The sequence below is a fragment of the Myotis daubentonii genome, chromosome 7, assembly GCF_963259705.1.
Source record: "Myotis daubentonii chromosome 7, mMyoDau2.1, whole genome shotgun sequence".
Classification (NCBI taxonomy): Eukaryota; Metazoa; Chordata; class Mammalia; order Chiroptera; family Vespertilionidae; genus Myotis; species Myotis daubentonii.
This window is the reverse complement of record NC_081846.1, coordinates 11,124,392-11,412,749: the sequence shown is the minus strand read 5'-3', so window position 1 is coordinate 11,412,749 and position 288,358 is coordinate 11,124,392. Positions and strand designations below refer to the sequence as shown.

General features: G+C 39.7%; 3 protein-coding genes, 1 long non-coding RNA gene and 1 pseudogene across 45 annotated transcripts in view; 2 read left to right on the top strand and 3 right to left on the bottom strand.

The window, feature by feature from the left end:
* Positions 1 to 4,293, bottom strand: part of LOC132237909 (uncharacterized) — an 8,768-nt gene extending 4,475 nt beyond the window's left edge. The window contains exon 1 of the long non-coding RNA XR_009453691.1: positions 3,654 to 4,293. This is a non-coding gene — a long non-coding RNA (uncharacterized LOC132237909). The remainder of the gene's footprint in view (positions 1 to 3,653) is intronic.
* An 82,519-nt stretch (positions 4,294 to 86,812) lies between these two features.
* Positions 86,813 to 165,961, top strand: RAPH1 (Ras association (RalGDS/AF-6) and pleckstrin homology domains 1). 6 transcript variants are annotated; one of them, XM_059702828.1, is made up of 17 exons: positions 86,813 to 86,946; positions 110,718 to 110,837; positions 114,191 to 114,296; positions 115,513 to 116,018; positions 127,587 to 127,667; positions 130,386 to 130,460; positions 138,235 to 138,312; positions 138,735 to 138,894; positions 141,978 to 142,099; positions 143,741 to 143,806; positions 145,121 to 145,264; positions 146,156 to 146,266; positions 150,537 to 150,635; positions 151,854 to 151,974; positions 152,964 to 153,106; positions 154,521 to 154,596; positions 155,974 to 156,076. In XM_059702828.1, the coding sequence occupies exons 2-16, from the start codon at positions 110,718 to 110,720 to the stop codon at positions 154,593 to 154,595; spliced, it is 2,007 nt and encodes a 668-aa protein (XP_059558811.1). In that variant the 5' UTR covers positions 86,813 to 86,946; the 3' UTR covers position 154,596; positions 155,974 to 156,076. The 6 variants fall into 6 exon arrangements, with proteins under 6 accessions (XP_059558811.1, XP_059558806.1, XP_059558808.1 ...); XM_059702823.1 differs by lacking the exon at positions 154,521 to 154,596 and having other exon boundaries at positions 155,974 to 165,961; XM_059702825.1 differs by lacking the exons at positions 127,587 to 127,667; positions 154,521 to 154,596 and having other exon boundaries at positions 155,974 to 165,961.
* LOC132238146 (heterogeneous nuclear ribonucleoprotein H2-like) lies at positions 122,955 to 127,580 on the top strand (annotated as a pseudogene).
* ABI2 (abl interactor 2) lies at positions 164,339 to 231,617 on the bottom strand. Of its 36 annotated transcripts, none has more exons than XM_059702862.1 (13): positions 231,214 to 231,617; positions 213,183 to 213,350; positions 207,559 to 207,735; positions 206,024 to 206,041; positions 199,811 to 199,908; positions 196,512 to 196,658; positions 195,688 to 195,809; positions 194,452 to 194,634; positions 187,305 to 187,463; positions 180,774 to 180,860; positions 177,256 to 177,429; positions 168,966 to 169,062; positions 164,339 to 168,730 (listed from the first exon to the last, which is right to left on the bottom strand). In XM_059702862.1, exons 1-13 carry the CDS (start codon positions 231,328 to 231,330, stop codon positions 168,664 to 168,666), a joined length of 1,614 nt encoding a protein of 537 aa, XP_059558845.1. In that variant the 5' UTR covers positions 231,331 to 231,617; the 3' UTR covers positions 164,339 to 168,663. The 36 variants fall into 36 exon arrangements, with proteins under 36 accessions (XP_059558845.1, XP_059558844.1, XP_059558814.1 ...); XM_059702861.1 differs by having other exon boundaries at positions 195,688 to 195,812; positions 231,214 to 231,557; XM_059702831.1 differs by having other exon boundaries at positions 164,339 to 169,062; positions 231,214 to 231,551.
* Positions 231,618 to 243,018: 11,401 nt separating this feature from the next.
* Positions 243,019 to 281,976, bottom strand: LOC132238142 (cytochrome P450 20A1). 2 transcript variants are annotated; one of them, XM_059702821.1, is made up of 13 exons: positions 281,821 to 281,976; positions 278,504 to 278,553; positions 277,484 to 277,650; positions 273,576 to 273,718; positions 270,952 to 271,119; positions 268,126 to 268,204; positions 262,482 to 262,597; positions 261,292 to 261,346; positions 257,391 to 257,511; positions 251,286 to 251,397; positions 249,712 to 249,776; positions 245,730 to 245,819; positions 243,019 to 245,643 (listed from the first exon to the last, which is right to left on the bottom strand). In XM_059702821.1, exons 1-13 carry the CDS (start codon positions 281,890 to 281,892, stop codon positions 245,496 to 245,498), a joined length of 1,386 nt encoding a protein of 461 aa, XP_059558804.1. In that variant the 5' UTR covers positions 281,893 to 281,976; the 3' UTR covers positions 243,019 to 245,495. The 2 variants fall into 2 exon arrangements, with proteins under 2 accessions (XP_059558804.1, XP_059558805.1); XM_059702822.1 differs by lacking the exon at positions 277,484 to 277,650 and having other exon boundaries at positions 281,821 to 281,910.
* Positions 281,977 to 288,358: the final 6,382 nt, after the last annotated feature.

Genomic DNA, 288,358 nt, shown 5'->3' with positions numbered 1-288,358 from the left:
GAATAAGGGACATGACCTTCCCTCCAAAAAGACAGACATGACCCAAGAGATTGTAGGTCCAGCAGAGATAAAAGCAGCCCTCCTTCAGAGGAACCCCTCCACTCCCTAGCCTGTCCTCAGAGAACATCAACAACAGTCTGTGTGAGGGCAAAAGGAAAGGAGGCGAGGGGTGGGGCGGGAAGTGGCCAGTTCACTTCCCACCACATGACAGGAAAGCAACTAGAGAGAATGTCCACCCACCTGCAATAGCCTTGTTTGCCCTTAGTCTCTTTTCATCCTTATCTTGGCATCCCCAGTGAAAAAATAATAGGTCACCCAAATATTTTAATAAAATATTTGGCAAAAGCAGATCCAGAGTATTGGAACTACCTTAAAACAAACCAACACAGCAAAGAGAAACCTCATGTACATTGTTCCTTGGTTCAAACATCAATTCTTGATAGTCTTGTGATATCATAAAAGCATTAACCACATTGAAGAGAATTTTGATGAATAAATGTTTAAGTTACCTATAAATTTTTACCATGTTAGTACAAATATTTTCATGTGTATGTATTTTCTTCAGACTTAATTATATGAGCAAGTAAGGATTTATAGACACAGTTACGGGTCTAGTTTTGAAACTACCTGTGCAAATATTTTGCCAAGTACTAAAGCCAAATAAGGGGATGATCAGTTTAAACAGCATATGAAGTTGTATTGACATTACACCAAATTTATTATCTATTCCAATTACCCCCAAATTTTGGAGACATAGCAAAACTGGTTATTAATGGATTAATAAGCATTTGATAAATGTCATCTGCTTCATTTTCCACGCTTTAGAAAGCCATGTGCTTTGAGGGTGTGTGTTTTTATTAACCTCTTAGCAGTTAGACATTTCTTGGTCATATAAACAAGTGGGTTGTTGAAGAGACTAATATACTAACATTTAGTTTTTTAAATGCAGGGATAGCATTTATCTCTAAGATAAGAAGTTTAAGAAATGACAATACCATACCATGTCAAGTGGCTGATCATGTACTGTGATATTTTATCTCTATGAGCATGGCCCAAAAGTGGACTGTATGAAACCATGAATCCTCCCCTACAATAATACTGAACATTTCAACCACCAAAGTACCACTTTGCCATTGTCCATGGCTGTTCCTTCTGCCTGAAATATTCTCCACCTCCCAAATCCTCTCCACCATTAAATGGAAAAAAGCATTTCAATTTCTGCATTTTCTGTGAAACCTTCTCTGTTCTCTTAGAAATTTCTCCTTTATGAGACTTAGAACTCTGTTACGCTAAAATAAATACATGTTTTTAATAAGCTTACAAGTTTGTGTAGAAATTCTATTTTGTGCCAAATGTTATATTCAGGATATAGAGAATATAAGTTTGTGCCTTGGGGAGCTTCTGCCTGTGAAGGAAGAGAGAGAACATCTAGCTAAATAAATTGTAATAATGTGTGTGCCTTTCTATGCTAGAGATACTCACAGGCACATGGAAGGAGCCCTTAACCTGGCCTGTGGCATCAGGATAACTTTCCAGAGGAGTAACACCTAAGCCTGAGAGGAAGGATTGTTGTCCAGGCAGATCGGGTCATGAAGTGTGTTTCAGAAATAGAGAATCACATAGCAAAAGGCATGAGACACCATGTCCAATTTCAGGAATTCAAGTAAAGTGCCTGGAGTGTAAAGTGCTTTTTAAAAAAATATATTTTTTATTGTTTTCAGAGAGGAAGGGAGAGATAGAAACATCAATGATGAGAGAGCATCACTGATTGGCTGCCTCCTGCACATTCCCTACTAGGGAATCAAGCCCATAACCTGAACATGTGCCCTGGCTGGGAATCAAACCATGACCTCCTGGTTCATAGGTCAACGCTCAACCCCTGAGCCTCACCGGCTGGGCTAAAGTGCTTTTGGGGTGGTGAGACATGAAACTAAAGAGGTAGACAGGCCACATTGGGAAGAACCATTAGTGCCTGTATCAGTCATCTGTTGACACAATGAGACTGCCTAACAAAATATCCCTAAACTGTGAGGCTTAAAACAACAGCCATTTATAATTGCTCTTAAGTCTATAGGTCAGCAGGGTGGCTCTCCTGGTCTCATTTGGGGTCCCTTACATGTCCACAGTCAGAAGTGTGCATTGGGGAGGCACTCCAGCTGACCTTAGCTGAGCCTTCTCATGTGTTTGGGGGTTGGCTGGCTGTCAGGTGGTTTAACTGGTCTTGGCTCTTCTCCACATTCTTATCATATATCTGAAGTAGGTTAGCCTGAGCATGCTCTCATGACACACAGCGATGAAAAAGATAATATGTCCGGCCAGCATGGCTCAGTGGTTGAACGCAGGAGGTCACAGTTCAATTCCTGGTCAGGGCACATGCCTGGGTTTGGGGCACAATCCCCAGTAGGGGGCGTGCAGGAGGCAACTGATCAGTGATTCTCTCTCATCATTGATGTTTCTATCTCTCTCTCTCTCCCTCCCTCTCCTTTCCTCTCTCTGAAATCAATAGAAGTATATTTAATTAAAAAAAAAAAGCTATGGCAAAAGAGCTGACCAGCAATGAAGAAAGAGCGTATGTTTTCTGAAATGTGTAAACATATAAGACATCAAGGTAAGGGTAGTGAACAACTGTCCTCACACCTAGACATGATGCAGAAAGTCCAGCATATAAGCCATGCCTGTGCTATAGCTACTATTATGGACACGAAGAGATAATGCTTTATTATAATGGGGATGGTGGTGTGTTTTGGTCCCTTGAAACCCTTCATTTGCATTGCCAGTAATTCTAGCTCTTGAACATGGAATACAAACAGGAGGCTGAGAACCTTGAATATAACAGAAAGCTTTATACTTTTATTGAAGATCTGGAGAATACATACAGATTTTGGTTATCTGGGCATTCTCTCTCACATGAAGTATAGAATAAGGGAAAGGCTTAATTTAAGGATGGATTCTGCATCCCAGAGGCAATTTTCAGAAATGAGTAGTCAAAGTAAATTAGACCAACCCTAAAGCTGATGTGTCTAACAAAGGACATTATATAATCTCAGATGTTCTCCTTTACTCTAATTTGTGCTTTGAGATGTAACTATCCCTCAGGGTGCCAGAAATAGAAGAGAGTGCTCAAAATTCCCCAAAGTGTTCCTCTCCTCCTGCCTCTCTATCTTCCAACTAAATTGTATTGGCAGCCCTTTTCTGCCCTGAAGGTTTTTGTCTGAACCAGATACAATGCTGGGGCCTCTCTTGGAGAAGCTTTTGCTTCAATAAATTTTATATGAGAAATAAATGTGAGAGCCTCCCGTCTCTGTCAGTCACATTCATTCAAAATAATAGCGCATGCCAGGACCGGAGGTTGTGGGGAGGAAAGAGAGAGGGGGGAGGCGGTAATGTCATGAATTGTTTTCCTGCAGCTGGTACTGCTCAGTAACAACTGTTCATGCAAAACAAAAGATCACTTCAGAAGACCAGAGACAGACAGACAGACAGAGGCCAACAGAAAGAGATCATTATAATCATATTTTAGAGATCAAACAGCTTGAATTATGTTTGCTGGAGCCTATTTAAGTTTCCCAGTTGTTTCATATAAACATTACAATTTAACAAACCATTCCATAATAATATAGTATTAGTGTAATGGCAAATGCATATAAGAGTACCTCCAAGCATCTAGCAGGTTTCTTATCTTCGATTATCTTCCCCGGTGCTGGGGAGGAAAGAGAAAAGATGTTAACACAGGGAGGCAGTATAGCACAGTGGTTAAGAGCACAGCGGTTAAGAGCACAGCCTTGGCATCACATCAGAATCCAGTCCCACCTTTGCCTCTTACTATGTGACCTTTGGACAAGTTTCTTAACCTCTCCAAAGGCTCAGTTTCCTCAACTGTTAAATGGAAGTTGAAAATTGATCCACTTGATGGTTATTGTAAGAATTAAGACAGTGAATGCACATAAGACACTGAGCGCAGTGCCCGGACCCATCAAGAGCACTTAGTAAATGCTTAGTAAATGCTTCGTAATCAATAAATGAAGGAAAAAGTACTTTTTTGTAGACCTCTCATTTTCTGTCCTCATCCCATCCCCAATCTAAGCAGAACGAGGGGAAGTTTTTGGAAGTAGCTGCAGCAAGTCGTGTCAGATTGCTAAAGGAGAATGAGAGGTTCCAATATGCCCGACTCAGCTCTGCTGTTGGATCAAAGGCCTGTTACACAGCTGTGCTTGCTGCAGAGGATTCCTTCCCTCACCCTCCTTCCCCAACCCCACCCTGGGCAGGTCTCTGGTCACACAGCAGCCACCACGCCTGTCCACATGGGAGGTGAGTATTACATGTCTGCACCCAGGTAATTCTTGGAAGTAAGGATTACACAACTTTTATGTAGGGACTCAGTCCCCAGGGGCAAAAGTCCATAGTGATAACAAGAGACAGGTGTGGAGGGCAGGGCAGAAGACTTCTGAAAAATCTTTTTTTTAAATATATTTTTATTGATTTCAGAAAGAAAGGGAGAGGAAGAAAGAGATGGAAACATCAATGATAAGAGAGAATCATTGATGGCTGCCTCCCGCACGCCCCACACTAGAGATTGAGCCCAAAACCCAGGCATATATCCTGACTAGGATTTGAACCGTGACCTCTGATTCATAGGTCTACTACGCTCAACCACTGAGCCACGCCAGCCGGGCCTTGTCTCTCTTAAAATAGAAAAAAATTATGAAGCGTTCCTAGCTTTAGATCTTAGCTATTCCCCTAAGATGTTTACTTAACTGTCTACAACTTCAAAACAACAGCAAGAATGACCACATACCACATAACCTGAAAAAAAAAAAAAAAAACAAGGGCACATTATTTAGGTCTATGTGGACGATGAAACGCAAGAGGAATTTTACAATTACAGGTTGCCTTTGACAAAAGAACCAAACGGCCCTCTGCACGCCGAACTGATTTTAGCATTGCTTCGGCCTCAGAAGTGGGCACTGCGGTCACTTGCAATCGATTACAGACATTGTGAACGTCCACCCCAGGGGAAAAGAATCTGCTCACAGGCAAAACCTGACTGCTGCTTCTAATGCTTCCCAAAAGAATACAAAATACTGAAACATAAAGCTACTGGCCTGTGTCAAAGGTACAGGGCTGCTCAATGACACTGAGCTCAGCTAGCCTGAAGCCGAGGGAAGCACTGCGCCCTGTCGGAAATTACAGCGCTGTCATGGTGTCGTAACAAGCCTCTATCAATAATAAAGCACTGTGTTCCTGCTGAGTCTTGAACAAAAAAAAAAAAAAAAAAAAAAAAGAATGAATCAGCATCTGGCTTCCTTGAAGGAAGCGGGGAAAGTGCGTCTTGGCTTCCATAGAAGAGGACATGCATTTGACCTCCTGAAGTACACATCGTGCTCATCATTTTTGAGATTCTGCCTTTCCGTGGGGGCTCCACGTGACCCAATTTGAAAATGCTTCTTATGTGCAGAAGATGGTGCCAGCTCCGGAGATTTCAGAAGGGCACTTGCTGTCTGTATAACTGGCTTAATGTACAAGAAATCCAGGTGGAGGGGGGAGGTATTGGAAACATGACACGTGGGTGAGGCCGCATTTCCCTGAGCCGGCGAATGCAGAAACCTGGTGGAAATTTAGTGAGCATGTCCACAAGGTGTTTCCCCATTTTTAAGACTCAACTAGTTATATGGTAACTAAACTCAAGAGCATGTGCTTAGGTACATACAGTAAGGCAACCCTGGTGAAAATCTAGGGCAAAACAGGCTGTTATTCCGAAGGGTTGGTTGCTAGTTAGGAAAGAACAAAGATCGCTAGAGGTTATACCCTGGAGTTGTATGCTGTGGTTGGTGCTTGAGGCTAGAGATGGCCTCAAGTTATATTTTGCCCTAATAAAATATTCTTACGGTTACCACCACCCCAACCCTGCTCTTCCACTATATCAATACTCCGAGCACCTCTTTCGCTTTGAAAACATAGAAACCTAATTTTTATCAGCAGAGGTATGTTCCAGATTGGTTTTGCTGCGTCTCAGACCTAGTCGCTATTAACATTTAGTTTCCGCTGGCCTCCAATCCAGAAGCGGATGTGTCCACTAGAGGGAAAAGCAAGAAATAGCTAATGGCATGGCATCTTTTGTGTTGTTTTTGCTTTCTCGGTATAGCTGTACCTTTGAGGAAATAATAATAGATATAGCTACCATTTACCAAGTGTTACGCTAGGCACCTTGCTAAAGTCTTTAAAGCATGGCCGCCTTCCAGACGGTGCTGTGAGGGGAATAGTAAGATTGGATAGAGAAGAGAGGAAGAGAGGAATGGCATCACACAAATTGTTGCATTGTTGACGTCTAGCCAGAGTTAGCAATTTGTGTGGTACCCAAAGATCCCAGGCATAAGAAGGCAGGGAGGAAGTTAACCAAGGTGCTCAGTGGGTCAGATTGCCTCCAGTTTAGGAAGGAATTCCAAACAAACAAACAAACACAATCTCTTTTAATCTGTCCATTTTTTAAGTAAAACCTATTCTCTTCATTTTACAGAGAAGGAATTAGAGGCGTTAAGCAATTTTCCCAGGGTCAGAGGGCTGATGAATGAGAGCACGGAGTTAAGCCAGGCTGGTTTTGACATCTATTATGCAATGCAGCCTCCCAAGGCTGTTTGTGATGGGCAAACATTACACTTATATTTCAAAGGGCAAGGAAAAGAGGGAGGTGGAAGCTGCTAACTGGAAGAGAAGCGAATGGAAATTTTTTGTGCTGTTTACTCACCCACAAAGTTTACTGAGGGACATACACATTTTCCAAGATCTTTACAGGGTGGCAGTACGGTGCCCGCCCTCAGGGTGCTAATGTTTTAACTGGAAAGATGCCTAAGGATCTGTCAGAGCCAAATAAGTGCTGCAATAAAGTTATACACAATTATTGTGCGTGAGAGGGTGGAGGAAGAAGGGATTTTTCCTGACAGCTTGGCAAACAGTTGGGAAGACTTGTTTTGCCTACTAATCATTACTATCACATCTGTTTTAATCTTCTTATTAAGAACATTTGGCATGTGTTTGCCAAAATTAATGAATATTTATATTGAATATTTGAAGACTTCCAAGTCCATGAACTAAAAAAGAAAAATCTGTTTCTACATTTGCAGATGCTTTGATAGCAATGGAAACTGGTAAAATTTACAAAGAAATGACAGGCTATAAAGTTGAAGGTAAAGCTCAGTGGCTGAGTGAATTGCCCAAGCTTATGCCATGAGGCAAGTGGCAAATCCACTGGTCCTAGCCCACTGTCCTTTCGTGCAAACAACTTACATCCTCTCTGTTTAATTTTCAGAGTGTTTGATAAAGTTATTCTTTTTTTATATGCTGGAAGGAAATGTGTTCAGTGAGGATTTACTGGTGGAGAAACTTTTAGAAATTTCCTACTGTCGAAGATGCAAATATTGAAACGTTATGAAAGGGTAACCTAAACCACTTGAGCATCTGAAAACTTTCTTTTCATTTTGGTCCTGGGGAAACGTGAAAATTATATGCTTTTGTAGAAAATTCTTTGGTTTTTAACCTCAGAAATGTGTGAGTGTTAAAGATTGTCTTTGTTTTGGAACTTGTGGATGATAGAAGATGATCTGGGACAATTTAGGGATATTCATATAAAAGTATAAACTGCATAAACCTCTGTATCATTTTTGTTATAGAGACTGGCTTTCTTTTTTCTGCATATTTCCCCTCAATTTAATTCATGAGACTTTTTTAAAGCTCCTTTTTCTATACTTTTCACTATTAAAAACACTTTTTTTTTCATTCTCCTTCTGTTGATAATTTTTCCACTTCTCATTACTGAATTATATAATGTTTTCATTACATCTCAGCACATGGCATGAGGTTGTTTAAATCAAATCCACTTACCCATACTTTAGATATTGATAATTGTGCTCTTTCAGTAATGACAGGAATGTAGCCAGAACACATACTCCTCATATAATCTGCTCACTCCCATAATTGGAAAAAATCCTATTCTGAAATGTTATCTATTGGGAACCTGGCAACTTTTAAACCCTAAAAAGCACATTTGCTAGAATTGTAAACAATGGAATCTTAGACCATTAGCCGTTGAAGAGGCCTAATTTTACACAAGAGGAAACAAAAGCCTGGAGATCTTTGTACAAATTGGTTTCTTTCACCTGCTAGCAATATGACTTATAGAACCTAAAGTAAAAGATGTGGTGTCATTACATCATTGGTTAAATGAGTAACGCGTGCTTCCTTGGTTGATTTGGTTTTGGAGGTATGTATTATAATGCGGGAGGAGTTGGGAATGCCTTTGGGCCCTTCTGTCCTTTAGTTTATAAACATAGAATCACTGGTTTAAAAAATAAGAAGAAAAGAAGAACAAATGTACAGCATTTTTTCCCCAGCTGCATGGGCTCTTCCACATGAAGCCGGGTTATAGGACAGCAGAATCACCTTAGAAATGCCCTCCAAGTGAGTGACATGTTATTCCTTGTTGCTTCAAGAGTGGACATGAATAAAAGGTATGGACCTATGTTTTCCCTGCTAGACTATGCATCAGATGTGTACGGCTCTTTTTGACTATCTCTGCATTGAAGAACAAGAGAGCCAAGTCCAACCTCAGGTCATCTGTCTTTGATACGTCATGATTTTCCAGTGATGGCAAATCCACAAAGCAAGTTCCAATCTATGACCTGACAGAGAAAAGGGTTTTGTTCCAGGTGAATCATGACTATTTCAATAACAACATTTGGAATGTTATTTCTGCAATGTGTTATATCATATTATTTTATGAGCTGTAAATCTAGAAGAAGATATATTCCCCTCTTTCCCAAATAAGATGATTCTCTTTTCTTTTTTGACTCTGCTACTTACCAAGTGTGTGTGAATGTGGGTGGTTTCCTTACCTTTTGAGTTTGTTTCCTCATCTACAAAAATGGAATAAGGATACCCTCTTCACAGAGTTGTAGTTGATAATGAGAAATTATATAATATGCTTATAAGATAGAAGGTACTTAATAATGTTACCTCACTTTCTTCTCCACTCTTCTTTTATATATCCCTGTCCTATTTCTTCAGAAATATAATTTAATACTTTATAATATCTTTAAAGTATAATGACTTTAATCACATTTAAAAATTTTTCATTGAGGTAAATTTATGTACAATAAAGTATATAAAGTACACAAAAAAGACAATTTTTATGTGTTTACACCCATGTAATCAGCAGCCAGAGCCAAACATAGAACATATATAGGCCCCCAGAACATTACACATGCCACCTCCAATTAATACCTAATCCAGAGGTGACGATTATTCTGACTTCCACAATTATCACTCATCTCAAATATTTTTAAATAGGAAAAAAAATGATAATATATCCATACCCAGGAATTTTTTTTTAAATGCAATAGTTCATGCATTCTAATGTGGAAAGATTCCAAAATACATTGTTCTGTATAACTGAAAATTAATAACAGAAGTGATCATACAAAGAATGACAGATGGAGAGGAGAAAAGAAATCTTATAAGTAAAGCTATTCTGAGTTTTTGAAATCCTTACCAAGTGTGGCCTCCCTTAATAACAGAGGAAGCATCCACAGTGAAGTCAGCCACCAACCACCTAAAGTGGAAGAAAGCAGGCAGCACTGTGGGACCATATATTTACCGCAGCAAATGCACTCCTCTCCCTCTAACTCCGACACCACCACTTCCTGCGCAGAGACTCCTGCTCGCAGTACTTGCCAGGCCCCACCTTCCCTATCGCCATCCAAAGAGCATAGATGGAAGGCAGGGAACCCTTCTTGCTATGCCATAACATGGGCACCCCACTGCGGTTTATAAGACTCTTCCTAAAAGTCACAACCCAAGTGGATTCTTCCGGGATGTGGTGAACAAATGTAGCTGCAAAGAGCATGTTAGTCGGTGTTAGCCAAAACCAGTGTAAAGGGGCAAAGCTTTGTCTCAGAAAATCCCGAATCTATCTAATTTGCTTCTATACCTTCAGACTAAATTTTTGTTAATAACTGGATTTAGGAAGTCAACAACAAAACCATTTCAAAGAGTAGCTGGCTTGTTTTCAAAACAATCCAAAAGCTAGTATTTGAAAAGCACCTTCGTTCTTCCTTTGCAGGTAAATGTGAATGAGTGGGCACACCCACAGTTGTGCATTAATCGTTTCCTCTACAATCACCAGCAAGAGCCTTGAAAGCCTCCTTATTAATAATTCTCACAGCCCCGAACCTTCTAGAGTGCCATGTAAGCTTCTCTCCTCTTGTCCTGTTATTTATAGAGATGGGAAACAACCGATGTCTTTTTGGTAATGACCCTTCAACTCTGTTAGACCTTTATTCTCCGAGCTAAGGACTCACAGCTTGTTGGTCTTTCCTCTTACCCCTTATTTTCTAAGCCTCAATTACATTTTTGCTCTTCTCTGGAGTTCTGCCAGTACCCCACATCCTCCTTAAAGGGGAGACACAAAGTAGTCACAGTTGGGGTCAGACGAGTGCTGGGAAAAGCTGACAGGCCACTTCCTGCCCTTTGCCTTGCATGCATCCCACTATCTTGTTGGCTTTATAAGTAAACAGCGCTTGTTTAGCTAACTCTAACAGGGCTGCCACACTGGCTTAAAGTCAACCTGTCCCCATCTGGCATGGCAGCTTTTGGGTTTTGTCCTGCAAACTTGTTGCACTTACCCCTTTGAACTTTATCAAATTCAAAATATCGTACCCAGTGAAGTTTCTGGGTCACTTTGCATTTGATCCCTACTTTCTCACTTCCTCACAGAAGATTTTGCAAACACAGGAAGTGCCTTCCCAGAAGCCAAGCCATTGATCAAGATTTACCGGGATTTTTTTTTTTCTATCTCCCCCCAGCCATTCACAAGGCAAGTGCTGACAATAAGGTGATAATAACCACCATTTATGTAGATATTATGCTAGGAAATTTTACATGCATTAATTCATTATCTCCTCACAAGAGCCATATGAGGCAGATCTTATTACCCCCATTTTATGGAAGAGAAACCTGAAGTTAGCTAACTTAAGGAATGTGTTATGGCCACAGGATTCAAACTCCGGTCCCTCTGACTCCAGAATGCACTGGACCGCAATGCCAGGAAACCAGTGCTCACTGGCATTTGGGTGTAACTCACTAAGCAAATATGACTCTGCCTATAAAATATATGTATGAGTTATCCTGAAAGTCAATAGCAAGCATGGATGCCTGACAGACTTAGGGAAAGGAAAAGGGATGAAAGTAAAAGAGAAGGCCAGACAGACAGGAAGGGAAAGAGAGGGCATAGTGGAAGGTCATCCAAACCTGTCTCCGGTGACCCTCTGGGAGGCTCCCGAACACCTTATTCTTTCTGATCATGAAAGTAATAACGTGGGGCAGAGACCAGTTGTTCAGTGGCCCTGACAGAGTGTGGCACATCTCCTACATTTCCTTGGACACTAACAAAGAATTACCCAATTGAGGGCCAGAGAAACAGGAGATTCCCTGATGAGATCCATTTATTTAATCAGGTCTTGCAACTGTTAATCTACTACTGACTGTTTGGAGGAGATAAACATTATTTGTCCTATGAAGTCTGTTACTGCTTTACCAACAAAATGAATTTCATGATTAAATGGAATCGAAATGGGGAGTACTTGAAAGCCATTTGTCTATATGTGCCAATAAAGCTGTACAGACATGTGAAAACCTAGAGAGAGGCAGTATGGGAAATGGGGGAGGGGCATCTTTCAAACGATACCATCTGAATGTTTTATTACAAGATGTTTGCATATTATATACATTAATTTTTTAAAAAATAGATTGTACTTAACATGTCATCTGCCCAAAACCTGTTTTAAGAAATTTTATTGTTTAAAATAGAAAAAAAAAAACCTCACTTCTGTGGGCAAAATATTAAATAAAATACAGTAAAATAATATAAAGTAAAATTTAGTAAGAAAAATGGATTTGGGGAAGGTTATCTTTTAGAAGTAGATTCTCTGAAATCAATTTTTAAAGCGCCTAAGCAGAAATGGAATTCTTAGTTCTCGATCGATATCAATTCTACAAGCCCAGTATGATTAGGAAGAGTAACCCAAATGTCAAACTTTCCCTCAAGAATTTGATGAACTTTCTCTACTGTTTTTTTTTTAATTCCTATTTCTTAATACCATTTCTGACTAAAGTTGGACCCATACTAAGTCAAATAAGAATTACTTTAAAAATGTAATACTACTTTCATGAATTTTCTAACAATCTTAACCTTACCTGTCTCAGAACACAGTTTTACAGAGACCTGACAAGCTTATCAATACGTATTTAAAAGTTGACCATCAGAGAACTTCTATCACGCAGCTGTTCTGATTTAGATGTTTCTCTTATGAAATCAGTACATTTGTTGAACTTTCTAAACAAAAGGGTTTCGGGATTGCTCAATAGTCCTTCTAAGTCTGCTTGCTTTTGTATCCCGCTAGTTTACAAAAATAAATCAATTTCAACCACTGCCTGGCCAAAGTTTAAACTTAAAAGTAGACTCAACAAGTTAATCAATGGGTTGATCTGCTGATGCCGTAGAGTGTAGTTAGGCCTGACCAGAAGGCATCCTGCTAAAACAGTCAACAACATGGTTTTGGTATAATTCAGCACAGAGAGTCTAACCTGGCAGCAAAACTGCATCATATGAATTAAATGATATTCAGGTCCTCAATAAATGTTTGTTGAAATTGATATTGAATCAAATCTCTACGTTCCTCCATTATATGATATGATAACAGTAATTTGTAAATAGTTTACTAATAGGTCTACAATTAAGGTACAATCTGTTTTTCTACAGTAGAGTTCCTTTAACACGGTAGTATTTATTATTAGGTAGTATTTTGAAAAACAGTAAATATATTAATCTAGAGTCTCAGCCAAAATTAATGTTGTCTGAGTTAATGGCTGTTTCTGTGTAAGAAAAGTTTCATAGTAAGAAGAATATATATATATATTTATATATATATATATATATATTTGTATGCAACCTATATGTAATTACCTTAATTTAAACATGATCAAAATAGACCACCTCCTGGTTGACTCTGCATCAGATTGCATCAGATTTTTAATTTGTAAAGATGGTGTTAGAAGAAATTTAAATGGCAAGCATCTATTCTCAGTTTTGTTCTTCTAAACTTTATTTGCCTGGATTATCTGCAGGCTCAAAATGTTTGGGTATCTTTCACTATAGCTTTGAGAAAATCATGTGGCCAATTTGAGTTCACAACAAATTTTCCGCATCCGATGGTGACTGAGGAATGCCAGTAAAACACCAAACAATTTGGCATCAGATGAGTTCCAAAACTCCCATTTTGAAATTAAAGGCATCCTCAAACCACTGAACTAAAGCCAAGGAGGCCAGGCAAGTAACATCATTAACATCTCATGGAAAGCAACAGAGCAGAAAGAACTGCATTTCCTTACTTCTCTGCTAGAATGTGATGAACAGTCATGAGGAGTATATTTTATAGTATTTGTGCCTTATCTTTTCCTGCTTGGCTCACAGGTATCCTCTGAAACAGATACAAGGCATCAGCAAGTGTTTGGAGTGTCTTGAAGTCAACACCTGGGCAAGCATGCCACCTAGGGTAGAGGTCTGTATATAAACATAACAGACAGTGAGGCAGAGTGACGTCAATGGTCCCAGGCTGAGTCCCAGCCTCACTACAATGGCAGGGAAAGGCCAGGGACCAAGCAGCTGGGCTACAAATTGCTGGAAGGCAGTGCAGGTCATGGTTGAAGGGGAGGCCCTTGCAGCCAGCTAGTTTGCATCCCAGCTCAGACACTTCCTAACCAGATAACACTGAGCAATTTCCTTCACTGCTCTGAGACTCTGCTTTCTTTTTTGAAAAGAGTGATATTTCATAACATCCATCTCAAAGTGTTGTTGCAAATATCAATGAATGCTTATAAAGCATGTACAACAGTAGTTGGCATAGTTGACACATGGAGAGCATGCTATTAATGTTAGCTATTCATTATTATAACTAAGTATCTCATTGTCACTATAACTCTCTGGGGTGTGTGTGTGTGTGTGTGTGTGTGTGTGTGTGTGTGTGTGTGTGTGTTTAAATATCTTTTATTGGTTTTTTACAGAGAGTAAGGAAAAGGGATAGAGAGTTAGAAACATCGATGAGAGAAAAACATCGATCAGCTGCCTCCTGCACACTCCCCACTGGGGATGTGCCCGCAACCAAGGTACATGCCCTTGACCGGAATCATACCCGGGACCCTTCAGTCCGCAGGCCGATGCTCTATCCACTGAGCCAAACCAGTCAGGGCAACTCTCTGGTTTAATACTTAGATTTGTTATGCTTGATTCCAAGGCTCTATTCTCTCCCTTCTCTGAACCACCTTACAGATGTCTGCCATGTTAAGCTTTCTAGAAAGTCTCCTCCATCATTTCACTTTCCTGCTCAAAAGCATTCAAGGACTCGCTACATCCAAGAAAATGTCTCAACTCCTTAGTCTACCTAGCAAAGCTGCCTATACAGTCTGGTTCCAATCTGCCTTACCAACCTTCTACTCCAACTAGACTGATGGCTCTCTTCTTGGCATCAGCCATCTGATACATATTTCTACTTCTTGTTTCGTACACACACTACTAAGTACGCAACATGTGGCTGGTACCTCTTTGCTGATCTTATTTTTGCTCCTGCAGCCTGGAGTATAAATGTTATGTCTGACTGCGGCAGAGGATCCTGAGGCTGTGGTCTAACCAGAGAAAGGTTTGCAAAGAAACTCCAGCCTCATCACAGTGCATCCTGGGAAACTTGGCAACGGTAACAGGGTTAAGCTAAGGCCACTGTCATAGAACTACCATAGTGTTTAGCCTCAAAAAAAGTGTTTTTAAAAAATACATATTATCTATTAAAGCTATATATATATCCCTATTGAGAAGTTTGAGAGAAATTCTCAGGTGAGAAATCTAAAAATAAGGCTCTAGAGTCCTAGAGGTTTGAAAAAGCCATAGTGTGTCCTGGGCTAAATATTATCCTAACGGTAAATCTTATCCATTCAAGCTTCTCTCCATGGGGGCACCCACTTTAAGAGGAATTTGTTTTATCCAACCGGTGTGGCTCAGTGGTTGAGCATCGACCCATGAACCAAGAGGTTACCAGTTTGATTCCCCATCAGAGCACATGCCTGGTTGCAGGCTCCATCCCCAGTAGGCGGCATGCAGGAGGCAGCCAATGGATGTTTCTCTCTGATCAATGTGTCTATCTCTCTATCTCTCCCCCTTCCCGTCTCTCAAAAATCAATAAAAACAAACTTTTAAAAAATTATTTTTTAAAAAGAGAAATTTGTTTTGATTTATTCATACAAAGCTACAAAGTAATCTCTCCTTCTAATCAACGAAAACCTCCGGCCCCATTCAGAAAACTGACTTAAAACTCACTGTTATGATGACTGGCTTCCTTTATGGTGCCACTGGGATTTGGAGAGGACATAGCAGAGAGCAGGCTGTGCCTGAGCTTAAGGAGAGGCCCAGAGTGGTGTGCTGATAACCCTGGAGGTTGGGGTGGGACAATGGAGGCGGATTCTCTGAGTGTTTACTCCTAGCTATTCATTGAGGAAGTGCAGGGCTACCCCCTCTGACAATTTGCAAGATGAACACCTTCCTTCCAAGGACATGGTCTGCTTTTCATGGCCATAGAAGAGGGACAGGGGGAAATAATTTTACATAATGTTAAATTGTGACAGAAGGTTGGTCAATAGCTTTCCCTTATACAAAATAGTTTTGCAAGCCACTTTCAACAAATAAATGCCCCCAAACTCAGACCCTCAATGTTGAGCTCTCACTAGACAGCAGTCACAAATTGGTGGCCTTGAGCAAAACTACAGCTCACAGATGTGCTTTGTTTGGTCCACATGGTGTTTTTCATTTTTTTAATATAATTGCCTTTATACCCAATATTTGTTCTGCAGTTTGACACAATCCCCACCAGTCCCTATGGCATTCCACTCTAACATTTACCTTATCCACTAGTCCCTGCCTAGAGGCATTTGATTTTGCTATTACTACAAGAGTCTGTCTCTTTGGTAGCCCTCTTACGAATGGCCTTAGGTAATATGTCAGCAAGTGCCCCTCACACATATCCTCATTCCCCTTCTACATCTGTACATCATTCTCTTCAAGGATCTATCAATTTTATACTTGGCTCTTCTTAACTACACCTCAGAGGTTCCTGGGCACTTGTTTTTAAAAATCATGCCATGATAGGAGACCATCCCCACTTCACACTCATCAACTCTGCTTTTCTCAACGCTCACTTTACCCACAGGGCTCTGCTAGGCAGTGGGTTTCTATAAGTTAGTTTCTGCTCTCCTGCGGAAAAACCTGGGCTTTGGATGTGCCACCAAGAGCTTTTGGCTTCACAAAATATCCTAAGAATAAGGCATTACCTTCTCTAAAAGGAGACGGAGAGGATGGTAAACTGGAAACTTAGTTCATCATTTTCAGCCTGCCCAGAAACTTCACACTGCTTCTCTAGTAGCGCCCGCCTGGTCTGGCCCAGCAAGGGAGGGAAGCCGCTTTGTCGCTCTGGGTTTCACCAGGACATTTCATTTAAGTAAAATGCATGGCATTCTATTTCTTGGTCATGGGAGAGGGTAGAGGACAGAGTGGGCCTTTGACATAAACAGGACTCATCCAGTAAGTAGCCAGCGGGAAATGTTGGCAACGTGTAATTAGCCAGCTGGTCATCCTCTACTTAAATCCACCCTCTTCTCTAAATGCCAAGTTTTGAAGAATTAAATATTTCAGCATACCAGGCATAGTTCAAAACCAGATGTTTTAAATCTGCCTTCTTGCCCCCTTTCTCTTTCGTCAGTTGCACATACAAACTAGCAGTCAAGTAAGTTAATACCTTAAATAAAGGGCCGCTGAAACTTTTGGTTGGAGCCAATTGTGAAATCAGTATAAACTTCTCTTGAACTCTTGTTCAAGAGGGAAACTTCTTGGGTCTTAATTTTTTTTTGAGGCAGGAATTCTCAGTGCCCATCTCCCAATCCTTTGCCTTTAGCAAAAACAGTATTTCCTTTCTGCCAGGGTCATGAAAGAGACGCTTGGTTATCGAAGCAGCTGCTTGGTTCTCCAGAGCCTGCATGGAGAACCCGAAAACCCTGGCTGCACTTGCTAAGACCCAGCTCTCATCTCTGTGCCTTTGCAAATCCCCATCCCTGTTCATGAGCCTGGGAGGTAAACAGTCTTCCCTGGAATTCTGATAGATGTCCATCCCAGGTCCCTGCTTCTTTAGGTTCAGCATTCCCGCAAGCCACCTCCTCCTGGTCTTTCTCCTCCACTGGTAATATGTTTACTTCAACTAAACTCATCTCAAATGACTTTAGTTGGTCCTAATCAAAGCAAGAGCATTTCAGCTCATCAATGTTTCCTTTTACCTTCTGATATTCAAGTCTGAAAGTCTCCATAAGTTTAGGTATTCTTGGATCAGAAATGTAAAGCAAGGGATCAAGAGTTAAAGCCTCTTATCATGGAAATGTTAAGGTCTGTCCTCCATCCTGCTGAGGTTAAACAGTGAACAGCTCATTTGAAGTTTCAGGAAAAATGACTCTCACAAAGGAAGAGCTTATGGGAACATTTCACTTTGGGGTATTCGTTGACTGAGATCATTTCCAATTTTGTTATTAATTGCTCTTTTACCATGAATAATAAACATGTTTTAAATTCTGGTTTCAAAGAGAAACAGCAGCATATCTTCCTTGGCTCTTCAAACCCCAGAGCTACATGTTGTACATCAAATTTGCCACAAAACCACTTAGGAGAATTTAATCTCTCCCAAATATGCTACCAATTCTTATGGGCTTTATTTGTCAGAAAATACATGATTAAGACAATTGGAGAGTATGTTTCCCACAGACCCTGTGATACATAGAACCAACACAATGTGTTTCTCACAGACCTTGTGATATACAGAGCAAACACATTTTTCTCTTTTATGACTCCGAAGAGAAAAATGCCTGGCTTTTTCCTTACCTACTTCACTCAGTGCCAAAACCCCTAATGTGTATCTGGGGTCAGACGCAAAGTAGATACTATGAACCAAAGGCCACCGGATATGCTGATGATAAACAGGCTAGGGAAAAATAGAAGTCGTTGGTAAACTATAACAAATTGCTCATCTCTCCCCCCAACCCCAAATTCCCATGGATAAAAAAGGGGTTCGACCAGAAGTAACCTCACAGGATGATCAGATCATAAATTCCTAAATGGACCGGTCATGCTGGGTAGTCAAACCCCAGGCATATAACTCCTTTAATAAAGAGCTTATCTTTGCCTTAAGCAAGCCCTGTCCAATGTTTCTGTGCATCTAGGTTAACACACCTTTGAAATGCCTCTTTTCAGACCCTTCAGACCACCCTCAAGAGAGCACATAACCTTGTAAATGATCCTGCAATCCAATCCCCGCCTTGCTTCCTCCCGCCTTCATATGATCTTCCTTACATCCGCTCTTTAATTCCAACGGCCTCCAAGAAGCTGCAAACTGCCATGCTGAGGAGCATTTGAGATCTTACTCCCCAGCAATTATCATCAGCCTTAGCTCACATGAAACATTATAAAAATTCTTCACAGGTTTGGACCATCTTACGTTGACATTTCTGTCTCCCCGTGCCTGGCAACCATGTCCAATTTCTAAAACTCGGTTTCTTCCTTTCTTGTTTTTGGACCCACCTGCTTGGCTCTGCATGTCCCTGCCCAGTTGTGCCCTATGGATCGCAGCCTGTCTGCTCCTGGCTAACTAGGGCTGATAGTATCTCAGGTGCCCTCTCTACCCGGTGCTTGTGTTATGCTGGGTACATCAGCTGGTTATTGCCACTTCACTCAATGTCAAGTTCCCTACAACTTCTAGTAGTGGATTGAGTTGTGTGCCCAAAAAGGATGTGCTCAAGTCGTAACCCCAGGTCCTGTGAGTGTGACTTATTTAGAAAAAGAGTCTCTGCAGATGCAATCAAATTAAAGATGAGGTCACACTGAGTTAAGGTCATACTGAATCCAATATGACTGATGTCCATATAAGAAGAGGGAAATTTGGGCATGGGGGCACAGACACCCAGAAAACAGAGGCTGCATGAGACAGCTGCAAGGCAAGGGACACCCAGGGTTGCCAGCAAACCCCAGGGTCTGGGAGAGAGGCATGGAGCAGATCCTCCCTCAGAGCCTTCCAGAAAAAAACAACCTTGCCAACAACTTCATTTTAGATTTCTGGTTTCCAGATTAGTAAAAAAAATAAATAAATGTCTGTCATTTTCAACCGCCCCATTTATTGTACTTTGTCATGGCAACCCTGGGAAGCGAATACAGTTCCTCTCACACTTTTGGAGAATTGCTCAGTTCATTTACCAAACACTTATTCGGCACCTGCTAGCTGCCAGGGCCTCTGCTGGGTGTTAAGGAGGCCGCCATAGGTGACAAGGTGTTTCTGCCCCTCTGAGACTCCCAGGCGGCCTGGTCAGTGAAATGATGTCATGGATAAGTGCAGTGACGGGTCTGCACGGAGCTTGCAGGGAGCAGGAAGGACGCTGACCCGGCTCAGGGTTAGGAGAGGGCATCCTGGAAGAGATAATGCCTGGGAAGCGTTTTGAAGAACTCCCTCCCCAGGGGACATCTGCAGGCCAGAGAAAAGACAGCTTTGCCTCCACCACACCCACCTCTAAAAGCAGCCTCCGCCCCCAGCCAAAGGGTTTAAACGGCAAAATGAAAGCCATGTGGCACCGCAACGTGCTCTCCTCCAAGTACTTTTCCACGGCCGGACGTTTCTTGCCAGTTTAGTGTTCATAAGCCCGTTTCTCCTTAGAGGGAGAGGGAGGGAGAGGGAGGGAGTCTGTTTACCTTTTGGGGTTTTGTATCTCCACTTTATGTCCTTGGAAATGTTCACCCAATATAATTTTTTATCTGTAGATATTATTGCCCTCTGAAACACAAAACGCTTCAGATAAGCTAGACAGGTAGCTCTTTCAGAGAGGGGGGCATATGGAGTCCTTATTGCACAAGTAATGTATATAAAAACAGTAAAACAACTCAAAGAAAAGGTGATGCACAGATCATTTGGAAAATAGAAAGATGATTTTTTTTTTTACAACAATACTCTCAGCCCCACTATCTAGAAGCTATTATTGTATTAACATCCCGATGGGTTTCCTACTGGATTGTTTTTCATGCATAGTTTTTATTTTGTTTCTTCGTACTCTATAAACAACCTTGTATCCTGCCTTTTTTCGCACACCATTATAGCATAAACATTTCCCCAGGCCTTTAGAAACTCTTTATAAACATGGTTTTAATGGCTGTAAAATGTTTGGCTGCATAGATGCCCCTGGTTTACTTAACCAGGCCCTGTGGGGGCCCTTTAGGTTAGAGCAGTGGTTCCCCACCTTCCTAATGCCGCGACCCTTTAATACAGTTCCTCATGTTGTGGTGGCCCCCAACCATAAAATTATTTTCGTTGCTACTTCATAACTGTAACTTTGCTACTGTTATGAATCATAATGTAAGTATCTGATATGCTATATGTGTTTTCCGATGGTCGCGACCCACAGGTCGAGAACCGGTGGGTTAGAGCATAACTTCTTTTTTTTTTTTTTTTTTAATTTTTTTAAATTAAATTTTTATTGTTCAGATTATTACATTTGTTCCTTTTTTTTTCCCCCCCATAACTCCCCTCCTCCCAGTTCCCGCCCCACCCTCCGCCCTCACTCCCCACCCACTGTCCTCATCCATAGGTGCACAATTTTTGTCCAGTCTCTTCCCGCATCTCCCACACCCCTTTCCCCCCCAAGAATAGTCAGTCCATTCCCTTTCTATGTCCCTGATTCTATTATAATCAACAGTTCATTCTGTTCATCAGATTATTTATTCACTTGATTCTTAGATTCACTTGTTGATAGATGCATATTTGTTGTTCATAATTTGTATCTTTACCTTTTTCTTCCTCTTCCTCTTCTTAAAGGATACCTTTCAGCATTTCATATAATCCTGGTTTGGTGGTGATGAACTCCTTTAGCTTTTCCTTATCTGTGAAGCTCTTTATCTGACCTTCAATTCTGAATGATAGCTTTGCTGGATAAAGTAATCTTGGTTGTAATTTCTTGGTATTCATCACTTTGAATATTTCTTGCCACTCCCTTCTGGCCTGCAAAGTTTCTGTTGAGAAATCAGCTGACAGTCGTATGGGTATTCCCTTGTAGGTAACTGAGTTACTTTCTCTTGCTGTTTTTAAGATTCTCTCTTTATCTTTTGCTCTTGGCATTTTAATTATGATGTGTCTTGGTGTGGTCCTCTTTGGATTCCTTTTGTTTGGGGTTCTCCGCGCTTCTTGGACCTGTAAGTCCATTTCTTTCACCAGGTGGGGGAAGTTTTCTGTCATTATTTCTTCAAATAGGTTTTCAATATCTTGCTCTCTCTCATCTTCTGGCACCCCTATAATTCTGATGTTGGTACGCTTGAAGCTGTCCCAGAGGCTCCTTACACTATCCTCGCAATTTTGGATTCTTTTTTCATTTTGCTTTTCCCGTTGGATGTTTTTTGCTTCCTCGCAATTCAAATCATTGACTTGATTCTTGCGCTCCTCTGGTCTGCTGTCGGGCGTCTGTTTAATATTCTTTATTTCAGACCGTGTGTGCTTAATTTCTAGTTGGTTCCCCAATATAAGATCGAGGGTCTTATTAGTTTTCGTGTAGATCTCATTAAGTCTATCGGCAGCTTCTAAACAGTTCTTGAGAGACCTTAAAAGTGTGGTTCTGAACTCTATTTCTTCCATTGACAATTTTGTCCTGTTTCTTTGTCTCCGCATTTTGTTATGCTTCTTTGGTGCACCCCCTAGTGGTCTTTGTTCGCAGTCTTATAGATAAATCTTGATTGTTGTAGCTAATTCCAGGGAGGGTTTGACCTCCAGGCCAAGTGGCTATGAGAATCAGCTGTGTCAGCAGTGAGAGAACTTCTGTCCTCTAGGGAGGTGCTAATCTAGCCTTTGCCTGAGGCTATCCGGTAAATGCCTCTGTGCAGGGCTTGGGCGGGGCGGGTCGCACAGGATCAACAGGGTGGGCCGGAGAGAGCAGTTATGGCGGCTCTCAGTCCTGTCCCCAGGGGCTCTGCCTCTCTGAGTCCCAGCACCCGCTGCAAGGCTCGGAGAGAAAGCTGCACTCGCTCTGACCGAAGCCAGACAGTCCGCTTCTGCCGTTTGAGTCTGGGTCCCTAAAGACTCGCCTGTATCTGGAGCTCAGAGTCTGCGACTCCCTCCCGATTGAAAACAACAAACGCGCCCTCCGCCGCCAGCCCGCTCCACGCACTCCGCACCTCAGAATTTGACTTAAGCACTGCGCCTCCCCTGAGTGTCAGTATGCGTTTCTCTTTCCTCCTAGTTGTAGGACTTCCACTCAGCCAGCGTTCCTGTGGTTCTGGGTGATGTCCCTTCCGTTTTTTGGTTTCACTTTTGAAGTAGTTGTTCAAAGCAGCAAACTCCGGCGTTAACCTATGCCGCCATCTTGGTTCTCCCGATATATCGCATAACTTCTTAAATAGCCTGCAGATAAACTTACTAAGCTTCAAAATGGAGATTTCACTAAGTCGTTTCATCATAGACTGACTGTTGTGTCATGATACAAGGGCCATTTTATCATCCGGAAGTTGATTTTAAAACAAACAAGCAAACAAAGACAACATCAGAGGCTGATCTCTCTGCCCCCAATCGTCCTCCATCTCCTCCCCCAGGGCCACAGGTCTTCCCATCATGGGCTTGTGGCTCTGTATTGCTGGGGCCTATTAGTTTACCCCTTCCTATTCTCCTCCCCCACCCCGGTTTCCGGGTCCAGCTTGGTGAGAGCAGGCTGGGCTCAGCACCCCTCTCCTTGGGCTGAGTATCACTGATCACCTCTCCTGTCATTCTGGCCCATGACAAGTGCTTCAGTGCTAACCCAGGCCACTGCTTTGCACTCCGAGTCAAACTCCTGTGGGGCTCACGCAAGTTTCTCTTGCTGCCACTCTGGCTCAGGACACTGGCAGAGCCCATGTTCTTTCCAAATCATCATTCCCACCCCGCCTCAAGATGTTCTCTAATCAAGAACCTCTCTCATCCCAGTACCCCAGCCAGTGTCATGTGGACACACACACACACACACACACACACACACACACACACACACACACGTTGATACAACTGAGCTTCTGCATTAGTATGTATTGTTTCAGTTTCTATTATGGTAACCCATGTCCCTTGATGTCCTAGACCTTGCCCTGACTCTCAGATGACACTTGGTACCCAGAGTCTCTTACCTGTGTTTACTAGCATGGGCTCTTGGAGAATCACCTACCTGTGGAGACACCTGCTGCTTCTTGAATCCCTGAAGCCAGGCATTTGCCTGATCTGTGGTGAGATTGCTGTGCCCCTCAGGTGAAACACCTTGCCCTCCCAGCTCAAACTTTGCTATTGAATAGGCCCCCTCCACCCTCCTCAAGGTCAGTGAGCAATGCTAGCAGTGATTCCAGGCCTTACGCCCTTCCTCCCCCGCCCTCCCCCCGCCCCCCGCCCCCCGCCCCCCCCCCTCCCAATAATTCTGACTGGCTGTGAATGAACAAGACAGCATTAATAACCATGTTGAAAGATCCCTGAGTGCCGGTTCTAGATATAGGTCCACAATCTCTTATTTGTAATTCCCAAACTCATAAAACTGAAAACTCAGCATTTCTTTTCATAAATCATTTGGCAGCAAAACCTGACTGTATTAGTTTCCTGTGGCTGCTATAACAAATACCACAAGCTTGGTGGCTTAAACAACAGAAATTTATTCTCTGACAGTTTCAAAGGTCTGTCCAAAATCGGTTTCACTGAGCCCAAATCGAGGTGTCAGCAAGGCTACCCACCCAGAGGCTCCAGGACAGAACTTGTTTCTTGCCTCTTCCAGCTTCTGATGGCTGTTTTCATACCTTGACTGTGACTATATCACTTCGATCTCTGTCTCCATGGTCACATCGCCTTCTCCTCTTCCATGTGTATCAAATCTCCTTGTGTCTTTCTCTTATAAGTGTACATCTGATGGCATTTAAGGCCCACCCAGACAATCTAGGATAATCTCACCTTATCAATCACACCTGCAAAGATATCCAAATCCTTACTTCAATCATACCTGCAAAGATCCTTTTTTCTTATAAGGTAAACTTTACAAGTCCTAAGGATTAAGGTAAACTTCACAGGTCCTAAGGATTAAGACCTGATATTTTTGGGTGGCCATTGCTCAGCCTACTATACTGACTTACATGAAAAAGAAGCTATTTATGATTCTTATGTATCCCTCTTAATATGACCAGCCATGTTTTACTAAAGAAATATTCATGTGTGAGATCACAGGGTGCTGCTCTAGACCTCAATGGGGGTGTTGGGTAATATGCAAGGTGGAAGGTACTTTTCCTTTCTAAAGTCATAAAAACTCGGCTTCATTCTGAAATACATTTGACCACAAAGGTTTCAGATAAAGATTTGGGGACCCGTCTCACAGTGTTGCACCCTGTCTGAGGCATGACATAACATAGGTGGTTCTGAAATGCCCTAGCTCAGGAACACCAGTCCATGCCATCTCAGTTAACCTACACATCAGTCCTATAAGGTAAGCAATGCAGGTGTCATTATCCCTGTTTTAAAGACAGGAACTCAAAGGGTTGAGTCTCTTGCCCAGGGTCCCTTCATCAGTAGCAAGGACCAGAATTAGAATCTATGGTTCTAATTCTCAATCCAGTATTTTCGGCTCATCACAACTGCCTCCTCAGAGAGAGAGAAAATGAAGCGAATTACTATTTAAAGCATGCAATTTGAATATTTTTATTGGTGAAGGTTAGAAATAGTACTTTGAATTCTGTCAAATGATAAAACAGATAGGCCCTGAGCCAAGATTAAAGAAAGGAGACAGGAAGGGTACAGAAAAATATTGTCTAAGAACTGAAGGCAGCTACAAAGGCTATACTGCTTATTGCCTTGCCTTTTCATTTCTCCATATTATTTAACTTTCTATTTCTGCATTGTTTAGTTTTGAATTTGAGAAGAAAAATCGACATTCACATAGAAATTTACATCATGTTAGGGCAAGCTGACATTTTTTTAAAATAAGGATAATCGTGCTTCCTTTGCAGAATTATCATGAGAATTCAGTGAAAGTATATGAAGTGCCTGACATGGAGCCTTAATAAGCATGAATTTCTTTCCCTCCTCCCTTTCCCTCTCTCCCCCTGTTTAATCCCAGTTCAAGGAACCAACCACACAAAGCTATGCTTTCAGAGACTGCCTATCTCAACATCCCCAACTCCCAGGCTGTTGAGCCTGTGTGGGACCTGCAGCCATGCTTTCCCAGTAGGGTCAATCTGACCTTTACCACCAAGCACACCATTCCATTTGGAAGCTACATGAATCCCTGCCATCCTGTGACAGGAGCCCAAGTGTAATCCTCTCAATTCATTCCCCTCTCAGCCTTGAACTCTCATCCCATTACCCCCATGGTGTTCCACTTCTCTGTAAGTGATGGAAATGAAAAGGTAGCATGAGTAGCATGCCCAAAGGGCTTATGTCTTAAATGAAGAGAGAATTTTATATGTTGTTATTTGCTTTTCTCTTTTCTTCAAGCCCTGTATTATTCTTCAATTAACAATGTTTAAAATCTAATCAACCTTGGCATCAAATTTCCATGATCTCCACTATACTCTGCACTTCTACTCCACCTAAGTCACTCATTCCAGTGGCCTTATCCAGGGCCTTGGCATCAACCCGTAACTGTTTCACCTCTGAACTCTTGAGCACCCATACCCAAGATTCTCCTTATCATCCAGATCTCTCATACCTGCACTCCAGTTCCATATGCTCTTCCATGATTTCAACTTGCTCACATTGGTCAATCCCTTGCTAGCATTGATTTCTCTCCTGATCCAACCTCCAAGCCTACAGCTCATAGTGGATCACCTACTCTACTCTATTACCTGCACCCCCACTCCCATGCACACCTATTTCTTCTAATTACTTTGCATATTACAGAGCATTAAACCCTGACCCCAGGTCATTTCCACACTCTACCTCCTCTGCCCACTAGCTGGGCTGCTAACTTCTTCTGGAAGAAAAATCATACAACCTTGCAGGTTTTTGCCACTCAGCATTCATGGCCAACAAACTCAGCTTTGCCCTTGTGCCACTGGACAATTCTTTTAACTGTAATGCTCAGCAGCCTCCTGCACTCACTCCTAAGCAGTCATTCCAAAGCCTCAATACTTCTTAAATCCCCAAGCCACATTATTCTCCATTCATTGTCAGGAAGCTTATTCTCCTCACTGAAGAAAAAAAAGATTTTTTTAAGCCATCATGACCTACCTGAACATCCCAATTACAAACTTGCCCATATTTCCCACTATCTCCAGCTTCAGAAAATAAGTCATCTCATTTCTGGTTCAAGGTCAATCCCTCCACCTGTGCTCTTGATCCCAATCCTTGCTTGCACCATCAGTTGTCCCTTCTCTCTCATATTTCTCATCTTTCTCTCTCTCTCTAGTAGCTCCTTCTCTCAGCCCATAAACATTATCTGGTGCTTTTAATTAAATATATATATTTGAGCCTAACTCCCATTCTAGCTCCTACCTTCTCAGGTTGAAATGTCATTACATTCCTCACTCTCTACCTTCACTTCCTCACTTCTCATCACCTTTCAACTCTCTTGAATCTGTTCTATATAATGCCACCAAAGACTTCCATATTTCCAGTTTCAGTGGACACGTTCAGCCCCTCCCTTACTAGACTTCACTGCTGCGTTTGGGGCATTGACACTCTGCCTTTGTGGAACTCTCTACTTCCTTGACTTCTGCAGAAATAGGAATTTAGGAGTAATGAGCACATAGGTGGCCATACAGGACCAGTGGCGAAAAGGGTGAGCTCACCCTGTGGTGTCTAGAAGAGAGGTGAGTAGTCTGCAAGGCCTATGGAGTGTATCAACTTGAAATCCATAACCTGCCAAGACCAGGGTCCCAGCATACCCTAACCAAATAGCCTTCCAAGTCCCCTGCCCAAATCCTGAAGGCGGCCTGCACCACCAGGCTGTTCACACCTAGGCCTGAGGAGTGGCAGGTGGGAAGCTGTTCACAGCAGTGTGAGCAGAGCTTGGAGATGCAGGTTGAGGTGACCTCACACTCGCACATGAGTTCCTTCATACTTTTCAGACATCAGAAGGAAAGTGGTAAGCCGTGGCCCATGATCGTTTCTCCCCCTGCTGCCACATTCCAACATGGAACTCTGAGGAGCAGGAGAATTTGGGGTTGAAATGAAGCTATATTTCTCACAGTTAGGAGAGTATATTGGCTTGATTTATAACTTTAAGGTATTTAGACATATATCATATGTAGCCTCCGTTTGTACTCTTATCCCAGACCACAAATGTTAGGAGTAGGCCTGTGTGGGAGCTGAGCATTCATATTCACCAAAGACAGTGACTAGCTTTCACCTTTCACCTTAGGTGCCACCTCCAGTGGCTCCATAGCACTTGCCAGGGGAACTGCAGGAATTCCTAGAGTGATTAGTGATGACTGGCCTGAGGCACACCTAACCCATTCTCCGACCTAGTCATACCTTTTCATTTCATGTAGGAGAAACTTGAAGTCAAGAGCAGTTACAATACTGTCCTGCTCTAGAGGGGGACAGGACAGCAGGAGGACTCGGGCCCTCTGGCTCCAGCTCAAGGCATTTGCTCTTACCATGCCGGAGGCAGGAAGAGTCACCTCAGAAGGCAGGAGGGAGAAACTTCCTCCCAGGCTCCCCACAGAGCTGCTGGGCGTGTGCTGAGAGAGAGGATATACAGAATGGAATAATTAATTCAGAAAGATGTCATATGAGAAAAATTACAGGGTTTTTCCCTAACAAAGCCAGTAGTGTTCTGAATAATGTAGAAATTATTCTGGTTTAATTTTAATGAAAGGGATATGAACAATCATTTTGGAGATACAAAGACATATTTTACTGGCAAGGCTGGAGTGTGCCGAGTCTAAATGGGGATAAACTAGCGAGGTCCTTTAAGTAGATCATCTTAAGAAGACATACATAAGCTAATATTTAATGTTACTCTTGTAACAGGTCCTAAGTAGCAGACATCAGCTGAGCAGAAAAGCATGACTGATATGGTCTGGAACCTGCTGAACGGCCTCTGATAGGATAAAGCCCTTAATTACTCTAAACTTCAGCTTCCTCGTTTGTAATGCAGGGGACATAATATATAGCTTATACTGCTGCTATGATGATTAAAAATAAAATGAGATAGAAAATACACATGCAGAAAGCAGACATTGGTGTTATGATCTATGTAGACGGTATCATTCATTCTGTCATATACCTAGCCTTTATGGAGCATGTATTATGCACCAAGCACAGTCGTGCTGTGTGCTGCACTTCCCCATCAAGGGCAAGAGAAACAAAGCCAGATACCAGCCAGTTGGAGCCAATACTCAACCAACTAGACTGCAATCCTGCTTTTGCATATTCAGGCCTGTCTGCCTGGAAAGCAAGTTCTCGGAATGTTTCCAGTCTTCTTCCTGGGAAGGTAACAAAACCTCTGAGGATAATGAGGACAGGTAGTACTTTGTTTGGTGTCCAAGGCAGTTCATGCAATGGTGAGACTCACACTATGCAGCCCAGGGGCTTGGGTTCGACTTTTAGGTACACCGCTTACGAGTTGAGTCAGTTACTTAATTTCTTGTGCCTCAGCCTTTCCATCTGTAAAATAGAAATAATAAGAGTGCCTCTTCATAGCACTGTGCGGTCTAAATGAATTCACATATGTTGATGCAGCTCAAATAGGGCCTGGCACATGCTCAGCGCTATATAAATACCATCACCACTTTAATCTCCACTAATCACTGACATGTAAGATTCTCTTATTTCCATCGCACACATGAGCCTTGTCCCTCCGTAACTGCTCCTCCACAGGGAGTTGCTTAGAACTATAGTGTGAAGAACCTCAAACTACTGGCACTAACAGGAAAGCAAATTATAGGTGCCTAGAAAAATCCCAGGACCCACCCTGGCACCACTTAACACAGGGTCTAGCTTCCCCATAACCATCTGTTTCACCCCCGAGTCAGCCCAGCCATTTTCCTTCAGTCTCAAGGCTGAGAAAAACAGCCAGGAGCTTAGAATAAAAAGACTCTTTTCAAAGCCTTTGAGCCAAGGATTCCCCTTCTGGAAAACCAAGCTAAGATAAATTACCATCCTAAGACAAATTTTTAACAAGAATTAAAACTGAAGCTTCAGCTCTGACCGGTTTGACTCAGTGGATAGAGCGTCGGCCTGCGGACTGAAGGGTCCCAGGTTCGATTCCGGTCAAGGGCATGTACCTTGGTTGCGGGCACATCCCCAGTAGGGGGTGTGCAGGAGGCAACTGATCGATGTTTCTCTCTCATCGATGTTTCTAACTCTCTATCCCTCTCCCTTCCTCTCTGTAAAAAAAAAAATCAATAAAATATATATTTTTAAAAAAAACAAAAACTGAAGCTTCAACTGAGGCACAAAAATGTAATAGTTGCTGCATTTTACCGTAAAGGAGGTGGGAGTCCAAATGCAAAATGTTGTAAGGATTTAGGTGAAGTTATATAACTTTTGAATTCCTGAGTTGCATTGGAGATATAAAAAGGGCTGAGAGAGCCCTGGCCGGTGTGGCTTAGTTGGTAGGAGTGTCGTCCTTTGCTCCGAAGGGTCTCCGGTTTGATTCCCAGGTTGCAGGTTCAATTCCTGATTGGGGCACATATAGGAGGTAACTGACCAATGTTTCTCTCTCTCTCTCTCTCTCTCTCTCTCTCTCTCTCTTTCTTCCCTCTCTCTTCCTCTTTCTCTAAAATCAATAAAAATGTACCCTTAAGTGAGGATTAAAAAGGGGGAGGGGCTGAGAGAGTGGGAAAAAGGAAGGTTTTCAGACAGAGAGACTTGGACTTGGGAGGAGACTGTGTTGTGGGTCCCTCTTCCCCAGCAAAGGAGGAGGTGGTGCTTCCCCTTCCCTTCAAGCCCCAGGATGGAAATTCAAAGGGACCATTGATAAAGCTTGGGATGTGCTCCCTGCAGTTCAGGCACCAGGCACTGGCTCCTCACTCACATTTGAGAACGCTGTAGTGACGGGCAGCAGGATGGAGGGCTCAGTCAGGGAAGTGATGCAGTGGATTAAACATGTGTACCTCTCAGGAGTCAGAGGCAGAACTCCTGAGGTGTGTGAAGAGGGATGCTGGGCATGACCACCTGGTGGCAGCGACAGACCCCAGCAGAGAGAGAGTATGTGGAGCGGACTGTGAACACAGGGGCCCCAGGGAGAGCTGCTCTCCAGCTGCCCTCAGGCACTGAAACCTCAGAAGTCGTGTTTGTGGGAACTAGGTCATTTATTGGGACCTGCCACGTAGGCCTAACAAACCCTTAGAGAATGAAGCCAAACTTCCAGTTTGTAAGAAGCCCTATGGAGATGCCCATGTGCCAAGAAACAGATGCCGCCACTGAACAGCCAGAGAGGGGCTGCCTCCAGCCCCGGGTGAGCCTGGAGCAGATCCTCCCTCCGTGGCGCCCTGAGATGACTGTAGCCCTGGACAAGACCTTGACTGCAGCCTTGGGAAGGTCCCTGATCAGAGGCATCCAGCTCAGCCATGCCCAGATTTCTGACATAACAGTAAAGTTTTTCCTTTAGCCACTAAACCTAAAAATAAATAAAAATAAAAATAAAAACACTAAAAAACTAAAAATCTCCTTTGCATGGAGTAGCGGTTCCCCCTTGTTGATTAAGGCATCTCTTCCTTTCATGCTTTGCTTTCTTGAGCTGTGAACTGCCATTCCAGCCATTTTATGAGAGTACCCAGTAAGTAAGAACTTTCCCTTCTCATTCCCCTGACCTCTCATTCCTCTTCCTGCCCCAGGTCAGGAAAGTAGCTACAATCTGCCACTGGCCTACCTGGGAGTGAAAGGCCTCTTACTCTTTTTCCTTTTCTAATCCTCTGGAGCAGTGGTTCTCAACCTTCCTAATGCCACGACCCTTTAATACAGTTCCTCATGTTGTGGTGACCCCCAATTTCATTGTTACAAATTGAACATAATTAAAGCATAGTGATTAATCACAAAAACAATATGTAATTATATATGTGTTTTCCGACGGTCTTAGGCGACCCCTGTGAAAGGGTTGTTCGACCCCCAAAGGGGTCGCGACCCACAGGTTGAGAACCGCTGCTCTGGAGGATAGGTTTTTTAATTGATTTTTAATGAGAGAAGGAGGAGGGGGAGAGAGAGAGTGGGGTGAGAAACATTGATCAGTTGCCTCCTGTACGCGCCCCAACCAGGAATCAAACCTACAACCTGGGTATGTGCCCTGATTGGGAATTGAACCTACAACCCTTTGGTGCATAGCATGACACTCCAACCAACTGAGCCACTCAGCCAGGGCAAAGGTGTCTTACTTTTAAATGAAGATTAGTGTGGCTTCTTATTTCAAACTGGATATTTGAATTTCTGAATGGAGATCATGAGACTTAAAGCAATTGGAAGACATTATAGTCAGAAAAGTCACCGAGCTGCCCAAGTTTTTCATTCAGGGTCAGGAAAATACTTTTCCTCCCTGAATAAATTTCGCTCCATGGCAAGAGTAGTGGGGATGGTTCTTACCCAAAAGGGGCCCTTAATCTGACACACACAGGGGCCAGAAATCTAGGTCAATCAGGATCCCTCTACTACCTCACGGTCTCTGCTTCCTTTCTCCCTTCTTCACATTCCTATCCCAGTCACGCCTGGGGACATCCACTGGCACTGCGTAACCACTGGCAGTCAAGAAGTAAATGATGCCCACAGTTATGCCACCTGGCATGGGCCACGTCTCTACCAGTACTCTGATGTTCATTAATGATGTTCTGCAAACCATTCATTCCAAGTCATCTGATTCATATTAGCAGATTAAATATTTTTGAATGCCCTGCAGAAAGGTAATTCCTTGAAATTAGCTCAATTTAGGATTTTTCACTTTTATTTTTTTTTTACCATACACAATGGTTAATATATATATTAGCAACTAGTGTTCTAGAGAATCCTGTTTGAGAAGTGGCATCCTGATTTCAATTGGCAGGTTATTGCTAAGAAACTGGGTGGCTCTGGGAGGACACGCCATCCTTTTCCTGACATAAATCGTACTCTATTGCCCTTTAATAGGAAACCGGAGAGCCCCACCCATTTAGCTAACATGAAGCAAAAGCAGGCCCTTGATTGATGGATGCATCAAAGAGGACTTTTAGAAGCGACATGGTAGCTTGGAGAGTTTCTCTGGACTTTATTACTTTATACCTCAATGCTTTATTCTTTTGAAGGTTATTTCTCCACTATGTCTCTGGTAGATGCCACCATTTGTCTTGTTGATGTCCAAAACTGGATTGCTTTAAGTGAACCCTGTAACTGATATAAACCTGCCGCTACAGACAGGAAGAGCATGCTGGTCAGAGGAAGGAAAGTGAATATTTATCTAACCCCATAAATTCAGGCACAGTGATCTCCCTGTTACTTAAAGTTGTCTGGAAGTAATGACTCCCTGACTCCTTTCCTGTTATCAAGTCCCCCAGAAGTCGTCTCCAAGGCCCGAATACCTATAGGGACATGAAAAACCCTCAGAGCCGCTAACACAGCAGCACATCTGGAGTATGTCTAGAGTGCCTGATGGGTCCTTTTCCCTTTGCCAAGCAGACAATGTCCCACAGGGATTCCACCCAGGGGCCCGGGTTCCTCTGCAAGGACTGACATGGCTTGGCATTTCATCACACCCACCCATGACCTTAACCCCGCTGAGGACACGACTTCATTCCTCCTGACCACAGAAGGACCAGGCCTTGGATTCTCTGACATAATAAGACACTTTGGGTTGGTGTTATTTTATGTTTGTTTGTTTGTTTGTTTGTTTGTTTAGGGGGCATGTAATTTCACTATATGGTGATTAAAGCATTTTTCTTGTACATGTGCGATGTTTATTTCATCCAATTTTATGTTTCTCCAATACTAATCTCTTAAAATGTCGACTTTATCTCCATATTCCCACTTTCAAAACTGAGCAGGGAAAGTCCCGAATGCTGAGCATTAGCAGATAAACACTTACATCCAGAGGGAATTGGAGGCACTTTTAAGACCAGCTGGAAACCATTTCGTAAATGCGTGGAAAGTGTTTCCTTTTATAATCTATATTTCATTGTAGAGCCATGTGACTGATAGTGGCAAGAAGGTTGTGGTTAAAACACAGTAAATGGGCAACAGAGTACTGTGACCAGAAAGGGGGGGCGGGGGTGGTTGTTATATGAGAAAAAAAACACAAAAGGCATAAATAATAGATTGAGGAGGAGGTCACCCAATGTGAACAACTAAGTCACTCAGAGTTATGAAAATCATAACTCTGAGTGACTTATTTATGGACCCATTGTTATTTATGGACCCATTTTTATGAACCAATGTTCTTCCTTCCTCCCAAATGTGCTCTGAATGAAGGACCCGCATGCTGTCCCTCTTGTGCTACTCTGGTTAATTCAGGGGTTTGGTAATTTTCCTAATGGCGAAAAATCAAATTCATAAAAACTGTTCACTGACTACCTGGCAGAGGGCCTGAGACCATATCCAGGATGTGATACAACACATCCATTTGATTGCTTTCTTTTGCAACACACACTGAGCTCTCCAAAGCTAGCTTTGCCTCCATTCCAAACTCTCTTGGCACAGCTCTTTCCTGGGTCCGCTGATGGAGTGAAAGAACCCACATTTGGAGTCTCATCCAAGGAAACAGATGATGTGAGTGAAAAGATCCAAGTGGGAACAACCTAATATGGATGTCGGGTGGGAATTTACCTTGACGTGAAGGTAGCCACTGAGAACACTTCCAGGCAAATTATCTCTAAGGCCACAGAACAAATAGGCTCAATTTCAAGCCTTGAAATTTATGCTCAAGTTGCATGTTTTAATAAACTAATTTAAAATACACCACAGAAGCGAAGGAAAGGACATGGGGTAAGTGAACACACTTAAAATAAGGTGCAAGTGAATGGAAAGATCACACTGATAATCTCTCTCTCTTTCTCTCTCCTCCCCACCCCCTGACACCCACCCCACCCCCACCCCCCGACTGCAGTCCCACATCAGCCTACCTCCACATTAATGGCATGATTATGAGGACCAGAGATGAGGTCGCAACAAGGGGGCTCATAGACAGAAGGTGCCCTGGGCAAATATCTCTTGATAAGAGACACAGGGGCAAGTTCATCTGGCCACAGCTGGAGCTTCCAGTTAGCCTGAGTAGCTCTGGTTTTATATTTGTTTCTTGGGTAGAGGATACGTGAAACTAAAATGGGTGTTGCCAATGGATCATGACTTGATCTCTCCATCCCTTTCTATCTATAAATAACATTCTTATTTTTCCCATCATATGTTTCATTCTGTCTTTCTTTAACACAATCTATAGATTGTTAGCTTATTTTTTATATGTAACACATCTTATGAATCTGCCTGTCTCCCAAGCTATTTCCTTACTCATTTTCTATACTTAACATTCTAGGAGTTTTACCACTGTCTCATAAGCTGCTAGTTTACTTTCTATGTATACTCAACATTTTTTGTGAACTTTATCGTTGGCCTTCATTTGTTTCCTTGCCTTCTACAGAAGAATTGAATATACAGAATTGAATAGAGAGCAGACAAGCAGTGCAACAAATGTATATTATATCTGGACCTTCTCTAGACCTCTCAACAGAACCTACAGATAACATCACAAGAGGCAATGAAACACTCAGCATGGTCTTCAGGCTTTCTCTTATAGTTTACAAACTTTGACGCCTTCCAAGAGAGCATGAATAGTTAAATATATTTTGAGTGTTAGTCTTGGAGACTTGACCTGGAACAGGGAAGACTGATTATGCTATGAAATCTTAGAGACCATAAACTGTTTCAATTCCAGTTTGGGATTACTTAGTTGAGCATGTTCAAAAATCCAGCCCTTGGCCTAATTCTCCTCATAAAAGTCACTTAGTATAAATCATCCATGTAGATTTAAAAAAGGAGCCTGGAACTATCGCCCCATGGAGACAAGGCACAAATTAACAGTGTAGAATCTGGCTAAGCTAATGATCTGGTAATCACATACTTGGCAGTCCTTACACTGGGATGCCAGAAACAGAATTATTCCATTGCTGCTTCTATGAGATGGAGACTCAATCAAGACATTAGCTTCCACCTAATCTCATGTATAGGGCCATCTGTGCAAGAAGGGCACACAAATCTACAGAAAGAAAGAAAGGTAAAGAGGACCTCTGACCTATTTCAAAAGGGTCCCCCCCAAAGCTTAGCTTTCTCCAGTATGGTACCGAGGGTGAGTCCACGACCAGTCTCTGAAGACATACAGTCATAGAGTCAAATCCCAACTCTTTAATGCTTACTAGTTGTATGATCCTAAGCAAATTACTTGACCTCTCTGAGCCTCAGTTTCTTCATTCATAAGTTGATAATTATGTCAATTATAATAATATCCACCTTCAAGGGTTGTTGTGGTGAGGATTGAATGGAATCCTATATAATAAAGAGCTAACATGCTAATTAGACTGGACAGCAGAACGACCTTCCAGACAACTTTCTGGAACAACCAGTGGACTGGGCCACAAGGCCAAGAGGCAGCCGGGGCTGAGGAGGACCAAGCGCCTTGCACAAATTTCATGCATTGGGCCTCTAGTAATTTACATAAATTATTTAAATAAATTATTTACACTATACCTTCACACATGCCTTTCCAATGGTTGTTGCAGTCGATATTATGATAATTGCTGTTCTTGCTGCTATAATTAGCAGACCAACTTTATTTTTTAATTTAATTTTATTTTTTTCATCACCATTTATCCCCTCTATGCCCTCTTCCACCTCCACCCACTCCCTGCAATCACCACGCTATTGTCCATGTCCATGAATTCTCTCTTTCTTTTCTTTTTTACTCAATCTCTCCACCCCCACACCAACAACTCTCACCAGAGCTGTCTGCCTGCTTATGAGAGCAGACCAACTTTAGAGTAAGAATTATATTTCTTTTTTAATCCTAATCTGAGGATATGCTTATTGATTTTAGAGAGAAGGGAATAGAGAGAGAGAGCAAAAGAGAAACATCGATGTGAGAGAAAACATCAATTGGTTGCCTCCCATAGGCACCCTGACCAAGGATTGAACCTGAAACCTAGGTATGTGCCCTGACCAGGAATAGAACCTGCAACCTTCTGGTATATAGAGCAACACTCCAAAAAACTGAGCCACAACAGCCAGGGCAAGACTTATATTACTTTTAAAGTAGTGTTCCCAAAATGCATCTCTACCTACGGGATAATGCTCTAAATGCCTTCAATAAAACAAAGCCTTTTATTTTAGAACTAGAGGCCCAGTGCACAAAATTCAAGCACTGGGGGGGGGGGGCTCAGCCCAGCCTGTGCCCTCTCACAGTCCAGAAGCCCCGTGATTGATCGCCCCAAAGAGGCAGGCCCTTCCCACCTGGCCAGGGCTCCTCAATGGATCACCCCAAAGAGATAGGCCCTGCCCACCTGCCGCAGCCCGCGGGTAGGTGGCCTGGGCCTCCCTCTTTGGGGCGATCATGGGGCAATGGCTGGGCCCCCGACCAATCACATAGCACCCACCTTGGCTAGCCTGGTGCCAGTGGGTGTCATAGTGTAGCCGTCCGGAAGGTTGTCTGGACAGTCGTTCTGCTGTTCAGACGTTCAGTCGATTTGCATATTATGCTTTTATTATTATAGATTGGTAAGGAATCTTAAAATGAGACAATCTCCTTGGAACTGTGGCCTGTTGATTTGAAGTCACACAAGGACTTAAATGTTAATGGTAAATTCCTTTCTGGTGGAGGTTTTGAAGAGGATGGAATGAGGAATAGACAATATGTGCAAAGGGAGAAGAGGGGCAGAGAGGGAAGACGGGCAACTGTTCACCTGGGCTTTGAAACCTGGGATTTGATTCCAGACTGTCACACCACTGTTAGTGTGACCCTTCGGCACCTTAAGCTCCTCATTCATAAAATGGGAATAACTGTGGGACTTGCCTCTTAGGGCTTTTGTATGGGTTCAAAAAGACACGGCCTATGAAGCACATTGGCTGACACATAGCAGGTTCTCACTAAGGCAGCGGTTCTCAACCTGTGGGTCGCGACCCCTTTGGGGTTCGAACGACCCTTTCACAGGGGTCTCCATCGGAAGACACATATATAATTACATATTGTTTTTGTGATTAATCACTATGCTTTAATTATGTTCAATCTGTAACAATGAAATTGGGGGTCACCACAACATGAGGAACTGTATTAAAGGGTCGTGGCATTAGGTAGGTTGAGAACCACTGCACTAAGGGCTGCTTTCCTTCCTGCACAGTTACAGTGCTGCCAAGAATTGACTCATTTTCTCACCCTGGATTCTCCCTCCTGGCAAAGTGCTGGATTCCCTGCAGATCAGGAACAGAAAGATCCAGAGGTTTTTAAGCTTGGATTTCTATATGAAAGAAATAGCAAATGGAAGCTGATGGTGCAATTTAGCTGAGAACATCCAAATCACTCTGATACCACTGCTAGGAAATAGCTAAAGTCTCTCTACCCCTAGATGAAATTCCAGGCTGGAAGTCTTCTTCAGTTCACCCAACCCTAAATGACCTTCCCAAGCCTTGAATTTCCCTGGACTATGGAATTCACCTGAAGTCAGCCTGGTTAGCAGATGGAGCTGGGAGCTCTGCTCTGCTCTATGCACAGACGAGAGTCCTCCCTCAAGAACCTGGGCTCAGTGAAGGTACTGGCACCGCAACAGGCCCCCAAGAGCCTCGGAGCCATCCCCAGTTCCCCAGGTCCCCAGGAAAGGGGGAGGGCAGGCAGGGGCCATGAGGGCTCTTGCACAGCTAAGGTTTCTGCTGCTACCACTTTCTCACCAGTGGATGTGTTCCTGCTCAGGTCCCCCAGGAGAGAGGGAATGGGGTTTTTTGAATGGAGGGTTTTCTAGTAGCTCACATTTAAAAAGAGAGGATGAGCTGCCCCAAGATTGGGGGTAGGGAGTGGAGAGAAGGTAAGTCAACAAAGTTCTCTTTACAGAATAATGGGGGGGAAATAACACTTTATGTGGTGCTCACTGAACCTGGCAGTGTTCTAAGGGCTTACTTACGCCATCTAGTCCTCACAATAACCCTACAAGGTGGTCCCCGCCCCCCCCCCCCCTCTTTTACAGCTGAGGAGACAGAGGAATGGAGAAGGCGAGCAACTTGCCAAAAGGTACACAGCCAGTAAGTAGTAAAGGCAAGACCCCAAGACAGACATGCTGGCACTGGCGCCTGTGAGCTTAACCATTATGCTAAGCTACAAAGACAGCAGACATTAATTGAGCCCTCTCTTTCGGGCACTTCACTAAACGCCTATTTCACATGGATCACCTCATTTAATCTTCATAGTAACCCCATATGATAGCACTGCAATCCCCATTTCACAGAGGAGTTCACGGCATTTGGGGACCTTGAGTGGTTTGTCCAAGGCCCCCGTGGTCTACTTGGTCCAGGCCTACAAAGAGGAAAGCGACTCATCTGGAAGAACCCTCTGTCATCCCATATCATAGAGCAAACGTCTTAGGTTGTTACGAATGAATAAACATTGGAGAGTTTTTGCAACATCTCCTTCCAGCCATATTCATTTTTGTTGTTTATGGATATCAAGGCATATTTAAACGAAAAGGATCTACTGGAGGAAGCAGAGGTTCTATGCTGTGCATTATTTTTATTTTTTTAACTGTTTAGTAGAAATCCTGCCTGCTTATGCTGCATCATACCATGGTCTTAATCTGTGTTGCTTCCACCCCGATGTGAAAGACATTAGCTAATGAGGTCTGTGCTTGTGTCAAAGAGGAGGGAACTCCATTATCCATCAGCATGACAGCAGAATGAATCTAGTTTTCTTGCTGCCTAAAAAATAAAGCAAATCTTTGATTTCCATACTTTTGGTAAGTTGGTTTTTTTTCTTTGTTTTTGCAACTGATGTCTGGCTGCAGTCACTCCTCAGGCATGCTCTAGCTCCTCAGCGACTTCCTCAAGAGTGGTGAGATGATGGTATTTTTGGTTTGGGGTTTGAAGTAGGGGAAGTTTGGGGAAGAAACACTAAACCATCTGTGATTTCTTCTTAAGTCACATGCGCAACTCATACTGACTATAAAAAGAGCAAAATTAAATGGAAGGAGGTCAGCCAGGCCTGACTCTGCCATAGGAGTCTGAGATAAGTCTCCCTGGAAACCTGGTTCACAGAAGACGCAGCTGTGCCTGAGGGATGACAAAGGGCAACTTCATTTTGCAAAGTGATGAGAGATGCTGCTTGTGAGGGGAAGGGTTTGCTTAGTGTTTTCCCCACTGGATCCAGTGAAACATGTCTGGTCATCTCCTACAGATCTCAGTTGCTTCTCTTTTGTAACTCCAAATCTACGGTGAGCCCTGGCCTATCACTCAGACCCTACCCCTAACCCCCACCACCACCTCTTCCCACTCTTTCCCACCCCCTATACCTCTGCCAGCCCAGCCCTGGCAACCAGCAGGACCCAGAGGTGGCTAACAGAGCCCCAATAAGATCAGCATCTTAGCCTGTGGAGAGCCCTTGTTCACGTATGTGTTCAATAGCCATTAGAGAGGACCGAAAGATTAGGAGCCAAAAAAACTGTGGAAAACTGATGTGCCCTTGAAGCCCGAGAGGAAAAAAAAAAAAAAAAAAACAGGTGTAAGAAATGGTCTCTGCATTTGCAAATTCTTTGCTTCCCCTTTCTTTCCCTTCTCCCTTCTCTCTTTTATGGACCATCTTCTCCTTGCTTCACTTCCTTAGATAAGGCCTCTTTCTATTCTTTGTCTCTGTTAAGTAAGTAAAAGAGCATTTACCTAAGGCAGGCCCTATGGGGAATGCACACAAAGATCTGACAGGCCCCCTGCCCTCAAGGAGGATAAAAACGCATTGGGGAGATATGGCAAACACAGGAGTAATACTTCGGGGACAACCAGAACCACCACTAGTCCATTTGACATCTTGTGAGACTCTGAAAAGTCGCCCCTTCCTCTAGAAGGGCTGTTGGCATGGAGAAAGGAACATGGGCTGGAGCTCAGCCCTGACTCAGCCTGTTGTCCAGATGCTCTTGAGCAGAACACAGAATGCATGTGGGACATGTGGGCTAACGCTGGGAACAGTAACAATAATGTCAGTCCAATGTAATCCACTGCAAACAGGCACGGTTCAGAAACTACCTGCCATAGCCGCGAGAAGTAGATGTTGGTTAGTTTTATTGGGAAGGCTGTGTGTAGAAGGTGGGCTTTGGACTGTGAGGGAAACTAGGAAAAGGTCACCGTTCTGGATGGCAAAGGGCATTCCGAAAAAAGAAAAATGGACAAGCAGAGATATGGAGGTGAGAAGGAACGTCAGTCCCCATACTGTTCAAGCCCTTTCTCCCTTTTGCTCTTAGGCGCCTTCATTTAAAATGTTTCCCCAGATTCCTCAGTTCCATGAACCCATCTTTTTTCTGCATCTCTTCTTCAGAAAGGTTGAGCAGACACTATTTGCATGAGGAAGCCTGTTCTGAGTCTGTCAGTGCTAAACCTCCGCAGCGGTAAATAAATCACTCCGGTCTCCATAGTTACGAACCCCGATCATGTCCTAAGCTTCAGACACACAGTAAAAATAAGGATACTTGAGGCTGCAGAAACACAGGACTTGGTGAGCCTCTGAGGTGACTTGGCCCTGTTCCTCAGCCCAGGCAACTCAGTTTCCAGAGCATGATTTTTCATGATTATTCTCTTACTCTTTCGTCTCCATGTGTAGCTGGTGTTAAGGGAAATGGCTGAAGTGTCAGAGACATCAACGCCAATGTACTAATCATCAGTGGATAAACAGGAAATCAGATTGGCATAAATAGATCAATGCGTCTTTTATCTGCCACCAGCCTAAATAATATTTTTCAAATGGAATTTTATTTTCAGACCTCAGCTCTAGTTAGCAAACAGATGAAAACATAGCAGGTTGCCAGAATATTTATGTTTATTTCCTTCCCGATCCAATACAAATAGAGTGACAGTTGTGGAAACAAAGGAGGTTGTCCAATGTCTTTTTCCACACAGTAATCTTGCCTACCATATCCTTGGAGGAGCATTATTTAATCTCCACTGGAAGAGTACCTGTGATAGAGTTCACAACTTTGGGGGCCACCCCTTCCATTGCTGGAAAGCTCTTAATGTTTTTTAATTCTTCTTTATATTGCATTTATTGCTTTCTGGTTCACTGACACTGATTGGTCCTAGGTTTGCCTTCCACAAAAGCATAGAATGTGGAAGGCTTAAGTTTTCAGTTACTTACAGTAATTGAAAGGGCACTAAACATAAGCCAGGGAACCTAATTTATTGTCCCAAAGCCTCCATTCAACTGCCATACTATGTCGAGCAAAATCAAGCTAATCTTTTTGAGCCTCAGTTTCCTCATTTATAAAATGAGAGCAGCATCTGCCTATTCTACCTCACAAAGCCAATGTAAGAATCAAGTTAATAAAAATCATGAGATGTAATATGAATAATGAATAAAGGTGTTACCATTATTCACATGCAAGCCCTCCAAATACAGGGCGGGGGAAAAGTAGGTTCACAGTTGTGAGTAGACGAAACACGAGAGTTTATTCTTTTATTATTTATTAAGTATTGTGTTATTTTCCATATGAACAACTCTAAACCTACTTTTGCCCCATCCTGTATTTGAAGACAATGGGTTTTACCTTGGTGTTTGCTAGCATGATAGTTTCTAGGTTACTTTTCCATCATGAGCTTCCAATTTGCCATTGTCTCTTCTAAGCTCAGTGCTCAGAATAAAGCCAGCAAAGGAGAAGGGAGTGATTTCCCCCCTACCTCCCAGGCTGACCACAGAACCACAGTGATTACTTCTGCTTCAGATCACATTGGTGCTTCTCCCAGCCTCTTCAGACTGTCACCAAACATTACGTTAAGGCCACCGAACACCTCTATGTCTCTTTCCACGTGAACTGCTGTCAAACCAGGTCTACCCTGTCCTGAATTCATTAATGTTAGGATGAATATCAATAAGTTCATAGTTATTTCCATGGAATTGATCTCTATTGAATGTCATCTTATTGGTGTCAGCTCATTGTCAAGGAATCGAATGCTATTCCATTATTCTTCAGTGACTTCAACTGACCTTTGCATCTTGAATGGGGGTTTCTGCCAGAGTGTGTGACAGGAAGACTTCTGAGAAGTCCCAAAATATTCAGTAAACAAAAACACTTAGAGAAAGATCTGTGTACCGCAGAAGGAAATCTCCCTAATCAAGGTCTCATAACTAGCATTCCTGTGGTGAGAAAAGATTGTTTTAATAAGATTTTAGTATTAAAATGATTGATAGTGAAGTATTTTTAACATTAACAGACATTTCCGCTTCTAGAGAGTCACAAACATAATTGCAGTTCCAACGTTTGATAACATTTTTCTATGTCCTAAGCATTTAACATGGATTTTTTTAATGAAAATACTTTTTCAGTAAGTAACACCTTATCCATCATGTGACACAGGAGTGATGAGACTTTTTCCAAAGGAGAAGCCAATTACTGAGCTGAAAGTATGGATGGATGGAGCTGAAGGGACATCAAACATCCTACATTATCCTTGGCCTCTCCAAAGGGAATTAGAGATGGCCCTCACCTCCAAGGGGCAAGGATTAGGCAGGAGTCCTTTGATCACAAGCCACACAAACCCATTGCCAAGTGGCTTATGCAAAAAAAATTAATTTATTGATCTGTGTAGTAACTAAAACATCCAGAAGTTAGTTTCAGCAATTCCACTCCTGGGTACACTGCCAGACATATATGAAAATGTTAATGATAGCATTGTTTACGGAAGCTGGGAGTTGTCATCAATCAGGAGCCCTAGCCCAGTCAAGTCTAGAGTTGTAGACAACAAAGGCAGTTAGAACTTAAAAACACAGTATTGGGTTAAAAAGAAAAAAAACGTACTGAAGTCTATAATACAATGTAATTTATGTTTATTTAAAACATACACAAAAATCCATGCCAATATATGTTCTTTGACATGTGTGCACCCTTGAAAATAGACAAATACATTTAAGTAGGTGCCTGTAGTGGGAAAAGGATGGGAGGAGGGCTGGGGGATGAGGATGAACAGTGATTTTTATAATGAAAGGCATCTTTTACAGACCAATAGTGATGTATGCCAAGAACTGAGGAGTATAATTAACTCAACTTCAGAGGCCAATGGTCCAATCATTTTTAAAGAATTTTTTCATCAAACAATGTAATCACGAATCAGATGGTCTCTGTCTCTCAATTCACTCCTCTCTGGATTGGCTTCGTTCTCCATCAAGCTCTAACCACATGGAGGGACAGGTTATCCTGGAAAGAACAGGTTTGTGTGTTTGTTTTCAATTTATGATCTCAGGAGGAGAAAGATTTACGACATTCCTACAAGGACTCTGCTTGCCACTGCTTGGGTCATGTGTCCATCACTGTCACCTGGAAGCAGGTTATTCTTAACTGGTCATCCTGGTCACCTACCTGTTGATGGGTGAGACAAGGCCCTTTGATTGACAGCCCCACTAGTGGAGACCACCACCCACTATAGCAAAGCACCACTACCCTAATCCAAAAAAAGTCCGAAGCAGTCCAAATTCAGAGATAACTTTACTCTGACAAAAATATGTTTATTAATCATGTTGGATTCTGTAGAGTACAATCAGGAAATGGCTTTAATTTTTTTCCCATTCTGGTGCTTCAAACCTACTCTGTCAGATCTTTGCATGACCCCAGACAATACATTGAACAAACTGCATGACGTCTCCAGTTGCTTTTTACTTTTGTAACAGTCTTATCTCAAGATATTATACAGGTTCAATCTTCTTTAATAGACAAACTTAGCTCTTTTATCTTCTTCACATCTTCCTCCCCTTCGTTCCAGGCCAAGCCTTAATAGGTCCCAGTAACCTGCAGTAGGGAAGTAGGTCACAGTCTTACTCCGACCACACCCAACCTTGTTTGTTGTTCCTCTCCAGTTGAGGGGAGGAGAAAGGAGAAGTGAAGAAGCAAAAGGTCTTCATTACTTAGCTGGTTGTGTCGTCCGAGATAGATGTTCAAATTCTGGCTGACTCTCTCCTGTGAGGAACTTACACGTGTTCTTTAGAAAAAAACCCAGACCCGACTGGGGATCCCCAACACTTTCCTGTTCCCTCAAGTGGACGATATCTTGTCCTGTTGACCACTAATGATTCTCCTTTAGCTCCTGCTCAAACAGTAATCACACACACACACAGAGTATTATTGGTCAGGGTCTTTTCAAGATGGTTACACCTCCTGCAGTGTCCACTTAGTCCTCATAAAATACAATCCTTGCCTTGCTTACCATGGAATGTAGTTTGTACCCACTACAGCCTCCTCTCTTCTCTTTGCTATGAGGGGCAGCTCCAGCCAGCCTCATGTACAGACAAGGAGCAGACTCTATGCCCTGTGCTCACAAACTCCAGGCAACAGAGGTCAAATTGTCCCAAGACCTCACAAAAACATGAACATGAATGTTTATGTAGCATTATTCATAATAGCCCCAAAGTGGAAACAATCCAATGTTCATCAGCAGATGAATAGATAAATAAAATGTGATATATACACAATGGAATAATATTCAGCCATTAAAAAAAAAAAAAGTAAAGTTCTGGCCCTGACTGGTGTAGCTGTTGGTTAGGCGTTGTCCTGTGCACTATGACCCAATTGCAGGCTCCATCCCCAGTAGGGGGCATGCAGGAGGCAGCCAATTGGTGTTTTTCTCTCCCTCTCCCTTCCTCTCTCTCTAAAAAAAAATATATATATATACATATTTTTTTTCTTTATTAAAAAAGAAGTAAAGTTCTGAAACATGCTACAATATGGATAACCCTTAAAACGTTAGGCTGAGTAAAAGAAGCCAGACACACAAGGCCACATTTTGTGCGAATCCATTTAAAGGAAAATGTCCAGAATAGGCAAATCCATACAGACAGAGAGCAGATTGATGATTGATGTTTGCGTTGGGCCAGAAGAAGGTGACATGGGAGTGACAACAAATGAGTTCGGGTTTCTTTTGGTAGTGACAAATATGCTCTAAAGTTAGATAGCTATGATGGTTGTACAGCTCTGCAGGTATACTAAAAACCACTGAATTGTATATTTTAAAAGGGTGAATTTGATGGACTGTAAATTATATCTCAATAAAGTTGTTATTTAAATAAATTCTCCCAAAAGCTCTTGCTGGAGTTGGGTGATGGACAACTGGTCACAGAAACAGTTTAGGGCCCCTCTTAGCAAGCTCCTGTGTTGGTCTAGCTCCCCTCCCCCAAATAAGGAGGTACCATACTTGCTCCCTATTGTGCTCTGCGTGGGCCTCTCAACCTGAGACAGGAAAGCCCCATCTAGTAATTTCACACTGGATTTTATTTCCAGGCTCTAAGAGAAATAAGATGCATATACTAGTGTCCTCACCAACCTTCACATGGGCTATTCGCTTTTCAAGTTTTTCAGAAGTAGAAATCCCTGCCTACATAGCTGCAGAAACTATCCCTGTCTATTCAAAAACCAGAGGCACTCCACTGCTTTGAGATCTCAGCAATAAAGGAATGATATTCACTAGGTATCATGACTGACTCTATCACATGAAGCTCTGGTAGCTTAACCTCACACGAAGAGGTAGGTTGTTTTTTTGTTTTGCTCCCCTGATGGCATCATTCAACTGTTTCCACGGTTGATGATTACAAACATTGTTTTCCTAGTTTTAGGAGGAATTGCTTTATTCAACCACAGTTTTTCTGAGGGGCTCTGTTAGTGAGCACACAGGTTCCAAGGCTGAATGACATAGGCAGTCTCCTTGCCCTTACTGATTTTGCCTCACCTCACCTCCAGTTAAGAGGTATTCTAATGAGGCTGCCATACTTCTGTCAGCAATTACTGGTGATCAAGACAATTACGGCTCTAGGAGATACCAATGAGTTGCATTATATAATCAGAGGAAGGATCTAAGCTATTAAAAATATAATAACAGGTAGACACACACACACACCCCACCTCCACCACCATGTAAGCACCAGAAGCGAATTCCTACAAGATTATGTGTTACGAAACAGATGCTCTGTGGTCACGCCCTTTTTTGACTAAGTATTAGTGCCATAACATTGTAACTCACACAATGAGAGGAAGAGAAAGGCTCCCTTCCCCGAAACGTTATGGCAAGATTTTTATGCAAAGATTAATAAACCCATTGTTTTTTCCAAAGGCCTCTCATAGTGTTGCATTTATAGAAGTAGTTATACTTTGAGGTGTGGTGTTTGTTTGTTTGTTTGTTTTGTTTGTTTCCAAAAATCTAATACCGTAGTTACATTGATATTGAGTGAGGCTCTGCATGTGTGGGGGCTGAGGGTATATGGTAAATCTCTGTATCTTCCTCTCAATTTTGCTGTGAACCTAAAACTGCTCTCTTAAAAAAAAAGTATTTTAAAAAAATTCTAGCCCTAACTGGTTTGGCTTAGTGAATAGAGCATCAGCCTGCAGACTGAATGGTCCCAGGTTCAATTCCGGTCAAGGGCATGTACCTTGGTTGTGGGCACATCCCCAGTAGGGGGTGTGCAGGAGGCAGCTGATTGATGTTTCTCTCTCATTGATGTTTCCAATTCTCTATCCCTCTCCCTTCCTCTCTGTAAAAAATCAATAAAATATATTTTTTTTAAAAAAATTATAATGGTTACCATGTTTCTATTGACCATCATGCAGTGAAATTTTGTGATTGATATCCAGTTTGTTTCTCCCCTAAAAGGACATATTTTTCAAACTTCTCCCATCCTCTATTCCTCCAGGTTTGCATTGAACTGGATCAAACACTGTCCCAGCCAAGACTTGCCACCTCGTTTTACCTAAAATGAGTATTACACCTTTTCGAGAACAAGTCATCTCTTCCTACATCCCATTTCCCTTGTTCTCCCAGCCAACACCCCTCACAACTCTTGGTCCAAAGAAATACTTGGTGTGTGTGTGCGTGTGTGTGTGTGTGTGTGTGTGTGTGTGTGTGTTCACATTCCTCACTTGTCAGAGGTTGAGTAGGGGAGGTAAATATGAATATGCATGTTTGCACGATGTCATCCGACTTAGAACAGGAAGAGAGCCTATGGAGCATCAAATCTAAGTCCCTCACTTTTCAGTTGAAAAGTGTTCCCTGGAGGCACACACTTAGTGCCAGAGCTGCAAGCTGCGCTGGATCTTCAGGCTCCCCCTCCAGGGAACACCCCAACCCTCCCCCTCCGTGCACTTTTTAGTTATCCTGCCGCAATCCTTCTCGGTGCCATTATTTTCTCTTCTGTAGAATAGGAATAAGCACAGTTCTGCCTACCTCACAGGGCGGTTGTGAGAATTAATGAGGTAATATACGTGAATGTGCTTTGAACCCCTTGAAAATGTCAGATGCTGTTTAAAATGAAAGTTATTTCAACCAAGAAAATAAATGCATACCATAAGAAATGGATAATAACATAATTCACCAATGAGAAATACTCTGCTGATGACTTCTAGCACTTATAATTAAGTTTTCAATTAAATCTAAGTACCAAATAGGACTGAAGGGAAAATAAGATTGTTTTCTGTGCGTGGGGCTAAAGAAATCAGCAGGTGCCTAATGGAAATTAGACAGCTACATGGGGCCTAACGAAAATTAGGTCATATCACTGAACGCAGGAATTGTACTATGCCCTTTATTTTTCCCCTACTATTGACTCACTTTCACAACCACCGAGTTAGTAATGGAACTTTGAGCTTATTCTCTTAATAGAGATGACTGGATGTTCTATCAAGAAGAAAGTGGCCATGTTCAACAGAAGTGAGTCCATGGAAAGAGAAGCTCTGTAGGCTGACATTTAAATCATATTCACATTTTGGAAAACTGAGGAAGCAAACATGGCAATGGGGAGAAAAAGGGGGAAAACCCACGGCTTCCTGAAACATTTAACCTGCAGGTAAACACTAAAAATGAAAAATATGTAGAAGTCACAAACCAGAACTGCAAAACTATGACTTCATTAATTTAGGAGTACGGGGACAACATGCATGACTGGTATTGAACAAGGCTGGTTATTCAAGGAGATAAATGAGTCAAGAAATTTCCATCAAGAAGAGAAAGCCCACAAGTCACAAACTTTACACACAGCAACACCCTCCTAAGTATACCTTTGCCTAGGCGCCGTTATTTATTACAGCTACCTCTAACACACACACGCCCAAAACCCCTTTGAACCAACTAAACTACAGAGGTCACTTCATGAGCAACACGGAGAATATATGACTCAGCCCTCTCCCTTGCCATCTGCTTTCTGTCAGGAGGAAGGTTAAGTGATGGCAGAACAGCCCTTAAGTGAGATGAAAAAAAGAGACTAAACACATGCCTTTGAAGGGCAGGCAGGCACTTATGAGAAACCAGTCTCGTGAGCAGGGCATAGTGTCCAGGCATGTGGGTGCCTGAACGAGTGGGAGGGACATAGCAATGGAGAATCCTAGAGCAAGTAATTCAGAGATGCAGGCAGCCAGGTCTGGCAGCAGGGAGGTGGAACCCTGCTTGGAGAATGGCATGGAAGGGCAGACTGGCAAAGTCATGGCAGAACCTCTGCTCCAGAAAGTAAGGCAGAGACTTAGGATGCAGAAAAAATAAGACAAAGACCCAGTCACTACACCCAAGATACAAGGTGAAAGTTTGGTGCAAGGAATGGGGCAAAAGCCTTATTTCTACAAATGAAGCACAAGATCAAGACAAGCTGGCCTATACCAATAGTCACCCTGATGCTCAACAACCAAACTCTGGCCTCTTTTTTGGTATTTTTGTTTGTTTGTGGTTTTCTTTCTATTCTCCTGAGTGGGAAGAGGTCCTCAAACCTGGGACAGGGCTGAGAAGAAACAAAATTTTGATGTTGTTAATGGAACTAGGTACTCCTACAAGCCCTGTGTATATCTTTATCGTTGCCCTTACTCATTTAACAAACACTTATATAGCATTTCATGCATTCTCCCACATATTTCATAAACATTAACTCCTATGACAACCGTATGAGGTAGGTACAGTGACACTCCCCACTTCAGAAATAAGAAAACTAGACACAGAGAAGTAACTTGTTCAAGGTCACACAGACTGGAAGTGGCAGAGCAAGAATTAGAGCCCTATCTGAACTCAGGTTCAAATTCCACATTTCTAATCATTACCTCACACCATTTGCTACCTTTGTCATGATCTATCTGTGTTTCTGTTCCCTTTAAAGACTAAAATATGGTCTCTGCTATAGAGAACTTGGGTCATATCTTTGTATCTCCAGGGCCTAGTGCAATGCCTAGTACATAAATGCCTGATGGTTTGAATGAATACATGAATGAATGAACAAGTGATTATGGGCCTGGCATATCAAACACACAAACCCCAGGGACGGAGGAAGCAGCAGTATACTGGATTTGGTTAACGTGATCTGCAAGACTGTGTGACGGAAGGCAGCCAGGAGCCAGGACAGGGTGTGGCCAGTGAAGCTGCCTGGGGGAGGTGTGGGGATATGGCTCATAACAGCAGCTGTAGACCAGTCACTTAAAAAAACAGGTGAGTCAGAGGAGGCTGGGGCACAGGAAATGGTTATACAATAATATGCTACTCGGAGGGTCCCCACATCCCTCTTGCTATGTGGTCTCTGAGAGCCCCACACCTGAGAGAATATATGGAGTTGGTCAACCACAATTTGTGTGTGGAAATAACTATTACCTCAGGGCGTTGTCAACAGTCTTACAGGATTGGACACAGCAACCTCTGGGTAAGAGTCGCTATAATTAGCACAGCATGAATTCAACCATCAGAGGGACAGAACAATATTAAAAACAGAACTGGTCTACCTAACTGCATAAAAGCCCGAGAGGTCACTCGTGAGAGAAGTCTTCCTAAATGTTTGAGCGTTCAATGGGCCCGATCATGCTTGTGCGCGCAGGTACAGATACACACAGGAGTTAAGGTGGACAGATGGCATATCCACTTATTTCTCCCTCTTCTATAAGGCCCTCTCCAACCAGAACTGTCAAGCTAGACAGTAAGTCAGTAATCATTGGGCATCACTTGTAATTTCAAGAGAAGGAGAAGATAAAAGTAGCTAACACTTACTGCGCATTTACTTGGTGCTGGGTGTTATTCTAAGTGCCTATCGGGACCTCATGACATTCCCCATTTACAGAGGCAAAGAAAGAAACACGGCAACCTTAGGCGGTTTGTCCAAGGTCACATGTCAAATATCAGTAGAAGCGGGGTTCACACTGAAGGCGATTTGTCTCTAGAGCCTGTGCTTAGAACCACGACTCCAGAGGGATCATGCGCTCTGAATAGAGCAAGTAATGCAATGACTGGAACGTGAAACTAACTTCTAGCAACCACACCCAGTTCACCTTTGCATACCCTATTTGGAGCTCCAAGCTGTGCTCAGTCACCCAGAATGCTTATCCTCTAGATTTAATAGATGTAGGGAGTATAAGGATCCCGGAGGCTTCCTTAGATGTACAGTATAGTCTTAGGATAGAGCTTTTCCTAGTCATTGGTGGAGCAAAAACAGATCCAAGAAATATTTAATCCAAGATACGACAATAAATTCTGCTCCATGCTAGGTGAGCACACGCTACTATTTCAAGGGACTGTTTTTTCCAAGCCATGACTACTAGCTCTGAGCACCCCAACACGCTTTCTTCAGACCCAACTTATTCAAATTAGAGGATGCCTTTACATAACCAGGAAGCCTTTGGCATCAACTTTCCATCTTGGCAAGAAACCAGAGTAAGAAGGCCCTCCTCGGCCCATGCGGACCAAGCCCATCCAAAGCAAACAGTTCCCATAACTGTTTACTGTAGCGCAAGCTCCTTCCTTTAAAAAGGGCAAATGTGGAAAATCACCCAGCCAGACATCGCTTGTTATTCTAGCACTTCTGAAATTCAGGGGGGAGGCCATCCAGCCCTATTCAAATGGGGAATGCACAAGTTGGGAAATACATCAAATGTTCTGTTGGAGTCTATAAAGATTTCATTGTTTTTGGAAAAGCACATTTTTATCAGAAGTACTTAAACAGTGACGATGTTTAATATCTCCACTTCAATAGCCCCGCCTGGCCCAGCTTGCAAACTCTCCCTGCCTTTCTGTGACACCACCCAGAGGAAATCCACAATCTCTCTGTGTTCCTCAGTGCTGGCCAGACCGGGGAAAGAGCCGTGGTTGAGCTGCTTCCCATTCGCTGGCTTCCACTGCCGCGTTATTCCTGCTCTCCAGTCGTAGACAAAGACTGCAACATTATTGCTGAAAGACTTAACGTATGCTAAATTTTTAAAGAAAACATGAGTATTCACAGCCAAGTCTAAAAATCGGTGAGCCAAAACAAGACGTCTGTATGATATGCAGGGTAGTTGGCCTCTTTATGGAACACAGATAAGGTCAGTGTAAGGGATACGGCATAGGCTAGTATTGGTGATTTGTGTAACTCTACTAGTACATGGATTTGAACTTTTCTCTCTCTCTCTTTTTTTTTTTTTTCTAGTTTCCCAGGTGCCAGACATCTTATGTAAGCTTGAGCATTTGCTGTTTTAAATTCTGAAATGACTGGGCCAATTAAAATAATAGATACTATTAAATGTATTGGGAATAGCAAAACAACGCCTAATTCTTGTTTGTATAGCTCAATTCTAAACATAGGAAAGACTAGACAGCACAAAAAGATAGAAAGTCACCCACTTAAGTCTTCATGTTCCTACACAATAAAAAGAAGAGTAGCAATCTTTAACAGGGAATTCTTTACTTATGCTTAAAATAAAGAAGGATCCAGGTGCCATACAGGGGTTGATCTGTGATTGCCCAAGATATTGACAACTAAGGATTCAGGAAAAAGGCCCCAAGGATGAAAATGACCGTGGGAACCCGCTGGCTTTGCCCTTGGACGTGTACAGTTAAGATACAGAAGGCTCTTTGGCCGCGTCTGCTTTTATTTGCCCTGAAGTACAAGGCTGAGGGTGGACGTCAACATGGCTGTCTAATTGGCTAATATGCTACCAGCAGGTGCACATGCCTCCAGAAAACTCCCCACAGATCAGCCTTTGTCTTCCTAATCTCGGGGATCTGGGGGCTGGGCAGGAACCGCAATTTCTGCCCTGTCAGTCCGGGAAATAAACAGCAGCAACCTCAGGCACCCAGGGCTGTCACCTGCAGCAAAAACACAAATACGTACACTTTCGTACATATCTTCTGAGATTGCATGAGATGTAAAAAACTTGTCTTCTGCTAAGCTGCTGCTGCACCTATTCTTTTTTAAAATAGGAGAGATTCCTTGTAAAGAGACTTCACTATTTTTTTTAATTTTATTGTTGAAAATATTGCAGGTGTCCCCTTCCCCCGCCCGCCCCCCCCCCCCTTTACTATTTTTTAAAGGGAACTTTTCGCTTTGAGCAAAAAGGGGAAAAAAATGAAGATATAATTTTATAATTAATGCTACATTGTTTACCATTAAAAACAGGATTTGGAAGCATATGCAATGAGTAATACTCCAGTGACTAGTATTAGCATGTTCTTATTTTTTTTTATTAAAATGCCTCAGACGCTTCTTCATTCACTATCACTTTATCTTCTCATTTTCAGAGCACTAGAATCATCATTCTATTAAGCACCTGGTTATTTTCAGCAGTGTAAATAGTTCTTTTAGATGATGTTGAACACCGATCGCATATATTTATAGACTTCATCTTCCTCTCTTTGGCTAGTTGAATAGATCTACCATGTCTAACCAAAGCCACAGAATTCAGTTTGAGTCAGTTGTGTTTGCTTTTTATTTATTTATAAACCCTGCCTCCTCCCAGAAAGGGTTTGAAGCTGTTCTTAGTCAACAGTTGGAGTCTTTAGGAGTCCAACAGTTGGTTGAAACCAGTATTTCTGGTTCCTTACTGCCTGTGGAACCTCACAAGGGCTGATTCACACAAATCACAGACCTGTGCGGACTGGCTCAGATAACTGGCAGTAGAACTAGCCATTCTAGCTTGCTTCATCAGCCAAGAGTGGAGCCAGCAAAGTGGGAACTTTATGGAGGGTATGTTTTTCTTATCAGTATAGAATTGACAATCACTACTACCAAGACCCCTCACTCTGTGATATATATATATATATATATATATATATATATTTATATCCAACTTCAAAGCAGTTGCTAAAAGATATTATGTCCTCGATTCTGTCAACTGTCAATACCGTCAACACACTTCTACCAACTCAAGGATACACACGTATGTTCTGTCATTATTGCACTTTCTTCTCAGACAGACGGCTTTCCAAATCTAGTCTTTTCATTCACATATTTTTAGTGTTTATTAGAAGCCGGAGATTTTCCAGGGAATCCCTGCTACATAGCTGGATGGACGAGCCATGTTTATATAACCCAGAGACACAATGTTCCTTCTGGGCTATGAACTTGTCTCCCTTCATTGAACTCTGGGAATTTTTAGATAAGAGCTTTCAGAGAGAGGTGGGAAAAAATCTGATTCCACAGAAACTGGGGTTGATAATCCAAGTGGCAATTTTCTCTCTTGAGTAAGAATTAAATCAACACACTAGTTGAAACATGACCCTCCAGTCCCTGGCGTAGTTTGATTTAAAAAAAAAAAATACACCAGTGCTCACTAAAGGATTATGATAGCAAAGATATATCTTGATTCATTCTTAAATGTTCTCATGGTTTCAAATTGGAAGCTGTTCTTGACTTTCTCTCTTCAAACCTACTGTGAAGTCGTAATGGTGCAGAATAGCCAGAGAACAGTTCCCCAAACCCTGTCCTGCCCAGCAGTGTTTCAACTCAAAGTTCTACCTGGCAGTTCTCCAGTCCCCCTGCCAACCAGTCCTTCTTCCGGAGTTCAGCAAGATTCCTGATAGGAAGACAAGAAGTTGGCAGTGGTAGCCTACTCCTCATATTATTCAGGAATTTTTCTGTCAGCTGTCCCTTTCTTTCTCCACTCTTTCAGCCACCGACTGCTGGCAAACTCTTCTCCAACATCAGAGTGGCTTCAAGGATTTCAGGGAAAACTTTTCCTCTCAAAAGAATTCCAGACCTGGCATGACACCTGGCATATAATGATATAAAAAAAAAGTTATATGAATTAAAGAATTCCTGAATGAATTATTCTCCTTCTCTGAAACTTCTCCCTTTATCTCCAGACCCCTGAATATTCCTTCTTCACATTTAAATAGCTCCGATTATTATTATACGTTAACTATAACAGCTTTTATAGAGGATTGTCAAATTGGAAGTGGGGGACAATGCTAAGATAAAGACAAATTGCCTCATCTAACCCCTTATAGAGTCCGGACATTCCACTTTCGGTATTAATTTCAATAAATAAAAATAATTACCTAAGTTTATTTCAATGATGTTTCCATTATTTATACCTAATTACCCAATATCTATGAGCACATACGTTTTTTAAAATAATGACATAGAAATATTGTCTATTTACATATCTTCAATTTAACTAGATGGAAAAATAGCCTTTAAAATAGGAGATAGAGTTTACAATGGTCCTGGAGTCAATTTAAAAAATAAACACTCATATTCCCTCTATCCCAGCAGTTCTCAACCTGTGGGTCATGACCCCTTTGGGGGTCGAACAACCCTTTCACAGGGGTCTCCTAAGACCATCGGAAAACACATATATAATTACATATTGTTTTTGTGATTAATCACTATGCTTTAATTATGTTCAATTTGTAACAATGAAATTGGGGGTCACCACAACATGAGGAACTGTATTAAAGGGTCGTGGCATTAGGAAGGTTGAGAACCACTGCTCTATCCCTTTATGTCCACCCAAGAGACCTCTGTTTATCCCCTTAGAACAGATTTGAGGTAAAATGGGAGCATGTGTGCAAATAGGGTTGTAGAGATAGAAAGCAATAGAGAAATAAAAGATATTGTTGTTGCAGTCTTATTGTTGTTTCCATACTCATCAGCTGGTTAATCCTACTGGAGAAGACAAAAGGGAGGTTTGTCATACAATTGTGTATCCATAGTCCCATTGCTTAGTCTACCACTACTCCAAACATCACTAAAGGAAATCTTGGGGTCCAAAGAGAAGCACAGAAGTTCTGGAGGAGAAATCAGCACTCTGAGACAGAGAAAAATCAATGACTAAAGTGACTTCACATGCTAAGCCCTTTGAAGTGGAATCTTATTGCTATTTTCCATCACCTACTCCAGACACCCCCCACTTCAATGCCTAGCTATATATAGTTTCCATTCGTGGTATTAACAAGTGTGAACACTATGGAAGACAAGCCATTCAGCTAGCTCAACAAAGGGTTTACACTGGCATGTGTGAGAAAGACTCAGATAACCTCACCAAAAGGTGATTTTTTTTTTTTTTTTTTGCTAATCCATTGTGAAATAATTTCCTGTCGATATTGCATAATGTCCTTGACATTAAAAGTCAGCATAGCTGTTCTAACACGAAAAATTGTGATCTTTGTGTAATTTGTTTTGCACATTGCAGCATATTTTAATTATTAATCTGGCTTCTGCTCCTGTCATTTTACCGAAGCTTCTCTCTTAAAAGGCATGAATCTCTTTCTAATCACTAAATACCATTTCTTCGTCTAGTTATATCCTCCTTGAGTCCTCAATGGTAATCCTCAGTGTTGCTCAAATTCTTCCCAAAATCCTCTCTTAAATTCCATCACACTGCATTCTCCGGGTTCTGCTATGGCTCAGACCATTCCCTCAGTATCTTAATTCCACTTCCTCTTCTTTCTCCTGTCCTTTAAAATCAGGTTTTCCCTAAAAGTTCCCAGTGCTCTTTTTCCTCCCAATGGCTTTTCTGGGTGATCTTATCCCCTCCACAACTTTTACTATTACCCCTGCATGTCCATTCACATCTCTACTCTCAAATTCTCTTAGACAGGCTTTTCGCTGCCTCCAGGATATCAATGTTTCATTGCCTTCTCAAACTCAACACATTCACAGGCTCTTCCTCCTAACTTCCATATTTCCATGAATGGGGCCACCATCTTCCCAGACAGCCAGATTTTTGGAGAGTCACACCTTTTGCCTCCATTTACCTTTTCCTGGACATTCTTTTGCTGCAAACCATCGTGGCATGTTGCTTATAAGCTCACTCCTGGCATTCATTTAAAGTTATCCTCCCTTGCAATTTAGTCAATTATACATTTATCTCATGCTCCCTACTAGATGTGAGCTCCTTGAGAAAAAGACTGTGCTTTTCTCAACTTTGTACACCCTGGAGAGTCTAGCACAGAGTCTGGTTACAGAATAGGTATATTTAGTGGAAGAGGTGAAATTGAGCATTCATTGATACAATTTATTCACATCTTTCTGTCCTTTGTCATCTGTAGTCAACAACAGTGAGCTAAAATTATTCTTAATCTCAGTACTCTCTGAGGCAAACTATTAAAGACACGTTCTAAGTACTACCACAACATGCGGAGTTCTTGCTGTACTGAATTTATTGTGCGTGCAGCCCACATTTTCATTCATTGATTCCACATGAGAAAAAAAAAAGATCTATATTTAGAAGGGACACTGAAATGTGTGGGGAACCAAGTTCACACCTCATGTGAAAGCTATTCCTTAGATTTGCCTCCTCCGTAGTGGAATCCCTTCTCCAGTTCCCTATAATTTGCTTGTTCTGGTATTACTCCCACACTTGGTTATGAGAGCTCTGTATTGTGAAAAGCTACACTCAAAACATTGCAATTTTAATTCAGTGAAAGCACGCACCTCCAAGGGTGACTCAGTGTTATAATGAGGCTCACCCTCCTACTCTTGCTGATCTCTTCACTGACTCTGGGGTTTGGTGTTAACTCAGCACGATCACAAGTTTTCGTTTTAGGGCTTGGTTTTTGTTCTGTTTAATATCAGAATAAACAGCATAATGGAAGGTAGCATAGTCAAGCTTTCTGATATCCTGGCCTACATTCCAATGCCAAATGCATGGCTTTAAATCCACCAATAGGAAGAGGGCAGATGTTGGGTTTATTGTAGCCTGGAGAACTGAAAAGAAGCTTGCCCCAACCTGCACTCTGGTGAAGAAGTTTAAGAAAAATTTTAACAAATCATTCCACTGGCCTCTTCTTACTGAAAGGGCTATAAAGAGGTAAATAAATAGAGCCCTACCTCTGCCCTAAGGAATTTTTCCAGATTCATTATTTTATAGAAAGAAGAAGAAGAAAAAGGCAACTCGTGCCAGAACCTGCACTTTTAAGAGCACTTCATCCAGCTCAATAGTTTTTTTGTTAATGTCCAGCTAGTGGACAGCATACAGCTAACACATACATCAAAACCATTCATGTGTGAGAAATTTAATGTATTGAATCCATCAGGAAAGCCACAACCACAGAATTAAAGACCCATTTAGAACTCGAGCTTGGTTCACATCTAGTAATGGTTGACAACATCTCAAGCTCATGTTTGGACACGAACTGATTTTTGAACATTCGCTGAAGAGGATCTCACAGGAAAACTGTGCTGCCAGGTTGTTTTTAATGAAGCCGAATTCAAATGGTATCACTCATCTGTTTACTCGTCCCCATGCCCTATAGTCTAAGTCTCACTTACTTCTCCTACCTATTTCCAGCGCCTCCTACTTGACACTTTCACCTTCCAGCCAACTGAACACCTCCCTCTCCCCATATCATCTCAAGGATTTCTGCTTCTATGTGTTTGATGTGCTATTTTCTGATCTCCTTCTCAAATCTCAGTTCAAATGTTCCTTCCTCCATAGAACATTCTTTGACTCGCCTTTTTCCAACCAATTATTCCGCTGCTGTATCTGTACCTCAAATAATGTCATTACTTCCTACTTTGCTTTTTATGGCTTGTTTGTTCACTATTTCCACCTATCTTAATTTCCCCAGCTAACACGTACACTCCCTCAGGAAAAAAAAAAAATCCAGAAGGAATTATTTTTTTAATATTTAGAACATATGTTCCAATTTTTGCTCATGCAGATCCATTAATATTCCTTGGAAAAAAAGAACAAGTATTTCCCAAGGAATTAACGGGAATGGAAAACTGTCGGTGGCTTGACTCTACTTTGTAGGTCGACAATCTCTGAGTCCTCCCTTGGGGTGAACATCATTGATATGATTAGCACGGCAGCTCCTGACTTTTTTCCCTCAAAGTAGGCCGATCCACGGCTGCTGTGCTGAGCTTCTCCACTGTTAGTGGTTGTTCCTCTAACTGTGAAGCATACAGTGGCTTCACTACACAATATCCACAAACTGCATTCGAAGCAAGCATGAGGCACATGTTTTATAAGTTTTCATGAAAATAAAGTATCAAAAAAACTCTCGGTAAGTAGCAATTTTACTCTTTCTAGTCTAAGGCAACGCCAGCAATCCTGAAACAGCCAGCACATGGTCACTAATGTCTTGCCAAGTCTTCTTACATTATCAAGTCCATTGATATCAAAGCCAGGCATCATCATCGTCTGCTACTTAGTCAGTTGCCACAGAAGGCTTGGCATCACGCTAAGCACTTGAGTAAAAGTGTACCTTCATTGTTGAAAGCACAGTCCCTGAGCTCTTGGAATTTCCTCCTGAGTCAGTGCACATTGGCATGAAGTGTTACCACTAAGTTACAAAACTAAATTTTCATAAAAGAACCAGAAAGTAGATTTTTTTAAACCAGTCACGTTGGAAGGCAATGTAATTCCAATGATGTTGGCATTGCCTAAAGTTATTTTAGAACTCTTCTTTAGATTCATTTCTCTCTTTTTTTTCCACCAATTCATCCTGCCAATACCTTCTCCCCCTCTCCCCACCCTCTGCTATCTGTGTCTGTGCGGGTTTTTATTTGTTTGTTTGTGGGTGGGGTTTCTTTTTTGCTTAATCTCTTCACCTTTTTCAGCCATCCCCATTAAAGTCAATGTATATGGTATTTTTTATCAGAACCTTTTATCAGATGTTATCATGTTTCCTTTTGTTTTAACCTCAGGTGGAATCGTCCAGTTTGATTACCCAGACCTGGCTCCAAAGGAACGAGGGTAAATTTGAAAATCACATCCATCTTTGAATGGTGGAGATTTTCTACAACTGAGGACATTTCAGAGAGAGGCCCTCACGGCTCTTCTAAACGTATGTTGATCAATAGCATAATAAGAGTAGATGCATAATCTTACTGGGACTGGGGGGAAAACTTAGAATGTTTATGTTTAGACATGTTTGCCATATAGTCACACTCAGCATGTTTCCCAAAAGAACTATAAAAGGTAAATAGAAAAAGCATTTGGATTTTTTTTTCTTGTATTTATGTATAGTATTGCCTTTGAAAGAAAGTATTCCAACATTAAGTATTCAGGCAGTGCCCTTAGCAATCCCAGATCTGTCTTTGCTTCAACAGTGTTTGGACGGAACAGACCCAGGGACGCCCCTTCTTCCAGCCTCCAGCCACTCTTCTGCGTCTTATCCAGTCACCACCTCAGAACCAGCCAACACACCAGGGGTTTTTTCTACCTTCACTCCTTATTGCCGAACAACCATGAGCTCCAAATTCCTCAGAATTATCCCACCGACGGAGGCTGCGGTCATCCGCCTGGCCAGCCTGCATCTGCGGGCCTCCCACACCTACCTCTCTCTGGGCTTCTATTTCGACCGTGAAGATGTGGCTCTCGAGGGCCTGGGCTGCTTCTGCGAGTTGGCAGAGAAGAAGCTGGAGGGCTCTGAGTGTCTCTTAAAGATGCAAAACCAGCTCCGTGGCCGCATTCTCTCCAGGACCTGCTGCAGCCTCCCCAAGGTGAGTGGGCAAAACGCAGGACACCATGGAGGCCGCCCTGGCCTTGGAGAGGAGCCTGACCCAGGCCCTTTTGGAGCTGCCTGCCCTGGTTCAACCGCGCAGACCCTCAGCTCGGTGACTTCCTGGAGAACCACTTCCGGGGTGAGGAGGTGAAACTCATCAAGAAGATGGGTGACACCCTCCACAGGCTGCTGGCCCCCAGGCTGGGCTGGGCGGGCGAGTATCCCTTTAAAAGTTCACCCTCAAGCACGACTAGGAGCCTGTGGAGCCCAGAGGCCTTTGAGGGGCCCCTCTGCATCCCCTGGTGTCTGGCTTTTACCTCAGACTCTTCCCGAAAACGCTGGCCATTCTTTTAACCAACTTGAAGCCCTCCCCCTTGCATTGGACCAAATAAAACAATAAAGCTTTTTGCAGAAAAAAAAGTACTCAATTAATACTTTCTTCTACTGAAAATTAACTATACAGGAGCCAAAACGTAGATCTGAGGGCCAAATTGGACTCAGCCAAACCTTCAGACACACATCTGTGTAGTAGCTGGCTAATGGTCCACATATTTTAGTTCTTTCCTATTGTACAGTTTAATTTGGCTTTGGTTCTATAGGATTTCTCTGTTTTTCTAAATCATGCCGAAAGTTTTATGAATTAGGGCCTCCAACATGGATGTTTTGTATCTTGGCAAACACTCTCCAAATCTGGTATGTAAGCACTGGAACTGGCACTTGAACTTGGGGGCATTAAGACAACACCATGGACTTCACAGGGTACTTGAGAAAGCACAGCTGAACCACACCATTTAGTCACATTATATTGTGTCATGAGGGGGAAAATGGTCAAGGACCAAAGGTGGAGAAGATTCCTGTGTCATGTAAATATATAGTTTGCAAATATTATATGTGTCACAAATATCTTGTGACTTTTCAACTGCTTCACTGGCCTACTGCTGTATAAAGAACCTACCTCCCTAGAATGATCAAAATAATCTAAGCTATGAAGATGCTAAATAAAAGTCCTGCAAGTAATACATTGTAATTGGAAATGTGCTAAATTATTAGCAAAAACACCATCTTTCCACAAATAATGCCTTAAGAAAGATCCTCCAATATCATAAAGGTAATGAATTATGGTATTTAAAGAAGAGTTCTAAATCTAAATAGTAGTGATTTTAATAGCTTTGTTCATTGAGCACCAATTATGTTCATGTAGTGCGTACTTTGAGGGAGCTATTAACTATCCTCACTTAACAGATGGAACAAATGAACCTCGGAGAGACATAGCTAGTAAATGGGCAACACCTGTGCTGTGTGGCAGACTCAAAATTAAGGTCCTCCCTGGAGCCTGATTTCTATAAACCCACCTCAGTTTTCAAGAATAATTTGAATGGCGATAAGAGAAAAAAAGGGAAGGCGGAAAGAAGGAAGGAAGGAAGGAAGGAAGGAAGGAAGGAAGGAAGGAAGGAAGGAAGGAAGGAAGGAAGGAAAGAAGAGATGCTGCAATACAGTATCCATTGTCTATACTCTTTATGGTTTTAATGATTCCACCTGAGAACCCATGACCCATCTACATGCTATTAGTTCTCTGTTTTTACTGCGTCTAAGGGAGTATACAGCCATTTGCCAAAGTGGGAAGAGGGTTGTGGCTGGTACAAAACAATGCTAATTCTGTATATTACAGTCCCTGCCTTCCTAGAGTTTATATTTTGTAAGAGAATATGTCTGTTTTCTTTCTAACATATCCCCAGCACTTGGCACAGTGCCTGTCACAAATTGTACCCAATAAATATGTGTTGCTGAAAGCATGTTGAAAGAGTGTTTTGAGGGAAGTATGGGCAGGTTTAGGGATGTGGCTGCCCAAAATAATCATAGAGCAACAGAAACTGCCTCTACTCAAAAGAACCTTTCAGGGACAGTCTACCATTTTACCTCTTGGAGCTCCACTTGTATGGACAGGTTCCTCTTTGAAGAGGTAAACATAGCAGTCATTCCCATCTTGATGCCAATGATTTATTAGGTAAACATCTTTGGGAGGTGGTGGGGAGTCCAAGAAAAGGGAGTGGGGAGTTAGAAAGTGGAGAGAGATTCCTCTTGCTCCCCAAGGTCTTCCCCACTCCACTCCAACTTTTCAGTGAGTTGTCTCCTTGGGCAAGAGAGTCCTTTATTAAACAAGACTGAAAAGCTTCTAATGACACCATTAATGCTACAATAGGAAGATGCACCCGATTGTACATGACCTCAGATCTGATTTCTGCTACTTTTATGCACACCTGCAAATGTGCATTCTTAGCCTAGGTTTTCTAATTCACTAATTCACTACTTGGTCTTGTTACCTTGGCTTTAATTGTTTAACAACATCTATGTATTAAGCTGTGATTTTCACAAATTATTTTTCCAAGTGCATGGGATATAGAAACATCGAGTTATAGATAAAAACACAACATAGTACAAAACAATCTGCCTTTTTCTAAATAAGAATTGGTTTGCTCCAAGGCTTTAGTAGAGTCATGGAAAAAGTGATGATCTTATATTCTTAAGTCTCCAAGTCCTTAGCCCTGCCATTTATTATGTGCTTGACCTTGGGCAAGTCATAGTTTCCTTGAGCTTCATTTTCCTCTGTAAAAGGTAATAATAATTATATTATATTATAATTAATATTTATATTTAATACATACAAATAAAACTGAGGGTTCTTATGATGTTAATTAAATTTAGTTTTAAATTCTAGCTCTAGAAATCATCTCTCTCTCTCTCTCTCTCTCTCTCTCTCTATATATATATATATATATATATATATATATATATATATATATATATCCTCCTCCACCCTCCTTCTCCAGACCTAGCTTTTTCCTCAGATAATCAGCAACCCCCAAGGCAGCAGAAGACAATAGCCCGGAGCTGACAAATGGTCACACTGCCCTACCTCTGGAAGGCTAAAGATAACATCTTGACCTCAGCTTTGCTTCAGTTCCTGAGTCCTATGGTGTGCCCACCACTTTCCCATGAAACCAGACAGAGGATGCCAGAACAGACCTCAAAGCTATCCTCAAGACCTGAAGAAGTGAAATCCTGAAGAAATGATTCAGCACCCTTACCTCACCTTTGACAGATCAGCTCCCATCATGACCTGGAACCTCTAGCTCACTGTGTCTTGTGATTTTTGCCCAATATAATCTGCAATCTACATGCCATTGGGGAGTTTGGGCTTTTGAGCATTAGCCTCTCGTTCTCCTAAATGGTGCATTCATAATAAAATAGCCAATATTTCTCCACTGCAATGTTTGGCTCTGCTAGTGCCGGGTGGACAAACTCTTTCTGTTCTGTAATACAAAGATATATATATAACTTTGTAATAGTGAATACCTCACAGAACTGTTGGGAAAATTAAGGTGATGATATATGGGGAAATGTTTTGTAAACTATAGAGCTCTGTACATATAAGGTACTATTATTGCTTGAAGAACCTGAATTATAGCAGTTAGACTAACTTGCATTCCAATCCTGGCTCCACTGCTTGCGAGCTGCATGACATCAAGCAATTATATAATCTGAATTTAAGTTTTTCCCCTTTGTAAAATAGAGATGAGTTTTGATGATAAAACAAGGAAATTCTTTTGAAGTACTGCCTGGAACACAGTAGGTACTCAGTTAATGTTAGCTCCCTTTCCCTTTCCTGCTGCAGTTTTAAATGCCTTTATTTTCCTTGAATCAGGAAATATAATAACCAGGATGAACCATGATGATATGACGCAACAACAGAGCAGCAAATAAATGATAAGACATAAATCATGGTGTTTCTCCATCTAGTAATAATCTCTTATTGTGCTGGAACCATCAACAGCCAATTGCACAAGTGCCAAATCAACAGCCTAAGAAACAGCATGAAGCAACCATGGTAAGGTAACTTAACCTGGAAAGCTTACCATAAAAATATGAGTGATGATCCCGAAAATATCCTTATTTGTATTCAAAAACGTAATTGCAAATTGCTTAGACAAGCAGGATATGTTCAATTAGATTTTTGAAATTTTACCCAAAAAATGGCTTAAACTCTCTAAGACCTTGTGGAGTTCTGGGCTCATGATACACGAGCTCTTATACAATTCATTTAAGATTGCTTCTTACCACCAACAATTTTTTTAGAATGCATAATATTGCATGCTCTGCCACTAAGCTCTACTGTGTGTCACCCTAATTAAGGATGCAGACAGGCTGTGCAGTAATGATGATTGATGTCTGCTCCACGCCTTAGTGAGGAGGAAGGTGAAGATGCGCATTCACTGTAGCCCTCAAGAGAAACGTGGTAATTGGTATTGCTCACTGCACCGCAAATCACGTCTTCCTGGAATTATAGAAGAGGCACTTAAGAATAGAGAATTATCTTGCGTAAAATTGTAGTTTTGCTCATCCCAAGGAACAATCCTGCAAGGCACAGTTTTCCATTCTTTTCGGTACATAAATGAATGACAATGTAATTTTTACCATTTCACTTCAGTTGGGCCATCACAATACCAGTAATAATCATAGTTCATTTTTGACTTTCTGACGTGGACCTCTGTTTTTATCTTTTGTATTTTTAGACTTTTGTGTCTTGAGATTTATCAGTCTTCTTGTCTGCATGTTTATCTGCCAGTGTGAAAGCAGCTATTTTAATAGTAACAGTAGTGACTGTCCTTGAAATAATGAGAAGCAGTTCGTGAGTAAAGAGCTAGTTCAACAGTGTTGGCTCATGGCCCACTCCCACCCTCCTGCAGCTTGATCACTTTTCCCTCTAAAACGAAACACAGAAATGATCACCAGTTAACAAACTCCAAGCACAGGTAATACAAGCGACCATTCCAGGTATCATGTAGGCTTCAGGCAGAGAAAGCTTTGCCTACAGAGACTGTACCTACTACTTGTCAAGAAATACAAAAGGGGGTCTCCCCCCTGAAAAAGGCATGGATTCTACTCAAACAATCTTCTAAAGCCAACTTTCTAAAAAATGAGGGATCTTTATCTATACTCTCTAACTTACCCATCTAACAAAATAAAAAGTAGAGTTAAGACATTCATCAATTGGGGACTGATTCAATAAATTAGAGCATACCGAAATAATGAATCAACCTCGGTAAAGTCAATGCATTCTCTCTGAAGGGCAATTCTGAAAGAAAAGGCGGGAGTAAATCGGGGACTTAGAATTCGACAGAGCAGAAGGAACTGAGGCTATTTGGGACTATTTCGTACTCAAACTGAGGGGCAGAGTGTTATTAAGGAATGGGTTCACAGCTATGCCAAAAAAATTAAAAAGCCGAATACAAGCCAGGCTAGGTGGGGGTCAAAATGGATGAATCTGACCACCGGGCCCATGCTCCCCAATTAGGTACCATTGTTCAACTGAGACAACTCAAGACAGAAGCACACAGCTGAGCAAGAATCAGAAGCTGCTTTGGGACTTGGCCTTCAAGTTCTCTGGCTTTGCCGAGACAGAAACATCAGGGGCAGGACTCATCAGTGTTCCATTCACCCAGTCAACTTCAACCTGCCTTCTCGTCCTTAGAATTGTAGAATTTGTAAAGCTGATAAAAATTGTAGAGCTGAACAATTTATTCATTTTGCCAAGGTGAATAGAGACCTAAGAACAGGAGGCCACTGTTTAGTAGAACACTGGCCAGGGGACTAAGGACATCAAAACTCTAATTGCCACTCCGCTCATAACTACCTATGTGACTTTGAGCACATTACTCCTCCTCCCAGCCTCTTTCCAAAATGAACGAATCGCTTATCTCCAAGGTGCTAATCACAGACAATGGTCCAATGTTGCTTTTTATTCCAGAGGCTTCTGAATTTTAATCCTCTACTCCTGGAATAAAATATTTTACTTCAAAGGAGTGAATCTCAAATAATGGGAATTATAGGTAGCACTGCTGTCTTGCCGGGAGCCGGTCCATCCTTGCTGTTTCAAGGGACCTGGCATATATGGCATACGGTTCTTAATATGTTTGCTCACCTTCTTGGCGCTGTGTTTTAACCAAAGTCACCTCTCCGAGAAAGGTTGAATCCCCAGGTAGGGATTTTCCCCTGAAGTTAGGGAGGGAATAAAACCCCTCAACTAAGTGCCAGGCGGGTGATTAATCCCTTTAACTACGAACAATCATGCTTAAACTACATAATCTTTTCTCCCTGGAATGGAGATAAGAAACGCCCTAACCTTTGTAATAGAGATTGATAGGATTGAATCAACTGGTATAAATACAGTTGTAACAAGACAGAAACACTCAGAACTTAGAACAGAATCAAGAAGACAGAGCCTACACGGAGCCTAGAGACAGAAGAACTTCGCTGGAGAGAGCATGCCGGAGGATCCTGGAGAGGGACTGGCCTCGGAGCCTAGAGACAGAGCCTAGCGGGAGAACATGGCAAGGGATCCTGGACTGAACCTGACTACAGAGATTGGCAGGAGAACCTGACTGGAACCTGGACACTGAACCTGACTGGAGAGCCTGGACAGAACCTGGCTGGAGAACCTAGCGAGGGAACATGGCTACAGAACCTCGCTGGAGATCCGAAGCAGAACCTCTCTGGAGATCCGGGCTAGAGATCCTGGCTAGGCTGCTGATCAACTGAACGCTGTCTCCGTGTCATTCCTTCTTCGCTGACTCCGTCCACGCCCTTGGGGACCCCTGGACCCGCTGGGGCTGGACCCCGGCACTGTCTGTTACCAATGCTTCCTTTTATTTCTTTGCCTGCATGCACTGATGTTACACAGCCAATTGTGATGCTAACAAACTTGAATTTAATTGAGTTGGAGGGTTTGATGGCATGGGTTTCTAAAAGCAGTTCCAGTCTTCAAGGTTGTACAAATTATGTATGATTTCGTAACTAGTGGGGTTTCCAACTAGTGCCAATGCTATTTTTCCAAGTCGGTTTCATTATTTGGAAAGTAAATAAAAGAAGTATTTTCATCCCCAAAGATATAATTTTATGTGCAGAGGGTTAGAAAAATGTTGCAAGAAAAAAACACTGCAGAAAGAAACAGGCACGGGATATTGGCATTTTTAAGCAGAGCAGGGAAAAACTTTTTTTCTTCTTCTTCAAATAAAGGACAAGAGTTATTTTATTTGCAAATGAGAAAGATGACTAAATATTGACACTGCCCTTTATTGTAATTAGAATTACATGTATAAGATATGGTTGACTCTCCATAAGTCAGACAAAAGCATACCTAAAGCAATTCTCTTTCCATGTGTAAAATAAGGAATGATGCCTCAGAGTGAAGTATTATAAACATGCACTCACCATCATCCTGGATTAGCAAAAATTACCCAAGATTCTTCATCTGTTAAAAGAATGATCGCTCAGTCCCTTTCCAGCTCACTGGGAGCTTTCAGTGGAAAAAGAGCTAGTCAAATTAGCTAATTGCAACGAATCAGTGGCAATGTGACTTTTACCTTGGGCAGCACTTTCATGTCTTTCCATGTTAATAGTCTCTGGACTTAAATGAAAAACCACATGGTTTACTTTGTAACTTAAGAAATAAGAACTAATTATTCTTCCTTATAACAAGCCATTTCTTTCAGAAGGTGGAAAAGCTGAGAACCTTTCTGGGTCTTTTTATATTGTTTTCAGTTCCATTGTGTTGAAATTTGTTGACTAATGATTTAAATACAGCATTGTCACAGGGTGGGTCCCCTAGCAGATCCCCTGGGTTTAATAAACACAAAACAGCTAAGTACTGCCTTCCCAGAGCAATGTGTGAGTTCCCTTCCCATGAAAGATTCGATTCAGAGAGTTACATTCTTCTGACCATTTTCCTCCTATCACACTTGACATTCACGCTAGGATTTACAGAGAGCAATTAAATTGCTTCTAGTAAACATTTCCGTGTCCAATACATATAAAATAAATCTGCTTTTTACAAATAGCATTTTCCCAAAATAAGCATTGAAAATTTCTCACTTCTTTAATATACTTCCCACACAGTAAATGCATATCTTAGTTGGAGTAAAAACCAACCACCACCACCCCAAAGTTTGGTTTGCAAATGGAATCATAATGCTATTTTGAAGGGAGAACAGAAACTCGGGAGTGCCCTATAGCTTCCTGAAAAGTAAAATCTGAAAAATGTGAGACTGTTTTTGTTAATTGAATTTGGATCAACATTATTGCTTCTTGCTTTAGGAGTGTCATCTAAATAAATGAAAAATAACCTTGAACCTCTGATCATAACGCTTCATGTATCTATTAAATGATGCCATCATGGTTTTCTTCCACTCAGTAAATTATCCCTTCTGAAAAATAAATTACATTTGCAAATAACTTTCAAATATATTATCTCATTTAACTCTAACCACAGTCCCACCAAATAGGTAATTTTCCTCACTCTTCTCAAACCTTCTACTCCATCCTTGGCCCCCTCCCTTTGAACCAAAAACTGAGCCCCCCACTTCCCAAGACAATAGTGATCACCAGAAGAGAATTCCTTCAACGTCAGTCCTCCTGTCTTCCTGAATTCATACCCATCTCTGTTTCTTTCCCTCCTGCCCCAAAGCAAGAAGAATCCCTCCTCCGACCTAAGGTTAACATTCCCTCAACCCCTCCCTGGCCCACTTTGGAGAGATTTTTTTTTCTTTCCACTTATTCCCATTCTTATCTTCCTTCTCTAATAGCTCTTTACCACCAGCATTTAAACACTTCACCCTTCAACTCCACAGGTGCCTCTACCGACCACACTCCATCTCTTCCTTTTCACCTCTACATTTCTTGAATTCACTAGCCTCTCAAACTTGCTGTCCTCTTGAACCTTCCCTTCTGAATTCTAGTCATGCTCCTCCATTCCTCACCTCCCATTGACCCCTTAGCCCATCATAAACTGGTTTCTGGCAAACATTCCACTAAAACTCTTCTTGCCAAAGTCCCCCCTGTCACAAATGGACTGCTTTCCACTCCTGTCTTTTGCACTTTCTCTGCAGCATTTGACGCTGTTGATCACGCCTGCCTTCTGCAGTGATTTCCCCCTTGGCGCACAGGACACGACGCACTCCTGGATTCTCCCCTGCCCCTCCAGCTACTCCTTCTCAGCATCCTCCAAGGGCTCTTTTTCTTCGTGTCTCTTCAATGATGGTCTTCCTCGGGGCTTCTGGAGCCTCTCTTTTTCTCCATCCACTCAGCCTCCCTGGATAACCTCAACTCTACTTCCAGGCTTCAAGTATTCTCTTAATGCTGACTTCTTCCAAATCTTGTCTTCAGAACTAAACATCCAGCTCCTTAAGAGACATTTACACACGCAATTCCAAGGCCATTTATAAACTCATCACCTTTCCCAGTAGCCACCCGATGGAGCAGGGGATGGAGCAAGACACTCATCTCCCCAGCAAGGACTATGGGCAGAGCAGAATTTCCTCCCACCTGGACCCCTCCAAGCAGGTGCCTACACTCCAGCAGGGGGATGTGTTCAAAGAACAGCCTGATACTTAATTTCCCTGTTTAACCTGAGGGCACCAGGGATTCAGTGAATGGTTTTAAAGTCCAAACTTCTTACCTTCACACACACATAACAGTTTTCTTTGGCTACTCCCCATCTTTCATTTGATACTGTAGCTAAATAATAACAAGCCCTTGTTTATTATGTTATAGTCTGGGCACCATTCTAAGCACTTGTACATATTCAGTTTATTATTCCTCACAGCAATCCAATAAAGCAGGCTCTATTAGTATTCTTATTTTACAGATGAGAAAACTGAGGCAAAAGAGATGATCTTGCCCAAGGTCATATAGCAGCAGTCTGAATTCAAAACCATATGATCTGATGATCTGGCTTTGAGATTATGATCTATGTTATCCTGCCAAATGAAGCTACTTAGAGTTCCCAGAGCATGCTTATCCTCTGGTCTCTCTCTCTCTCTCTCTCTCTCTCTCTCTCTCTCTCACACACACACACACACACACACACACACACACACACACATACACACACACACACACTTCTTCCCTATGTGCTTAGGTAACTCTTACCCTTCAGATCTTTGTATAGAAATCAACTCTTCTGGGAAGCCTTCTCTGACTCTTTCTTCTGCACCCACCCCACACTCCCAAGGTTGATGCCTCTTCTCAGGCGCCCACAGCACCCTGTGGGTGGCTCTGCCACCACATTCTACTGTGATTGCAGGTTAACTTGTCCGTCTACACTTGTAAACTGCAAGACCCTGGAGATAAGGACTATGTCTCAGTATCGGTTGGGTCTTCAGTGCTTCACACAGTGCCTGGAACATGGTCAGGGGATGAGTGGTAGTGGGGTAGCTGTTGGATAAATACAAGGAGAAAGTTCAAACGGCATCGGCACACAGACTGACTTGTGGCTGGGATGTCCAGATACTGGTCTAGGGCTCTTGAAATTGACCCAGACCTGACCCAGAGTTGTTCCCAAACGTAAGTGTAGGACTGAGTCTGTGAGTGAAGACTTCAGGCTCCCAGCTGTTAAACCAAAAGAGAGGAGATTGCAGAGAGCCGGGAGGAGACTAAAGCATTAGCCTGGATAGAAGCCTAAACAGATTTTATCAAGTGGATCACAACATAAGAAAAAATGAAAGCAGATAAGCAGGAAGGACAGCAAAGAATTAAAGAGCATTATTATGGGGGGGGGGGGGAAGAGGGAATGTGGGAATTTGATATGGGAGCTTGATCTAAATTTAAACTGGGGAGTTTAAGTTTCCAACACCATACAACTGATCTGGAAAATGTAGCCAAGTCGAACAGCAGTCATGGTGCCTTTAGAGTAAGCATTTTTGTACGATTTGGAGAGCGCTCCAAATGATCCTAATGATTCACTTTTCATAAATTGGGGCGAGCCTGGTATTTGTCTGTGTTTATTTGCCACTCTGGAGAGTAGTACTGGAGTCAACACAGCAGAGGAAAAAACGTCTATTCTAGTTCAAGGTCCATTAGCAAGCCTTTGATATGCTTTCTGGATGAAGATTGATCTTAGGTTATAATCGCTCCATTCACCAAGTCTTTTAATAGGATGCCTGAGTCTAGGGCAGAAACATTAATGTACTGTGACGGCCTTGACTAAGAAAAGCATCTCAGAAAGAAAAATTGGCACAGTTACCACCACAAGCAGTAAAATATCAGAAGTATCAAAAACATCATGTCTGAGTACCTATCTTAATGAACATTTATATTTCCAATGACTGATCTTATAATTATTATAAATAAAACCTCTTTATGTTAAACATTCTTTCAGATTCATTAATATAAAATATGTGATCATCAATTCTAGGTTCGATATATAAAAGGGAATTTTGTTTCTCATAGCAGTTTTATTTTTTCTTCAATAGAGGTCTTGCACATTTTTTTGGTGTCAGATTGAGATAATATATATAAAACAGAGAAGTCCCTGGCACATAGGAAGGGCTATAATCTTAAATGTTATGCTATTCTTTTTAAAAGTATATCTTTATTGATTTTTAGAGAGAGGAAGGGAGCGGGAGAAAGAAACATCAATGTGAGTGTGAAGTATCAATCAGCTGCCTCCTGCCTGCACCCTGAACAGGGATCAAAGTCACAACCTGAGCATGTGCCCTGACTGGGATGACACCCAACCACCTGAGCCACACTGGCCAAGGCAATGTGATGCTATTCTTCTACTGAATTTAAGACTTCAGGAAAACAGTTTACCTACTTAAGAACATAAACTGTTATGAAAGACTTTAAAAATGTGTCCAGTTGTTGTTTAATGAGTATGGCGTTTCAGTCGTACAAGATGAAAAAGTCCTAGGGATCTGATATCTAATAATGTGCACACAGCTAGCACTATAATGCACACTTAGAAATGGTTAAGAGGGTAAGTTCATGTTATATGTTGTTGTTTTTTACCACAATTTAAAATAAAATCTGTATCCAAATGGTCTGTTAATTGCAAGTGAGTCTCATCTCTTCATGAAAGTAAGTACAGCCTCACCGGTGTACAGCATCAAACCATGAACCAAGAGAACACTGATGTGATTCCCAGTCAGGGCACATGCCCGTGCAGGAGACGTTTCTATCTCTCTAGCCTTCTCTCTTCCTCTGTCTCTAAAAGTCAAATAAAACATAATTTTAAAATAAGTACAGCAGGATCTCTTATTGGAAATCTCCAGTAAATGAGAGTCATAAAGGTCCTTATACTGCTGGGGGGACACTAGCAGCTGTAACGAATAAACTTCTATTGTCGTACAGATATGACACAGCTTGAGGACTATTTCTTGCTCATGTGGTGCCTCTGGTTGGCAGGCAGCTTTCTTTTTTTTTAATATTTATTTGTTTAAATTTTTTAAGTTTTTTTCTTTATTGATTAAGGTATTACATATGTGTCCTTACCCTCCCATTGCCCCCCTTCCCCCCCACCCCCCACTCACTCCCCTGGTGTCTGTGTCCATTGGTTAGGCTTATATGCATGCATACAAGTCCTTTGGTTGACCTCTCCCCCTTACCCCCACCCTCCCCTACCTTCCCTCTGAGGTTTGACGGTCTGATTGATGCTTCTCTGTCTCTGGATCTGTTTTTATTCATCAGTTTATGTTGTTCATTATATTCCACAAATGAGTGAGATCATGTGATATTTATCTTTCTCTGACTGGCTTATTTTGCTTAGCATAATGCTCTCCAGTTCCGTCCATGCTGTTGCAAATGGTAAGAATTCCTTCTTTTTTTACCGCAGCGTAGTATTCCATTGTGTAGATGTACCACAGGTTTTTAATCCACTCATCTGCTGATGGGCACTTAGGCTGCTTCCAAATCTTAGCTATGGTGAATTGAGGCAGCTTTCTTGCAGGTGGTGACTTAAGAACCCAGGTTCAGTTCATCTGTGGCTCCACCTCCATTAGGCCCCCATTGTCATATGCCTCCCGCCAGCTGGAGGAGGTGGGAGAGAAAATGCAAGAGGAGATTGCAGGTAGAAAGGCATACCTGCTTCTTTAAAGACTTAACCCCGAAGTGACAAAAGCCACTGGACTCTCACATGGCCACACCTACTTGCAAGGGAGGCTGAGAAATGTAGACCCTGGCTCAGCAGCCCCGTCCCAGCAACAGCTGTAACCAAGAAGGGAAGAATGGATTTCGGAGGCCAGCCGCTGGCGACCTCTGCCCCAGCACTGCATTCAGGCTTCTCAAGTTGTCATGCTCTTCGGTACTTTAAGTGGATGTTGCCAAAATACTGCAAAATTATTTTAAGATTCTTTTTACTAATAATTTTTTTCCTTTTACTTTTGTCACGTCCTTCATTTCCACATATCATACTTTTAAATGGGACTTCAAATGATTCAAGCATCACAGAATTTATTTCCAAGTTCTGAGTCCAACCCTGCTTCTGGCCACAGGGGATTTAAAAGGCCTGGAAAAAATCAGCCTCCGGCCAGTTATTCTCTGTCTGGACACATCACGGAGTTTTGACCTAGTTTCCTGTGAGCTACCTCCCATTTCTTACTCCTGTTTCAATAACTAAATTCCCATCCCTACCATTATTTTCTCTTTTTTTTGTTGTTGTTGTTGTTTTCATTGTCCTTTCCCCCCACTTTCATTGAATGTACTGGGGTGACACTGGTTAACAAAATTATACAGTTTTCAGGTGCATAATTCCACAACACTTTACCCTTATTTTCCATGGAGTGTCTACCGTGATATTTATTTCGGTTAGGAATGTACTTGATGGTAAGCAACAAAAATCCCCAAAATGATTTAACCAAGCAAGTGTTCTTTCTTAAAAAAAAAATAATAATAAAAAAATTACAAGAAATCTGGAGGTAGGGCATCTAGGGCTGGGACAGGACTGCACTCTGTCAACACCTGCTTTTTTCCCTTTTCTTGCTCCACCAACCTTAGCATGTTGCCTTTGATCCCCGTAGACGGAGTCAGTATGCAGCATGCTTGTATGCAAGGCTGGGAAACAAAAAAAGGAAAAGTTTCTGCCAATAATGTTTATCCCTATTTATCAGTAAAAGAACATATTTCCCCAAAGCCTGTTTCTTACTCCCAACATACATCCCTTACTATGTCTTATGTTAGAATTGGATCACATTCACACACACACACACACACAAACCCGGCCCCCTGACTGCCGGGGAGGAAAGCTGGTTTTGGGTATCAAGCAACTGTACCTTTTGTAGTTCCCACCGGAGTCATTCTGGGCCTGGGATCCGTCTTGCTTTTTTCCTCCTTGGAACTAAAATAGTGCCCTGAAGCTCAGACCCATGACCAGGGTAGTGCTATCCACTTCCAGTCCTCCCTACTGCTGACCACCTGCCCGGTTCTACTCATCACTCTGACATGACTTCGTGGCTGTTTACTCTCCAGAGACCGACGAAACAGCTTTCTCTGGCCTTCGCTGGCCTCATCCTCAAAGCACCCACTCTCTCCTAGGTGCTTAGTCTGAAACTGAGACCCCCACCCACCCCTTAAGCCAAACTAGTCAGTAGGGCTGAGCCTCCATACTCACCCTCAGAGATCATTCAGCATTTCAATCCTAGGTGGTGTATGCTCTTTCTAGGAGTGTACCTGATACATGGTAAGCCCTCATTAAAGGTGTGTGTGTGTGTGTGTGTGTGTGTGTTTAATGAATGATGATGCCCAGGTCTACCTGATAGACAAGGGGTAGAGGGCGAGACAGTTAGGCAAAGCCAAAAATGTAGAGGGAGTCATCTATGATAATTCTTTGCTCTGTGTGACGCGCTAAGAGCACACGTGTCTATGTGACACAAATTTACATGTAGATGTGATTTGCTCTTCAGTTGCTACGCTGCTTAGAGAAAGCTGGAGGAACAAGAGTTTTCCTCTCCTTCTTGGAACCTTAAGGAAAGAATCAGGCACACATCCTCACATTACACTGAGAGCTAATAACTTCTTTTGTTGGCCTTCCATGCATGCAGGTTTAATGTCCCTGATTTTATGAACCATGGTCTATAGACATGGATAATCGGTGGCAGATGTACATATCTTCTCTTCCAGAATGAGTTTAAGGAAATCTGATCTAACTCAGGAACAGTTAAACACGCATTGATATTTAAAGGTCTTGATCCTTTGGATCACACTTAAAGGAAATGCAGTTTTTGTTATACAAATAAAAGCATAAAATGTACATTTAAGAGATGATAAAAATATTTAGGAAAAAATCTTTCACTTAGAGTTTTGACAAATATTCTACGTGGACAGACCTTCAAATAGAAAAAAATATGCGTAAGAGGCCCTTGTGGTTTCCCATTATTTGTTGTGGTAACAGCAAAGAAGCTCTGTTGTATGTATAGATATTACTCATCCTACATCGCCATGATATTCTAATTATAACCTTTACTTAGCATTGCTATCACATGCATACTTGTATCCAAAACTGACACAGAGGAACAGAGAATATGAAATCTCCAGGCAAAATGGAAACTCCTGTTTCCCTTTGTCAACTTGGGAGTTTCTAAGAAAAAGAAAAACTGTAATTACATAGCAAAAATGATTACAGAAGTTACAAATACACTATGTCACTGAAGAAACTATTGGTAGTGACTTGCCTTGCTCTTTACCAAATGATTTTAGGGGTAAGGGGAATCAGTGAATGAGTTAGACTTAAATACATGAGGGGATTTGCTACAAATGGTCTAGTGTGATTCTTCTTGCAGTGTAACTGTAACTAAATTACACTCTCATCATCATTTTTAAGGGGGAATCAAGCTTTCAAAATCAGAGTCACTGCTGAAGTTTTCTAACTTTTATCTATTGACCCATATTATAGGCGGTGGTACTTCTAACATTTTTACCAACCAGGATTAATCTTATATTATAATAAATGTGAGCTACGGAAATAATTCCATGCATGCATTCTCTTCATGTCGCAGATCTTTGATTTTTTTGTTGTCTTCTCAGTCAGAATTTCTGGCTGAATTTGTAGAAGAGGTTAGGTATCCAGTAGCTTACTAGTGATTGAGCCTTTGCATTAAGGTTTCAGGCAAAGGATTCTGACTGGGCTGAGCAAGCTTGGGCCGTGTGACTGTGTGGAAGGATGAGGCTTTTGAGACGTGCATCTATGGCCATCTCCTGTGTTTCCCTCTTTCTGGCATCTTAAATTCAGGAAGGTAGTAGGCCTCGTGCTTCTTTGCCTCGGGGGAGTATTACTATGTCATCAGGGGGGAAAGCAGAAGTTGGCTGCAAGATACTTCCCTTCTTGGTTTTATTTCCAAATGCCTAACCCACCCCACAGTCAGAAGCCGTCTCTGCTGGATTCCCTGGAAGAAGAGAACTGGGCGTGCCTCTGAGGGGAAAGGGTGCGCGTGAAGAAAATGAGATGTCTGTGCACCTGGCGCTCTTGTCCTCTCTTCCCTGGCAGTAGCCTGAAGAAGTGACCAGACATTTCTAGTTCACCAGAGACTCCTTCCTGTGCCCACGGGCTGAATGAAAGTAGCAGAGTCCTGGACCCGAGGGACTTTAAGAACAAAGGCAGTGGACGCCTCCGCAGAGCCCAGGTGGGTGGATGACTAACGGGACCTCCCAGTGCTTGGCGGCTATGTGAGGTCTCTGGGCTTCCCCGGCAGGGGGTGGGGGCAACCGGGAGCAGAGTCCAGAAAGGACTGAGGTTGAGTTTCTGGTCTACCTCGTGGGAGGAGAGACGCCAACTCAAAATTATTTCAAGAAAACACATGTGATGGGGTTGTGTGTTTTTCGCACATGAGAGTTTGAGGATCGAGATTGATAGCCAGAACGACCGAATGTGGATGCTAAAGAAGTACAGAAAGGAAGATCTACCTCCTCTCTGTCCTGAAAAAGGGTAGTGGTCCCTTTCGCCAACAACTGGTATTCTTTAGGGGAAAAAAATACAGTTTTTGTTACTGGAGAGAGCCACACATAAGAACTAGTTGTGTTACCGTGAGAATGGGATCTTGAAATACATGTGAAACATTTGGTGTTCCAGTGTACAATCAAGTACAAAGTCCGATGTCATTGCTCAAACCTCGCCGTTCATTTAAGCCATCACTTCATTCCTCCCATTCATCCTTTTCCCGAGCTCACACACAACATTCATTTCCTGAGCATATTACATTGCCTGTCGTAATACTCACTGTCCAGCTTCTGCACTCGGCTGTATAGCTCATAAGAGAAAGGGCTTCGAAAGGACTTGTTCTTTATAAAGTGTTGTTATTCCCTTTTTTTGTTCAAGTTCTAAAATACAGTGTAATAACAAGAACAGTAAAGAAAGATATTAACTATTTTTCTATCCATGATGAGCCAGCATTAATGCCATTATGTTTTCCCCCTAAAATAAAAGTTAAAGTGGATATTAAGTTATTGCTGGGGTAGAAAAAGAAAGGGGAAAGTTTGTCAACAAGTACTTTCAGGTTTTTATGGAGGACAATTACATATCCTCCTTAATATTTGTTCATGGTGAGTAAGGAAAGCCACAAAGAAATGTTCATGGCTCCTATTTTAACTTGTTTTCCAAGAGACTCTGATCATTAGAGCAACAGGATTCTCCTGGGTGTTTAAAAAAATGCGGAGATAATTTATTACAAATAGATATTGGTTACATGTAATATTCTTAACAGAAGATAGTACTCTAGCTATTTTATGCTTAATTTCTTTTCCCTAATTAAGGACAAATTCAGGTGTTTAGAGTCACTTTCTTAAAAAGTAGACTTTTTTTAGAGCAGTTTTAGGTTTACAGAAAAATTGAATGGAAAGTACAGTTTCCAATCTCCCCTTTACCTCAACCATCCCCCACAGTTTCCCCTATTATTAACATCTTGTATCAGTGCAGAACGGTTGCTATAATTAATGAGGCAATATTGACACACTAGAAGCCTGGTGCATGAAATTCGTGCACTTGGGGGGGGCGTGTCTCAGCTCGGCCTGTGCCCTCTCGAATTCCAGGAGCCCTCGGGGGATGTCCGACTGCCGGCTTAGGCCCATTCGTGCCTAAGCCGGCAGTTGGACATCCTTAGCGCTGCCGAGGAGGCAGGAGAGGCTCCCACCACCACCACTGTGCTTGCCAGCTGTGGGCTCGGCTTCTGGCTGAGCAGTGCCCCCCCTGTGAGAGCACTCTGACCACCAGGGGGCAGCTCCTGCATTGAGCATCTGCCCCCAGGTGGTCAGTGCACATCATAATGACCAGGCGTTCCGCTGTTCTGTCGATTTGCATATTAGCCTATTATTATATGGGATTATTGTTAACTGAAGTCCATAGTTTACATTAGGGTTCACTTTTTGTGTTATATGTCTATTTTATGGGTTTTGACACAGGTATAATGCTCTATATCCATCATTATAGTATCACACAGAATAGTTTTACTGCCCTAAAAATGCTCTCGACTCCCCCTCCTCCCCCCTCACTCCCCCTGGAATCACTTTTTGCCTGGTGATGGGCATATCATTGGTGCTCTACTGGTCCTGATGGACAGTACTGTACAGAATTGGGCTCTGTTTTATGCTCATGTTAGAATTATTGAGAGAAGGGAGTCATTGTCCAGGTAGGGAACATTTTTGAGTGTTAAGTACCTTATTTGGTCTTAAAATTTATACTTTCATTTGATGCAAAAAAGGCAGAAATCATATCAAAGGCAGAAATAGGGTTACATCTGAACACAGTTAAGTTTCCCTTTGGAAGAAAGCAGATGAATAGATCAGACAAAGGTTTTTATCTTATTCCTATACATATTTGGAACAAGACAGTCTCCTTTCATGGAGAAAACAATAAAAGCCCCTGCATACACACCGTGGCCAGTATTGCTCAGTGGATAGAGTGCCAGCCAGTGCACGGAAGGGTTTAGGGTTCAATTCTGGGTCAAGGGCACATAGCTGGGTTGCAGGTTCATCCCCAGTCCTGGTCCAGTAGCATGCAGAAGGCAACCAATCAATGTGTCTCTTTCACATTGATGTCTCTCTCTCTCTCTCTCTCTCTCTCTTCCCACTCCCTTCCACTCTCTCTAAAAAATCAATGAGAAAAATATTCTCAGGTGATGATTAACCAAAAAAAAAAAGGCATCTAATACATAGCTATAAAATTTAAATGTCATTTAAAATATTTTTCTGCCCTGTACTAAGGCTTATAAAACAGACCCTTACCGCTAGTGGGTTTTTGTGGTCATCTGATTCAATTCCTTGCCTTTAGGCAAAATTACCCAGAAGCCATTTTCAAAAGTTTCTTTTTTTTAAGAACTGCTATAGAAATACACTCTACAAAGTTCAAAATTCATTTCATTATTTGATACCCTATGGTGAAAAATCTATCTAAGCACCTACATTTCATTGTGTGATTATAGCCTTACTCCGCTCCTCAATCTTAATTTCTAGGGAGAAAGAACCCTATCTTCTGTATACCAAATTTTCACAGATGTTAAGACTATTGTTGGAATCGCTTCCTTCTTTTTTTTTCTCATGGATAAATGATTCTGGCTTCTTCATCTTTTCCCATCGGGTCTTACTTCCCATTCCTAAATTATCTTTGTGGAAATGATGAGAAAACATGCAGCATAAGGATGACAATTTAATATCATGAAACTGTCCTTCTGTGTACCAGGCCATTTCTAACTTATAAATACCCACAAACCATCATGCGTTCTTCCAAGGAGGACTCGACCTTAATATTTCTGAGCTTTTGCTAAACATATAATTCCATCAATCAACATGAACAGCTAGCTCTATGCGCTCAGTTGATAACACGTGGTAGGTTATTTTCCTCATGAGGTTTGTCATTTATTGGGAGTGACCTATTATAGACATATAGCCTGCATAGCACAAACATTCAGAGAAGGAACCCTTCCCTGGCTGATTTGGGGGGCATTTCCTGGAGAGTCCTGGAGGTGGCTGGGAAGGTTGGACAGGATACGGATAGGCAGGGAGGGGAGGTGAAGGTAGTCCAGACAGTGAGGACAGCAAGAAGGAGTAAAGCCACAAAAGCAAATGCCATACGGTGAGGAAGGGAAAATGAAAAGGCCAGCCGGAGTGAAGCAATGTTGTAAAGTGGAGGCAGAGAAGGTGGGGATTGTGAACACTTTGAAGCCAGTTAGAGGAGCTCATTTGAGGCAGTAACAGACCACAGGGAATCGTGGCAGGCTTAACAACAGTCCTGACTGTTTTCAGATGACAGAAACAGCCAGTTTGGGCAGAAAGATAATCTTTTGCTTTATCTATCCGAACCTAGGGAAGGAGAGAAAAATAGCGAGCTGGCTCTCAGACAACCACAACCAAGGATGCAAATACCACTAGGGTTCCCCTGCTCTGTTCTCTTTACCTTTACTTGGTTCTCATATTTCCTATGATATTAGAAGATCCACAGTCAACAATACCTTCTGGTTTGCCTTTTTCTGAGTATCCCATCAGAAAAGAATTGACTTTTTCTCCCAGTCCTCATCAAAAGAAAGAAAGAACAAGATGCTGGGAATACTTCTGATTATCTCAGATTGGAGCACGTACTCTCACCTGTAACCTAGAACCTCATGGCTGAGTTGGAGGCTGGTTGGGAAGAGCAATCCAAAGGAAACATACTGTCTCCAGAAGAAGAGAAGAGGACTGGGCAGAGGAAATAGCAAAGGTTCTCTAGAGTGACATTTATTGATTTTGTTATTGTCCCTCTCAACAAATAAAAAAGTAATGCAAAATCATTTTGAAAACTGGAAATCTAGATTATATTTTACTTTTTTACAAATTGAACACCCTTGATAACTTATTCTTGTGGGGCATGCTAAAAATTCACATCTATACTAATAAAAGGGTAATATGCTAATTAGACCGGATAGACCTGACATCTTCCAAACATCCTTCCAGACAAGCCGCAGTGACTGCGAGGGCCGAGGAGGGCCGGCAGCCATGGTGGCTGCGAGGGCCAGCAGTGGCGGCGGCAGCAGGGTGATGGGGGTGGCAACTTCCCCTGATCAGCCGGGTTGCCTCCCACAAAGGGAGGTCAGACTGGGGCTTAGGCGGGCCTAAGCCATCAGTAGGACATCCCCTGAGGGCTCCTGAACTGTGAGAGGGGGCAGGCAGGGCTGAGGGACAACCACCACCCAGTGCACGAATTTTCATGCACCAGGCCTCTAGTTTATTCAATAAAAATCTGAGACACAAACGGTCTGAAAGACTGCCTTAATGCACTACATTCATTGAAATTTTGCACAGTCTGTCTGTTGATTTTACAATGATATCAGTCTTTTGCTTTCAGCATTCTTTCAGCCTTGAAACCCTGGAGTTATTTGGACTTCTCTTCTTCTTCATGCCTTTGTTCACTCTGCTACCTACGTAGTCAGTTTTTCCAAATATTTTAATTCCCCTCCTTTCTCATTTCTCATCACTTCATTCCAGCCTTCCAGTTACTTTCCTTACTCCAACTTATTTTTCACAATGTTGCCAGATGTTTTCTTAATCTTGTTTCTCATCATCCTTTAATTTGACAAATACTGCTGAACTTTTCTCTGTACAAGGTATCATGCATGGAGGAGTCAGACACATGCACAAAAAATTATAATACTGATGTGCAAAGTTTCATGGGAGCACAAAGGTACAGTAAATAATTTTATCCAGAAGAATTGGGGATAAAGGTGGATACAGTTGAACTGTAATGAATAGGAACAGACCAGACAGAGAGAATGGTAATTGCAAAGGCTCAGAATTGGGAAAATGGCTGGTACCTTGAAAAATGGACTTGACTATTTATATCTACTGCACTGATGCTCACGCCTACTACTTAGTCACCAAGGGCTTTCATAATCTATCTTTTTCCCATCTCACTGTCCCTCAACAGCCCTCTTTAGCTCTAGTAAAACCATTTCCCCCGTTGTTTACTAAAAATAACCTGCTACTTTCTGCTTGACACATTTGCTACAACATCCCCCAGACCTGGTCATACCCCACACTGAAGGAATACTTGGTGGCAGTTCATTTCTGCCCTGTTCTTTCCTATTACAGACATTTTTTGAGATGGGCATAACCCTTTTAATTTATTATTTGGCACTGAACACACATCATTCACTCTTTCACTCCATATGTATAGCTAATACTACTATTAGTAATTTAGTTCTTGAACTCAAAAACAACACTCCATAATATGTATGTAATCAGAGAATTGCTGATCCCTGATTGGTTAAATTCCTTTGTGGTCTGACCGTGAACGTCAGAACACTCACAAGGGTGCAGGTTGTAATTACTACTGTTGCATAAGAGTTGGTGTTTGTTCTAAGTCAATATCTGGAAATACCCAGTTCTACAGATTTAGAAGAAAAAAAATGCTCCCCAAATGGCTTATTTGCAAAAAGCATCTACTATAATTTTAAAAATATATTACAAAGGACCTGTAATACTTCATATTTATAGTACACAGGGCTTTGTAAATCTCACTTCTATGAAAGAAACAGAAATGTTTTTATAGTCAAAGACCAAGTGTTCTGCAGTTGTTCAAGTTCAAGTGGAAGGAGTGAGATTTGTGTAAAATGGGCTATGCCAGGCCCTTGCCTCACCTTATATTACTGCCCCTGACTCTGTTTCTCCCCATGGCATTCAGATGCTCAGTGCCAGCTACGTCTCACTTCTTTTATGATGGCATCTTAACTTGTTCCAAACCTAGTCAATTTCTCTCTTCTCTTAACTCCTATTGTACTGGCAGTCTGTTTCAGAGTTGAGTATTTAGTTGTCCTCTGTCTATTTCATGTTCTTCTCTCATCAACAGTTTCTTGAATGCAGAGATCCCCTTTTCAATTAAAATTAACTTTGTTTTTTTATTAAATAGTATATGCTTTGTGCATTGCTTTCCTCAACATTTTGTTTTAGAGATCTGATTTATTTAACTTCATAAATATTGATATAGTTCATTCATTTTAATTGCCAGTTAAAGAATACAAAATCATCATTTAAAAATAAAAAAATTAAAGAAAGTACTATAACCAACCACTCTGCCATAAACATTTTTGTATTCTTGTTGTATTTGTTTTTTTTAAAATATATATTTTTACAGAGAGGAAGGGAGAGGGATAGAGAGTTAGAAACATCAATGAGAGAGAAACATCGATTAGCTGCCTCCTGCACACCCCCTACTGGGGATGTGCCCACAACCAAGGTACATGCCCTTGACCGGAATCGAACCTGGAACCTTTCAGTCCACAGGCAGACACTCTATCCACTGAGCCAAACCGGTCAGATCTTGTATTTCTTTCTAGATTTTCTTATGTAATCTTTTTTCATGAGTTCATCTTGTGCATAATGTTTGTAATTTTTTTATTGGTTAATATATTGTGAACATATTTTCAAATCAAAAATTTTTTCCAGAACTCATCATTTTCTTAGTCTCATTGCTGGATATTGAGGGAATTTCCAATTATTTGCCATCATCCCACAATATCCTAGCTAATATTTTGTTCTTACTCCTTGGAATAAATTCATAGAAGAGAAATTGCTTGATCATGAGATGCACAATTTAAGTTATTTTAATGTCGACAGCTAAACTCCCTCCAGAAAAAGGTTGTGATGATTTATATCCCCACCTGCAGGATATGAGAGTGCGTTTCTTTCCCCCATTGTCAATAGGGTGGGGTCATATTTAATCATTAGAGACTATTTCCAGTATTCTCTCATACTCATTAAGTGATCCGACAAAGCTGGGGACACAGTGGGCACTAACAAAATAGTTTTGATAAATTGATTAATAAATAGTGTCCTTGCCAATACTTATGACAACTGATATTTCAAGTTAATAATTATTCATTCACTCAACATATTTATATTACATGCGATGGTCCTTGTTCTGCGTACTGAAAGTGAATCCAGCAGTTAGAAATGAAACAAAATTACTGAGTCATAAATTATGACAGTGATAACTAGTTTCAAAGGTAATGTGCATAGAAACTACTCTTAAAATGAAAGCTGTAGTGTAGTCCAAAGAAGTCCCTTGGGAACAAACAATTTGTCTCATTTTTCTAAGAATAGGAAGTACTAAAAACGTATCCTTTGGGGAATAGAACTATGAATTTAGGATATGAAACCTTCCCATCCAGAATCAGGGGAATTGTGCCAGAGATGAAGTCAAAACCTGGTGTGGACTTTCATTCTCCTTTCCTTCAATATGAAGGGGTAGGGGGAAATTGACACGAAAATTTCTGGGAAGAGTTTTAATTCCTGAAAGCTTGTTTTACTTAAAGCTACCTCAGGGCTAGGGTGTCTAGATGGATATCCTAGTCACTTAGGTAATTTAATTCTACAAGGCTCCTGCCCGATTATCAAAAGATCATACTAAGGTAATAACTGGTCCTAACTTTTCCAATGTACAAATCTTTTCACTTTATGTAAAGGAGTAATCATTAAAAAGTAGCATAGCTGCAAAAGTTATTGATTTGAAACCTCATTTAAAAGAATATATCCCATAATTCTTTTATAGTATTTTTCTCCCTGTGATTGGCTGATGGAGCTAGAATGAGTTTGTAGCTCATAAAGCATTATGTAGTGGAAAGAGCATGTGAGCGGGGTCAGAAGATAGGGATCCTACTCCACTATCTTCCACTAACTTTCGGCAAGTCACGTCATCTCTAGGGGCTATCGTTTTCTCTACCCTAAACCAAAAATGTGGCTTAGGTCAGCATTTCCCAAAGTGTAGTCTGTGGAAAACATAACTTGTGAGGTGTTCCGTTAGAAAAAGCATTCCACGTTTCAACGGAATGGACTCCATCCACATTCTTCCCTCCTTTACCCACTAGACCATGGGCTTTTTGAGAGCAGGAATCACCTTGCATGTCTTTCTTGTCTTTGTATTTCTAGGTCTTAGAGCTCAATAAACCCTTGTGGAATGGATGATTTCATGGTTTGAAGGAACTAATGAGAACTTACTTTTCTCCATGGCTGAAAGTTACTATGTTTCCTTTTCTAATTAGCTTTGACCAAACTAAGCACTGGAAGGAGAGAGAGTTGGCTAAGAGCTATCTAAAAAGCATTCAATGGTCTCCTTTTAAAAATATATTTTTATTGATTTCAGAGAGGAAGGGAGAAGGAGAGAGAGAAACATCAATGATGAGAGAGAATTATTCATTGATCCGCTGCCTCCTGCACACCCCCCACTGGAGGGGGTTGGAGGGAAGGATAGAACTGTGACCTCCTGGTTCACAGGTTGACTATCAACCAGTGAGCCACGCAGGCCAGGCTCAATGGTCTATTTTTAAAGGAGATTTCGAACGAAGTGAGTTATCTTCCTTGTTCAGTAGTATCACAACCTACTAATAGCATTCGATGACAGTAGGGATTTATTAGGTTTGACACTCAGATGTGTCTAATTTCAACAAACCTGGTGATAAGGGAAAGGGGGTGAAAGGCTGTAGACAGATTTGCATAAATTATCACTTACCAAAATATTTTCATTTATTAATTTAAAGATACTTATTGTGGAAGGTATTATGCCAGATATTATGGAAGATATAAAGATGAATACATAGTTGTAGTACATTTATTGGGGAAGATCATAACTTACTGAAATAATTATAGAGATAATGAATAATGAATTCTACAAGAACGGAACAAAGGCTACAGGAATTGGTCAGCAACACCACCTTCACTTATAAGATAACATCATTCTGCACAAGAATATTAAAGCACCTACTCAACTTAAAATACAAAAGTGCAAGTTATGTTTCTAAAGCTCAAGTGTGAAATGCAGCTCATGACTGTATTATGTGGTTCTTAATACCAGCTTGAAGCAGACTGTGTACCACTTTGGAACAGATTGTGAAAAAAAAAAAAAAAAAGCCCCAAACCACTTGAAAGTCCTCAAGAATAGCAGAAAGAAGTAATTAGCCAAATCAAAATTTGGACCCAGGACAGAGAAATGAACACCCTCGTTCGTAGAAAAGGAGCCAAGATTTCAGAAATGTACAGTCAATTCTTTATTTGTGAAAATTCACGATACAGATACTTTCACTTCGCAAGTAGATGGAAAGATGTGAAAAAGCAGTGTTTACTGCAACGAATTCCAGGTCACGTCCTGACCTGTCAATTGTGTGCATGCTGTCAACGAACTTGCTTTGCACATAGCCAGTTAAAAAGGACTGAATTCTTTTTTCTTCCTGCGATCAACTGTAGGAGGTCAAAAGTCAAGATACAAATTAGAACTTAGAAGTCAAGCCTGCCTCGAAATAAGCAGTATCTGGGTAACCTAGAGCTGGGTAATAAGAAAACGTGCCAACACCTTCCTCCTAAGCAATTTCAAGAAGGGAGTGACAGCTATTAGAACCCAAGGTAAGCAAATGCCCGAGTGAAAAAGTCCTTCAAGATAACTGCCATGTCCAATTTTTAAAAGCTTCCCAATATAGTGCACGAACTGTAGAGGGTTGTTGCCCCAAAAGGAAAGGATTTCTTTAAAAAAAAAAAAAGCCTCAGGTTGCGAGGACAGTGGTCCTTTAAGCGCCTCAGCCGCCTCCGGAGTGCGGCCGGGGTGCCCGGTCCTCGGCACGAGGTGCACGCAGGCCGGTCCCGGATCCGCTCCGGCCCCGGCGCCCCAGGGCCCGGGACGGGGGCCGCGGGCCCGCTTCCAGGGGGCGGGGCGGGGCGGCGCCGGGATTTCCCTTCCTCCCCATTCATTCCGAGTCACCGGCTCCCGCGGCGGCTCACGGGGCGCGGAGGGCGGCCGGCTGGGTGCGGTCGGGCGCCCGAGGGGAAGGTGAGCGGGCGGGGCGGGGCGCGGGCGCGGGCGGAGGCCGGGGAGCGCGGGCGCGGGCGCGGGCGCGGGGCGCGGGCGGGGGGCGCGGCCGCCGGCGCCGGAAGTGAGTGATAGGCGGGGGCGGGGGCGGCGAGCGGCCGGCGCGAGTCGGTCCGCCTGTGGGCCGCCCGGCCCTCAGCCCCTCCTCCGGCGTCTCGGCCGGACACGGCCGCCCCGTCCGCCGCGCGCTCCCCGCGCGCTCCCGACCCGCCTCGCGGCCGCCGCCCGGTCCGCCCGTCAGTCAGTCAGTCCCGGAGCGCGCGGCGCGGGAGCTGCGGACGCTCGCGGCGTCTCTCGGGAGGGAGCGCCGCGCCTGGGAGGAGGCGGCGGCGGCGGCGGCTGAGGAGCTGCCCAGCCCGGCCGCTACGGTCGCCGGGGCCGCCGGTCTCCCGAGCAGCTGTCGCGGTGAGTGCCCAGCTCGCCCTCGGGCTGGCGGGGGAAGCGGCGGGCGCGGGGCTGGGAGGGACGGCCGCTCTCCCGCCTCCATTTTCCCGGCGCCCGGCCCCGCCATCGGGCGCGGTGCGGGCGGCCGAGCTGGGCGGGGTCGCGGCCGGGGCTGCGTGGACCTGGCCCCGCGCGGGGACGGCCGGCCGGGCCTGGGCTGCACCCCGCGCCCCCGGGGGTCGCGGCGGAGGGAGACAATGCGTCCAGGGCCGCCGGCGGAGGGTGCGGTTGGCTCCTCGGAGCGGCGCCGCGAGCTGGTGGCCCGGACCGCGGGGCGGGGACGACGCCCCCGACTCGCTGCAGAAGCCGCGCTCCCGGCCCGGGCTTCCTCGGTCCCGGCGCCCCCTCCCCACCTCCCACCTCCCCTCCTCGTTCGCGTTGGAGTTCGGTGCAGAGACCTGGAAAGGCGGGGCGCCTTCGTTCTCATGAAGCAGCCAAGTAATTGCTCCGGGCTTCCAGCCCCGGCTCCTCTCTCTGGGTCTGTGTGCGTTCCCGCCGGAAATCCAAACTGCCGTTCATGGGGGGCGGGGGGATGTCGGGGTGGGGGGCAGCAGGCCGTGTAATAGCATTGGGATGCCTCCGTGTGAAGCCGGCTTGGAAGGTGGGTTTCTTACGCAGCCGGTGCCTTAGGGTGACCCCGCACGGGGAGCTGGGAGCCGCAGAAACCCCGCTGCTGATGAGCGCGAGGACGCGGCTCCGTGGGAATAGCGGCGGGGAGAGTGCGGCGTCCCAGCCGGGGCCGTGTGCGTGCATTTCTCACTCTCCGTGAGAAGGGCGGGCGGGGGGCGATGGGGGGCTGGGAGGTCTTCCCTGAGCCCCCCGCGAGGCTTGCTGTCTGCAGCGCGCCTGGGCGAGCTGGCCGGCTGTGCAGGGACGTCCACGGTCCAGGGCGCCGGCGAGGGGTGGGGGCCGTCGGGTCATGGGACGCGTGGCACGGGGTCCGTGGGGACGTGGCATTCTAGCAGGGACCTGTGCCATGCCCGCTGCCTGGGTCGGACCGTGGTGGAAGCAGCTCGCCCGCTCCGGCCGGGGCCGCCGGCGGCTCCAGAAGCGCTGTCACTGGCCGAGCGGCGCGGCGCGGGCGACGCTGCTCCAGCCGGGACCCCGGAGCGCACCACCTGCCGCCCGCCCCGAGGGTCACCGGGCGCGGTAAACGAGATCACGTGTGCGGAGCGCCGTGCTGGGCGCCGGGGGTCAACAAGTGCGAGTTCCCTTCTTCCCTCGCCCGCCGCTTTGGGGATTTTCTTGGGGGAAGCTGGGAGAAGAAGGGAACGTAGGCCATTGCGATGCAGTGAATGATAGAATAAAATGTTGGAGTAGAGGTGCGAAATAGGAGAGCGAAGAGGAAAGAGCGTAATTCAAGATTGGGAGCTGGGGGGGGGGGCGGGGCGGGGCGGGGGGATTGATGGGAGTTTCGGCATTTAAATGGGACCTTTCAGAATGGGCAGGATTTCAGCTGATGTGCATTTGGAGGGGGAGGACCATCCAAGTAGAGGTGGTGCTGCTCTTGAGAAAGATGGTGGGGGGGCGGGGGGGATGTAGGGCAAAACTGAGGCTCTCCAAAGCTCTTAGGTTCCTGTTGAGCCTGACGTGCGCCGATTGTCTCTGTTATTTTGCTTTTGGTGTTGTGAATTTCCCAGAAACCAGATCTAGGGTATTCAAGCAAGTACAGAGAGATGTCTAACAAAGCTTAATACATGATTCTTTTTGGATTAGACATTTTGTGTTATTTGGACTGCTGTTCTCTTCTATTTGAATTTAATAAAGAATTATTTGTAGATAATTCCTCTATTTGGTAGAAAAAGCATCTGATTTTTCAGATTCAAAAGTCTCACTAAGGTTATATATTAAGTAACTGGCTGAAAGGAGGGAGTACATATTGGGTGTGTCTCAAACTTTTGATCCACGTTATTTGTTTTCACAAATATTTTAACACATATTTTTCCACAGAGGTGTTTTTAACCTTTGTCTTTGAAGATAATTAAAAAGGCCTGTTCTTTTGGTTTTGCTCCCTTTGGTTCCCACTCATGCGTAATTACTTATTAGGTTGGTATGGTGGGTGACGGTCACACTATTCATAGGTAATTAGACACGGTATAAAATCTCATGGCTTTGCCTTGGTTCTCAAGTAGTTGAATGTCAACATATTAGTTTTGTTAATCCCAAACTCTTATTTGAGGAAAATTAGTATTAGTGAAACAGGTATGTGACCGCAGGCAAATCACTTATCAAGGATCTCAATTTCTTTACCTATAGAATGAGAAATATGAATTAGATCAGCGATTTTCAACCTTTTTCCTCTCATGGCACACATAAACTAATTACTAAAATTCTGTGGCACCCCAGAAGTATATATTTTGCCTGACCCTGCCCCCCCCCAAGAAAAAAAGATATAATTTTGATTCATTCACACTGGAGGGCTATTGTTGTGTTGGCTGTTGTCTTTTTTTTTTTTTTTAACAATCTAAGGGAAAAGACGGCAGTGCCCCTAACTAGTCAGGTATTGCAGGTTTAAAAAATTCTTGCAGCCCACCAGTTGAAATTCACTGGATTAGATCACTATTTTTCAATCTGTGTTTTACTGAAGTCTGGAATTTTGAAGAAGACCTTTAGAGGTTCTGCAGATGTTTGATTTAAACCTCATTAAAAGTGTATTTTAAACCCGTAATTTTAAGTGACTATTATATGACATGCACTGTTTAAAATGCGTTTACATATATTAATTTACTTAATCCTTGCAATAATCCTATGAAGCTTCTGTTAATATCTAAGAGGCACAAAATACAAAGCTATAAAGTGGTAGAGCTTTATAGCATAATTCTTAAGCTTGCATTCTTTTTTCTTTTTTTTTTCTTGTTAATCCTCACACAAGGATATTTTCCCATTGGTTTTTAGAGAGCGTGTAAGGGAGGGAGGGCAAGAAAGAGAGAGAAAGAAAAAGAGAAAGAGAAACATTGATATGAGAGAGAAACAACAATAGGTGCCTCCTTCACTCAATCTGCAACTCAGGTACTTGCCCTTGACCAGGTATTGAACCCGTGACCCTTCACTGCTTGGGCAGATGCTCTAATCAGTGAGCTACACGGGCCAGGGCAAGTTTGTATTCTTAATCACATTCCTATACTGCCACCATAATAAAATAAATAACACACAAGTACTTTTTATTGTGGTAAAAATATACAACGTAATTTTTACCATTCTAAGCATTTTTAAGTGTACAGTTCATTGGTATTAAGTACATTCACATGGTTGTGAAACAATCATCACTATCCATTTCCAGAACTTTTTCATCATCTCAAACTGAAACTACTCATTAAACAGTAACTCTCCATCTCCTCTCCCTCTCCAACCCTTGGTAACTGCTTTTCTCCTTCTGTCTATGATTTTGACTACCCTGGGACGTCACATAAGTGGAGTCATGCAATATTTATTTTTTTGTTGTATCTGGCTTTCTTCACTTAGCATAATGTCTTCAAGTTTCATCACGTTGTAGCATGAATCACACTTTCATTATTTTGGGCATATACCCAGAAGTGGAATGGCTGGATCATACGGTAATTTTGTTTGATTTCTTTTTAGAAACTACCCTGCTGTGTTCTCCAGCAGTCATGGCATTTTACATTCCCACCAGCAGTGCACAAGGGTTCCATTTCTTCTGTCCTCACCAACACTTGTGATTTTATGTTTTTGTTTTATAATAGCCATCCTAATGAGAGGGAAGTGGTATATCTTTGTGGTTTTACATTTTTCTAATGATTAATGATGTTGAGCATCTTTTCATGTGCTTATTGACCAGTTGTGCGTCGTCTTTGTAAAAATGTCTATTCACGCCCTTTGCCCCTTTTTAAAATTGGTTTGTTTTGTTGTTGAGTTGCAAGAATTCTTCATGTATTCTGGATATTAACTTTGTATCAGATTAATGATTTATAAACATTTGCTCCCACTTTGTGGGGTGCTTTTCACTCTATGGTGTTCTTTGATGTTCAAAGTTTTTCATTTTAATGAAGTCCACTTTATTTTTGTCTTTTTTTGCCTTTCCTTTTGGTGTCATGTCTAAGATATCATTGCAAATCTAGTGTTATGAAGCTTTTCCTCTGTTTTCTTCTAAGAGTTTTAATAGCTTTAGCTCTTATGTTTAGGCCGTTGATCCATTTTGAGTTATTAGTATTTGCATGTAATTTCAGGTAAGGGTCCCACTTCATTCTTTTATTTGTGAATATCCAGTTTTCCCAGCACCATTTGTTGAAAGGACTGTATGTACTTTCCCCATTGAATTGTCTTGGCATCCTCATGTACATGTATATAAAATTTTAACACATTGAAAACCATAGTGCAACAACATGATTAGACATGGTTTGTTTTTTGGGGGGAGAAGGGGGCAAGCATTCCTTAGTATACAGCTTCTCTTACTATCTCTGTGCTTAATTGTGATTTTTAAATGGGTTAATTAATGATAAGGAAAGTTGGAGTTTGCAGTAGATTTTTAAAAAACTCAGCCGTTGTCTATTCATATGGAATTGTTTAAATAATACCTTACTATGGCAAATGCATTGTGTTTAGTTAAACAATGGGCAGGACCCAAGTCCATTTCTTTGTGGGTATAATTCTGTGTAAGTCATTTGTTTAGTAACAAATAAACATATAACACTATGTCCTCATGTCATAATATTAGATGTTTCTATAACTTTTTTAAAGGTTTGGGTTTTTTTGTATGTTTGCCTTCTAAGCAGTTGTTAGATATTACTAAGTTTTGAAAGAAAAAATTATTTTAAAAAACCCACTTGTATCCATTTTATTGAAGCATATCCTGAGACTGCAAAGTGAACCATTAAAAGCTGCTAACAAGACAAAACAAAGCAAAACAAAAGCACCCTGGCCAGGTAGTTCAGTTGGTTGGAGCGTAGTACTGGGTTCAGGCACAGACCCAGGTTGACGTGCGCTGACCACCAGTGGGTGGTGTGGAACATTGCGAGTGTCCGTGACACGGCAGTGGAAGCGCTGCTGGCCCCGATGGGCCCCACTGAGAGTGGGACCACAGTGGGATGGTGGAGCAGATGAGCAGGCGGCCCCAGCAGGCCAAGATGGTGTGAGTGGGGGCCCGATTGCCCTGCAGACGGCGATCAGCGGTGGGGGTCGAGTCCGCTGCCTAGCTCCCAGGCACTGAGGGAGCCGGGTTGGGGGGCTCGGCCCCGATCGATCATCCCACAGACAGTTGCCGGGGTCCAACCCCAGCAGGTCCAGGGGTTCCCAAAGGCGTAGACGGAGTCGGCGAAGAAGGAATGACACGAGGACAGCGTTCAGTTGATCAGCAGCCCAGCCAGGATCTCCAGCCAGGATCTCCAGCCAAGTTCTGGTCTGGATCTCCAGAGAGGTTCTGCTTAGGATCTCCAGCCAGGTTCTGTAGCCATGTTCCCTCGCTAGGTTCTCCAGCCAGGTTCTGTCTGAGATCTCCAGGTTCGGTCACCAGGTTCTAGTCAGGTTCTCTTGCCATATTTCTATAGTCAGGTTCAGTCCAGGATCCCCTGCCATGCTCTCTCGCCAGGCTCCGCCTCCAGGCTCCGAGGCCAGTCCCTGTCCAGGATCCTCCGGCATGCTCTCTCCAGCGAAGTTCTTCTATCTCTAGAGAACGTTCTGTGTAGGTCCTGTGCCTAGGCTCTGTCTCTCTTGGTCCTGTCTTCCAAGCCCTGTCTCCTAAGTTCTGTCTCTTTCTGTCTTGTTACATCTGTATTTATACCAGTTGATTCAATCCTATCAATCTCTATTACAAAGGTTAGGGCGTTTCTTATCTCCATTCCAGGGAGAAAAGATTATGTAGCTTAAGCATGATTGTTTGTAGTGATTAACTACCCGCCTGGCACTTAGTTAAGGAGTTTCATCCCCTCCCTGACTTCAGGGAAAAATTCCTACCTGGGGAAACAACCTTTCTCGGAGAGGTGACGTTGGTTAAAACACACAGCGCTAAGGGGAGCAAACATATTAAGAACCCTATGCTATATATGCCAGGTCCCTTGAAACAGCAAGGATGGACCGGCTCCCGGCAGACAGTGACCAGCGGTCGGCAGGCCCTCATCACCTGATCGGGTCTGGGACCAGGAACTGGGGGTGGGTGGCGGGTGACCAACCTCCCGCTGGCTACCTGGGGACGGGGATGATGGGGATGGAGGTGCGATGAGAATGCATGGTGTCCACTGAGCTTGCTCTCACTCTCCCTACAATCCTCCCCCTGGAACACCACGGCCCCCACACCCAGGCCAGCCAGCCAGGGGGTGTGACCATGGGAGGTTGGCTGTGAGAGCACACTGACCACCGGGGGCAGCTCCTGCATTGAGTGTCTGTCCCCTGGTGGTCAGTGCATGTGGTAGCGACTGGTCGACCGGTCGTTCGGTTGCTTAGGCGCATATATATATATATATATATATATATATATATATATGCTAGAGGCCCGGTGCACAAAAATTTGTGCACCCGGGAGGGTCCCTCAGCCCAGCCTGTGACCTCTCACACTCTGGGACCCCTCGGGGAATGACCACCTGCTGGCTTAGGCCCGCTCCCCAGGGGATTGGGCCTAAGCTGGCAGTCAGACATCCCTCTGGCAGCCCGGGAGCCCTCAGGGGATGTCCACTTGCCAGCAGGGAGCAGGCCTAAGCTGCAGTCAGACATCCTTAGCGCTGCTGAGGAGGCAGGAGAGGCTCCCACCACCACCGCTGTACTGGCAGCGTCAGCCTGGCTTGTGGCTGAGCAGAGCTCCCCCTGTGGGAGCACACTGACCACCAGGGGGCAGCTCCTGCATTGAGCATCTGCCCCCTGGTGGTCAGTGTGTGTCATAGTGAACAGTGATTCCCAGTTGCTTTGCTGTTATGGTCAATTTGCATATTACCCTTTTATTACATAGGATAGAGGCCTGGTGCATGGGTGGGAGCCGGCTGGTTTGGCCTTAAGGGTGTCCCAGATCAGGGTGGGGGTCCCCGCTGGGGTGCCTGGCCAGCCCGGGTGAGGGGCTGATGGCTGTTTCCAGGCTGGCCACAGCCCCCCAGCAGGGACCCTCACCCCATGAGGGTGTGGCCATCCTGGGTGAGGGGCTGATGGCTGTTTGCAGGCTGGCCACGGCCCCCAGCCTCCCAGTGGAGGCTGGCTGGAAGCAGGTATCTGGGATTTATTTAGCTTCTATAATTGAAACTTTGTTGCCTTTTGCGGAGGCCACAGCTGGCCAGGGCAGGCCTCCTGCTTGCTCCAGTTCCGTGGCTGCCGGCCGCCATCGTGGTTGGGTTAATTTGCATGTAGTTGCTCTGATTGGCTGGTGGGCATGGCTTGGGCATAGTGAAGGTACGGTCAGTTAGCATCTTTATCTTTTTTATTAGTGTAGACTTTTATTAGTGTAGGTAGATACCACATTTTGTTTATCCATTTACCTGTTAATAGATATTTGGGCTGCTTTCATTTCTAATATTTACAAATAAATAAAACTGGTGACATTTGTGTATAAATTTCTTCATGTCTATGTGTTTTCATTTATTTTGGGTAAATATTTTGAGGACATGCTGGTTACATAGGGTAGGTGTATTTTTAATTTGAGTCACTTTTTATGTTCTTATTAGCCTTCAGGAAGTGACTGAGTCTTTTGCACATTTTAAAAATTGGGTTTATCTTTTTTAATTTAATTATAGCAATCTATAATAATAAAAGCATAATATGCTAATTAGGCCAGATGGCTGAACAGCAGAACGACTGTGTGGACAACCTTCTGGATGAAGCCAGGGCTGCAAGGGCCAAGCCCCTTGCACGAATTTCGTGCGTCGGGCCTCTAGTTCTTTTATAAAAGATATGTTTTTTATTGATTTCTAGAGAGAAAGGATGGTAGAGTAATAGAAAGGTAGAAACATCGATGAAAGGGGAACATCATTGATTGGCTGCCTCCTGCACACCCCCTACTGGGGATTCAGCTGGCAACCCAGGCATGTGTCCTAACAGGGAATCTAACCAGGAACCTCTTGGTTCCTGGGTTGACACTCAACCGCTGAGCCACACAGGCCGAGCATTGTAGCAATTCTTTACAAGTCCTTTATCAGCTATATTTGTGAATATTTTCTCTTAGTTGCTGGCTTGTTTATGTTTTTAATGGTGTCTTTCAAATAGCAGAGGTTATTGGACTTCATAAAAATGATCAGTATTTTCTTTTGATGGTTAAATTTTCTGCGTCCTAATCTTGGCGTACACCAACATTATAAAGATATTTCCTTGTTTTTTCTCTTAGGAGCTTTATCATTTTAGCTTTTACATTTCAGTTTGTGGTCCATTTTGAATTAACTTTTTATTATGGTGTGATCTGGGAGCAGCCTTCCATATTTATATCTGTTTCATTTTTATCTGTCAAGCATACCACAATACAATTAGTAAAATATATCTGTCCTCTTTACCTTTAACTTTGACATCCCTGTTGAAAATCATTTGATGGCATAAGTGTGGGTCTATTTCTGGACTCTCCATTCTGTTACATTGATGTAATTTTCTATTCTTTTGTCAGTACTACATTGTCTTGATTACTTAGCCTTATAGTGAGTCTTGAAGTTAGTATAACCGCCCTCCCTCCCAAGTTATTTTTCCAGAATTGTTTTGACTATTCTAGGTCATTTGTTTTTGCATATACATTTTAGAATCAAATATTGAAATACTGGTTATAATTACATTGAATACCTAGATCAGTATGGGGATAATTAACATTGCATCTTCTCATCCATTCACGTGGTATATCTGTCCATTTATTTAGATTTTTAATTTCAGCAGTATTTTAAATCTTTCAGTTATATAAACACTGCATAGTGTTCTATGTGGGTCATTTCTTACAGTCAAATCATTATTTACACATGCTTATTTTTATGATAAAAATTAAGATTTGGTATGGAGTTTTCCATATGATAATGTTATCTAATGCATATATGAAGGGACCATCTATTCTGATGTGACAGTGCTAGAAACAGGAGACTAAAACATATATTTAGAAACATTAAAGCAGAACTTTACAACTATGTAATTATTGGCATAATTCTTTTGGCTTGTATGGTTGTGGATATTAGTATTTCAAGAGGCTTATTTTATTAATATAGCCTGATATTTTTAGGATCGGAAGTAAAACAGAAACTTATCAGATTAATTGGGGCATAAATTTTTGCCAGAGGATTTTGAATTTTCATTTTGTAGTTTGCCATCTTTTCCCCCTCTTTCATTAATATTAATGAAAATGTGTAACCCTTATAAATGTATAAAAAGAAAATAAAATCCTATTATCCAGAAATCACTTTAAATTTTTTGGAAACTATATATGTGTGTGTGTGTGTTTATATAGCTCATTACTATATGCACCATTTAGTCCTTTCATTTAAACTTATCACTAGCATTTTCCTATGCATTAAATGCTTTATGAATAATTTGCAAAGTCTGCATTATAATCCAGGATGTACATAATACACTTGAATTTACATAGTTTTTCTTTTCTTGTAAGATATTCAGTTGCCCTGCCCCTCTCCATAATTTTTAAAAATATTTGGCTTTGATGAGCATACTTATACTTATTCACATACTTTGTGTATATTTTGAATTTATTTTTTAAATAAATTTGTTTTTAATTTTGAAACATTCTAAACCAAAGTATAAAACTTAATAAACAGCTACACACTCACCACCAGTAGTATTCAATTATTTATATTTTGCTTCAAATAATTTGTTTAAGAAGATACAACAAAAATCTTCCCCCAGTAACAATTTGTGCTTCACTGGTGCATGTTTTAGTGCATTTAATGCAGATGTATCCATAAAAATTTTCTTATTGCTGTCTGTACTTTTGAATTTCATATGAAGGGTAGACTCTATTATTCTTTTAAAATTTGCATTTTTTTTACTCAAACATATGGTTTGACATTATTCATACTGGTTCTTGAAGATCCAGGTCATTCTTTTATAAGAATAAGGTCGTTTTCTTCATTTCCCTTTTGAGGGATAGATAGATGATTAGGATCCTACAATGAACATTCTTTCACATTTCTCCTGATGCTTGTCTCATAAGTGCTTGGACACTTGGTGGTATTACGAGATCATCAGATATGTAATCTCCAAATAGCTCTCCAAAATGATGAGTTATATATGTCCCTACCACCAGTGAGCATTACTCCACATCCCCTCCAACCTTTGGTATTATCAGACTTACTATTTTTGCCAACCTGATGGGTATGAAATGGATAATATTTTTTCTTTAGAAAATATTTTAGAAATCTAGGTATTAGGATAAGGAATATGAGATTTTATAGCATATTCAGTGAACCTTTTTATGAATGAAAACTGTATTCTTTCAAATGTCCATTAAGAAATGTTTCCAATCACAAATTAAAGATTTTAAAGAGTTTTCAATAAAAGTATTGTTGTTTATTTACGGTGTCCTGGCTGTAAGACTGTTGGATATCAGAATTGCCTAAAATGAATGAACTTTTATTTTGTGATATCTGTGGAGATAATTTAGATAAGAGATTTTTAGCTGGTGTGCCACAAGAATTTTTAAAACATGCAGTACCTGACTATTTAGTCAGGGGCACTGACCTCTTTTCCCTTACATTGTCAAATAAAAAAATGACCCAGCCAATACAACAATAGCCATCCATTGTGAATGCCCTATCTTAAACCATAAATATACAGATCATATAATAGAGTTGCATCTTATCAATCACATCACATACTAAGTGTACCAGTTAATCGGATTTTTTTCAATAGATGGAGTAACACATATGTTGATATATATGCAATTTGATTTGTATGCTATTTTGTTGTATTGACAACAAGCTTCAAAACTTCATATGTCAAATTGCTGAAGATGTTAACATTAATAGATATTTTTATGCTGAAAAGTGTCGAATTTCATGCCCAAAAGAGGACATTTGTGGGAAGTTTTAATTATTATTTTTTTTTTAAATATATTTTATTGATTTTTTACAGAGAGGAAGGGAGAGAGAGATAGAGAGTTAGAAACATCGATGAGAGAGAAACATCGATTAGCTGCCTCCTGCACATCTCCTACTGGGGATGTGCCCGCAACCCAGGTACATGCCCTTGACCGGAATCGAACCCGGGACCCTTCAGTCCGCAGGCCGACGCTCTATCCACTGAGCCAAACCGGTTTCGGCGGAAGTTTTAATTATTACTTTATTTTGAAGGAAAGTGCTGCTGAATACTTTGGGATGCTTATGGTGAACATGCTCCATCTCAAGATACTTGTGAACGCTGGTTTAAACTCTTTAAAAGTGATGATTTCGATGTGAAAGATGAAGAATGTCCAGGTCAACTGTGAAAAAGTTTGAAGACCAACAATTACAAGCATTATTGGATGAAGATACATGTCAAACTCAAAAACAACTTGCAGAAAGATTAAACGTTGCTCAGCAAACAATTTCTGAAGGTTTACAAGCAGTGGGAAAAGTTTTAAAGGAAGGAAAATGGGTGCCACGTCAACTGACCCAAAGACAAATGGAAAACCGAAAAGTCATCAGTAAAATGTTGCTTCAAGGGCATGAAAGAAAGTCTTTTTTGCATCGAATTGTGACTGGCGGCAAAAAGTGGATTTATTTTGAGAATCCCAAATGCACAGAATCATGGGTTGATCCAGATCAACCATCAACATCGACTACAAGGCCAAATCACTACAGAAAGAAGACAATGTTACGCATTTGGTGGGATGAGGAAGGTGTGGTGTATTACGGGCTTCTAAAACCAGGTGAAACTTAATACTGATCGCTACCGAAAACAGATAATCAATTTGAAGCATGCTTTGATCATGAAACTACCAGAATGTTCCAGAAGAGACGGCAAAGTAATTTTGCTTCATGATGATGCACCATCACACACTTCAAAACCAGTTAAAGACACGTTAAAAGATCTTGCTTGGGAAGTATTAACCCACCTGCCGTATTCACCAGATCTTGCTCCTTCAGATTCCTACTTGTTCCGATCAATGGCACACACACTTTCTGAGCAGCACTTCAAAACGTATGAACAAGTAGAAAATTGGGTCTCTGCACTTCTAGGAATATATCCCAAGAAACCAGAAACACCAATCAGAAAGGATATATGCACCCCTATGTTCATAGCAGCACAATTCACCATAGCTAAGATCTGGAAACAGCCTAAGTGCCCATCAGTAGATGAATGGATTAGAAAACTGTGGTACATCTACACGATGGAATACTATGCTGCTGTAAAAAGGAAGGAACTCTTACCATTTGCAACGGCATGGATGGAACTGGAGAGCATTATGCTAAGTGAAATAAGCCAGTCAATAAAGGAAAAATACCACATGATCTCATTCATGGACAATAGAGACCATTATAAACTTTTGAACAATAATAGATACAGAGGCAGAGCTGCCTCAAACAGATTGTCAAACTGCAGCGGGAAGGCCGGGGAGGGTTGGGGGGCAGGAGGTAGGGGGGTAAGAGATCAACTAAAGGACTTGTATGCATGCATATAAGCATAACCAATGGACATAAGACACTGGGGGATAGGGGAGGCTAGGGGACTGTCTAGGGCGGGGGGATAAAATGGATACATATGTAATACCCTTTGTAATACTTTAAGCAATAAAAAAAATTAAAAAAAAAAAAAAGAAAGAAAGAAAATTGGGTCTCTGAATGGTTTGCCTCAAAACAGAAAAGTTCTATTGGGACGGTATCCACAAATTACCTGAAAGATGGGGGAAATGTGTAGCTAGCAATGGACATTACTTTGAATAAAGCAATTTTGATGTTTCTCTTGAAATTATCGTGTTAGATTACAAAATCCATCATTATTAACCGGTACACTTAGTAATAAGGTAGCATTTGATTGGTTAATTTATCGTACCAGAAACCCTTATAATACAAGTATAGTCACCTGATTTTTTTTTAAGTTTCTGTGGAGCAAAAACAGTAGGTAAGCCCTGGCGGGTTTGGCTCAGTGAGCATCAGCCTGTGGACTAAAGGGTCCCAGGTTCGATTCCGGTCAAAGGCACATGCCTGGGTTGCGGGCTCGGTCCCCAGTAAGGGGTGTGCAGGAGGCAGCCAATCTTGCAGGCTTTATGGACCCTTTCAGTGTTATAATGAAGGTTCTGTTCTCACTGATTAAAACTTAGGGCATAAAAATAGAAGATTTATCTGAATTTTCTTGTTAACCAGAATTTGTATTAAAATATTAGAGAATGTTTAGCATCTATAGTTTAAACACCCAACAAACTCATTCTGAATACTTTATATAGGCCCTATCCTTTTCACCCAGAGCAATTCTTGAACCTCTATTTTCATTTGTGGCTGGTTAATGTCAGGAATAAGAACCATCTCTGGTTAGTTTTCTGACTCCTGCCAGAATAAAATAGTAAGATATGCAAAAATGGAAGAACTACTATAGTCTGTGGAAAGTTACATTTACTAGTAGTGTGACTTCTCCTAAACTTTGAGTCTCTATTCAGAATTCTGGTTAACTCTAAGTCTTTCTTACAAAACTGTATGAATTTTGGGTTTTCATATGTGGCAATTGAAAGTAACTTCTTTGAGGGATACTGAGAAAGGATTGATGGGACAGAATGAGAGAGAATCTAAAGGGATGGAGATGTAAAGCAGGTTGCAGGAGTACAGAATTTTGCGATGAAACCTTGGAGAGGAGAGAAATGGAGATGAAGGAAGTTGAGAGGAAATACATTGTGATAAATGTTTTGATAAATTTCCTTGGCTGAAAACTAGTTTTAGTTAGGTTTCTGTCACTTGCAAGAACCCTTACTAATACTCATTTGTTACTTTTTATGAAAGTCATGTTATAACACAGCTATTGAATCAAATCATGTCCTTAGAAACATATAACCTTATCCTATATAATGAAGAGCTAATATGCTAATTAGACCGGACAGCGGAACGACCTTTGCAGAACAACCTTTGCAGAACAACCTTCCGGAAGACCAGTGGGTGGGGGGTGGGGCCGCAAGGCAGCCGGGGCTGTGAAGGCCTACTCTTGCACGAATTTCATGCATCAGGCCCTAGTAGAAATATAAAACTGTTCTGCTGAAACTAAAGTGCATTATAGAAATTTCTTTGGTTTTTTAAAACTACCTCTATTGATAGGGAAATTAATTTTAAATGTGTTGGTTCCTTTAAAGTAATATTTATTGAGAACTGGATAAATTAGCCACTTCTTTTTTTAAGTACTTCACCTTTAGCTTTGAGTCATCTTAAATTAGATGTCATCTTAAAGCAGAACTATTTAGCAGAAAATAGTTGAATTTCAGATGACGGGGAATATGATTATTTGTTAGTTGCTCTGGGGTGAAAATGAGAACCATATGTCTCTCTCAGAAGCCTATGACCTAGTTGGGTGTGGAGGGTGATAAGGCAAGTACACAAATAACCACCACATAATACAAAGCTGATTAGCTATAAATGCCATAGAGAGGTACAAAGTTCATGGGCCTCTCAGAGGAAGTAGTATATAACTTTCTTGTGTTTAACTTGCACAGTGCTTAGAGGTTTTTATTTAGTTTTTAAAAATTGAGATATAATACACATATATAACATTCACTCCTTTAAAGTGTAAAACCCAGTGAGTTTTAATATATTTACAAGGTTGTGCAACTTCACCACTATCTAATTCCAGAATAAACTTTAAAAAATTTGAATGTTTTTAACTGAGGTTTGCCCTCTAATTCTCAGGCTTTCCCACTCCCTATTGTTTACATCTGTCTACCAGTGGTATTTTTATTGGCCACCTGACACCAGAAGGCATTTAAATTTGCTGCCAGGCTTAGGAGAATTGTTTTTGTTTTTTTAAGTTTCCTTAACCCTGGAAGCAAATGCCACAATTACCTTCTGGGTGCCCATGTGAATAATACTGGCTGCTGTCCTGCTGAGCATCTTTTTTCCCCACTTCTGTTCCTTTTCCGACTCTACCATCTGACTCCTTCAACAATGGCACCACCTCTGCTGCAGCCTTTTGTGAGAGATGACTTCTCATTACCCTCAAGAGGGCTTCCTTAGAATAAATTCCAAACTCCTTTTCTTGGTTTACAAATCCTTGCAAGATCTGGCTCTCTCTTCCCATCAAACTAATCTTTCTATTCCATGACACATCAAACTTGTATCCTCTACCTGAAATGCTCTTCTCTCTGATCTTTGCACATTTGATTCCTTCTCATCGTTCATATCTCACTTTAATTTTTGCACCTCAGGCCTCCCCTGTTCATCAAATATAAAGCAGCTATTTGATCACTTCACTCAGTCCTCACTTAATTATCACTACACTTGTCATGGTCTGATTTGTTTGGCACATAGTATGTGCTTAAAACATATTTGTTGAATAATGCTGAGTAAAAAATGCTTGCTTTGAGCTATGGCTCCTGCTCTGGTTCATCTGGCTATATGATTCTACCATTCTCTTCCAGAAATTTACCAAATCTCTGGTCTTTTGATCTCTTTGCCATCTCCAGCTTTCACTGCCTTTATGAGTTTATTCCCTTTTGTAATTGTTTATTTTCATTTCAGTGGGATGTGATCGAATGAGAGAAATGTAATGTCGTTCTTTTGACAGGTTGAAATGTGCACTCAGAAACATGTTCATAAAAACATGAACAAAGGCAAAGTTAAGAAAGCATGACTTGTTTTCTGAGAATACTAATTAGTTTAGGTTGATTGAAGGGTAGAAAATAACGTTGAAAATTTAGGTTGAGCCCATATCAGAGGGTCTGAAATCATTTGATGAAGAGTTTGTACTTAACTCAGAATGTCATGAGGAACCCCTATGGGTGTATGAGCAGATCACTTGTGGGTGTTGGGCTAAGACAGTGCCCCTCCCTGCTTTGTGGGGAGATACTTGATGGATGGGTTCATCATTCTGTAAAAGGAATTCCTTTACAAGGTGGTTCATTTAAGTGATTGATAAATATAATATTAACAAAATTGCTTTTGATTGGATTTATAGTTCTTAGGCATCTATCAACTGTTAAAATAGTTCTTATTTATTTTTATGCATCCTTATTTGATCTTTAGTTACTTCACAGTTAATGTACATGATAATGAAAAGGATATATTAGTTATATCCTGGGTTGTCAAAAACAGACATAGAGGAGAAGGCATAAAGGCGTGCATCACCTCCACTAGTGTTTCTGTTTCCTCTGGGTTAGGGGGTTTCACCATGGCTAGCCCAAAAACAGCACATCTCTCTGTTAGGGAAGTACAGTTTCATGTGGAAACTGTACAAAACTGAGTCAGCTCATTCCCAGAGGACCAAGCCATCCAAGTCCCTCATGGCCAATTTACTGTGCTTGCTCCTGCAAAGCCTTTGAATAATGTAGTACATGTCTCCTTCCTAGACCCTTTCAACACTTAAAAGATCATGGTTTACTTTATATTATTTTTTAAATATGTTTTTATTGATTTTAGAGAGAGGAAGGGAGAGGGGGAGAGAGATAGAAACTTCAATGATGAGAATCATTGATCAGCTACCCCCTACTGGGGATCGAGCCCACAACCTGGGCATGTGCCCTTGATCAGAAATGAACCCAGGACCCTTCAGTCCGACACTATCCACTGAGCCAAACCGGCTAGGGTGATCATGGTTTACTTTAAATTTGCTTCATGTATGAGTTTACAAAAGGAGGGAACTTCGTTCTTAGATAATTTGTTATTCTTAGATAATTTGTTTACCATTCCCCCACAGTTAGGATCAATTTCTTTGAAGTTCTGGAAGGTATTTTTTGCTTCCTTTGTATCCTGAAAAATACTTTAGAGTAATGCTGTTTGTAGGCAGAGTATTTTAAAATGTTAGACCCTAAGTAGAACTTGGGCCTTTTCAGTTGAGGGCCACTAACCTACAGAGAAAACTTCATGATGTATATATGAAAAGACAGTTTTGGCTTTTTTAAAAACAAACAAACAAACAAACAAACTCATCTTTACAAATTAATGACAACAGCTATAAAATTATGTTTCTTTAAGAATAGATACAACTGGAAGAGGATCTTCAAAACAAGAACACTGGTTTATGCATAGAACGTAGATACATAAATAAAAGAAGCATGCCAAAAATGGGAAATTTTAAATATTGGGGAAATTCAGTTTAGATTTTCACTCACATTATGTGTCAAACTAAGATACCTATGTAAAATGTAGCAGCTATGTAAAAGAATGAGCCTGGCTGGTGTTGCTCAGTGGTTGAGTGTCGACCCAGAAACCAAAAGATCTTGGTTCAATTCTTGGTCAGGGCACATGCCCAGGTTGCGGTCTCAATCCCCAGAAGGAAACGTGCAGGAGGCAGCCAATTGATGATGTGTCTCTCTCAACAATGTTTCTATCTCTATTCCTCTCCCTTCCTCTCTCTCTAAAAATCAATTTTAAAACATATTTTAAAAAGAATGAATAATAAACTAAAAATTTACATAAATATTTATTTGATGATTGCTGGGTGAAAAGAATTTACTGAACTAAATAGTATAAGAATTCAAAAAGAAATATGTTTTTATTGATTTTAGAGAGAGAAAGGGAGAGGGAGAGAGAGATAGAAACATCAGTGATGAGAATCATTGCCTCTTGCACACCCCCTATTAGGGATCGAATCCACAACCCGGGCATGTGCCCTTGATCGGAATTGAACCTAGGACCCTTCAGTCTGCAGGTCAATGCTCTGATAACTTTAAAAAATAAAATTTACCAGTGTCTTAAAAAAAAAAAAGACTCGAATAAATTAAAAGGTAAAACCCGAGGAAAATGTTGCCATATACATAACATGGCTAATATATTGAGTCTCTAAAGAGCTCATGTAAATTCAATTGGTTTATTAAATTCCCAGTTTCCATTTGCTCAGTTTACACATGAAACCATTTAGTTCACAACAGGTCCTGTGTTGTAGGGCAAGAGAGAATCATACCTCTGGTGCCTTATTCAGATGAGTAAGTAGTTAATGGCCTTGCAGGGCCCCACCCCCCACAACTCACTTTATTTTACATCATGTTGTGTCCATTTCTCTCCTTTTCCTTCTCTGCTCTGGCTTCCTCTGGCTTCCTTTTGATGTCCTCTTCCTCTTTTTGTGCCTTACTAAATTTAACAGTTTTTTTGTGTGTGTTTTCTTTACTGTTTCTTTTGTCTGATTTAGGTTTCCTTCCTCTTGCTTTTATTTTGCAAGTTTTACCTTGCACAGTTGGGGGCACTCCTTGAACTTGGAAGTTTTCACAGCGCCCCTTCTCTAGTGCCTGTTTTTCTTTACAATTATTTATCTAATTAGAGCAGCATAGGAGGTGTTTAAAACACCGTTTTTATTTTTGTGTGTGATAGAGCTACTAAAACATAACTGGATGTAAAGAACTAGAATTTGCCGAAACCGGTTTGGCTCAGTGGATAGAGCGTCGGCCTGCGGACTGAAAGGTCCCAGGTTCGATTCCGGTCAAGGGCATGTACCTGGGTTGCAGGCACATCCCCAGTAGGAGATGTGCAGGAGGCGGCTGATCGATGTTTCTCTCTCATCGATGTTTCTAACTCTCTATCTCTCTCTCTTCCTCTCTGTAAAAAATCAATAAAATATATTTAAAAAAAAAAAAGAACTAGAATTTATCTCTAAATGAATAACTCTGAGAAGCATGGAACTATGGTAATGGAGGAGGGGTAATTGAGATATGTTAATTATGATCCTGATGCGGTCTAATTTCTTCATGGTTTTAGGGAGAACTCAGTCTAGGTTGTTCTGCCTTTAACCAAATTATGGTTACGCAAATTCCATTACTTTGTCTTGCAAGTCCTCCCAATAGTTATAACAAAAGATACTACAGCTATAGTCAGACTTTAGTGGACATAAGAAGTGGGAACATTTTCCTCAGGTTTTACCTTTTAATTTGTTGAAGTCTTTTTTTTAAAGACCTTCTCAAATTGAGTTAACCACATTCATACAACATACCTCTAGTATAGCATTTAACACTGTTTCATCATTGTTGGTTCTGAAAGGGTGAGGGCTACGCCCTCCATCTTCCCTGGATCCTCCATTTTTGGGCAGCCATGTGCTCGGCAAGGCTTCTTCCCGGAAGCCCAAGCCTCTGCTAGCCACACCCAGGACTTCTTTAAACTAACCAATGACAGTCAAGGGAAGTGCGCGCCATAGATATGACCACATCCTGTGTAACAAGACACCGACTTGCTCCTGGCCAATCGGCAGGGCCCACAGTCCTTTCTCCTCCCCTTACTCCAACCCCCTATAAAACCCCTCTTCCCACACGGCTAGCTCTCTCTCTGCCACTTGTTGCTGCATCAGTAAAGAGGGTAGGGGAGCCAAGCCTGGGCTTGAATAAAGACTCTTATGCTTTTGCATCGGACATGGCTGGCTCCCTGGTGTGGTCTCTTGGGGATCCTGAAATCTGGGCATAACTGCTTCCTTGTCTGTCCCTACTGGCCTTCAGGACATCTCTGTTCTTCCAGCGTCTGGCACATAGTAGGTGTATAGTACATATTACAATCAGAGCTTATCTTCCCTCTTTGGAATACTGCAGATTCTAGACTTAGACAAATGCCATAGTGGCAGCTCTGCACTCCTGTATTCTGAGAGTTTTCACGTGTTTTTAAGTATAGAGTACTTATTTTCACAAAAAAGCAATTATTTTTGAATTATTAAAGGGACAAAAAGAGTAATAAATAAGGCACCCTAGCTATATATCATGTATTTTTCTCAGTATGTGACTTGTGTAATTTCCTTGTCTGTAATTATGTCTACCTAATACATACAGTAGCCTTCTAATGGTCTTTCCCTTTTCTAATAACTCTTATGCTAGCACCATGTTCTTTGAATAAAATACTGTTTCTCTCCCTACCCCTTTCATTTCTATGTTTAAGAATCCAGTTGCCTTGGGCGGGGTGGGGGGTGGGGGTGGGAAGGGCTTGGCTTTCAAGTTCTATATGACCTGGTCCTGCCTTAGTCCTTGACCTTTAACTCTCACTCTTAACCTGTTTGTTTATATGAGTCATTCTCATAACAGTCACAAAAACACAGACCTTCTCCTTTGCTCTTTGTAATTTGCCCTACCTGGAATGTATTTATTCAAATTTTTAAACGCTTTAATCTAAGCCCAGCCTTCTCAATAAAGATCACTATGTGAGGAAATTGAATAGTAAACAAAAATATCTCCTAAGAGTAAGGTTTTAGGTAAAATATGCCTGAATAATTAACTTAATGGAAAATTTAGTGGGAATAATATTGTTTCATACTAAAGCATACTAAATGGATTGTTTCATTATGTGGAGTGGAGCTTACTATATATATTACAAGTTTTAACCTCTGATAATTGAAGCATGGTTGTTCACTGTTATCTATGAAATGAAACCAACCAGCATATAAGCAATGGCTGAATTACTCCATTACTATTTTTACGTCATGAGTAAAATAAATGGAAATTAGCTTAAAATGTTAGTTAAGTCAGTATTACTATAATTTATTATTTTTATGTAATAAACATGATTTTGAAATAATATTTAGGCTAACTAAACCTCATTAGCTTAACTCTCCCTCATTTTTTTTCCAGTTAGATGTCTGCCCGATACCGCTCAGTCTATCTTAAGAACAGAATCCACACTCTCCCTCTGGGAACCTGCTCTAAAGGACAGGATGGCTGGAGGGGAGAGTGGGAAGAGAGGTCAGAGAGGTCCTTGAAGGCCAGGATTATGCTAGGACTTGTCAATCTGCTAGCAATGTTGGATTTAGTCTGTATTTAATATGTCTGTATCTTGGGGAAAGTAAACCTTTTCATTTATGTTAAGATACATTTATTCTTCCAAGACATAGATATAATGGAACAGGGAATTTAAGATTAACTTTAATATACTCTCCCAAAGTACCTAATCAAATATAGTCACAAAATAATAGTATCTGTTCTAGTATAATTATAAGTTTTCTTAGGACTGTTTCCACATCATTAAAGAAAAAATCGTATTAGAAGCTATCTGTTTAAATCCAGGTTATTTTAAAAACAAAGTTTATAAGTTCTATTTTCTTTTCCATAATTTTTCTCCCCTTTGGAGGGACAGTTGACTGATGTATTATTTTATTTGCATTTTATGCTGTCATCATTTTCAGTAAGGGCATTGTGTTGGTAAAATTCAGTTTTAGAATTGTGATTTAATTGGAGATGGACATTGATTATATAACAAAGAATGAATTTCCTTACTAGATTTGATGACTTTAGATAGTGCAGAGCCTACAAACAAAAACTTTCTGGGGGCTTCTCATTTGGTGTGTGTAATAAGCAGAAATGGTGCCATAGCGGGGAGGTAAGAGAATAAGGATTAACATCAGCTTCAAGAGACTGGAAAGTGCTGTTTTCGAGTGTAGATCCTTAAAATGTTGTAAAATCTAAATTTTTATTCGAACAGTCTCTGAATAAGTGTCCTATTAATTTTTATAAGATAGCCCAGGGGGTAATAGGAATTCAAGAAAGGCGAAAATTGGCAAGTTATATAAATGGTATAAAAGTTGAATAGTTGCTTGAAAATTTACATTTATTTTATGACTCTGTCATTGTTTCCTATCCATATTTTACTCTTCTTGAGTCTATAGTAGTCTAGATAAAAATAAAACTATTAATGAAAATAGATTTTTTAAATCCAAATAATTATTGGGTTTGAATAGTAATAAACTCACAAAACACAGCAGACTTTGATGTGGAATCTATAATTCTATTTGGTTTTGTGATAACTTAAAATACTCGTATTCATTTTGAACTATTTTGTGTGCTGTAAAATTATATTCCTATTGTTTCTTTTTTTTTTTTTTTTCCAGTTCCTTGGGGCAATTAGAGTGTGAACTCAGAAAGAAAGTGCATTATCATTATCTCAGAGCAGGTTTTCTCTAGAATATTTTAGCTTCTGAGTTATTTCAATGTGTTCAGTTTTGAAAATTAGGGAGGAAGAGGAAGTTGACTCTTATCTTCCCAGTTCTGTTGCTTGTTGGCCCTCCTTATGAAGACTGGGTATTATTACAAACACGCAACTATTACTTGAGTAAGTCACCTGATCAGATGAGGTTTTTCTTTGTACTAACATTTTATGTTTTTCATGGGTAGATAACTTAATGAAGAATTATATCAATTGAGATTGATCTGTGGATAATTTAGTAATGAGTAAAAATCTTAGAAATAGTATTAACACAAGTGAATTATAAAAACCAAATCAAGAGCCACATTTATGAATTGGAAAATTAGTGGATGTCTTTTCTTTTGTCAAGGTAGAATGCCCAAATTAATACATGCTTAGAGCATGAAGTTAAGAAATCAAAATGATCAGTTTCTATTAGAGATATTGATAAGCTGTTATCCTTTGTGATTAAGCTTAAGAAAATTGTTTCCCTTCAGTGATTAAATGAGATATGGTCTGATTTTTAACATTGTTAGAACTAAGTTTAGTTTGGTTTTGCAACATTATTTGACCCTTTCTGAAAATTTTTATATAATAAAATAGGTTTAAATTTTAACTTCATGACATCTCATCAGCTAATTAGATTCTTTGCTTATCTCATAACCTTATGTAAGTATCACAGAGGTAATTTTGTTGATTGCTGCTTTGGAGGTGCATGATGTGTGCAAATTCTTATTTGAGATTAAGGATATCTTTAAGTTCTGAGGAATTTTTAATTCAATTGACAGGTTGTATTCCAAATGTTGCCTAGATTCACTAGAACAAAGTCTGTGTTTCAGAAATGTGAGTCAAGAGTATGGAATGTACAATGATGATATTGGTTATGTCCCTGGGAAATACAATAGGTATTTTAGTTGAAGGAAAAGGATTTGTGGTCAGATAAATTTAGAATATGTAGGACACGTTGTTTTAAGCAAAGCTAAGCTTTACTGGAGATTTCTCAGAGCTATTAATATTGAAATATTTTTTAAAATTAGATTAATCTTATTTTAAGGACTGTAAGTATCTGGTCAGTCATTGATCTTATTTTGTTTTGTGTAATCTTTTCCTCCCTTCACAAAATAATATGCAAGTTCCATGTCAGATATCACATTATTTTATTAATGGGAAGAAGGAAATGTCTTTTTATTCAAGGGACTTATAATTTAGTCACACATATGGGAAGTTTCATATATGACTTATTAAAATTAAATGAATTTAATTTTGTTTGTTTTTTATTACAATTTTAGTTCCTTGGATTTTGTAGGAACTAATGAGGAAATAAGGTAAAAGATAGATGAGGTAGAAAATGAGAATAGGATAAATTCAACAGACTGAATTAGACTTAAAATTTTGTTTTGTCTTTTCTATGAAATGCTTATGGGACTAAGCTTTTGCAAGATACATGCATATTTATATTTAAACAGATTTTTACAAAATAAATAAGGTAAGTTGCTGCATTACAGTCTTCTGGAGTTTTTCACAGTGGTGTTTGGGGTATTTTAGAATCTGTTAGTGAAGAGAACTGATCTGCTGTCATATCCTCTAATTAATGGGAGTCATCTGCAATTTTTAAATTATTGCTACTTGCGATTCTGGTCATAATTTGATACTGCTCATTCTTTCACATTTTTCTAAAATTTGAGACTTAATCACTCCTTTCTACTCACTTGTCAACCCTGTTTCCCAGTCATCACTTTTAATTTACTTCCTAGTTTTGAAGGTTTGACCCCAGAGAGTTGTTGTATATATCAGAATATATACTGCATACTTTTCCAAGTTTATCCTGTAACTTTAATACACAAATGTCTGTTTCAGATGGAGCAGCTATCAGATGAAGAAATTGACCATGGTGCTGAAGAAGACAGTGACAAAGAAGATCAAGATCTGGACAAAATGTTTGGAGCCTGGCTGGGGGAACTAGACAAACTCACTCAGGTTAGAAATAGTGCTTGGAAAACTGGTTGAGGATTTTAAGTCATCACCGTGTGCTAAAAGTTTACAGTATAATCATAAGGATATGGTGGATATAGGTTACATTTTAAAATATTGCTATAAAAATAAAATGTCCAAAACATTAACAAGTGAATGAATGTTATAGGACAAGATATTATCTTCTCTGGTTATTTGAAGGAGTTTTAAAATATACTTGTGACTGACTGAGGTTCTGTTTATCTACAGGGATTACTTACAATCTCTTTCATAAATTGAGATTGCTGGCTAGAAAGCTGTAAAGCCTAAAATTTTAAAGTCTAAATTTTAGCACATCCTATTTCATAATTTAGTGAATTTTTGAATACTTTATAGCATAAATAATATCTTCACACATGAAAATATTTTCTGTTACATGATTGCAGAGTATTGATAAAATAAATTTCATTCCCAGCTGCATTTTAAAACAGTGGAAAAGCCTTTTTATTTAGTTTTCTTGTATCATGAATTTTTGTTTTATTCTTTTTATTTAAAGAATGACCTTATCCTCTAAACCAGGTCACTTTTATAATAAAAGGGTATTCTGTTACTATCCCAGTTGATATATTATATTCTATATATATATATATATATATATATATATATATATATATATATATAAAGATGGTTATGTTTATTAAAACAACTTTAACTTTATATCATTGAGAACATTAGAACAAAAATATTTTCATTCATCCTTAATATCTCTTGGAAGAACTTTTATGTAAAATTACTTAAATTTGAGATTCCTTAACCAGTAAAAAAATTGGGAAGTAAGCTGGAAACCTAAAGTACTGGTTTGTTCCTCTCTGTAACAGTCTGTAATTGAAACTGATAAACTTCACATAATTCTAAGAGTAATTCTAAGATGGATCGTTTTGAAAAACAGACATGTTTGTGACCATAATCTGTTAATGTTCAATTTTCAGGAGAATGCTTTCACTTCTACTAGGATCTCAAAAGAATCATTCCCTTCATCTCCAATCAGGAGAAATAAAATACTTGTTGAGAGAAAGGTCTTTCTTATATCTGTAATTGTGAACCCATTTCAGTTTAATTCTTAAATTTTTTAAAAAGGTGATTTTGGTGTAGAGATGATGACTAGGCTATGCATTTCTATGCGGAGGAGAAAAAGGAATGAGGAAGCAAAATAAAGGAAATCGAAAATGATAATATGTGCCAGCTGACATGTGTGGGGTTGCTTTGACTGTATTGTTTTATTCCTCATATTTGGGAAGGGAGCCAAAAAGAGAAAAGACAGGTAGGTATAACTCCAGCTGCTCTAGGTGGAGCAGTACTCCACGCTACTCCGTTTCAGGGGGGCTTCTACTGGTTCAGGGCCTTCTATTGTTCTCTTTATATTTTAAATCCCCAGATTTCTAAATGTAAAGAGCCACTCACCACAAAAGTTGGCTCCTAACTAGTGCTGTGACTGTTCTTTTTATTATACAAATCTGTCTTTAGAGAGAAAGATTTAAAAAAAACTCATGTGTAATGTGGCTCACTGCTAACAGTTGCGTTTTAACACTTCAGAAAGTTTCAAAAACTTTTACTAAGTTAGTGGCTAAACTTCAAGTTTTTTAATTTATTATTTTAGTTCACTACAGTGTGTCATCTGTGTGCCTCTATCACACATACAATGTTAATGGGATTTTCAATTTTATATTAAGTCAGGTTTAAGTTTTAAGTGGTTGGTGACTCTTCTGAAATCATTTGTAAAATTTGTGTGTATTTGCGTTTTTCTGGAAGGTACATATAGCATATAGCTTTTTTCAAATTCTCAATGACCTCCTCTCTCACCCCCCCACCCCTCCCCCAGAGAAAAGTTAAAAACCACCCTACTAGATTACGAATTTCTTGGCATCAAGGAGTATTTCTTTCTCTTTCCCTTGTTGTCCCAGCAGCATGGACACAGCAGACAATTATAACAAATGTTTGTTTACTTAAACTGGTAAATAGATTGATTTTTAATATGTCCTCAATTATATTCAAGTTATTTTACAGTAAACATTACCTACCTATTAGTCTTCATTTCCACGGAGAGAAGGAGGCTTAGAATTAAATTGCAGCAGAGACGTACGTTTGAGATTAAAGGACAATTTCCTGGCTGTTTTGTGCAATTTTGAAATAAGGCACTGAATTGTCATTAATGTCCTTCATATGATAGTTTTAAAACCAGTATGGACACTTTCTGAATGGATTTGTTTTATCTTGAGATAAATGAATAAAGTAGATAGCATTCTACTCTAATTCCACGATTCTACTCTCCAGCATTCTCCTTTATTTGAAATCTATTTGATAATTCTAGGTAGAGACTAAAGTTTTAAAAGACTAATCCCAATATTTGTAAATTTATTTAAATAAATGCTGTATATCTACCTACCTTTACCCTGAATTTCTCTGTTGTAAACATCTTATTTTCCTTATTATAGAAAGGTTAGAAAAAGTATCATTTTAAAAGGTGGTGAGATAACTTACAAGATACCCAAACATGAAGTATAGTATAATTCTAGACTTTGCACAAGCAGAGTAGCTGGGTTACAGTGTGCCCTCATAGAATTTGAAAAGAAAAAGGATATTTAATTATTGTTTAAAGTTGTAGCTACTCTGTTAAGATCTTGAGTGACACTAATTTTGAGTCTAGAAATATACCGTATCTTCAGGGTCTATCATGCCAGGAAGGACGCTATGTTGGACCTAAAACAAATTACTTTGAAGAAAGAGATAACAAAATTATCTGCATCATTTCTTCCTATTTATCTTACCATGCCCATATTCATATAACTAGTTTTATAGTGAATTTATGTAATATGAACTTAGTCTCTATACTTGATGTATTTGGAAAAAGATGTATGACATTCTCAAGTGCCTTCAATAAGATTATTATCTAAAAATTTAAAAAAAGTATAACCAAAATAATATGAAAACAAAAACTTGGGTTTTATTACCTATTCTATAACAATTCACTTAATCATAAAACAAACTGTATTTTTTGTTGTTGTTGTGGTTAATCATCTCCTGAGGATATTTTTCCATTGACTTTTAGGGAGAGTGGAGAGAGAGGGAAAGACAGAGAGAAACATCAATGTGACAGAAACATCGATTGGTCGCCTCCTGCATGAGCCCCACCAGTGCCTGGGCCTGGGAGTAGCCTGCAACCAAGATATGTTCCCTTGCCTGGAATCAAACCCAGGACCCTTTGGTCCACAGGCTGATGGTCTATCCACTGAGCCGAACAGGCCAGGGCAAACTGTATCTTTTTATATAATTGAAGTGTGGATATAATATGACTTATCAAACTTTCTTTTTTCTTTTTAAAGAGTTTGGATTCTGACAAGCCCATGGAACCAGTAAAAAGATCTCCTCTTCGCCAAGAAACAAACATGGCCAATTTTTCTTACCGCTTCTCCATATACAACTTGAATGGTAAGATGTAATTGGAAATAAAATGTAAAATAGTGTACTTAATTATATAACATAAGAGCAGTGCAGCTACAATACCAAGTAGCTCAACATAGAAATGATATGCATAACTTGACTGAGTTCTTATATTTCTTGATTTGTTTATTACTATTTCAAATGATCACAGAAAAAAACAAACTGGAACATAACTAAAATAGTTTTCTAGTTGAGTTATTAATAATTGCAAAGTATATACTCAGGTGGAACCTAAAGTCCAGTGAAGTTAGTTGTTAGTAATTTTAAAATCAGCCCTCTGGCCTTTATTTAATGCCCTCTACCAAGTCAACTTTATAGTGCTTGAAATTGATATTTCAATCTGTAATTTTTTAGGCCTTACATTTCTCTTTATGCCCTCAACTTTTTAGGTAACATCTCTACCAGGGCACTGATAATATTGACAACTTAGATCCTCTGATAAAAAGTTGCATTATGGATGAGATTAAAAGTAGGAACGGCCCTAACCGGTTTGGCTCAGTGGATAGAGCATCCGCCTGCGGACTGAAGGGTCCCAGGTTCGATTCCGGTCAAGGGCATGTACCTTGGTTGCGGGCACATCCCCAGTGGGGAGTGTGCAAGAGGCAGCTGATCGATGTTTCTCTCTCATCGATGTTTCTAACTCTCTATCCCTCTCCCTTCCTCTCTGTAAAAAATCAATAAAATATATTAAAAAAAAAAAAAAGTAGGAATGGTGTACGATTTTTGCATTATTTTTACTTTCAACTTATAATTATGTTCTCTGATGGCTAAAAGTCTTAAAAGATGGACTGTTTGCTTCTAAAAATTTCTCTTAAAAACCTGTTAGACCCGAAACCGATTTGGCTCAGTGGATAGAGCGTCAGCCTGTGGACTGAAGGGTCCTGGGTTCGATTCCGGTCAAGGGCGTGTGCCTGGGTTTCGGGCACATCCCCAGTGGGAGATGTGCAGGAGGCTGCTGATGGATGTTTCTCTCTCGTCGATGTTTCTAGCTCTCTATCTCTCTCCCTTCCTCTCTGTAAAAGATCAATATAATATATTTTTTTAAAAAAACAAACCTGTTAGAAATACTATATTTGAGAGGCTTTAAGACCAATAGGTTGTATTTTTTTTGCTTCTTTCCCTGCATTCATTAACTGATTTATAATAGAATGTATACATTCTGATTCAGTTGTTCTGGAAACATCATGTATATTGTTCATTGCAGAAGCTCTGAGTCAGGGAGAAACTGTGGATCTGGATGCCCTGATGGCCGATCTTTGCTCAATAGAGCGGGAGCTCAGCAGTATCGGTGCAGGAAATAGTAAGCGTCAAATTGCAGAAACAAAAGCCTCTCAGAAATTACCTCCTAGCCGACATACAACAAAGCATGGCACCTTGAAAGGATTGTCTTCTTCATCTAATAGGATTACTAAACCATCACATGCCAACTACTCCCTGGAGGATATTACTGCACAGTTAGACCAGGCCTCTTTGAGCATGGATGAGGCTGCTCAGCAATCTGTACTAGAGGATGCTAAGCCCTTAGTAACTAATCAGCACAGAAGAACGGCATCAGCGGGCACGGTGAGTGATGCTGAAGTGCGCTCTATGAGTAACTCCTCTCGCTCCAGCATCACTTCTGCAGCTTCCAGCATGGACTCTTTGGATATTGATAAAGTAACGCGCCCTCAAGAACTGGAGTTGACACATCAGGGGCAGCCAATTACTGAGGTAGGTAGATGAAATGTGTTTTTTTTGCTACTTTAGTACTAAAATAGAAAACTAGTTTTTAAATATAGCTTTAAATAACTTTCTTATTTTCTCTACATTTAAAATTTATCAAGGATACCTCTGAGCTAAGTTTTAAAATCATTGCAAAAGGAGTATATTACCAACTATGGCAATGTCACAAAGAAGAATATTTAGTTTCTTCATTTTTATTCTTGTGACTATTTTGAATTGTTTGAATTGATGTTACCTGTTTCACATTAATAAAAAAAAACTTGAAATATACCTGGCCAGCATGGTTCAGTGGTTGAGCTATGAACCAGGAGGTCATGGTTTGATTCCAGATCAGGGTACATGCCCGGGTTGCGGGCTCAATCCCCAGTGTGGGGCATGCAGGAGGCAGCCAATCAATGATTCTCTCTTATCATTGATGTTTCTATCTCTCTTTCCTTCCCCCTTCCTCTCTGAAATCAATAAAAATATATTTTAAAGGAAAAAAACCACAAAATCTCGAAATGTGTTGTGTTTTTTTGACATTTGCAAAGTTAGTATGGCTCGTAAGCTGATAATAATTGCTTAATATGTATTTATTATAAATTAACAACTTAAAAAATTTCTTAAGACTCATATTCCCATTGTAGTCCTCCAAGATTCTAGTTTTTAGGGTTCACTGAACTGTATTATGAAAGAGTCGGTGTGGTATAGTGCAAAGAGCCACTGGGCTTGGAATCAGAAAACTCAGTTCCAAGTGTTTGCCACTCACTATCCATAGAACCTAAGTGAGTTTATCCAACATCTATGAACATCAATTTCTCAAAGTAAGAGGGAGCTAAGGGTACATGGTCTGTCTTCTTGTACAGTGGTTCGGAGTCAAAAGGATATAATATACATGAACAGATTTTTAAAGATGAAGTTTTTCTTGATGAACGATGAGGATAAAGAATAGATTTGTGATAAAAATAAGTTTGGAAAAAACTGAGTTCAGTTTTACTGAAGGTGAATTCTTGTGGGTTTTTTTTTCATCAAGAAGGCAATTTTGTTACAGGGTAGCAAAAGTAAAACCAGCCTTCCATTCACTTTGTATTTACAATGTCCTCTAAAAAAGGTAAAATAATCTATTCATAAATAATCAAAAGTAAACCTTATAAAACATTGTTTAAGGAATTGCACAGAAATGTAAAATTTACACCTATTGACAGTATTGATTTTCCCCCCATTGATTTAATTTATTAGATTACTTTTCATCACTTGGCAACTCCATTTATCTAGCTTTGTTTGTTCTAGGTAATGTGGAGCACAAAGGAGGTTTGGAGATAAACGAGTTTTATTGTTTCTAAGGAAATATGTCACTTTATCATGGTGGTTTGGAGATAAATGAGTTTTATTGCTTCTAAAGAAATATATCAGTTTAAAGAATAAACATTTATTTAAAATGAAACTTAAAGTGATAGATATTCTGTAGAGAACTTTAAGGCAGGGTTATGTGTCCGCAACAAGCCGAAACCGAAGTAATCGCTTGAGCTAAAGCTGACCCAAGAACTTTAAAACTGATTTCTACCTTATGATACCTGGGGATTACATTTAGCACCAGGTATTTATTAATATGTGTCATTTATGTATTTTAGATTTACCTATTGGGAAATGACCAATATTTTACTGGGGATGTGCTTTCTTGGTTTTCCTGTGTTTTATATATTGATATTCCTTCTTTCCAATCAGATTATCTTTAATTGAGTCAAGATGCATGGAAACAGGTTTATCATTCAGGGGGTGTGTGTGTGTGTGTGTGTGTGTGTGTGTGTGTGTGTGTGTGTGTGTGTGTTCATGTGTCCATCTATAACATACCCTCATTATAAAAGTTCAAACAATAAAAGAGCAGCAAATGAAGTGAAAAGTCCTCTCCCAGCAAACACTTCACATGGTATCCAGTGGTATCCATGAGCAAGGAAACCAACGTTCAGTGCTTTTATGTTTAACGTACAGCTTTAATACAAGGTTTGGTGAGTAAATGAAGAATCATACAAGAAAGGGAGTTAAGGTCTTCTCTATTCAGCCTGTTCTTTTTGCCTTTCCCAGATGGGTAGAAAAGTAATTTGCTTCTTTTGGAATTGCACAGAAATGTAAAAAGTATACTTTTTCTGGATGTAGTTTGTTCTGATTCAAGTCAAGAAAACTAAGGGAGTCTATTACTAGGTCCCAAATCCTTATTCCTACACTCATACACAATTTTTTAAAAAAACTTTAGTTTGGTAAGCGTGGAGCTCAAAGAGTCAAATGCTTCTATAAGATTTGTAAAAAACACTGCTGTGTATACACACACACACTTTTTGCCCTCCAACTCCAACCTTTCTCCCAGTTGATTAAATTTCATACTTATTTCAAACAAAATTAGTATTCTACTAATTTCATCTTAAATTGTTTCTATCTTTTGGAATCTTTACGCTAGGATCATTCTGAGGTCTTTCTCCAAAGCAGATTCTTCCAGCCTTGCCTGGAGGGCATATGCCGGCTCCCAGTGCTTTAGCAGCCCATTGGGAAAAGAAGGCTTGCGAAGTGGGATGGTCCTCGGTGTTCAGTACGTGATCGTCCATGTAATCCTAGGTCAGGGTTTCTTAACCATAAATTATTGACATTTAGGGCTAGAAAATCCTTCATTGTGAGGAGCTCTCCTGTGCATGGTAGGATGTTGAGCAGCATCCCTGCCATCTACCCACTAGGTGCCAGTAGTACACACCCACCCTCCAGTTATGACAACTCAGTATGTCTTCAAACATTACTACATGTTCCCTGTAAGGCAAAATTGCCCTCATTTGAGAATCACTGCTTTAAGTTCAGAGTTAATAGCAGATCTGAGCCCTTTTATTCATGGAAGATGATCTTGGGTTTTCCTTCCCTTGAATTCATTTACTAGAAACTTAATAAATCTAGAATGTTTTCAAGCAGTATTGTTTGTTGTACATTGATCCCTGATTGGTGAGTGCATATGAATCAGGAAGATGGTGAGTGAACTTTAGAAGCCGATGAAAAGTCACAGACCTTGGCTTCCTGGTATGCAGTGTGTAACTTGTAAGTTAGCATGAACACATTTTTTGAGGGGCCATGGAACCTACACTCATTATTTGTTACTAGGGGCCCAGTGCACAAATTTGTGCACCTTGAAAGGAACTGTGGGCTGCGAGGCTGTGGTGGGCACAGGGGTGGGTCTCAGCCCATCCTCGGTGCCCCCGCCCAGCCCCTCCGGCCTTAGCCCCCAGTCCCCTCTCTGCCAGCAGCCCCGCTCCCACCGCCGCTGCTCCCATGCAATGATGGCACCAGCCCCACTTGCACCCACTGACAGCGCGGAGTGATTGGGGCCGGTGCCAGCATCGGTGCGAGCTGGTGCCATCAGCAGGTGCGAGTGGCAGCTGCGTCCCTGATTGCCCCTCAGGAGCAGGGGGAGGTGGAGAAGCCCTCAGGGGCGATCAGGGCCAGCTGCCGCCACTTGCACCCACTGACGGCACTGAGCAATCGGGATCAGCACTGGGTGCCAGCAGCGGGTGTGAGCAGTGGCTCTGGTGCCAGCAGCAGGTGTGAGCACCAGACGGGACTGTGGCATGTAGAAACAAAGAATTTTCAGTAACCACCAGAGGTGAGCCCTGCCTTGGTCTGGTGCCCCCGCTCACCTGCTCCACCATCCTGCTACAGCTGATGCCTGCCATGTTCTGCACTCTGCGGCCTTCTGCATGTTCCGCACATGCCCGCTGGCGGTCAGCGCACGTCATAGCCGCCGGTTGTTGGTCGTTCCGCCGTTCAGTCCATTTGCATATTAGGGTTTTATATGTATAGATAAAACCTCGGAAGTTTGATCAGGAGATTGGGAGTTCAGTCGCTCACTGTGATGTGCGCTGACCACCAAGGGGTGGCGCAGAACAAAGGAGGCCTTAGCCAGCAGCTGGCAGCCTGGGAAGGGAGGCCCAGCCAGCAGCCAGAATGCCCCGCCCTGATTACCAGCCAGGCCTAGAGACCCTATCTGTGCACGTATTTTGTGCATCGGACCTCTAGTATATAGATAATGTACTACTGGTTCCTGTGGAGCAGGAATTTTTTCTAGCCAGGTGATTTCTGTACTTATCCCACATGATCTCTTTCTCTTAACAATGGTTGGTCCAAAAAAGACCACTGGTGGGCTGTATAGGTATCTTCTGAAGATAGGTCAGTCTCATGCTAATGTGCTGTCTTTGTCTTCCTATAGAACTAAGTAAGCCTGGTGCCAAGCTCTGTTCATTAGATTCCACATATGAGTGAGATCAGCAGTGAATATCAATCTGAACCAGAGATTGCTGCTGGTTGGTGAATAAAGGAGGGAATCAGAATTAACTGCATTCTTAAATGCTTTTAATCAGTCCTCCTGCCTTTAGTTTCACCTTCACTTCTCTGCTTCTGGAGAATTTTAAGATTACATAATGTAAATTGGGGTGCTCCTCTGCTTTTCTCCAGCACTGGCTTAGCATTCAGCTTTCCTTAGGCCTGCTGAGTTGGTTCCCACTCTGCCATATGCTTTCTAGCTTGCAAAATTTTGTCTTTTTTCTCTTTCTTTACTTTTGTTGAAATACTGTGCTTCCAGGCACTTCAGATATGTTATCTCATTTAAGCCTCCCAATATCCCTTTGGTAGGGGCATTATTCTAAGGAAGAGATTAATTAACTGACAAATCTGTATTTGAATTACAAAACTAAACTTTTGCCTTTCGGTTTTTATCAATACCTTAAAAATAAAGTGAAGCTGATTATTAAAAATGATTATTTCCAGAATGTTAAAGAATGTTTTAGCATAAAAATATTTTTCATGGATAAATGTAAAAATGAATTCTAGAATAATTTCAATCTGTTTTTTTTTTATTTTTTAAATTTATCTTTATTGTTGAAAGTATTACAGATGTCCCCTTTATCCCCACCCCCACCCCCTCCCGTTAACCCCACCATTCTGCTCCCGCCCCCTCCCCAGGCCTTCACCACAATATTGTATGTGTCCATGGGTTATGCATATAATTTCTTTGGTTAATCTTTTCCCACACCCACCCCCCTGAAATATGTCAGTCTGTTGCATGCTGCAATGTCTCGGGATCTGTTTTGTTTGCCAGTTTATTTTATTAATTTGATTCCACATATGAGTGAGATCATGTATTACTTGTCTTTCTCTGACTGACTTACTTCACTTAGCATGATACTCTCCAGGTTCTTCCATGCTAGCTCAAAGGGTAGGAGATCCATGTTTTCCTCAAATGTATAGGCATTATTATTAAATGAAATCTCTCATGGATACACTGTTATAATAACTAGTATAATATTCAGCATAGTGTATCATAGTTTCAGTGCAATTCCTCCACTTCTTTTACTTGTCAGAACTATTTCAAGAATTAATGTGTGCAGAAATTTTGAGGTATTAGAAAGAAAACAGCAATTGTATTTATTGTAGCATCAGGGGGAAAACCTAAAGGCATTGAAGTCCATTGAATTATATTCTTAGCAAACAACCTTTTGGTCTGGAGTATTAACTGGGTAGGAGGGAAGCACAAGGCTTTCTGAAATTTTGAGGCCTGCATATATAAAAGATTGGGGTTGTTAATTGATTTCTCAATTGTTGCCGCTACATTTCTCTTAAAAGCCTGATGGCTATGTTTCTACATCTCACAGAAATTCATTCACATGTACCAGCGTGGTGTTTAATTTCAGATTTTGCTGACCTAGCCTAGTGAGGTTAATAGGAAAGAATAGGTATCAAGTGGAAGAAGAGCTTAGAGTTGGCAAAAGCCAGGGGAATTGTCTAGGTCTCACTCACAAACATTTTTCAAACACATGAATTATCCCAATCAACTCTGACATAAATGTTCCGATTCTTTTTGTGTGTATTACTTAGAAATCTGTGCAATTTTCCTCCTTTGAGGAGGTAAAATGATATCTTTATTTGGTTTTAGGTCGCTTTTTTTAAGTTGTGCTGTGGAGGGCTAGTAAAGGACCCTTTTTGAACAAGAATAGAAATATATCCATCTGTTTTTTAAATTAAGAGCAACTATAAAATACAAAAAGTTTTAAAAGCATTCAAATATTTACTGGTTAATTAATGGCCAGGAAAAGAAGAGGAATAAATAGAGGAGTGGGGGTAAAGAAACAGTAGCAGCTACTATATTGAGTGCTTATTCTCTGTGGTGAGCATTGTGCCATATCTTAACACTGAATCTGCCTGGTGCCTGTGGAATGGGTACCACTGCCTCTGTTTTACAATGGATGGGACTAAGGCAGAGAGTGACTGAATCTTTCCCAAGGATTTGAACCCAGACATTCTGGTTGTAGAGCTCATACTGCAATGCTTTGTTGCTTCATTACAGAGTTGAAGGAGAATCAAGACAAGGCTAGACTGACTGGCCAGGGCTCTCAGCTCCAGGCCTTACAGACAGGTCTTGCATGGGCGGGAGAAAAAAGGCGATAAGATTTATGCAGTAACATCCCCATCTGGTGGTGGTGGTTAGTATATTCCTGAATACAGTTAAAATTTAACAACTATAAGTTATCTCTAATCTAAATGAATTGAGGTTTAAATAAAATTCAGGTGAGGGCTGAATTCTAATTCTAATAGAATTCTATTTCTAGCAACCTTTGGAGATAAATGCTATTATACCCCCATTTTACACATGAGGAAACAGGTTAAGTAATAAGAGTGACATTGCCAGTAAATAGCTGACCTGGGGCTAGAACTCAAGCGTCCAGCCCCAGGGTCCACATTCTTAACCATTGTGCTATGCTTTAAAAAAAATTTGTGAAAAGCACATACATATGTCAATAAAAGGAATGTAAATATGCTCTATTGAAACACTAATGTGTGGTCACAAACCTCTATTCTTTCTTCCAGTTATAATCTAAGGTGTTAGCTATCAAAAGGAAGTGTCTTGTTTTGTAACTACAGTAGGTCCATTAGTCGGAACCCACCTACATAAGCACCTAAGTCACTCACAGGGAACACATACACAGAAGTAACGAAGTGAAATAGTAGAAGAAATTTAAAAGAAAGATAACAATTCCTGACCTTTACTTGTGGTAAATAAATAATAAAAAACATAAAGCACATATATACATATGTTGAAATGATGGAACTTTTCTTTTTATATAAATAAATGGGAGATGGTGACGTAACCACGAAACGACGTAAGTTGAGTCCAACGTAACCCGAGGACTGTATGACTTTGGTACAAGGCCATGTCTTGATTTATGTTTTGGCTTCTATGTTCAGATCAATGCTTTCTATATACTAATACAAACCCCCTGCCCAAGATTCTGGCTCATAAACTCTACTACATCCTAACATGTTATAGATCAGTTCAAAAAAGTAGTGATCCATAACTTACTTTGCAGATCTTTGTGGAGAATTTTTAAGAGATTGATGAAGAATTTGATAGTTTTATAACAAATGGAAGTTACGAGATTGGGAATGTTGAGAGCAAAATTTATGTGAGGAATCAATCCTCAAATTTCATTTTTTATTATGTGTTTTGAGCCCAGCTTTTAGATTTAAAGTAATGATGAAGAGTAAGTAAAAATTGGATGGGGGGAAATAATTTTTTGTAGGAAAGTAAATATTTTGTGGAAATGGACCCTAATTAACATGAAATAGTTTATGTCGTTACATAATCCCTTTTCAGCTTTGTTAATTTAACAACATGTAATCTTTGTTTGCATGTCCTGTTTTCTATTCTTTTTTTGTCACTTTGCATACATATATTCACTTTTGATAAGGACTTGTTGAATTTCAGTGACTATAATGTGCCATCATATTGTTTAACATGGTGCATAGGCAATCATCTCTTTTTGAATACTTTAGATTTAGATTTTAAACTAAATTAACCAATAACCATTTAGAAATATGGCGTGAGCTCGTGTGAGAGTCTAGAGAGTGTAGATTTTTTAAAACTTTTTATTTTGAAATAATGTCAAACTAAAAAAAATGTGAAAGGATTAGTACAAAGAATTTGGGAAACTCATTGCTCAGATTCACCCATTTTTAACATTGTGCCATATTTACTTTGTTGGGTTTTTTTATGTACACTTTTTTTCTGAACTATTTGAGAGTTAATTGCATTTATCATGCCCCTTTAGCCCTTAATGTCATTCTTTGTTTCCTAAGAATGAGGATATTGGCAGTATAGATTTGATAGGCTCCCGTTGACGCAGTGATTGACAACGTGCTAGAGAATATGTTTAATGAGAAAATGTAGAGGGAGGAAAGCAAAAAGAATCTTGATCTGGCCAAGCATGTGGCATGAAGACCAAAAAGAAATAGTTATTCATATATTCCATTAATGAGCACGTAGGCACTGCACTGGGCTATAAGAGTTAAAACTGTGAACTTGGCTATAACTGTTTGAGGGCAGGAGGAACATCGTCTGGCATTGTTAGAGTTACACTGAAGTTGCATTGATCCGAGCTTGCCACCAAGAGCCTAACAGTCACCATGATACTGAGCATGGAAGTCAGGGAGGGTTTCGTGGTGAAGGTCAGGGGCCTACCCTGGTCCTGCTCTGCTGATGAAGTGATGTGCTTCTTCTCTGAGTGCAAAATCCAAAATGGCACATCAGGTATTCGTTTCATCTATACCAGAGAAGGCAGACCAAGTGGTGAAGCATTTGTCGAACTTGAATCTGAAGATGAAGTGAAATTGGCTTTGAAGAAGGACAGAGAAACCATGGGACACAGATATGTTGAAGTATTCAAGTCCAGCAGTGTTGAAATGGACTGGATGTTGAAGCATACAGGTCTGAAAGGTGCTGATAGTGCCAATGATGGCTTCGTCCTCCTTAGAGGACTCCCATTTGGCTGTAGCAAGGAGGAGATTGTTCAGGGTTGGAAATTATGCCAAATGGGATGACACTGCCTGTGGACTTTCAAGGGCGGAGCACAGGAGAGACCTTTGTGCAATTTGCTTCACAGGAGATAGCTGAACAGGCCTTAAAGAAGCACAAGGAAAGAATAGGCCACAGGTACATTGAAATCTTTAAGAGTAGCCGAGCTGAAGTCCGAACCCATTACGACCCCCCTCGAAAGCTCATGGCTATGCAGCGACCCGGTCCCTATGATAGGCCAAGGACTGGCAGAGGTTATAATAGCATTGGCAGCGGGGCTGGGTTTGAAAGGATGAGGCGGGGTGCCTATGGTGGAGGGTATGGAGGCTATGATGATTATGGTGGCTATAATGATGGGTATGGCTTTGGTCTGATAGATTTGGAAGAGACCTCAATTACTGTTTTTCAGGAATGTCTGATCATAGATACGGAGATGGTGGGTCCAGTTTCCAGAGCACCACAGGGCACTGTGTACACGAGGGGATTACCTTACAGAGCCACTGAGAATGACATTTACAATTTTTTCTCACCTCTTAACCCCATGAGAGTACACATTGAAATTGGACCCAATGGCACAGTTACTGGGGAGGCAGATGTTGAATTTGCTACTCATGAAGATGCTGTGGCAGCTGTGGCAGAAGACAAGGCTAATATGCAACACAGATATGTGGAGCTCTTCTTGAATTCTACTGCAGGAACAAGTGGGGGCGCTTATGATCACAGCTATGTAGAACTCTTTTTGAATTCTACAGCAGGGGCAAGTAGCGGTGCTTATGGTAGCCAAATGATGGGAGGGATGGGCTTATCCAACCAGTCTAGTTATGGGGGTCCTGCTAGCCAGCAGCTGAGTGGTGGTTATGGTGGTCAGAGCAGTATGAGTGGATATGACCAAGTGCTGCAGGAAAACTCAAGTGACTGTCAGTCAAACCTTGCATAGGTAGAGAAGGAGCATTAAACAGCTGCTACAGAAATGAAAGCTGTGCATTTATGGGGTTGAATAGAATAGGAGGGCTGTCTAGCATATCCGATATGGTAAATGGGAAATAGATTCTGATTACTCTAGGTCAACTTTTCTTTCTTTCTCTTTCTCTCTCTCTTTTTTTTTTTTTTTTTAAAAGAAAACAGGTTACGTTTAATACTTTTGCATTACAGGCTTGTGATTTATGCTTACTGTAAAATGGGAGTCAGAATTGTTTTCAAGCTCAGTAATTTTGAACACTGAAATATTCAGTATTGACCATACTGTTTAAACAATTTTCATCTTTCCTCAAGTTAGTTTATGTTGTAGGAGTGTACCTAAGCAGTAAGCATATTTAGGTTAAAGCAATTCTCTTACGTTAAATGTTGCTCTTATACCACAAGACATTGAAAACTTTGGATGTATGTTGAGAAATATGCTTTTCTGTAAAACTCAAATATAGGAGCTCTGAATCTATAATTCAAAGTGAAAACATTTGGCATGTTTATTACTTTTAGCTTTTTGGTTTACTATCCTATAAGGCACGTGAGTGTACACTTATTTTTATTAAGATCTGGGACAATTTTGAGATGTAATACCAATTTATACTTTAGGAGTTGGGTCATGTCATTTGTATAAAATTCTGAAGCTTTGATTTAAATCTTTCCTTGTATTGTGATTTCCATTAGACATATTGTACTAAGTGAAACTTGTTAAATAAATCTTCCTTTTAAAAACTGGAAGAAAAACAAACAAATAAAAAAAACTGTGAACTTAATACACAATGTCTTTTTGAGATTATAATGTATTATGTGAGGAGATGGGTGTCAATACAGACAACCAAACAAGCAATTTCAGTCAATGTGGTGAATACTATGATAGGAAAGACAGTATTCCACCTTGGTTAAAAGGTCATTGATGACTTTGAAAATGAATTATAGACTGCATTACAACACACGGGATAAAGACTTTGGAAAGGAAAGATGTATGCTAGATGGTAGGGGATTGAAGGATAAGTGGAGGAGATACATTATAGCTGAGTTCAGGAAATTTGGCAGTGAAAAGGAAAATAGAGTTTAAGAGGAGGAGGGAACCCAGAAGACTTGATTATTTTTTGTCCTTCCTGCCACCAATAAGCTGAACTAGTTGAGTATTAGAGGCTGAGCTATTAGAGAGGGGGGGACATGAGTGGGATCTAGAACATGCTTAGTTTTGGAGAGGGGAAAGCATATTCATATAGAATTGGAGAGAATGAGAATATGGGTGTAGCTATAGGATGCATTGTAGTGGTGAAGATAGATGGATGTGGTAGATGGATGTGATTTGCTTAGTTATGGAGGGAATTGAGGTCATATGAAGAGGTGGAAGGGTAAAATTAGAAGCTTGAAGAACTTTGTAACTATTTAGAACAAGCTTTGAGTGAGGAGGAAAGACAGAATGCTGACAAACAGCAATCAAGGCCCAATTGAGGTCAGAGCATGAATTGGTAATGGACACAGTGTTTCTCCATAATTCTCCCTTAGAGCTCTACTTTCCAGAAGTAGAGTGAGGTTATCCTTAAATTATCAAAGCTTAGTATCATCTGGTTCTTACCTTTTTTATTTTTGCATGATACAATGAAAGATGCATGCAACTTTTCATTGGCATTTTATTTCAGTGATCTTTTCTCTTCCTGCATGATAATGAGAACTGCCCTTTTCCACCTCCTTTACCTATCATTTTCTTCCTTCCTGCATTTTCACAGCATGCTATTTCTCTGAGATGTCCCAGCAAGCCGGCCAAGCGTCATATTGACTTCACAGAAGAACAGGCTGAGCTGACACCTGTAAGTTCTATAAACATGTCCATGGAACTAGTTAAATATCAATGAAGAGGAATGCATTCTTCAGAACTTTTGATGATGAAACCTTATCATATACCTCAATTTTTCAATTAAAAATTAAACCAAGGTTAAAAATAAATGAGCAAAAGCAAATGAGCAACTCTACAATATGGCACCATTGAATATTAATACTTGTGGTGAGGTAATATAGGTTGTAGCATGTCTAACAGAGAAATTTTGTGTTGGAACCCCCAGCTGCCTCTTATCCTCCAGGACTCTAAGCTTTTTAAGAAATACTTTGCTGAACTCCTAATATTGGGTTAGGTAGTCCACCTAATACTTGGCTCCCATACTCCTCACAACCCTGTTGTAACTGTCAGTTCTGTCCCTATTTGACTCTAAACTGTGAGAGTAAGAAATGCCTGTCTTGGTCGCCTTTGCATCTTCAGTGCCTGGCATGGTTGCAGGCTCAAAGTTGAAACCTAAAAATAATTGAATAAATGAAAGAGGGGAAGATGGAAGAGAGTAAGAAAATGGGCTAATAATAAATCTGTGAAATGGATTAAGATAAGACTAAGCCATTGACTTTGTGTTGTTAGTGATAAATGAAGGAAAATATAAAAAGGCCCCATTTAAATGAGCTCTGTACATTTTTGTTACCAGTAACATGTACCAAGACTAAAGGCCGATTTAATGACATGCCCAAAGCAGTGTCTTTTACTTTTCTCACTCCTCCAGTTGCACACCACTCTTCTCATCCATCTTGCATCTTTCTCCAGTAACCAGTTCTCCTGCCACCCCGCACCTCCTTTCTGAGGAATGCTAGAGTGATGTAGGGACTGGCACCAGTAGGAGAAGGTAGATAAGTAAGGCATTTATTGAAGGGAGAAATTTGCTGCTTCTGATTTCTAGATTTTGGGGGCGGGGGGGTCTGCAACAAATACTTGAAGCTTAGACAGAGGGAGCATGGAGATCTGGCCTCCCTCCCTGCTAGTGATTAAGCAGTGAATAGCTGTCTATGATCATGTCCACCTAGTGCTTGTGGTCTCATTTTTAGATGTAACATATTTTGGAGTAACCAGCTATAATGACTATACCCCTTTTATTTTAAGATATTTAAACCTTGAAAATTTTTTAAATGGATAACTCTTAGAGCCTTTAAATAGTTAGATATTCTTACTGATCAGAATAAGATGGGTTATTTTTTAGTGATTTGAAGTCTTGAAATAATTTGAATTTAAGGACTGATTGAGTACATCGTGTAAGATTTTTTTAAAGTTTAAACCTTACTTATATGTAGAATCTAATGAACAAAAGAAACTGACAAACAGAATAGGTCCAGAGGCATGGATACATGGAACAGAATGACAGATCTCAGAGGAGAAGGGGGTTAGGGGAACAGGAAGAGATTAACTAATGAACATATACCCGGTATGCATAGCCCATGGACACAGACAATAGTGTGGGGAAGACCTGGAGTGGGACAGGGGCTGGGTGGAGGTGGGGGAAATGGAAGACATCTGTAATACTGTCAACTATTAAATAAATAAATAAATAGCTAAAAAAAAAATACAGGCAGTGAAATACCATATAGGAAACCTAACTCAAGTGTAGATATGACTCAATATTAAGTTAATATTATATTCTGTTATTTGGAAGTAGTGTGTTTTATTATCTGTGACAAAGAACTTTATGAGAGTAGATGCTGCTCTAGTATTTGTTTACGTAAATGAAAAGAATTTGTTTCAAGAATAACTTGATATACAGTTAGGTTTATAAAATATAAATTATAGAATATTTTCTATAACTCCACTTAACTGTGCCATGCATTGTTTTAAATGGTTGTTAGTAACTACATAGCATTAAAACTAATTCGGAATTATTTAGAGACGGAAGTCTGAATTACATATATATCAAAACAACTATAATTTATACTACATGAGTTTAAATACAGTTGCTTAAACTTGTAACAAGTTACTAAAACGTTATTAAGGGGAAAAAGGCGGTTAGGGCTATGTTATTCGCAACCATTTTAATGAAAATATCTTAATTCCTTGAATTAATTTAACCATTTTAAGGCAACAGCACTTCTTAATATTTTACTTACATCATTCAATTGCTTTGCAAGTCCTTTACTGTGCAACACATTGTTAGTATCCTAATACAATGAATTAATAAAATTTTACTGAAAATAGGTGATTATTATAAGGCAAAATATTTATGGACATTTTTCCTCTTGGTGTGACTATCACTGAATTGTCAGAAATACTTGCAGAAGTTTTGGAAATGATGTAGTTTTATTCTCTTTTCATAAGATTATATTATTTAATGTGGGCTTTACAAGAGGAAGGAATATGTTTGTCATTAACCTTCGACACCTGTTTATTTGTGCTGTATGCACAGCACTCAAAAACACTGTCCTGGAAAAATAACTGGCTGTGGTCTGTGCAGTGTGTGACCCATTTCCCAGAGTGAGGATCATCAGGAGTCGGCTAGGCATGCCTGCTGGCATGGGTGGTATCTGTGCTCCCACCCACCCCCCCTTTTCTTTTTTTCCTCCCCTTTTAGAAAAAATTTCTTTTAGACGAATTTTAGTGAGTTTAGGGGAAAGATATGAGGCTAATAATAGAGAGTCATTCTTTGTCTACTTTATATTTTAAACACATAAAACCTCCACTGACTTCTATCGCCTTTTTTTTTGTTTTTCTCTTTCTGTACAAGCACTCCTATTTGGACAGGGAAACCTCCCTTCTTCTGAGAAACATTGCAGGAAAACCTTCTCATTTGCTGACCAAGGTGAAACCTCTTCTTTCCACCTGTATGTAAATATTTATTGCCTTATAGGTAGAATACAATTTCTGGGTTTGATTGTGCTCTCAGATTTCTCAGATTGTGCTTTCTTATTTCAGCACCTTTGTGCTGAACAGGAGTTTTTTTTTTTCTTACTGAAGGTAATTATTTACTGACTTTAATATGTTCTATTGAGGATAGAACATGTTTGCAGTAATTTACTAGTTTTTCACTGAAAATTTACTGTTGTAAATACCTAAAAGTCTTCACAAGTATATTGCACTTTTTCTAGCTTAACATTGTAATTCACTTGAAAGTCTAAAAATGTTTAACTTTTACTACTAATGCTTATCTATGCTGTGAGGTTTTTTTCAGCCGACTTTGTTTTCTAACTCTTGTTTATATTATCAGCACCTCATTTAATTAAAACATTTGTTTATATAAACAGAATCTTACTTTACATTAGCTTCATCAAATTGGAAGAGAATGTTGAGTTTTAATTTCTCAGTTCTTCAATTTCAGAATAGTTTGAATTGGTCCAGCTAGATTTTCACTGGGTTGGTATTTTACATCAATTTTAAATCTTTTAGCCATTGGCATCATTAATTAAGGGAAACAGAATAAGGAAACTGACTATAAATAGCTTTCTGCCTCTTTTTAAATCATGGTTTTATTTTATTATCTTATTTAAATAATGTAAAGTCAAGAATGTCAGACTTGGTTTTTGAAGAATATTCACAGTAATGATAGGTAATGTTTGTTATTATATCAGAGGGTATTTTTTATTTCATTTTTTTCTTAACCATATAAACTTGTGAAAGATGGTAAAGCTAAAATTAAAATCTCCATGAGAAGCAGCTCAAAGAGAAGATCCAAGAGTCAGCAGTAACCCTTTCTCTTACCTGAGTTTCTCTGAAGTAGATCTAGGAATGGGTTAGAAGTAGCTTAAATATCAGGGAATGTAGAAGTCGAAGCAGAGAATAGACGTGTACTTTCTAACCTTAGCAAAATTCTTTCCTTTTCCTCAGCTCTTCTCTGTTGACTGTCTCTACCTGGAATATTTACTCATAGCTTCAGCTAGCATCTATGTTCTAGATCATATCTCTGAGAGCAACAAATTTTCAGATAGCCATCAGGCATTTCCTGTAAGATTACCAGTACCAATCCTGAAGGTCTTTAACTTCCTTGCCCTGGGGCCTCACAATTTCTATTCAGAATCCTGCCATTTTCCCAGTTGCCCAGGTTTGAACCCTCTACCATTTTTGGTGCCTTTCTTCTTTTTACTTACGACCTCCTCTTGTGAAGGACTTGCTATCTTGAGGATTTACTGAGTTCACCCTACCGTTTAATTCCCATTGCCACCACCCTAAAACCAGCTCTTAATCTCTTACCAGAGCCACTACTACACTTGTCTCTTTATTCTTGCCTGTCCCTCCTCTTGTCCAACAGATTAAGTGCAACTTCTAACCATTTCCATGGCTTATTTACTCAACAAATATTTGTTGAGTCATGTGCTGTGCTAGCTATAACATTGTATAAAATGGCCATATATCCCCCGCCTCCCTCAGGAGCTCACAGTCTTCTTATGAAGGTGGATTTAAAAAACATTAACAAGCAAGCATGTAGACAAATTCTAAATCATGTTTTAAGTGCTATGAAGGAAGGCTGCATTGCCTTTGGATGGTGAAATCAGAAAAGGCCCTTCTGGTGGCATTTAATCTAAAGCTTGAAGGATGAAAAGCCATCTTGAGGGTCAAGGGAAGAGGTCCATGTAGACAGTCCCAGGGAGAACGGAGCTTGGCACGTTTGAGAAGCTGAAAGAAAAACTGGGCTGGAGCCACAATAGTCAAAAAATAAATATATAGATGAGTGTCTTTATTTGGATTTGGAGAGGTAGCCAGGGAGCAGATTATTCAAGCATGCTAAGGAGTTTAATTTTTTCCTCCCTAAAACTGTTGAAGAGAATAACTTCATTCATTCAACAAATATTTACTATGTGCCACACAGCATTTACAACCCAATATGCTAGTGAACAAAAATAGTTTCTATCATAGAATGAGTGGTTCTTTGCAGGTCTTGGATAAATGCAGTCAGTAACTTCTCATCTCCCTCTGCCCAAGTGATGGTGATGCCAACGGCAGCGTCAGAGCCATTCCCGCCTCAGATCACATCTCCTGTTACCCCAGTGGTGGTGTTACTGGTGTATATAGTCAATATCCTGCTTTCATACAGTAAGAAATTGGAGCAGGGCCGAATCCGGTTTGGTTCAGTGGATAGAGCGTCGGCCTGCGGACTGAAAGGTCCCAGGTTTGATTCTGGTCAAGGGCATGTACCTGGGTTGCGGGCACATCCCCAGTGGGAGGTGTGCAGGAGGCAGCTGATCGATGTTTCTCTCTCATTGATGTTTCTGACTATCTCTCTCCCTTCCTCTCTGTAAAAAATCAATAAAATATATTTAAAAAAAAAAAAAGAAATTGGAGCAGGAATGTGATTCTGTAGCATAGAACCTAAATATTTAGGGTGGGGTAGTGAATGGAGTCAAGGATGAAGTGGCAGAACTTCTAGATAATCTGAGCCACTGGGGCCTCTCAGTGTCAGTGCCCTCTGTACCAGAGTACCTGGCTCTCGTGAAGTTAAAATGAGGTTATACCTCTTGGATAGCTCCTGTGTGGTCATCTGGTTCTCCCTACCCAGAGGACATGTGTCCAGGTTACTGACACACCTCTGACCTGCTCTCTTCCAAACTAGGACATTGTCACACCCAGTGGTCAGTACATAGCAACACTGTGCTTAGGCCAGGGCAGCAAAAAGAATGGGGGGGTTTTTTTTGTTGTTTTGTTTTCACCAATCCAGGCCAAGTGAAAATTTTTATTTTTGACAAGCAGTGTTTATTTACTGCTATCCCAAAGTTTGTGTTATAACCCTTAGGACAAAAGGAACTGTCACATTATAATGTGAAGAGCAAGCAGTCACTTGGTAGCTGCCAGTATAATCTTAGAAAGATTAGTCTTTTGGGGCCTTAATTTAGTGTGTGACAAGTTTCAAGGTGTTCAGATAATGTTAGTTCTCTTCTCAGTGAGAGTCATATCAATTTCATGATTTCTTTCTTTGCTTTATTTTTTTTAATTGATTTTAGAGAGAAGGGGAGAGAGAGAGAGAAACATTGATTTGTTGTTCCACTTAATTATGCACTCATTGGTTGATTCCTGTTTATACCTTTACCAGTAATCAAACCCACAAAACGGTGTATTGGGACACGCTCTAACCAACTGAGCTTACACAGTCAGGACAGTTGCATGATTTCTTTAAGAGAAGTAAACTAGTTACTATTTTGGTCCTAAACAGTTTTCTAGAATAGACCACTTCATGGGCATCAAACTCTTTACTACTACAAGTTTTCTTTTAATTCTTTTAATTTACATAGCTTGTTTATTGTTATAATCTGTGAAATAAACTAGATTCCCAAAGAAACTGCTAACTTCTCTTTAGCTCTGTAATTTCAATAAGATTTGTTCTGAACCCACAAAGCCTTAATAATTTCTTAGTTGAAGGAATTCCCTAGCCGTCTGTTAGCAACTGTAACTCTATAAGTATTCTGTTTTTTACACTGAAGACAATGCTCTAACACTTTGTGGCCACAGCATTGGCTTTCATTTAATCGTAAGATCTTCACTGAGTTTTTGTCCTTGATGTAAATTTGAGGAGGCTTGGCATTTGATGATTATTGATAGCCACACAGGGGTTTTTCAGGTAGAAAATAGGTTGTCTCTTGCTTTTGTAAGAGGAGGGCTAGGAAAGAAAGTTCAGTTATTATATGTGTGAGGTATCTTTTACATATATTTAGGATAGTTATGGGACAAACAGGGTAAAGAAAGGGATAGGCCAAAGATAAGGGGCAGAAGACTTAAACCCGGAGTTTGTTGGCTTTAACAGAAAGGAGAGAACATGAGATGAATAAAGCTCTGTTCTTTAACTTCAGTTGCAGATAGTAAACATAGATTTGCATTACCTTTATAAATAAACTATTGGATATCTTCTAAGTATATAATCTAAGTACATTAGGAAAGATTTATTGATCTTTCCTATATTGCACAATACTCTATAAGCTTATAACAGTTTCTTGTTGTGGTTAAAAGATATGATCATGGCTTAAATAAAGTAGGTGAAATCAAACTTTCTGAGGAAGAATAAAATACTATGAATTTTGCAGTTTGATATAAACATTTTATTTCCACTTTTGCTCCAAACTCTAGAACTTAGAGGTATCTTGATTAATTGTTTCTTCAAAAAGCTCCTAGCAAGGACATTTTTGTTAATAAACTGGAGAAGAATGAACTTAAATTTCCCTAGGTTGAAATTAAGCTAGCTTTTAAATTTGAATTTGATAGTTTTAACACAGACCAATTTATGTAAAGAGTAATATGTTAAGCAAATGGGAGAATAGCTAAATTTGGGTGTTCAAATAGCCTACCTTGCTGTTTTACCGAAAAATGGTTTCTTATTGATGGCTAGGAAATTTCATTGATTTAATGTATGTTCATTGGTTGCATGTTTCTTGTTTCTTTCCTTTTTTTTTAAATGGAATTTATTGGAGTCTTTTGTTTTTTTAAATCTTTCTTCCAGTGTATCAGCTTTTTTCCTGTTGGCCTGTGGAGCAGAAACTGATCTGGGAGTTTAAGCTAATCTTATAATTGAAATACTTTTGATGTCATTTCTTCAAAAAATAGCACTGATTGTGTTCTAGATAGTATACTAAAAGGGGAGTTGTGAAAATAAATTTTCATAATAAAATTTATAACCAATGTCAGATGTAATATTTGAATTCTTATATTTCTTTTTTGAATAGACTTTATATTTTATAGTAAAATTTAGAGGGGAGGTAAAGAGATTTCTTACATACCACTCACCGCCACACATGCATAGTCTCCATTATCACCATCTCCCACCAGAATGGTACATTTGTTACAGTTGATGGACCTATATTAGCACATCATCATCACTCAGAGTCCGTAGTTTATATTAGGCTTCACTTTGCTGGTGTACGCTCTGAGTTTGAACAAGTGTGTAATGACATATATCTACTATTAGAGTATCATACTATTAGAATAGTTTCACCCCCACAAAAATTCTGTGCTCCACCTGTTCACCCAACCCCCAACAACACTAATCTTTTTACTGTTTTCATAGTTTTGCCTTTTTCAGAATGTCATATAGTTGGAATGTATAGCCTTTTCAGATTGCTTTCTTTCACTTAGTGATATGCTTTTCCATTTCCTCCATGTCTTTTCATGGCTTGATAGATCATTTCTTTTTTAGCACTGAATAATATTTCATTGTCTGGAATCAGTATAATTTATCCATTTACCTACTAAAAGATATCTTAATTGCTTACAAGTTTTGTCATTTTATAAATAAGGCTACTGTAAACATCTATATGTAGGTTTTTGGGTGGAGGTAAGTGTTCAACTCATTTGGGTAAGTGTTAAGGAGCATGATTGCTGGGTCGTATCATAAGAGCATGTCTAATTTTCTAAGAACCCACCAAACTGTCCTCCAAAGTGGTTGTACCATTTTGCATTCCCACCAGCAGTGAGAGTTCCTGTTACTCCACAACCTCACCAGCATTTGATGTTTACAGTGTTTTGAATTCTGGCCATTCTAATAGGTGTACAGTGGTATCTCATTGTTTTAATTTGCAGTTCCCTAATGACATATGATTCTGAGCATTTTTTATAGCCTTATTTGCCATATGTGTATCTTCTTGTATCTGTGTAACTCATTGTTAAGGTGTTTTGCCCATTTTTAAATTGGGTTGTTCATTTACTTGTTAGTTTTAAGAATTCTTAGTATAGTTTAGATCATAATTCTTTATCAGATATGTCTGATAAATATTTTGCAAATATTTTTCCTAGTGTATATAGCTGTCTTCTCATTCTCTTGAATATGTTTTATCCTAAAAATGTATTACGCTTTTGAGGACATCTAATTTTTTTAACTTCTGCATATTGATTATAATATAAAAGAATTTGGCCTTTTAGAAGTTCATGTTTATATTCCAAATATGCAAAGCATTGATTCTGCATACCAGTTTTTCCTCATCAGACTTTGAGATTTAAATTTATAGTAGTAAATTAGTTTTCTTATTTTATAACCTGCCTTAAGGAAAAATCTTGTTCAGATATATAATCAACAATAATTCTGTTGTTTATTTGCATAAAGTGTGGGTAGGATGATTTAATCTTTTAATCAAATGAAAATATCTATAATAGTCTAAGAATTCAGTTTTATCTTACTCCTCTCCATTGTTAAAATAAAGTTCTTTGTTTTCTGTCTAATTGGGTTTACAGATAGTATTTCCAGACCTTGGTGGTTATTATGTTAATTCCCTGACTCCTTTCATTGACAAGGATCAGATTTCTGACAAACAAGCCCACTGTCTTCCCCAACCACTGGTTTTTCTCTGTTTCACAGAGTAGTGAGTAAATACTAAGCTCAAAATGAGGGGAGAAAGCCTAGAATGTGAAGAGGAAAGCAAAGCAGTTCAGAAACCGGAAAGCCAACAGAATTTAGGAGAGCAGTGAATCTCTTTTGCGGGGAGTTTTTTTACCCTGATAGCTTTAGATTTTTAATGAAGAATAACACACGGGTTGTGGTTTTTAATTAGAATCCACAGTAGATAGTGTTTGTCTGATATAATTAGGTTTTTCTTTTGTTGTTGTTTTTTTGTGTGTGTGTTTTTAAATTTTATATTAAATAAAGGAATCTACAAGCTGGTAGTGTATATTTTTCTTAGTTATTTTCCAGAGAAATCAAAGTTTAGAATTAGAAAGTAATCCTTTATAAGTACAGGTTTACTTACATGAGTTTTCAACTGGCAATTAATGCTACAGTGTACTATGGCCTATTGCTGGAAAGTGCAGGTAAGTACTGGTATTAGAGCACTATATGTTGTTTTAGGAAAAAAATAGACTAATGGTTTAAGTATAGTTGTAGTTCTTGATAATTTTATTACTACTTATCTAAATTTTATAAAGTAGAAGTTAGTAGGAATTAAATATTTGAAAAATTATATTTAACTTAAAAATTATCAATGAATTAATGGAAATAAATTTGAGTTTATTGACATGAGGCATTGATTATATTGTGTGTTTTTTTCCAAAGCAGAATAAAACTTATAATATAATGTAGCCTCTTCATTTTTATTGGTATATTAATGAGAATGTACCTACATTTTTTTAATTAAGGATTTATATATGGTTGCAAATAAATTGATACTAGGATTTTTTGTTTTGTTTTGTTTTGCTGTTTTTATGATGATACGTTTTCAGTGTAAGAGAACAAAACATTAGTATGCAAAAAATGGATTGCCCATGCTTTGGAGGGGTTATAAATTCAGAGTTAAGTATTGTGCAGGTGTAACAAATTGGCAATCTCACAGATAACCTATATACATTCATGTTTTCCCTACCCCAGAACCCCAAATTCATCTTCAGATGGACAGAATCAAACTCATTAATCTACTATAGTATAGGTGTCTTTTTCTCTGGAATATGGAATCTAGTCTAATAAGAGATCTTCAAGTCTGCATCTTTAAAAAAGTTTATAATATGTGAGCTCTCACTTTGTGAACACAGTTATTTTTAAAATATACTTTATATAATTGTGTGAAGTTATATTCTTGCTGAAATTCAATGTTAGCAACATCCTTAAGGATAAAAAGACTTCTTTTAAAAATCTCATTATTTTAGCATTAGTTTATCTGAAGTGCTTTTGTTCACAGGAAGAACAAGCAGCAAAATTGAAAGCTGAGAAGATCAGAGTTGCCCTAGAGAAAATTAAAGAGGCACAAGTGAAAAAGGTGATACTTGGATTTTTTTAATCAGTTTTACAGATTTATAAAAAATTGCCTTGTTTATATAATGTATCTCTAAGATATGGAGAGGTAGAGGGGTATTTCTTCCTAATATATTTTTAACATGTATTTTTTGTGGATAAAATGCATTTTAAAAGAAGTAAATTTCTGATTTTAAGTTACCCTAACAGAGTAAAACAAAATAATCTTATTACGGTCTTACCTGTTATAATTTTAAGGAGGCTTTAAATTTGTTTATGTAGGTTATTTGATACCTAATTTTAGAGTATTTTTATATAATAAATTTAAGTTTGTTTTAATTTATATTTAACTGAGGGCATTACTAAGAGCAGTACTCAATTATTGGAAGAAGTTTCTAAAATGTCTAATTTTTGGTTTGCATTTAATTTTCTTTTTGCCTTTTATAGCTGGTTATTAGAGTCCACATGTCTGATGATAGTTCTAAAACAATGATGGTGGATGAGAGACAGACGGTGAGACAAGTGCTGGATAACCTGATGGACAAATCCCACTGTGGTTACAGTTTAGACTGGTCACTGGTAGAAACCATCTCTGAGTTACAAATGGGTTAGTAATCTCATTGCTTCACTTACTTTTTAATTTCTTTTTAATTCTAACAGTTTTTGTGTTGGTAAAAGCACTTGGAGACATATTTATATTTTATCCCCTATAATATAAAGTTGGATTTTTACATTATCTTTTTTTTTCAAGTATTTTGAGATTTCTATGAATATGAGGTATCTAGTTGAGTTTAGATTTTCTTATAGAACAAACTTTTTGTGTGTTTTTTAAGGTAACAAAATACTATTGCCCTTCAAATAAGAACTGCATAGATCAACACATTTACTGAAGACCAATTTATTCACATTTGTATTGAAGTCTTTATTCCTGCATATGATTTTCAGGGGACAAATAAAGCACAAATATCTTATTTTTAGCTAGGTGTATTATGTCTTAGTTTCCTAAGATTTGTAGTTTGGTATGATGTCTTCTAATTATAAACATCCTCATTTTTTATATCATTCTTGACTTTTAAAACTTTTTTTTGTAATACTAGTTGTATGATTACAGAAATCTTGCAGTAATTCTCTTAGCATACTTAATTGAATCAGTTAATGTTAACTTGCTATTTTAAAATATGTATTTGCATTTCTCTTACTACTTACTATATTTTTAAATATTCACAGCAATTTACAGATAAATAAAAAATATAATTATTAACCCCTTCTCTCAGAAAATATGTACACAACTCCCAAAACTAAGTCATGTTATTAGACCATCATTACCATGAATAAAAATGTATTCTCGTAATACTCATCTATAACTCTTCTTAATTAGAAAACTTGTTTGAGTTCATAGATGTAGTAGCATTATGATACACAGAAAATGTTTGAATGCTAGTTTTGGAATATTTTTATGATCATGGTTTTAAAGACTCACATTTGTAATATTTCTGTATTACCTCTTATATAATTGACTATGGCATCTTAAGTAACTATTGTTTAATCATATATACATGGCACAGTGCTTCAACTATAGTATGAGGTGAACTCATAGATACAGAGATCAGACTGGTTGGTTGCTGGAGGGGAAGGGGGTTGAGGGGCTAGGTGAAAAGGGTGAAGGGATTACATGCAAATTAGTAGTCACAAAATAGTCACAGGGATGTAAAGTTCAGCATAGTGACTATAGTCAATAATATTAATAATTATATATAGAGCCAGGTGGGTCCTTGAAATATCAGGAGACCACTTTGTAAAGTAGTATATGGTTGTCTAACCATTATGCTGTACACCTGAAACTGATAAAAAATAATAGTGAATGTTAGCTGTATTTGAAAAATAAAATTTTATATATGTACTAGGGGCCTGGTGCACGAAATTCGTGCACTGGGTGGGGGGGGGGTGTCCCTCAGCCCAGCCTGCCCCCTCTCACATACTGGGAGCCCTCAGGCGTTGACCCCCATCACCCTCCAATCGCAGGATCGGCCCCTTGCCCAGGCCTGACGCCTCTAGCCTAGGCGTCCAGCCCGAGCAGTGGGAACCTACAGTGGCAGCGGGGGGCGCCGCGATCGCGCGGGCTCCGCCCCTGCTCCTGCAGGATGCCTCTGACTGATACGTCGGCCTGGGCAGTGGGGACCCACAGCTGCAGCGGCCCCGTGATCGTGGGCTCCGCTTTAGGCCCAGGCAAGGGGCCCCTAACTCCTGGGACTGCCAGCTTCGACCGTGCCCAGCTCCCATCGCTGGCTCCACCCCTACTTCCTGCTGTCACTGGCCAGGGCGGAAAAGGCACCTGATTCTCCGATCATGGCTGGGGGGCAGGGCCTTTGCCCTGCCCCCCAGCTCTTAGCTCCCCGCTGGGTTTCCGATCACTGTCAGTGGCAGGGGGCTTCTTCCTGCTTTCCCTTTCGCCTCCCTGCATTGTGCCTACATATGCAAATTAACCGCCATCTTGTTGGCAGTTAATTTGCATATAGCCCTGATTAGCCAATGAAAAGGGTATCGCCGTACGCCAATTAACATTTTTCTCTTTTATTAGTGTAGATAGTCACTCAATATTTGTTGAATGAATAAAAGAAAAGAAAACAAGGGGCTACTAAGAGCCCAAATAAGTTGGTAGAAACAAATTATGATAAATGTAAACTACTCAATTAAACAAATATTATTAGAAAGGATGAATAAATAAAATGCAACTGTTTGCTGTTTATAAAAAAGACCTATTATCTAAAGACACATAAGTAAAAGTAATGTGAAAAGACACTAACCAAAACAAAGGTAATTAACTTTGTTAATAGCAGACAAAATAGACTTTAAGCAAAATGCATTACTAGAGATGAAGAGAACACATATTCACTAGGAAGAGACTATATTTAAAAATGTTATCTAATAGCATTAAATTGTATAAAGCAAAGTTGACAGAACTATGGGGAGAAACTCATGTCAGCCTTCATAGGAGAACCTTTTCAATCAGTACAATCAAGCAGACAAAAAAGGATACAGGAGATTTGAAAAATAATTTGTTTGATCTATGAAATAAATTTAGAACACTATCTAATTACAGGAAAATATACATTCTTTCCAGCAGAAGAGGAATATTTCTAAAAATTCAAGTATGAGGCCATAAGCAACTTCAAGAAATTTCAAAAAATTAGTTTCTAAATGGGTTCTTTGAATATATATGTTCAATCTAAAGGTCATGTGTTTTGATTCCTAATTTGGAAATTAGAAAATATGTCTATGTTTAAAAGTAAAACCCATGACTCAAAGAAGAAATTATCTTGGAAATTTCTTAAATTATAAGAACTGAATACTATTGGAAATACTTAATATCAGAATTTATGATATGCAACTAACATATTCTTTTTTAAGGATGAATGGGAAAAGGCTGAAAGCTGAAGAAGACCTAGAAGAATTAGATTCCAGTCCTAATTCTTCCATGTAGCAGGCGTGTGACTTTGCTAAAGTCACTTACCACCATTAGGGCATGTTCCCTTATTTGAAAACAGGTGGAAAATCTCTTAAGGGCCCAGGACTGTAGTGTCAGTAAGGATTCTGTGATTCTTTCTGCTGTGAATTATTTTGCATGGTTTCATATATTTGATGCAATTCTGGTGAGTACTAACAAAGTACTGGTATTTTATTTTGGGACAGAGAGAATCTTTGAAGACCATGAAAACTTGGTTGAAAATCTTCTTAACTGGACAAGAGATAGTCAAAACAGGCTTATGTTTATGGAGCGTATAGAAAAATATGCACTTTTCAAAAATCCACAGGTGAGACTCAAAAACACAGATGTTGGTATTTTTAAATGCTTATATTGTTCTGTCATTACTAAGTTGATAGAGTTAAAAGATTGGCAACCACCTGGTTGGAATACTGTGGTGGTAAAACCCCAAGGGAGCATTCACTACTGCTAGGGTGGAGGGACTGCTGGGCCCCGGTTGTCAGGCCCGAGGGAGGTTATCAGCCCAAAGAGCCAGATGGGGTGAGCCCTTGGGGCAGCAGAAGTAACTCCAGGGAGTTTCCAGGTTTCTGCTCTAATCCAGAGCTGTGTTCAGTAGCTGTTTATTTGGTGAGTTTCTATCCATCAAAGAAAAGTACTTATATATTTAAGTTTCTCTATTTCAGCCATTTATCCAGTTGAGATTTTGATTTGTTTTTTAAATTATTTTTTGATCTTAGTAACCTTGATTATAAATGGTTCCACATACTAATACATGTGACCTTGCTTTACTTGGCATCTTTGCTTATTTTAAAACAATGTTTGAGTTAATACTTTCTATTGCCCAAATTCTATCTTATATAATAAAAATATAATATGCAAATCGACTGAACGGCAGAATGACCAGTCTCTATGATGCACACTGACCACCAGGGGGCAGATGCTCAACACAGGAGCTGCCCCCTGGTGGACAGTGCACTCCCACAGGGGGAGCACTGCTCAGCCAAAAGCCAGGCTCACAGTTAGCAAGTGCAGCAGCAGTGGCATGAGCCTCTCCTGCCTCCACTATGGGCGGGTGGTAAGGAGCGAGGGGTCCCGAACTGCTAGAGCCCCAGACTGCAAGAGGGATGTCTGACTGCCGACTTAGGTCCAATCCCCGGCAGACATTCCCCTGAGGGGTCCAGGACTGTGAGAGGGCGCAGGCCGGGCTGAGGGACTCCCCACCCCCCACTGCATGAATCTCATGCACTGAGCCTCTAGTATTTTATAAAAATCAATAGGCAAGAGAAAACAGCCCCACTATAAAAAGTAGTAATGAGGGAAAATAGTAGCAGTGTTAAAGGTATTGAGTAGTCATCCTTCAGGTGGCTTAATCATGACACATCTTTATTGGACATTTTAAGTGAAGAATACCCATTTGGGGATATGGATAGATCTTTTTATGGGTGATTGTTGAAAATTTTTTCATAAGGCTAATAATTAGAATTCATATTTTAGTTGAGTCACCAAAATGAGATTATGGTAGTCTCAGAGAATTTGGGATTTCTTCTTTAAAACCCAGAACATAGAATTATATTTTCTGCATCTGGATCAGTTAAGCTCAGCATATTTTAAGGAAATTTGCTTTCTTTGTCATACTTAATTTGTAAACCTTTCAGGTCCTGTAAACACAACTTTCATTAGATATATCAAAACATAATATTGTTGCATGTAGTATTACCTCAGGATTTGGGGGAGAGCACTTACATTGAGTAGGTCAAGATGAATGAGGAAGGTAAGGAGGAAGCCACTGTTAGCCATTTAATGATGGTGTCCCTGCACAGGTTGCTTTCCAAAGAGTGTTCCTTCTCCTCTACACAGCTGGAAACTGACACAGAGGTGCTATGTCTCTAGAAGAAATCACATATGCTCTTGTGCCAAGGGAATAATAGAATGTGTTTATCCTTTAACTTTCACTTATTCATTTTTCCAGAACTATCTTTTGGGGAAAAAGGAAACGGCTGAGATGGCAGATAGAAACAAAGAAGTGCTGTTGGAGGTATGACTCTTCACTCTCCCATTATAATATTAAAATATTAACCACCATTTTTTTAAGTCAGTTATGTCAATGTAGTATGTTTATTTTTGCAGTGTAACTAGAGGAGACTCTATTTTTCTATAGCCTGATGGAAAGAGTTCAGCTGGTGCACTAAAAGGGGCATGAGCTTTTTGGGAGCTGATGAGTGGGAGGAAAGGCAGGTCAATGAAGCATATGATTGTGCTGTTTATCTGCTTACCCAGAGAGAAACTTGAATATAAATAGCTGTTTACAAAATATTTCAAGCCTTAGTCTTACTGAATGTTTACATGCATAATCATTTTTAAAAATACATACATCTCCTTATTTTGAAGAATAATAAAACAAATTCATATTGAATTTTTGGCTTTTGCTAATTTAAGAGCATTAAGACCAAAGATGTTCATATGTTTGAAAACCTGAATAAATGCTTGCTTACAACAAGGCAATTAGGAAAGTGAAGATCAGCACTCAGCTTTTTATATGGTACTCACTACAATTCAGAAAAATCCTTTTTGTAATTCCTAATTTTTCTGTACTTCAGGGAGAGAGAAATTAATTTAGGCTCCATATGTCCTATGTTAATCTTTAGTGAGTATTTCTAAAATTCTTTTACTAAATACATGGTTGCTTTTTGTAATCATTCACTTAGCATGTTGCTTTCTTTTCAAATGCATTCCTATTTAGCTTGACAGCTGATCTAAATGTGTTATTAATTTGGATAAATATAAAGTTCAATGCTTATGTTAGTTCTGATACTTTTATTAAATTTAGTATAACTGTGCTGTTTACAATGCATTTAAGTGTTGTTATATGCATTTCATCTATTTCTTCAAAACTGTATATTAGGCCCTAGCTGGTTTGGCTCTCAGGATAGAGCGTCGGCCTGCGGACTGAAGGGTCCCAGGTTCGATTGCAGTCAAGGGCATGTACCTTGGTTGCAGGCACATCCCCAGTAGGGGGTGTGCAGGAGTCAGCTGATCGATGCTTCTCTCTCATCGATGTTTCTAACTCTCTATCCCTCTCCCTTCCTCTCTGTAAAAAAAATCAATAAAATATATTTAAAAAAACAACAACTGTATATTAGGTAAAATTTCACAGGGACTGCCATAGCAGTTCTAAAATAAATCCATATTATGTTACAATAGAAAGTTCTAATTGAGGTATAATTAACAGCATGGTTTTAATACAAAGCCACTTTGGTTTAATTACAGTATCATACATTTTACAAGAGTAAACACAACTTTGTTCTGAGAATACAAGAATTATATGTCTTTCCAATTTATCATTTTTTAGGAATGTTTTTGTGGAAGTTCTGTAACTATACCAGAAATTGAAGGAGTCCTTTGGTTGAAAGATGATGGCAAGAAGTCCTGGAAAAAGCGTTACTTTCTCTTGCGAGCATCTGGTATTTACTATGTCCCTAAAGGAAAAGCGAAGGTGTGTCCCTTCTGCTGGCTTTTGAGTTTCTTCATTGTGCTAATTGATTTTAATTTGTAGTGAGTGTGCTGACAGGGTGAATCCAGGCTCTGATTTGTTTCAACTTCTGTAGGACACAGAACATTGCTTTGTTTACGGATCTGTTATAAAGAAGAAGAAACCTGAAAATGTTCACTCTCTGCCCATTAGTTGGGCCCATCTCCATTCTCTTGCCAAATTTGAAACCATCCTTATATGTATTATTTTTGGGGACTTCTACCAGAGTAGTTTTTGCTGCTTGTTGTTTGGGGAGAATAGCTTTCTGGGATTATGGATGTTTCAGCCTTATCTGTTGCTTTTGTGCTTACGGGGGGGGGGGGGGGGGGGGGCGGCACTGTTTTAAGCTCCTCACTGTATCACTTCTTCCAGTCTTTACTGCCACCCCGAGAAGTACCTACTGTTGCCCCTATTTAACTGGTAAGGAAACCCTGACTTGAGAATCACTGTGCTTGAGATATGTTTGGACAGACACTGAACTGCATTATTTTCTTGTTCTTTCCAGAGAGCTCTACTATACTAGATTATTTTTAATATACTATACCATAGTTAAAGTTTGTTTAAAATGCCACCCTTTTCCAAGCAAGTCAGTGTTAATTGTAAATGGCAAGACAGTTAGTAAAAGGGATGGCCTTTTTTGTTGCATCATGGGTTAAAAAAGAAACATTTCTAGAGAATCTCACTGTCTAGAAATTTTATGTCCCACATTTTATGGGACATAAAAATTACTGTAAAATAGCAGTAATTTCTACGTGGTAAAATTTTGATTTTTCTACTAGAAACTGTTACCAGTTATGATATTTGCTTGCTTACACATTATTGTTAATTTATCCATTTGGCTGTGTTTTATCTTAGGTTTCTCGGGATCTGGTATGCTTTCTCCAGCTGGATCATGTCAATGTTTATTACGGACAGGACTATCGGAACAAATACAAAGCCCCGACAGACTGTTGTCTGGTGCTGAAGGTAAACATGTATCTTTTTAGGAATTTTAATTGATGTTAGACATAGGCTGTGTTATTGGACATTTTAGAATAGTTTGGATCTTCATCAAGTGTACTGGTTTTGCTTTTTTCTGTAGATTTTTAAGGGAATAGTGAAGGATAGTGAATACCACAGCTGATCCTTAGCTAAGTAGCTCTTATTAGATTGATGCCACTAAAAAATGGATACTAGATCATAAACTATTCTGTACTTCAAATATATTTGAGTCATAATATATAAAATAGATTAGATTATAAATTTGAGGCTTTCATTTCATAGCCAGGCTTATTTTAGGAAAACTTAGATCAGAGCCAAATAAATGTGGGACATAAAATTGTATGTGGTTTTGTTTTTCTTCTGTATTTACTCAGCAGAACCATCAGAGGGCACTGTGGTCATAGTGGACTGGCTCTCATCTGGTCCATAAATAATTATTGTCTCCTCCGCCCCGAAACACACACACAACTGTACCCCTGGTAATCCATGCATGTAGGTAGTCCACGCAGGTATTGCCTGTCTGAGTTGTTTTTAGGGCTTTTTCCCCTCTCCTTTATACAAAATTTTTAGCTACTCACACCAATTATATCTGTACTTTGAGAACTGATATTTTTAGTGAAGTTTTAGTGATCTGTAGGGACACTAATAAAAACAAATTGTAAAAATCCTGGATAATTATGGAGGTGATTATGTCTTTCTCATTAGCTCCATCCTTAGTAACCCTTTGGTAGCTATTAGGTCTACATGTTTATGTCATTGATTTTGCTTTTCTGAGAATTGTCATTTGGGTTTGGGGTAGTGGTGTTTGTTTAGTGTTTTGGTGTAGAGTTTTTATTGCTTTGATAAAATCAGGTGTATTGTAACAGTAACCCTTTTGTGGGTAATCCTTTCTTGGAGAATACTGCTGTATCTTTTAGGTTACAGAAGCAAATGATTTTTAAGTCAGTAGAAAGCTTAATCCAGCAATTTTCCAAATGAGGTCTAAGGTCCCCTGGGAGTCCCTGAGGACCTGACAAGGGGTCCTCATAATTACTTAAACATAAAAACATAATTTGTTTGCTTTTTACACTCACATTCTCTCACATATGTATAATGGAGTTTTCAGAAGGGTTATATGACATGTGAAGATATCTTTGCTCTCTTAGGTAGTAAAATGTGTATTTGTGTATTCTTGTATTTTAATTTCTTGTAAAGTAAATACTAATAAACTTAACCCATATAAGTAAAATTTATTTTGGGGATCTTATTACATGACAGTAAGAGTTGGTTATTTTAACGACTCAGATTGTCAGTGAGGACCTAAATTCTTTCTGTCTTTCCCTGCCCCATTTTCCACATGTCAGCTTATTTTCAGGCTGGCTCACTTTATAGTCACAGATGGCCACTACAGTTCAGGCATCACATGTGACCCAGAAAACCCATCTGTCGATGGACACTTAGGTTGTTTCCGTATCTTGGCTATTGTAGATAATACTACAATGAACACAGGAGTGCATATATCTTTTCAAATTAGTGTTTTCATGTTCTTTGGATAGATACCCAGCAGAGGGATTGCTGGATCATATGGTACTGTATTCCTAATTTTTTTAGGAACCTCCATACTGTTTTCCATAGTGGCTGCAACAATTTACAGTCCCACCAACAGTATGCAGTGGTTCTCAACCTTCCTAATGCCACAACCCTTTAATACAGTTCCTCATGTTGTAGTAAGCCCCAACCATAAAATTATTTTCGTTGCTACTTCATAACTGTAATTTTGCTACTGTTATGAATCATAATGTAAATATCTGATATGCAGGATGTATTTTCATTGTTCGTGACCCACAGGTTGAGAACCGCTGAAGGGTTTCCTTTAATCCACATCCTTGCCAACAGTTGTTATTTATTGCAGTATTATCTTACTTCCTTTTGCAGCTTATAAAATTCTTAGGTTAAGAATATTTTTGTTCTAAGGGGTTATTTTTTTGAGGTTTAGAAGGATCAAAAGTGTTAGAGTGGGTGGAATGTTACATGTTTTTATTTTTTTACTTCTTGCATGTTAGTTAAGGGAAGTAATTTTCAAGTCTATATGTGTTTCCAAAGTAATAAATGGTGAGTATACATTCAGTGGTTTTCCTTTGGCACTTGGACTGTGATTTTATAGCATCACTTTTAATTACAGAGTTTTAGAAATTATCAGTCTCAATCTAATGTTTGGCATAAACATAAAAAAAAATAATCAAATAGCACAATAGTAATCCATAATTTATTATATTTTTAAATGTTTTTATTCTCAAAATTTTTACCTTTTATTAAAGAATGCAAACATTCCAAATCAACATCATTTTAGAAGTGAAATAATTACTTTTGGTGTAGCTATTCATTTGTTTTGGAAGTAATTTAATTGTATGTTCTCTTTGGAGTATTTAATAATTTAAATGCAAAGCTTCTGATTTTTAGCAAAGACTATCTCCTCCATACTTGCTCTCAGCTCTTGTGCAATTTTAAAAGTGGTGGAATAATATTACGGAAAAGAGAAGAGAGGCAGCAAATTGGGTAGAAGATTCCACCATTTATGAGGCAGTAGTGTGGCATAATGTTTAATAGCATGGATCCTGAAACGAGATTGCACGATTTCAAATCCTGATTCTTTCACTTGTTGGCAAATAACTTTGAATGCGGTCCTCACCCCTTTGGGCCTCCATTTCTTCTCAGATTGTGGAGGTAATTATATGTGACTCATAGGGTTTTTATGAGGATGGAATGAGCTAATATTTAGCATAATGCTGGTGCATGGTAAGTGCTCAATAAACGCCACTTTTAATACAATAACATTATGTTAGTGGAACAGGCATTCTCCTGCGATATTGGCACAAAGTCTGAATGACCATATGAAGGCTATAGAATGAATGCCTTTATTACACGGGAGTTTGAGAATTTTTGAGGTCCTAAAATGCATTTTAAACTAGCAAGTAACCTGCAAATACTCAAACAATCATATCATAATACTCTTCAGGGTGTTACTTTGATTCTCAGGTTAGAGATGAGGAGAGAAGGATAAATGATAATTTCTCTTTGATATTCTCTGATGTTGTCTTGATAAAAACACTCCCTTTGTGTAGAGAAGACACACTGTCTCAGGCAGGGCCACCGCTACAGTGGAACACCCTTGGTTTTAGCCCTACTCTCAGGAAATGGAAGGAATTAGTCAAGAACAGTTTGTAAATCACCATAAAGGGAGGAGTAGGGATAAAGGTTCAGAGCCATCCTGTAGCCCCGTGTTCAGATGTCTGAACCCTGCTGGTGAGCAGTGTCTCAGGGAAGCAGGAGATGGAGAACAGCTCTTTTAGCCCTAGTTGGCAACACTAGAGAAAGTTTCTTCAGTCAGCCCATTTTATCTTCTGCACAAACTGTGACCTCTTCTGTTTTGTATCCCAACATCTACTTGAAGCATCTGGCAGATAGTTGTAGCTCAATAAGAATTGGTTGAATGAATGAAATGAAATTCCCCTTCCTCCTCTTACAGAAAAGTACACGCTCTTCTGCCTGTCCTCTGCTCTTTCAAGGTTGCTGTGGTGGTTTATTTTAATGTGATCCATGAGGAGAAGGGCATGTATTCCAAGACAAGGCTGTGGAGCCTATATTATCAGGAGAAAAAACTGTCAGATATTGTTTTGTTAACCTCTTATTGTTGAAGGTTGATGGTTAAAACTGACTGTAGCATTCAATAACTAAATTGGTGTTAAATGTCTTATCACAGGAACTGAGCTCTAAAGCAATGTGTAGAATAGAATAAATGAATTTACATTTCTCTCATTGTAGACCAGAGAGACTGATCTTTTCACAATGCAGATATACAACTTACAGTGGTGGCCACATATTCCTGCTGCAGTGTTTACTTATTCAAATTGCTTATTTTATTGATTTCATGGGTTTCCACAACAAACAAATATGGTTAGAGAATTTTTAAAACCTGTTATAATTGAACATAACTTAAATACTTTAGGTAAAATATAGCCATTTTAAAAAATGTTCAGAATAACTAAAAAGAGAAGTCATAATAAACAGTCATTACATCCAAAACTGAGTGTGATTTAGGGTTTTCTTCTCAGAGAACAAGTGGTTGTGGCCCAGTGGAGTTAAAACAACTTAAATTTGTGCTAGCACTTGCATTTTGCAGTCAAGGTCAGGTCAGTCACCCGCCATCCAGCCCTCACCTGAAAACTACACTTAGTTCTCCAGCAGACTTAGTAGGACTTTGTCTTTAACCTTGCAGCACCCACAGATCCAGAAGAAATCTCAGTACATCAAATACCTTTGCTGTGATGATGTGAGGACCCTGCACCAGTGGGTCAATGGTATCCGCATTGCAAAGGTAAGTTTTCTTTGAGTTTGATGACAGAACAATGAGGTACTTAATTATATGGTTTTGATTGTCATGATAATTCCGGTTGTTTCATGTTTATGATTTTGCCAGTATCTGGTTTTCTCAGGCCTTATGTTTTAAATATCTTTTTTTTCTTTGGGGCTAGACATAAACTTTTAACAGTTGGTATGTATCTATGGAATAATACTGCTAGTAAAAGCTTGTATAGCGTCAAAGGTGATTTATTTTGGCTTTGGAGCACGTATCATATGATTCTTATGTTCAGAATTCAGCCTAGACAAAAGAAATTGCTTTGGGGGGTGGATGAATAGCAGAGTACAGGATTTTTAGGGCAGTGAAAATATTCATACTCACTCTATATCAGTGGTTCTCAACCTTCCTAATGCCACGACCCTTTAATACAGTTCCTCATGTTGTGATGACCCCCAATTTCATTGTTACAAATTGAACGTAATTAAAGCATAGTGATTAATCGCAAAAACGATACGTAATTATATATGTGTTTTCCGATGGGCTTAGGCGACCCCTGTGAAAGGGTCGTTCAACCCCCAAAGGGGTTGCGACCCACAGGTTGAGAACCGCTGCTCTATATGATACTATAATGATGGGTACATGTCATTATTCACTTGTCCAAATCCATAGCATGTACACCACCAAGAGTAAACCTAAGATCAGCTACGGGTTTTGAGTGATGATGATGTCAATGTAGGTTCATTGATTGTAACAAATGTACATTGTGGTGAGGAGTGTTGGTACCAGGGAGGCTGTGCATGTTAGAGGCTGGGAGCATATGGGAAATTTCTGGAACTTCCTCTCAGTGTTGCTGTGAATCTAAAACTGCTCTATAAAAAAAAGTAAATCTTAAAAAAAAATCTTTCAAAGCACATTTTGAAGATGATTATATTAAGTAACTGGAAATAAAATTTATTATAGCTATAAAATCAAAGTTGCTTGAGGAATAACTGAAAAAAAACTTTATATTGATAATGAATACAATCAGGTGTTAACTTCTTGCTCCCTTGTAAAAATGAAGAAAAAAAAGAGATTATAATTTACTGGTATTAAAAGTATTTTTGAAGGATTATTAGGTAGTAATTTTAATACAGACTATGAATCAGTAAACGGAAATGTACCCCCTTTCCTGCCTCACCCGGCTGTATCATGCCCTGTGAAGTTCAGATGTCCTCACTTTCTGCTTCTATTTAGTATGGGAAGCAGCTCTACATGAACTACCAAGAAGCCTTAAAGAGGACAGAGTCTGCTTGTGATTGGACTTCCTTATCCAGCTCCAGCATTAAATCAGGATCCAGTTCTTCCAGCATCCCAGGTAGTGTGAAAAGCCAGTGCACAGTGTACTAGCAATATGAAGGAGTCCCTGCAGAGTGCTAGTAGACCTGGTTGCTTCAGCATGATTCCTAAAAAACAGCCAACCTAATTTCTAAATTATAATAAATAGGTACATGAGCTTTTTTTTTTTTTTTTTTTTTTTTTTTTCTTGCTAGAGGGGACAATATCCTGGGCAATCTAATAATATCCACATCTCATAGAGTGAGTGGATAGGACTAGCTGTAACATTGGCATCTCTACCAGATGTCAGGCACTGAGCTAGGTGCTTCTGCATGGTAATCTGACTGACCTGGAGTTCAGTAAAATAACCTTCCCATTCCCCTCGCCTGGGAGTCACTCAGATTACACTGTGTCCTCAGCCATTCCCAGCCCCCTGAAGACTTGCCCTCGCACCTTGCCAGGAGGCCAGGCTGTCAGTGCAGCTGCTGCCCTGTGGTGCCAAAACCTAAGCCCTAGGAGACATACTTCCCACTTGGGAATCAAATTCTGAGTACTGTTCATTGCTGGGGACAGGATGTGGTCATCACGTAGAGATCTGAACTCATAAGTGAGTACTCTCTGGGATGGCCTGGAGAAGGGATATATAAAAAGATTGAATTTTGATGTAATGAAGATAAAATTGAAGAAAAAATTCCCTGCTCTATTGATGGATCATTTTCTTATTTGCTAGGAGTTCTTCCAAGATAGATTGGCAGGATACCAATTATATCATATGAGCCTTTTATTGTAATTATCAGTCTCTCATGGTGAACTGTTTTAAAAGAATCAAGATTTCCTATTAGCCCCTAAGGTAAAGGGAAGTTTTCTAGTGGAAAATATGGGCGGTGCTTTATAGGAAATGCATAAAAGTAACTGTTTGCTCTTCTATAAAGCACCTGGTCTTGTGCAAAAGATCTGTCTGAACTACATATTCATACTGTCAGAATACTGACATATGTAATACTGTTTCTGAAAATCTATTTTAAACAGAGTCTCAGTCAAATCACTCAACTCAGTCTGACAGTGGGGTGTCCGACTCGCAGCCGGCGGGGCACATCCGTTCCCAAAGCATCGTGAGCTCCATCTTCTCCGAGGCCTGGAAGCGAGGCACTCAGCTGGAAGAGTCCAGCAAGGTAACACCCGTGCCATCGGTAGGGAAAAGCCTGTGGTGCTGCGTGGGTTCAGCTTGCTGCTCTTTCATTCCTGCACAGTGGGGCCTTGACTTACGAGTGTCCCGACTAACGAGTTTTTTGAGATACCAGCTGTCTCTCGGCCGATCTTTTGCATTGAGTTGACAGAGTAATTTGAGTTAACCAGCTCCTGAACGAGCTCGGTCTCGGAACGAATTAAACTCGTAAGTCAAGGCCCCACTGTATTAGGAATCTTTCTTGGCTCTACATGATATAGTCTTTCTTTGGTTTCTCCTCAGAAATGAGTATTTGTGAATGGGCTTTAGTGATTGTGATTTGGAAAAACAAACAAAAAACCCTGGCAGTGTAGCTCCTTTTCAGTGGCTCACATTTTAAGAAATAGTGATTTCCTCCTCCTCCTAAGTCAGTTTGAGTAGAGCAACACCATTCAGTGCCAGTGCCCTGATCTTGCTGCGAATGGTTGAGTGTTTCTTTATGTATTATTAATTTAGTTTATTCAGACTCCTTTATCTTTTTTTCTTCTATGCTTTTTGACATTTCTCTACACATTGATGAATTTTCTCCAATTATGGTATATGTGGAAGGCTACATTGAAATTAATCCCCTTAAAATTTTGGATCCCTAAGCCTTGCATAGTAGCTTGTTCAGTGCCACTGAAGGACAAGTGTAATTATTGCAAGACTATGTAAAAAAAATGGAGAAGTTCTTTAGAGGACTGTAAAACCCCATATCAAATTGCCTCTGAAATGAGAGAGTGCGGGTGTGTCCTCGCCGCACTCACCTGCTCACGCCGCTGCTGAGGACCAGTGGCACATTGACCTGACCGTTTTGTTTTTACCCAATACTGATTTTTGACTTTTCTGTTCTTTTGGTCTGAATCACTTATGCAAGTACATTCACTAATGAGAATTAAATGGTTTTCCCTCGGCTTATTCCTTAATTTTAATATTTAGTCCTCGGGAGGGTGAAGGAGGCATTAGTAACCCAATGTGGAGGCCTCTTAGGAGTAAATATTTGAGAATTGGTTCTAATGGCCTAAATTCTCAAAGCACTTATAGTTTAACTTCCTTATCAGAGGCTGAAACTTTAAGAAATAGTCCTCTCCTTTCTTCCACTTAATGTGGATAGAGCGGCCCCCTTTCTGGTGCTAATTACTCGATGTATGTAGTAGAGAAGCAGGTTTACACTGCAGACATCTGGAGAAAAGTCTTCACCTTACTGCGTGTTTAATGGTGCTGTCCATGTGCATTTTAAATGAAAGGCCAGGGAAAACAGGATCGCATGCCCGTGATCCAGCAGGGCACTCTCATTGCAGTTTCAGGAGCGTGCGCCCTGCGGTGCAGCAGTGACGATGTGTTTGAGTCTTGATCCTCTTGTGTTTCTTCTGTTACCTCAGTCTCAGGTGCCAAATGAGAAGGCCAGCACAGCTAAGGTCTACACCCCTGCAGCAGCCAAGACAGGGTCAAGTTAAGGTCAGGGGCTGCTCTATGGAAACACATTAACCTGGGTGACTCCTGTAACCAAGTCTTGCAGACTAATGCTTTTACTTTGATGTGCAGTTTTAAAAGAAGCATTCGAGTGTCCTGATGAGCAATAGAATTCAGCCCTGTAATGAGCCTTCTAGTTCACTAACCTCAGCTTTCTACATGCTAATTAGATTTCATTCATAATTGAAAACAAATGGTTTTAACTTGGATCTTCATAGGATATTCAAAGAGCCTAAAACAGGGGTAGGCAAACTTTTTGACTCGAGGGCCACAATGGGTTCTTAAACTGGACCGGAGGGCCAGAACAAAAGCATGGATGGAGTGTTTGTGTGAACTAATATAAATTCAAAGTAAACATCATTACATAAAAGGGTACGGTCTTTTTTTTCTTTTTAGTTTTATTCATTTCAAACGGGCCGGATCCGGCCCGCGGGCCATAGTTTGCCCACGGCTGGCCTAAAAGATGTACCCAAAGTTATTAAACAAGGGTCCGTCCTCTGGTCTTTTCAAACATCCTTGAACCACATCCATGCATGAGGAGTTCCATGAAATCAGTGACTCAAGGTGATAATTTGGGCCATGCTAAGAGGTGCTCGATGGGCTGGCCAGCAGGTTGTTGGCAAATTCTAGCTCCCCTTTCTTGATACATTTCCTTTAGCCTTCCAAACTTTCTTATTGTCTTCTGCCTTTTTCTGTCGGATATTGTTATGATCTTTTGCTGTGATGTTTATGAAGCATTTCTTTGTGTATTTTCCAGTAAAATGTAAAGAATGCCCCCTCTTTACCTGCATTGCTGGACTTCTGTGTATGTTGGATGTGTCTCACATGAGCATGTGTGTGTGTGTCAAGCTCGTTCAGTCCTGTGTGACTGTGCACGCCCGCTGAGCATTCTTACACTCTCAGTGTCAGCTTATTAGCATCCAAAAGCCATCCTCATTCTCAGAAGGCCCGCCATCAGCACTCCTAAACCCAGCGAGGGCACCTGCCTGATGTGGATGAGTCATGGACTGAAAACTCAGCCATCACACCTCCCCTTGCCAGAGTTTGGGTAGGGCAGTGCTCAGAGGGCGGACTCCCGCTTGGAACAGCCTGCCTCCATCAGACAGCACTGCAGCAGGAAGCTGTTCCTAGACTGTTGGGCAGTCGAGCTGTTTCAAAATGTTGGATAAACAGACTTCCCCCGCGCCCTCGCTGCCCAGGGAGCCAGATTTTAGCCTTCCTGCCTTGCTCATCTTTATGGTCACAGCTGCTGCGCCTTTTCATGCATGTCCGAGTCCTTGCCTTTTATTTTTACCCATTCACAGCTGACATCTGTAACTATTGTTATGTTTTCTCTCACCCCCCCTTTTGTACTCCTTTTAGGCCAGAATGGACTCTATGAATCGATCCTACACTTCACTTATGCCCCCTTTATCCCCACAACCTAAACTAGTCAGCCCCCACACAGCCTCCCAGCCTTCGCCTCCTCTCCCACCCCCACCCCCACCCCCTCCTCCTCCACCTCCACCCCCGCCTCCCCCTCCCCCTCCTCTGCCCAGTCAATCTGCACCTTCTGGGGGCTCAGCAGCCACAATGTTTGTCAAGTACAGCACAATCACCAGGCTGCAGAACGCCTCTCAGCATTCAGGACCCCTGTTTAAGCCCCCACCACCCTCGGTGATGCAGTCTCTGTCCTCGACCTCACAGCCAGCAAAGCCTCAGATCCCGGTGCCCCCCAACGGAGTTGTGCCCCCACCCCCGCCCCCTCCACCGGCCCCCACCCCTGGCTCGGCCATGGCCCAGCTCAGACCCGTGCCTTGCGCCCAGTCCCTCCCACAGTTCAGCCCCCCGCCGCCTCCACTGAAGATTCATCCTGTCCCGCACGGTATTCAGGCGGCCCCTCCCACCCCCCCACCCCCGCCGCCTGCCTCTCCCCAAGCTCCTCCCAAACCGCTGGTGACCATGCCGCCCACCGTCACCAAGACGGCGCCCCCCGTGGTGACACAGGCCGTGCCCCCTACTCCTCTTCCCCCCGTCCCCCCCGCAAAAAAGCCGGCTTTCCCCCACATCCCGCCCTCTCCAGCCGCTCCTCCGGGTCCCGTACCCCCGCCCACGCTCCCCAAGCACCAGAGCTTCGGCGGGAAGCCGCCGCCCGCCCCGCCGTCCCCCGGGCTCTCGGTGGTGAAGGCGATGGCCAGCCAGTTCCCCCCGCCGCCCGCGCCCGCGGAGCCGCAGCCCTCGAAGCCGGTCCCCGCGCACGTGGCCCCGCAGTCCCCTCCCGCCGTGAAAGCCAAGCCCAAGTGGCAGCCCAGCCCCGTCCCTGCCCCTTCCCCGGACTTCCCGCCGCCGCCCCCGGAGAGCAGCCTGGTGTTCCCCCCGCCTCCCCCACCGCCACCCCCGCCCACCCCGCCTCCGCCCACCCCGCCCCCGCCAGCCACCCCCACCGCCCCCGCCCCGGACAGAAGCGGGTCTCCCGGCAAGAAGGCGGGCAAGACGGCCAGCCCCGGGGCGAAGAAGCCGCCGCCGACCCCGCAGCGCAACTCCAGCATGAAGTCCAGCGGTGGCGCGGCGCCCCCCGAGCCCAAGAGGCCCTCGGTGGACAGTCTGGTCAGCAAGTTCGCGCCGCCCGCAGAACCCTCTGGGTCTCCCAGCAAGGACGCCCCGCCGCCGCCTGCGGCGCCCCCCAAACCTGGGAAGCTGAACCTTTCCGGAGTCCACCTCCCTGGAGTCCTCGCCCAGGCGGGCGCGGCAGCCAAGGCCGCGGCCCTGAGTCCGCGTGGCAAGGACCCCGTGGGGGAGTTCCCTTCTCCTCCGTCCGACTCTGACTTCCCGCCCCCGCCCCCCGAGGTGGAGCTCCCCCCGCCCCCCATAGAGATCCCCGCGGCCTTCCTGGGAGCCGCTTCTCCTAAGGTGGCCGTGGTCAGCCCGCAGCCGCAGCCATGGTCCAAGCCGGCGGCGCGGAAGGCCCCGCCGCCCACGCGGCCCAAACGGAACGACAGCACCCGCCTCACCCCGGGGGAGCCCTCGGAGCCGCCGGCCGCCGTGCCCAGCTCCCCCAAAGCCGGCCTTGGGGTCCAGCCCGGGTTCCTGGCCGACCTCAACCGGACACTGCAGCGCAAGTCCATCACGCGGCACGGCTCGCTCTCCTCCTCCCGCGCGTCCAGAGCAGAACCCACGGCCACCATGGACGACATGGCATTGCCCCCGCCTCCCCCGGAACTGCTTTCTGATCAGCGGAAAGCTGGCTACGGAGGCAGCCACATATCAGGCTATGCAACCTTGCGGAGGGGACCCCCTCCCACCCCCCCTAAGAGAGACCAGAACACCAAGCTCTCCAGAGACTGGTAGCTACCGCAGGTCTTTACTGTCATGGTTTCTGTAATCAGTTCTACAATCAGCTCGCCTGGTCATCTAGGAATTCAGGTGTCGGAGCCTTCTGGTATGTTATTCAGGTAGTGTCCAGCTGTGTGCGTGTATGTGTACATACCTCTACAGTGTGTGTATGTAAGTGTGTGTATATATATATATGCGTATATATAGCTGGGAGTGATTCTATTTATTCCCTTTCATAATCTGAAAGTGGGTTTTGTGTATTTTGGGCACAAGAGGCGTGGAAGGGGATGTGTCCTTTCCCTTGAGATTTCTATTATCTGTCATGTGGATTGGACCAAAACAACTTCTGATGACTTTAGAAGGTATATTGTAAGTCTCCATGTGCGGCTACCTGTGCATGTTACTATGTCCTGAGGAGTACACGTACAATGTGCTGTTTCTCAGTTTGAGAAGACAGCCACGACGTTTGGTGCCTCAGTAGGGCTTTTGTTTTTCCCCGGTTGGCTGAAGTTAGAACTGCTTGATTGACACTTCATTACTGTACATAAAGGGGCACTTTAATCAGGAAACTCTCAGCTTCATAGAACGGGTCAACAGTGCGGTGTGGGGGAATTTCAGTCACTACACGGTTGTGCAGTAACCACCATTCCAGCTGCAGTGCAGCTGCAGTGACCGCTGAACCTGGGACGTGTTCTCACAGGTAAGCTCTTTGCCTACAACACGTGGATAATGTAGTACTGTAATCTTGGGTGTTTTTATGCTGTTGGAATCCTTCCGTGGGCTCTGTGAAGCTTCATCAAGCGTGGCTTCACGATCCTTGCTTTGACTCATGTAAGAACTATCTGACATTGTGCCCTGCAATGCTCAGTCCAGGATGTCTTTGGGTCACTAGTTATCTTCTAAGTGTGTGCTTTAGGTAGATGTTGATCTTAGGGATCTGTAAGCGTTGCTATATCAAGTATTCCCATCCTATGTCCAATATAGTGCATCATCATGGAAAACAGATCACCTTCTGAAACGTCTATATTGCTCTCTAGAAGGTCGGGGTGATTACAAAAGGAACAAATGGCCCCTGTGCAGGTATCATTCACCAGGTTGTACAGGGATTGTAATGTGTAATACAAAGGATCTCTGTAAGTGTGAGACCATCATGGAGGGAGGGAAATGAAGACGCCTGCTGCAGCCAGGTGGGGAGTAGTGTAGTCCAAGCACAGTGAGTGGCATTACATATTATGCATGTGCAGTTAGGCATAACAAATCATTGCTCTGACTCAGTAATCCTGTGTGCTTCATGCTACACTTCATGTGTGTATTTTTTCCCCTGTGAATTTTCTTTTGTATCTGAGAAAAATGTGATAAATTGACCATTAGGAATAAAACGCAGTCTCAGAGCTGCTCTTAAACAAAAGAACAAAGACTAGCTCCCCCAGGAGCAATACGTGAGCAAATCTTGTAATGAAGGTCTGCCTGTTGTGGCTAAGGATGACCAGGGCAGAAACCTCCTGACACTGTCCCATAAGGAAAAATGTGCCCATGCAGTGGAGCAGATAGGAATTAGAGAGTAAGTGAAAGTTAAGTATGCAGTGTCCAGATACCCATATAACCCACTCCAATGAAGGGTTGCATCAGAGTAAATGGCACCTACCTCTCCATTGCCACGTCTGCAGGATGTTGTTCAATATATTCATGTGCTTGTAGAGCACTCAGAACATAGACCATTGTGCATTTTTTAAAGCCCTGCTTCTTTAACACTAGATTGCCCAAGGAAGTCATTTTGACTGCTTTTTAATTTCAATTAGAAAAACAATTATGTGTATAAGGACACAATGTCTTAGAATTTTGTGACTTTTTATACAACATATAAATACGTTTATTAACAATTGTAGTTACCTCCCCCTCCTTCATTTCCGGTATATATATATATGTGTTATACCTATATTGCCCAAAAGCAGTCATTTTGACTGCTTGGGAAATTATGACTCTTATTATTGAATTGAGTAAATTTCTTATATGACCAGTTCGGCTCTGTATTGAAATAACAGTTTTCATTTTTTTTCAATTACCGTCACATGATAACATACAAGTACATGATAAATTGTCGATACTTGATAAGTTGCAGTTGCTCAATAAGCTAAACTAGTACTTGTTATTTGAATCTTTATGCAGTGATACTTGTTCTAATAAGTTGTTTATTTCTTTTGTGCCCTAAATTCATGAAAGAAATGTCGAATAGAAGTGAGTTATTGGAAAAGCTAAGGAACGTAAGTGAAGAGTGCTCCGATATTATTCTTTCACAATGCAGTCATTTTGACTGCTTTTGGGCAATATAGGTATATACTAAATTTCAGTCTTTCTAGTGTTAAAAGATACTTTTTGGGTCTTTTCAATTGTTCACAAGGTCTGTGTGCTTGATATCGTTATGCTTATGAAGTGACCTTTACCACATCTGCATTGTTGATTTAGGCATGCACAGCAATTTGGATAACATTTGAGTACAGATTGCCAAGCTTCAGTGTGAATCATGAGTGAAATAATTTCCCAGTCTCTGCCTGCAGTTTTATATTCTAAGAATCACCCTTATTTGTGAAGTAAAAGAGCTATTAGGAATAGGAATCCAATGACATATTCACTAGGGGTTTTTACTGTGGTGGTGTCACTTTTACATGAAGGTGGACAATTTCAACTTTTGTAACGTACCCTCAATCAATGATTTGAACCCTAAGGTACAGCCTGTTCTTTTTCAGTGCGGGCTTTCCTGGGACTTCTTGCTGTGTCAGTGCTGATGACAGCCCTCCTAGACTGATGCTTTTGGTGCATCATTCTCCTGAAAGAGCAGAACACTAGGGACACCCAGGAGAGAGCTGGGTCGGGGAGGAACTGTCATTTATACCCCAATCCATTGGCATGTCTGACCACAGGCTGTTTACATTTCTCCAAAGATGGAAAAGGCTGTTATCTATGTCATGGTGAAACAACTGAATCATAAACAAGTAACACTTTAGATTATACTTCCAGTATTTTAGCTCCCTGATGGAGTTTTTTAATTTGGATTTTTATTGGGATGAAGTTTTGTGGGTGTTTTGTTTTTGAGACTATTTTTATTATTTTCTCTGGTGTGTGCATGGTAAACCCTACTGCCAGATGACACTAGTTCTGTGCCTTCTTCCACTGCCTCCTGCTCAACAGCATAGAATCCCCAGGTCAAAGAAGGAAGCCGGACAGCTGCCTGGGCTGTGCTGAATGTGGACGAACATCTGTGGAAGGCAGTGCAGACAGTTGTCTATTAGAGCTAGTGACTTGGTTAACTTGAGGGTGTCACTAATCACCCTACAATTAACGTTTTGGTACCAACTCTGAAGTCAGCTACAACTTAGATCAGGTTTACAGGCATTAATATAAATGTTTGGCTACTCTCTATTGAAATGTTACCAGCTTGGCTTTTATTACTCGAATAAATACATTTTTTCCCCTTAGCTACTATAATGCTCACTTGGGAAAACTATATTTTTTTTCTTTTTTAACTATTCTTAAGGTTTTTACAGATGCCCACTTAACGATAAATTGGATTTTTAAAATTTGAGACTTTTTAAAATGAGAAAGATTGCTGACTCTTACAAGTTATAGGACACGATTTTAATCAGAAAATTTCAAACAAAGTAATGTGGACACAGTGTTTTCCAGTCCTCTGAAATCAAGGTGCTGCTGGCCACTGAGGGCATATTCTGCTAAGAGCTGTGAACTATCTTAGAAGTCCCTCTCTACGTAAGTTTACTGCACTGAAAACAGTGCTGAGGTTATCAAGAAAGTTTAAATAAAATTAGAGCGACAACGCAGATCAAAGTTCATAGGAGCTGTGCATCCCATTAGAGTTTCAGAAGCTGCTATCCTGGGAAAATAGTTGTTAATAAGCTTGTGTCAGAAATGTGATGTCATAAATTTAGCCTGAAAAAATTCTCAGGTAATGATGTGGATTGGTTTGATTTGACTATCAGGTCACCAACAGAACTGTTTGTCGCCTTCCTTCTTCTCTTAAAAGTAATTTTATTTTAAAAATATAAACGCGTTATGTTAAAATTTTTAAATGCGTAAAAAACTTTTCTTAATTTTATGTTACCAAATTTTTAAAACATGTCATCTATAGATGTTTAGAAAACTGATGTAATCTCACAGATTTTATTCACATTTAGACCAAGTAAACCTGAATCACCCTGACTTGCTTTAAGTGAAATAGGAATAATTTGGATTTATACACTTGATGAGAGGATTCTATCTCTAAAAATCACTTTAGGTTGCAAGCACCTTTTGGCACTTTTGTGTTTTGTTCTATACACTTTACATCATTTGTATAAAGCAGGATATCCCTGATCCTGCAGAGATATGGGACTGCTCATAAGATTGAGATCTGATCCACAGAGAGGCGAGTAGAACAGAAATATCCCACTATCTTTTACGATTTATTTTCCTTTAAAAATTCAAGAGACGTACATTTCTACACCTTACTGGCCTATCCCTTAACTAAGTGCTCCATTATTGTTGTATACTTGGAAGGTCTATATGTAAGAGAAATCTGATATTTATCTGTAAAATAAACTTGCTAAACAAAAATAAGCAAACAATATACTTGATAAAAAGAGGGAAAAATCTCCAATTGGTTTGCCCTTCGCTTGTTCGAGTAATGAACCGTTTTGAAGAGAAAACAGTATCTGCTATAATCCCCAGTGCCTTGAACTCTTTGGGAGGAATAGCATTAAAAAAAACCTAACAAGCAAATTTTGAGGTGCTAGTGAAAAGGAAGGTATTTCTAGTTTATGCAAAAATAGAAAAAGTCACTATCTCACAAGAGATGGCGCCATCTGCCTAACGAGGACTGGCTGCTTTCTACCAAAGACAGAAGTGAGTGTGTTGGTCACAGACGGCTGTTGACACCTAGCTCAGCTCATAAATGCTGAAGCTTTCTTAGGCAGAATATGCTTGCAGCACTTAGAGGGGAAAACCTCAGCATCTTTGGAACTATCCACTGTTTCCACTGTTGAATTTATGGTAACCTAATACCAAAAACTGCCATTTTCCATGATTGCCGTCTCTATATTTTTCCTTTACTTGTAAATAATCTCTCCTAGAAGGTAAGCATTAACTGGAATGTTTCAAATGATGTTTAATTTTATTGTCAGTCACTAGTGAACTCCTTTTATAGAAATGTACATTTAAAATAAAATATCATTAGCTTGTGCTAAATGGTGTAAAAACATTGTTTACTATTTTAAAGGAAAATTGCACATAATATATAACTGGGATTGCTCCCTCTCTTCCCATTTCTTTAAAAAGTTAAATCAAGGCTCACATTGACATGTAGGCTGTGGGAAGCTTTGCTATAAATAAGTAAATAGATACAACATAGGAATGTACTTTTTTAAAGCATGAAAAGAAGACAAAAGGAACTGCATTATAAAGTAGCCGATAGAGGACATTATTCAAATGATTATGCACAGCTCGGTGAAGATGAAGTTACAATTTTTCTTTCAGCTTTGTTGATATTATTTTCTTGTTTAAATGTACGCTCTCATTTCATTATGTGCCTTGCTCCCTGATTGTGCAAACCTATAGATATATATAGACATATATATGAGAGAGATATATTCAGTACTACTGACGATGTTTTTGTTCTACTGCTAGATTAAGTTATTTTCCAAGTTACTCTTGCCAGTGAAGTATTGTAATGGCTTAGGACAGTAGTCAGTCAGTGTAAATTTGTTTTCCAGTTACATGTTTTCACCATGTCAGCTTACCCAACCCGTAATAAAAATAATTCATAGATTTCGTTTAAACATGGGGACTTCACTTGACTGTTTGTGGATCGGCACCATTAAGAACCTGGTTTTGCTATTTATGTTGGGGTACCCTAAGTAGGTTGTGCAGTAAGAACAAATTAAGTGTGAAAGTGAAATACAATTTGAAGTGTTCAATTGGTTAATCTTTAAGCACACAAACTAGGACGCTTTGGTTGTTAAATAGATGTTTTTTTTCTTTTAAACAGAAGTACAAACTAGTACAAAAGGGATCCTTTTTGTTCAAAACTTTGGTATCACAATTATGTTGGACTGCTATGTCAAGGTATGCATAAAGGTGTATTTACAAATCACTTTATCATTTACCGAAACTAGAGGAAAAGTGATCATAAAACTTTAGGTCCACCTACAGCAAAAATAGTGATAGAAAACAGCTGTCTTGAAGAAAAGAAATTTCACAGAGATTAAAATTCTTTTAAGGCTCAACATTTTAAATATTTGAAGTTTGAAGACTTACTAAAAAGGAGCTGCTGGTTTGGAGCAACGGGAAGGATTCTCTCCACACTTGTTACATACCACCTTAGAAAGAAAGGAGGTTACTTGCATAAATAATTCACAAAACACTTAGATACTTTGTGGAATTTTATTTAGGTCAGTTCTTAGTACACAGCAACAATTCCAAATACAATTTCAAAATTAAGAAGTGAATGCTCCCCACGCACGGAGGTGGTTTAATGGCGCACACGAACATCACCGGCAACGATGCTCCCTCAGCTTTCCTGCGTGGCTTTTACTCACACCACCAACCTTCTCTCTGGGAGCTAAAAGTACAACTGGCCAGATCACATTGTTTACCTTTTCTTTGTAAACCATTTAGTTAAGATAAAAGTTTCAGGGACACAAAATATTATAAAAACTGCTTTTTCATAGCATTCTGAAGTTGCAAAAGACATTTCCATTTTAATGTGAAAATAAGTTTTTTGGTTTTGGGATGTTTTTTTGTTTACTAAAGAAAAAAAATCTCAAGATATTTAGCAAGGATTATTTGTCCTTTAAAGAATTATGTGATCGATTCTCAATAAGAAATAGGAACAAAAATCAGCATGAAGTAAATCTAAGGTAATGAACGCAATGTCTGTTTAACGAAAGCCTGTTTTATAAGGCTGCTTGCTGTGCTCCTACCAGTGCTGAAAGAACATTTCTGCTACATCCACCTAATGGAAAAGGCCATTTGTACTGAGTAGTTATTAAGGTTGCAGTTAGTACACGCCTTTAAACAAGTTTACTTGAACGAATACTGTGGTGGTATTAACTGAAATAATAGCTTTTCAAGTATCTTCCTGAAGACATCCAGGAGAATCTTAATTTTTGAAGAAACATACAGCATATTCATTTAAGACACTAGAAATAGTAACGAGCGGCAGTCAGAAACTACCATTATTAATTAGCTCTTATCTGAAATGAACCATCTAACCTCTTCAGTAAAATGAGACTGAACTACAATCTCTTCTAGCTCTAAAGCTATGATCCTAAATAAATCATGTGAGGGAAATCACCAATCAAGCGTTTCTGGTCTGAGTAGTTCAGAAGTGATTCAGGCAGGTCCCCTTTCTTTCAGGATTGGGCAGTCACCTGCCAATTCCTCCATTGAATCCTTTTCAAAGGGAAAGGGGGCCCTGCTCTCCACTGAGCAGAAATAAAATAATTTGAAAATAGTTCCTAATGCAGAATGGTAACCTGCTAAAAGAAAACGGACACGAAAGGATAAAAGCCAACTACCATCATTTTGAGGCCTCTCAAATCATCTTCAATCAACCTGAGACTGCCAAGGAGCACAGCTACATTACAGAAATCCCTGGGAAGGTGAACAAGACGTTCTAGTTGGGTAATAAACAAGCAGAAGGGGAAAGGACGGAGGGAAAAACGCCCCACCTGGTGACCTCTAGCAATACACAGCACAGTAGCAGGCCCTTGCAAACTCTACAGTGGCCCAGAGGGAGATAGACAGCAAATAGCCAAAAGATGGAAAATACTGAAGAAAAGATCCCTATTTATTTTAAACACAGCAGGCGGAATCTCTTAGGTCTAGATCTTGACACGTTGATACTTTTTGTTTCTGATTTACTGCCTTGGCCATTAGGTCAGAGACAAAAGTATTTTGATTTATACCACCATGGCCTTTCAAACAACTGTACCAAAAAATAAGTTAATTAAAAGCAGTGACTTAAAAGTTGTTCCTTTTTTTTTTTTTTTTTAAGAAAACAGGAAATGGACAGCAAGTCAAAAAGAAAAAAAAAATTCCCTCTCCCATTAGATTCTATCCTGATAATGTTGTTTGCTTGTCAGCAGATTTAGACTTGGATCCCCTTTGCCACAATATTATGTAGCATGTGAGATTTCTACATTCATTTGGAATTCCTACTGCCCACTATCTCATCTCATTTATAAAAAGATAAATGGGGAAACTGACAATAAAACAAGAAATACTACCGTCACAGACTATTAATAGCATGCAACCTATAAAATATCACATACATTAAAAGTCTCCCATTACTGTAGGCCTGGCCCATCGTTACATAGTATCCTTCCAAGACAATATATGGAAATCAAACTGTACAAAAATTTAAAGTATGCAGAAAATCAAACGTTTTTTAAAATCACACAATTAGTATTAAATAATATAGGAAAAAGTCAGCTGACCCGTGGATCCCCTGCTGCCGGCCATCACCACCAGCATCTTCTGCTCGCCTCAGTCCAACAGGCAAGCAGCCGCCACCAACTCTGGTTGCACAGTTGTCTGCCATCGGTGTGAGGTATGGAACTATTTGCTGAATTTCAAAATTCCTTCTTATTAAATCCACTAAGCTTTCTCAGCAAAAAGGTATTTAAATAAATAATTGGAACATCTAATTTTAAAGATTTTCCTAGTTATACACCAACACCAAAAAGAGCGTAATCTGTCCAAGTGTAGTATAGGTTGGGTTCATAACGAAGCCGACAGCTCAGAGGACACTCAAGGCCATTACTTCAAAGGGAAACAGGATAAAGGATGTTGGGATGACCTCACGAAAACATGGAGGCAAAGCCAAATTCAAAGTGTTAAAGAGCTAAAGGCAAAATAGCTGACTTGCAATGTATGTGTGGGGGGGGGCCTTCAACTTTACAACAAAAAGTCTTGACAAGGGACCTGTGTATCTGGGTCTCAGTAAAATGGTGACGTTCTGTGCTGACAGACTCACGACTGGAATGTTCTGCCTGCACCATCTGAATTCCCTCGCACACTACACCACGTCCATGTTCAGTCAAGTCCTCTCTCTGCACTAGTTCATGTTCCAGGCTTACATGGGAAGCACAGTTGACCCTTGAACAGCACAGGAGTTAGGGACCCTGAGACCCAGGCCATTGAAAATCCACCTATAACCTGACTCCCCACAACTCTACTAGTCAGCCCTCTTTATTGAGGGGGACTGGTTCCAGGACAGACACACACACACACACACACACACACCCCAAAATCCTTGGATGTCGCAGTCCCTTATACAAAATGACAAAACAATGCACACAGCTGGTTCTCCACAGCTCTGGTTCCCAACTGCAGATTGAAAATACTGCTTTCATTCATAACTGGTTGAATATGCAGATGCAAAATCCAGGGATACGGAGGGACGACTGTATATTTCTTGAAAAATCCACGTGTAAGTGGACCTGTGCAGTTCAAACCCGTGTTGGTGGTGTTCAAGGGTCAACTGTATATGCAGCTATTACCGCTCCCCTTTGAGCTCCGCACAGGGAAGTCGCCGGGCAAAGCTCCCTCCGGCCAAGTCACTGGGACTGGGAAGAGCCCATCACAGCGTGGGCCTGACCATGAGCTGCGTCATCCCAGAGTTTCACCTGCTGAGCAGCAAAGCCCTCCTGGATTTTTAAAACATTTCTTATACTGATTACAGAAATGATTGAAGCCATCTGACTTACCGACTCCACTGAACTTGAAGCTATAATTGGGCAGATAAAAAAAAAAGTGCTGTATTGCAAAGTCCTATCAGTTTTTAATCTATGTAATTGGATAAATATTTGGCCTTACCCCACTATTCTTAGTCTGCAATACAAGTTCAAATTCTTACCAAAGGAAGCTACTTCCAAGACCAACCACAAAACCAAGCGAGTATTTCCCTTTTCTAAAGTCAAGTGAGTAAACAACTCAGCAGCAGCTAACACTGGCCATTAGTATCACCAAGATTACAGTAGCAAGCCTTTTATTCCCAGTGACTATCAAGAAATTTGAAAATAACTGCTATTTTCCCCAAAAAGAATGTTTTTCTCAATAGTGAAAGTAAACAGTTGGTCTAACTTCCAAAATCCTGCTCCTCAAACCAGTGCCTAAGGCAAAGCCTTAGGATGCCTGTTGGGCAGCAGTTTCTACAGCCCAATCTTTCCAGGACCTTAAGCGCCTTCGCGGCCAGCGTCACACACCTGGTGTGCTGGCCCTTCGTGCAACGCAGTCTCATGCAGCAGCAGCACATTCAAGTCACACTAGCCATTGCCAACCACCCTCAGAATGTTGGGAGACTCATTTCATCATCATCTACAAACAGAAACATGAAGGGATGCAAGTCAGTTCAGCATTCACTCTAGCACGCGCAAGTACTGAGAGTGTGCAGAATTTACCTGTGGCAGGAAATGAGCCCTCGGAAACAACTAAAAATGGTTCGGTATGGTATTCAAACATCGGTTCCCTCCTCATACAGGTGGAAGAAAGTGGGGGACGCAGGCCACAGGCTAACCCTTTGGCACAGGCACTGAAGAACAGCCAGTGCCCCAGGCTCTGCAGAAGATATCCCACGGTGTACAGTATTCCTGAGAAAGATCCCAGATTTTGCTCTGAATCAGTCTTAACCTGATTTGTTTTACAGTTATGCTGTTATTCCTCGACATACTCAGAAATGGTCACTTTATTTCAATCCAGACAGCTCAGCATAGTACAAATGATGACAGAAAGATCCATTTGTTCACAATTAGGTTTGCTTTTTGCTTTAATACCGGGGGATAAACTGAAAACAACAACACATACGTAGTTTTTATCATTTGTATCCTTCATTCACTTCACTGAGGGGAAGGCCAGGGCCTTGGGGTAGTCTGGGAAGTCCTGCCTATTCCTGGGAGGGAAACGGCGGCGGAGCTCACTCAGAATAATGCATGATGGACTCGACGTAATTCCCCGGGAAGAGCCCCGTCACTCCATTCATAACTCCCTCGTACCAGCCATCGTCGTTCTTCTTGATGACATAAATGATGGCTCCTTCCTGAAAAGACAGCTCGTCTTCCTTGTCTTTTGTATAATCATAAATTGCCACAACTAGAGGGGGAAAAACAGGATGTGAAAAATAATATTCCTACAAAGATAGAACCAAACAAATGAATATCCATCCTTTCCCAACTTTTACAGCACTTCAAACAGTGACTTTCTAAACACAGACCAAAACCCCTTCTTTTCCTGATACCCAGTCCTGTGTAACGGGATCCCATCTTCTTAGGGAGGATAGGCTCCAAGCAGTTTAAATGGCAAAAAAAAAAAAAAATCAGTGAAGTTACCTTTCAGCAGCCGATGGAGAAATACCTCACTGAGGCACGACAATCCCAGAATCGGGAAAGATGACTATTCACTTGAGCTTGTTGTGTCAAAACACGTCTTTCGACATTAGAATGATCTAGTGCAGTGAGACACACCGCGAGAGGCAAGTGAGACGATGAGATGAACGAAAGGGATACGGGAGTCCACGCCCAGTCACCGAGTACAATAGTGGTTGAGTTCCCACAGGTTCTGTGTGCAAACGCTGGGGGTCCGTTATATATGTACTCTTTCCAAACACATGGGGTCTTATGCCACCAATTTAACACATCCCCATAACACACTACAAGTGTCATGGAAACCAAGGTACCTGTAAGCGCTCCTGAAACTTTTCTTGGTTAAATAATTTGGTAACTGGGGCCTTTAGGTGTTATCTGGGACAGCCTCAGGCTCCTGTTGCATCTACCTAAACAGTTTATTTAAACTGGGAGAGCCTAGTGCTCAAATCCACTTGAAGATTTACCTTTTTTAAAAAATATATTGTTTCTTATTTCAGAGAGGAAGGGAGAAACAGAGAGATAGAATCATCAATGATGGAGAGTGAATCATTCTCTGGCTGCACACCCCCCAGTGGGGATGGAGCCTGTAATCCAGGCACGTGCCTTGCCTGGGAATTGAACCATGACCTCCTGGTTCACAGGTTGATGCTCAACCACTGAGCTATGCTGGACTGGCAGATTTCTCTTTTCTGTAAAGAGATCCTCTGTATCTTTTTATATCACTCAGAATTTCACTCAACAACAATCTCCATCTACCCATCATTCTGAGAAGCATATACTGACTTTGTTTCTCATGTAACTTTAAACCTCAAATAAGAAACAAACTACAATAGGAGTTTATGATATGGTGCAACTTGCCCCAGTTCATTCGTGTGTCTGGCCTACTTTAGAACTAAATGGCTTTGTTAAACTCTGAGTTTTTGCCATTAGAGTGATCTGTTAAATGTCAGAAAATACTTCAGAGAGGCCTAGGAGGAAATTAGTGTGTATTTCTCAAAACATAACCAAACCCCTAAACACAAATATATATTAAATGACAAAAAAGTTTAACTATAAAAGTAAAAGAAAACAAGATATGTAAAGTCTTTACTATTTCTAGTCAACCTAATCTTTATCACTCTTAGTTAACACTCGATGCTTACCAAAATGCAAACCCAATGAAAAAAATAATTCAAATGAGACTGTCCCTAAGTCCTGCTAATTCCACCTCCTAAAGCTCAAAACCAACACCTGCATCATCTCCAGCGTCACGCTTGCTGCCCGTCTGTCAGCAGCTGTCTTCTTATGGAATATACCTAACCCAGGGGGACCTGAAGACTTTCCATGCAGTATGAGTGTCAGATGATTGGGGGAAACTCCTTCTAGAGTCCCAAGTTTTATAAATATTGCTTCCAAAACTGACCTGAGATGATACCTCAGCCAGGCATCAGTCACAAAAGTTCTCATTTCCTCTCTATCATTCTCCTACTTGTTAGTACAGTGTACTGTTTTAAAGTATAAAAGACTTCTGGGTGTCAAAGAAACAACTCAAAATCTTCGTGTGATATTGAAAAAGAATTACTCCACTGAATAACCCAACTTTTTACAAGTGAAAGTTAGGTGGCTCCATTCCTTTAGAGCAGTGGTTCTCAACCTTCGTAATGCCGCGACCCTTTACTACAGTTCCTCATGTTGTGGTGACCCCCAATTTCATTGTTACAAATTGAACATAATTAGAGCATAGTGATTAATCACAAAAACAATATGTAGTTATATATGTGTTTTCCGATGGTCTTAGGCGACCCCTGTGAAAGGGTCATTCAACCCCCAAAGGGGTCGCGACCCACAGGTTGAGAACTGCTGCTTTAGACAAACATTAAGACTAATGGAGTTATCAGCTGACATGTAAAACATGTTTAAAGATGGAACATTATTTTACTTTTGGCAAGTAACTCAGAAGGAGGTAAAAGAATTGAGTGGCAGTGCCACATGAGAAAATGCTTCCAACTTATGAATGGGAACAAGGTTTTCACACTGCTGTAGCTAAGGTCCTCAGCTCTTCCTTAGAAAGGTATCCAACTTGGTCTTCCAACTCCTACTTGCTTCTTTTCTTTTATTTAAAAAATTTTAATTGATCTTAGAGAGAGGAAGGGAGTAAGAAAGAGAAAGAAACATCGATGTGAGCAAGAAACATTGATCAGTTGCCTCTCGCACATGTCCCAACTGGGCATCAAACCCACAACCTTCTGGTGTACAGGACGAAGCTCCAACCAACTGAGCCACACCGGCCAGGGCCCTGCTTTCCTTTCTAATGTACTCTACACTGTCATCAGGTAATTGTTTTTAAGTTAGGATATAATACATGGGAACTTATCATTAACCTGCGTAAAAATCTTCCACAATTTTCTTTCATTAGATTTTTTAAAAAGGGAAAAAGATTCAAACATCTCAGCATGGTACTCGAGGACTTCCATCCCAATTACAACTTCCTACACGCACACCCCAGGCCCCCTCTCCCTACACCCACCCACGTCCTCTTGCACATTGCACCGCTCACCATGCTAAACAGCCATGCCTTCACTTAGGACCCCTCGGCCTGGAGGCCCTTGCTCGCTCCCCTCTCTGCCTGAGAAAATCTTCATATTCAGGGCACATCACAAATGCCAGGTCCTCTGATAAGCTTCCTGGGATCCCCAGACAGAATGAATGGAACTCTTCATTTTCTGACAATCATTAATGGAGCATTCATGCTGATTTTTAGAGATAGGAAGATGAACAAGACAAACGGTCATAGTCTTATGAGGACAGAAATGTAATCTGATAAATGACCATACATTGTTGATACTTCTACCAAGAAGTTCTATCACTGAGCTGGAGGAATACAAGAACAGATGGCTTGGAAGGGACAGAAGAATTTAATGCTAGTGAACTGTAGAGCCAAGACTCAATCAATCCCAGGTCTGCCAAAGCCCCCGCGTAGGAAAGGCTAAGAATGTGTGCTCTGCAGTTATACCACGGAGGTCAAATGCCAGCTCTACCAGTTATTAGCTCACAGAACACATGAACGTCCCTAAACTCCTTTTTCCTCACCTGTATAATGGAAACGAGCATAGTGCTAACACCTCAAAGCACTGTTCTATTGAGTGAGGCAATGCACATACACACCCAGCCCGGAGCTTGTATATGTTAAACAGCCCATAGAAACGTTAGCTTTTATTATCATTAGTAACTATTAAGATATACTGTCTTTTCTCTGACACTAACATTTTCTGTTATATTCTATAACAAATTACCTTTTAACATCATTTTCTAGTCTGCAAGATGGGGAAACTATCTTACATATGTGGTTAAGTCTTACATTATGCCAGGCACATGACGGGCCGTAATCAAGGGTTACAATAAGCCTCCTATGGCTGTGGCTCTCAACCCTGGAATTACCTGAGGAATTTCTAAAAATTCTGACACAGTCCCACCGATTCTGATTTAATAGGCCTGGAGGGGCAGACGTATTAAACACTCGCTCAGTGACTCATATGTGCAGGCAGGGTTAAGATCGGGTCCTAAGGTCTAAGATAGCAAAACAAGTCAGTAGGCAACACCTTAACATTCACACACACACAAGCAAAAGAGCCATCATAAGCTGAACACGGTTGGTTATGTTTTTGTTTTGCCAGAAAGAGTAAGGAAGAGCTTATTTGGTTTTCATGTTTTGAAAGATTTGAACTTAACAGAAATAAGCCAAACCTTTAAAAACAGTTTAGGGAACAATTCAGGCATGTTCTTTACAACTTTACAGGGTTCCTTAGACTCAAAACAAACTTACTTTCTTCTCACAAATCTCTCCAGATTTTTACAACATGTTCACTAAAGAGTCAATTTTTAGAAAGCAAAACTTCATCGCGCTCTTCTCTTAAGGAATAACTGAGGTAGTTTTCCACGGCTGGAATGGTATCACTTTGTCTAGGACAGTGTTAAAATCAGCTAAGGAATCTGTAAAACATGTCAATGCCTAAGGCCACAGCCTAGTTTAGTACCTTGGGCTCTTTTCTCCCCCCTTAAAAAACAGCTTTACTGAGGTATTAATTTAGATACAAAACACACATATTTAATTGCAGAATTCAATGAGTTTTCACAAATGTATGCACCTGTATATATGATGAATGTATAACGACGACCACAATCATCAGATACAACATGCCCATCACCCCCCAATTTCCTTATGCCCCGGTGTGAATTCCTTCATCCACCAGCACCGGTCCCTGAAAGCCACTGATCTAGATTTCATGTAGATGGAGTCATAAAGTAAGAGTCTTTTTGGCCTTTTTCATTAGGGTAACACTTGAAATCTGTCCACATTGTTGCTTATAACAGGAGTTCCTTTTCACTGAACAGTATTTCATTGAATAGATGGATATATCCCACAATTAATTTATTCACCAGTTTAAAAACATTTGGGTTGTTTCCAGGTTTTGGCAACTATGAACATTCAAGTCTGTGTGTGAACACAATCGTCACTCCTCGTAAGTAACCCCTACAGGAAGGAGGCCAGATCAGCTGGTAGGTGTATGTCTGGCCTCATAAGAAACGGCCAACTGTTTTCCAAAGTGACTGAGACATGTTGCATTCTTACCAACCATGTGTAAGAGCTCCCACTGCACCGCTCTCTCTCCCACTTGGTGTTGTCAGCGTTAATTGTAGCCATTCTAAAGGGTGTGTAGTGGTACTGAGTTTGGTTCACAGTGGCTTTAACTTGCATTTCCCTCAGAACTAACACTGAGCATCTTGCCTGGCCAGTGTGGCTCAGTGGTTGAGAGTCGACCTATGAACCATGAGGTCAGGGTTCAATTCCAGGCCAGGGCAGATGCCCAAGTTTCAGGCTCAATCCCCAGTAGGGGGTGTGCAGGAGGCAGCCAATCAATGATTCTCTCCTATCAGTGATGTTTCTATCTCTCTCTCCCCCTCTCTCTTGCTCTCTCTGAAATCAATAAAAAGCGTATTTTAATACTGAGCATCTTTTAATGTGCTTATTTGCAATTCATGTGTCTGTTTGGTAAAATGTGTTCAAATTTTTTTCCCTACCAGTTGTCACCTTAGTGAATTATTTTGCAAATATTTTTCCCAGGCTAATATGGCTCGCCTTGTCATTTCTTCACAGTGTCTTTGAAGAAAAGTTTAATTAATGAAATTCAATTTATCAATTCTTTTCTGTTTAAGTTTCATGTATTTTTATGTGGTCTCCACAAGATTTTTTCCTGACCCCAAACATAAAGTTTTTTCTCCTACATTTTCCCCCAGAATTTTTATAGTTTAGGTTTTACATTCAGATCCAAAATACATTTCAAATTAACTTATGTCTATTGTGAGGTAAGGGTGGAAGTTCATGTTTTGCATATGGATATCCAATTGTTCAACATTATTTGTTGAAAACACTATCCTTTCCTCACCGAATTATTTGGGTTCTATATATTCTAGTCTATTGACTTATATTCCTGTTCTTACACCAGCACCAGTCTTGAACACTGCAGCTTTCCACTAGAACTCTGAAGTCAGGTAGTGTAATTCCTCCAACATTAGACTTCTTTTCAGATTGTTTTGACTATACTAGGTCATTTGCATTTCCATATAATTTTTAGAATCGTCTTGTCAATTTCTATAAGACTTCTGGATTTTTATTGGTATACCATTTTGGGGAAAACCAGTCTCAACAATAATGATCAAAGAGCATCATCCAGTTCTCAAATTTTTTTAAGACTTTTATTAATTTCTCTTAATGTTTTAGTTTTCATCATGCAAGTCTTTCATATATTTCATTCAATTTATCCCTAAGTATTTCATATGGTATTACAAAAGTTTTATAAATTTCAATCTCCAACTGTTGCTGACGTATAAAAATGCAATTAATTTTATACATTGACCTTGTAACCCTCTTTAGTTCTACCAGCTTTTTGTAGATTGCTTAGGATTTCCTAAATGAGATCTTCTGCAAAAAAAGACTCTTTGATATTATCTCACATATCTATTACTGTGTTTAGTATTTGTTTTTTTCTCATGCCTCATTTTGAATAGTTTGTATTGTCATACCGCCAAGGTTGCTGATCTTTTTTTATGAAGTGTGACTTCGGATACTGTATTTTTTAATCTCCAAAAAGTGAGTTTTTCTTCTTTAAAAATGCATTCGTTTTCTCTTATGTTCATGTTTTCCTTTATCTTCTTGAACATATGTGGCATTTATAATAGCTATATTACACCCTTACCAGGTAATCCTATTATCTTGGTCATTTCTGTTCTATTTCCATTAACTGTCTTTTTAGTTATAACTTACATATTTTCCTGCTTTTTTACATGGCTTGCAATTGAATAGCCGTTGGACACTGTGAACCTGACTTTTTAGCGCACTGGCTTTTGTTGAACAGTGTTGAATTTTGTCCTGGAGCTCAGTTAAGTTACTTGGAATCAGTTGGATCTTTCAAAGGTCTGCGGTAAGCTCTGTGAGGGCGGTCCACAGCCACTCCCGTCTAGGGCTAATCTGCCCCCATGACTAAGGGGACACACTTTTGAGGCCTCTTCTCTAAGCCTGTGTATCACACATCTTTCTATTCTGATGGGTTTGGGAACATGAACTATTTCCAGGCCTGTGTCATGTGCAGTAATTTTTCTGCCTAGTCCTTTCTGGTTTTGTTCTTTCAATATATCAGGTCGTTTCTTCACACACATGTACAAATCAGTGCTCAGTTAGACTCAACGGGACCTTCCGGAGATCTCCTGAGCTCTGTCCTCTGTGGCCTCCAAAAATTCTCATCTCTACCTTCTCTACACAAGTCAACGCCCACGCTCGGTTTGGTTACATCCTCCTTGCACTATGGCCTGGAAACTGCCTCCAGGTAGCAAGCCAGGGCCTCAGGCTCACCTTGAGCTCCTTCTCTCTGCGGTCAGAGTCCACCACTGCCTAGTGCAGCCGTGGGCAAACTACGGCCCGCAGGCCGATCCAGCCCGTTTGAAATGAATAAAACTATTGAAAAAAAAGACCGTACCCTTTTATGTAATGATGTTTACTTTGAATTTATATTAGTTCACACAAAAACTCCATCCATGCTTTTGTTCTGGCCCTCCGGTCCAGTTTAAGAACCCATTGTGGCCCTCGAGTCAAAAAGTTTGCCCACCCTGTCTACTGATTCACAACCATTACCTTAATTTTTTCTGGGTTCCTGTTTTAGGGGAGAGGGTAAATCGAATTACTGTTGCTCTATTTTGACCAGAAGTGCAAGTCTACCATTTCTTAATATAAGTTCCCCAGGTGATTCTAAATGTGGGGTCAGTTTTGAAATCAGTGAGTAGCTTTAATTTCCTTAAAACTTCCTGCCTGACAGCACCCTTTTTCCTGAGCTGATTAGTACTGATAAGATTTGGAAGTTTGTGTCCCAAAAACACCATGGCATGGCTTGCTAGTATATTCAGAGAAACTTTCAATGAAAGAAATGCCCAATACTATTTTGTAAAGAAACGAAGAAACCATTCTTCTTTGGAAGGAAGTTTCATATGGAGATACTTAAACTGAAATATCTGATAAAAGATGCCACAAAAGAAAACTTTATAAACCACAGGGGCAGAAACAACTAATAATTTGAAGAAATCCTCCTCTTCCTGAGGCATTCCAGAAAAATCCTTTTTTTTTTTTTTTTTTACTTTTATCTCACAGAAACCATGCGTAAAGCGCATGCTCAACAGGAAACATCTGTTAACTATCAATAAAAAATCAAACAGTCACAGAATTTTACTTGCATGCTTTCAAAACCATAAAACCTGTAATCTAAGTAAGAATATACATGTAATATAAGCGAAACTTTTCTCATCAGTAAAACAAAAAATTCTCTTTAGTACCAGTGAATGTCATTCCTATGTGCAGATTTCTTCCCATCCCTCCAGACCGCCCTCGGACACTTACCCTTTTCCAAATAAGACCTTGGGGCCCAGGGCGGGTCCTCCTCCGCGTATGGGTCACTGTACTCCACCACAGCGGCCTCCTCCTCTTCGTAATCTTCTGGAGGAGGGGGTGGAGGGGGGGACTCGTCAAAGACTGGCTCTTCCGCAGGTGGTGGTGGGGGTGGTGTGTCTGAAACTAAGAAGGTACCAAGCTGATCACAAACTACACCTAATGCAAAGTTCTGTATTTCTTATCTAAGCTAAGCTTCTATGTTCATGAACTATAAACCTACACTTGAAAATAACCTTTAAAAAAATGAGTGGGCAAGAGAATTCCTCCACCAACTATAAATGTTTCCAATCTCCAAGCATGGCTTTCTCCTTCCCATGGGTTAGTGTGTATGGATGCTAAATAAAGTTTAGCCAAAATAATTAACTGAGCCTTGGAACCTGTTTATGCTAATATAATATAGTTTGGCTTTATATACTATCCAAGAAGTGGTTATCAGAAATATTAATAATTTGGATACTTATAACCATATTTAGTTTATAAAAATTAGAATGACTCCAATGAAAAGTCAAATTTTAATAATCTGCTACTTTCTCTCAATGAATTTCTTAAATATAGCACCTTACCAAATCAGCAGGACAGAAATCACCAACAATTTTGGGTAACTTCATCCATGAAGATGTTTGTGTTTAGTTTGGTTATTTCAGAATTTCTCCAAGGTAAATATATACGAGTGATTTAAAATATTTTAAATATCTCTTTATTGAGATCTGCTTCCACAGCTCAGGTGTCAACATATAGTAATGTTTAAAATATTATCTCCAAACTCAGGAACTCAAAGCTTTTAAAATGCTTGATATACACGAGCACAGCTCAACAGAATAAACCAAATAAAGTTGCATTGATCAGTTGTCCCATTTTAATGAACAGCACAAAGTCTTATTTATGAAGTACCAGTATTGTTTCTGTGAAATTCTCTGAGCAATCTGTTTATTTTCTATTTTTTTCTCTAAACCTACTGATGGAATCAAATGGATTTTACAAGATTGCTGGCCTGGTGAGGATTATCAACTTCATACTCTGCCCTATCTTCATACTTCTTCCCATCTGCTGGGCCACTCTACTTATTAACTTAGCATCTACTTTATGAACTTTAAAACTTTACCCATTACAAGTGTTTCTTTTAGTCCTAATGTGTTTTTTTAATAAACAAAACATATAAGTATGTGATTTTAACATAAAGTTTATGACAAATTATATGTAGTTGGGGTAAGAATCAACAATATATCCTGTTTGCATTTAAACAATTCCACAAAAACATACATCCAAATGAACTCTGTCTTTCAAAACAATCACCTTGAGAAATTAATTACCAAATTACTCAAAAATGCTGCCACTGCTCATTTTTACCTTTTCTAATAACCCCCGAGGGCCAATTTATGAATGTGAAAACTGGCTTTCATGCCTACAGAATTAAGTGGAAGAGCAGAAATTGGAACGCCAATGTTTATTATCTTAAAAGCTTACAATACTATGGGATAAGATAAACACACTAACTGTAAGGTAAAGTTTCATTATTATTCCCTCAACAAACATCAACTGAAAGCCACTATGGTTAGGTACTTACTACACTCAGCACTGGGAATAGAGCAGTGAGCAAAAGTCTTGGAGACATGGACAGCCAAACTTCTGTTTATAATTAAGTGCAGTAAGTGCTTTAAGTCGTTATGGAAAATACAGCAGTAGACTAACCCTCTTACATGGGTTTCTGAAACCTGAAAGAATGAGTAAGAGTTAATGTCTAGAGGGTGGAATGGAGTGGGGGTGGATATTTCGTGTCAGATGTAAAGGGAAAAACAAATGCAAAGGTAAGAAGGCAAAGAACTGACCAAAGTTCGGCAGAAAGAGGCTTGAGGAAGCTAAAGAGGACTAAGCAGGAAGGGCATTGCAACAGTTTGAACTTTATCCAAAGAGCAAGGGGGAGCCATGGAAGGGTTTTAAGAAGAATAACGGGATCATTGCTACAATACTTAGCACAGTAGAACTGGTTCCAAATAATTCCAAACTTCTTTCAAACATCAATCTTAATACAGAGTGACTTCAAAATAATGTATTTGAAAGCTATGACGATAATCCCAAAAGATAGGTATGTATCTTTCCAAGGTGAATGTTTTGAAGAGGACAACATTCATTTGAATGTATAAGTCCAACTATGTCTTTAAATCAACCACAGCACACCTCATACAGAAAGTTTCTTATTTTTATACATTTTGTAGGTGAGAAATGTTTATGACTATGGAAAGAAATTAGAAAAGATAACCCAAAGGCAATCACATTGTGGTAAACACTGGAGGTGCCATGGAATACCCTCCAATACACTCAAGTAATATAAGCTATTTTCAGAAACTAGCAAGTAGAGGTGCAAAGGCACCTGGAAGAGAGATTGAGCCCTCACGCTAGTAAAACTGGATTATCATCAGTTAAAATACAAGAAGAAATGTGTCAATAAAAACGGGGCTTTCCTTCACTAGGGAAGCACAAAAAAGGAGGGACTAAAAGTGTTTGCTATGTGTCAGATGCTTTCCTAAGTGCTGGGGAAACAGCCCATGAACAAAACAAGCGGAAGTCCCTGCTCTCACAGCGCTTACATTCTATCACTGGCAATGCCCACGTCCGAAGGAGCAAGAGTCCTAAGCAACAGCGTGCACATCTTCTATCCATTGGTGAGGCCATCCCTGTTACTAGATGCCAATGGGCTACTTCAGCCTGACCACACCAAGTCTTCCTTTAATGCCATTTCCCTTGTTCAGATTCCATGCCCACCAAGCACCTTCTGATGACAATATAATTCCTCAGGCAGACTGCTTGCAGAGGAGTCATCACCCAGTCAGACTACGTTCACTGGTCTCTGTACAATTCGTCACTGAATGTTGATACAGGCCTCCTGCTTTACAGACATCAGTCTCCTGAGATTCCCTAATACGTCCCTCAGAGAAGACTCAATTTGTCAATAAAATTAGTTACGTGATCCTGCATAACTCAACACCAGACCATAGGCCAATGGTAATTCATTGCCGATCTACGAAGCCTCTTAGGAAATAGAGAGGAAATTTGGTCCCCTGAGACCTACCATGGCCTGGACATTTTTACACCTGAAATCACAGGACCAAAGGAAAATTCTCAGGCCAGCCACAAAACCCTAAATTCCAGTGATAAAACACTAGTCTACTTGTTTGAGCATCCCAGAGGGAAAAAAATGGGCTTGCTAGTGATTAAAGAACATCTCAGATGTGATCTTTCTTTTCTTACATGTGCCTTATTTAAATTTTTTTCACTATCAGATTTTAAGTTATTTGAAAGTAGAGAATTTCATCTTAATTATTTTATCATCCTACTAGCTGCTCATATAGTGACTTATTCATAATATTCAAGTACTTGAGGTATCAGCAAATGAATACTTAGCCAATCATACATAAATGACATTTTATGCCTACAATCTGATCTACAGCATAAAGAAGACATAAACTTACTATTTTCTTGGACTCTGGCCACAAATCCCATTAAAGGTAACTGAGGAGTTACCTGTAGGATGGAGGGAGGAGGAGGAGCAAGAGATACTGTAAAAACAAAAAAGGTGCGGAGGATAAGGGGTAAGGGCGAGTTACATTAAAAGAAAAGGATAATACAATAAAACGAACATGTAAGGAAGGAAACCACTATGCAGGAACATGTTATCAGATACACTAAGGGTCCTCTTTGGAGGGTAATTCATCAGCACAAAAAACAAAGTATTAGGATTACAACAGGAAGCAGTCATTCATCCACACGGGCCTGCTCCAACATGTAACGGCAAACTGAGCTCTTCATACCAATAACAGGCTTCTCAAATAAAAGGATTTCTTCAGACTACAATGAATAATTTGGGTTTCTGGAAATTACCTTGATGGTTACAAATTTAACTATTTGTCAGTAGAAGGGAAAAACCCATTACATACCAACATTCTAAAGTTATATTTCATTACATTAACAGGCAAATAAATTAGTTCTTTACTCATTAATTAAATGAATATTTACTGACTTCCTACTAAGTGGCAAGCACTCTACTAAGAGACCAATACCAAAACCATTCTCTGAGAGTCAGGTCTGCGTCATTAAAATTTTTCATAGTCCCAATTCATACCACCTGCTCAAGCAGGTACATTTTTCTCCCTGACCCTGCAGAAAAGTGTTGGCCTCATTCCAGTCATTCTCCTCTCCTCTCGGTGCCTCTTCCTTATCTCAAACACCTGGTACAGCGTCTAGCACTAGTAAGCCTGCAACAAATGTCTCACATATGTAAACACACAGATAAGCCAGGTATGTGCCCAACATTTCCCCAGGATTAACTCTACAGTTATAGTTTCCTTCAGAATGGGTATAAAGTATGGCAAGCATCTTCTTATGAAGAGAGGATATCTTTAATAACTCCAAACTACAGTTAAGACTAATAAAACTTAAAAAATGAATAGTCACCACCCTCAAAGAGATCACATTCTAACTGGGCATATAAACAAAATAGCAATGTTAACCCAACAATTGTAGCAATTTCCTGCAGGTGGTGATGGTTGGTGAGACGTGGTAGTGTTAGTGGAGGGGTAGCAGGGAGGAAGACTAGATGTGACTTGAGGAAACGGAGCTGGACTGACAAGCAGACAAGAGCTGAGAAAGACATGCTGAGAACCAGGTGAGGACAGAGGCTTAGAGGTGTTCCGCACGGCTCGCATAAGATACCCCAGAGAGAAGCAGGAAGCACAGAAAGAGAACGTTCACATCCACCCGATGTTACAGTGAGAGACCTTGTATGTTAGTGAAAAACTTCTCAGTGGAAAGAGACTGGACTTTAATGTCACCCAACATCTATTAACCTGATTCACCATTTCCTTGATGTTGGAACAGCAAGTTAATTAGCTTCTTTGTGCCTATTCCATAAATGTGATATTTTAAGATAGATAATGCAACTTTACAGAGTGGTTGCAAATAAAATTTCCAAAACAAAAAATGTATGCAGAAAGCCTGGCACCAAAAAAAAAAAAAAAAAATAGGAAGGAGAGAACTTAGTAATACAGTGTGGAGGAAGAATACGTACAAGGATTGGCTAGTACATGAAGGAGATCAACAGCTAAAGATGATTCTTAGATTTTTTTAGTTTTCATAACTATGAAGGTGGAGGTGCCATTTAACCACATTAACCTTGGTAGGTAGTACAGGGAAAGGGCTGGTGAGGAAGCAGGTCAGGGAGAGATGTGATAACTAGGATGCATGAAAGTGATGTGGGCATAGATCTGGGAGGCAACTGGAAAGCTTGGGTTAAGTATGTGAGAAAAATTGAGAGGTAAAGAGCTAGGAGAGCTCAGTAGAGAGATGACATGCTGTGGGTAAATGCAGGGAGAACATATGTACTATGCAGACAAGAGTTAAGCAGATAATCATGAAGCCTATCTAGATTTAAGGGGCAGAGTAGTAGAACCTTAGAAATCGATACCTTTCTTCAAAAATATCTTTTGGTTAGGTTTTTCCCTAAAGTCGTATTTCTTGGTAATAAATCCTTACGCTGCATGCTGTCTCCTCCCCTCTGAAACAATTGTGGGCATGTTCACATTGCCCTGCTTCCCAAACGGGGGTAAGAAGGAGAGTCAATGAACAGACAAGGCAGCAGATAAAACTGAGAAACAGCAGCAGACAGCAACTGGCATTAGAAAAGTGCAATTACATAAATGTTCATATCAAATAAGGTGAAAAGTTCCTCTTCTGTCAGCACCTGTCCCAACCTCCGTGTAACAGGAAGGCAGGACATTTCCCACTTCAGTCATTGTCTCTCCTCCAAATGAAAAACAAACAAAAAAAGACCTTCTGGTACTCCAAAAAAGGAATGATTAGGTGCTTAACTCACAACAGTCTTTTTGTAAGTAGGCTGTTTAGCACTTTTCTTTTCTTACGATATATTTTTCCATTGATTTTCAGAGAGAGTGGACTGAATGTTTATGTTCCCTCAAAATTCATACATTGAAATCCTAATTCCTAATGTGATGGTATTTGGAAATGGGGCCTTTGGGAGATAAGATTAAGTCATGGGTGCAGCCCTCAGGAACAGAATTAGGACTCACATAAAAGAAAGGCTGCAGGACACAACATGAAAACCGCAGTCTGCAGCTGGAGGGCTTCTCACAGAGCTCCATGTTAGCGCCCTGACCACCGACTCCCAGCTTCCAGGGCAGTGGGCAGTCTCTCTTGTTTATAAGCCACCTGGTCTCTGGACTCTGTTACGGTGCCTGAGGCACTTACCAAACTAGGTTTATATAAACAAATGTATACAAATAAGTATACATATTTATTCCTTTTTAACACCAAGGTGCTTCATATTTATATTTAAAGTAAAGTAAAAACTGTTAACTTGTGATTAGCCCTATTTGTTTCAATGACCCTACTTAATGCTGACAAGATGAATGATAAATTGGTGCTGCAATTTCTTTGGCTGGATTAGATTAAGGAACAATGAGAACCAAAGCGTTTAAGTTAGGCCCTGAAAGTTACTTTCATCAACTTGTTTCTGAAATAATCTCATTAGAAAAGAAATTACTGTGCTCCTAAGACTAGACTCCAGACACTGGGTGTTCTGGATTTTAATTCCTATGTTATAATCCCTTCCAAACGCAAGCCAAATGTAGTAACAGTGATGCTAGAGTTACATCTCATAGAAAACCCCAGTGAATATTCACATGAATCCCAGCCTGTCAGCTCACTTCTTCAGAAGCATGCATTCATGTCAAGCCTCCAAATGCACACAAAAAAGCTCATATAACACATATCTGGGATCATTTTGTTAAATCAGGTTATTAGCTACTTGAAAAAGCACAACAAATTTCCTCATTTTAAATATGGAAAAACAAGGACCACTGTAAGACCAGCGGAGGAATACAGGAGACTAAATGATACGCTAAAGCAAGTTAAATAAAGGAGCAGCTAATAGCCTTCAACACTAGTTTGCAAGATATTAAGTCTTGCAAAAAAATGTTTTTCAAAGAACATGTTTTAGGAAAAACAATTTTTTTTTTCATTTAGAAAAAGCACTGATTAATCAGCTAGCAAAGCTGTAGCTACCCTCTATAAATCGTTACCAAATCCTGGAGTAGAAAGGCAGAAATTAACACAGAGGACAGGAACAAAACAGCCAACTAAATTGTCTCACACATTACGCTGAAGGCTCATAATCTCAACTCATTGTACTTTCATGAGCATAAAAAATACTTTCATTAACATCATTCCATAGAGTAAGTAAGGTATTCTTCTACTTTAACATATTCTTTCAAGTATATCAAAATCAGACTTATAAAGAAAAGTATTAAAATAAGAATTTAAAACTTGTATAAATGTGTTTAACAGCCTTCAAATAACTTCCCCTACCATGTGCACAGCACAGAATACCCTTGCGTACAGTATACATTCTGTGCATTGTGCATAGTTGGTCCCAAGCTGTAACAGGGAAGCATCTTGGCCCCAGTACAGAGGGCCAGGGAGAGAGCTTGCCTTCAGAACTATGAAATAACCCACATCTAACAAACTACAAGTTAAAAATAAAAATGCATTTAGGTACAAAATATCTCCTATTCAAATATGGGTTTGGGACACTATGACTTAAGAGAATGGATGAAAGGACAGGCAGATTTGTCAAAATTAAGCTCAAAATGAGTTAAAAAGAATGGTGCAGCCAAAATCAGTAAGTGTGATCAAAGATAGCAGTAAGAGAAATATATTTCAAGTAGGGCAGTTGGTAATCACACTACAGGGCACACTATAATTAGTCTATAAATTTGGCATTTAATCTACAAGAGAAACCCAAACCAGTAAAGAGATTCGAATAAAGGGACAAGGGACTCATTCTACATTTAACAAGTAGTTACTGAGCACTATCCCAGGATAACTTTAATAATAAAAGCTTAATATGCTAATTAGACTGGACAGCCTAACGTCCTTCCGGACAACCTTCCAGACGAAGCTGGGGCTGCAAGGGCCAAGGCAAGCCACCGCAGCTGCAAGGTCTGAGCCCCTTGCACAAATTTCTTGCATCGGGCCTCTAGTCTATAGTAATAAAAGCGTAATATGCTAAGTAGACCAATGGCCTTCCGGACAAAGCTGGGGCTGCGCGGGAAGCCCGGTCCTGGGTGCCACAGGGAAGCTGGTGCCGGCAGCCAGGGGAAGAAGGCCTACTCTTGCATGAATTTCGTGCATCGGGCCTCTAGTAACTGTATAAAAGAATGGCTGGGTCTCAGGCTCTGATGCACTTTACACGGTGGACATCTTCCTCCAGACAAAAGAGAACACAATGAGAGGGTAAGAGAAGGATTTTTTGTTTTGTTTTTATTTTACTGATTTCAGAGAGGAAGGGAGAGAGAGAGATAGAAACATCAATGATGAGAGAGTATCATTGATTGGCTACTTCCTGCATGCCCCACCCTGAAGATCGAGCCTACAACCTGGGCATCTGGCTTGATCGGGAATCAAACCATGACCTCGTGGTTCATAGGTCAACACTCAACCACTGAGCAACACTGGCCGGGCAAAGGATTGTTTTTTAATCTAAAGGTAGGTAGCATAGTTAAAACAGAAAGAACATGGAATCAGATAACCTAAATTCAAATCCTAACCTGATCATCACTTTAGTCTTAGTTTCCTCACCTGTGAAAATACAGATGAAAATGATCACATAATTGTAAGAATCAAATGATAAGTATAAAAGTATTACTTAAACTGCATTTATGAAGGGGGAGCATATTTCTTCTACATGACTCCAAATGCAACAAAGTTTCACCAAAAGGTAGTAGCCATAGGAGACAGGTTTCCACTCCATAAAATTTAGGCTATAATTTTAAATTCAGGGTTTATCAAATATGGCATGAACTGACTGGCCTCATTTGTTTTATATATATATATATATATATTGATTTCATAGAGGAGGGGGGGTGTGAGAGGGAGAGAGAGAGAGAGAGAGAGAGAAACATCAATGATGAGAGAGAATCACTGATCAGCTGCCTCCTGCACACCCCCTACTTGGGAGATCAAGCCTGCAACCCCGGCATATGCCCTTGACCGGAATTGAACCTGAGATCCTTCAGTCCGCAGGCCAACACTCTATCCACTGAGCCAAACCAGCTAGAGCAGGGGTCCTCAAACCACGGCCCACGGGCCACATGCGGCCTGCCGAAAACACCCGCTGCTGCCTGTTGCTTAGCAGCAGACTCTTCCTGGGCCCACAGTGCGCATGTGTGGAATGTGCGCCGCACTCTCCGACTCCAGCCCTCCAATGGTGAACTGGCCGCCTGTTTAAAAAGTTTGAGGACCCCTGAGCTAGAGCCTGACTGGCCTCTTGACAAAAATCCAGAAGAACATAGTAGGCTGACATACCATGTCCACAACAGTCATAAAGTCTAAGATGTGCTCTTACCCTCTCTGGAGAAGAAGTAAAAATTATGACATATACTATTAAATACATGTGAGATTACGTTTTCTGTATGCATGCAACTGAAAGGTGATTGCTCTATCTGAATCAATCTGTCCAAGTCCGTTTTCCCATAGGTTTGGTAGGAGAAGTGAATAAGAGAGTACAACTCCCTTGCACAAAGCAGCTTCAAAAATGTCCCTTTTACTTCGCCACTTATAAACTCTGTCCATGTACACTCAATTTTCATTATCTGCTATTCATAGAGCAAGGATATCTGATTAAATAGGAAGAAAATATTGTTTACCGCACTATTATTTTTAAAAGCAAATAATCACTAGCACATTCAAAAAGATTCTGTTCAAAAAATTAAGTTCTACAACTTTACATGGAAACCATTATTGAGTTTAAAAAAAAAAGGAAATGGAAAATACAGTATTAGTAACCTTGTATTCATTCCTCCATTTATTCAAAAAACTAGTACTAACCACCTAGCATGTGCTAATGGCTTGTAAATAAGGGTTTTTTCTCTCTGTGATTGAAGATTTTTAACCAGGTATGTTCTATAATTTGCAAAAGAAAATCTAACCTGGATTCTGGCTATAGAAAGGTCCTCCATTCATCTGAGTCTGAAGGCTTGTTTGTGAGGTGATGGAAGGAGGGCGTCGATAGGGCAACGAGCCCCCTACTGTTGGGGGAGTATGGCGAGAGGCAGGTCTGTTCATGCTATAGAACTGAACAGGATGACCTGGAAAAGGAAAGAATGTACATATGCCATTAAAAGAAAATTATCTCAGGCAATGAAATACTTCAGGTATGCTTGAATCTTAATATAATGGAAAATGAGAGTTTAGCTAATTAGTTATCTAACAAACAATGCAAGGTAACAGTTACTGCTCAGCAGACATACTAAAGTGAAAAAACAGGAGAGTAGATTCATGATTAGGCTTGGAAAAGCTACATGTAAATAGATTATTAATTAATATTTTAATTGTATTAAATTAATAATTGTAGAGGGTTTCAAAATCATCACAATTAATTAACATTTATGGCTCACTTCCTCGGCCCACTCCCCCCACCCCCAAATCCACTAAAAATACTGAAAATTAAAACTCAATAAGATAAGAATGCCATTTGGGAAAACAAAAGAAAAAAAGTTTGACACACACTTATTCCAAAATAATAATAATAACTGTAAGGTAGCAAAGCAATTAAAGGGAAACAAAATATTTTTGCAAAAGGTCAATTGACATAATTAAATCAAACACATCTTTATTCAAAGACATCCATCTCTAAAACTAGACAGTTGTATTAAAATTACAGTTTAAGAAATTACAGTTATAACTGAAAGAAAAAAAACACAGTCATATCAATTGATGCAGAAAAAGCATTTGACAAAACCCAACACCCATTTTTGATAAAAATTCTCAGCAAGGTGGGAATAGAAGGATCATACCTCAACATAATAAAAGCCATATATGACAAACCCACAGCCAACATCATACTCAATGGACAAAAACTAACACCATTTCCCCTAAGAACAGGAACAAGACAGGGATGCCCACTCTCACCACTCCTGTTCAACATAGTCCTGGAAGTATTAGCCATTGCAATTAGACAAGAAGAAATAAAAGGCATCCAAATTGGAAAAAAGGAAGTAAAACTGTCCTTATTTGCAGATGAGATGATATTATACATAAAAAACCCTAAAGACTCCATCAAAAAACTATTAGACTTAATATATGAATTTGGCAAAGTAGCAGGATACAAAATTAATGCCAAGAAATCTATGGCATTTCTATACACCAATAGTGAACTTACAGAAAGAGAGACTAAAAAAACAATTCCATTTACCATCGCACCAAAAAAACTAAGATACCTAGGAATAAACTTAACTAAAGAGGTAAACGACCTCTACTCAGAAAACTACAGGACGTTGAAAAAAGAGATAGAGGAAGACATAAACAGATGGAAGAACATACCATGTTCTTGGATTGGTAGAATCAACATCATTAAAATGTCCATACTACCCAAAGCAATCTATAAATTCAACGCACTTCCCATTAAAATACCAGGCATATTTCACAGACCTAGAACAAACTCTCCAAAAATTCATCTGGAATAAAAAAAAAGACCCCGAATAGCTGCAGCAATCCTGAAAAAGAACAAAGTAGGTGGGATCTCAATACCAGATATCAAGCTGTATTACAAAGCCACTGTTCTCAAAACTGCCTGGTACTGGCACAAGAACAGACATATAGATCAATGGAATAGAATAGAGAGCCCAGAAATTGACCCCAACCAATATGCTCAATTAATATTTGACAAAGGAGGCAAGAATATACAATGGAGTCAAGATAGTCTCTTCAATAAATGGTGTTGGGAAAATTGGACAGATACATGCAAAAAAAATGAAACTAGACCACCAACTTACACCATACACAAAAATAAACTCAAAATGGATAAAGGACTTAAATGTACGACAGGAAACCATAAAAATATTAGAAGAATCCAAAGGCAACAAAATCTCAGACATATGCCGAAGCAATTTCTTCACTGATACAGCTCCTAGGGCATTGGAAACTAAAGAGAAAATAAACAAATGGGACTACATCAAAATAAAAAGCTTCTGCACAGCAAAAGAAACCATCAACAAAACAACAAGAAAGCCCACTGCGTGGGAAAACATATTTGCCAATGTCATATCTGATAAGGGCCTAATCTCCAAAATTTATAGGGAACTCATACAACTTAACAAAAGGAAGATAAACAATCCAATCAAAAATGCGCAAAGGACCTAAATAGACACCTTTCAAAAGAGGACATTCAGAAAGCCAAGAGACATATGAAAACATGCTCAAAGTCACTAATCATCCAAGAGATGCAAATCAAAACAGCAATGAGGTACCATCTCACACCTGTCAGACTGGCTATCATCAACAAATCAACAAACGACAAGTGCTGGAGAGGATGTGGAGAAAAAGGAACACTTGTGCACTGCTGGTGGGAATGCAGACTGGTGCAGCCACTATGGAAGACAGTATGGAGCTTCCTCAAAAAACTGAAAATGGAACTCCAGTTTGACCCTGTGATCCCACTTCTAGGAATATATCCCAAGAAAACAGAAACACCAATCAGAAAGGATATATCCACCCCTATGTTCATAGCAGCACAATTCACCATAGCTAAGATCTGGAAACAGCCTAAGTGCCCATCAGTAGATGAATGGATTAGAAAACTGTGGTACATCTACACGATGGAATACTATGCTGTTGTAAAAAAGAAGGAACTCTTACCATTTGCAACGGCATGGACGGAACTGGAGAGCATTATGCTAAGTGAAATAAGCCAGTCAATGAAGGAAAAATACCACATGATCTCACTCATTTATAGATAATAAAGACCATTATAAAATTATGAACAAAAATAGATACAGAGGCAGAGCAGCCTCGAACAGACTGTCAAACTACAGCAGGAAGGCCAGGGAGGGTTGGGGGGGAGAAGGGGGTATAAGAGATCAACCGAAGGACTTGTATGCATGCATATAAGCATAACCAATGGACATAAGACACTGGGGGGTAGGGAGGCCAGGGGATTTTCAAGGGAGGGAAAAAAAGGAGACATATGTAATACTCTTTGCAATACTTTAAGCAATAAAACAATTTTTAAAAAATTAAAAAAAAGAATTACAGTTATGAGAAAAAAAAGCAAATCAAAATATACCTTATTTTTAATAACATCCGTTAACCTATTTTTCAGCAATTTCACTGTATTTTGATCTCTGAGAGCACTTCAATAACTAATGCCAACTGAAGACAGTCTTTCCTAACCATCCAATTTCCTCATGCAAACCAGTTCCTAAATTTTGTCTTCACTCCCTCTCAAAACCATTTGGCTGGGGCGTACTGGTCCAGACAGACAAAGCACTCGAGCACCCAGAAAGACCACTCCAGCAGGCAAGAGGCAGCAAGGGCCCTGCTGGATAGCTCAGTTGGTTCCATGTCATCCCCACACACCAAGGCTGCAGGTTCACCTCCAGTCAGGGCACATACAAGAAGCAAGCAACCAAGGAATGCATAAATAAGTGGAACAGCAAATCGACATTTCTCTCACTCTCCCCCTTACTCTCTCTAAAAATAAAATTAGGGGGGGAAAAGAGAAGAAGAGAGGAAGGGGAGGGAGAAAAGGGAGAGAAGGAGTGAAGTGCAGGGGAAGAAAAGAGGAGGGAAGGAGAGAGGATAAAGGGAAGAGAAAGAAGGAGGGGAAAGGAAATGAAAAAGGGTAAGTGAGGAAAGAAGGGAAAGTGAAAGGAGAAAAGAAAGACAAGACACATTTTTTGATGTTATCTGTGATTGTAAAATGGTCTTACATGATAAAAATCAGTCTTCAGGAACTCCATAAATTTATCAAACCTGGACTCATGGACTCATATAAAGACTATCATAAGTGCACTCAAAATCTGCTGTAACTTGTCTTTTTGCACTGGGAGCAGCTCTGCTGCCATACCTCTCATCCCCTGAAAACATACACCTGTACCAAGTGGTCTCCACCCCCTCCTTGGTCGGGAGGGCCTTTTAGCTGCTGAGCTGGTCACTGCCTGCAGTGGTGCCGAACTGGACACTGGCAGGTGAGAGCCTCAGCAGCTTGGCAGCCCCGTGCCCTCGACCTCACTTATTTCTAGCCGCAGCTTCTAAACCAGTACCATTTCAAGAGACACTGAGAGAGCAGCGAGATTCATGGGGGCCGGGCTGCCACAGGAGGGTGGCAGGCTGTGGGGCTGGGGCTGGGGCTGGGTTAGGGAGCCTCATCACTGGTTCTGCCAGGAAACAACAGCGCTTCTCCTGCACTCTGGGCTGTGCCCTCTCAGAGGCCACGGGACTCTGCCTGATGGGCCTTTCTCATCCTCTTCGCCACGGGAAGGGGCTGTCTCCACCTCCCACAGTTCTTTCTCCCGTGTCTGGTCTGCCCTGTATGTTCTTTTCCTAGACCTCCCGGGCAGCCTGGGGAAAGTGGTTGGCTCAGGGTTTGACAGAGGGAACACAAATAAATACCGTATTAATAATAATTTAAAAAAGATTTGCTATGCCACTTTTTACATATGACAGTATTGAAACCTAAAAATCAATTCTATTGTATAAAAATCTTGAGTATGAAAGCTTAAACATAATCCACTGTCAACTCACTGTAACCATGATAAAAAATAAAAAAATAACTATTATTTAACAGGTACATTCTGTCATTGGAATCACCAGATACAAATACATTATTGGCATTTTAGTAGTTAATATGGAACAAACTAAAACAAGCCTAGGATCAAGTTATACACATCTGATAATTCACACCATTATGAAGTTTATATAGTTAGATACAGTCTAAAGTCCCACATATGATAAGTCCTCCATGACTCAGAGACACTAAATGAAAGAGACCATGCATACCATTAATAAGGCATTTACTTTGCTTTGGGTTGAAAACCAAAACAAAACCACAGTTAGTGACCATAATCCTAACTGTAAAACCTAAAATGACCTCTAGAAGAAAACAGGACAAAATCTTCATAATTATATGCAAGGTAAAGAGTTTGTAAATATGACACCAAAAGCACAATCCACAAAAGAAATAAAATGAAGTGAAAACCTAAGCTCACACAAAAACCTGTGTGTAAATGTTTACGGCAGTTTTAGTCATCATCACCCAAAACAGGAAATAATCCAAATGTCCCTCAAATAGGAAAGGTATAAACAAATTGTGTGCATCCATACAGAACACTATTCAGTAATAAAAAGGAACAAAATAATGAAACATGCAACATGGATAAATATCAAATGCAATGTGCCGAAAAGCCAGACCCCAAAAGGCTATATACCATATGCCTCCATTTACATGATATTCTTACAAAGGCAATACTTTAGAGACAAAACAAACAAACAAACAAAAAAAACCACAAAAAACAGATCACCTGGTTGTCAGGGGCTTGGAGTGAAAGTGAAGGACTGACTACACGAGGGCATGGAGGAAATCAGAAGGTGTTAAGACTGTTTCTACACCCTGACGGTAGTTGTAGTTATATCAATGCATACAATTCAAAACTCGCAGAAATACACATTAAAAAGGATAAATTTTACAATACATAAACTATACCTCAATAAAAAGAAAAAAAAGTCCTTGGGATTTGAAGACACAGTATAAAAAAAGATTTAATCTATATAAATTGTTATTGAGGAATTTACTACTTTGCTTTTTGTTTTTAAAAAACCTGTAATTATGCACTCATACAACATGTTTATTCAGTGCAGACTATGAACCAGCACCTGGTATTAAATTATAAAAATGTTGACTCCCAGGTGGAGAAATTTGTCCTTTCTGGGCCTACAATGATTTCAGGATGTATCATTTACCCTTATCAATGCAGGGGCACAACAAAATTCCCATAGTTAACTTGCCAGTCTGGCCAAATAGAGCTGTTTGCAGATCAGAGGACAGCCCATGTTTACGTCTGCACACTGTAGGAAGCTTTTCTTAAAAAATGCTAGTACAGAAGTTATCCCATTGAACACCATCCAAAATCCATCTTAACTAAAAGTGTCTTTTAACACATTTAAATATCTGCTCATAGCAGCAGAGCCAAATATATACTACTAGATGCCCGGTGCACAAAATTCGTGCACTGGGGGGTGAGGGAGGGTGTCCCTCAGCCCAGCCTGCACCCTCTCCAATCTGTTACCCTGTGGGATCGGACCTAAACCGGTAGTCGGACATCCCTCTCACAATCTGGGATGGCTGGCTCCCAACTGCTCGCCTGCCTGATTGCCCCTAACCACTTCTGCCTGCCTGCCTGATCACCCCTAACTGTTCCCCAGCTGGCCTGGTCACCTCCAATTGCCCTCCCCTGCTGGCCTGGTCGCCCACAACTGCCCTCCCCTGCCAGCCTGGTCGCCCCTAACTGGCCTCCCCCGCCGGCCATCTTGTGTCCACATGGGAGCTGCCATCTTTGTGCAAGGGCGTGGCGGTCAATTTGCATATTACCTCTTTATTATATAGGCTATGAAGTTCTTGGCAAACTAAGGTGATGTGTAACCAAACACATACATTTTTATCATAGATAAGAACTTATTTACTCACCAGCATCATTATTATCTTTACAAATATATTTTGTATCAATTGAGCCCTTTTCTCCTTCCCCATCAAAAAACAGATTTTAGGTTATAATTTTAAAACAACAAAACACCAGTCAACCTTAAATAAAACTTAAGTAAACCTGAAATTCTTTAAAAGTCCATTGTCTATGTTTCCAATGCTGCTATAATAAGCAACAGATTCTGTTATAAAAGACTAATAAGAGACTTACAGCTATATCAAATATCTCCTATAAAATATACCTTAGAATTAGTCATAGATTTTTTTTAATAACCTAACCTGTAACAGACAGTATTTCTAAATGACAACTTTCCAAGACTGTTTATAAGACATCTCCATAAAAAATAAATCTCTAGTAAATTAAATTCAGGCAATAAAAAATGATATTTGTGCTGCTCTATTGGAAAAAATATATGAGAAACTTTACCCTAATTTCTCCAGAATATTTTATTTTGGTCATGTGCCATTTTCCAGTTAGTTAGTAAATTATTCTTATATATACAAAGCACAAACAAACAAACATCACGAAGCCAGAGTTCCAAGTAATAAGAGAGCCAGATGACTGGAGTGTGCCTGCCAAGGAATAAGCCAATACTCACCTGTAGGGGGAGTAGAAGAAACAACAGGGGGAGTTGGAGAAGCGAAGCCATCAGCAAGGGCCTGGGCACCCCCAGAAGTTGCATCTGGGGCAGTGGAGGAAGGGACAGTAGCAGGAACAATAGGGACAGGGGCGGATGCGGAAGTAGCAGGAAGGGGAGGAGTACCAGCAGAGCCAGCAGGGGCTGAGGGGAAAGAGGAGTAAGAGGCAGCATTAATGAGGCAATCCGATTAGGCAGGAGGAGTAAGGCATAAGAGGACTTAAAGTTAGATATTCAGTGCTCAACACTAACCAAAGAATAGAAGAGGGCGTTAAAAAGCAAAATGAATAAAACTTACGTTAAAGGATTATTAGATGTGCAGCAAATAATTCAAGACACAATTAAATGAATTCTTTAATTCATTAAGAAACAAGCATTCCTTTTTACCTGACAGCCACTATTCTGTAAGAAAAATGTTCCCTTCATATTGTAATCTTTAGCATAATATTCTGTAAGTGATATACAACACTAAATACTAAGAAACAACAGCATTCCAGACTGAATTACCCAAATCAGAAAACAAGCATATGTTCCAGACATAAATATCTTATCAGGTAAAAAAGCATTCAGAGAAACACAAATCTCTCTTTTCCATGGTTTTTTAAAAGGTAGTATCTATTTGTTATTAAGATAAGTAAGTTAAATTAGTAAATTAATTATGTGATAGTCTATCCCTATGTCTTTTGTGTCATGCTTTTAAAACTGAATTTTAACTTTGGTGTCCTCAGATTAAATAAGCACATTTTTCTGTTTCAGAGAAAAGAGGGTAGCATTTCAGACACTATTCAATTCCAACACTCCACTAAATTTAACTGTCAAAATTACTGTGATATTTGTCCAACCCTTTGTTATAAATATGATTTCTCACACTGAGTCTCCTGTGTCCTAAGGCATGCACTGCCATCACAGAGCTGGAATGGAACATACAACACACCAAGGTGGGGCCTGAAACCTCTAAGCACCCACAGAGCTTGCGGCACCGAAGACGTAAAACCAAAGTACGGAGAAGTGTGTGAGCATCAACTGGCAAATTACTTGGTTAAAAATAACAAAAGCACAATAAAGATTTCCCAACATTTATGGAGTCCAAAAGGAAATACAAATCGTGATTATGAAGAAAGCCCACTGTAATGAAATTAGAAACTGAATTTAAACTCAGAAAGGACAAGTGAAGATGAAGCATCATTCATGTTTTACCTGGAAAGACACTGGGAGGAGAGGGAGTAGGAACAGCGATGGGAACGCCTACACTCCCACTTCCGCTGTTCTCCCGGCTGCTGCTCCGACTACTGGGGTGGCTTCCTCCACTACTCCCACTGCTGCTAAAGAAACAGGGGCCACCAAGACATGAGTATTTATACGCAGTGAGGGATCTCCAGCACTTCCCAGCATTCTCTGATGAATACAGTAACAACAAAAATAATTCAAGCCTTCTACTTCAAATATGAATTTCTTAATTAGTAGAGGAAAAAGCAGAATTCAAGAAACTTGTTTTGACCACTGTTTATTAAGCATATATTAAAGAAAAAATTTATAAACATAAATAATAAATGAAGGGGCTCAAAACATAAAAAAAGACTTTCTTTTACTCCAGTTTATTGCCTGTCTGAAGAAACTTCTGAACAGACTATTTGATTAATTTTATTTGTCATAGTATCTTGATATACTATCTCATATTAATGTTTTACTGCATGTAGTTTTTCATCTGTAAAGTTCCACCAAAAAACAACTTGAAATTTCCCATATCTGGTCTATATTTTTTTAAGGTCAATTATAACTATTAATTTTGCAGAGAAGTTTATACTTTAATATGTCTACCCCCACACCCCTCCCCCCAACTTCCTGACTGCGCAAAGTTGCATCAGAACATGAGGAGAGAGAGGTGGAATTAGATGAGGTTTGGGAGAGCAGAGTGAGGAAAAGAACTTAGTGCTTGGAAAATGAGAGAGATTTAACTGAAGTGATCTGCACAAATAATGGTACTGTGACCATCACATTCTGCACTGAGGTAGAGAAAATACCTGTAAGTTCGATTTCTTTGATTCACAGAAGCTGTCCTCACAGGGCTCTGCTGCGAGGGAGCCATATTACGGGTTGGGCTAGGTACGTAATCATTGGGTACCACTGGAGGACGCACTGGCTCCAGTGTGCGATAGGGGGAGTGCCGCCTACAAAAAGAAGAGCGGATGTATTGTGTGATCAGCAAGTTTCGGCACAATAAATTCAAAGAATTGCCAGTAGTGAAATACAATTTGTACTGAGAGATAGAAAAATGTGTTTACATAACCCAGGTACCATTTCAGTCTTTCCTTAAGTACAATTTCTCCATCATTGTGATGAGTATTGTTATTTTTTAGTCTCCAACCTCATTTCCCTGTGCTAATGCAATTTTGTTCATTCATCCTCAGTGAGCACAAAGGTTTACCCACCAGATAAGCCAATGTTTCAGACTCTTCTTGGATGAGTTCAAATTATTTTAGTAGCATGTCCAAGTCTCCCAACTGCATTGCATGAATGCACCAATTATCTTCCTCACCCCTCTCTCCCTAACCAAAGATACACAGAGACAGGCTCCACAACCCCACACTGAAGATCAGTAGCAACTATAACCCTATATTTCCTTTTCTATACAGTGACTACATAGAAATTACACTATATCCATACACTAGAACAAACAATTTAATCTCATCTCCTTCCATTCTCACCTCACTTCCTCCTCTAACTTCCACCTTGATCTCTCTACCTCTGACCCTCCCTCAGAGTTCAACATTTAAAAGGAAGGGGGGAGGTAGAAAAAGGCCTAAGTCTTTCTACCTTATTTACTCTGAACTATAAAGTACAAAACAAATTGGATTCTATTAACATATTACCCCTTTTTTCCTTTATTGATTAAGGTATTACATATGTGTCTTAATTTCCTTTTAAAGGAAGAGAATGTAAAGAATAAGAAAGGAAATACAGTTTCCAAATTATTTTTTGGTGTGTGTGTGTTAACATTTAGATATATTTTTAATTGTTTATTTTTTAATCACAGTTTACATTCAATATTATTTTGTATTAGTTACAACTGTTCAGAGTATGGTTTCCAAATTTTTTAAGACAATGATAAATTCTTAACTAACATTTTGTAGATGAGATTCTGATCTTTAAAAGAAAAAAATTGAGCCCGGCCGGCGTGGTTCAGTGGTTGAGCGTCAACCTATGAATCAGGTGGTCACGGTTCAATTCCCAGTCAGGGCTCATGCCTGGGTTGTGGGCTCGATCCCCAGTGAGGCATGCAGGAGGCAGCCGATCAATGATTCTCTCTCATCATTGATGTTTCTATCTCTTTCTCCTTCTCCCTTCCTCTCTGAAATTATTTTTTTTAAAGTATAAAAAGTGGGATCTCAAGATGTGAAAATTAAACTTTCTTTTCCTGAAATGATGTTGCCCACTTAACTAATGAATGTCTCAATTCTCGCCTCCAAAGCTCCCAAGTTTCCTTTAAGTTCTGCTCTCTTGGGTTACTCACATCATGGTTCACCGATTTGGGATGAGATCACTTTGCAAGACCCCAGCCACTCCGCTACCCTCAAAATCTCCTTGCATAAATACATACATACATTTATAACGAAAAACAAATAAGGGGCACTAGATGAGATATTGGGTTAAAGAGGGGGGGAAAGGAATGTCAGGACTTTGCACTTAAAATACTAAAAAGTTTAGGCATCTCTGAAACTATGCACAAATATGAAAAACCATAATAGAAAACTGATTAATTTCCAAACATCTGATTTCCAGACAATTTTTCCCAGACAACAAAAACGTTCTGTTTCAAGCAAGAAAAAAACTTTTGCTTACTAAGAACTATACAGTGAAGGCAATGACAAAAACAAGGTAAAAAACAAGGGACGGAGGAACAAAATGTGGTGGCTAGGCAAAGACTGCAAAATGGCCAGGCTATGACCCTCAACCAGTTTATGGTGCCCAGAGACTGAGGATCCTGCAGAATCCTTGTTAACACACACGTAAAACAAGTATTGGTATATGAGTAAATCGTCAAAACTTGAGAGCAACAGAAAATTTATTTTACTAGTGACTACAGTGGGTTACCTTGCTAATAATCTTGATTTAAAACCTAACAAAATCCATAGTTACTATACATGATAGAACTGTACATGTTCACAGGAAAATAAAGCAAGCACTTCCTCTTGATTTGACTCTCTTTCCTCTGCAAAATTATACTCCACCATGTCGTCTACATCCTAGCCTGAGGAGTAAATCTTATTTGATCTACTAGATTCGTTCCTCTAATCTAAGCAGAATTTTTTTGTTGTTTACCTAAATAAAATCCTATTTCTGGCTGGAATTTTTATTCTTTTGTTTCCCACTGTCCTAATTATAATTTCCAACATCATCCTTTTTTTATATCCCAATTCATCTTTGCCTTCTTAGTCACATTGCTTGATTATGATTTTCTGTGTGTTTTTGGTTTTCATTTGTTTTGTTTTGTTTTTGTTTGTTTTTTGTGTGTGTTTTTTGGGGTTTTTTTTGGTGAGGGGGCCCAAAACAAGATTGTCAATTAAAAATGTTTAGGCATATGTCATAAAGACAATGGTTGTCAAAGCAATTTGTTTTTGTTTTATATATTGTTTTTAAAAATCCAATTCATGGTAGTGACTCTGAAAAATTGATAGATGACAAATATTACCCCCTTTTACAGATGAAAAAACAATTTACTAAGAGGCTGATGATATCAGACCACAGAACAGGAGCAAGGCTGGATCACAATATTGGTCATCTGACTTCTGAGGTGTGTTATGCCTACCTGACACAATAAGCCAAGTTTTTATACTGCGATGCTACAGAAGAAAAAAGCCAAGCTTTTCTATTAATTGAACATTTCTGCCAAAAGTCAAATCCAGAGCCCACTTCTGTAGGATCAAATTAAAGCTCAATATTCTCATAACTTGAGAATATAGAATTTTATAATCTACATAGTGCTCTTCAGAGGAATAGTCTAAATGAGGATAGCAACTATAATACAAAAGACTAAAACTTTTATGAAAATAAGAATTAGAGTGCAATTTATAATAACCCAGGAACTTTAGTTAGGATTTCATCTTAAATGTAAAATTCATTAGGAAAATAAATTCTAAAGAAAATCTTTTTAAAGTATTAAAATGTTTCCCAAGAAAAGGGAAAATTATCACAAAAAGATAATGCTAGGAAGGAAAATGTTATCTTTTCAAATCTTCAAAAATAAATTAAGTATATGTAGTGTTTAGTTTCCCACAACACTACATGAAATCATTTTCTTATTACTTAGTTACATACTCACCCAAGTGTCCCTTTCCCTGACATAGGGGGGCTGGGAGGTTTCTGAGTTGGAGGTGTTGTACGTGGCAGCCCACCCATCTTCATATTCTGGGTACTCACCTAAAAAGTTTTGAGGAAAATTTAATTTGTATGCAGTGAAACAAAGTAGTATTTTGGGGAAATAATGTTATGCTATTTAACAAAGAAGGGGAAGGTTTAAATAGGGAAAAGAATTGGAGGCCATGCATTTCAATTGCAGTTTCTACTCCACTATTATTCTACAGTTGTACTCAAAGGACTCTTCCTAATGTGAAATTTTCAAATGATTGTAAACTTGTATGCAAAGACTTTATTTGCCATTAGGCCATCACACCAACAGATCACTGGTTGGACCATTTGATACTACACTCAATTGAAATTAAATAGGATAACTATAAAAACTTCAGTTTTAATAAAGAATAAACTCAATCAGAAACAATGACACCCTTAAACAATTCCTTGTTTTTTAGATAGTAAGTATATCATACAAAACAAAATACGCTTCTCAAATAAAATATACAACTATAGTTTTGATCCAGTAACTAGAGAACGCAAAATAAAGTTCAATTGCATGATATACAGATAAAATTTTAGTTTTTTAATAGTGGATCAGCCTTACAATTCAGATTTCTTTCAGTTCTCTTATGAAGGAATCACCTACCTACACACTGCCAGAAGTTAAGGCATGTTCCTAAACATCTGAACTAGAAAGTTAGGGCTGAGATATCCCCTTCAACTGTGAGCAGTACAGGGACCACAGGCAATGTCCTTGTTACAGTGGGAATGAGACCCACGCAGGCCCAAAATGAAGATTAATTCAGTCACGGGAAAGATGTGAGCAACATAGTCCTGAATCAGAGCTGGGGCCTGACTCCTCACTATCCTATCCCCAACTGAAAATGCAAGGGCAGAAAAGCTGGGTAAAATGGGAACAATAGATAACACAAAAGGAGCATGTCAGCACTTACACAGCCAGCCCCAGAAATCGGGATGTTTTAAGGAGCTGAGAAAAGTCATTCACAAATGTAATTCAAGTGCAATCTCAAATTGTTTGAGATTTTTAACAGTGTAATATTCACCATATAGGCTCATGCCTAACGCTATCTTAAGCCCCTGGTATTTTGGATTGCTAAACACTTCAAAAGAGAATCGTAACTTTTCTAATAAGAATGTGTATAGTATTCAAATTACATGAGTAAAATGAAACTTCAAGACATTACACCGCTGGAATCAGAATACATTTAAATATGTAATTTCAAAAATAAAGTTTAAGAAAATAAATCATAATTGTATACAGAGTACTGAGGCTATCAAAACTAAATGGAATTTTTTAAAATCCTAAAACACTACCTGTCATGTGAATAGCTAAGAAATAATAGAACAAGAAGCAAACTCTTCAAATAAATAGCCCAGTGAACAAGTTGTGTGTGATGATAAAACAATCTTTAATGACAAATGATACCTTTGAAATGTCAGTATTTTTAAAGTGAAGCATTTATCAATAATCCTTTTAAACAATGTAAGACAAACTGGTTACCAAGTAAGAATAAAATAAAGATTAACTTATCCTTGTTCTCCCCATCATCAATAAGCAGAGAGTATACTAATCATATCTTAAAATGAAAATGCCAGTAGTTTTTTTTAAAAATCAATCCACATTTGTTGAAAATTTTAGAAGTAACATGACAAATAACTAATAGCTTTTAAAACTATAAATTTTAATTTATGACAAGATTTTTTAAAAATAGTAACCAAAGTCCTTTAAGCTCAACCTTAAACAACACAGACCCCAAAGTTACTTTAAATGATGAAGGAGAAGTCAGTGAACCAAATACTAAACTACAGCAATTTGCTATAAAGGAAGGAAAAGGAGCAGGGATAGAAAAAGAGTAAAGGAAAATTTTATTCTATACATGGAATAGTTAAAATACATGAAATCAGCTTTCCAACTCTGATTTAAGTTTTTGGTATGTAAGGTGTTTTCATTTAAATTGCAGTATCTTCTTTAGGTCTTTTACTCCACCAACCAAAATATAAAATAAACAACATATAAGTTAAAATCTGGTGGAAATTTCTATATATAAAACTTGGTACATTTTATGATCTGTAGAATCATCATGTTTGTATTTGTTTGGATTATGAGGTTTGGATGAGTAACTTAAACCACTTAAGAAATCAGAGTCCCTATGGAATGTTGGAAAAATCTGTAATTTATACGTCACTGATCCTGTACTACCTTTACAATAAACAAAAAGGGTTTTTCAATGTTTTGTGTTCAAAGGGTTTATAAATTAAACTCTACAACTTGTTTTCCTCAGTCGACTGAAGAAAAAACAACCCAAATTACAGATGAAAAGAACCTTTAAACCAGGGGTCCTCAAACTTTTTAAACAGGGGGCCAGTTCACTGTCCCTCAGACCGTTGGAGGGCCGGACTATAGTTTCAAAAAAAACTATGAACAAATTCCTATGCACACAGCGGCGGCAAAAACACCCGGCGGGCCGGATAAATGTTTTCGGCGGGCCACAGTTTGAGGACCCCTGCTTTAAACACTATCAGAAGACCCTGATAGCCACAGTAATCTTGAGGAAGAACACCACAGTTGAAGGGATCACAATATCAGCTATCAACTATATTACAAAGCCACTGTAATCAAAACAGCCTGGTACTGGCATAAGAACAGGCATATAGAACAATGAAACAGAACAGAGATCCCAGAATTTGATAAAGGAGGCAAGAGCATGAAATGGAATAAAAACAGTCTCTCAACAAATGATTTTGGGAAAATTGGACAGGTACATGCAAAAATAATGAAACTAGACCAACTTACACCATACGCATGAATAAACTCAAAATGGATTAAAGACTTAAATGTCAGTCACGAAACTATAAAAGTCCTAGAAGAAAACATAGGCAGTAAAACCTCAGACATCTCATGTAGCAGAATTTTCGCTGATACATGTCCTAGGGCAAGAGAAACAAAGGAAAAAATAAGCAAATGGGACTACATCAAAATAAAAAGTTTCTGCACAGCAAAAGAAACCATCCACAAAATGAAAAGGAAATCCACTGTATGGGAAAACATTTGCCAATGATACATCCAATAAGGGGTTCGTTTCCAAAATATATAAAGAACACATACAACTCAACAAAAGAAAGACAAACAATCCAATTTAAAAATGGGCAAACGAATTAAATAGACACTTCTCCAAAGAGGGCATACAGATGGCCAAGAGACATGAAAAAATGCTCAGCATTACTAATCACACAAACTAAAATGACAATAACACCTCACACCTGCCAGAATGGCTACCATCAGTAAATCAACAAACAACAAATGCTGGCAAGGATGTGGGGAAAGGGAACCCTAGCACACTGCTGGTGGGAATGCAGATTGTTGTAGCCATTATGGAAAACAGTATGGTGTTTCCTAAAAAAATTAAATATGGAACCCCCCCCCTTTGACCCAACAATCCCACTTCTAGGAATATATCCAAAGAATCCGGAAACACCTATCAGAAAGAATATATGCACCCCTCTGTTCACAGCAGTGTTTTTTACAATAGTTAAGATCTAGCAACAGCCCAAGTACCCACCAATAAATGAGTGGGTAAAACAGCTGTGGTACATTTACACAATGAAATACTATGCAGCTACAAAAAAGAAGGATTTCTTACCCTTTGAGTCATCATGGATGGACCTGGAGATTTTTATGCTAAGGTGAAATAAGCTAGTCAGAGAAAGACAAGTTTCACATGATCTCACTTATATGTGGAATATAATGAACAAAATAAACTAACCAACAAATAGGTCCAGAGACATGGAAGCATGGAACAGACTGACAGATCTCAGGGTGGAGGGGTGGGGGGATGGAGGCAGGGAGAGATTAACCAAAGAACTTCAGCCATGGATACAGACCATAATGTGGTGAAGGCCTGAGGTAGGGCAGGGGCTGGATGTAGGTGGGAAAAATGTGGGACATCTGTAATAACCTCAACAATAAAAATAAAATTTAAAACACACACCAGAATATGAGGTTAAAAAGTTTAAAATTCAACTTTTAAGCATGGAATCTCTTTTGAGTCAATTCCCATGTGTCTGATCCCAAAGTACTAACTTTGTTTAGAGTCTATCCCAAAGGCATCAAATCTGACAGCAATGAGAGCAAAACAGAGCGGAAGAAGAGCTGAGGAGAAATCAAAACAGCAGATAACACCACCAAATATCAGGAGACTTCCCTGGCACCTGATAAAATCTACAGGTCACCAAGAAGCTCAGTTGGAAAACTATGGGACTAGTTAGTTATTTGCAGTCCCTTATACTTTAATCTTTTTTCCTTTAATTCTATTCTCTACCTCAATATGTTCTATTATTCCATTAATCACCCTTCCAAAACCACTAATCTTTTTTTCCACCATGAAAAGAGAAATGATTTGCTATATGCTGAATTTTTCACTCTTTGTTTTGGTTCACCCAAAATTCTTAATGTGCCCCAAGTTTATATAGCGGACAGACATATTCAAAGAGGAATAGGAAGAAAGAAAAGACAGCATTGGTGCACTCTAGATCCTAGAGTAACCTCAGGGGACTCTTCTCACCCTGTCAACTCCACACAGGTACAGTAGAAACAGCTACACTGTACAGAGCCACTGTACTGGGGAGAGGAGCTATCTGGTACAAAGATGTTACGGAATCTTATCCAAGTGTTATGTTTCCATATTAGATCTTTCTTTCAAGGAGTCTCTCATTTCCCACTCATTCTGCCCTATCTTCCACATGAAGATCCTGAATCCAGAAAGGTCAAGAAGAAATCATAGTAGGTTTGGAGGAAATGAGCATGGGATAGTAGCTTAGGCAAGCTGGTCTAAACTTTAAAGGAAGAGAATTGATCCATTTTGTTCATTTCTGTGTTTTTCCTTGTTAATCTCTGTGTATTTCATTTATTTTGAAGATTAATATATCAATAGCCAAAATCTGAATACAGACTTGAGAGAGAAAGAGCCAAGGTAGCCACACACTATTTTGGGTCTGGCTCTACCTGTTTGATACAAAGGAAATCTCCTCACAATCCCACAAGCCTCATTCACCAAGCCTGAGAGCACGGAGCCAGCATGATCACTAGCACAGGAAGTGCATTTGCCTGGCTCCTCTAATCGCATCTCCCTACCACAATCTATTGAAATTTCTGTGGCCACATGGTGCGTAGCTAGTTAATAATTCAGATCTCAGTGATTTTGTCTTCTTGCTATCGCTTTCTACATTGAAGACATGGCAAACAACTAGGTATTAGAAAGAATATGTATTTGAAAATAAATTATAAAATTCACCTAAGGAAAAAAGAAAAAAATGAAAATGCAAGCTCAATTTGGTGAAATAATTTTAGTAACGTACTATTTGATAGGCTTCTTGTAACTAGAGTGTCTTTTACCATTAATTCTCCAAAATATTAAAATATTACTAAAACAAATAACCAAAGAAAATATTTCTAATTCTTAACTTGTATTTTGTTAAACACTATCATGCACTTTTGATGTTTTGCATATAATTAATCCTCAGCTTGGAAACTCAAAGTGATTTTATATTGAAGCATATATTTTACATAGCAATTTGAGGAAAAAGACTAATTTTCTTTTTTTGCAAAATACATGATACTGCAACTTAAAAAACACACCCTGTAATACTGAATATTTTCTGCATCTCAATTTCTTTACATTAAGAATCAAGAGATAATGATATAGTGGCCACAAGGTATATAACACAGCACACCATTTATAGAATAAAAAGGCTATTACACAGGGGGAGGGTTAAACAAAGCATATTAGTTGGCTCTCCAACCCTTAACAAAATTTCTAATTTACATAATCCAGCTAATTTTATTTCATAATAACAGTTTATGATAGGGTAACTTACATTTCAGTTTCACAGACTATATTAACCATTTATTGAATAAATATTTACTAAGCACCTAATGAAGAGTCAGGCACTAGTCTAGGCACACAAGATAGGGCAATGAATATACAAAAAGAACTGCCCTCATGGAACATGAAGACACCACAAAGTTGCATGACAAAAATAAAAATAAATAAAAACAGGAATTATTTGGTTTTAAAAGGCCAACTGCCAAATATCTCTTCACTCCCCATATGTAATGTTCTACATAAGAACAGAGAATGGAAATCCAGCCCTGGAATCTTACCTTAAATCTAAGCAACCACTTAATGCATAAATGGAGCAAATAAAAGAGGTAAGGAAAAAAAGCATTGAAAGGTTAGTTGGAACTTCAGGATGTAAAGAGAAAGGGAAAAACAAAGAAAAAACAAGTTAAGCATTCAGCATTAAAAAATAATGTTTCAGTAGATCATAGAAAGAGTGGTTAAAGCAGAATGTGTCATGAACAAGAGTTTTTTGATGAAATTATATGACACTGTTTTATTCAAAACCTTAACTTTATTAAAGATTTCTTCAAATTAGTGACACTAACAACTAAAAGTCCAAACAATTGAAAGGGACTGCACACTCCTAAAACAATAACATTTTACTTCAAGAATTAAATGAGCATTAAAGCAGAGAATCACCATTTTATTATATAAGTGAGCAAGTACAAATAGTTTTATATTCAAAGTGCCTTTTTGTCATTAGATTCTGGCAGTACCCTAAAATTTTCTATTAGCAGTTGCTAGTCTTGAATAAATCTCAAAAGGTTTTCCCAAGCTGAAATAAATTTCAGTTATTAATTATCTATCCAATTACACATCCTATATTAACATGTTCTAATACAGTAATCCAAATATATGTAGGTGTCGATTATAAAATTAAATATCAAATTCCAAACAGTGCTTATTATCAAAATTCTGAGGAAGAAAAAGTTTTTAAATTTACATTGTACATTTTCATGCACATACTAGCCATAGTAGCAGAGTATTTTTTAATTTAAATTTGCTTATAGTCATAAATCAACTGCATAAACTATACAGTTTCATTTATAAGCATATATATTTATTCCAGTCACATTTCATAAGTTATTGACTTTAAAATCATTGGTGAGATGCAAACTTTAAATAACTTAATACTTAGTTAAAATTCTGAATACTTTCTTAAGTACAAACACCAATTTAAGTAAAATTTATATACCTCTCAAGTTTTGATCATGGTACTTTATATACATAGCAGGCACTCAAATGAATTTTAGAAGATAGCCAAAAAATACAATGACCATATATGCAAAACCAGTGGAAATATTAATTCACATATTACTTTTATCTAAATTATTCTCACCCAAAATGTTAAGATAAAATTATTTTAGAAAAATCGAAGTGCATTTTTGTTTATTTATGTTCTTTCTGAAAACTAATGCCCAAAGTTTGCTAATAAATTTTTATCGTAAAAATTTTAAGATTAATACTTAAAAACATAATGAATGATTTTAATCAGTCATATTAAATCATTAAAAGGTAAATAAGATTATACCACATTTGTTTATCATATATATGAGGTATTATCATTAACTGATCAAGCAAATGCAATTCATTCAAAGATAATTATTTAAAACTTGAGAACATAGCACTAAGAAGAAGCAAGAAGTTAAAATAGTTTAAAGCAGCAAGGACCCTTCAGAACCACAACTGGGCTAAGACTTGGTTCTCTAGAAAAGGAAAGATAAAAGCTTAATTTTCTATGGTTAGTTCCATCATGGGCTATTGTTTTAAAAAGTTTGACAAAAATTATACTTACCTTTACTCCATGTCCAATATCATCTAGAATTGTATAGTCAATAGGTTTTCTAATATAACGAACTGGTCTTTCAAGATTGGCTGGAGCAATAATCTTATGTGTCCTTGAAGTGTTTTTATTGGTAGTCAAAATACCAATTTCTCTTCTTGCAACTTTCTCTTTATGAATATCAACGGTCTGCAAAATTTAAACACAAACAAAAAAATATATAGCTCTAATATCCAAAAAAATCAAATATAAATGTTTAGAAATTTAACATCGTTATTCATATTTTTAACCACAACTGTTAAATTTGCTACTCTGCACCAATACTGACTTTCTCCAGTTTTAGGCTAAAGCAAGGTTTGGCAGACCATGACTGACAGACCAAATACCACCCGCCATCTTTTTCTATAACCCAAAAGCTAAGAATGGTGTTTACATTTTTAATGATTGAAAAAATAATGTTGTGATGTATGAAAATTATGTAAAATTCAAATTTCAGTTTTCAGAAATAAAATTTTATTGGAACCCAGCCATTCTACTTGCGTAAGTATTTTCAAACTACAATGGCAGAGATGACCAGTTATAACAGAGACCTTATGGCCTGCAAAGTGTAAAATATTAGCTGGGGCTTTACAGAAAAAGTTTACCAACCCCTTTCCCTCCCTCTAAATAAATAGATAGATAGATAAATAAATAGATAGATAGATAAATAAATAAATAAATAAATAAATAAAGTGAAAAATACTTTAAATGTGTGTTTCTTCATTAGTAAGTTAATATTTCAACTAAGCCTTTAATTATTCAAATTACAAACACGGTTTAAATTATTCACCTTTCATAAAACAGTTAGTTACTAACAAATTGAACTGGGTAATTTCAGTTATTCATTTTTTATAAAATGATGTAAACTACACATATGAAATTAATTAGGAACTGTATAAATCCTACTTTCCATGCATACTGATAACCTTTGGGATTTCCTTAATTTGGGAATTTTTAAACAAGAGGGAGAGTTTTTTAAAGAAAATATTATCTTACATGGTGAGTTTCTTAGGGTTTAGATTTTCCACTCTCTGTTAGGTAAGTACCTAACTTTGGAATTACCTCCATTCTGCTATTATTTTATACCATTATTTTCTATCTCCTTTACTTGCTTTCGACTAACTACTTGAACACCAAGCCCAGTACATGTTAGCTCTTGGGCAGACTGGAGAAACACTACCTTTTCAATTACATTGCCTTTTGATCTCTCGTGATTTTTTAAGACACGAGGAACTAAAGCAGACAGTACCAGCTATTTTCAGTAGTTGAGAGAAGAGATAGGAATGGCTTAAAAAAATTTTAGTTTATAAGAATTTTAGTTTGAATAATGTTCTATAAACCTTTCTTATAAACTTACCAGAAATGGACACAGTAAACAGCATTCATTCTTACACATAATGCTACACTGACTTAAAAGTAGCTTTATGTACTTGTACAAGTATCAACAAAATTAAATGTTTGTTCTGATAACTATATTTTCTTGAAAATATTTAATGTTAATTTAAATCCTAATCTCAGTTTGAAGATTAACATTTTTTAGCTTTTTTAAAATATGCTTCCAAAGATTTGAGAGAACAGCAAGAAAGATAGAGATGGAATTTCTTAAAAATTTATCATCCTTAAATTACCTAAGGTAAACCACATCAAGAACCTATCCTAATACAGGCATATCTTAGAAATATTACAGGTTCGGTTCCAGACCACCACAGAAAGCGAGTATCGCAATAAAATGAGTCACATAAATGTTTTGGTTTCCCAGTTCATATAAAAGTTATGTTTACACTTTACTGCTAAATGTGCAACAGCATTATGTCTACAAACAATTATATACCTTAGTTAAAAAATACTTTATTGCTGAAAAAAATACTAATCATCACCTAAACCTGTTCTGAAAATGGCACCGACTGATTTCCTTGACGTGGGATTTAAATTAAAAAAAAGCAATGCCCTAACTGGTTTGGCTCAGTGGACAGAGTGTCGGCCTGCGGACTGAAGGGTCCCAGATTCGATTCTCGTCAAAGGCATGTACCTTGGTTGTAGGCACATCCCCAGTAGCGGGCAGGCAGGAGGCAGCTAATCGATGTTTCTCTCTCATCGATGTTTCTAACTCTCTATCCCTCTCCCTTCTTCTCTGGAAAATCAATAAAATATATTTTTTTAAAAGCAATAAAGTGCAATAAAACAAGGTATACCTGTACTTCCTTATGGATATGGAGAGTGTGGTATACATTAGTACACTATCTAATACTACATTGTCCTCTTAGTAAAAAATAAGGTGTCTAATACTAAATATTCATAATTCTGTCTTGCATTTAAAAATGTTTGACATTTAGAGAATGGGTTATTACTTTGTTGTTTTTTTAAAATATTTCTCCCTGATACATAGTTGATAGAGTCAATGGAATTCTAATCCTTAGGTTCAAATTCAGAGTGATTTGGGGCACAGAGTGAAACAAATAGCAGAACCAACAGAATAAAAAGAGAGAAAAGCAAATACAAATCAAGTATCATTTTGGGGAATCTCAGAAGAATAAAGAATTCAAGGTGAAAGATAGCTCAGAAATAATCTAATCAGTCCTATCATTTTACAAGTAAGAAAAGTAAAGTTCAAAGAAACCAAATGTCACACAAGTCAGCCAAAGAACCAAGATGAAACCTAGATCCCCTACCTTCCCCCTCCAAATCCTACTCAAGTGTTCATTTCCACTAAAATGGAGAAAAGAGCTAGAGCACTAGGAGACTGAAAAATGATAAGGTTCTTACCCAGGAGACAGAAAAAAGATATTGATGAGGAAAGAAATCAAATAGCTCAGATATATGATATCGGCTGGTCCTAAACCAATCTATCAGACAACCCTTATGTAACTCTTGACACCTACTACCATTCCAGGCATCATGTGATCCTAATCTTTGACCTGACTGCAGCTCCACTTCTTTGCCTCTTCAATCTTCTCTCCAAATTCTCCAAACCTAGTATTTTTGCCCAAATTACAAAAAAAAAAAAATCTGGTCTCAAGATATCTTAAGAACATCTGGTTCCCTCAAAAACATAATATTTTTAATAAAGCATTAACAATAAATTTTAAGTACCAAACATTTGGGGAGGGAAGTATTTTAGAGTAAGGGCTTGCAAACTACAGCCTAAATGCCAAATCTGGCCCAAGCCTGCTTTTATATGGCCCACAAGCTAAGAGTGGTTTTTACAGTTTAAATAGTTGTTTAAAAACATACACATACAAAGAACAAAATGAGACTGAGACCATATGTGGCCCAAAAAGCCTAAAATATCTGGCATTTTATAGAAAAAGTTTGCCAATCCTTGAATATTTACTGAGAATTTGCTTTGTAAACAGAAAACATTTTCTCTTAAACTATAGAATAATCTTTTAGTCTAAGGAGCATCAAATAGTTCTGATGTTCAATTAACTTTTAAAAGAAAGAACTCTAGCTCAGTTGGTTAGAGCACTGACCCCATAGACCAAGGTTGTGGGTTTGATTCCCCATTAGGGCACATACAAGAAATCAACCAATGAATGCCTAAATAAGTGGAACAGCTGAACAACAAATTGATAAGTCTGTCTCTCTCTCCCTCCCTTCCTCTCTAAAATCAACCAATCAACCAATCAATCAATCAATCAATAATAAACCAAAGAACTCTACCTATACATTAAACATAATTGAAAAAAAATTTAATCCTTAAAAAAATTGCTAAAAAATATAATTTTTAAAAAATTTACTCTTATTTCACAGATATAGCCTCCATCTGACCACTTTTCCTACTCAAACCTTCATCCAATATATTTTGTGTAAATTTAACAGCTGCTACACCTGCAGATCCCACACTCCTTCAGGTATTGCCCTCCACACACTCAAGTCCAAATGAGGACAGTTAACAGGCTTGACAGCTCTGACTGAGGCCCCTGTTATTTCTGACCCTCTCATCTCTATCCATTCATCTCTCCTATGTTTTACTTATTCCATTAGAATAACTTTAAAAGATAGTATTAATTAGACCACATAAATTAAATATAAATTTATGTGATTCTCAAAAGTAAATGTTCTCATTGAATGCCTTCATATATGTATGTAATTACAACCTAGAGTAGACTTATTCACTTTCCTCTTTAAGGCTGCTACTCTTCTCTACAAAAGAACTACAGAATTCTAATCAGAAAACAGATTATTATAGTTCACTCTCATTTGCTTGTTGTCATCATCTACCTACCTACACAATCTCTCCTACTCCTACAAACTATAAAAAGTTGTACCTTGTTTTTAGAAACTCTAATATATTAACCTATCTTTTGCATTTGCACTTTCTTCTTACTTTCTTTTTAGATCCTTTGTTAAGACTGCAAACTTGCCAAAACTTTAAGTTTCTCAAGTATAACTTACAAATTCTATATCAGATTATTAATCAACATCCCTCCTTCTATAGAAAATCATTTAATCATATACTTACTAATTTAAAATGCCACTGACTGCCCAGCCGGTGTGACTCAGTGGTTGATCATTGACCCATGAACCAAGAGGTCACCAGTTTGATTCGCAGTCAGGGCACATGCCCGGATTGCAGGCTCAATCCCCAGTGAGTGTGTGCTAGAGGAAACCAATCTATGTTTCTCTCTCATCAATGTTTCTATCTCTCTATCCTTCTCCCTTCCTCTCTCTCTAAAATCAATAAAAAAAATTTTTTTAAATGCCATTGACTATTTCCACTAGGTCCTTTCAGAATAAATGTTCTCTCTCATTCATTAAAATTCTTGTTGTTGCTGGATTTTTTTTGTTTGTTTTTTGTTTAAGAGACACAAAAGTACAACATACAATAAATCATTTAATGTCTACAGAAGTTCATATAGGATGGGAAGAAACACTTGTAGTGGAAAATTCAGATTTAAGGTTAAATAATATTAAATAAGATATTCCTCTAATTTTTTTTCAAGTTCTATATAAAGATAATTTTATAAGGTCACTTAGACTACTCTTTCTGTTAAGGTATGGTACCATCCTGGTAAACAAAAATCCTACAAGCAGCTATCACATTTATATTTTTCAAAAGATAAAATGTGTGATTTGGTAAAAGATGGAAGAAACAGACAAATTTCACTTGAAGGCTGATAATTTTAACATGACAACTGAGTTTTAATGAATCATTAAAATTTACTTCCCTAACAAAATCACAGAGTAGAAAATCACTCCACAAAAAGATACAGTGTGGCTCAGTTGGTTGGAAAATTGTCCCTTACACTGAAAGGTTGCGGGTTCGATTCCCAGTCAGGGTACATACCCAAATTGCAGGTTCAATCCACAGTAGGGGAACCTTGTGTGGGAGGCAACCCATCAATATTTCACTCTCACAACGATGTTTCTCTTTCTCTCTCCCTCTCCCTTTCTCTCTCTCTAAAATCAATAAAAAGCATGTCCTCAGGTGAAGATTTAAAAAAAAAAAAAGAATAAAAATACTTATTTTGAATACTGAGTTTGTATTTTCCAAATCATACATAGTTAACTCACATAATAAACACTGCCAACATCACAGATCACCTGTGTTTATTAAGTGTTCCTCATAACAATACAGGAAAACAGTATGGTCTCACTTGTGAAATATGATTGATTGACGATTCCATCCTTCGCAGCTGGGATGCCTGGATGTCCAGCATCTGCAGGACATTGTTGGCCAAGGTGTTTATCAGGTAGGCAACACTTGCTAAGGACTGGGTGGTGTAGGCTTTGGTTTCTTCTAGGGCTCGCTGCTTATCTGCTGACTAGGAAAGAGAAACAATCATTAATCAAAGATAACCTAGTCTATCAATCTAGTCAACAATGACACACATCAAAACAATTCTGTTGCTGAACCTACACATACTAGCTAATAATGTTCTGAAAACTAGTTATCATCTGATGTAAATCTTTTTAGTAGTTTAATGTATACTGGCTTCAGTTCTCAATAACATGGCACCTTTAAGATAGTCAGGCTGTTATGTCATCTACCTAGACAAGCTACCTATGGGCTAACTGGAAACAAGGGAGGCAATAAACTTGATATTCACCTCCACATCTAAAGTGTCAGAGGAAAATCAGAGGGGGAAAGGTTACTTTAGAAATAAGACAAGTGATCATAGACAAATCTGTTTGAGATTCAGAAAAGAGTTATTTGCTGAGACTGTGGCTGACTATTTTGGGAAAACCTATATTGCTAAAGCCAAAGTGGAGTTTCTAGAAAATAATAAGAATAGAAAAGATAGAGCATCTGGGTTCTTATTCTAACTCTGCTATCTTATCTGGCTGTCAGTAAGTCAATTACAATCTAAAGGACTCAGCTACTACACATTACAATGAAAATACCAGATTAGATGTCAGTTTCAGCTATAAAAATACCATGATTCTTATTTGGAACATAATTTGAAAGTAGGCCATTTTAGACTGAACTGTGACAAATCGTAAGTTTTATAATAGTACCTACTTTAGATTAGGAAAAAATGAGTGAGTCCATTTGGTAAATCTGACATGAAACTTGCTTTTTAAAGGCAGACAAGCTCACCTTTACTCATTGCCTTTTTTTAACTCCTCACCCGAGGATATCTTTTCCACTGATTTTTAGAGAGTGGATCAACTGTGGTACCTGCCCTTGACAGGTAATAGAACCTGCCCTTCAGTCAGGCAGGCTGCTGCTCTAACCACTGACCAAACTGGCTAGGGCCTCATTCACCTCTTAACAACATTCCAGATGACCCTGGCCAGGTGGTTCAATTGGTTGGAGCATCGTCCTATATATGAAAAGGTTACAGGTTCGTTCCCTGGTCAGGGTGCAATTAATATGTGTCTCTCACATTGAGGTTTCTCCTTCTCTCTCTCTCAAATCAATAAAAACATATCCTTGGGCGAGAATTTTAAAAAGTATTCCAGATGCCTCCCCATCCCTGCAAAAAACAAGCAGAATGTAAGCACAAAAACTCTTGCAATCTGGCTCAGTGGTTGAGCGTTGACCTATGAACCAGGAGCCAGAATTGCGACCTCTATCCCCTGTGTGGGGCGTGCAGGAACTAATCAATGACTGTCATTATTGATGTTGCTCTCTCCCTCTCAATTCCTCTCTGAAATCAATAAAAATGTATTTTGAAAAAACATATATATATATATATATATATATATATATATATATATATATATATATATGTATGTATTTTTAAAAACTCTTGCAATCTTTCTAGTGCTATCCTACTACCTGACAAATAAGATTAAAAAATTTTTAAATAACTGCATTTTAAAATATGTTCTAAAACATAGCAAATTAATCACATTTATGCTTAGGTTAATCACACACACACACACACACACACACACATACATGCCCCATTAAAATAACAATAAAGAGACATTTTAAATGGAAACAAAACCACACAAATAGAGGTGCAATCTAAAAGGTCCAAATCTGACTAATCAAAATACAAGAAAGAGAAAACAGCAGAAACAAGTTAATTTTGCCGAGCTAACGAATATAAATATCCACTAAGTGTGCTCATTAAATGATCAGTACAGTCACTGACAGAAAACCCATAGCAAGGAACACAGGAGGAATAAAAGCTTCAACAAGCTTCCAGACAGGAAGGGGGGGGGGGGGGGGGCGGGTATCCTATACAAAGAATCAGGAAGCAAAATGGCACTTGACCTCTTAAAAGCAATACGGAAGGCTAGTAGAAGATGAAGAAATCTGAAGAATACTTTCACAATATGAGAGAAAATTATTTCCAACCTATAATTCTATATCTATCTAGTCAAACTATTAATCTGGTGAAAGTTGAATAAGATTTTCAGCACATAAAATGTCAATTTTTTAAAACTTTCCAAGTTCTTTTTCTTCAGGAAGCACCAGAGGATGTGCATCATCAAAACAAAAAGCTAAGGAAGAAGGAAGCATGGGAAACAGAACACAGGATCTACATGAAAGAGGCAGGCCCACCAAAGGGAAGTCCAAGACTGACTGCAAAGGAAATTTCTGCGATGACAGCTGTGCTGTAGACTAAAATGTCAATAATGCAGACAATCCAGATTGGAGGAGATGGCAACATGTAAGATATACGTCTCCTGTAGGAAGAAATGAAACTGATACTGAGAGACAATTCTCCATGGGTGTGTTGCATTTCTTGACATTGTGTAAACAGGGGCACTGGTTGCTTGTTCCAGACTGTCAAGGATGTCTGTACAGAAACTAGTCTTAGAAGCCGGGAAGCGCATCTCCCTCTGGAACAAAGGGCAGGCATGCTTATCAAAACAAAAGATTCAGATTCCCTAAATTCAGGCTGCTTCTCAGTAATACAAGCCAATGCATGTGCAGCTACCACCTGGCACTCCTCATATCACACTGATAAAATGGATTATAACCCAATGGATAAAATGGGCTACAAGTTTAATAAGGAATAGGATATATGCATAGTATCAGTACCTTCCCAACAGGTACTTATTAATTACAACAAGGAATATTTCAAGAATAACTTCACCAGTGAAAAAACTTGTCAGACACAATTGTAATCAAGTGATCAAAATGAGTATCATCAGTAACGGGACAAACTGACTCATCAGTAATGGAACAAATTGAAATCAGAACTTGATAAGAAGAAGGAAAATAACACAGCATCATTTCTGATATTCCTACCAAAAATACATTAACTTGAATCTAGCCATGCAGAAACATCAAACATTTAAAGATACTATTAAAAAAAAATACTGCCTGTAATCCTTACAAGTGTTACGATCATGAAAACCAAAGAAAAATGAGGAAATAAGGAACTATTCCAGACTGGAGGAGACCAAGAGTCATAACAACTAAATACAACGTATTTCTGAACTGGATTCTTTAATAAAGTACATTAGGAAAGTTAGTAAAACTCGAATAGGGATATGAGGATTTAATAGTAAAAATATATCAGTATTACTTCCTATGCTTGTTGGCTATTTTGTGATTAACCAGGAAAATATTGTTATTTCTAGGAAAAACACAAAGTGTTTAGCAGTGATGGGACATCAGCAAACTTATTTCCAAATGGTTCAGAAAACAAGAAGTTCTTTAATTTTAAATAAAACTAAAAGAAATCCCTTACTTCATCTAGATGGGTGATAATAAATTGCTGTGAGTTTTAAAAATTGAGAAAAAGTCTCCAGTAACTTAAGATTTCATCATAATTAAATTTTGCTCATAAATCTACTAACACCCAACTTTTAATTATCCTGTCAAAACATAATTAAGCATGTAAAAAATATATTTCAGTCACTTCTTCATATAAAAGGTTTGCTTATAAATTATGCATTTTTAACCATTCTTCTCAAGCTAATTACCTTCTGAATGCTTCATACCAATTAAAATAATGATTGAGTTGTAAAGAACTTTTCATGTTTAATGTGGGGACTGTTACTCACCAGGAATGAATACACTTGAAAGTACTATACTGAACCTTAATTACATTTATTCTTACTTAAGATGCAAATGCTAAATCTATTCTCTTTCAAATCATTTCTCTTCATCTTATATATGATCACATGGTTAATGACCAAATTTTAAATATCAAGAAAGCATCCAAGTTGCACAGTCTGAAAACACTGTTAAAAAAAATAACTCCTATATGTGAATGCTCTGACACAACTGTCTGGTTTTAGACAAAGTTTAAGAATAGACCTAGAGTACTTTTAAAGTATCACCACAATCCATATGTAATTTCTATTCCCAGCTCTCTAAAACAGGAACTACTGTTTTTATGTCTGTTCTCTCAACTGACCAGAAAGCTAGCACATGGTGGAGGTCAACAAATGTCTGCTGAGTTGGCCTTCCACTTGCACTTTTTCCTTGGAAAATACTCTCATTATGCCACTTAGGAGAAGTTATGGTTATCTGTATACTCATCTTCTTTCCATAGGCCTAGATGCATCTTGAGAACAGGAGTCAAGAGTTTACTGACTTCTTTTTAATTTCCCAAGCCACCAAATCTCACACAAGAGTATTAGTTGAAACCAGTGCACCTTTGATCTATGAACAAAACTGGAATAAAATCAGAGTCAGCATAACATCCATCCCATTTTCAGATGAAAAGAGCAAAAAATAACAAATGAATTATTAGATGCAAAACTGCAGAACTCAAGTTCAGATCTCATGATATTTACACTAAAAAAAAAAAGCTTTCCACTCAACTAACTTCTATGGTTTGGCCATGAACCAACCCATCACTTTTTTGTATTCTATGTGATGACTCATTACTCTGGGAGACATGCAATGCCTCCAAGCAAATGAACAACAAAAGTACATGATGTATACCTTGGATTTAAAGAACAGAACTCCAGCCCTAACCGGTTTGGCTCAGTGGATAGAGCGTCAGCCTGCGGACTGAAGGGTCCCAGGTTTAATTCCGGTCAAGGGCATGTACCTGGGTTGCGGGCACATCCCCAGTAGGGAGTGTGCAGGAGGCAGCTGATCAATGTTTCTCTCTCATTGATGTTTCTAACTCTCTATCCCTCTCCCTTCCTCTCTGTAAAAAAAGAACAGAACTCCATTTGATACTCAAGAGAAATAAAATATTACCTAAGTAAAAAAAAAAAAAAACTATAAAAAAATAATGCAAATTCAGGCTCAGTAAATAATAAATGAATGACTGAAAAAAAATTTTAATTCACTGTACCATATGAAGTGGGGTAGCAAAACCAAGGGCACTAAGTGGGTCAATTTTATAATCTAATACTACAAGAGTAGAAGATGAAAATATAAAGGAGTGACACTTCATGCTACATGCCCTCCTAACCGCCGAAGGTTTACTACTGTATACCTGCTCTCCCTAAAGGAGTAAACTAGCTCATCTTTTCCTACTTTCAGGTCAGTATCACTTCCCTCAAAGGCAAGATGTTAACTAAAAAAGATAACAGGCCCAACAGGTGTGGCTCAGTGGTTGAGCATAGACCCTTGAACCAGGTCAAGGTTCGATTCCAGGTCAGGGCACATGCCCAGATTGAGAGCTCAATCCCCAGTGTGGGGCAGCCAATCAATGATTCTCTCTTGTCGTTGATGTTTTTATCCCTCCCTCCTTCTTCCTTCCTCTATGAAATCAATAAAAAATATTTTTAAAAATAAAATAAAAAAGATAACAGAAAAATGGGATGAGGATAAAAAGAGCACAAGTTCACAAACAAATTTAACTTAACCTAAGAAAATAAAAAGGAGACAGAAGAGTCAAAGACTTTAGGAATTAAAAAATAACAAATATGCTGTATTTATAACAGCTCCAATAATGGATAAACCTGAAATATAGCAGATAACTATTTCTCAATTCCTCACTTTCCTTCAGTTGATGTGTTCATCTAGCCAGCAACATGATATTATACACACTGGTCAAAGACACTAAGTGGCTTATTTCCCCAAACTGAAATATTTCCTCAAAGATTCAACACAGTATTCTTTTTTATTAGCACAAACTGAAAAAGATGCCAAATACAAAAACAGCATTTAGCAGACTCCTCTGGTTTGTTCATGTCAGAAACATTAAATTTCTCAGACTGAAGTAGTTGGGAAGGAGCTTCGTATTCTGAAATCTTATTTGAAAGTCCATACAGTTACATTACGAGCAAACTTTTATTACAAGCAATACCTTCTTATTAAAAAATTAAAATTATAAAAAATTATATTGTTCTTTAGTTTTCATTGGAATATATTTTGCCACTTAAAAGCAATGACTGGCACAGTTGGGGCTCTTTTAAATTATCATTGAAGATTAAGTTCCCCTTCTATGAGTAATATTCACTACAGTCTTTGCTTATAAATACAAGATGGTAACTTTATGCTCCCAAGTAAGATTCTTTCTAAACAAAGCTTAAGCGCATCTGGAAAAGTATAAGTCAACAGTAACATTTGGCATTTCAAGACACAGGAAATTAGAAATACCTCTAAATTCTTTATTTATAGATGAACAAAAATCTGCTCTTCCCATAAGCAGCATGAGGTGACCTCTGAAAATGGTTCGCGCTGTTCACTTGACACAGAAAACCTCACAAAATCATGCAAATCAAGAGATTCAAATCCTTGTGTTCACTTTATGAGCATTCGTGAAACTGCCCAGACCATCAAAGGAATGCATATCCAAAAAGCACCAAGTACCTGAGGATGTCATTTTACAGAAGCAGTCTGTGCCATTCGTTGTTACAATGGTTAGTTGGTAGGTGTGCCCAGGCCTAAACAGTGGGCTGGGCACAGGATGGGTGGGCCAAAAAGAGTGCTTGAACAGACAGTGGAATCTCAGACGGAAGGCGGGGGTGCGGGGGTAGGTGGGTGGATGGGAAGAGATCAACCAAAGAACTTGTATGCATATATGCATAACCCATGGATACAGACTGTGAGGTGGCGGAGGCCTGGGGTGTGGGGGAAAGGGGACTATAAGGGGTCAATGGGAGAAAAAAGGGGATATATGTAATACCTTCAACAATGAAGTTTTTTTTTTTAATGCTGAATTTTTGCTGCACGTTCTGAAAAATACAGAGAGTAATGTTGAACTTGGGGTTTAGAGGTAGATTCTCTGGTCACTGAACACATTCAGATGAACAAAATTCCCAAGATGTAGCTCAGAACTCACAGGGTCATGGGCGGATTAAACCATACATGAGCTCTCCCTGCCACACTGAGATGATACTTAACTGAAAAAGAGCAAAACTGTTCCTAAATCAGAAGAGGAGGCTGCACAGGAAGAAAAAGATATCCCAGAAGAAACCGAACAAACAAAACTTACGGCCTGGAAAATTCGGCATCAAATTGATGTTAAAAGTAAGAAAAGGAAAAAAAAATCTGAAAATATTAAACTCGGAAATCTAACAAAATAAGGCCATTTGAGAATCTATGTATTTTCTCCACAATTCTAAAATACATTTAACTAAAATTATAAACACTGGAACATTTACTGATTGACTTCCCTTTTCATATTTACATTTTTCTATATACAAAGTATCCATAATGAGGAAAAATGTTAAAGCACAGATGATCATACATGAAAATAAAAATTTAGGTTAGAAACCCCCACAGCCTAGGTAAGACATCGGAGGCCTTTCAGCTGTGCTCCTGCACCTCTGCCTTACAGATGAAAGAAACCCAATGACACTATATTCTAATTCAAAGGCAAGAGATATTAGAGTTCAATAAACAGTAGCATATATGTCCTAAAGAGAGATCATGGCAACTATAGTTAATAATACCGTATTGCATATACAAAAGTTGCTAAGAGAGATCTTAAAAGTTCTTATCACAAGAAAGAAAATTCTGTAACTATATGTTGACACACATTAACTCGATTTGTTTTTTTGTTAATCTTCCAGGAAGTTATTTTTCCCATTGATTTTTAGAGAGTGGAAAGGAGGGGGAGGGAAGGAGGAAGAGAGAGAGAGAGAGAGAGAGAGAGAGAGACAGACAGACAGACAGACAGACAGACAGACAGACATCAATGTGAGAGACACATCAATTGGTTGCTTCCCACGCAAGCCCTGGCTGGGGATCTAGCCTAAAACCGAGGTGCATGCCCTTGACCACAATTGAACCTGTGACCCTTTAGTGTGTGGGCTGGCTGACTACTAAGCCAAACCAGCTAAGGCCACATTAACTCGACTTATTATGGTGATAATTTTTCAGTATATACAAATATCAATCATTACATTGTACCTAAAATAACATAATTTATATGTCAATTATATCTCGATAATAAAGAAATAAGCAGTAGTACATAAATGCATCATAGTTTCTCTATATACCCAAATGTCTTAATAGTAACGTAAGTATTACAACATGTACAGAGGCAAGGAAAAAACACAATGGAAATTCAGTTAAATGGTACATATTACACTAAATATACACCAGGGGTGTATAGCAGACAAAATTCAGTTATAAAAAACAGTGCCACAGCCATGGCCAGGTGGCTCAGTTGCTTGGAGTGTCATCCCATACATCAAAAGGTTGCAGGTTCAATTCCCTGTGAAGGCACATACCTAGATGATAGGTTCAATTCCCGGTCAGGGTTCATACAGAAGGCAACCAATTGATGTTTCACTCCATCTCCTTTCCTCTCTCTCTGAAATCAATTAAAAAAAAATTTTTAATGGGCATAGGACCTGAATAAACACTTGTCCAATAGACATGAAAAAAATGTTCAACTTCACTAATCATCAGAAAGATGCAAATTAAAACTATAATGAGGTATCACCTCCCATCAATAAATCACTGGTGAAGATTTGGAAAAAAGGAAACACTAATATAATGCAAGTGGGAATGCAGATTGGTGCAGCCATTATGGAAAACAGTATGAAGTTTCCTCAAAAAATTAAAAACAGCCCTAGCCAGTTTGGCTCAGTGGATAGAGCGTCGGCCAGCAGACTGAAGGGTCCCAAGTTCGATTCCATTCAAGGGCATGTACCTTGGTTGTGGGCACATCCCCAGTAGGGGGTGTGCAGGAGGCAGCTGATCGATGTTTCTCTCTCATCGATGTTTCCAACTCTCTCTCTCCCTTCCTCCCTGTAAAAAAATAAAATAAAATATATTTTTTTAAAAATTAAAAACAAAACTGTGATTTGGTAATGGTTGCACAACTGCAAATATATTAAAAACCACTGGACTTTACACTTTAAAATGTAAAATTATAAGTTCTATGTTATATAAATGTTTCCTAAATTTAAAAAACAATTTTAATCACTGAAATAACAATTGTTACTTTGGAAAGGAAGAGAGGGAACCAGACCAGGATTAGAGTAGTAGCCAAAGAGGCCCTGATTTAATTGATATATTTTGAGTCAAAAGAGCCTATGTCCAAATAAAATTAAATAATAAACTGAATTAATCAAATTTTAAACTATGTTTTAAAAATCATGTTAATAATGCTAGAGATACAGTCTTAAATCAATCATAAAAAGAAGAAAAGGCTGGGGTATACAGCCTTGTCATTATCAGTGGTTCTCAACCTTCCTAATGCCGCGTTCCTTTAATACAGTTCCTCATGTTGTGGTGACCCCCAACCATAAAATTATTTTCGTTGCTACTTCATAACTGTAATTTTGCTACTGTTATGAATCGTAATGTAAATATCTGATATGCTATATGTGTTTTCCTGTGGGCGTGACCCACAGGTTGAGAACCTCTGATATAGACAAAAGGCTAAGTGTCTGTCCTTCCCTCTGACTGGTCACTATGACACACATTGACCACCAGGGGGCAGATGCTCAATGGTCATTTACAAAGAAATGGCACCACGAACCTGGTGCTGACAAATCAACACTCAGCTTTCCCCAAGTGGGACACAGGCCCTGCCACCACTTGGGAGCAACACCCCACCAAATCACAGCCAACGCTGCCAAGACCCCAAGGCGCAAAATACCGCCCGCAGCCCAGCCCAGAAAGGGTCACTGTGGGTGGTGCTGGGTAATGACATCATGTAGCAACACCCGGCTTCCTCGCCCTAGCAACTAGCCTCCTTGGAGTTTTTTCAGCCAGGAACACGAGTTGCTTTATAGCCAGGTGCAAACATTTTACAGTTCAACCAAATGTTTGTGAAGCGTTTTCCTGTGCCTCATCTCATTTGATTCTCACAGAAGTCCTGGAGTAGGTAGATGGGAGACTTAGTAGAATCCAATTTTCTTTTCATTAGCAAGACAAGGAGATTTAGAAAGTTTAGAAACTTGACCTGACTGAAAAGAAGAAATGGTGGACCTTGAAAATGACTTCAGGTTTTCTCACTGTGCAGAATATAACCAAACACTGTTGCAGTTAAATATTTCACCCTTTGTTCCCTCTGCGTGATCTACAATAATAATGTGCTTCGTGTTGACATTTACTGCTGTGTTGCTTACAATTATCTGAAAGAGAGAGAAGTTGGGGTGCTTCTTGCCCAGGCTGGAAAAGTTTAGCTAAATCAGAAAGTAGGTCTAATTAAGCAAGTTTACTATATATATAAAAGGCTAATTTGACACGTGCATGCGCAATACATATAAAGCGCTCACTGGCGCCCATCGCACACGTGTGTTTCAATCTGTCATTGTTGATCATGAATTTTGTTGACACTACTACTATAGAGAAAGGGCGAATAGCGATATTAAAATATTTCTTCTAATTAATTTCCTTTCAATGTGCATGAATCCGTGCACCAGGACACTAGTCCTATATAATAAAAGGCTAATATGCAAATTGACTGAACAGCAGAATGACCGGTTGCTATGACACGCACTGACCACCAGGGGGCAGGCGCTCAATGCAGGAGCTGCCCCCTGGTGGTCAGTGAACTCCCATAGGGGGAGCACCACTTAGCCAGAAGCCAGGCTCATGGCTAGCGAGCACAGCAGCGGAGGCGGGAACCTCTCCTGCCTCCACAGCAGCCAGCAGCACTAAGTACCCCTCGGAGGATGTCCGCCTGCTGGCTTAGGGGAGGCGGGCCTAAGCCAGCAGGCAGACATCCCCTGAGGGGTCCCAGGCTGTGACAGGGCGCAGGCTGGGCTGAGGGACCCTCCCCCCCACAGTGCATAAATGTTGTGCACCGGGCCTCTAGTATGTACATAATGTTTAAAACATATAAAACTGCTAACATTAAAGGTATATTATGTGTACATTTTACTTACACATGAATAAAATTCATAACTATACATATTAACATTATAAACAAATGTATAAGTGATAAAAGCCTTGAAACAATGTAAACTTAATGTCAATAAGTTTAAACTTCCTCTCAAAAACAGTGCCATTTATCAAGCTAAGTAACTCAAAGTCTTTCTGTGAACCTAGCCTTCCATACTTTCAACAATTTTCTGCCCCTCAATGAGGAAAGCACACTTGACCCTGTCACATTTAGCACAGTGGACCCACCATAGGCGCTGCTGGCATGTGTTTTCATTTTAGACAACAGCATTAGAACTCCAGGTCTCACCACAGGAATTCCTCAAACTCAGCCTGGGCACAGGTCTTCTATCTATATATATAAAAGGCTAATATGCTGTGTCCGTCAACCAGTAGCTATGACACACGCTGACCACCAGGGGGAAGACGCTTAACACAGAGAGGAGGGAGCCTGATTCCTCACAGGGCCGCAAGATCCCACCTTCAGCCTGGGTTATGTTGTTGCTGGGGCGCTGTCAGCCCGAATCTGGTTTTATTCACACTTGTGTTTGCGTTCCACATCCTGTACGACAGCAGCTTTGCAGAGTGCCCTCTCCGTACTCCAGGACCCCTCGGGGGATGTTTGAGAGCCGTTTTCGGCCCGATCCCTGCAGGCCAGGTCGAGGGACCCCACCTGGCGGAGGGACCCTCCGTTCACTCTGCAGACGCCCTTCGAGCCACAGCGCCACCCCAGGTGCAGCTGGTGGGAGGTTGGCTCCAGGATGTGTCCAGCCATCTTGCCCAGTCCCGCCCCACCAGCCACCTTCTAATTAATTTCCTTTCAATGTGCACGAATCCGTGCACGGGGTCACTAGTATTTAGAATAAAAACTTTTAAGGGAGAAGAGAAAGAATTATTATTCAAGATCTATCTTCTGCTGAAGTCTTGTGATACTAAATATTGCAAAAGGCTGGCATCCTTGTTGGCTTTCCCTATTTAATCTTGTTTTGTAGATTCTGGAAGTTCCTAACAATGCATCTACTTACTTCTATTCAAAGTTGTCAGTGGGTAAATAGACAGCCAAATAATGGTCAGCAAAAATGACAAAAGAAAAAATAGTACCATGTTACATTTAGTTCAAACTCCACTAATTCAGAATTTACAAAAGAGGCTCTTCATAGCAATCAAATGGTAACACAACTAGGCTGTCAGTCCATGAGTTAATTACTTATCACTGATTTCCTAGCATAGACAGATACTCATTCAAAAAATATTTATTGAGCAAGCAAAATATATATAATAAAAAGTTTTAAATGCTGTGAGTCATAAGTTCAATTGTTTTACTCAACAAAACACAGGGGACACAGGAAAAAAAAAAAAAAGAACACTATTCCTACCTGAACAGTATTTTAGTTTAGCAGAATCAAAGGTAAGCTTGAGTATACTGTGTTTTGTTTTGTTTTTTACTCAAAAGAGCCTCATTTTTTATAAGTTTAGCTTTGACTCTGTGCTTGCGCCTTCCATACTTTCAACAATTTTCTGCCCCTCAATGAGGAAAGCACACTTGACCCTGTCACATTTAGCACAGTGGACCCACCATAGGCGCTGCTGGCATGTGTTTTCATTTTAGACAACAGCATTAGAACTCCAGGTCTCACCACAGGAATTCCTCGAACTCAGCCTGGGCACAGGCTCCATGCAGATTCTGGTGCTCTCCCAATCTTCCTGGTATAAAGATAAGCAATTCTACTAACCAGGTTTTCAGGACAGCCTAGTTTTTGTTAGAGGTTGTACTGGAGGACAGCCTTGGACAATATGTCAAATGCTGGACCCTGTGAATGCCTGAAGACACCATCCCCGGAAGCGCTCTTATCTGATTTTTTTAAAACAGGAAATCTCCCTTGCTCACTTCCTAAGAAGCTGCAGATCAGCTCAGGCAATTGATGAGCATCCTGCTCTAAGTGAAAGTAACTGATCTGTTATTTGTGAAACAGGACTGTCAATTGTCAGTAGCATCTACATTAAATATACTGAACAAATAAAAAGCATTGAACTACTTCATTTACCTATACATAAATCTACAAACTCTTCAAATTTGGAAAACTACTTCATGGTTTTCAAGTAGATATTTTCTACTGCTTACTAAAAAGTACCTATTTATTCATTTAACAAATATTTACTGAATGCCTGTTTTGTCCCAGGCACTGTTCCAGGTGCTAGCAATGAAGAGACAAAAACTCCCTGCCCTCATGGAGCTCATATACCAGGGGAAGGAGAAAGGCACAGAAATAAATGTCATGTTAAATAAAAGTACAAGCAAAGAAGAGAGTGAACAAAGGGCAGGAGTATGTTACTACTTTACATAGATCAAAAAGGGGGCATCAAGACGGTGACATTTGAGAAAAAGCCTGAAGGAGGTAAAGATCCAGTCATACAACTACTATCTGGGAATGAGTGCTTCTGGCAGAAGACACAGGCAATGCAAAGTAACAAGGTCCTGAGGCAGAAGTATGCCTGGTATGTTCAAGAAAAAAAGGTTAAGTGGCTGCAGTAGAGTGAGTGTGGGAGAGGAAAGAAGTAGAAGCTACAACACTTGCAGCCTGTAGGAAATATGAAGTCTTGAGTGTTCTGAACAGAAAGGTGACATGATCTGGCTTAGATTTTTAGCCCTGGCCAGTAGCTCAGTTGGTTAGAGCATCATCCTGATGCACCAAGTTTGAGGGTTCAATTCCCAGGCAGGGCACATATAAAAATCAACTAACGAAAGCATAAATAAGTGGAACAACAAATCAATGTCTGGATCTCCCTCCTCTCTCTCTAAAAAAAGTTAATAAAAAAGATATATACTGTATGTTGTATATATCAAAAAGGTTTAAAAGTGTAACTACCAGATATATATTCAAAATGATTAGACAATTTTAAGTTTCTTTGTATTTTCTAATAATCTTTCAACAATGCGCATGTATTCTATGGCTTTTATTAAATAAGAGTTTTAAATCTTAATATAATTTCAGTGATTACATTTTTATGAAACTAGCTGGGAATAAGCCATGACTCTATTATCTCCTTATAAACCTTTCAATGCAATTTTTAATGATTTCTGGAATATCTTTGTTGATAGAAAGAAAAAAAAAAAGGAAGCCATTAATGATAGTTCTCCTGGTATTCAAAAGAGAAATAATTCAGATAAACTATTAAGGTAAATTCCTAATTTCTGTTCTGAACAAATTCATGTTATTGGATAATTTTGCTTCATATCCAAATAATGAGCAATGGAATTTTACTATGTATGTGAATTATCACTCACAAAAATCAGTAACTTTCTTTTATCTAAAAATAGGAAAAAATGTAAATACACACAAGATGGTTTTTCAGTCTTAATTAAGGAAAGTAACAACTATAAATGTATTTCATCTACCAAAATATTAAAGCAAATATAAAATTCTTCACCCTAGTGGGTAGCTCAGTTGGTCAGAGTGTCATCCAAATTTGCAAGGTTGTAGATTTGATGCCCAAACAGGGCATAAGAATCAGCCAAGGAACGCATACATAAGTGGGACAACAAATGGATGTTTGAATCGATGTCTCTCTCTCTCTCTCTCTCTCTCTCTCTCTAAGAAACAATAAATAAATTAAAAAATAAAACTCTTCTATTTGTAAAGCTGTAGATTCCAAGTTAATCAAAAATGTGGGTAGTTTTTTTTAAATTTCTGGACACTTCCTAGATTAGGCATAGATATTTACATTAATAAATGAAGAAAAGAAAGTAATCCTTAACGATTACTAAGTTCTTTTTTATAATCAGGTAAGTATCAGCAAATTGTAGTCATAACTTCCTATCATCACATTTTAGAAAAAATTGTTTCTAGAGATTGAATAAAACAAAAATCTAAAATTTTACTACAGATGATTTTTAAGTTTCTGTTAACCACTTTAGTAACATGGACAACTACTACTTACAATCCAGCTCTGCTTTACCTGTAGATGTTGTGTGCTCATACAGACAATATCTGTTCACTTCTAATGCTGATAATATATCTGCAGGATATTTTTATAACACAGAAACAATTTAAAGAGTACAATGGTTTTTAGAAAGACTACACAATTATTTCCCTCCTTTGTCAATTTCACACAATATAACCCACATTTAGAACATACTTATTTTTCTTAAATTTTGGATACCCCTTTGCATAAAACCAGCTACTTAACACATTGTGCACCAGTAGTTTTATTGCCCAGTGGCCAGATAAGTTTCTATGGAACGAGTACAAAAAAACGTTTTACAAAATATCATACTTTAAAAAGATATTAGCTTGTAAGAACATGTAATAAATAACTTCAAAATGCAATGGGTATTTGATTTTAAGGCGTGCCTTTCACATTTATGTAAAACACTGTGTAATATGAAAACACGAGAATGCCCATGATCCGCCCGCAATGTGTTAAAAACACTGAACAAAAAAAACCCTTACCTTTGTTACATATGATCAACAGATCTGTCCTTTTTCTACTTTACAAGCAAAAATTACATTATACAAAATAAAATCAGTGTCGGGTTACTTAACTTAAACTAGTGGTTAGGGCATGATGCTATAAGGCTAAATTAACCACTTGGTCACTGATCCCACCAATTAACTTCCATCTATTGCAGGGTCAGAGGCAGCATCAAAACCCCTGCTGGTCAATTCTTTGGATTGCAAGGAGAGCCGGCCAAATGTGCAGCTAGGTCAGCACAAATCACTATCATCATGTTCTATTTATCAACTTTACTGCAACAGTTCATGTAAGAGCTGCCATCTGGAAAGAACACCAGTAATATACCCTCTGGATCCTACAACAGATGAGAATCTAAGGTAAAAATGTAAAATCTTTTTTAGATGCTAAAACTGAACAAATATTTTAAAATCCAAATCCACTTCTATTAATCACTATTTATACTTTGAATTTCAAAATGCCACCACTAAATTTTGAGTCCCCCTGCTGAGACAGGGTGTGTAGGTATAGAAAGACAACCATCACTGATCTCTCTCACCTCTCAGCTTTGTTAGTCCAGGTACTTGCACCTTTACGTAACAACTGTAACCTACCAGGAACTATACCTTGAAATTACAATTAAAATTTTCTTCCAAAGAGAGACAAACCTGTTTCTTCTCTTTACGCACAGATAATTAAGCACAACTACAAACTGTTGCCCACCCTCAATTTCTTTCCGACCTTTAAGTCCCTCCAGTGGCTCGCTGCCCACGGCAATAGGATGACCCCTTCAGTCCCTCCTGGAGGAGGTGAATTCCCTGAGACAGCACAGCTGCTTCCAATCCTCCTCCCACCTGAAGTCCATCACGGAGCATAAGCTGGCCCGGCATACAGTGTTCATTAGCTCACACAGCAGCTTCTCCTAACTGCACTATGCAATTCTGCAGACACTAGGTGCCTATCAACCCTTGACACAGGGCCAGGACGTAGGCCATAGAACACTTCTGACTACATTTGGTGGAAAGTGAGCAACTGAACCTTTGAATCTCTACTACCCCACTCAGTATCAGAAAAGCACCCTACAAACATGGACAACTGTATTTTTTGTATGAATCTCTGACCCAAGAAATATTCTTGGGTCAGAGCACCAGCCATACTTTCCACTGCCTCTTTGGATTGTGCCTGGTTCATTCTACAATAAAAATATTCCCTACAAGATAACACAGAGTTCATTGCATTGCAAGTAAAATCTCACAATACCGTCCTTGATTAACCACGTGGTCCTTATGAAATGTATGAACCTATACATTTTAACACCTTTTTTAAAAATTTAAACTAAGACTTGAGAATGCGTCCCAATATCTGATGTTAAAAAGGAGAAATGGGGATGTGGGCAGGAGGGGAAAAAAGACCCTAGTGTAGGAACAATTTAACCTACTTCTTCCATTTCCACCTTCATGCCAAGTGAATTTAAGTGGGAAGGGGGGAAAATGGAGGTAGACCCTGTGATTCAGAAGCAGCCATAAAGAAAACAAAAGATGCTGAATTTCTAACCTGTGCGTTGTAACCTATTCTTTCAAATAATTTTCAAAGGATTTTTTTTTTAACCCACAGAGTCGCTGGCCTCACCCAGGCGCAGCTGCGTCTCATCGCACTCAGTAGCCCTGGCCTCCGAGCCGCAGACACAGCGCTGCACAGGGTCCCTACGCCGGCCCAGCGCCACCGGGAAAGGAAGCCTGAGGACCATCCCCGATGCTCAGTCACAGTCACACTCTCGTTCCCACCGGAAAACCAGTGACCGAGTCCAGCGGGGTGGGGGCGGGGAGGGGGTCCCAGTCCAGCGGGGTGGGGGCGGGGAGGGGGTCCCAGTCCAGCGGGGTGGGGGCGGGGAGGGGGCCCCGCAGCTCCGCAGCGCCGCAGGGAGGGAAGCAGCACAACTTCCAACAGGAGACAACCGCTCTTCCTGCATCCCGACGAGAAGCGGACACACAGCACCCCTCCCAACACACATACACCCCCCAACACACACACACACGCACACACACAGCACCCCCAACACACACACACACAGCATCCCCAACACACGCACGCACACGCACGCAGAGGCATTCACATCAATAGAAAACGGAGGCACTTCGCTTGGCAACGCATCGCTCCTTTTAAAACCTCCTCCAGGGCCTGGGGGCGGGGGGGACCCATCACTCCCGACACCCCTGCCGCCCAGGAGAGCAGGATTCTGTCAACAGAAAATGCCACCGTCCGCTCCTCCCTCCGCCCCCGGCACACGGACCGGCACCGCGTGCGGGGGCGAACGAGGGCAGAGGAGCGACGAGGCGGGGACACCACACACCCCCAGTTCGTGGCTTTTAAACGTGGCTTTTAAAGCTACACTGTCCTCCAAAAGGAGGGTTCTCGCCCGCCCCCAGCCCCCCGGTCACCCTCCCCCACGCCATCGCGGGCTCCGTGGGCCGCGTCCCCGCCCGGCCTCGCCCCGAGCGCCCTGCGCCCCCGGCCCGGGGCCCCCCGCCCGCCCGCCCGCCCGCCCGCCGCGAGCCGGGCCGGAGCCTCACCTGGATGTAGTTGTTCTCGCAGTAGTCGGCCACTCGCTCCAGGTTCGTGTAGCTGTCGAAGAGGGCCCGGCGGCCCCCCGGGATCTCCTCTTCCAGCAGCATCTGCAGCTCCGCCATCTTCACATCCTCCTCCTCCTCGCGGAGGCAGCGGCGGCCGCAGCGCCCGGGAAGCCCGCGCCTGGCAGCGGAGGAGCGGCGGCCGCGCGGGAGGAGCGAGGACACCCGGCGGGAGCGACGGGGGAGGGGGCCGCGGGGACGGGGGCGGGGCGCGAGCCGCGAGCCCACGGCCTCCGCGGACGGTCACCCGGGCGACTGCCGGCCGGGCGCGCGCACGCGCGCTCCTCCCTCCGCCGGGCGCCGGGCCAGGATTCCCACCGCGCCCCGCCCCCACTTCCGGCGTCTCCTAGCGACGGCGAGCGGGGCCGGGATGCTGGCGGGAGGCGCGCGCGGTTAACCCTTGGGCCCCCGCAGGTGGCGCGGCTCGGAGACGAAAGCCGCGGCCATTGGCCTGCGGGATGTCCGCCCACAAACTTCCCTGCAGCTCGGAGAGCGCCCGACTCTGCATTTCCTCTTCATCCTCGACCTCAGCTGTCCTCTCGGGGATGCGTAACCACCTCCCGGTTCCTAACCCCGCCTTTCCCGCGCTCCAGCCTCTTTTGCGCTTTATCGCCGAAGCTGCTCTGCCCGTCCCCTGGACCTCAGCCTTTCGTGCTTGCCCTCCGACTCGCTCCCTCTCTGACCACCTCTTCTGTCATCTCTCTGGTTCTCTCCACGTTTCTTCCTTGATTTGTCGGGGGGGAGCCTTGAGAAGGGCTCCAGGTGTTAGTCCAGTGGGGTCAGACCAGGCCTGGGTTCAGCAGCCTCAGTATTGGAATCTAAATAGGAAAAAATTCAGAGCCATAAGAGAACATTTATCAAGTCACAGAGTCGTAGAGGAGGAAATTCATGGAAGAAAAGGGCTTAGGAGATAGAAGATAAGTTACAGAGGCAAAGGAAGGGCCCTCAGAGCTTAGACGTGACCAAGGTCAAGGCCACCTGTCTGGGGAGAGGGGGAGGGGGAGGGAAAGGCAGGATTGCTCCCAGGAGAGCATGCCAGGTCCTCCTTCCGAAGGGCTCTAAGGGAGGAGGTTTCAGGGGAGGACCCAGGGGGGACCTCAATAGAACAGGCAGCAGCTTTCCAGGTGTGTCCGCCCAGGGCTGGGTCTCCACTGACGGACTGGCAGGCACCAGCTGGGTCATTAGTCAGCGCAGCTGGTCCTGAGGTCAGCGGGGGCTTGTTGTTGCTTTTATCTGGTTTTGCTGCCTTTCCAGGCCTGGAGCTGAAATACAACTGAGGCCCAGATGTTATCCCGAGGTAAGAAAGGTCCGAGGGTCCAAACCACATGGCCAGCAAAATGCCAGTAGCTAGGGGAGGAAAGGGACCTGGGGACCAGGTCCCACCCCACAGTGGTCCTTTGCTGGGCACCCAGGGCTTGATGCCCCAGTGACCTCTGTGCTTGGCCCACAGTCCTCACTCTGCTCATGTGTGTCTAGCTGCCCACCACAGATTCAGTAAAGTCTTGGAAACCGTACTAATTTCCTTCCTCACAGGGCTGGTACATGAATAAAATACGAGTTTAGGTGAAAGCACCTTGAAAAACGTTAAATGCTAGAAAAAGTCAAGGTAGATCATTTTGATCTTGCAGTTTTGTTCTTATTCTCCCAATGCTGTATCTTTTTCATAAGTCTGACTATTCTTTAAATTAAATTCCTGACAACCACTGAGCTTTTTATAAAGTCTGTGACCTTTTTTGTACCGTGTAAAGTCAAGGTTGTAGTTTAGAACAAGATCCATTATTTCAACTCTTGTTCTCACTTTTGTGATCTCTTATTCCTTCTACAGTGATTCCCTGCACCCCCCCCTTTTTTGCTCCAGATAATAAGGAAACTATATTATACTTCCTCAAAAAATTATTTCAATGACTTACCACTACAGATTTCTGGAGCAATCTCTGATGTTACTATATTGGCTTAATAATAAACATGTTAGCAAAGTGTTTTGAGTTTTCACTGTGGAACCCAAATGAAAAGACACTGAAAATGTTGGTCCAGTCCAACCAGTTTTACTCTTAATCACGTTAAACATCTTCTGTATTAGTGACTATCTAACTTCAGTGCGATGAGCTTGTTTAAAAATGAAAGCTGCAGGGTCACTCTCCAGAGATTCATTAGAGAGCAGAGTGATGGAATGGGGTAGTAGTGACTTAAATAGCACATAAACTTGCTTCAGGGAATAAGACACTTATGAATAATCAAGCGAATAAAACATATTGGACCAAGCAAACTTTTCTTTTACATAATAATATGAATTGTGAAGAGTTTGAAATGTACCAGTTTTTCTGATTGTACATTAATACCATTAGAACTTGTATGCTGAAAACTAACTTACCTACAGCAGGTATGATTCCCACAACTGACACTTTTTTAAAAAATATATATTTTTATTGATTTTTTACAGAGAGGAAGGGAGAGGGATAGAGAGTTAGCAACATCGACGAGAGAGAAACATTGACCAGCTGCCTCCTGCACACCTCCCACCGGGGATGTGGATGTGCCTGCAACCAAGGTACATGCCCTTGGCCGGAATCGAACCTGTGACCCTTGAATCCGCAGGCCAATGCTCTATCCACCAAGCCAAACCGGTTTTGGCAACTGCCACTTTTTTTTATAACAATCTGTTTCTTGTCAGTTTCAGTGATATTGCAAAAAGGTTACACTTGGACAAGATTGCTAACTAAACACCATAGTGCATGCTGATAGGTTTTACTTGTATAGTAAGTACAAGGTTGGTAAGAACGAGGCTATTCTTTGCTGTGTTCATAAAACGGAACGTAGAAGAGGTTAACAGAAAAAAAAAGATTCATTATTTTCTTTGTCAAAGAAATTTTATGTAGCCTCTTGGAAAGAAAGGAGCAAAACAGAATAATTTTGATATTTTAAAATGGCCGGGAATGCTGAATTTAACTACCTTAAAAATACATCAGTAGGATTTCTTCCTTCCTCCTCCACAGGAATTAACAATATATTTCTCACAGACTCCTGTTAGCTACTTCTATTATCTAAATGTCTACCCATGTGAATAAGTGAATGACTCATATCACTGAAATATTTCATAAGGTTTTATGATGGTATTTCAGTTCGCAGGCCGATGCTCTATCCACTGAGCCAAACCGGTTAGGGTATGATGGTATTTCAGGGGAAAATACCATTTTACCTTCCAACAGAAAAATCTTCAGCAAGGACGATTAAAATACCGGAAAGTAAGAGTTCCCTCAGTGAAAAGGAGTCTACAAATGAGATTTTTAGTGTATTAGATGATCCCAGGAGGCTGGATCAGTTCTGGGGCTAAGAGATTTAATCCAGAATTTCCCAAATTTCCTAGGACCCTCCTATAAGTCCTCTGAATAAGAAAAAACAGAAACTCAGAACAAACTCATAGTTCTACTTCTGTCTAAAATGTCATCTTGGCTTTGAAACCAGATCAGTCTCTGACCATGGAGACAGGATGACATTTATCTTGTTGGAATCACTGTGCTACAGAATTGCTCTATTGCTTGATTTGCATTTTCCAAAATTATGTAATTCCAACAGGGCACCATGCAGATAGAAATAGACCACAGTGACCAATTCTTGTGATTAAACCATGTATTGGGAAAGATGAAAACCTCGGAGACAGACATAAAATGTATACACACATTACGGAAAGGTTGTCATGGCAACTTTGCTTGAAGATATGTATTTTTAAATCTAAGCAAATTAAACATTCAAAACACATTTGCATCTTCCTCAAAGGTTCTGTATCAAGAACATGTATTTTTTAAATTCCCCAATTCCTTCTGAATCGACACCTTCTTGAACACTTAACAAAATTCTATAAATATAATAGCAGCATAGATTGAAGCACATATTTTCAAAAGGATATGAGAAAAATCCAAAGCGAAAGCCTAATAATGTTACTACTCCCAGAAGTCCCAAGCTTCTCCCTCGAGTCTAAATTTTTAGATTGTGAGCAGGCTATGCCATATAATCCTTACAAGATCCTTTCAAGCTAGAAAAATCAGTTATCTATTAGCAGATGACCTTGCCAGTACAAGCAGCAAATCATGAAAGTTGAACACACCAAGTGCTGCCATATAATTAAACAATTCGCCCTAGCCAGTTTTGCTTAGTGGATAGAGTGTCAGCCCGTAGACCAAAGGGTCCCGGGTTCAATTCTGGTCAAGGGCACATGCCTGTGTTGTAGGCTCCTCCCGGGCCAGGCCCTAGTCAGGGACATGCAGGAGGCAACCAATCAATGTGTTTCTCTCACATCGATATTTCTGTCTTTCCCTCTCTCTTCCACTCTCTCTAAAAATCAATGGAAAAATATCCTCAGGAGAAGATTAATAAAAATAAACAATTCATACAAATGGCGGTAATAAATATTGCTCTTGAACCTAGTCCAGTGATGGTGAACCTATGACACGCGTGTCAGAGGTGACACGGGAACTCATTTTTTTGGTTGATTCTTCTTTTTTAAATGGCATTTAAATATATAAAATAAATATCAAAACTATGTCTTTGTTTAACTATGGTTGCAAATATCAAAAAATTTATATATGTGACATGGCACCAAAGTTAAGTTAGGGTTTTTCAAAATGCTGACACACCGAGCTCAAAAGGTTCACCATCAAACCAATTCTTGGCTTTATTTGTTCTCTTTCTGAAAGTTCTCCAATATTTCTATTTAGCATCGATGTTAAGTTTTCCTTGATAAGATACCTAGTTTCATTATCTTGCTCATACACTAAAAATAATGGTTTGATTCCCAACAGTTTCTTCTGCATCTTCCCCCACTACAGCCCATAACAGAAGTCTTCCTGTTCTTCATCATATACTAGTAGCTAACTGCAAGTTACTTCCTTTTTGGGCACTAACCTAAAGGGTCCTTGAGGTGCTTCCGAACCCCAAACCCTGGACCTAGCGAGCTCTGAGTGCTATTAAGCTTTGGGACATAAGAATTTTGGTTCTCCCTCCTGGTGAAGCATAGGAGAGAGAGAACACCATAACACTGTCACGTGTTTTGTTCACTGCTGTATCCCCAGTGCCTAGCATAAGAGCTGACTCGCATTAAGTGCTCAATAAGAAAACAAAAACAAAAACCCTGCTGCTAGACTGAATAGGTCCCATTTCTTTGGAAATCAGGACAGGGGTAGAGGAGGGGATCAGTAGAGCTACAGGATGCTGTGCTCTGGCAGAGCAAACAGGTGGAGGGAAGGGAGCGAGAGAACACAGAACTCAGGTGGTTGGTCCTAAGACTGTGGTCACTCCTAGTCTAATCTCTGGACCATGTACAATTGGAGGAACTAGCTAGGACAGGTGTTCCTTGAGATTCTTATTTGTCTCTAGATCAGACAAAATGAGTTCTGTTCCCTAGAACAGTGATTTTTTAACCTTTTCCCTCTCATGGCACACGTGAACTAGTTACTAAAATTCTACATCACATCCAAAATTATCTTTTACCAATCTGACAAAAAGTGAGGTATAATTTTGATTCATTCACACTGGATGGCTACTGTTGTGTTGGCTGTTGTCATTTTATTTGACAATCTAAGGAAAACAAGGTCAGTGCCCCTAAATTAATAGTCAGGTATTGAACATTTTAAAAATCCGTGCAGCACACTGGTTGGAAATCACTGCTATAAAATATGACTGCTTTGAAACATTGGTTTTATAGGGTAATAGGTATGCCTGAAAAAAGGGATATCTTCATCAAATACACTTGGAACATTAAGTGTTAAACCAAGCACTAAAATAGGTTTCTTTACACTAGAACGTCTTAGTACTACCAATATATTAATATGCAACACACACACACACAGCTAAGGAAGAACTTAGTAGGGAGAATCTGAGTATGAATGAATATGAATATGATCCAGGAATTTTTTTCTCAGAGTGACTCACGGGATAGTGTTCCATGAGACATACCTTGGGAAATAATGCTCTCTCAGAGCCAGGGGAAGGCAGTCAATGGGGGACATCTGTAATACTCTCAAGATAAACTGGAAAAAAAAAAACCCACCTGATTCTTAAACATTTCCTGGTTTAATGATGATCTGATGATATAGAAGGAACAAAGAAGTACTTACTTAACTGTTTTGGTTGATATTTTTAATAACTACCACCTATTATAAACCTACTAGAGGCCCAGTGCAGGAATTCGTGCACATTGAAAGGAAATTAATTAGAAGAAATATTTTAATATCACTGTTCACCCTTTCTCTATAATAGAAGTGTCAACCAAGTTCATGATCGACAATGACACATGGAAACACATGTGTGGAATTGGCACCAGCAAAAGCTTTATACATATAAACTTGCTTAATTAGACCTGCTTTCTGATTTAGCTGAACTTTTTCCAACCCAGTGAAGCACTCCAACTTCTCTTTCAGGTAATTGTCAGCAACACAGCAGTAAATATCAACACGAAGCACATTATTATTGTAGATCACACAGGGAGAACAAAGGGTAAAATATTTAATTGTAACAGTGTTTGACTATATTCTGTGCAATGAGAAAACCTGAAGTCATTTTCAAGGTCCACCATGTCTTACTTCTTTTCAGTTGGGTCAAGTTTCTAAACTTTCTAAATCTCCGTTTTCCAGCTAATGAAAAGAAAATAGGATTCCACTGAGTCTCCTATCTACCTACTCCAGGACTTCTATGAGGATCAAATGGGATAAAGCATGGGAAAATGCTTCACAGACATTTGGTTAAAGTGTGAAATGTTTCCGCCTGGCTATAAAGCAACTCATGTTCCTGACTGAAAAAACTCCAAGAAGGCTAGTTGCTAGGAGAGGAAGCCGACCGTTGCTACATGACATCATTACCCGGCGCGCACAGCCACTGTTTCTGGGCTGGGCTGGGCTGGGCTGTGGGCTGTATTTTGCGCCATGGGGTCTCGGCAGCGCTGGCTGTGATTTGGTGGGGCGTCGCTCCTGAGTGGTGGTGGGGCCTGGGTCCTACTTGGGGGAAACCAAGTGTTGCTTTGTCGGCGCCAGGTCCGTGGTGCTGTTTCTCTGTAAATGGCCAGTGTGCACCACGGCAGCTCCTGCATTGAACATCTGCCCCCTGGTGGTCAGTGCGTATCATAGCAACTGGTCAGATGGTCGGACACTGAGCATATTAGCCTTTTACATATAGATAGTCATACCTAACACAGGCATCACTGAACGGTGTCCACATAACATCTTGAATACGTCCAGTAATGAGATACTTAGTATATCACAAAGTACTATTAGCAGTAGAGGTAGTTTGGCTATCTGGAAATCTTTCAACTATTTAGTAACTTCAATAATTTCCCCTGGCCAGGTAGCTCAGTTGGTTAGAGTGTTGTCCCGATATGCCAAGGTTGTGGGCTCAATCCCTGGTCAGGACACATACACAAATCAACCAAAGAATACATAAATAAGTGGAACAACAAATTGATGTTTCTCTCTCAAAGCAGTAAAATAATTTTTAAAAAATTTTACTTTATTCTACATGCATAGAAAACCTCAACAAATATTTCACTCATTTAATCAAAAATATGTATTGTCTTTTTGTAGACAGGCACTTAATAGTTTTATCTGTGAAGTAGTTACAGTGGTGAGGTAGCACAGTTTCATTCATTACTATCATTTGTTAAAAATTAAAACAAGAATTTGCAAGTATTTTAGATGTAAATAAATGTGTATCTTTTAAAATTACTCAACAGGATATATTTGTGACTTATTTGCTCATGGCATTTTATCACAGGTTCTAACAAGAGCCATTCCCAATCTCTAGAAAAATGGCCACAAAACTGTAAACCAATTATTTGGGGAATGCTACTGGAATAAGGAATGTCATTTCCTGCCTTTTGTTTATTGCCTGGATGTTTTACAAAATGGTTCCCCACTCAAATTTTACAATTATCCATTCATTCAGTCATAAAATTTTATAAATTAAACACTAACTTGATTTCTATTTTAAAAATTTATTCACCCCCCAAAAACATCTATCTATTCCTTGAAGCCTTTGCAAAAGTAACAAAGGAAAATGTTTAAAATTCATTAAGTGAAAAGTAAACGATATTGTTATAATTGCAATAGGTAAAAATATGTATGTGTAAACAGGAAAAAATTTAAACAGTTTGGTTGAGTTTGCAGCATTAGTTTTTTTTAAATGTATTTTTATTGATTTCATAGAGGAACGGAGGGAGAGATAGAAACATTAATGATGAGAGAGAATCACTGATCGGCTGCCTCCTGCATGCCCCCTACTGGGGATTGAGCCCACAACCCGGGCCGATGCCCTTGACTGGAATTGAACCAGGTACCTTTCAGTCCACAGGGCGATGCTCTATCCACCAAGCCAAACCAGCTAGGGCAGCATTCGTTTTTTAGGTTTTTTTTAATGATTTATTTTAATACTGCTGTTACAGTACTCTTTTAATCATTTTCTTCTAAAAAATTTTAAAAATTAATTTATTGATTATAGAGCAAGAGAAGGGAGGGGGGGGAGAGAGAGAGAGAGAGAGATTTGTTGTTCCACTTACTTATGCAATCATTGGTTGCTTCTTATCTGTGCCCTGACTAGTGTTCAACCCACAGCACTGGCTTTGGGACAATGCTCTGACCCACTGAGCTACCCTGCCAGGCTGTAATCATTTTCTTTAGTTACTATGAACAGTACATCATTTAAAATCACTCCTTGATTCCCTTTTAAATAATAACAAATACACCAATAAACCCCACTGAAGATATGAAGATAAGTTGAAGTTTAGATCTCTTACTTCATTTTTTAGCTAGATTCCCCCAGTCTTCCTTTATAGTATTTCTTCTAGCAAGAATGAAAAACTATTTTAGTTTGTCACTGAACCGAATGTTATGCCCCAAGAACTAAATGAGATAGGTATATAAAGTTTTTGGTTTGTAACAAATGCCCTTCCAGTCCCCTGTTCTACTTTCAGCTTAACTATTAATCCAAGTTTCAGTCTCACTCCTTTTAATCACTGCAGGTCACTCCCAACCTTTCAAAGCAACATTGTAAGAAGCCTTTTGGCTGTGTTGATTTCCTCTGACTTCTGTAGTAACAGTCACTGCTTTGTTGTCATATCCTCTCTCCCAACTCCTCCCCTTCTACCTTAATCATTCACTGATTAGAAACTTAGGAAACAGGCAGAGGACTAGCTAAGAAGAAAGAAAAATGAGGCCACTGGTATCAATCTGTTGACATTATAAAAACCTGCCCTTGAAAATAGTGTCCTTTTCTCACAGCTATCTTCTCACGACTACTAAACTACTCCTTGATGCTGCTACTAGTCATGTCCTCAGTTTTGCACATAATAGAATTGCGTTTTTAAGCAGTTTTCAATCTGTCAACATAATCACATTTTAAAAAAAATGTTATAGGTTAACAGTGCTTTTTATGAATTTGGGGGGAAAAAATAAAGGTGTCTTCAGAGAAGAATCTTAACCTGTTTGCCCGAGCCCAAAAACAGTAACAAAGATGCTTATGATTTCCTCTTAAAAGATGAAATGTCTTCTTATTTGAACTTTTCCTTAGGACAACAGAGTAATTTCATTTTTTTAAAATCCTCACCTGAGCATATTTTTTCCATTGATTTATAGAGAGAGTGGAAGGGTGGGGGAGTGAGCGAGGAACATCATTGCAAGAGAGACACATGGATTGGTTGCTTCCCACCTGCACTCCTACCAGGGCTGGGGGACCTGCGACCGAGGTACATGCCCTTGATCAGAAATGGAACCTTTGACCCTTTGGTCTGTGGACCGACACTCTAACCACTGAGCAACCGGCTGGGGCCAACAACTGTTCATTTTACATTGTTCTATGACTTTAGCAACTTAGATGTACAAATATATAACTGTTTTGTTAGAATGGATGGAGAAGAAAGAATATTTTTAAAGTTGAAAAGAATAAAAAGAATATCTGAGGAGAAAAGTAAGCGTGCCAAAAATCTGTGCTTATACTCTGTGTGAAAAGAATACTAACATTCCGCCCTAGCCGGTTTGGCTCAGTAGATAGAGCGTCGGCCTGCGGATTGAAAGGTCCCGGGTTCGATTCTGGTCAAGGGCATGTACCTTGGTTGTGGGCTCATCCCCAGTAGCGGGTGTGCAGGAGGCAGCTGATCAATGTTTCTCTCATTGATGTTGCTAATTCTCTATCACTCTACCTTCTTCTCTGTAAAAAAAAAAAAAATCAATAAAATATTTTTTAAAAAACCTGAAAAAAAAAGAATACTAATATTCCAATTGTTGGAAATGCTAGTGCTCACAATATACTAAATGAAGAGAACAGTAGATATGTCTGTAGAAATATGTGGATACAAAAGAGAGTAGAAGGATCTATCTCATAAACTTAACACCGGCTAACTTCAAATACAGTGGGGCCTTGACTTACGAGTTTAATTCGTTCTGTGATGGAGCTCGTAACTTAAAGTGAACGAGTGAGACACGTGATGCTGGGCTGATGTTGTGGCGTTCACTGTGACGTTCACTGCGCCAACCAGCGGTGGGGTATCTGAAGCTGGCTTGTAACCCGAATTTTAGCTTGAAACTCAAAGCTCGTATCTCGAAAAACTCATTAGTCAGGACACTCGTAAGTCAAGGCCCCACTGCAGTAGGACTATCACTGAGTTTGCTATTTTTGTGTTTCTGTATTTCCTAGATTTTTCTACAACAAATAGAAATAATCTATAATAATAAAAGCGTAATATGCTAATTAGACCGGATGTCCTTCTGGACGAAGCCGGGGCTGCAAGGGAAGCCCGGGTCCTGGGTGCCTGCTGGCGGCCGGAGCAAAGCCCAGGTGCCAGAGGGAAGTTGATGCTGGCAGCCGGGGAAAGGAAGGCCTACTCTTGCACAAATTTTGTGCATCAGGCCTCTAGTCCTATATAATAAAAGCCTAATATGCAAATTGACCAAACAGCAGAACGACCGGTTACTATGACACGCACTGACCACCAGGGGGCAGACGCTCCACGCAGGAGCTGCCCACAGCCCACAGGCCCCAGGCCAGCCAGCAGGGGCCCCCTGGGCACCCCACAGAGGAGAGCAGGCGGCGCCAGACAAGCCAAGGAGGGTGCCAGAGGGGACCACCCCCTGATCACCCCGCCAGTCACCTCACAGATTGACCCTGATCGCCAGCCAGGCCTAGGAATCCTACCCATGCATAAATTTCATGCACCGGGCCTCTAGTTTTCATAATAAAAAAACAGAACATTCTGCCAGGCCAGTGTAGCTCAGTTGGTTAAATGTGGTCCCATGCACCAAGAGGTCCCTGTTTCTTTTTTGTTGTTGTTGTTATGTGTGATTTGCCTTTTTTTCTTTTTTTAAATTTAAATCTTTATTGTTTAAAGTATTACATGTTTCCTTTGTCTCCCATTGACCTCTCCCCACCCATTCCCACCCCCAGCACATGCCCTCAACCCCCTACTGTCTGTGTCCATGGTTTATGCTTATATGCATGCATACAAGTCCTTTGGTTGATCTCTTAACCCCCTTCCCCCCAGAGGTCACTGTTTCAATTCTTGGTCAGAGCACATGCCCAGGTTTCGGGCTCTATTCCCAGGGAGGGGTATGAAGGAGGCAGCCGATTGAGGTTTCTCTAGAATTGATATTTTTCTCTCTATATATTCCTCTCTAAAATCAATAAAAACATATTTAAAAAAAAACACAAACAGAACATTTTGTTTTTAAAATATAAACTTTTTTAAGATAAAGAAAAATAAATTTTGACATTGGGTCTATAAATAAAATAGAATCTATTTATTTAAAAAATAAAAATAAAAGAAACTTGGACATTTGTGAGCCAAATAAACATCATGTGAGTTTTCCATTTTTCCCAAACACATGCACAGAACTAATGCTATATTGAATGTTATGAGCACAAAGTGTAGAAGAGCTCTTCCATTCCATAAAAATGGGTTGTGCTAATGTCTTGAACAATACACTTCTGAACTATCAAAAAGAATGCAAAAAAACAAAAAAAAGAATGCAGATCACAGTCAGTGAACAAATAGTTTTAAAAAAACAAAAAGCTACAAAACTTAAGAGGCCTGCAAGAGTTATGCTATGAGCCATCAGTGACACTGTGGCTACTAAAGTTTCAATCATTTGATAAAGGGCAAAATAAGAACAACAGTTAATGGACAAGTTATTTTATACATGATTAACATTATTTTTATTGTTTTAATCCTCTCTTGAAGATGATTTTTTAATGTCTTAAGTTAGTCATGTAACTATGAATAACATGTGCTTACTTAGCTGATTCTTCTAGCCTCTATTTTCCTTGATTCCAATCATTATTAGTAATTATATAGGTCCTCATTTATTGGGTATATGCCTACTCCCTGACTCTAGTTCAGCTACTCTGTTTTTGCCTTGATCATTGCTGATCAGGTCTCACTAACTTTAAATTTCCACTTATGCGGCTCTTTGACCCCTTGAGTGTGGCTCTTCCTAAGCCTTAGGAGTACCCTAATTAAGTTAGTAACAATGTACCTACCTATATAGTTTAAGTTTAAAAAATTTGGTTCTCAAAAGAAATTTCAATTGTTGTACTGTTAATATTTGGCTCTGTTGACTAATGAGTTTGCCGACCACTGCCCTAACCGATTTGGCTCAGTAGGAGTGTTGGCCTATGGGTGGACCCCAGGGTCCCGAGTTTGATTCTGGTCAAGGGCATGTGCAGGAGGAAACCATTTGATGTGTTTCTCTCACATCGATATTTCTCTCTGTCTTTCCACTCTCTCTACCACGCTCTCTAAAAATCAATGGGAAAATATCCTCGAGTGAGGATTTAAAAAAATTACATTTATCTCATTTAATTTTACTGACACTTGGTTTACATATCTATTGCCCATTCTTACCTTTTGCTGCTAATTTCCAACCAATTAAGGTACTTGGACAACAAAGGAAGATGTGCTACCTACACAAAACCATAGAAAATGACAGGTGGGGTGGGAATAAATGTAACAATTTATTTTTTTTAGAAACATGGTGTTAGGAGCTATGAATACTTAAATTTGACTTAAAGTTTTAAAATTTAAATTAGTCTAGAAATTAAATGTTTTGTCAGAAATAAAGCCTGCATCTAATTAAATTCTACGTTCATCACTCATAATTAGGTCTAAAATGTTAGTTATTTAACCATAAACACAGCATAAAATAATAATAACTAGGGTACATTCTTGGAACTAAATTTACAAATGAAATTCAGAAGTGTCAAAAATAAGCTCACCTGCAACACTTTTCATTTTTCTTCCTTTCTCGCTATCTGTACTTGGCACATTTCCTTCAGTTGACTGAAGGAAAAATGCGTTTTAAAAAAGTCTTTAAGAACAGCATAAACAAAAAAAGTGGATTAAATTCAATGCTATCAATAAAAAGTATTAAATATAAAACTTATCAGTACTAAAGTGTTAATGTTAAAAGATACTTAATTTGTTTTTGAAAAAGCTCCAATATTTCTTTGCTTAGTGAGATTGACCATCTTTCTAATAGTTTATTAGCTATTTTTTCCTATAAAAGCTGCTATTCATGTTCTTTATCCATTTATCAATTGTATGTTTTCTTACCAATCTGTATAAGCTCTTTATGAGTAATATAGTTATTATCCCTTTCTATCCTATATTTTGCAATTATTTTCACCCATCTTTGTTTTCTTCTTAATTTGGTTTGGTTTTTGGTTAGTGCTCTCTCATTTCTTAATAATAACTTCATTATGTTAAGTATATGACATAATAAATAAATTTAGAAATTCTGTTTTTTCCACAATTGAGAATTAGTAGAGTAATTTAGTGCTAATAAGAATTCCAGCCCGGCCATGGTGCCTCAGTGGTTGAGCGTCGACCTATGAACCAGAAGGTCACAGTTCGATTCCCGGTCAAGGCACATACCCAGGTTGCCTGCTCGATCCCCGATCATGCAGGAGGCAGCCAATCAGTGATTCTCTCTCATCATTGATGTTTCTATCTCTCTCTCCTTCTCCTTTCCTCTTTAAAATAAATAAAAAAATACTAAAAAAAAAAAAAAAAGAATTCCAGCAAAACAGAAGGACAAACAAGCCTCAATTTTAGTTTGTCACTTAGAAGGGAAATTACAAAATGCATAAAAAAAGAACTGTATTATTTTCCACAATGTTACTTGGTTTGTAAAAGAATTCAATATAAATTTTCTAAGTGGGCGTTTTCCTCACCAAAGTGTAATGTAAAATTTTTACTATCTCTTTGAGACAGTGATCCAAGCTTCTTCCTTGGAGGATGTTACCAGTTCATACTTCGTTTCAATAACTTGACCCTCCACAGGCAGCAGGTGCAGTCTCCTCACCAACACACTCAGAAGTACTGTGGTCACCATATACGCAAACCTAGTCAGGGAGAAAGTTGACTGGTTACTATTAACAATTACACTTTAATTATGTCTGACATCTTTCCTCTCACTTTATCATCTCACCTTAACTCTGGGCATTCCTGTGTGCCTGAGAATCCAAGCAAGGAGAAAGTATTCATTACTGATTCATCATTAAACCGGTCTGGGTCAAACCTAAAAAGAAGATTGGTATTTAATTTTTAAAAAGTCATCCCAGTATATTTAATTTTTAAAAAAAGAAGTTTGGGGGCTAATTACAATAGAACGCCATTGGCCTTTTACATATTTCCACTGTAAGAGCACAGATAAATAATGTTTTAAAAACTACTGAAAATAAAAACTGCTGTCACATTATATTTAAATTCCACCTATTACTATGTTCCTAAATTATTCAACATATATCTTTTGTCTCTTTCTGCTTAGTTTATTATTCTATACCAGGGGTGGAGAACATCTGGCTTACGGCTGTATAAGACCTGAGAAATCATTTGGTCTGGCCCTGCCAAAACATTAGAGGTGTTAATTAAATGTCTGACCAAATATAGCAGGCTAATTTTTAAGTTGATAATTTTGTATGGCTGTGAATGATGTTATAAATATCCAAATGGCCGTTGGCAGAAAAAAGGTTCCCCATTCCTACTAAAATAATAGATGCAAAATACTTTTCTCTGGAACCAATAATGAATAAGATTTTGACACAAGTTTACATCATTGTATGAGATATAAAGATAAATCATACAAAACCACATAGTAAATATTTACATTTAAGTTTCTTCAACATATCTGTTACATGAGATCATCTGGTCAATATGTAAAGTATTCTACATTGCCTTTTCAATTAAATTTATTGCTTAAAATTGGAGACATCAGACTTAAAAACTTATACTCATCAATTATGTTACACTCAGACTTACTAATAACTGAAGGAAATAAGGAGGCTAAGGTTTTTTTATTGTACACAATTTCACTCTGTAAAAAATTGCAGGGAAAATGGGTATATTAAAACAAAACAAATAGATCATAAAATTTTGTCTTAAAAAGAAATGTTTCTTTGAAAAGATCAACAAAATTGATAAACACTTAACTAGACTCAAAAAGGAAAAAGAGAGAGGACCCTAATAAATAAAATTAGTATTGAAGGAGAGAAGTAACAACTGACACCACAGAAATACAAAGGATTATAAAACAATATAATGAACAACTATATGCCAATATATTGGGTAACTGAAAAAAATAAATTTCTAGAAACATACAATATTTCAAGAATGAATCAAGAAGAAACAAAACCTGAACAGATCAATTACAACAAAAGAAATAGAAGCAGTAATCTAAAAACTCCCAACAAATAAGTCTTGGACCGAATGTGAATTGTATGGTCCATAAACATTTAAAAAACTAACAGCTAACCAAAAAATTCAAGAGGAGAAAATACTCCAAAGCTCATTTTGTGAGGCCAGCATTATCCTAATTCCAAAAACTGATAAAGACACTACAAAGAGCCAAAGCTGGTTTGGCTCGGTGGATAGAGCATCGGCCTGCGGACTGAAGGGTCCCAGGTTCAATTCCGGTCAAGGGCATGTACCTGGGTTGCGGGCACATCCCCAGTGGGAGATGTGCAGGAGGCAGCTGATAGATGTTTCTCTCTCATCGATGTTTCTGACTCTCTATCTCTCTCTCTTCCTCTCTGTAGAAAATCAATAAAATATATTTTAAAAAAAAAAAAGACACTACAAAGAAAGAAAATTATAGACCAGTATCTCTAATGAACAGAGATGCTAAAATCCTCAACAAAGTATTAGCAAACCGAATTGAGCAATTCATTAAAAAGATCACACACCATGATCAAGTGGTATTCATTCCTGGGGTGCATGATTGGTTAAATATCCACGAATGGCCCAGCCAGCATGGCTCAGTGGTTGAGCGTGGACCTATAAATCAGGAGATCAAGGTTCAATTCCTGGTCAGGGCATATGCCCGAGTTTTGGGCTAGCTCCCCAATGTGGGAGTGCAGAAGGCAACCGATCAATGATTCACTCTCATCGTTGATGTTTCTCTCTCTTCTCTCCCTCTCCCTTCCACTCTGAAATCAATAAAAATATATTTTTAAAAAGAATGTACCTCTGGATTTTCCAAAAGGGATGGGTAAGGAGGTATCAAACTTCAGAAAGCTTTTCCTTAGCATACAACAGTAACACTAACATTTCCTAAATTTAATTACATTTGATTCCTAAAAATAATTTCCACATTTAGCATATATTTCTTTTTTTTAATTGTTTTATTGCTTAAAGTATTACAAAGAGTATTACATATGTCTCCTTCCCCACCCCCCTTGACCTTCCCCCAGCCTCCCCTGCCCCCCAGTGTCTTGTGTCCATTGGTTATGCTTATATGCATGCATACAAGTCCTTTGGCTGATCTCTTACCTCCCCCACCCCAATACTCCCCAGCCTTCCCGCTGTAGTTTGACAGTCTGTTCCATGCTGCTCTGCCTCTGCATCTATTTTTGTCCATCAGTTTATAGTGGTCTTTATTATCCATAAATGAGTGAGATCATGTGGTATTTTTCTTTCATTGACTGGCTTATTTCACTTAGCATAATGCTCTCCAGTTCCATCCATGCTGTTGCAAAAGGCAAGAGTTCCTTCTTTTTTACTGCAGCATAGTATTCCATTGTGTAAATGTACCACAGTTTTTTAATCCACTCATCTGCTGATGGGCACTTAGGCTGTTTCCAAATCTTAGCTATGGTAAATTGTGCTTATATGAACATAGGGATGCATATATCCTTTCTGATTGGTGTTTCTGGTTTCTTGGGATATATTCCTAGAAGTGGGATCACTGGGTCAAATGGGAGTTCCATTTTTAACTTTTTGAGGAAACTCCATACTGTCTTCCATAGTGGCTGCACCAGTCTGCATTCCCACCAGCAGTACACGAGTGTTCCCTTTTCTCCACATCCTCAATTTCTTTCTCTGTTTTTCAATTTGCAACCTAGATTTTCTGATCTACCAATGCACATCTTTACTTTTGCTATAAAAGCCACTTGGAATATAAAAATTTACTTAATTTTTACTTATAGCATATTTCAAAGGATTGCTATTTCATTTATTAATAGACTAGAGGCATATTGCATGAAGAGATTCGTGCAATAGGCCTTCTTTTCCCCTGGCTTCTGGCACCGGTTTTCCTCCAGCACCCGGCACCCAGGCCTTTGCTCTGGCCGGGCTCCAGCCAGAGCTGGCCCCGTGGCCGTAAGGCTTTTGCTGCTCTGTGGGCCCCATGGCCATGAGGCTCTTGCTCCAATGCTTGGAGCCTATGTATGCAAATTAACCGCCATCTTTGTTAGGTTAATTTGCATACTCTCCTGATTGGCTGGTTAGCATAGTGAAGGTACGGTCAATTTACATGTTTGTCTATTATTAGGTAAGATTTCCTTTAATATCATTATAATATTAAAAGCCAAAATGGTAGAAACACTTAATATGTTCTATCCTTATCCTCCAAAAGGTTTCCTAGTACTTCAACCATGCCACCAACTCTGCCACCTGATTTTCACACAGTTGTTATACTCTCAATCAACTTGATATATAACCTTCTTCTAGGACAGTAAATCCTAACCATTTCCTTAGGATTTTATTAGATGCCTATTTAAGAGGCAAATAAAAGCAGCTGTTCTTCAGCTTTTCCCTTCCTCACCATTCTCACATATAACACTTATACACACAAAACCTATTTTCTGAATTTGACTAAAGCACTTAATAGTTGAGACAACTTAACCAAAAAAAAAAAAAAAAAAAATCCAAAATTTCACTGGAATTGAAAGATAGATGTAGAGATCAGGTAGTTAAACAGATCTTATGATGGAAGTGGTAACAGGAGAGACACATAGAGTAGCAGACAGCAGATTCATCAAAGGAAAAGTAGTGAGTGAGCAGAAGATACAAAGGGAAGATATAAATGTATCATTGTCACATACTGTTTTCTCCTCAAAAATTAGAAAAGTAATGCAACACATAAAAACACATAAAAATCAATCATCACAATGACAGTGACAGATATTTCATACTTGTATGGTGATGGCCAAGTGCTGGGATCTTGAAGTACCACCCCAAGGGCATAAAGAACAAGGGTCTGCAAACAAACATAAAGGTCTTCTAGTTAGTCAAGGCCTAACAAAGCAAGCGACTCCCAGAAAGCCAACTCATCCCAACTGCTCTTTTAATGTAGACAATGAATACAAAATAAAAATACAAAACAACAGAAGAAAACAGAGGCCATGACTTTGGTAATCTTACAGTGAGGAAGGCATTCCTAAGCCTGTCACAAAAGCCATAAAGTAATAACAGATTTAACTATATAAAAATTTTAAAAACTGCATCCTGTCAAAATAAAAAAAATAGCAAACCATATCAAATAGAAAGAAAAAATACTTGTATAATATACAAAAAGTCATGTATAGTATACAAAAAGATATATAAGCTCACTAGAAAGAACAGTGAGTTACAAGCAGATAATTCACAAGACAAGAAATACAAACTGTTTATATATGAAAAGCTGTTCAATCTCTCCAAAAATTAGGGAAAAGCAAATTAAAATCATAAGACAGTTTTTCATATAAAATTCACAAAATATATACAATTTATAAATCTATAGGTGGTGATGATATGGAGACAAAAAGCTTTTTCATACATTATTGCTAACAATATAAATTGTCTTTTAGATAACAATTTAAATTCAACATACATATGCACTTTGACCCAAAAAACTCCATTTCTACAGCTCTATCCAATATCTGTCCAAGTATATAATTTGAAATAATAAAAAAATAGACCTAATTTCCATCTCTGAGAACTGCTTAAATAAATCGTGGTAATGGATTACTATGTAGCCATTAAAAATGAGTTGGCCCTAGCCGGTTTGGATAGCGTGTTGGCCTGTGGACTGAAGGGCCCCAGGTGTGATTCCAGTCAAGGGCACATGCCCGGGTTATGGGCTTGATCTCCAGTTGGGGCGTACAGGAGGCAGCCAATCAATGACTCTCTCCCTATCCCTTCCTCTCTGAAATCAATAAAAATATATTTTAAAAATAATAATAATGAGTTGGATCTGTATCAAGTGCCAGCTGTACTAGTAGTCATGATACACACAATAAAAGAAAATTAAAGAACAATATATAAAGAGTAACCTTTCACATATAAATTCAGTTTTTAAAACATATACACATCTATGTGTATATACATACACAGAATAATATACACACACAGAAAAAGATCTATAAAAATATACACTAAAGAGAAAGAACTCATGGACATGGACAGTAGTGTGGTGACTGTGGGGGTGTGGTGGTGGGTGGAAGTGGAGGAGGGCATAGGGAGGGAAATGGTGATGGAAAAAAATAAAATAAAGAAAAAAACACACATTAAACTATTAACAGTAGTACCAATGGGCAAGAGAGCTTTTCTTTTATATAGTTTGAACTTTAGAACAGGCATATATAATTTTGTCATTTTAAATGACTGTGCCTTTGATTTTATAATAGGTAGCATTTATTGGACACTTTAAACAATAAAATTTAAAAATACACACTAAAAGAGTTGAAAAGAATAACTGAATGAGTTAAGTATACTAAATGTTTCCTACCTCTCTAGGAATAATGAATTTGTCGATCTTTCCTTCAATATCTTGAAGCCGGGCAGAAACTGGGGTCAGTTTGGCAGTCCGAACAGTCTCACAAAGCACTTGTCGACAATATCTGTTTAAAAAAAATTTTTTGAGATTTTTACTATGAGAGAGACAGTGTGAAATGTAGAAATATTTCAAAATGTCATTCAACAACTTTCATAACTTGAAATAGTCACATGATGATTCTTTGTTGGTTGAAGATATGTTATATAAATATATAAAGTCCATGTGGGTAAAGATTTAAACAAATAAAAACATCTTTAAAAGTACCAAAGAGCCCAGAAATCGGCCCGAACCAATATGCTCAATTAATATTTGACAAAGGAGGCAAGAACATACAATGGAGCCAAGATAGTCTCTTCAATAAATGGTGTTGGGAAAACTGGACAGATATATGCAAGGAAATGAAACTAGACCACCAACTTACACCATACACAAAAATAAACTCAAAATGGATAAAGGACTTAAATGTACGACGGGAAACCATAAAAATTCTAGAAGAATCCAAAGGCAACAAAATCTCAGACATATGCCGAAGCAATTTCTTCACTGATACAGCTCCTAGGGCACTTGAAACTAAAGAGAAAATGAACAAATGGGACTACATCAAAATAAAAAGCTTCTGCACAGCAAAAGAAACCATCAACAAAACAACGAGAAAACCCACTGTGTGGGAAAACATATTTGCCAATGTCATATCTGATAAGGGCCTAATCTCCAAAATTTATAGGGAACTCATACAACTTAACAAAAGGAAGATAAACAATCCAATCAAAAAATGGGCAAAGGACCTAAATAGACACCTTTCAAAAGAGGACATTCAGAAAGCCAAGAGACATATGAAAACATGCTCAAAGTCACTAATCATCCGAGAGATGCAAATCAAAACAGCAATGAGGTACCATCTCACACCTGTCAGACTGGCTATCATCAACAAATCAACAAACGACAAGTGCTGGAGAGGATGTGGAGAAAAAGGAACACTTGTGCACTGCTGGTGGGAATGCAGACTGGTGCAGCCACTATGGAAGACAGTATGGAGTTTCCTTAAAAAACTGAAAATGGAACTCCCATTTGACCCTGTGATCCCACTTCTAGGAATATATCCCAAGAAACCAGAAACACCAATCAGAAAGGATATATGCACCCCTATGTTCATAGCAGCACAATTCACCATAGCTAAGATCTGGAAACAGCCTAAGTGCCCATCAGTAGATGAATGGATTAGAAAACTATGGTACATCTACACGATGGAATACTATGCTGCTCTAAAAAGGAAGGAACTCTTACCATTTGCAACGGCATGGATGGAACTGGAGAGCATTATGCTAAGTGAAATAAGCCAGTCAATAAAGGAAAAATACCACATGATCTCACTCATTCATGGACAATAGAGACCATTATAAACTTTTGAACAATAATAGATACAGAGGCAGAGCTGCCTCAAACAGATTGTCAAACTGCAGCGGGAAGGCTGGGGAGGGTTGGGGGGCAGGAGGTAGGGGGGTAAGAGATCAACTAAAGGACTTGTATGCATGCATATAAGCATAACCAATGGACATAAGACACTGGGGGATAGGGGAGGCTAGAGGCTAGGGGACTGTCTAGGGCGGGGGGATAAAATGGATACATATGTAATACCCTTTGTAATACTTTAAGCAATAAAAAAAAATTAAAAAAAAAGTACCAAAGAAAATTCAAAGCAATATTTTTATAATTTTTTGTAGAAAAATCCTATATTTTTAATAAAGAAATTAATAAAAATTTTAATAAAGGCCGTTGCTAATAAAAAATTATATAAATATTGACACAATGACAGAAACCATAACGAAAAACACAATCTGATTATGGAATTTTTTATATATTTACAATCATCATACATAAAATTAAGACAACTAGAAAAAAATTTTAAAAGACTAGAAAAAATATTTACAGTAAATATATATTTAATGTATCAAAGCTCTTTAAAACTTCATAATTAAAATAATTAAACACTCCAACAGATATGTGAACAGAGTATACAGAAAAGCAATTAACAAAATAAATACAAATGGCCTGAAAACGCATGAAATGATAATCTCATCAACAATGGAAAGACAGCCAATCAGAGCAATTTTTTTTACTTGGCAAATTTGCCAAGATGAAAAAGAATAACATTAGGCAATAATAATAATAATAATAATGGGGGAAAGACATTGATAGTCAATTGGTGGAAATATAAATTGGTATAACCTTTCTGAAGGATAATTTGGCAACATACAGTATAAGATTATTAAGTGTGCATCACAATGAGAAGAAAATGTATTGAAATCTTGCCACGAAACCATTCTGTTAAATAGTTTCTATGCAGTATCTCTTTGTTGTTGTTGTTAATCCTTACCTGAGGATATTTTTCCATTGATTTTTAGAGAGAGTGGCAGGGAGAGGTAGAGACAGAGAGAAACATCGATGTGAGAGAGATACACAAATTGGTTGCTTCCTGCATGCATCCTGACCAAGGCCGGGGAACCTGAAACCCAGGTACATGCCCTTGACTGGAATTGAACCCAGGACCCTTCAGTCCCTGGGCTAACACTCTATCCACGGAGCCAACTGGCCAGGGCTATGCAGTATCTCTTTTGATCCTTAAAAGAACCTCAAGGATCCCATTATTATTTTAACTTTACAGATTAAAAAAGAATTTAATGAGGCACTATACTATTGCATATATCCTTAAATACTAATCTCATTATTTATTAATAGAAACAATTAGAAATATTAGCAAAGAGGTAAGCATAGGAATACTAATTTTGTTTATAATATCTAAAAACAACAAAAGAGGAAACATCATTTCCTCTTTGAACAAATATTTATTGGGTACGTCCTACATTAGAAGTTCTGTGTTAGATACTTAGCTAAAGCAGTGAACAAGACAGATACCTCCAAAGGGACTCAAAGTCTAGTTGACAGGGGAAAGGAGAAAAGTGGGAACATCAAGAATGAACAATTACAAAAGCGCAGTAACTGTTATGATAAAGAAAATTCAGGGAATTGGGGAACACATGGCAGGAGCACCTAACTGGAGAGGACTATGCAGAAAAGTAAACACTCGGGCTGAGACCTTCAGGAAAAAACAGGAGGTAGCTAGAAGAGAGAGAAAGAAAGAATCTAGGCCAAAAAAAAAACAAAAAAAAAACAGTCTGCAAAACCCAGAAGATATGAAAGAGTGCTGTACCTTTGAAGAAAGAAAAGAATTTCAGTACAGCTGAATCCAAGAATATGAAGAGGCACAAGTAATAAGAGATAAGGTAGAAGAGGAATGCAAAGCTAAGCTATTGAAATGCCTCAGAAGCTCATGAAATGCCTCATGAGTTTAAATTTTATCTTAATGGCAACCAGAAGTCGCTGAAGGATTTTAAAGTGGAGAGTCATCTAATCAGATGTTACTCCCCATATATATAAAGATCACTAGCTCAGTGACTCTCAACTTTGGCTGCACATTACAATAATCTGAGAGGCTGTTGAAAACCACCAATGACAGAGCTTGTTGTCTCTGGACTGTTCCCAGGTTATCTGTATTTTTAAAGCACCTGAGTTGACTTACAGGCTCCAGTAGTAATTTCAAGAATGAATTGGAGGGGAGCAAGATCTAAGACTGTTGAAATGTCCCAGACAAGAACTAAAACTAAACTTCCAACTGAAGTTGTTTGGAAAGCAGAATCAATAAAATTTGATCACTGATTGGTTGTGTTGGGAGTTACTACATTGAAGAATACTATCCATAAAATACTTAGAGAAAAAAATAGAATTTACAGAAGAGTTATATGTTATATATTTTTTAATGTTTTTAAATTTTTTTTGTTTTAAATACATAAGTATATGTGCATAGAAAAATCTGAAAAAAAATATAGTAAAATGGTTAACAATTTTTATCCTTAAAGGTACACTTATAAAGAATGTACCTTCTACAACTTCTACTTCATACACTTCTGAATTATAAAAATTTCAAAAGACAAGCATGTATTACTCTTAAAATTAAGATAGCTACATCCAATGTAATAGATAAAACTCCCACCGCTTTGAAGACTCTGCAACAGAAGCCTCCCTGAGAAATCCATGGCTTCAAGTTTTTGCCAATGGCTGTCTCCCTGTCTTCGTTTCTAGGGTTGAAAGATGCTCCGAGATAGGGCTGTTTGTTACCCAGACTCAGACTTCCAATCCATTCCTAAGCAGTCACAGCCACTGTTTTTAAAAATCTTTTAAATTATTACATGTAAAAAATTTATCTTTTTAAAAATAATTTTTATTTTTCAATTATAATTGACATACGTTATTAGTTTCTGATTTCACTTATACGTGGAATCTAAAATTTTGTTCATTTATTTCAGTTGTATAATTTGATGAGTTTACACAATTGTGTAACCAAAACTACAAGCAAAACACAGAACAAGAACACTTCCCTCACCCTAAAACCTTTACTTCCGCCCCTTCATAGCTCATCCCATCCGCATTCCTTGCCCCAAACAAGCACGGATCTGCTTTCTATGACCCTAGCTTTGCCTTTTCTCTAATTTCACCTGAGTGAAATCATACTGTAGGCAATCTTTGTGTTTGACTTCTTTCACTTAGCATAATGAGATTTCCATTATGTGTGTATTGATACTGCGTAACTTTTTATTTTAAAAATATCAATTTCCTTACATCAGATTTGTCTTTAAAAACGTAATTCTATGTTGTGTTCTACCACATTATAAGTAGATTTAACTGAGAAGTATAATTTCATGGTCTTTTTCCTGTAAATATAACAATAAGGACAACAGGGTAACTGTCCTATTTTTCTTCAAGGCGGCTCCTCCTGTTTTGGGAGTTAGAGGAGGGAGGACAAGCTTCTGTGCCTCCCTGGTGTTTCTTGAAGCTCTAGCAGAGACCTTCTCTGTAATTGGTTTTCCATATTTGCCAAGAGTCTGTTTCCTCTTAACACTCAACATGTTTAACAGAAGTCTTGTAATAGTTCCAAAAATAATAAAACCGGTCCCCAACATAAAAATGATACATACCACAACACATTGGTTTTTCCTAGTGGCTTTGGTTTTGTTAAATTCCTTTAAATAATTTTTAGTGTCAAATTATGTGGTAGAAATAAAAAGTTTTTCTTTAGAGTAATCAAACCACTGAAGAAATGCAGTTCAATGACGTGTGCAGAGGGTGAGAATTGTCTGTACAGAGGCCAGTCCAGGACAGTGTGGCCACCTCAACGCCTAAGACTTCCCGTTAGTGATAAGTGGGCGGCTTAACTTCAGTGCTGTATCCCCAGAAGGACAAAAGTTTATTCCAGGTATACGCTTCCGATATAATATCTGTAAGGCTGTTCTTGATCTGATGAAATCTACTTCTCAAATTGTCAAACATTAACATGAAAAAGTAACCCTAGTTTGTATTTTATCTGACCCTCCCATCACTCCTAAGACAGTGGTTAAAGTATTCCAACAATCAATTTCTCTGCTTTATTAGATGTTTGACCAGTGAAAAATTTAGACTTCCTTTCAAATTACTGTGTTACTCTTTATTACTTGGTAATATTCCATAGTACAAATATAATACAATTGGTTTATTCACCAGTTCACGAACATTTGGACTGCTTCCAGTTTTTTGCTATTATAAATACTATTGCTTTTGAACATTTGCAAACAGGTTTGTGGGGCCATTTATTTTTATTTCTCTGGTGAATGCCTAGGCAAAGAATTGCTGGGTCAAATGGTAAGCATTTGTTTAACTCTCTAAGGTCCTGCCATACTGTTTTCCTACAGGACTGTTCGGTTTTCCATTCCCACCACCAAGGTATGAATGTTCCACTTACTTGATTGACATCACTGCTACTATTTTATACAGGCCAATGTAAAGCTTTCCCAGAACTACCAAATGGTCTTAGAAAGTAAATTAATTTATTAAAATCTTATGTGAATATTTTAAGTCCTATAAAGATAGATAGCTTTCCAAGATATTAGCCATTAGCTTTAAATGAGATAGTCAAACTGCTCAAATTTACCTTTTAATGATCTCCTCTTCCTTTTATTGTGTTCTTACCTGAGCTGCTCCATTTTCTCTGGCGTAATAGGACCCTTCCCAAAAACTTGGTCTATCTCTTCATATAGTTTTTTCTGTGCTTCTTCAGAGGTGGTTAAAAAACAGATTGCCCAGGTGCACACTAAGTGAAGATTTACATTAATAACAATGAAAATAGCTACCTCACAGTTTGGGTGCAGAATAAGAAAAAAAAACACCTTTATGTTTTTGTATTTTCCTTCCCCCCCCCCAATACAAAGATAAATAAATGCTAAAAAACAAAAAAGTAAAGCAAGACTGTTCACAGGATTTATATTTCACTGAACAAAACATAAATATCTACAGAATACTCCCCAAAAGAAATAAGGCAACCTGGAAGATTTCTTTCTTAAACTGGCAAACAATTAAAGCCACTTCTTAAACTATTTTACTTTATTTTTTCAACCACTATTTATCCCCTCTATACCTTCTTCCACTTCCACCCGCCCCTCCCCACCTCTGCCCCCACCCCCACCCCCCCCGCAATCTCCACACTGTGGTCAATTGTCTGGTTCACTCACCCTTATAAAATAAAATACTGATTTATCAGTTCACTCAAGAGCACTAATGAAATGACTCATACAAATCAAAGTAGCAGGAGCTTTACCTACAAGTCAATATTCTAAATTTTCACTTGTAAGAGTAGATACACTGGCTTAAGAACTGGGACTGGTTATTGCTTAGGACAGTGGTTCTCAAAAATCCCCTCACACCCACAGATTCTGATTTAGTAGGTTTAGGGTAGGATCGAAGCATCTAACAAATACCACAATTATTTTCATGAACAGCAAAATTGGAAAATCACTAGCGTATGGCTTACTTTTGGTTAAAATGGTTTATGGATTATATTCACTGTGGCAATGAAAAGGTAAGAAAATTACATGATGAACATAAAACAGAGAAAATAACGTAGTTAGATTTTCTTTAGTAACCCACTGGGATTACAACTATTCAAAGAATTAAACCATCCACATTATATAGTACTTCTTTCCCTAGATTATGTTCGACTCAGCTCTACTTTTTCTATGTCAAGTTCTTTTCAAAATACATTTACTAATTTGTACCTCTACTTAATATTTCTTTCCTGAGCTAGTAAGGGCTGCTATAAATTTGTCTCAAATTTAAATGTTAACTCACATATTATCCAATTCCCATGCTTGGAAAAGACAGAATTCACTTTCTGTACTAAATATTACTAATAAAATCAATAGCTATCTGGTCCTCAATTATTTTGATAATTGCTCACATCTAGAGTTCAAAAAAAGGCACATGATGAGTAACTGCCTGTCCTTAACTTTTTCCTACATATGCTTCCTTCTTATGGCTTTTGAGTGAACTGCAGAATTTCTGTTTCACAAAATAAATGAAGAAGCAGAACAAAAACAGACTCACAGACACAGAGAACATTTTGACAGTTGCCAGATGGGAGGGGGGTGAGGGTATGGTGAAAAGGTGAAGAAATTAAGAACAAATTGGTTGCTACAGAATAGTCATGGGGATGTAAAGCACAGCATAGGGAATACAGTCAAAAATATTCTAGCCGAAACCGGTTTGGCTCAGTGGATAGAGCGTCGGCCTGCGGACTGAAAGGTCCCAGGTTCGATTCCGGTCAAGGGCATGTACCTGGGTTGCGGGCATATCCCCAGTAGGAGATGTGCAGGAGGCAGCTGATCGATGTTTCTCTCTCATCGATGTTTCTAACTCTCTATCTCTCTCCCTTCCTCTCTGTAAAAAATCAATAAAATATATTAAAAAAATATATTCTAATAACTATGTATGGTATCAGATGGGTGCAAGATTTATCAAATATTTTGTGAATGAATGGTACTCTGCTAAACTAAAATTAGTAACTTATGTAATGTCTAATCACTGGGGTGTGCACCTGAAACTAACATAATAATAATGTATGTCAACTGTAATTGAAAAATAAAAATGATTTTAAGATGAAAAAAAGACAAGTGACATGACAACTAGTGCAGATAGTGTACAATATGTATATGTATGCAATTTTACAAACTTGCATAGTAAAAAACTGAAAGATTTAACACAAAAATTTGAATATAGTAGGCACATGTACACCCAGCTTGACTAAATGGTCATTTAAAAATTAACATCACTGTACAAGCTTCATAATTTCAACATTGGTTCTTTTGCAGAGCTCTATTAAAAATAAAGTATGAATGGAGACAGCTTAAAAGTGTGATTTAAGCCATTGAACATTCTTTAATTATACTACTGAACCAAGATACAATTTTATAGTTAGAAGATACCTTGGAGGTCGTCTACAGCTAAATCCTTATTTTAGAAAAGGAGAAAATGCAGAGGTAAGTACCTTGGTTCAAGGCTAAGTCAGCAGCAGAGAAGGAACTTGATGGTTTCCTGCCTATCTTGCCTCTCAAAAACTTCAGAAGTGACTTAAAAATAACCAGCCCGCCCTGACTGGTTTGGCTCAGTGGATAGAGCCTCGGCCTGAGGACTGAAAAGTCCCAGGTTCGATTCCAGTCAAGGGCATGTACCTTGGTTGCAGGCACATCCCCAGTAGGGGGTGTGCAGGAGGCAGCTGATCGATGTTTCTCTCTCATCGATGTTTCTGACTCTCTATCCCTCTCCCTTCCTCTCTGTAAAAAAATCAATAAAATATATGAAAAAATAAAATAAAATAACCAGCCCAATGCAAATAAATAATCTTCTGAAAATTTCTCCTAAAAACAGCAAATCAGATTAAAATATTAACTCAACCTTAGAAATTATCACTTTTTATGATATCTAAAGGACAACTGATTCAGATTTATTTTAAGGACTTTAGCAAAAATATATTTTAATGCAATAAAATGTTAAAACAAGTTTAAGCATTTTTTAAAAAGATCCCATACAGCCCTGGCTGGGTGGCTCAGTTGGTTAGAGCACTGTCTCCTATACCAAAAGGTTTTGGGTTCAATTCCCGGTCAGGGCACATACCTAGGTTTCAGGGTCCCCAGTTGGGGCTCACACAGGAGGCAACTCATGTCTGTCTCTGTCTGTCTGTCTCTCTCTCTCGCTCGCACTTTCTCTCTCTGTCACTCTAAAAATGAAAAATCAATAAAAATATATCCTCAGGTGAGGATTAAAAATAAAAAAGGTTCAATACATCATATTTACACAAGCTTACCTTAATTCCATTTAATTTATAACATCTGGACCTCTCTTAATATTGAAAATTTTACAGCAAGAAAAATTGATGGGGAGTTTGTATTTGTAGTCTTTGTTTTTAAGAAAAGGTCCTTCAACAGAAAGAGTTGTAAATGAATCCTTCAAGTGAACATGAATTTTTTGGGTTTTAAATTAATATTTTAATACTTCCTTTAACATTTTATGTTATTATATTTTTATAGATATACACAAATTTTTATAAATACCGTATGAATGGTACTCTGCTAAACTAAAATTCAGTAAGGAAACTTAGAAACATATCACACCCATTTTAGATTTTGAAAGAAAAGCACCTTCAATGTGACAAAAGAGTGCTTCTGAATCATGATTCCTGTGGCCCATCTCTTCTGCTGGTAGACCTTAGTAATAGCAGCCCAAATGGAGTCAAAGTGAAATGCCCGAGCAGGAAACTGAAAAGCTCACTGCTCGGTTGGAAAGGTGTCAATAGCAGTTCATTTTTAAAGCACTAACTAGAATTCACAATCCATAAACTGTGTCAAAAATTTTATGGCACTGTTCAGAGGTGGCATAGAACACCTGGGGTTTTTAAAAAGGTACCTGTGTGAATCAAGTCTTGCAAACAAGAATAAAAAAGAAGAGGGGGAAATTATAAAGAGTGTTTCCTTTATTTTAGAATAGCTTTAGCCTTGTATATTTTATACTCTATCTCCAGAAGGATTCAAGGAATACTTACATTTTGCAGTTATTATGCAACTTGCCAGAGAAAATATCATACTGTCTTCTAGGATCTAGAAAACAAAGTGAAGTTTAGAAAATATGAAATGCAAGGTGGCCTGTATCAGGCCCTACTAAAATGACCTATTCTGTAATAGGGGTCAAGGTAAGGGGAAAAGTCTATATTATGTTTCATAACTAAGTCTTTATTATGTTTCAGTTAAAAAATCTATATAAGAACCAATCTAAATATCGTGTTGCCTTTTTCCATGCAGTAAACATTTATCTATATTACTGTCTCATGGTAATTTTTGCAAATAAACTGGCTCAGTCCTCCCTTTCTGGTTTGGCCTGGTGCAGCAATGGAGCCTCAGGAACCACGGAAAGCCTGCCACTCACTGTCCTGGGAGCCTGATTCGATGCCTGCACTCACACACACACCAGAAAGCCACTTCTGTCTAGGAAGACTTGCATGTGCGGAATAAAAGGGTGCGTCAATAATGGCTCCCCTCCTGTCTTTTGCCTGACAACACCATAGGAGTGCTGGGGGGAACAGACACACACTGGAACAAGCCAAGCTGCACATCTGGTCATGCAGGCAGAGCAGCTTAGTCGATAAAGGCTTATAGAGGCCCTCCTATTTTATGATCAGAGATTTTTGGCTCAATATTTGCTTCCAGATCTTATCTAATAATAGGCTAATATGCAAATCGACCAAAAGGCACAATGACTGGTCGCTATGATGTGCACTGACCACGAGGGGGCAGATGCTCAATGCAGGAGCTGCCCCCTGGTGGTCAGTGCACTCCCAGAGGGGGAACACTGCTTAGCCAGAAGCCGGGCTCACAGCTGGCAGGTGCTGTAACAGTGGCAGAAGCCTCTCCCACCTCCGCAGCAGCGCTAAGGAACCCACTGGGGGATGTCCAACTAATAACTTAGGCCCACTCCCCATGGGTGGGCACAGGCCGGGCTGAGAGACCCCCCCTCGAGTGTATGAATTTCGTGCACTGGGCCTCTAGTTATTAAATAATAAACAGCTGCTTCAAAGAGCTAAATAACAGGAGACTAAATACGAATACTGTTTATGGATGATGTACAGTAAAAGAAAGGCATTGGATTTTGGAGGTCATCTAGATTAAATGAATAAAAACCACACTCTATACATGTGTGATTATCTTTTATTTGAAAAATGTTTAACAATTACATTACCTGTTGGTCATTAAGGTTTCCCTGTACTAAGGAGTCAATGAAAATGCGTTGACTAATGTTCTTTCCTTTTTGTTCTTTTATGATTTTCTTCAAAATAGATTCCAGTTGCATAAGGGCTTAGTGAAGAAAAAAAAATTTAGAATATATGCACTTGTAAAGATTAAACTTTAAAACATTTCTGTACATGCTATTACTACAGAATAAAATTTTCAAAGGTAAAGTAGTAACCAACAATTTTTAAAAAGCTAATTTATGTTTAAATTCATATACTTTCTTTTCCTTCTCTTCACTAAATTTTATACGTGTACAAAAAAGTACATAAGATATATATGCACCATCTAAGGAATAATTACAAAGCAAACACCCATAATATTGCCACCCAGGTCAAGAAGTAGGACAATGCCAGCACCTTAGAGGCCTCCACACACATATACCTCTCCACTGATATTATCCACCTCGCTTCTAATTTCTGTCCTCTTAACTTTATTCTTCTCTCAAATCAGGCATCACCCAGTTTAGGGACAGAAACAGATGTGAAATAACAAGAAAAGGACCCAGCCAGTGTGCCTCAATGGCTGAATGTTGACCTATGAACTAGGAGGTCATGGTTGGATTCCCAGTCAGGGCACAGGCCCAGGATGCAGGCTCGATCCCCAGTGAGGGGCGTGCAGGAGGCAGCCTATCAATGACTCTCATCATTGATGTTTCTATCTTTCTGACCCTCTCCCTTCTTCTCTGAAATAAATAAATATATATATATATATATTAAAAAAGAAAACTCCTAAAACCTAAAAGATATAGAGTAGCTGATATCCAACAATCAAAAGAATTATCCAAAGATCATTTCTCAGTTCCCATCTTACTTGGCCTATCACAGCACTTGATGATGTCGACCACTTACTTGCAAGAAACACTTGGTCATTTGGCTTCCAGGATTCACACTCTCCCAGACTCCACGCTTTCCTCCCACTCTCCTACCTGCCCATTCTCAGTCTCCTTTGTTAATTCCTTCTCATCTCTAGAATTTTTTCATGGTAGAATGTCCAAGGTCACATAGTTTTTGGAACTCTTCTCTGTTGCTATTTACATTCAGTTAGATTGGTGATCACCAGCCCCAAGGCTTTAAATAAAATCTATGTACTTAACACTCGCAAATTTATATTTCCAGTCAGGACCTTGCCCCTGAACTCCAGACTCATGTATCTTATAACCATCTCAGCATCTCCTCTTGGCTGTCTGAAACACATTAAACATACCATATCCAAAACTGACCCTTGATCTTTCCCCTGAAAGCTGATCTTCCTATTCTGTCCATCTTATTTCCCAATAGCTTTAATTTCCAATGACTTAGGCCTAGAACAGTGATGGCGAACCTTTTGAGCTCAGCGTGTCAGCATTTTGAAAAACCCTAACTTAACTCTGGTGCCGTGTCACATATAGAAATTTTTTTATATTTTCAACCATAGTAAAGCAAAGACTTATATTTTTGATATTTATTTTATATATTTAAATGCCATTTAACACAGAAAAATCAACCAAAAAAATGAGTTCGCGTGTCACCTCTGACACGCGTGTCCTAGGTTTGCCATCACTGGCCTAGAATCTGGGTATCCTCCTTCTCGCTTATACCCCACATCTAATCTGTCAGCCCATGTTGGTGGGTCTGTCTTCCAAATACAGAATTATTCTCCCTTATTTTTTTTCTTGCTATATTTTCTGTTGCCTGACACTGAGTCCACACCACATTATTTCTCTGGCCTGGTTCATTGCAAGAGCTCCCTAAGTAGTCTTCCTACTTCTGTTCTGGGTACCTCCAACCTATCATAGCAATCAGAGTGATCCTTTAAAAACAGAATTCAGCCCTGGCCGGTTTGGCTCAGTGGATAGAGCGTCGGCCTGTGGACTGAAGGGTCCTGAGTTCGATTTCGGTCAAGGGCACATGCCCGGGTTGCGGGCTTGATCCCCAGTGGGGGGCATGTGGGAGGCAGCTGATAAATGGTTCTCTCTCATCATTGATGTTTCTATCTCTCTCTCCCTCTCCCTTCCTCTCTGGAATCAATAAAAAATATTTTTAAAAAAAACATAATTCAGATCATAACTCTGCTCAAAACCTTCCAGTGGCTTCCTATCTCATAGTAAGAACCTATTTACACAATGATCTACAAACCAGACAAAATCTGTCCCTATCCCCAGTCATTCTAGCCTCACCTCCTATTCCTCTCTGACTCACTTCACCACAGACACACCCTGTTATACCTCAAATATACCATGGAGAATCCCGCCTCAAGGACTTGGCAATTACTTTTCCTCTACATGGAATATTCTTCCCTTGGACATAGGATGTCCACATGACAGTTACCTTACCTCTTACAACTGTTTGCTCAAAGGTCACCTAACTTGGTGAGGCCTTTCCTAACGGCCTTATTTAAATTATAACCTCCTCACCTCTAGCACTCCCTATCCCCCTTCCTGACTTAATTTTCTCTGTAGCACTTTGCATTTTTAACACACTATTGCGTTTATTTATTTAGATTATTGTCTGCCTCTTTCCACTAGAATGTGCTGCCACAAAGACAGGAATTTGTGTTTGCTTTGTTATACAATCTACTTTATTTAGAATCTAAAAAATTATAAGTTATTCATTTCCATTTATATTAATTCAATCAATGTTTGTGAAATACATTTTTTATTAAGGGGAGTACTCTAAATGCATCCATCGAGATAATCAGAATGGTTACAAAAACTAGATAGCAGAAAACATATCAATTAAATTGGCTTTTCTGGACTTAGTCTGGACATCAAAGGAATCACTGAAATGGTCAGCCCCGTGAGGACAGGGATTGTTGTCTTCTACCCATAGAAGAGGGCCCAGCACATATGGGCCTCCATAAACATTCGTTGGAAGAATAAAGGAAGAGAATCCTGAGGAGCAATACTATTATATGGAAAACAACCCATTGTTCCAATGCAGTCTATGGATTTTAACTTACCCCAGCCTACCTCCAAAAAGGAACTGAAGCAGCTCAGAATACAGGTATGAAAGCATTACAATCATTAAATTATTGACAGAATATGTAAAATAAAATAAAAAGGGGGAGAATAACTTGGGGGAAGCCATCTTAAACTAAAACTGATATTTTTCTGAGTTTACAAAGTTGTAACCAATGCCAAACATTTTTGAAAATATTGTTTTCAAAATTATATATGTTATAATGGCAATAATTTTTATGTTGCTAACATTTTTTACAAATATTACAAAATATTTAATTATATTGATATGATTTTTTTATAGAAGTTCCTATTGATTTTTATTTTTTTAAATTAAATCTTTATTGTTCAGATTATTACATTTGTTCTTCTTTTTTTTCCCCCCCATAACTCCCCTCCTCCCAGTTCCTGCCCCACCCTCCGCCCTCACTCCCCACCCACTGTCCTCTTCCATAGGTACACAATTTTTGTCCAGTCTCTTTCCGCATCTCCCACACCCCTTTCCCCCCCAAGAATAGTCAGTCCATTCCCTTTCTATGTCCCTGATTCTATTATGATCACCAGATTATTTATTCATTTGATTCTTAGATTCACTTGTTGATAGATGCATATTTGTTGTTCATAATTTGTATCTTTACCTTCTTTTTTCTTCTTCCTCTTCTTAAAGGATACCTTTCAGCATTTCATATAATACTGGTTTGGTGGTGATGAACCCCTTTAGCTTTTCCTTATCTGTGAAGCTCTTTATCTGACCTTCCGTTCTGAATGATAGCTTTGCTGGATAAAGTAATCTTGGTTGTAGGTTCTTGGTATTCATCACTTTGAATATTTCTTGCCATTCCCTTCTGGCCTGCAAAGTTTCTGTTGAGAAATCAGCTGACAGTCGTATGGGTATTCCCTTGTAGGTAACTGAGTTTCTTTCTCTTGCTGCTTTTAAGATTCTCTCTTTGTCTTTTGCTCTTGGCATTTTAATTATGATGTGTCTTGGTGTGGTCCTCTTTGGCTTCCTTTTGTTTGGGGTCCTCTACGCTTCCTGGACCTGTAAGTCTATTTGTTTCACCAGGTGGGGGAAGTTTTCTGTCATTATTTCTTCAAATAGGTTTTCAATATCTTGCTCTCTCTCATCTTCTGGCACCCCTATAATTCTGATGTTGGTACTCTTGAAGCTGTCCCAAAGGCTCCTTACACTATCTTCGTATTTTCGGATTCTTTTTTCATTTTGCTTTTCCAGTTGGGTGTTTTTTGCTTCTTCGCATTTCAAATCTTTGCCTTCATTCTTGCGCTCCTCTGGTCTGCTGTTGGGAGTCTGTATAGTATTCGTTATTTCAGTCCGTGTATGCTTAATTTCTAGTTGGTTCTTTATCATAACATCGAGGGTCTCATTAGATTTCTTGAGGATCTCACTACATTTATCGGCGGCTTCTAGACAGTTCTTAAGAGACCTTAAAAGTGTGGTTCTGAACTCAATATCCTCCATTGACAGTTTTGTCCTGTTTCTTTGTCTCCGCATTTTTTATGCTTTCTTGGTACACCCCCTAGTGGTCTTTGTACACAGTCTTGTTGCCTTTAAGCCTTGATTGATGTCGGCAATACCGGCGGTGATTTGACCTCCAGGCTAACTGGCTATGAGAGTCCGCTGTGTCTGCAGTGGGAGGGCTTCTGTGCTGGATCTCTAGGGCGGTGCTAATCTAGCATTTGCCTGAGGCTATCCGGCAAATGGTTCAGTGCAGGGCTTGGGCGGGGCGGGTCCCCAGGGATCTACAGGACAGGCGGAACAAGCAGTTATGGCTGCTCTCAGTTCCTTCCCCAGGGGCTCTGCCTCTCAGAGTCCCAGCAATGGCTGCAAACCTCAGAGAGAAAGCTGCCTTCGAGTTCTGAACGAAGCCAGACAGTCCCGCTTCTCCCGTTTGAGTCTGGGTCCCCAGAGACTCGCCCATATCTGGAGCTCAGAGTCTGAAACTCCCTCCCGATTGAAAACAACAACCGAGTCCTCCACTGCCAGCCCGCTCCGCGCACGCACTCCGCACCTGAGTATTTCACTTCAGCACTGCGCCTCCTCTGAGTCTGGGTAGGATATTCTCTTTCCTCCTAGTTGTAGAATTTCCACTCAGCCAGCCTTCCTGTGGTTCTGGATGATGTCTGTTCTGTCCTTTAGTTATATCTCTGAAGTGGTTGTTCGAGGCAGCGATCTCCGGCGTTAACCTATGCCGCCATCTTGGTTTCTCCGATATGATTTTCTTAACAATTCCTATGTTGTTGGACATTTATATTGTTTCTGGTTTTCTACTTGCAGAAACAGCAGGGACAGAAATATTCAAGAAATATTTTTCTCTTGCTAGGTAATTTGAGCCCTCATTTATTAATCTTATCATGTGTCATCAAAATGCTTTCCTAGGGTTGTACCCTTACACTCTCCATTACTCCTGTAGGCTATTCCAACTCTACAGCATTCTCATTCTGCAGTGAATGCTGGAATTTCTTTATAAATTCACTGCTTTTTCCTCTCGTTTGTTTAAGAACTTCCATTATGGGAAATGTAGGGGGAAAGAGAGAGAAAAACCCCATGATTTATAATTTCATTGTTCCGAAATAGCCCTATTAAAATAAAGCACATATCCTTTTATCCTCACTAGAAATTAAGAGTGGCAAAACTTACCATCTTCATATTGTTTTTTCCGAGTTGTACTTTTATCAAGTGATCCATCTAGAAAGCCTTTCCCGATCTCAGACCAAACCTAAAAATAGAAAAACATACCTACTATCTAATATGTAGATTTTCTAAATAATAAAACAATCTAAGCTAATAATTGAAGAACTCCAGCCTCATGAACAGAACTTATAATTAAGCTCTCACTTTTAAATAAGCTACATAATCATTTACTCCATAGTCTATGAGAATAGGACAAATATATTTTAATAATTTCCATCAAGAAACTTTCAAATTAATTATAACTGAAAAGTCCAAAGTTCCTTTTCTGCCCTCGCCGGTGTGGCTCAGTTGGTTGAGCATTATGCCGTACACCCAAAGCTTGCCAGTTTGGTTCTATTCTGGATCAGGGCACATACCCAGGTTTCGGGTTCAATCCCGGTTGGGGTGTGTGTGGGAGGCAACTAATCGATGTTTCTCTCTATCTTTCTCTCTCGCTCTTTCTCTCTCTCTCTCTCTCTTTCTCTCTCTCTCACACGCGCTTCTTTCCTCCCTCCCTCTCTTTGTCTCTCCCACCCATCCACTCTCTCTAAAAATCGATGGTAACAATATCCTTCAGTAAGGATTAATAATAAAAAACAAAAAAGAAAGAAAGAAATATGAGCAAAAGACATGAAAAAGCATCCCACAAAAAAACAACACAAGTATTCAACAAAAATATTTAAAAATGTGTAACCTCACAAACAATAGAATAATTATATATTTTAATCATGAAATATCATTTCTGAACAATTAAGTAGGCAAATATTTAAAGGACCAATAATTCTAAATGTCAAAAGCACAAGGAAAGAGCACACTAATGTTGGGGAGAAAATAACTGGGACAATGTTTCTGGAGAAACACAGTCGTTGACTGAATGTGAGGTGTACATTTTTCACACTCAACATCTGTGCAATCGGTATGCACCTTACAACTGAGGCCGGCTCCCAACTGCTGTCAGCCACGAAGCGGTCATGATGAAGTTGTTATCACCTCTGCATTCACAACGTGGTTATTATTCCCGGCGACATGCACCCCTTGGTGTTTCAAACATTGGAAGATCATTTGAGGTAGGATTTCAAGTCATGTTTATGTGGTAGGCAGTTAGACAGACATGGCCAGAGCAGGGAGGATGGGCTAGGTATAGAAGGTCACCAGGGTGAAAAGTCTCGAATGCCTCGCAAAGGACAAATGTAGGGTGGGACCTCACCCTCAGGGTGACTCTTCCTCCACTAGCTTATCCCTGGTCATGCATGGGGTTTGGATACCCTGGCCTCTCCTCCCTAGAGATAACATCTAGGCCTCAGCTATATTTCAGCTCCAGGCCCAGAAAAGCAGCAAAGCCAGACAAGTGACACCAAGGCTGACCTCAGAACAAGCTGCATTGGATAATGACCCCCTGCCCTGGCACTGACCAATCAATCTGTGGAGACCTGGACCCTGAAAGGACACACCTGGAAAGCTGCTGAATATTCATTCTATTGAAACTTTCCCCTGGGATCTCCCCTGAATCTCTACCCTTAAAACCCTTAAGATGAGGATCCAGGGCACTCTCCTCCCAGAGCACCCCTTCACCTGCCCCCCCCATCTCCTCCCTTCCTCCCCCCAGGGGCGTCACCTTGACCTTCCTCACTTCTAGGCGCTAAGGGCCCCTCCTTTGCCTCTATAACTTGTTTCCTAATCCCATTTCTTCTATGAATTACTTCTACCTCTGTGATTTTTCCAAATAAATGTTCTCTTATAGTTTGAGTCTTGGCTCTGAATTCTTTCCTAGTTACACTCAAGTACTGAGATTGCTAAACCCAGGTCTGATCTGACACCACTGGTCTAACACACCTGGTGCCCTTCCTACTGCCTCCAACATTTATAGTCTGAAAATTTTTCTTTGACAACTTCTACTAATATTAAGAAATATACATTTCTGCCCAGTCAGTGTGGTTCAGTGGTTGAGTGTCAACCTATGAACCAGAAGATCACGGTTTGATTCCTGATCAGGGCACATGCCTAGTGGAGGGCAAGCAGGAGGCAGCCGATCAATGATTCTCTCTCATCATTGATGTTTCTATCTCTCTCTCTTCCTCTCTCTTCCTCTCTAAAACCAATAAAAATATATTTTTTTTAAAAAATAGAGAAAAATCAATTCCATATGTGAATCTAGAAAGGGCACTAGTAAATCAATTTTAAACTGAATTAGCCCTTCTTTAAATCATATTAATCCCATTAGCATTATTTTGCTCATTAACTTTAATTCCTTTCTACATAGGACATAGTCTAGTACTATTAAATATAGTTTTTTCTTTATTCTAGAATTCAGTATTATTTCATAATATACGTGGTATTAAAAGAAAATTTATTTAGTTATCTAATTTTTAAATTTCAAAAGTAATATTTAAATTTTTTAAAGAGACAACAATTATCTTCACTTACATTGTTGTTTTTAACCCCAAACAGTGAAATTCTATACTATAGGACCTTAAACATTATTCTTTTTTAAAAATATATTTTTATTGATTTCAGAGAGGAAGGGAGAGGGAGAGAAAGAGATAGAAACATCAATGATGAGAGAGAATCATTGATTGGCTGCTTCCTGCAAGCCCCCCACTAGGGATTGAGCCCATAACCTGAGCATGTGCCCTTGACCGGAATCGAACCTGGGACCTTTCAGTTCACAGGCTGACGCTCTATCCACTCAGCGAAACCGTCTAGGGCTAAACCTTATTCTTGAGAGGCAAAATCTACATTATTTAACTGTCTAATTTGATGAGAGAATAATTTTAAATTTGGTCCTGGACTTACTGTGCCATGATTCTTCTGGAAGCGAATGACTTCCTGGTCATCTTCAAATGTACTACCCATTACCATCTGTGTAACAGACTTCATAGCAAAACCAAGCATATGCTGGCAAAGGGGTATGTGCTGGGACTCTGGGTAGGAGAGCCATTTATTTAATAATTCTTCTGAGAGCTGAAAGAGAACAGAAGCCCACATGATTTATTGTTCTCTCCTGAATAAGCATTCAAGTGATTGGTTAATTTGTCAGGCTAACTGGCTCCACCTAAAGTTACATACTCAGTGGTTCAGATTCAGATTCTGTCAAAGGGTTGGTTTGCGAAACAAAACAGAACCAGGACCACCACCACCACAACAAAATATATATTTTAAAATTCAAAGGCTGGTAAAATCTTAAGGCTAATGGAAATTAAGAGGCTAAATTCTTAGTATCCAATTAAAAATAGCTATGACCATAAAAATCTTGTTACCAATATTGTCACTTGATCAGATAACTGAATTTTGACTTGCTCATGGTTTAATCCACTTGTTTTGCACCTTATTCTCTAAATCAATGCAAATACTACAAATGACTCATACAGGATTTTTCTCTAGGCAAACACGTCTAGATCTTCTGTTAGAGGATTATGTGAATCTTGACTAGTTTATATTAGGTGGGAATTCAATCTGTTGATGAGCTTCATTTGATAGTTAGATCCGTGTTATATATTAACTTATTATTGGTAGAAATGTCCAAATCTATGATAAATGCTTTCATTCATAATACACTTCTTTTTAAAATATCCTTTCTAATTTTGCCATATGTGATATATGTATATTTATATGAAAAACTACCATGTGGTTGAATAACAAGAATGTGTTTATGCTGGAATATTCTTTTACTAGCTATATTTATATGATAAATAAATTACATATATATGATACATAACTATACAGACCATAAAAATATATTCTATTAATTTTATCATTTATCCTGAATAAGGACACATGATACACAATAACTTACTTCTTCAGAATGTTCATGTTAAAATACCATATTAATTTCAAGTAACATAAAATTATATTAGAGAAAACAAGTCAGTCTACCTAGAAGCTGACTTACAATTCAAAAGATAAGATTTTAGAGTATATCTCAGTTTTCTAAAAGAATACAAACTTTCTTTTTGAAAAAAGTTTTTAGGTAATTAATCAGTAATTATTGCAAAAATATTAGAGTTTCAGAGAAAGCAAAGTCTTTTTAATTCCACCTTACATTAAGATATTACTGTGACTGCAATACTCAAAAAGGTTTTTAAAAAGAAGAAAAAAAAATCTCTAGCCAAGCAAAACTACATTCCAGGGTAGCAGAATCAAGCTATAGAGCAGCAATGTGCCAGACTGACTGGGATCAAATCCTAGTCCTACTATTTACTAGCTATATGTCCTTTGACAAGTAACTTAACCACTCTGTGCTTCAGTTTCTTCATCTAAAAAGAGAGAAATAACAATACATACCTATAAAGTTCTTATGAGGATTAAATGAGCTCATGAAGCTATTGAACCAATGAACTCAATAATTTTGGCTATTAATATTATCACTAAGCTGTCAATTAAAAGGATAGTCATAAATTCTAAAATCCAGAAGTACTTGTTAAATCAAAATTTAGACTCAAAGTCACAGCATAATATTAGATTAAAGCACACAGAAGAGAGAAGTTACACTCACAGAATTAAAGTGGAGGTTTACACTCAGCCTTGGAACAGAGACAGTCAAGACAGGAAGGAGTCAGAACACACGGGATGAGGTTTGTGAAGATGAGAGAAGAGTCAGAACAGAACTCAGATCTGGACCGTCCCCCTCCAAAAAAATAAAGGCAAAAGGTTTAGTAAGTCAATATGAAATATACAACTTAATTCGGGGTGATAACTCTAGGTAAGCAGCTATTCTCTTAAAGAAAACCACTGGTATAGACAGCAGTACTCTTCAGTCACATGAAAGGGGCTCTATTGTCTCAGCAAAGCAGGAGGCAAGGACATCCATAGCAAACAAAAAGGGTGGGTAGGACTAGCAATACTACTTTACGGGTGAAGGTCTGGAACAATCCTATGAGGACACAGAGAACTCACAGAAAGCACACAGGGTCCCTTTCAGACAAAAAGGAAATGGTATTAATAAGTATTATTTACACACTCTGTAAATCATTTGTGGAGTTCCTTAAAAATGTCAGATCCAAAAAAAAAAAAAAAAGTCAGATCCACCCCTCGCCCAAAACGTCAGATCCCTTCCCAGTGATTCAATTCATCCCAGTAGAATTCCAAGTAATCTACATATTTAACAAGAGAGAGTTTCAGGTAAACGTAGACCATGTTTTAGGAAACAGTGGTTAAAAGTCTGGCCTGAAAACAAAGGACAACTCTACTGATATAGAAAAAAATTTCAGGTTCTCTCCACTCCCATAATTTCCATTTACATAGGGAGTCTGGGTGTTAAGTTTTTTGTTTTGTTTTTGTTTGTTTTGTTTTAGAATTTCAGGACGATAAAGATCAGCTTAGACAGACAAGTAAGAAAAAAGTAGCAAGAAAACACACAACAGTTAAAAAATATGTTATCTGAATTGCAGAACTCTAGGCCAAACTACTTATCACCTTACCTTTAGCAGGAGAGCAAAATTACTCTGCAGAGAATCAGTCACACCATTTTCATACAATTTTTTTCTTGTGTAGTTTTCACTCACATTCCCACCACCAGATTGATACCTCAACAATGACTTTAGCATCGTTTCAAAAGGGTCCACTGAAACAGACAAATTAAACATTTCAAAGTCAAAGTAATCACTCAAACAACAACAACAACAAAACTTCCAGCAAAAGGACATAGAGATCAGGGAATTATGGGATTGTAACGGAAAGCATGGCAACTTTTTTCCCCCACAACTCCCTTAAGAGGCAATGAAAATTGTCAAGAATAAGTACAATATCCTGACTGGGAATTCCACCATAAACCATTAATACATGCATACACTTTCTACCTACATGACAACAATATCTTTGACTTCTAAAAAAAAGCCTCATGCCCTAGCTGGTGTTCTCAGGGGTAGAGCGTCAACCGGTGGACCAAAGGGTCTCAGGTTCAATTCCCAGTCAAGCAAGGGTACCTGGGTTGCAGGTTCTTTTCCCGGCCCAGGTCGGGGCATGTGTGGGAGGCAACCAATCAATGTCTGTCTGTCTGTCTGTCTGTCTGTCTGTCTGTCTCTCTCTCACTCTTTCACTCTCTCTCTCTCTCTCTCCCACCTCCCTCTCTCCCTTCCACTCCCTCTTTAAAAATCAATGGGAAAAATATCCTTGGGTGAAGATTACCAACAACAACAACAAAGCTCATGCCACTGATTTTAAAGCAAATTTGATGATTCTGTGTAATGGTCAAGTGTTTGAGTTAAAATTATTTAGCTGAGTTCAAAAAAATTTATTTCCTCCTTTATCCATTATTTGAAGTGTTTCTTTAATAACTTTGTTTTCACATACATACAAAAATACACTGTCATGGTAAACAATTAAAAAAGAAAGTAAAATACATCTAAATCTCACCACAGAGATACCCAGGTAAACATTTTAGAGATCTTTTTTAGAGCTATTACCATTTCTTAAGAGAGAGAACATTCTGTCAGACTTCACAAAGAATTACAGCCCCTTCTTTCAGAGCACGTGTCTCAGTTCATTAGTGTGATCATTTCCTCGCTGTTTACATGCTCCCCCGTCCCCAACACTAAACTATAATCTCCACAGGACAGAGACCACATCTGGTTTTACTCAGCAATGTATTTCCTGGCAGAGCCATCTTTCTATGATGTGGAAAGCTCAGTAATTAAGGCCATGAACTCAGGCCAGACAGCCTTACTTCAAGTCCCAGCTCCATCACTAATTAGTGGTGTGACCTTGGGCAAATAATTTAACTTCTCTTAACCTCAATTTTGTCTTCTGTTAAATACAAATAAGCATAATACCTATTTCATAAGGTTGTTCTGAGAATTAAATGATTTAACACTTATAAAAGGTTTAGAATAAATTACTGGCATATAGTAATTGCTATACAAGTATTTGGTAAACAAAATAAAATACATCTGTATCATCATATTAAGGCCTGAAAGTAATATTAAAAGTATTCTTTTATGTAGCCATTGGTAAGTATATGTTTGCTTCAAATTTTCATTATAAATAATGCTAATGTCTTTTCTCATTTATGTGATTAGCAATTCATGATAAATTCTTAAAGATTATAATTGCTAAGTCAAATGTTACTGCCAACCTTCTCTCCAGAAGGTCTGTAAACCATTTATACTCCATGTTTCTCCATTCCTTCATCAATAATGAGTTGGTCAATATTTTTCATCTCTTTAGTCAGAGAGGGAAAAATCTCATTTTTATTTGCATACTACTGATTATCAGTGAGGTTGAAATTTGCTTATTGGCCATTTATATTTCTTTCTTAATTACCTTGTTTTTACCCATTTTTCTACACTTGAATTTTATTTTTTTCTTATTAGGTTTTTTAAAAATTTTTATTTACTTTGACAATTTATTTTTAATCCTTGCCTGAGGATATGTTTATTGGTTTGAGAGAGGAATGGAGAAACATTGATGGTTGAGAGAGAAGCATCAATCGGTTGCCTCCATTATGTGTCCCTATAACCTAGGTATGTGCCCTGACCAGAACTGAACCCACAACCTTTTTAGAGTACAGATCAATGCTCCAACCAACTGAACCACCAACCCGGGCTTTCTTATTTGTTTTTATTTACTTTATAAATATATGGGTGGGAAATAGTTTTCCCATTTCTTTTAAACTTTTTCATTCTATAAAAATACTAGAGGCCCAGTGCACAAATTCGTGCATGGGTGGGGTCCGGCAGGCCCGCCTCGATGGGGGCAGAGAGGGCAGGGGACATGGGAGGTTGGCCGGCTGGCCCCGCCCCTGATTGGGGTGTGGGGGGCTGATCGGGGGCAGGGCTGGTCAGGGAGAGGGACCCCAGGCGGTTGGCAGGCGAGCCCTACCCCTGTTCAAACTCTGGTTAAGGGGACAATTTGCATATTACCCTTTTATTATATAGGATAGTCATTAACTAATACACACTATGTATAGTAATGAGTGGCCAGCATTTTTCCATTTCTCTCTTTTTCATAGTTTTTCAAGGTTTCTATTATAATAAAATTTTTCATTTTTATGTAGACAGATTTATCCAATTTGTGTTTGATGGGTCCTAGATCTCATGTCATGGTAAGAAAAGGATGTTTGTCAACACCACCCGCAAAATTTAATATTTAGCTATTTTTTTCTATTACTTTCATGACTCCATATTTTAATCATTTGGAATTTTCTTTGATAAAGAATAAAGCAGATTTTCCTCCCAAATAGCTAACCAGTTTCCCCAATATCATTTATTAGCTTTCCCTTTATCATAAAATGCTATTTTTATCATGTATACTTGGTTTGTCTACTGGACTAATTACTCTATTCCATTGGTCTGTCTAGTCCTATCACAGTACAAGATTCTTTAAATTAATCTAGCTATATGATACACTGTTCTGTCTGATGGTAGAGGTATTCCCCTCATTAATGTTCTTTTCTAGATATTTCTTGGCTGCTCATGTACATCCATTCTTCCAGATGTACCTTGGAACTATTTTTTCAGGTTCCCCCAAAAATTTACATTGGGATTTAATTATATATGTACTAGAGGCCCAGTGCATGAAATTTGTGCATTTGGAGGAGGGCGCTCTCGCAGTCTGGGAGCCCTCAGGGGATGTCCGACTGATGGCAGCAGTGGGACATCCTTAGCACTGCAGCGGAGGCAGGAGAGGCTCCCGCCAACATTGCAGCACTCACCAACCATGAGCCCAGCTTCTGGCTAAGCAGCGCTCCCCCTTGTGGGAGCGCACTGTCCACCAGGGGGCAGCTCCTGCACTGAGTCCCGGATTGCGAGAGGGTGCAGGCCAGGCCGAGAGACCTCACCAGTGCACAATCAGGGCCAGGGAGGGACGTGGGAGGTTGGCCAGCTGGGGGGGACCACAGGAGGGCACCAGGGCGTGTCCGGCCCGTCACCCTCAGTCCCGATCAGCCAGACCCCAGCAGCAAGCTAACCTACCAGTCGGAGCATCTGCCCCCTGGTGGTCAGTGCACATCATAGCAACTGGTCAACCAGTCAAATTACTGCCCCCTGGTGGTGAGTGCACATCATAGCGAGCGATTGAGCGGCCTTAGCATATTATGCTTTGATTGGTTGAATGGACGACCGGACACTTACCATATTAGGCTTTTATTATATAGGATTTATATAGAGAAACATATAATTAATATATATATGTGAAAAAATAATCATTTTAGAATATTGTGTCTTAAATCAGGTAATAAATATAAAAACTTCAGCACAATGCTTGGCCCATAGTATAAAGCATTCAACAAATGTTAGCTATTCCTATTCAAAAACAATGTATAGCTCTTTATTTAAAGACAGTTATTCTTAAAAGATATAGATCAGCTAATTAGAAAGAAAATTAAACTTACATGTCTTATTGGGGTTGATATGCTGCTTCAGCACATTGACAGTGCCCAAACTAACCACTGGGCGCCTGCCAAACCAGAAGGAGACCACAGGCCCATATCTCTCATGCAAATTTACCAGGAACTCATGCAAACTTCCACTGTTCACAATATCTGGAAGATTACCATCTCTGAGAAAAGAGCAACATTGAACAAAATAATCAAATTAACTTGGAAGAATCAGAAAAATAACTGTGTCAAGAGATGAAACCAAAGGTATAAGAAATTCAATTACTGCAAAACCCAAAACTCAATTATATTTGACTTCTTGCTTTCTAAAGATATATTTAGACATAGATTTGTCTGATATTTTTAGAGTTCATAATACTTCAAACCAAGTAAGAAACATCTGATTTTGAAACTGGAAAAAAATTTTTTTGCAGCACCTCATTCTGAGACAGCAATGAACATCATCAGAGACTGATGAAAAACATCAGACTAGCTATGGCAATTTTTCGTCATTCTATCTTAGTCCTGTCTTTCTATTGTCAACTTTCTCTAATTAAGGGAAAATGAAAGAAATTGAAGTTTTTTATTTATACAGCCCTCCTTTCTGTTCTTAATGAAATTTAGGTTGTATGCTAAGAGGTAAGTTAAAGGTAAATAAAGGAGCCCTGGCTGGTTTTCCCAGTGGTTAGAACATCAGCCTGCAGACCAAAGGGTCTCAGGTTCGATTCCAGGTCAAGGGCAATTATCTTGGTTGCAGGTTCGATCCCCAGCCTGTTGGGGCTCATGCATGAGGCAACCAATCAACATGCAGTGAATGATATACATTGATATTCCTCTTTCTCTCTCCCCCTTCTCCCTCTCTTCCACTCTCTCTACAAAAAAATCAATGCCAAAAAAAATATCCTTAGGTGAGGATTTAAAAAAAAAAGAGTAAATAAAGGAATTAAATGAGCTAGTATTCTAAAAATGTGACTTAGTCTCCATACCAAAAATTAAGAATTGACTCTACTTGATTCCAAAAAAGTAATTACTCACTTTTCATCCGTTGGAGTAATCCCTGGAATTCCTGCAGCTTGTCTGGAAGCCTTAAAGAAAAATTTTGCAATAGTTTATTTAGTATAATGAGTTATCATACATCCCGTAAGTCAGATGTGTTTTCCTAAGACATCTGCAGGACCTTAAATAATGGCTTTCCGGCCTGACCGGTTTGGCTGAGTGGATAGAGCGTCGGCCTGCGGACGAGAGGTCCCAGGTTCGATTCCGGTCAGGGCCATGTGCCTTGGTTGCGGACACATCCCCAGTGGGAGGTGTGCAGAAGGCAACTGATCGATGTCTCAATAAAACATCTCTTCCTCTCTGTAAAAAATCAATAAAATATATATATTAAAAAAATAATGGCTTTCCAATTTGGTTGAATCTCAGGAATTATTCCTATGTTAAATACAAAAACTGGGTTCTTTGTCATTTAAAAGGACATTTGTCTTCCTCTGTGCCAATTAATCTAAGGGGTTTGAAGATTTAACATCCCTTCTACATAAATGAATACATAAACAAGTACATTTTTCTTTGTTCAGTTTTTATATATGGTCCCAACTGGCTTGGCTTGAAAAATAAATCAATGTCATTGGGGAATTTTAATTGTCTTTAATTTTGAATCAGGTTTACGGTTGCTGTGCTTGGGGTCAGTGTTTTTTCTGATTTTACAACCAGCATATCACTTTTATGATAAGACCTTTATAAAATATTTTTTTAAACATATTTTATTGACTTTTTTTTACAGAGAGGAAGGGAGAGGAATAGAAACATCGATGAGAGAGAAACATCGATCAGCTGCCTCCTGCACAGCTCCTACTGGGTATGTGCCCGCAACCAAGGTACATGCCCTTGACCAGAATCGAACCCGGGACCTCTCAGTCCACAGGCCGACGCTCTATCCACTGAGCAAAACCGGTCAGGGCTAAAATAATTTTTAAATAAACTAAATGTTTATAAAAAAAAATAAACCTAAAATATTCAATTCCAGAATCAATTCTGAATGTTGTCAATGATTTTCAGTAGTACTAATCAGAATTTATCTACTTGGCATATTCTACTTAACATTATGTAAATAAAAGAATCTTGAATATTTATTTGAACATGTAAAGGAAAACTACATTCCATCATGGAGCCAGAATTGCTTAATCATTTTCCTACTCTACTGTCGTAAAATATATGGGCTCTTTTCTTTCTTTAGTTTTCTCATTATTACACATAGTGCTATGAAAATCTTTGTACAACTTTATTTTTCCTCCTTTGGGGTATGTATGCCAAAAGACAAATACTAGGTAGAAGGGGACTAACTAAAGAGTTTCATAGTTTCTACTAATTACTACAAGAATGCTATCTAGACCAGTGATGGCGAACCTATGACACGCGTGTCAGAGGTGACACACGAACTCATTTTTTTGGTTGATTTTTCTGTGTTAAATGGCATTTAAATATATAAAATAAATATCAAAAATCTAAGTCTTTGTTTTACTATGGTTGCAAATACCAAAAAATTTCTATATGTGACACGGCACCAGAGTTAAGTTAGGGTTTTTCAAAATGCTGACACGCCGAACTCAAAAGGTTCGCCATCACTGATCTAGACAATAGTGTGTGTACCTTGCATTTAACGGATAACAATGAAACCTACAATGTATAATTTTGTAATCGTCTCATCAATAATAAATATTTTTCAAAGTCATTATAAATGATGGGTAAAGGATGGAAGAAACCCTGTAACTTGAAAAAGATAGTCAGTGATATAAAAAGTCTTATTATTGTCCTGGACGGTGTGGCACAGATGGTTAGAGTGTCCTGGGTCCTGTGCTGGGAAGGGTCACAGGTTTGATTCCCAGTCAGGTCATATACCCACCCAAGTTGTAGATCCGATCCCCGGTCTAGGCATTTACCGGAGGTAATGATAGATGTTTTTTCGGTCTCTCTCTCTCCCTCATCCTTCCCTTCCCTCTAGCATCAATGGAAAACATATCCTCTGGTGAGAATATTTTTAAAATCCTATTTTTATTTTCTAGGCTGAAATTATTACTTTTTAAATATGTTTTTATTAATTTCAGAGAGGAAGAGAAGGATAGAAACATCAATGATGAGAGAGAATCATTGATTGGCTGCCTCCCTCATGCCCCCTACTGGGGACCGAGCCCGCAACCCGGCCATGTGCCCTTGACCAGAATCGAACCCAGGACCCTTCAGTCTGCAGGCCGAGGCTTTATCCACTGAGCCAAACCGGCTGGAGCGAGGCTGAAATTATTAATCACTGAAGCAAGTTTCCTGACTTCCCTTTAAACATTATAGATTGGTAGCATTCATCTATTCTTGCTTCTGAAATCCCATTAAAATGAAAGTGAAGAAATAAAAAGAGGAGAAAACAGGGTACAGAGGAGCCCGCAGCGTGGCTCAGTGTCCACTCTGAACCAGGAGGTCACGCTCCATTCCGGGTCAGGGCACCCACCGGTTCTGCTGGACCCGCAGGGGGGGGCAGCCAATCAGTGATTCTCTCTCATCACGGCTGTTTCTCTCTCTCCCTCCTCTCCCTTCCTCTCTGAAATCAATTTTTTAAAAATGTATTTTTAAAAAGATATACCGGAAATTCCAGCTTGTTCAGTTGCACTATTCCAGCCTATTTGCCAGATGGGAACTGTCTGCGGTGCCCCCATCCCCAGTGGTGTATCTGGGTGCTGAGCAGCTACTCCACACCGTTATCTTGTCTGCACAGCACGTTTCAGAGACGATTCCTCCTTGGCTTTGGGGGCCACCCTCCGAGGGTGACAGGGGCAAGTAGAGCAGTAAGACGGGCAGGAGACTCCGAGACAGAGGGCAGTGCCCAAGCCACGCTCAAACGCTTCAAAAGGCACCACAGACAGACAGACACACACACACACACACACACACACACACACACACACACACACACACACACACACACGGCGGAAGAATCCTCGGGAAAGGAAAGGAGGGAGGGGCGCGCCCCGGAGTTTCCTCCCAGACCCAACCAGAAAATGAAATTTGGGGTTGACAGAGTCCCTGCGAGGAGCCACCCAGAGAACCTGAGCCCCGCCCCGTCACAAGGACCCGAGGACCAGCCCCCAACACCCGCCGCCCCCGGCCCCGCGGCTTTCCCTCGGCTCCCCGGCGCCCCGGCCCGCGCTTCCCGGGGCCTGAGAACTGGCCGGGCCCGCGCCGCACTCCCCAGTCCCGCTGCGCGCGCCGCGCCCGCCCCCGGAGGCCACCGCGGGCAGAATAAAGTGGACGCGGGCACACTGCGCCGGGGGCGGCGGCCGGGGCCCTGGAGGCCGAGAAGCGGTTACCGGGTAGAGGTAGAGCACCGCTGCCACCAGCGCCAGCAAGAAGGTAACGGCGAAGATGGCGAAGTCCAACATGGTCTTCCGCCCGGAGCCACGTCTCGGGTCCCCAGCTCCCGCAGCCGCGCCTCGGCCAGGGCGGACCTGAGGAAGGAGCGAATGGGTAGCGGGGGCGGGGCCAGGGCCTGGCGGGGGCGTGGCTAATGCCTGGCGGGGGCGGGGCGGGAAGGGCAAGGCCCGGGCCTGGTGGGGCGTGGTTAAGGCCTGGCGGGGGCGAAAGGGGCGGGACCAGGGCCTGGCGGGGGCGTGGTCAAGGCCTGGCCCGGGCTGGCGGAAAGGACGGAGGATTGTGAAGGGGTGACGGCGGAGCTGAAGCGCAACCCCAGGCGGGGGTACCGCCAGGACTTCAGGACACGCCCACGATGCAGGGTCGGAGTTCCTGTGGAAAGCAGAGCCCAGGCTTCTGAAAACCATTAGCAGTTACCATCGCTCTGCCCTGACCAACACTTTTTCCAGTGGATTTAAGATTTAAAGCCTCTAGAATAGTGGTTCTCAACCTTCCTAATGCCGCTACCCTTTAATACAGTTCCTCATGTTGTGGTGACCCCCAACCATAAAATTATTTTCATTGCTACTTCATAACTAATTTTGCTACTGTTATGAATCGTAATGTAAATATCTGATATGCAGGATGTGTTTTCATTGTTACAAATTGAACATAAAGCATAGTGATTAATCACAAAAACAATATGTAATTATATATGTGTTTTCCGATGGTCTTAGGCGACCCCTGTGAAAGGGTCGTTGGACCCCCAAAGGGGTCGCGACCCACAGGTTGAGAACCACTGCTCTAGAACAACAAATGATTCTCACAGTGTGGTTCCCTGGACTAGCAGCAGCAGCATCGCTGGGGAACCTGCTAGAAGTGCTGATTCTCCATCCCACTCAACATCTACAGGATCAGACGTAGGGGGTAAGGGGTAGAGGGAAGGGCCTGGGGCACACAGCAATCCGTGTTTTAATAAAGCTGTAAAACGCAGTGAGAGCCACTGATGTAGGGTAACTGAACTCGGAGGTGTCCAGAGTGAAGTACCTTTAGATGTTCCTTGTTTCGAAAAGAATTGATGTTTGAAGTGGTAGGAGATGTGAATCCCTGACGCTCATGGTGAGCAAGATTTCCTGGCTCCGCTAGACTTTCGGTAAAATTTATTGAAATCCCTAAACTTACATCTCTGTGCAAAACCGTGGAAATAATACCACGCAGAATTGTCTATAGGGTTAAATCGGATATTCTATTTTGCACAAATAACCAGTATTCTATTTGGCACTGCTCCTCCTCTTTCACGTGAGTTTTGACAAGGATAATATAAGGCAAAGCCCGCTATTTGCGGGTACTCCATTTAGTGCAAGAGTCCTACGAGTATTTGTAGATTTTATAGCTTTAATAATACAAAGTGACCAAAGGGGAGGGGCAGCAACTCAGCAATAGAAATTGAATTTTAAATTGCATTTTAGAGCTTTTATAATAAACTAATTTTATGACTATGCATGAAACATAGCATTAAAAATGGCAAATCTTTTGGCATCTATAGCAAAGGTAAAACACTGCTATTTGAGATTTAATTAGGCAGAAATTATATTTTTAACTTTAGTTATCTGCCCAAAAGTTTATTTTTCAATCGATTCTTTGGAATTTTTTAAAAACTTTTTTTAAAATCATGAATGGATGATACATTATTTTATAGGAAGGGAGAGAGAGAGAAACATCGATGGTTGCCTCTTGCATGTGCCCCAAGCAAGGACTGAACCAGCAACCTGGTTCAATGCCCTGAGCAGGACTGAACTTGCCACCTTTTGGTGTACAAGATGACACTCCAACAAACTGAGCCACAGTGACCAGGACTCAATCTCTTCTTTGGATTTTGAAGACATTTCCCATCTAAAACACGTTCCAAATAGGTTTCCAAAAACAGTAAATACCAGGTTTTTAAATGCACAACATTGCTACATAACAGTAACCCTAGCCTGAGGCACCAATCCTCACAGATATCTGGATTCACTCCCCTGTTAGTCCTAAACTGACCCTTTTAGTCCTAAATTAGCCTGAGACTCTCTGAAATTTTGAGGGTTGGTGAAAAAGGGACAGAAATTACAGAAGTTGAACAAGGCACAGTAGTTTAGAGATTGAATCTCTAAAACTATACAGCATCTTTTTCTGGTCTTAAAATTTTTGCCTAAATGCTTCCTAAAAGCATTTTTTTTTTACAACCATAGATATGTATACACTTTCACATATTTTTGTATTGACATCTAAAATTTTTATCTTTAAAGGATTAAATTTCTTGGCTGGCATGGCTCAGTAGTTTCGTGTCGACCTATGAACCAGGAGGTCACAGTTCGATTCCCGCTCAGAGCACATGCCTGGATTGTGGGCTCGATCCTCAGTGTGGGGTATGAAGGAGGCAGCGATCAATGAATTCTCTCTCTCGTCATTGATGTTTCTATCTCTCTCTCCCTCTCCCTTCCTCTCTGAAATCAAATTTAAAATTTTTTTAAAGAATTGTTATATTCACATTTTGAAATTATCTCTATTAAATTGGAAAAAGGAGTTTAAATACCATAGTGATGTGATGAATGTCATCAAGCATTTTTAAATATATAAACTCTTCGTGCAAAGCTGGAATTCTTGTTCTGTCTTCTGTGCCCCTTTGGGGATTAGGGCCTGTAGTCATGAAGAACCAGAGTTTGTGGGAATGGGAAGCACAGAGTCTCCCAGTGGATCATTAGGAGTGAAAGTCAGAGGTAATATTCCTGTGTCCACTCCCAGACCTATGCATTATTCTAATTGAAGCCATAGGAACATGTAAAAGGCTTTGATTTACTGAGAATAGTAAATCCTTAAGGATAGCACCATATTCTTTTTTTTCTTTTTTAAAAATCTTCACCTGAGGATGTTTTTTCCATTGATTTTTAGAGTGGAAGAGAGAGGGAAAGACACAGAGAAATATCAATGTGAAAGAAACATCTGTTGGCTGTTAACTTATAACTAAAAGATGTTCATATTTCTTTCCCACTACCATATGCATCTATATACCTCTGTTCCAGACCTTTTCGTCCCTAACCTTAAAGTATTTTTTTCAGTTCATGCCTCTGACCAATTGGCCAGACCTTTCATCACTGCCCATAATTCCATATATAGTATCTCCTCATCTTTTTTCTTCCTAGGTGAATGACATGTTGCACCGCTAAAGATCTGCCCACTGAAATGGTCTTCCCTTGCCGCCATGTTTCAAGACTGCCCATAAATAAGGCTTCAATTCAGCTGCTACCCAAATGTAGCTTTACCCACATACTGAGCCATCCCATTTGTAGATCAAGCTTGGGGTTTTTTCTCCTCTTTCATCTGATCACATAGGATCACCCCCAAACGCCAATTTGTTAGCTGAGGGAAAAGCACTAGGTGATGCTATAGGGATCTGGGCTACTTCCTCCTGGTTGCCTCCACCCTGCGATCCTTAAGGCTTGGTGGTGTAACAAGACCTCGCCAATAATCGGCAGTATTGGGGAAATTGAGTTCTGGACATACCTTTTCAAGGATTTTGTACAGCAAACTTTGGAAGGTAGAGACAGTCTCACTCTGGAATAGAAGGCAAGTTTGCTTACTTATCAGTGTAACAGCTTCCTCCTGGGCCAAGGTCAAGCAGGTTTGGTTACATCCCATCATAAAAGATTCAACTTTCCTAGACTCAGATTCTTCGGCTATGACCTAAGATTGTGAAATACAGTCTTACAATTTCTTTTAGAAGTTTATAGTTATAGTCTATAATTCACTTCAAATTTGTAAGGTAAAGGTGAGATCATTTTTTTCCCCACATGGATAACAAGTTCTAGCACCATCTGTTGAAAACACTGTTCTTGCCCCGTTGAATTATTTTGGCACATTTGTAGACAATCAGTTCATTATGTATGTATAAATATATCTAGAGGGCTTCTATTTTTCCCCATCAAATTAGGTGTCTCTCCTTATGTCTGGATTACCATAGCTCTATAGTAAGTCTTGAAATCAATGAATGTAAGCCTTCCAACCCTGTTTTTCTTTTTCAAATTGTTTTGGCTAATCTGGATCCTTTGCATTTCCATATAAAATTTAGAATCAGCTTTTCAGTTTCTTCAAATGCCAGTTTTTCTTCAAAATTTCTCAACAATATTTTGTAGTCCTACAAATGTTTTATTACATTTACTTCTAAGTATTTCATACTTTTCAATTAAATTGTATTGTTTTGAATCTCAAGTTTTCATTACTAATCTGTAGAACTCTATCCTCTTTTTGTAAACCGACCATGAATCCTGTGACTATTCTAGGCTCATATATTAGTTCCAACAGTGTGTGTCTGTGTGTATCTTAGGCTTTTCTATGTCTGCATCATGCATAATTGCCAAAAAGTACAGTTTTATTTCTTTTCCAGTATGTATATTTTTATATTTTGCCTTATTGCACTAGTTAGGACCTACAGTATAATTTGAATAGTAGTGAGAATAGGTATTCTTGCCATGTTCCTGATCTTAGGAAGAAATAGTTCAGTCTTGCACCATTAAATATTGTTAGCTATAGGCTTTTCATAAATACCTTGTATTACATTAAGGAAGTTTGCTTCTATTTTTAGTTTGCTAAGAATTTTTTATCTTTTTGTTGTTGTTGTTAATCCTCACCCAAGGATATTTTTCCATTGATTTTTAGGGAAAGACAGAGAGAAACATCAATGTGAGAGAAACACATCGATTGGTTGCCTCCTGCACAAGCCCTTAACAGGAATCGAATCCAGGACCCTTTGGTCCACAGGCCGTCACTTTGCACTGAGTCAAACCGGCTAGAGCAAGAATTTTTTATCTTGAACAGATAACTTTTTGTCAATTGATTTTCCTGCATATATTAAGATGACTATATGGGTTTTCTCTCTGATAATATGAATTACATGCATTTATTTTTTAAAATATGGGAGAGGGATAGAGAGATACCAGGTAGAAACATCAATGATGAGAGAGAATCATTGCTTGGCTGCCTCCTGCACACCCCACACTGGGAATAAACCCTGCTAGCTGGGCATGTGCCCTGACCGGAAATCAAACTAGTGACTTCTTGGTTCCTGGGTAAATGCTCAAATGCTGAGCATGCTGGCCAGGCCATGCATTGATTTTTAAATGTTAACCCCATCTTAAATTAAAATCTTAACAGATGAACTACACTTGATCATCATGCATTATCCTTTCTACATATTGCAAGAATTGATCTGATATTCTCTTAAATATTTTTATTTTTGCTCATGATAATGGACTGTAGTTTTTTTGTATGTTGTTTTGCAGAGGTGAAGGTGAGGGTAGGATTATATGCCTTTCAATATTTTTTTCTATTGGCTGTAGAATCTTAAATTCTAGATTTCCCCAAGTCTTTTTTCCTCCTTCACCATCCAGTCTCCAAAGTGACTGCATTTTCATACTCTTCTCTAGCAGCAATGCCTGCTGAGATTGCCACATCAAATGCCGCACACTAAATCCATTTTTCTGTACACAGTACTCTGATCCACCCAAACTCTTTTTCAGTATTTTTGCATGAAGGATGGGCTTTTTCTTTCTGGGAGTCCTTTTTACTATTATTAGTTCAATCTTAGGTTCTCCATTCACCTACTCTTTCTCAATTTTCCTGGACTCTCCTTGCTCCTGCAAAGGCTTACTATAAAAACTTAGATACCTCTGCTGGAATTTGTTTTTTATATTTCTCAGAATTTGAAGTTTGTAGTGTTATCTGTCTTGTAGATATCTTAAAGAAATGGGATAGCTGTGAGGTTGTACTTATTCTTGTATATGTGTATGTGTGGAGGTTTTTTGGAGGACATGAAGATAAATTCAAATATAGTTAACTGTCATTACCTTAGGTACCCTATAAATCCAGATTCATCCATTTTGGATTTGCTTTACCATTCATCTATTAATTTTCCACCTTCCAAATTTGTATTGTTTATCTCCTATTTCCTTTATCCTTGTAGGTTTTTTTTGTCCTTGTAGGTTTAAGCAAAGCTTAAAGTGCTATGCTCTGAGGATGATGGCCATAAGCCAAGGAACACCACTGGAAGCTGAAAAGATAAGGAAATAGATTTTCCTTACAGAGCATCCAGAAGAAATTAACCCTGCTAACATTTGACATTAGCCCAGTGAAACTGATTTCAAAAAATTTCTGACCTCCAGAATTTTAAGAGGAAATTTATGGGTTATTAGCCACTAAATCTGTGGTAATGTACACCAGCAATAGGAACAACCTGGTCACTGTGTTAATCCTCACTTGAGGATATTTTTTCATTGCTTTTTAGAGAGAATGGAAGAGAAAAAGACAGAGAGGAATATCGATGTTGAGAGAAACACATCCATTGATTGCCTCCTGCATGAGCCCGTACCAGGGCCCAAGCCGGGGAGGAGCCTGCAACTGAGGTGCCCTTGCCTGGAATTGAACCTGGGACCCTTTGGTCTGCAAGCCAAACATGCTCTATCCACT

What these genes read in the sequence shown, in the direction of transcription:
- RAPH1 (XM_059702823.1), top strand. Translation starts at nt 110,718, where the DNA reads ATGGAGCAGCTATCAGATGAAGAAATTGACCATGGTGCTGAAGAAGAC. An exon ending in AGGGGCAGCCAATTACTGAG is followed by an intron (nt 116,019 to 127,586) that starts GTAGGTAGATGA and finishes GCATTTTCACAG; the next exon opens with CATGCTATTTCTCTGAGATG. An exon ending in AAGAGGCACAAGTGAAAAAG is followed by an intron (nt 138,313 to 138,734) that starts GTGATACTTGGA and finishes TGCCTTTTATAG; the next exon opens with CTGGTTATTAGAGTCCACAT.
- ABI2 (XM_059702829.1), bottom strand. Translation starts at nt 231,330, where the DNA reads ATGGCGGAGCTGCAGATGCTGCTGGAAGAGGAGATCCCGGGGGGCCGC. An exon ending in TTTCTATAGCCAGAATCCAG is followed by an intron (nt 180,861 to 187,304) that starts GTTAGATTTTCT and finishes TTGTTTTTACAG; the next exon opens with TATCTCTTGCTCCTCCTCCT. An exon ending in GGCCAGAGTCCAAGAAAATA is followed by an intron (nt 177,430 to 180,773) that starts GTAAGTTTATGT and finishes GTACCTTCTTAG; the next exon opens with TTTCAGACACACCACCCCCA.
- LOC132238142 (XM_059702821.1), bottom strand. Translation starts at nt 281,892, where the DNA reads ATGTTGGACTTCGCCATCTTCGCCGTTACCTTCTTGCTGGCGCTGGTG. An exon ending in ATTTTGCTCTCCTGCTAAAG is followed by an intron (nt 271,120 to 273,575) that starts GTAAGGTGATAA and finishes GTTCTCTTTCAG; the next exon opens with CTCTCAGAAGAATTATTAAA. An exon ending in AATTCATTATTCCTAGAGAG is followed by an intron (nt 249,777 to 251,285) that starts GTAGGAAACATT and finishes GTTTGTTTGCAG; the next exon opens with ACCCTTGTTCTTTATGCCCT.